This window comes from Mustela erminea, chromosome 18, assembly GCF_009829155.1.
Source record: "Mustela erminea isolate mMusErm1 chromosome 18, mMusErm1.Pri, whole genome shotgun sequence".
Taxonomy (NCBI): Eukaryota; Metazoa; Chordata; class Mammalia; order Carnivora; family Mustelidae; genus Mustela; species Mustela erminea.
In genome coordinates this window covers 470,694-717,230 of record NC_045631.1, presented here as the reverse complement: position 1 = coordinate 717,230, position 246,537 = coordinate 470,694, and the positions used below count along the sequence as shown (strand labels likewise).

At 59.7% G+C, this 246,537-nt stretch overlaps 8 protein-coding genes and 1 long non-coding RNA gene across 32 annotated transcripts; 4 read left to right on the top strand and 5 right to left on the bottom strand.

Annotated features, from left to right (window-relative positions):
- Window positions 1–15,052: 15,052 nt before the first annotated feature.
- Window positions 15,053–38,873, bottom strand: SLC13A5 (solute carrier family 13 member 5). Of its 3 annotated transcripts, XR_004280651.1 has the most exons (13): window positions 38,513–38,873; window positions 34,001–34,129; window positions 33,602–33,738; window positions 31,446–31,633; window positions 30,477–30,645; window positions 29,300–29,422; window positions 26,985–27,200; window positions 26,104–26,204; window positions 25,149–25,267; window positions 22,924–23,085; window positions 19,939–20,076; window positions 18,958–19,248; window positions 15,053–18,611 (listed from the first exon to the last, which is right to left on the bottom strand). XR_004280651.1 is itself a non-coding variant. In XM_032321689.1 (12 exons), the coding sequence occupies exons 1-12, from the start codon at window positions 38,612–38,614 to the stop codon at window positions 19,117–19,119; spliced, it is 1,716 nt and encodes a 571-aa protein (XP_032177580.1). In that variant the 5' UTR covers window positions 38,615–38,873; the 3' UTR covers window positions 15,053–19,116. The 3 variants fall into 3 exon arrangements, 1 of the variants encoding a protein (XP_032177580.1); XM_032321689.1 differs by having other exon boundaries at window positions 15,053–19,248; XR_004280652.1 differs by lacking the exons at window positions 15,053–18,611; window positions 18,958–19,248 and having other exon boundaries at window positions 19,992–20,076; window positions 22,192–23,085.
- A 22,826-nt stretch (window positions 38,874–61,699) lies between these two features.
- Window positions 61,700–67,057, top strand: FBXO39 (F-box protein 39). 4 transcript variants are annotated; one of them, XM_032322990.1, is made up of 4 exons: window positions 61,700–61,829; window positions 64,402–65,469; window positions 66,180–66,356; window positions 66,771–67,057. In XM_032322990.1, the coding sequence occupies exons 2-4, from the start codon at window positions 64,444–64,446 to the stop codon at window positions 66,897–66,899; spliced, it is 1,332 nt and encodes a 443-aa protein (XP_032178881.1). In that variant the 5' UTR covers window positions 61,700–61,829; window positions 64,402–64,443; the 3' UTR covers window positions 66,900–67,057. The 4 variants fall into 4 exon arrangements, with proteins under 4 accessions (XP_032178881.1, XP_032178878.1, XP_032178880.1 ...); XM_032322987.1 differs by having other exon boundaries at window positions 64,364–65,469; XM_032322989.1 differs by having other exon boundaries at window positions 61,700–61,975.
- Window positions 67,058–71,523: 4,466 nt separating this feature from the next.
- On the bottom strand, window positions 71,524–80,349 carry TEKT1 (tektin 1). Its single transcript, XM_032322229.1, has 8 exons — window positions 80,217–80,349; window positions 79,051–79,257; window positions 77,160–77,325; window positions 75,277–75,405; window positions 74,811–74,954; window positions 74,191–74,413; window positions 72,092–72,288; window positions 71,524–71,789 (listed from the first exon to the last, which is right to left on the bottom strand). The coding sequence occupies exons 2-8, from the start codon at window positions 79,238–79,240 to the stop codon at window positions 71,582–71,584; spliced, it is 1,257 nt and encodes a 418-aa protein (XP_032178120.1). The 5' UTR covers window positions 79,241–79,257; window positions 80,217–80,349; the 3' UTR covers window positions 71,524–71,581.
- Window positions 80,350–96,947: 16,598 nt separating this feature from the next.
- SMTNL2 (smoothelin like 2) lies at window positions 96,948–114,127 on the bottom strand. 3 transcript variants are annotated; one of them, XM_032321334.1, is made up of 8 exons: window positions 113,790–114,127; window positions 106,318–106,402; window positions 105,595–105,837; window positions 104,948–105,020; window positions 104,017–104,181; window positions 103,241–103,358; window positions 102,763–102,914; window positions 96,948–97,841 (listed from the first exon to the last, which is right to left on the bottom strand). In XM_032321334.1, exons 1-8 carry the CDS (start codon window positions 113,814–113,816, stop codon window positions 97,715–97,717), a joined length of 990 nt encoding a protein of 329 aa, XP_032177225.1. In that variant the 5' UTR covers window positions 113,817–114,127; the 3' UTR covers window positions 96,948–97,714. The 3 variants fall into 3 exon arrangements, with proteins under 3 accessions (XP_032177225.1, XP_032177223.1, XP_032177224.1); XM_032321332.1 differs by lacking the exon at window positions 113,790–114,127 and adding an exon at window positions 112,817–113,319; XM_032321333.1 differs by lacking the exon at window positions 113,790–114,127 and adding an exon at window positions 112,817–113,319 and having other exon boundaries at window positions 104,948–105,017.
- Window positions 114,128–130,985: 16,858 nt separating this feature from the next.
- On the top strand, window positions 130,986–135,739 carry GGT6 (gamma-glutamyltransferase 6). Of its 6 annotated transcripts, none has more exons than XM_032322734.1 (6): window positions 130,986–131,312; window positions 131,447–131,742; window positions 132,631–132,901; window positions 133,435–133,640; window positions 133,728–133,841; window positions 134,093–135,736. In XM_032322734.1, the coding sequence occupies exons 3-6, from the start codon at window positions 132,759–132,761 to the stop codon at window positions 135,124–135,126; spliced, it is 1,497 nt and encodes a 498-aa protein (XP_032178625.1). In that variant the 5' UTR covers window positions 130,986–131,312; window positions 131,447–131,742; window positions 132,631–132,758; the 3' UTR covers window positions 135,127–135,736. The 6 variants fall into 6 exon arrangements, with proteins under 6 accessions (XP_032178625.1, XP_032178628.1, XP_032178623.1 ...); XM_032322737.1 differs by having other exon boundaries at window positions 133,438–133,640; window positions 134,093–135,734; XM_032322732.1 differs by having other exon boundaries at window positions 132,686–132,901; window positions 133,435–133,841; window positions 134,093–135,739.
- Window positions 135,740–136,839: 1,100 nt separating this feature from the next.
- Window positions 136,840–149,455, top strand: MYBBP1A (MYB binding protein 1a). Its single transcript, XM_032322739.1, has 26 exons — window positions 136,840–137,088; window positions 137,215–137,310; window positions 137,975–138,058; window positions 138,145–138,219; window positions 138,302–138,409; window positions 139,603–139,778; window positions 139,865–140,032; window positions 140,152–140,269; window positions 141,270–141,565; window positions 141,776–141,886; window positions 142,412–142,537; window positions 142,720–142,887; window positions 142,977–143,082; window positions 144,785–144,881; window positions 144,956–145,107; window positions 145,351–145,431; window positions 145,504–145,653; window positions 145,736–145,912; window positions 146,013–146,170; window positions 146,703–146,928; window positions 147,074–147,220; window positions 147,299–147,367; window positions 147,800–147,913; window positions 148,031–148,132; window positions 148,400–148,536; window positions 148,638–149,455. The coding sequence occupies exons 1-26, from the start codon at window positions 136,891–136,893 to the stop codon at window positions 149,185–149,187; spliced, it is 3,990 nt and encodes a 1,329-aa protein (XP_032178630.1). The 5' UTR covers window positions 136,840–136,890; the 3' UTR covers window positions 149,188–149,455.
- Window positions 149,323–184,673, bottom strand: SPNS2 (sphingolipid transporter 2). 6 transcript variants are annotated; one of them, XM_032322718.1, is made up of 14 exons: window positions 178,508–178,998; window positions 167,298–167,363; window positions 159,122–159,258; window positions 155,479–155,630; window positions 155,251–155,317; window positions 154,343–154,485; window positions 154,036–154,188; window positions 153,753–153,942; window positions 153,374–153,439; window positions 151,847–151,945; window positions 151,613–151,776; window positions 151,273–151,411; window positions 151,002–151,048; window positions 149,323–150,524 (listed from the first exon to the last, which is right to left on the bottom strand). In XM_032322718.1, exons 1-14 carry the CDS (start codon window positions 178,875–178,877, stop codon window positions 150,134–150,136), a joined length of 2,184 nt encoding a protein of 727 aa, XP_032178609.1. In that variant the 5' UTR covers window positions 178,878–178,998; the 3' UTR covers window positions 149,323–150,133. The 6 variants fall into 6 exon arrangements, 5 of the variants coding, with proteins under 5 accessions (XP_032178609.1, XP_032178610.1, XP_032178611.1 ...); XM_032322719.1 differs by lacking the exons at window positions 151,273–151,411; window positions 178,508–178,998 and adding an exon at window positions 184,523–184,673 and having other exon boundaries at window positions 151,002–151,193; XM_032322720.1 differs by lacking the exon at window positions 151,273–151,411 and having other exon boundaries at window positions 151,002–151,193; window positions 178,508–179,043.
- Window positions 184,674–185,159: 486 nt separating this feature from the next.
- On the bottom strand, window positions 185,160–219,957 carry SPNS3 (sphingolipid transporter 3 (putative)). Of its 7 annotated transcripts, none has more exons than XM_032322723.1 (13): window positions 219,217–219,951; window positions 216,354–216,419; window positions 212,243–212,379; window positions 211,623–211,774; window positions 210,927–210,993; window positions 210,170–210,263; window positions 209,652–209,811; window positions 209,226–209,378; window positions 205,949–206,138; window positions 192,688–192,753; window positions 187,829–187,927; window positions 187,577–187,748; window positions 185,160–186,708 (listed from the first exon to the last, which is right to left on the bottom strand). In XM_032322723.1, the coding sequence occupies exons 1-13, from the start codon at window positions 219,452–219,454 to the stop codon at window positions 186,635–186,637; spliced, it is 1,668 nt and encodes a 555-aa protein (XP_032178614.1). In that variant the 5' UTR covers window positions 219,455–219,951; the 3' UTR covers window positions 185,160–186,634. The 7 variants fall into 7 exon arrangements, with proteins under 7 accessions (XP_032178614.1, XP_032178616.1, XP_032178617.1 ...); XM_032322725.1 differs by having other exon boundaries at window positions 210,185–210,263; window positions 219,217–219,950; XM_032322726.1 differs by lacking the exon at window positions 187,829–187,927 and having other exon boundaries at window positions 219,217–219,957.
- On the top strand, window positions 209,730–215,011 carry LOC116578421. Its single transcript, XR_004280871.1, has 4 exons — window positions 209,730–209,819; window positions 210,181–211,799; window positions 212,004–214,236; window positions 214,459–215,011. It is a non-coding gene; the product is annotated as an uncharacterized LOC116578421 (long non-coding RNA).
- Window positions 219,958–246,537: the final 26,580 nt, after the last annotated feature.

Below are 246,537 nucleotides of genomic sequence, written 5' to 3'. Positions count from 1 at the left end.
ACCTGGAAGACTGGTTGGAAGATGACAAGGAAAAGCCAAAGGCTTGCTTTCCAGACGACTGATTCTCTTGAAAGGATACGGGCTTCTGGTAGCTTCCTTCCGTGTGTCACAGCCGTTCCATAAGAAAGATTTTACGTAGATTTGTACCTCCAAATTTCATTCATCTGTGTTTCAAAGCTGAAGTCCAGAGAGACATACATACATCAAGAAAGTGTCCCAAAAAAAAAAAAAAAAAAAGAGACAGGAGTCGTGAAAGAAAAGGATGTCATGTGATATTGGTCACATGTATTGCTGGACATATCCGATTCCACAGCTTTGAAATGACCCCACGTGTTAAAGGAGTTTCCGTCTGTCCTAACTTTAAGTGCACCTGCTCCATGCCACACACGTGTGCTCTGGGAGCTCCCGCAGAACACGGCGCTTCTGTGCTGCGATGTGGCATCTAAGGCTGAGCCGAGCTTGTACACAAGAAAGCAAAGAGGGACGATTCCCTGGCCAGGAAAGCCTGTCATGGCCCCAGCCACGAATCCCTTAGATTTCTTGAGCCAGGTAATAGCCGTGACTTGCCTTTGGTTCTTGCCAACCAGGTTGGTTTGGAACCTATACAAGTCAGCACCCACCATCCTCAAAATCCATCTTATTTGTCTAGAAGCCGAGAGCAGCCTTCAAAATTTAGCGTGTATGTGTCTTGCTGTCAGCTGTGTTGAAGATGCTTGAGAGGCGAGAATGCCTTTCACACAATACTCTCTCCCAGATCTCACGAGCCACAGGAGGAACCCGCGAGGGCACCAAGCCTGAGCCCTCGTGTAGATCCCCCCGGATCCCTGACCCTCCCACAGTGGCTGGTCAAAATGCCTGCGCTGGGTATGTGACCCAGCTTCTAGGGGCCCCCACGGGCTGCAGCCTGGAGAAAGAGTCCACAGCTTAAAACCATTTTTGGTGGGGGTGGGACCTGGGGGGCTCGTCAGTTAGGCATCTGACTTTCTTTTTTAATTATTTTTTTAAGATTTTACTTTTTTCAGAGAGAGAGAGCACAAGCAGGGGGAGTGGCAGAGGGAGAAGCAGACTCCTCATGGAGCGGGGAGCCTGATGCGAGGCTCGATCCCAGGACCCGGGGACCACAACCTGAGCCAAAGGCAGGTGCCCAACCGACAACCACCAGGTGCCCCTCGACTTCTAACTCTTGGTTTCGGCTTGGGTCACGGTCTCAGGGCTGTGCGATGGAGCCCTGTGTCCACCTGTATGCTGGGCGTGGACCCTGCTTAAGGTTCTCCCTCTCCCTCTCTGAAAAACCCCGTCGCTGTTGGTCTTCACAGTACAGATGGAAAAACTGAAGCCCACAGAAGCCAAAACTAGTTTGGCCTGGAGCACAGGTTCTGAGAGGGGCCGGCCTCTGCCTCCCAGAAGGGTTTCTCGTGAGAGCCAAGGAAAGGCAGGCACGGGGTCCCTGCGTGTAATTTACAGGGAACTGTGAACAGTGGTAAAACCAGAAGAACAAGGGAGCCCCGAGTAACGTTTAGAAGGAGCTCTGCGGAACGCTCGTGCACCCGCCGACTCCGAAGACCTCGCGTTAGGGTTTTGGAGGTGTCATTCGGTGCACACACGTCATCGTGTCTGCTGGATGAATCAGCCCTTTCCCGTTATGAGATGACCGTCTTTCCCCTGGCAACATTCTCTGCTCCAGACCGTATCTTTCTGATACGAACACGGCCGCCCGGCTTCTCCTCCACATCGCAGGGGCTGCATGGCTCTCCATGCCCTCACTTTCAGCCCATTTTCAATGTCATTATTTCTGGCAGACCTGCTGTACTCTGCATGCAGCTGGACCTTGTGCTTTCCTAACATAGTCATTGCTGCCTTTTAATCAAGTTGTTTATCAACAGTGTGTATTTTCTGTAACGATCGACAGGGTTGGGTTGAAACCTACCGCCTACCATGCTCTGTGGCCTTACTTACTCGCTTGGATGTTGAGTGTGTTTTAAAGAAGTGGCACAGCTCCCGAAGGTTCTTCCCATTAACTCTTATCGTCCTCAGGCGGGCGGGTTGGCGATGACACGGATTCCCATCTGCTCGCACTTCCTTCCTCCTCCCCGACCCCTCCCTCCACCGTTTCCCGCCCCGCTGTTCTGCCGCAGACAAGTTCTTTCCATTTTTGTACCTTCCATAAAGCTTGTCCTTGTGTTTAAAATGCATTTTTTTTTCTGGGCCAAGAATTCTTATTTTTCTTTTTCTCTCAGTGTTTTAAAAGCGTAATTTCCCTGCCTCTGACTTGCATTTCTTCCAGCTGGAAAACTGCTCTGCCCCGACCTTCTCTCCTCTGCACAGAGGCGTCTCCTACTGTCTTTCTTCATTTCAGGCAACCGGGTTGTGGCGTGCCTGGAGGACTGTCTTCCTGTTCCTCATCCTTGAGGTTCGTGGCGTCTTTGGAACCTGTGGTTTTATAGTTTTCATCAAACTTGGACTTTTTTTTTTGGTTATTATTCCTCAAAATACATTTTTATTTAAAAATGTTTCAGTGAATTGATTTGAACAAAAAATAATTCAATTCCAGGGCACCTGGGGGGCTTAGTCGGTGAAGCCTCTGCCTTCAGCTCAGGTCATGATCTCGGGGTCCTGGGATGGAGCCCCGCATTGGGCTCTCTGCTCATCCGGGAGTCTGCTTCCCCCTCTGCCTCTCCCCACCCTCCTTGCTTGTGCTCTCTCAGTCTCTCGCCCCCTCTCTCTGTCAAATAAATAAATAAAATCTTTTTAAAAATAATCTGATTCCATCGCTAGTTGGCCTGGGGTGTCCCCCACATCTGAACGGAGTGTGGTCTGCGCTGCTGAAGCTTGGGAAGACAGGCAGCTCATGTAGCGCGCTAAGTGGATGCTCTCCCAACTCCAGAAGAAAATGTGGGACTGTGATATCGGTTTTGAGGGTTATAATCAGCATTTTTCTTACGAAATAAATACAGGAAAAGGTAGAACATACCAGAGTGTTGATAAATAGCGATGGTTAGGAACGGCTCTGTGCAACTTTAGTGAGCTGTCGCAGCATGAGCTGTACTGGGATTGGGAGTCACCGTGGGAGCGGCTTCAGGAAGGTGGGTGTCTGAGGCCTCGTCCCGCTGCGGCTGTAAGTCTATGCCATGACAGACAGTGGACAGCAGAGGTCAGACGGTCCCCACACAGCAGCTGAGGTTGAATTCACCGCAGCTCACTGAAAACCCAGCCGTCTTGCCTTGGGCTGACCTTTCCCAAGGGACCCCAAGACCTCCCAGGCGTGGGTCCTCCTGCAGCCGGGCGCTGTCCAGGGGCCATGACAAAGCCCCAGACTGGACTCTAGTCTCGGGACTTCAGAACACCCTGGGCTTGCTGCTCTCAGACCAAGGGCCTGCCATGTAGGTTGGGGCCCTCGCCCTGTCCATCCCGGAAAGCTAAAGCGTCTTTTTGGGTCCTGCCCACACTGGTTTAGGGAGTGTTCTCATGTTTCTCATCCCCTTCCAGAAGAGGCTATGACACCACGGGGGCTGGACCCAGGGGGAAAGTCAGGACACTGGGGCATCGAGAGATTAAGTGACTTCCCCAGGGCACTGCCTGGAAGGAGCTGAGCCGAGATCCCGACCTGGGCTGGCTGCAGACCCTGTGCCCTGGGCCGCCCATGTCCACAGTACCAGAGGAAGAGGCAGCGATGTTTCCACGTGTCGTGTGCGTTCTGTAGGACAGTGAAGGTGTGGTGCGTCCAGGAGAAGCCCCGGGGCTGTCGGGAGGGCCAGAGTGCTGCTTCCTTCTGCTCCTGGAAGGGCTGCCTGTCTGCATCCGAGGAAGCCTGAGAGCAGCACTAGAGGCTCAGGGTGGAGGGCTACCAGATGCACGCAGGCGTGGGAGAAGGAAGCGCCCCCGGAGTTTATCATAAGCTCCACAGACAAAGAAAGCCAGCTCCATTGAAATCCTAGCACCTCACCTCCACGTCTGCCAGATCTCCCCAGAAGACTGGCCTCACGGTCGGACCGGGCCTGTGGTGGGCTAGGCTGCCTTCCCATCCTCCGCAGAGTGCTGAGTGCCTCTGCAGGGACTGACGAGGCCAGACCAGCCCTGGGGAAGAGACTCCTGCGGGCTGGGAAGGCCCGAGGCCTGCGGGCAGGAAGAAGATGTGGGCCCACTCCCTTTCCTCCCGCTTCCTCCCTAGGAACACAAAGATGCCCCATCTCCCCGAGGCATCTCCCCATCCCAGCTCACTGCTGTACTGCTCCGTCCCAAGGTCCCGCTGCCCCGTCCTCCCCAGAGCTCTCCCTGCTGCCCACTGGCAGACCCAGAGGCTACCTACAGCCCCGCTCCATGACCAGTCTGTGGCATCGGACACCAGGGGCCATGCGGTCCCCCAGACATTCCCCCTCTGGTCTCCTCCGACTGTGTCCTGTCCCGCCCCAGCCCCAGCTGTCAGGTCCCCAGAACTCCTTCCTCATCTGTGCTCTCTACCCCCGTACACAGCGCCAGCTGCCACCCGGCATGATGGCCTCCGCCCGGACCCTCCCGAGCGCCAGACTTCCTGTCCTCCACAGCCTACAGTCAGGTCTTCTTTTCAACAAAATTGGCCCAACTGCCTCCCATCCCAACTTCCCGCCATAACCTTGGCCATATCCCCTCGCTTCACGGCCTGCTTGTCCTCGGTGCCCAGCTGTATCACCTGGCTCCTTCCCACGGTGACCACCCCCACACGGGTGCGTCCGTGGGCCATCTCCAGCCAGCCCAGGAGCACGGCCCCCATGCAGAGTGTCCCTTTCCCCACCTGCTTGCTTCCCGTCTTCTGGCCCATCTCCAAAGTGCTGCCCAGACTGGGTTCCTGAAGTCCCAGCTCACTCCGGGCCATCACGCGCCCTGTGGCCTGCTGTGCCCTGAAGGAACCACAGGAGGAGACGGGCACGGGGCTCAGTAGAACCAAGGAGGTTGCTCGGCCATTGTTTGTGAGGGTGGTGCCCCAGGTGTGGCCTGTCCTTGTCCTCGTCTGACCCAGGGGACTCTGCTGGACGAGGCTGTGCCCCCTCGTGTGTGCGGGGCCTGGATCGGGTTCAGGGACCCCGCATCCAAGCCCGGAGCTGGGAGCCAGCACCACAACGGGGGGAGAGGGACCCTGCTTCCTAGCCCCAAACCCGCACCCGCCACCTTTCCCACCTGGCCGGCCTCGGGGTTCGTTCCTGCCTCCAAGGGTGAGCGCTTCCCACAGACCCTGCCTGCCATGTTCTTCTCCAGTTTTCAGTGTCTGCCCCTCCCCGTCACTTGGGCAGCAAAATGCATATTGATTAAATACCCCCTCGACCCCACTTCCAACACTCTTATCCCCTGACCCTTATGACGCATGTGTCTGTGGTCCCGAGCGCCAGGGGCCGGATTCTGTTGATCGTCTGTGTCCCCCACTGGACAAGCGAGGACCCTGCCATGTTTGTCATGCCACCCCCAGACATGTGTGGCCGTGTTAACGCAGAGCGGGCGTGCCACCGCGTCTGCAGTGTGAGCGAACGACAAACGAGTGGTCAAGATGGATGTCAGGACCTTGAGCTCCCTGTCGGTCCGCAGGGGCTCGGCGGGTACCAAGCTGAGGCATCCCCGGGCTCCCACCTAAGAGGCTGGGGAGGCCTCCGTGGCCCCTGGTGCTGGCCCCCGGCACCCTGACCCTCCTTCTGCCGGGTGACATGCTGCCTGTCCCTGAAGCCCTGCTCCGTTTCCACCACCCCAGAAGCCCTGCCCAAGCCGCCCCTGAGCCCACCCCCTGGGAGTTCCCACGCCCCCACTGTGGCCGCCTCCTCTGACCGCACCCCTGTGACTGAAAGCACGTCAAGGGCAGGGACTATCATAAAGCCTCTTTGTGTCCTGTGAGCATGCATGGACTCGACAAACAAGGTTTGATTTGTCCGGACACGGGCTTGGTCACTCTGTGCTCTTAGCGACCATGAGGCAGGGCAGGAGTGGGGCAAGCGCGAGAAGAGCCACGTCTACAGAGCACGACTCCGGGCACGTTAGGGAAGGGCACACGGACTCCGAATAGAGACAGAACTGTTGGAGGGTTCGTGCTTGTTCCCGCTCTCGGGCTCCCCACCGAGTCCCCCACTCGGCGCCAGGCCCAGGAATGGCGCTGCAGGATCCAGGCTCCCATCAGGGCCCGCTGTGGGGGAGGCCTCGAGGGTGACCCCCACATCCTTCTCCCCTTGCGTCCCTTCGGTCAGCTGGCTCTCCCTGGTGGCTGATCTTGCAACAGCGGGACATTTCAGAGCCTTTAAAATCAGTTTACCCTTTGCTTAACCCCAGACCCAGCTCCCCCACATCTGCTCCGGTTTGGCTTCTTGAGGTGTGACATTGGGATGACTCAGGGCGCGGCACCGGCCTCTCTGGGGCCCCCAGAGTGGGCTGGCCAGGGGGGCAGGTGCGGCCAGCACTGCGGCCCCACCAGGCTGAGGTCTGCGGCTCGGGCCCCTTGGTCAGAGTGCCCCAGCCGGGCGCGGCGGCCAGATCCCTCGGGAGGACAGGAGTGTCTGTGTGGGCAGCAGGGCCTCAGGACCACGGTTCGCCAGCAAGGGTGGGGCCGTCCAAACATCCTGGCAGCTGCTTCATGTAATTATTAATTTTCATAGAGATAGTTTTATTCTCTGCTTGTTTGCACATATTCCAAGGGTCGCTAACCTTCACGGTCCCTATCTTTAAAAGTGCGCACAGCAGCCGCACGGTAGCGTGTGGGACAGAAGGGTTCCCACGATGCTCATCGTCTTTCGTGTGCACATTGAGTCCTTGACGGCCGCTGCGTCCCCCGAAGGGGAATTACCGCCAGGAAAGGGACAGACCTGTTAGCCCCTCGCCCTGCCACTCAGTTTCTTCCCAGAAGGCCGCGCTGATGGACAGGCTCCCCGGAGGCATGTTTAAGGGCGACGGGTCACTGTTTCCTCAGTGTGTGCTAACTTAGGAGGTGCAAATCGGCTCGCCAGGCTGCTCCTCCGTGTGTGTCCCCGTCACAGCGGGCTGGCTTGCTCTCTGTCACCCACTCCTGGCAGGGGCTTCTTCCGTGACACAGGCCCGGGTCCCTCTGCTGCTCTCCCCACTCCCGGCCTTTCGGCTTCTGTGTCCCGTCCATCTGCAGTCTCGAACGGGGCAGGCACGGGGCTGGTCCGTGCACGTCCCACACCAGCCCTGACAAGCTGCCAGCTAGAACTGGACAGTGGCCACTGACCTCTGCGGACTCCCTCCCCGTCTCATCTCTGCAGGTGGCCTCATCTGGACTGACCTCCCGAGAAGTGGCTGGGAGTGACCCAGCTGTCCTTCGTTGACCCTGCCAGGGAGGCGCTGTGGGCTTCCCAGCCTCGCCACGACTCACCAGCTGGGCCTGTGTGTCCTGGCGGCTGGGGGATGTGTGGTCTAATGGAGCCGGGGAGTGGAGTCCCCATGGGTAGCAGAGACGCCCACGGATGGTCCCGTTCCAGTGAGCCCCTCACCCAAAGCAGCAGGAGAGCTCAGCTCACAGGCAGGGAGCCCACTCGGCCCCAGCTGGGTTGGGGGTCACTGGTGCTCCATGGAGGGCCAGGACAGGGCAGGGCTGTGACTGCCCCGTGTCTAGTGGCACTGATGGTTCTTGGCACTTGGGAAGATTTCGGAAAGATAGCTGATTTCCACGGATGCATTTGGTGAAGCCCCACAGTGGGCAAAGCTCTGATTCCAGGCACTGGACCTGTTGTTGCTAGTCGCTGGGGCAAGGGACCTCGGTTGCCCTAGTCCCTGGGGTCACCTCGCAGACCCCGCAGACGGCCTGTTAAAAGCCAGACAGACGGCAATTCCTACCGCTCATTGTACGTAACACTTCAAACGCCGGCTCTTTTAAGGTTATTATTACACTCGACACAAAGTATTTGGAAACTATGGGAACAATAGAAATGAGACAGAACCCTACAAATTCACCAGCTATCACCACTATCATATGTCTGCTCACAGCCTTCCCCGGTGGTCGCTCACACGTCCACGTTATCACCGAGCGCCAATGGCCCGCGTGATTCTGTGTGTGCCGCACGGCACACGACAAGCATCCCCACGAGGTATCCCTCACCGACACTTGCAACGACCGCAGTGAACGGTGTGGGTGGACACGCTGTGAAGATGGACCATCCCCCGAGTGTGGGGTGTTCGTGGTCCAGTTTTCCCAGAGTAGAACGGTACACCACAATCAGCGGATCTGAGGCACAAACCTGAGAGTACGTACCTGCTTCTTTCTAGCTTTCCCGACAGGCCCCCCACTCCGAGGCCCGGCCGCCTCACCACACAGCCACACCAAGACACAGAATGTCAGAGAACGTCTGCTAATGTGAAAGGCGGTGCTCCCTTTTCCAGGGTCGGCTGGCTTGCTGAGGGCAAGGGGCCACACCTGGGGAGTGGGGGGAAAGCCCGGGGGTTGCCCCGGGAAGCACGGCCTCCGCCTCATGACCACCGACAGCCATGAGGGAGTGGAGCCCTCGTATCTGACACCTGCTTGGGCTCCATGCCGCTCAGCAGACGTGGGGCCGGGAGCTGAGGCTGCGGCGGCACGGACCCTGCAAACAGGTGGCTGTGGGCTGTGGGCCATGGGCAGCAGAGAACACCAGGGGTCTGGGGAGGCCTCTTGCCACGCCCCGCTCCTAGAGACAGGCCATTTTTATGGGCTACACGTCAGGCAAAGCCTGTGCCAACTGCCCAAGACTCCACTTCAAACCTAGCAAATAAGAGAGAGGACGGTATGCATTACGTTATATTTAAAACAAGCCCGCACAATGCCTGTAATTTTTCATTCTGACTCCGTGATTATAGCCCAGGACTGGCTGGATCATAGTTATCCCCACACCGACCTGCTGTTGGGACACATGGAATTAAAGGCTTTGCTGCCCCTCAAGATTCTATTTTGAACGCCAAGCCCTGGCAGGTAATGGGCCTTTCACGGGGCCGGTCTTGCTGTGGCTTCTCCCAGCAGCGGCACCAAGGCCGAGTCAGCACCGGCTTTGGAGAAGCCCACCAATGTTTGCGAGCCACTGGGGTGCGGCGGCTTTGCCCGGCCTCAGCCTCAGGCCGGAGCCAGGGACCTTGGAGAGCTGGGGCGGGGGGCACTGCCCTTGGAGCAAGCCCGCTGCCTTCCGTTGGGCTGACGTCAGCCTCTGCCCTCCAGAAGTTTCCTGAATGCTGCTCTACCCCTGGTCCCGATGGGGGTCCCAGGGTCAGAGAGGACCGTTGTCACAGACAGGCTAACATCGCCTGGAGGAGCCCCTTCAGAAAAGAGGAGAGAAAAACTCAAAGGAGCACAAGGGAGTCAGGTTTACAGCCATGGCCCCTGGTACTCCTACAGGCTGTGCCCTTCCCTGTCCCTGGTCCCTTCCTCTGCGCCGTCCCTCCTCCAACACTGTCCTCAGTCCCAAGTCCCAGCTGCCTTGAGTGGTGGAATAGCTCCCCAAGGTCATCTGAAGGACTGGCCCTTCACGGGCACACCTTGTTCGCTCACATCCTGGTACCAAAATCTCTTCAGAACTAAGGCAGTGGCGCTCAGGGAATTGTGGGAGGCTCCGGCGTGAGGGAGTGGGCCAGAGCCGGGGGTCCGAGCACGTCCCCACACCCCCGACCACATGCTCATCCACAGGACTTGGCCTGAAAGCAGTGGTCCTCCTCCTGACGGCCTCTTGGTTATCCCCCGGCCAGGCCCGCTCACTCCTACATGGGCTCAAGCCCAAAGCTGGCTCCTGCTTCTCTGTACACCTGCTCTGGGGCACACTGCTCGCTAGCCTTGCCTCAGCCAAGCCCCAGGACGAGCCAGCCGAGGCGCGGATGGCTAGCTCCCTTCTCCCGCCTTTGACCCCTCTTGGGCACAGTCCTACTCTCACGTCTGCCCTTCTCACCGAGCACGCGACTGTCCCACCAGAATTCTCAGGGCAGGCGTGATGATCTCTTTGTCGGGGGTTCAATATCCGGCAACTCGCAGGTGCTTGCTGTTTGTGAAAGTGATGAAGTCCCAGAACCTAAGTCAGGTTCGGTGGGGTGAGGAGGTTCGGAGCCGACGACTAAAGAAAGAATTCTTAAGACGTCACTGGTGCAAAATGGTGGTTTATTAAAGCACGGGGACAGGACCCGTGGGCAGGAAGAGCTGCTGCCCCGGGTTGTGAGGAGTGGTTGGTTATATACACAGGAGTTGGGTAGGTGAGGACAAAGGGGTGTTCAGAGGGCTACTAGGGCAAAGAATACTATCAGGATATTAAAGGCTTAGTTGCTATCAAGTAAAGACAATTGGAAGTCTGGTGGAATGTTACATTCCTGCTATCAAGCATCCTTGTTAATGAGATTTAGGTTTAGAAGAAATTTAACTTTATTTACTTTTCCTTCTACTTCCACCTCCTTCGGTTTTTATGGAGGGGAGGGTGACATTAGGCTTGAGGAACTGAGTTCTGTGTCTTTGGAAATTGGGCTATTGATAAGGTAACTTCTTTGTTGTAATCTCAAGGAAATTTGCAAACCAAGGGAGACTCCTGTCTTGCAGGATTGCGATCTCAGCAAGTTAACTATTTATCATTTTATGGCAGTCAGGGGTGCCTGAGGAATGCTACACACATGGAGGGGAGCGGATGAAAGGGGGGGTGCAAGGCGCCAGCTTTTGCTTTGTCCTCAGCCAGCCTCCTTCTCCCTCATCAAAAGCAAAGGAAAGAAAAGGAGGAAGGAGGAAAGGAGGAAGGAAGAAAGAGAATCTGCAAAATTCCTCATCCCCAAAAACCTCTGTCGATTCAGACTGAGTGAACGCGTGCCCTCCCACCCAGCCTGCTTCCTCGGCCGCGGACGTGCCCTGCAGGACAGGGACAGAGCCCGTTCCTTCCTGTGACCCCGCCCCTCAGGCGCCCAGCAGGGGCCAGGAACTGTGGAACTGAATTGCCCCTTGCTTCGGAGGCCCAGGTCACGGGGCAGCATGACCTGAGCCAGCCAGGGGTCCCTGTCACCAGGCTGAAACCGCCCTGGGCTGGCGGGCCAGGGTTGTTTGCTAAGGATGGGAGCACGGAAATAAATCCTAGCTTTCAAAAAGAAACACACCCCAAAGGTGTTCTATTTATATGAAAATCAGCTCCACTTTTAGGTAGCCATCTTCCCACCTCACCTCCGGAGGTGGGCCCTGCCCTCCCACAGGTCCCATCCACACCGCACCCCGTAATCAGGGCTCTACCTGCCCCCATCCACCCCCCTGATGGCTCTCTGGGGTTTCCCTGGATTGCAGGGTGTGAGCTCCCAGACGCTCCGGAGGCCTGTCTCGTGCCTGGCCCCAGACTCCCTCCCTCCCTCCCCCACTTGCCCTTCCAATCCCAGAGCTCTCCAAGAACAGCCAGAGTCCTGGCCCTGGAACCTGCAGGTGGGTCGGGGAGGGGCAAGCCTTGAGTCCTGTTGGTGGGGAGGGAGGGACAGGGAGTGCCAGAGTCAGGGCCTTTGCCTCCTGGGGTTGGGGCAGCAGCGGGCAGGACAGAGCCAGGGCTCTGGGTCCCGAGAGGGGAGGGGCAGGGCAGGGAGTCCCTCTGGGACTCAGTGGCCCCTTACCTGAGCCACAGCAGAGCAGCGTGGTGGCTCGGTGCACTGGAGTCAGGCCCTGCCCCTCCCTGCCTCGCCTGGCCATCAGGACCCCCTCCCCCCCGCAGACGACTGCAGTCCACACAGGGCATGAGGCCTGTGCCTTTGGAGTCCCGATCATGTCTGGGTCGGCTGCACCGGGGGCACCCAGCCCACCTCTCCCTCCTCAGCCTCGCCTGGCCTCAGAGCCCTCTCTGGCCGGAAGGAGACCCTGCGTGTGTGAGGGTCACACCAGGCCGTGGGGTTGCTCCCCAGGCCCTTGGCTGCCCAGCCCTTCCATGAGCCCTCACCCCTGCACCAGCGCCTCCGCCCAGAGTGCCACGTGGGCCCGAGGGTGCTCCCTGCTCCCCATGGGGGGCCCCCGCCCTCCAGCAGCTTCCCCAGCCGCAGCCAGGCTCTAGGAAGGGCCTGGGCCAGCCCGTGGAGGGCGCTGGGCCTCCCTCCCAGCTCAGCTCGGGCTGCGGCCAGAGCCCGCTCACCGCCGTGGTACGTGGCCGAGAGCCAGGCCCCACCACAGGGACAGTAAGCTGAGAAGCTCTGCAGCTATAAACGTCCAGTGGCCGACCGCGGACGCCGCAGAGCCCGCTGCGGCCAGGAGTCCCGGCCCCTAGTGGCTGCTCGCCAGGCTCTGGCTTTGCCAAGGCCACTGGGACCAGAGAGGGAGGTCCCAGGCCTGGGGGATGGGTCGGTGGCAGGGCAGGACAGACAGGACAAGTCCAGCATTCAGTGGACCTGTGGTCCGGCTTCTGCCCCTCCTCCCACCCAGAGCATCAGCTTGTTCTATGGGATCTTTCGGGCTGCGTGCTTGTGCTTCTGGGGGTCTTATCCCTGAGGGGGTGGCCCCAAGCCACAGTGTCAGATCCATGTGGAGGCCACCTCGGGCATGACCAGAGTGACCTCGGGCTGGGTCTGGGGCCCCTGTGCTCCTGACCGGAGTCCTCCCCCCGGAAGTGCCCTGCAGGAGGTCCCAGGAGAGGCAGAGTTCGCAGAACAAAGGAAAGGTCCTCCAGGAGGCCCTCACAGGCCAGGGGCCACCCTGGGAGAAGGGGCCGTTGCTCCGCAGTGCCCGGCCTGCCCCTGCTCCTTCCCTGCAGGACAGACGGGCGTACGGCACCCAGGGGGCAACAGGCCATCTGGGAGGGCTTGGGGGAAACAGAAATGGAAGGCGGGGCTCTCCTCTAACACCCCTGCCCCACTGGATGGTCTGATCTCTCCCTGGCACTAGCCCCCCTGTGGGGAGTTGGGGAGCCGGCCAAGAAAGCAAAGGTCACTCCTGGGCCTGTCACTGCCCCTCAGGGAGCTCAGAGATGAGCCCCCGGGTCTCTGGGGGACCATGTGCCAGACCAGCCTGAGCAACCTCGCTCAACCTGTCCCTTGGCTGGGTCAGGGAGGAGGGTGGAGAAGGGCTGGGAGCGCCCTAAGCCCGCCCCCCACCCCCAGACATGAGCGAGAGCTGGGGACAGAGGCAGCTTGGGGGCGACCAGGCCCAAGCTCCCCAGGCCCAGGGTCAGGGTCAGGGAAGTCGCCGGGGCCTGGCCCCACACCCTGGGCATGGACGGTGCAACTGCCCATGTGTACTAACAGGGAAATAAAAACCTGTGACAAGAGGTGGGCTGGGTGCCCCCAGTGCAGCCAACCCAGACATGATCAGGACTCCAAAGGCATCTGGACAGATGTTTACAACAAAACACGTTCAGTATTTCTTACTTACAGTGGACTTCACGCTTCACAGGAAGGCCCAAAAGGACACTTCATTATATTTTTTAAGATTTTATTTGTTTATTTGAGAGAAAGAGAGCATGAGGGCCGCAGGGTCAAAGGGAGAAGCAGGCTCCCCACTGGGCAGGGACCCTGATGCCGGACTTGATCCCGGGACTCCAGGATCATGGCCTGAGCCGAAGGCAGAGGCTTTAACCCACTGAGCCCCCCAGAGGCCCAGAAGGACGCTTTAATACATAGAAAAATACCATCTTGTTGTGTAGAATGAATCTGTAGTCATTTCTCCTCTAACCTCATCTACAAACCTACTCTGATCTATTCATTTACCCCATTTTGGGGGAAGATTTTACTGATTTATTTGAGAGAGAGAGAGCACAAGCAGGGAGAGCGGCAGGCAGAGGGAGAGGGAGAAGCAGGCTCCCGGCTGAGCGAGATGCCCGCCGTGCGCGGGACTTGATCTCAGGACACTTGGATTGTGAGCTGAGCTGAAGGTTCTGCGTGCCTCATTTACCAATTTAAAAGCAAAATGAACTATTGAATGGGGAAAAAACCCAAATCATCCTACACTGTGCCCCAGATGTGGTCTAGACACAGGGGACACAGGAGTCAACAGTCAGAAAAATACCTCGCTCTCCTCGTGAGCCTTGCCCTCCTACCGGTCGAGAGAGATAGACGGGAGCGTCGGGAGTGAGTTACAGCCTGGAGTTATGCTGGAGAATGAACAGAGCGACAGAGTATGGGGCAGGGTGACCCCAGGGCTCTGGGAGCAGCAAGGAGTCTGGCACAGCCCGCTGGGCTGAGCCCATGTTCCCAGACACTCGGCACCGCATGGAGCCATGGTTCATCATCACAGAGGGTGTGGGGGTGCGGGGGTGCTCTTGGCATCTGGTGAGTAGAAGCCAAGACTCTGCTGGACATCCCCCAGGGCATAGAACAGCAAAGAACCATTCCAGCCCCAAACACCAACAGTGCAGAAGCCAGGAAGCCCCGGGGTCCCAGGGAGAGCAGTAGGAGAGATGGCCGGAGAGGTAAACGCTGACCAGGTTGTTTTTGGCACTAGAGAAGCTGATTCGGAAATTCTTATGGAAAGTTTGTCAGAATTGCTAGTACGAGAGTGGGGGGAAGATTCTGCAGAGGAATAGAGAGTGACTAGCCTCAGCAGCTCTTAACGTACACTGTATTCCCATGCCAAATGGCTAGTTTCCTTAATATATAAAGAGTTCTTACAAATGAATAAGAAAAGGCCTTTTTAAAAACTCTCAAAAAATAAATGGGGAAAAGGGGCTTCACCAAAAAAAGAGACACAAACGGGTTATAAATACGTGAAAATTTTTTTGATGTTACTTGCTGTATGTCATTTAAAGAAATAGGGTGAAAATCATGAGATGGTATCCTTCAAGGGTCAGACTGGTAAAGACTGAGAAGCCTGATCATACACAGAGTTCAGGGACAGCTTGGGGAGTAAATACCGGCGCGGCCTCTTTGGAAAGCAACCGGGGAGTATCTGCGCCAGCCTTCCATCCAGCCTGCTTTTCTGAAAAGTGCTCTCCCCACATATGTTCACAAAGATGTAAGTACGGACCCATCTGCCACGGTGTTAGGGAAACACTGGCAGTGGCCCGGATGTCGGTCCTAGGGGTTTCTCAGCTGGGCTCACGATGGAACACCACGGTCATGATGCAGCTTCCAAGGAGGCTGGGGTTTACTCCCGGCCACACACTCGCGAGAAATGGAAACACACGTCTGCAAACAGCCTCGTGCAGAGAGTTTAACAGCTTTATTCACGGTAGCCCCAAGCTGGAACACCCCAAAAGTCCACCCGAGGACAGTGGACACACTGCGGCTGATTCACACCACAGAGCGGCCCTCGGCAACAATCACAAAGGAATGATTATCGGGAACATTTTGTGCAGCAAATACATCCAACATGAGCCAGGATGTACGTTACGGTTCCATCTTTAGGAAGTTCAGGGAGCAAATGGAGCCCGTGGTGACAGGCATCCGGGAATAGGGGTGGCCTGGGGGGAGGGGTGGGGTTCTGGAAGGGGAGGGAGAAGGGACTGGGGGGAGGTGGTGGTGGTTGTCGCTTACAAGGTGCATACAGGTGCCTGAAACACTGAACGTTCTGCTCAAGATCCGAGCAAGTCCCCAAAATTCATGTTACATCGATTTAAAACAAGATCAACTATCGGATGAAAAGATAAACCAGTCACGATTAATATGTCCTGAAATGGAATGATCTCCAAATAAATTAAGGGGAAGGGTGGAAACGAGGAGAGACGCCATGTGCGAAGGCTCCCCGGGAGATGGAGAAGCAGAAGCTTGTGGATCCGGACGTTTCTGGGAGGGCGCGGACGACGCTGTTGGCAAACTCCCTCCCAGGTGGGGAGGGCTGGAGGCCTCGAGGTCTGTGCGGGAGGGGCCCCTCTCAACCCTGTTTTGCACTGGGGGGCTTTCTTGAATGGGTTTGATGTTAACTTTTTAAAGACAAACACTAGCCCAGCTTTCCCGGTTGGATAACAGCATTCTGAGACGGAATTCTGGGACTTCTTGACGCCCGAGAGCTGGAAGCAGGCCGTGCTCCGTGCGGGACGGCGGCCAGCCAGGGGCAGCGGCCAGCCAGGGGCAGCCTGCGACTCTGAGGGGGGACGGGGCATTCAGACCCTCAGACGAGGGAAGCAAGAGCCCGCCTCCTGAATCTGGACATCGAGGGAGAGAGAGCCGAACCGCCGAGGACCGGGGCTTCAGCCCCTGACAGCGAATGTGTGTGGATGACGACCTTGGAGGAATCCATTTATTTTCATTTTGAAAAGGAGCTTCCCTGGTGGGTTTGGAGACACAGCTTTAAGAGGCTGTGGGACCAGAAGGAAGGAGACTGTGGAAGACGGGTCGGAGCCAAGAAGAGGACCACCTAGTGCAGCTTTAAACCAGACGGTCCCACACTTGGTCTGTTTCTATGAGCAAGGACGTGGCCGTGGCCGTTCTGAGGACTGGCAGTACCACTGAACTCCTTCCCCACTTGGGACCCGGAGCAGCCATCTCGCCGTCTGTTCGTGGCGACAGCGTGTGAGGGGTGGTGGGAGGAGGGACCCCTCCTTCCCCCAAGGAAGGTCTCGGATCCGCGGGACAGGGAAACACCCCAGTTCCGGGGTCCCAGATGAGGACCTTTGCAAGGCGTCCCAGGTCAGATCGCGGTCCTGGTCAGGACTGTGCTCAGCGAACCTCGGGCCCAGAGTCTAATCCGGGCACCAGGAAGAGAGGACGCGGGGTATGGGGCAGAACCTCTTCACAAAACGTAAGAGGCAAAATGTTGATGGGAAAGAGGTCTGAGAGGACTTCCAGCAAACGGCAGAGACCGGGGTGGGGGGGTGGCCCGAGTACAGCACTCCAGGCCAAGCCCTCCCCAGGCTGCAGTAGCCCCAGACAGAGGCCCCTTCCTGCTGGAAACTGAAGCCCAGAGATGGGCCTGGGGTGAGGGCAGCCCTTGAAAGGGCCAGAATGCCAGACCCTGTTCATCCCCAACTCAACAGCACCCCCACTGTTCTCCTGCCAGAACCCGGATTTTGTGGTGGGTGGAAATTACCAATTTAAGGAAACACAGGCCCATTCCCTGAGCCCAGGAGACGAGTCCTGACCAGTCTTGTGATACATGGACTGTGCTCCATGCTCGGTTTACCCTTTGTCCACGCCCGCGTGGGGCCGGTGACGCACGGAGGGCCAACTGCCGGCCTCCTGAGAAGGTGCTGTCCCGACAAAAAAGGAAGATGCCACGGGCCCCGTCATGCCCCTTCCTCCTGCATGCGGTGCCCACGCATGTGTGGCACGAGGCCGGCATGTGGCCATGAAGGCATGGAGTGCGAAGGAGCCCAGTGGCCCCAGCGGCCGTGTCCCTCCGACTCCCTGTCCCGGCGACGCTGAACGCCCGCGTGGCTCAGGCGGCCGTCACCGCCACCGTCCTGACCGGCCCCGAAGGTCAGAGCAGCTCTGGCGTCAGAAGTTGTGCGTCAACAGCCTGTGGTCAGTCCTCAGCCTGAGGGTCTCCTCCACAGAAGCCCCTAGCCAGCTCGCTGCCGGCCGGGGAAGCCCCACGTCCCAGGTCAGCCAACGTCCCAGTGCTGGACCGGCAGCCAGCGCGGGTCCTCAGGGCGCTCTCCACCGTGAACAGCAGGAGTGGGCCGGCCGGCTGGCCTTGGAGGGGACGGGTAGCCACCGCCACGCTCTCTCCAGCTGGACGCCCCCGGCAGTCCCAAGCTCACCTCAGAAGGCAGCTTGTGCGTCACTGTTCCCGGAGCGGGCAGGCTGAGGAGCAGCGGACAGGAGGGTGGAAGGTCCGGTTAGAGCCGTGCAGCCGCTCACTCAGTGTGCAACTCTGGACGTGTGATTCGGCCCCTCGGAGCCTCCGTGTCCTCGGAGGACGACGCAGGCCCATCTCAGGGGGCCGCTGCAAGGACCCAGGGAGAAAGCCAGCGGGGGCGCCAGGGACAGGAGTGAGCAGTGAGCCAGGGTTTGCTCAGGCACCTGCCCCTGCGGAAAGCCAGAGCTGGTGGCCCTCCTGGGGGAAGACACATGGGGCCGTGGGGAACGACCCACCCCGGGAGCCAGAGACGTCCCAGGTCCTCGAGAGTGTTTCCTTGAGTTCCTGACTCCCCAACTTCCCCGGCCCTGACCAACACCATCGAGGAGCCTAGTGTGCTCTCGCGCCTGCTTCTCCTCCACAAAGGAAAGGAGGTTGACAGGTGGGGGTGGGCGTGTGTCATGTCACGGTTGGGGGTCCCCGTGGCCACTCGGCAAGCTTTGCCCTGGCCACTGCAGGTGCTGTCTGCTCAGGGCCACCGGCACAGCTTGTTCTCTGTGAGCTCTGCTGTCACCGGGCCTGGCTGCTGAGGCCAGTCAGCCAAGGGACGCCCGTGCTCTGCCTGAACATGCTCCGATGGGCCCCTGCTCCCCACAGGGATCAGCGGCGTCCACTCTGAACCAGCAGGTGAGAGAGGACCCAGATACCCACTGGTGGCCCCAAAGGAGCCATTGCCGCCCAGACTTGGAGTGTGACCCCAGCTGTGTGGAGTGGCCGGAGAGGCTGAGCCCTCGGGAGGAACAGGTGCACTGGAGGACCCCAGCCAGGGGGTCTGGGCGTCCGTTGGCCCAGACGACAAAGGGTGTGCAGGAAGGACAGCGAAGGGGCCCAGACATCCACTGAGAGGGACCGAGAGAGGAGGGAAGCAGGTCAGCCAGCCACGTGCTGTGGGTAGCGGCCAGAAGTTCTCAGTCCAAATTCCTCGTCCTTTGGTGGTGGCACCGTGTCCCCACGACTCCAGGAGGCTCTGGAATTCCAGACATTGTGTCCCTGGCTGGGGTCATCCTTTCCAGGAGCAGGAGAGCCGCCCGGAGGCAGCACAAGGCCAGCTACAGGAGGCCCACCTCTCGCTTCCCAAGCTGGGATCTGATCTTCCCCTTGAGGACCCTGGACCGCGCTAGTGGACACCAGAGCCCAGCTTGGGGCCAGCTGGCAGCCTGCGTCCTAGCTCCTCAGGAGCCCACCTGCCCCAGAAGTGATGACAGGTCCCCAGGGAAACACAGACGCCCCCCGAGTCTCTGGCGAATCCCTCCCCTTCCTCCCAGCAGCTGCCCCTCCCCAGCTCTGAACCTGGGCCTGGAGGAGGAACCGACCCTTGGCGCGGTCTCCGGTCTCCGTGGGGGTGTGGGCGTCGCTGGGTCACTCTGGGGAGGGAGCCCCAGGGCTCTGCTGCAAGATGTGCTGGAAGGCACGGGGGGGTCCTCAGGAGGGCGGGGCGGGGCGGTGGGCCAGGCCGTGCCGTGCGTCTGTCCCTAGGTCTCAATGTTGGTCACATTAGCCCAGTCAGGGAAATGATCCAAGTCAAAAATGACCCGTCCCCAGGTGTTCACCGCCAGAAACACGCAGAGGACTCCAATTACGTTCATCATGAGTCCCGTTTTCACCTGAGGAAAAGCAGGGTCAGCATCAACACCCACTGGGTGGGCCGGGTAGTCAGAACGACGGCGACGGGACACTGGGAGCCAGAGCCCTTGGAGGAGGGGGTCCTGTCCTGGGGCTGTGCTCCGCGCTCACCCCACCCCCAGACAGAACCAGGAGGGGCGGCAGGTGCTGCTCAGAGCCTCCAGGAAATAGGTGGGACAGGTGGGTCCTCCTGCCCAGGTGAGCACTGGGAAACAGCCCCAGGGAGGTGGCCCGAGGCCCCCAGCAGAAGCTCTACAGTAACTAACCCTCCACTTCCGGCCTCCCCCTCCTGTCACAGCCACAGCCAAAGTGTGGGGGGGTCCTCCTCCGTCTGCATCCCAAGACCAAGACGGTACCTGCTCCCAGGCGGTGGTCTCTGCGTCCCCCTCCCTGCTCCCGCCCTTCCTGGCCCTGTGGGCAGCCCCCCTCACCCCTCCCAAGGGCTCGGTGAGGGCTTGGGAGCTCCCAGAACCCAGCTCTCAGCTCTGGGAGACAAAACAGTCTACGATACTTGAGATCATTTCCAAAGAGGAGCGAAGACACTGATAAAGGCCAGCGAAGGCCATGGGACCAGCACGTCGCACGGCAGCACGCGCCGTTGGTAAAGGGGGCACCCGCCCCTCACTGACGGAGCATCCCAACGGGTGGGAGCGACGGCAGGGCTGCGTTACCATGTCGGAAACCTTGAGGTGTCCGTAGGCAAACACGATGGCGTTGGGCGGGGTGGCCACAGGCAGCATGAAGGCAAAGGATGCGCTCAGCGTGCAGGGCAGCATGACGTAGAGCGGGTTGAGGCCGGTGGTACGGGACTGGGGAGAAACACAGCACTGTGGGTCGCAGACAGGCAGGGCCAAGGCTCCCAGGGCCCCTTCTGAAATGCGTTCCCCAAACACCCTGTGTGCATTCCCAGCCCCGGGCCCTTTGTCCCTCTGGCCCCTCTGCCCTTTGCCACGGGTCTGGACAACAATCGTGCTGGACTCTGAAGGCTGAACTCGGAGCCGCCTCCCAGGGAGGCCTTTCTTTCTTTCTTTTTAAAGATTTTATTTATTTACTTGACAGACAGAGATCACAAGTAGGCAGAGAGGCAGGTAGAGAGAGGGGGAAGCAGGCTCCCCGTTGAGCAGAGAGACCGATGCGGGGCTCGATCCCAAGACCCTGAGACCATGACCTGAGCCGAAGGCAGAGGCTTAACCCACTGAGCCACCCAGGCGCCCTCCAGGGAGGCCTTTCTGACCCTGCTCATTTGTTCAGCATCTGTCTCCTGGCCACCCGCTACGTGCTGGAGACCATGCTGGGCGCTCAGCCTTGGGCCGTTCCCGCAGCCCACGTGTGCGCCTGTCTGTCCGTCCTTTTCCAGACCTAGAAGGCCCAGATCTTCTTGCCTGTGGATGTACGTTGTTCTTACACACACAGGGGGTCGTTTTGCATATGGAATTGGGTATCCATCTGTTTTTATTCTGCAGCTTAAAATTCATCCACATCTCACAACCCCTAGTGCACAGCTGACATTCATTAAGTATCTGTTGAATGAATGAATGATGTAATTGCTATGTTCCGATTTCTGTCAAAATTCACAATCCATCGTGCAGATGTACACGCACACGAGGACAGACACACGTGCGACATTCTAGCAGCAAAACACTCGGGAGACAGACCCATGTGCCCGGCACCTCGGACGCCGGTGGTTCAATAAAACGGTTGTAGACGAGTAGCGGCTCGTGGCCGTGACTGTCCTGCTAGACAGGAAGATGCCAGAGAGGGGTTGGAGGAAAACAGAGTGAAGATGCAAAATGGGATGATACAACAGTGCCGTTTGTCTAAAAACAATGTGTGTGTGTGTGCACGCGTGTGCACGCGCGCGTGTGTGTGTGAGGGCGTGTGTAATACAACCAGAAAGATACCTAAGAAACTAATAATTGAGGATGCCTGGGTGGCTCAGTGGATTAAGCCTCTGCCTTCAGCTCAGGTCATGGTATCAGGGTCCTGGGATCGAGCCTCGCATTGGGCTCTCTGCTCAGCAGGGAGTCTGCCTCCCCCTCACTCTGCCTGCTTCTCTGCCTACTTGTGATCTCTGTCTGTCAAATATGTAAATAAAATCTTAAAGAAAGAGTAATAATCGAAGTCGTCCCTAGCGGGGAGGCTGGAGGATCAGGGTCTGCCCCCTCTGGGGTTATGGGCATTTATTATCCGTGTGTGCACGAAGTTTTCAACTTTAAATACCCTTCAAAACTGTGACTTCCCCCAATGCTTGACGGTGTCACAGCATGTGACTCCGGCTCCTCTCGCCCATCCCCTGCGGCTATGACACCGTGTTCCTAACGGGTCTGGGATGTGCCGCTCTGTCTTGAAGGTCTATAAGCCCCTCTGACGAGCTCCCTGAGCTACGTCCCCAGACATGAAACTGTGTAGTCCGAGGACAGGAGCGGCTTCAGGTTATGGGTCCTGCCGTAAACAGGTCTTGGGAAAGGCCACACCCAGGCTCATGCCCACTGGGAGGGGCTGAGAGGCCTGGACAGGGCCCGGTCTCGCTCCTGACCCCCTCATATGCCATGAGGGCCAGGGCCCCTCATGGCATATGCCTCCCATGCGCCCCTGTGACGCGGCTGGGGTCGGGGGTCACCACCTGCCCCTCTCCTGCAGGTGGAGGCCAAGGAGAAGCTCTGGGGCCTCACGGGGCCACCGTGGACTCTGGTTCTAGAGGAGCCTATTTTCAAAGGGCCTGGGTGCGCCCTCAGGTGCAAACCACCATTGGTCTGGCTCTGGGCTGGACGGGACCACACCTGGCCTTTCCCGGGGTGCGGGGGAGGCCACACTGCTGGGGAGGGGGCGCCGCACCACTCTCCCCTCCACTCAGAATGGGACCAGAAAACCGCTGGGTTTTCCTTCCACTCTTGTGGACGTGGGGCGGCCGAGTGGGCACCTACCGGTTCGATGCTGAGCTGAGATGTCTGAGTCTAGCTCCCGACTCCGCAGTGGCAACCATGGCCTCTCCCGGGCTCATGCCGCTGCCCACAGAGGTCTTCCGTGGCCCCAAGTGCAGGTGGGAACTGAGGGGCCACATTTGAGGGCCCCTCGGGTCCTCCGAGCCCAGCCCTGGGCTCCTGCTGCACCACCCTGAGGCCGGAACCCACGGGCAGCGAGGGGCAGAAGGAGAAGTTCCTCCTCTAAGCCATGCTTCTCCCCCACCCCAGCTCCGACACACAGAACTCCAGCCTGGCCCTCGGGTCCCCTCCACGCCACCCACTCCCTCTGGGCCCAGCGCCCTGGGTTCCTGCATCTTCCCTGAAAGTCCTCTGCCTCCCACCATCCCCAACACCCTGTTTCCCGGGACTTCCTCCCGGTGGGCTCCAGCCAACAGCGGCCCCGCTCAGCTGCCCCTCCGTGTGCCCCGAGCCACATACCCCCGACCCCTCCTTGCTGCAGATCCTGTCTCCTCAGCTTAAGACATAACCAGCCACATTTACACATGATCCTAGAGGGCCTGGTTCTTGCCTTGCACGTTGGTGAGCATGGAGGGATACAAAGAAGGACCTCGAAGCGTGGCTGGGCTCTGGCCCCCCATCTCACCGTCCCTCTGGGGGCCCAGGAGATGGTCACAGGTTGACGGCTTCCTGCGACACAACGGCTAAGGGTCATCTCCCCAGCAGGTCACTTACCATGGAGGCAAAGATGGGCAGGAACAGGGTGGTGGTGGCCACGTTGCTTGTGCACTCAGTGAACACGGCAACAAGCAGGGACAGGATCAAGGTGACGGCTGCGGGGGGCACAGAGCGCAAGGGCTCCATCTGCTTCCCCATCCACTCAGACAGCCCCGAGGCCTGGGAAGCAGGAAGAGCAGTCACTGAGGGCTGGGAGCAACCCTGGTCCTTCCTTGGGGAGCTCAGCCCCTCCTGCACTTCTGACTCCATCCCTCACCTCTCTCTCCTAGGGCTGTTTCCAGCTCGGTCAGTCCACGAACTGAATGTTGGCCCAGAGTCACACTCAACACGCCCCGGCCTGAATTCCTCCTTTCTGGCCCAGGGTCTACTCCCCGGGGCTTCCCACCCACCTGCTGTCCAACCCGGGGGAGCCGGGTGCCACCCTGAGGGCCCTGTCCCCCTTTCTCTTATTGTCACACAGCCCCCAGTCACCCAGAGCGGCTCAGCACCTCTCAGCCCCTGTATAGCTCTTGGGCTCAGGAAAGGGATCTGAGCCAGGAACTGAGGATTTGGAGGAAGGAGCACATGGCTCAGGGAGTCCAGTGCTGAGACGGGGTCAGACAGAGGTGCCGAGCATGGACTTGACCTTGCTTAGCTCCTCCCTGCCTGGGCCCCCACTGCACGCCAGGGAGGAGATCCGACCGTGCGGGTCTGACCGAGTCACTGGCCTCCACCCTTTGGTGGCTGCCCGCTGAGCACAGTCCCCACGCCCTTATCTTGGCTCTCAGCCCAGCGGCTTCTCCAAGCCACACTGGCCGTGTCCCCCGCGGCTCCTGAGGGAGGCACCCTACGCCCCCTCCTCGCCCTGCTGTCCGTCTTCCTGACATGCTCTCCAGATATGGCCGCTCTGCAGGCCACAAAGGCCTCACAGCGGGAGCACGATCAACCGCATCCATGGTTCCCAGGCCCGATGTCACACGGACATGACAGGGATGCTCGGTGAACGGGTGAGTGAGTGAGTGAATGGCGATGGACGGGCGGACGACTGGATGGAGAGGTGACCAGACAGACAGATTTATTCATCGAGGACATACTCATGCTCTGTCGGTCACTGGGCTCCCCCTGGCTGCTGAAGGAACGGCAGAAACAAGATGGGCCCCGCCTGTCTCTGACCTTTGACTTCTGGGTGGGTGGATGGATGGACAAGCGGACGGACAAATGGATGGAGGGTGGGTCAGATGGATGGACAGACAGAAGGATGGGTGGAATGACGGATCCACCAATGGAAGGATGGGTACCAGGATGGACGGGGGATACAGCACCAAGGGGGCTCATCTCTCTCTCTACCTCACTTCTTTTATATTGAGGAAGGAGGGAAGTGAGAAAGTTCTATTTGGTGATGTCCCTCCCCTTCTATGCTGCTCTATACCTAGGTAGAGAAACTTTTATTTATTTTTTTAAAAGATTTTATTTATTTATTTGACAGAGAAAGAGAGAGAGATCACAAGTAGGCAGAGAGGCAGGCAGAGAGAGACGGGGGTGGGAAGCAGGCTCCCCACCGAGTAGAGAGCCCGATGTGGGGTTCGATCCCAGGACCCTGGGATCATGACCTGAGCCGAAGGCAGAGGCTTAACCTACTTAGCCACCCAGGTGCCCCAAGAAAATTTTTTTTAGATAGAGAAAAAATGCTTGTTTTTTTTTTTAAAAGATTTTATTTATTTACTTAAGAGAGAATGAGAGAGATCACAGAAGGAGAGGGGGAAGCAGACTCCTCACCAAGCAGGGGCCCCATGCAGGGCTCAATGCAAAGACCCCGGGATCATGACCTGAGCCAAAGGCAGAGACTCAATTGACTGAGCCCACCAGGCGCCCGAGAGAAAACATGCTTAAATGTCAGCCATGCGATCAAAGAGTTCAGCGAGTGGAAGAGACACGGGTCACTGTCACCAAACCCCAAAGGAGACCTCACAGCGTCCTCTGCCACTCTTAGCTGGCGTGCCCTGACCACTTATTCTCCCACCGCTGCGACTGCTCAGAGTACTTTCTCTATGCAGGTCCGTCCATCCATCCATGGACCCATCCATCCAGTCATCCACTCCTTGGTGACAAGAGGGTCCCTGTCCTCAAGACACCTGCGGCTCTCTGGAGCAGACAGATGTAGAGCCAGCGCCCACAGCGCCAGGGTGTGAGTTCCCGACACCCTCTGGCACAAGAGGGCCGTGCAGCCTGCAGCAGGGGCTTACCTCACATCCTTTGGCCAGGGCAAAGCCGCCCCCCAGCAACAACACGATGCCCCAGGGCACTTTCTCCTGGATCACCTTCCAGGTCAGCAGCGCAGGGGGGTAAAACGGAGCTTTCCTTTCTGAGGAGAAACCATAAAACACACACACACATGACCCAGAGCTGCATTAGGAAACAAGAGATCTACTCAAGGGAAATCACAGCCCATGAGCACAACAGCACACTCTCCTATCCAGAAATCAGCTAAACCCCACAATAATCACAACACCCATTGCTGGTGAAGATGTGGTAGAAATGTCACACACTCCCGTGGGCATAGAAACTGGCAAAATCTTTCTGAAAAGCCATTCGGCGACACACTTAAGAGCTGTTAAGACATATATACTCTTACGGCAACATTGCTCCTGGAAATTTATTCTAAGGAAACACCCTGAAGGAAAAAGCTACATACATGAAAACACTCATTTCTAATTGTAAAAAATTAAAAACAATCACAATGTTTTGTAAGAGGAGAACAGCACAGCCCCTCAAATGATGCTGTTATTAGAGAAAATAAAGTCAGAGGCTGTGTCTTTAACAGGACATGTTCCCAGCGTAAAAACATAAAAACCTACAGGACAGAAAACCAGAATTCGAGCTGTGTGTGTGTGTGTGTGTGTGTGTGTGTGTGAATCACAGCCATGTATACACACGCATCCTAGCAAAGACCGGAAGGGAGAAACCGAAATACACTGATGGCTTTGAGGGAAATCGGAAACATTCTTCTGTTCCTGTTGTAACACCAATAAGATTTCTGACATGTAAAGAGCATAGGAGAAGAGGGTTTGCACAGGACAGTCCCTGGGGAGGGGCTGACAAACCCACCCCCCCAAGTAGCCTCGGCCAGGCCTCTCTGCCTCGGCGGTGCCCTCCCTCGGGGCCCCACCCTGATGAGCGTCAGGCAGGACAGAGCCTTACCCTCCTCGGTCTGGCCGCGGAAGCTGAACTGGGGCTTCTGCGAAGGCACGACAAACAGCAAGGTGGCCACGAAAGTGGCCGCGGTGGCGTCAGACACATACCTATAGGGAACAGCACACAGGACGTGCCTGGCCGACTTCAGGGCTGCCACCCAGGAAACCTGCTCTGCGTACACAGGTGTACTGTGTGCGCGGACTGGGCCTCGAGGGCCAGCAGCAGGAGAGCCGCACAGACAGAACCAAGGCTGGAAGCCAGAACAGCCTCATCTTGGCCTGGCTCTGCCTCCGGTGGGGTGACCCCATGCAGCTCACTGCCCTCTCGGTCCGTGTGACTCCCGGGGAGAGCACGGTGACTGGTTCTTATCAGACGGCCTGGAATCCTGTGCTCCCCAGGGCACCTGCCAGGGCCCGGGTGCCAACCCCAGCAGACCTTCCTGGGCTGCACATGCAACATCGGGAACCCCCGCCCACACGGCCCGCCTGTCCGGGAACCTTGCTTCCTTCTGACCACAGGACAGCTCAGCCTGGAGGGAAGGTGCACACGCCCTCCCCGCCAGGTCTCTGCAGAGGCCCTGCCTGACGTCCACCTGTTTCTGCCTCCTCGGCCCCTCCCAGCCCTCCAAGTCCCCTCAGTTCCCACCGTCCTGGCTGTCCCTCTCCCCTCTTGCTTCCCTAGCCCTGAGACCCCATCTGTCTTCAGAGAGAGGACAGATGGCAGAGCAGAGCTTTGAAAGCCAGACCTCCTGGCTGAGCAAATCTCTCCCTGTCACAGCCAGGCCACCCTGCCTGGCCACAGGGACCCATCTGCAGGCCTGTCGTGAGGGCTGGGGAGGAGAAATCGAGGGGCAGAACTCACCGGGGGTGAGGGAGCCCGCGACTTACTTCGTCTTGCCCTCCTCCCAGGCCAGCGACATCCAGCCGGGCATGAAGCCGGGGTCCCGGGAGAACCACAGGCCGACCAGCAGGACGAAGCAGAGCAGGACGTTGGCCTCGGCGAAGGAGAAGGGCCCCAGCTTCCTGTACTCTTCCCGCAGCACCTCGTAAGCGGCCTTCTCATGGTTCCTGCTCTCCAGCCCACAGCCCCAGGACTTCTTGAAACTAAAGATGCAGGGATGAGAAACCTGTGAGGCAGGCTGGGTGGCTCAGGGCCGGCCGGCCGGTCAGATGGATAGCCAGACGCTGGGCAGCAGGACGTGGCGGAAGGCACACGGTGCAGCCTCGAGCGAGCCCCTGCCCCAGGCCTACTTCCATCCCCTGCCAGCCCTGCCCCGCAGAACCCAGTGGGGGCAGGCTCTGTGACGTGTGCCCAGCGCATGGCCCAGGGGACTCTTGAACGACAGGGCCTTCCGCAGCGGTCGGAGGGCACAGGTGGGCAGCCAGGCTGGATGGGGTCTCAGGACGGTGGAGGCCAAGGGGCTGTGGGAGGGGTGGGAGGAGTCAGAAATAGGCAGAGTTGGGGCAGCCCCGGTAAGGGGGATGTGGCAGGCGCCTGGTCACCTGGGAACCAGCGGCTTCTGCCATTTGGGGGATGGACGGAGAACATTCTGGAGCCAGCTGTGGTGGGCGTCTTCCTCACCCGGGGGTGGTCCCAGAGGGGCCCTGGGGCTGAGATGCCAGGCCCCATCATGGGGGCTGTGGGGAGGCTCATGAGGACACGGAGAACAAGGACGGGTCTAAGGGCCAGGGCCAAGGAGAAGCAGGGTGGGAGCTCGTGGTTAGAGGAGGCACAGGTGCCAGTTGGCTCTGTTCTTGGGGGGTCCCTGGAAACCAGAGGCCACAGCCACCCACAGCCACCCACAGCCTGCCTGGAGCGCCCAGCGGGACCTCCCGGGGGTGCTGGCATGAGGGATAGGGAGGGAGAAGGGTCCGTGGACAGGTGCTGAGGGTGCCCTGGCCACGAGGAGGAGCTGACCAGGGCCATCGGTGCCCAGGGTGCGGGCCTACGGGGTTGTGCAGCCCCAGGCTGCCTGAAGGCCAAGAGAATTGTCCCCGTGGCAGTCCCTCCTGGACCCTGGGGCAGACTTCACAGGAGGGCAGGGGTCCAGCCCATCAGCAAAGCTGGGTGCAGGCCTGCGGTAACATCCCATTAGTCTTCGGGGGCCCGTAATCCTGTGGCCCGATGTGGCCTCCGAGGCCATCTGTGAGCTCAGGAGGTAGTTTTCCTGGACGAGGCTGGAGGCAGCCACCTTGACGTTGCCCAGATGAGGGACCCAAGTGAGCGTGACAGAAAAGGCGCCCCCCACCGCTGAGGCAAGTGCTGCCTCTACATGGCCTGGCGGCAGGGGTCACGGGGTCCCAGGATGTGGCAGGCGTGGCCTGGGCCCAGGACCATCCGTCGCTTCTCCCCTTGTTCCAGGTGTCCTGGGGGCTGCCCCCTCGACCATGGTCTGCGTTGGGTCAGCAACGGCCCCTGAGCTGGGGTGGCCGGCTGACCGTGGCCGCAGGCGGGCTCTCCCATCAGAAGGTCAGCAGGGACCACACCAGAGGCCACGGCTGGGTCTCCTGATGGCAAGACCCTTGGAGGCTGGTCGTACCCAGTGGCCTTGAGTCTCTGCAGGGAGCTCAGTGGGCCTCGGGGCAGTCGAGGGCGGCAGGCCTCCGTCTCCCCAAGAGGGGACATTTCTGGATGAAACTGTGTCCCCCATGGTCACAGGTTGAAATCCTGACCCCCCAGTGTGACAGCATCAGGAGGTGAGACTCTCACAGGTGATTAGGTCCAGATGAGGTCCTGAGCTGGGGGCACCGAGGGGACTGATGGGCACAGGCCACCGGGTGTGGGTTTGCAAAGGGGATGAGCATCTCCGTAGCTGCTTTGATCCACCCCCCCCCACGTTCCCCCAGGGGCTGGGAGCCAGACTGGGTGCAGGGACAGAGAGGGTGCGCCGCAGCTGCTGGAGGACCTGGGATCCCAGGAAGGCTGGCACCAGCACTGGCTGGAGGGAAGCCCAGGGACCGAGTGAGCAGCTCGTCCTAAATGGAGCTGGGGTGGCACAGTGTCCCTGCGGGGGGACCCACATCGGAGCCGGCCCTGCAGCTGGGTGGTGGGAAGGCGGGAAGGTAGGGAATGGACGTCCAGCAAGAAGGACAGTGGGTGGAGAGGGATGGCAGGAGCCTGGAGGAGTGGCCTGGGGCCAGGGCTGGGGCGGGGCTCCCTGCAGGGGCGTGGGGGGTGGGGCGCAGCCGCCCCACGCACTCACCTCAGCCTCATGTACATGCACTGGATCCACAGCCAGGCCAGCAGCAGCATCAACAGCATGTTGGGGAAGGCAAACCCGAACCAAGAGGCGAAGTTCACCAGGTCTTTGCTGGCGGGGAACAGCCTGAATGGAGAGAGAGACGCTGGTCCCTCTTCCACAGCGGGGCCCCCGCCACACTCAGGACAGGCCTGGGGAGCGGCCGACCACCCCGCCTGCGGGGCCAGACCCCGCTGGGTGCCCCGCCTGAGTCAGGGCCCGTCTATCCCAAAATAACACCCCTTGTGCTCACGGAAATGGGGCAAGAGCTTCAGGGCTCCCGGACGCCTCAGAGCCCGCTCTGCGTGGGAGAAAGGGTGTCTCCAGAGCTCCCTGGGCCGGGACGGGGTGGGGGTCCCTTCCCTGGGGCTGGCGGAAGGTCCCTGCACGGCAGGCCCTACCCTCCAGCTCCAGGGGCAGGTCCCTTGGCCTGGCCAGCAGGCACGGAAGCAGACACAGCCTTCCCCATGCTGCCCTGGACGACGTCAGGGAGAACCGTAGGCTATCATTACAGCAAGTGCTCTCAAGATCCAAACCGCCTGCGTGTTAGACCTCAAGTGTCTGCGGGCCGGGCTCCTTCCCACCGCCCAGCGGCCCGCCTGCCTGGTCCAGGGCTCCTCCCACTGCCCAGCGGCCCGCCTGCCTTGTCCTGGTCCAGGGCTCTCCTCTGCGTGGGAACCCTCATGCCACCTGCCTAGGACCCCATATCAGCTGCTGTCCATGGACGGGGCTGGCCTCCCCGTGATCCCAGTCCCGCCTGCCCACGGTCTGTGCCACTCTGTGGTGGCGGGAAGGCGCAGACGGGCCCTGTGATCCACCTGGGGCCCCCAAGGGCACGCGGAGGCAGCATGTAACCTGACCCCTAGCCCATCGCTGACACCACAGGGCAGCACTGTTCACAGGACCAGCGTGTGGCCCGTGCGTTCATCTCCCAAGACGTCAGCTCCGTGCTGGGTGCACATTCCCTCTCGGGGCGAGCGTCGGCGAAGCAAGACAGGACTCGCCCTCACCCCCCGCCCCAGCAGAAGGCCAGCAGTCTGTGGGGTCCTGGGCAGGTGCAGGCCCGCAGCAGGAGAGAAAGATGGGGGTGCCCCCGCCCCAGGCCCTCCTCACGTCCCCTGAAGGCATGCTCACGACTCACTCGTGCATCTGGCCCAGAAGCACCATGTTGGGTCCCGTGCCCGTCAGCGTGGCGGTGCCCCCGATGCTGGCCGCGTAGCACACGCACAGAGTCATGGCCTTGCACAAGCTCCTCCTGTCGCCGTCAGCCTGCCGGCCCTCGGGGGGGCCTTCAAAGGTCACTTGACTCCCTGTGGGGGGCACACTGTGGGCTGAGGCGGTGCGGGCCCCCAGCTCCAGCTCCCGACCCTGCGCCAGCCTGAGGCTGGGACAGGCCAGCCTGCCGGGAGCCCCGCGGGTCAACCCCCAGCACCCACACTGTGTGCCCGCCTCCTTCTCTGGCCAGCCAGGCTCCCCACACATCCAGCCACGCAGACCCACGCCCTCCCCTCCCACCACCCTGTCCCTGTTCCCGCTGGCCCCTCCACCGGGGGCTGGGGGGAGGGGTCCAGATCCACCTCACAGGCCCTCTCCCCCAGCAAGCCCTGTCCCCCCACCGCGCCCTCGGTGTCTGGCTGAGGCACCCCCAAGTCAGATGAGCTGTGCCAGGAGCCTCTGGACCTGGCCTGCTGGGCTGCACGGTCCCCAGCCCACTGCGTCTCCGTGCTGAGCACAGCCCCGGGGATGGGGTGTGAATGTGGCGGGAAACAAAGAGGCGCTCTCTGACCTCCCTGAGCTTGGGGCCTCGTCGGGACGCCAGCGTGGGGCCCCCCTTGACTCTTGCGGGAGTGGCAAGGAGAGGGCGCCCCAAAGGGAGCAGGGGTGAGGGGCACCCTCACTGGAGGGTCCCCACGATCAATCCGGTGACAGCTCAGGTTCTGGCCGTTGGCAGAAACCACACAGGGGTCTTGCCGTAAGCTCGACCCCGAGCTCTGACTTTTATGCATTCCTAAAACTTACAGAAGCAGCATTTCCTGAGCGTTTCTCCTGTGAAAGGCAGCGGACAGGACAGCCGCCGTGTGGGTGAGCATCGCGCGGGCCAGGGACCCACCTGGCAGCGTGCCCGCCTTGCCCTTGTCTGCCAGCTCCAGGGCTCCCAGGCCGGCCTCGGCGGCGGCGGTGGTGGCCTCCATCTGCTGCAGCATGGCCTCCACAATGGGCACCATCATGGCTGTGGCGGCCGTGTTGCTGATCCACATGGACAGAAAGGCTGTGACGCCCATGAAGCCCAGCATCAGCCTGCAGAGGAGAGGCGGGGAGGAACACCAGAGAGTCCCAGTCCCTCTGCCCGCAGCCCCCAGGGAGCCACGGGGGGGAAGGGGGTGGCTGGGACCCCTGTGGGGATGCCTGAGGCAGCGCCAGCTCAAGACTGGATCGTGGGGGACAGGAGCACAGCAAGGGGCCTCGCCCCCGCCCCACCTCACCCCTACAAACATCACTGATGTCCTCAGCTGGCCACTGGGCACTGAGAGAACGGAGACCCAGTCACAGCTATAAGGAGCTCCCATCTGGCAAGGGAGAGCTGTCCCCAGTGCGGGTCGGGGAGCCATGGAAGAGGCCTGGGGAAGCAGGACTTTCCTCCGGGGTGACCCCCCCCTCCCGGCATGCACTTTGCCCCCTCCCTGTGGCAGGAGACGGGGTCCACCAACTGTTCAGAAACATGCTCCCTTCGCTTGTAACACCTCATCTCCCCCAGGGTCCACCGCAGTCACCCACGAGACATGAACTCCCCGTGGCCTTCAGACAGGAACCCTTTCTCCGAGGCCCCCTCCCAGTGCACAGCAGTTAGGGCTGAGCACACCTGCCTGCACCTTCCTCGGAGGGAGGAACTGATTCCACATCCGCTCCCTCCTTCAGCCGTGAGCTGGGGAAGGGCCTGATTCTGCTCCGTGGTCTCTGTGCCCACAGGGGCCCAAGATCACCAGTCGGGAAGGGGTCCAGGGCTGCGCACTGCACCTCACAGACCCATGAGATCAAAGGCTGGGACCCAGGCCAGGAGGAAAGCCCGAGTTTGCGTGAATGAATGACACAGCACTTCACGGCCCCCCGGGGGCTCAACTACAATGCCCCCCCCCCACCCCCAGGATGGCTCGAGCTGAGGTCACGAGAGGGGCTGAGGCAGAAGGAGCAGAGCAGCACGTGCGACGCTCCTGGATTCGGAGCCGAGTGTGAGCGGCTCTCCAGAACGAGGCCCACCCTGACAGAGAGGCGACATCACAGACCCCGAGGAGGAGAACACCGATGCCCCTAAGCTCTTGAGTCTCTAGAACTCGCAATGGTTCTTCATCCGCGCCTGTAAACCATTCGTGGTCCGAGGCCACGGAGTGTAACAGATCAGGGAGTCACAAGCCCTCCACCCGGGGCCTCTGGCCATGGTCCGCCAGAAGGGCCACGGCGTGCATGTGCTCCCGGCCCGGCCCAGTGGCACAGGCCCCAGCACATGGCCATTCCGGGAGGGATAGTTGGTGAAGTCACCCCTGCTGCCTCCCAAGGACCAGCTGGGGACACGCCATCACCAGGGCGCATACTGCCCACAGAGAAAGGTGCAGTCCGAGTCCCCACTGAGAGGGGCAAGGCTGAGACCAGCCGGTCTGGCCCCATGTGGCCACCAGCAGGTTATTCAGCCCCTCCCTTCCTCCGCTCCAGAACAGGATGGCAGGGACAGCACCACCCACCCGGGTAAAGTGCTCCGTCTGCTTGGGGCCCTGCTTGGGCCCCAATGGACTCCATGGGCTAGTTGGAAGTGGCCTGTGGTGGGCAGGGGAGGTCTTGCAGAGTCATGAGTGATGTGGAGGAAGGTGAGGCAATGGCTTCTTTGCGGGGTGGGGGGTGTTGCATACACACACCAGCTTTGGGGGGATGACCTTTCTGTTTCCTCTGAGCTGAATTGATGAGACACCCCTTTCCTGCTTTCCCCACAAAACTCCTAGGGGTTTCAGGCAGGGCTTGATCCAGCCTCTGCCCGCCTTGTTTCCTGTGGAACATGCAGCCCCGCCCCCAGAGTCTCCCCTGCAGTCAAAGAGCCCTTAGCCACGGTGCTCACTTGCCCCTCTGGTTACCCAGCTAAGACAGTCACGTGCTCATCCAGGGGGCCACCTGCCTGCCACGCCCAGGAAAGCCCATGGCCAGGGCTGGCCTGTGGGTGATGGGGACTGAGCCACACAGCCCCTGCCCAGTCTCCGGGGCCAGAGAGAGAAGGGTGCTCACTGTGCAGGCTTGGTCCCCACCCAGAGGAGTGTCCGCAGGGCTATCCTTTTGTGCAGGTTCCAGCGCTCCACAGCCACCGCTATGATGAGGCCACCCAGGAACAGCATGTTTGTGTCCTTCATGTACTGGACACACACCTGGGGGGCAGCACGGGGCTGGTCAGGGCAGCCCTGGGCCCCCAGTCCCCAAGACGGATACGCCAACCAGATGCCGACCCCACACAAGGTGCCGACCCCAAATCTGGTGCCGACTCCAGAGGCCACTTGGAGCGGGGAGGGGAGGTCACATGGTCTGTGTCCGTGCTGGATGGACAGGTTCCCCCGTGGCCCAGGCAGTTCCGAGAGGGGCTTGGAGGGTGCCCCGTGGCGGGGACGCAGGAAGACCCCCGGGACTGCTCACCTGCTTGGAGTCCAGAATCTTCAAGAGCGGGAAGAGGAAGGCAGGCATGAGGGAGGTGACTGCCAGAGGGATGACCTCGGTGCACCAGTAGACAGCCATGAGGATGATGACGTAGGCACACCTGACAAACTGAGGAGACGGCCCTGAGACCTCGCCAGCTGGCGTCCCCCTTCCCACCGCAGCGTGCTGGGGTTGGGGCACGGCCGTGGGCAGTGGCGACATCAGAGGGACCATCCGTGGCTCAGACCCCGAGGAGCCCCAGTACCCACAGACAAGGGCCTCCTGCCCCTGCCTTCCTGCTCGGCCAGCCCTTGCGCCTCCCCGGAGAGAGCAGGAGAGGAGGGGAAGAGATCAGTCCCGAGCTCCCACACTTCCGATGGCCCCCGTGGCACTTCTCCCACCCTACCGGGAGCAGAAGCCGTTATGCACCCGTAGGACTCATGCTTAGGATGCTGAGTTTGCATCTTTCCCTGGGCTCTCCGTGTGGACTCAGTGTCCCTGTGGCTCTGGGTGGCTGGGCACCCTCTGGGCCAACACCACCCACACAGCCCTCCCTTTGTCCCTCTTGGTCAGGTCTCCCCGCGGCGTGGAGTCTTAGGCACCACTGTAGGCTGACGTGAGGGTCCCGGGCACCGCCGTGAGGCCCGCCGGAGCAGGTGTGCTGCGAGCCCAGCGGGTCTACTGAGATGCAGCCTAAGTCCCGGCAGATCTGCACGGTCTCTAACAACACCTGACCATCCTCACAGCTGCAAACACTCCAGATTGGACAGGGGCTTCTCCTTCTCCTCTGGTCTCCCGCAGGGGAGCTAGTGGCCTTCTCTGCCGTCCCTGGGTGGGGGGCTGGGATCCCCCAGCTTCTCTGCTCACCTATGTTGAGGCGTCTCCACAAAGCTCCAGCTCCCGCTTCTACCCCATTTCCTTCTCCAGAGGCTGCCCCGAGTCCCTGCAAACCGGCTCATTCAGAAACTGCCGGCCCCGTGTCTCCAGGGTTATTGCTTGTTACAACAAGGAGAGCAGAGAGGATGAGGATGGTGCCGTGTGTTCTCATGAGCATCTCTCCTCACAAAGGCCTGGTGCTGTCCCGCTGGCGCTCTCCCGCTGGCGTTCAGTCTTGGGTAAGCTGTCTCTCCCTACCCTCTGGCCACGGAGATACTGGGACCTTGGCTTTGCCATGAGGCAGAACCGGTCCCTGTGTGAGCCCGCAGCTGGCCCCTTGCTAGCTTTGGGACTTTGGGTTCGTGATGTAAATTCTTCGGTCCTGAGTCATTGCCTCTGGGGACGTGGATGATGTCCCCATCTCCCCAGAACCCCAGCGTGTTCAATGGCAGCATCAGTGCCCACCCAGACTGGCTTCTCCCTCCTTCCAGCCTCGTGGCCAGATCAGCTGCCAACAGCCACAGCTCCTACCTCTGACTCTCCAGCACCTTCCCCTCACATCTCCACCGCGCCCGCCACACGTCACACCTGGGACCTCCCAATCTGACCTCCCCACATCCAGCACCGCGTGCTTCCCTCTTTCAATCTACAGATCTGTTCAGAAGGACATGAGGCCTCTGTTGCTCTCAGGACCAACCCCAAATGCCTCAGCATGACTTGGAAGACCCTCTGCTAGGAGCGGGTGCATGCAGACCTGTCCAGCTCCCCCACCCCGCCCACTGGCACCTGAGTTCCCACACCCTGTGGCGGGTCCAGAGGCTGGGTTCTCAGTCACAAGCGCTTTGGCGCACACAGCCCCTGAACTGGAGGGAGCGCCGGCAGTGGGCTCCGCGTTTCTCCCCGGGTGCCTTCCTCCTCCCCGCCCCCACAGCCTGGCTCCGTGCCCCCAGCAGTTCCCACCCTGAGGGCCGCCCTTGCCTGGCCCCCACCCAGCACAACACCCAACAGTGACCAACCATCGAGAACCCGTGGTGCCGGCTTCACTCTGTCCTGGGCACGCAGGACAGGGCACTCTGTCCTGGGGCGGCCGGAGCAGGGCTGGGTGCCGGCCCCTGGCCCCTGCCCCACGAGTCACGCCAGGACAACCTTCTCCAGCTGCGACTATACGAAGTGACTCCAGACTTTACTCCCCGACTCTCCGCCCCAGCCCCCTCCTGCCTTGCTCCCTCAAGAGCTCCCGTTGACACATCGTGTACCGAAAGGGCTTGGTGACATTTACCCTCTAAACTCAGAAATGGTGGCACGTGTCACCAGTTTTCACGGCGCGGTTCCTGGAGGCGCCCCACGTAGGCAGCTAGGAATGTGTCTAGAAGGGCGCTTAGGGCCTAGAGGGAGGCGGGCATGGGGTTTACGGGGAGGATCCGGCATCTAGCACCGCATAACAGCTATACCTTCAGTGCACAACCGAATAAAACCGTGGCTCATTATTTATGTAATTATTAACAAGCAAGTGTCCAGGACCCGGTCCTTCAAGAAAATGTGGCTGAGGGAGCCTGTCTGTGTGCGGGTGTGAGTTAGGGCATTTGCAGGCATTTTCATTTTTACTCTATACTTCACGGGCCTTGAAAATGAGGATTTTAAAATAATTTTAATAAAACAAGCAATATGGTGAATGCATTGTCTATCTTATTGAAGAGTGATCTTTTAAAGAAAAGACCCAGAGAAAAGGCAGGATAAGTGAAGCAGGGACGAAGCCAGCCAGGGAGCAAGGTGCAGTAAGAGGAGAGGTGGGAGTGGAGGGGAAAGGAGGGGGCACCCCAGCAGGGGGTGGCCACACTGGGAGCCCCTGTCCCCCACCCCCTGTCGGTTGGTCAGTGCCGCCCACACTGCCAAGAGCCCGCTGGCTTCCTGGAAGCCCTGCCCCATGCCGGGTACCTCTGGGTTTCCTCGCACAACGGTGCAGCCGGCCGTGGGGGTGTAGGTGGGGGCTCTTTGGTAGTGACCCCAACAAAAGGCACAGAGCCAAGAACACAAGACACAGTGGTGCAGCCACACAGAGGGAAGCACCTGATGGCCACCACTGAACGACTCCCCGTCCTCCAACTCCGTCTCTCCGTCCCTGGCCTGCTCCTCATTCCCAGGGCAGGTTCCTGACCCGCACACACACGCTGAGGTGAGGGTTCCAGCTCAGGACCCACCTGCATGGATGTGCACGGGTATTTAGAGGGGTGCGTGTGCAAGGGCGGGAGTGGGGTCCCAGCCATGCAGGAAGGTCTGCCAAGCCACCATCGTGATCCCAGGGAACAGCACTCCCTGCCAGGAGAACTCAGACCAGCTCTCCTGCCTGAGACCGTCCTTTTCCACAGGGAAACAGGGCTGCTCGGCAGCAGGGAGGGGGCCCACAGCTAGACCTGCTGTCCCTGGCTCCACCAGGGCCCTCCCAGCCTCCCTTCCCCATCCTAGGAGGCCGCATTATCACTTCTGGCACCCAGAGTCGGCAAGAGTGGGAGCCACACCTCTTTGCCCATTGCACAGAAGAGAACACCAAGGCCCAGAAAGCGCAGGGTGGAGGGTGAATGGGGGAAGCGCGGTTCTCCTGACACCCCTGCCCCCTCCCAGCTCCCCCTCCCGCAGGACTGCCCGCCTAGCGAGCGTCCCCTCAAGAGCTCCTCTGTTTCTCAAACCTGCCGGGTGGGGGGGGGGGTGCCGGAGGTGGTGGGGGGTTGCCGGAGGCTTCCTGTCTGGGCTCAGAGAGAAGGCGCTGAAAGAGGGAAGGAGGAAGGAGCAGCCAGCAGCCACAAAAGGCTTCAAAGGGTTCGGGCCTCTGCCAAACGGGCTTCCACAGCCCGGCGCAGCCCAACGAGGCCTGGGCTCCCGGCCCCGCCCCCGCCCTGCGGCCAAGGCCATTCATCCTCGGCCTCCCTCCCGGGAGCGCTGGGCAGCCGGGTGAGGGACGCGGCTTCCCCTGCAGTCCTGGGTCGTGCCACCCAAGGCGCAAGCCTGGGAACGCGTCTGCCTCCTGCCCGGCCCCTGCAGGCCGTGGCCGGAGAAGGCCAACTCGATCTGCCTTTCAGCTGGGAGAGGATTTGAACTCCGCTGTGCCTTCCAGGGCTTGGGGGCTGGGAAGAAATGTAGATCATGGATGGGGAAACTGAGGCTCCGGAGTGGGCCAGGGAGTGGAAGGGACAGCCCTCAGGACCCCCTTAGGAGATGATCTTTCTGTATGGTTCCTTGACTAACCTGGGAAGGCACCCACAGCTGAGAAGTCCTCACTTGCTAAAGGGAGAGCCAGGAGAGAGCTTGAGGGAAAGACAGGCGCCCAGCCTCTCTGTGGGCACAGGTGACATTTGGGGCAGGGGGAGGGAGACGGGGGTCCAGTCTGGAGACTGGAGCCAGGGGCTGAGCCTATGGATGGGCTGTGTGGCCAAAATCTGTGCTAACTTCTAGGTTCCAGTGCTCACCGGGTGCCCTGGGATCTGTGAACCCCAAGTTCAGTGAGCCCCCCCTCCGCTCCCCTGGAAATTCTTCGCTGGCACCTCCCATCTGGCACCCGGAGCTGCCTAGTGCAGGCTGCTAGGCGCTCCAGCTCAGGGATCCCGGGTAGGCACCCCGGGTCCGCGCGGAGATGCAACTGACCTTGGCGGGCATCAGAATGACGAGTGGCAGCAGCAGTATCGGGGTGAGGAACAAGATCAGGAAGGACTTGAACTTGGAAACATAGCTCAGCACGGAGGCCATAGCGCGGGAGGGAGACCGTTGGGAGCGGCGAGTGAGGGGCCGCAAGAGGCTCCGCGCGCTTAAGAAGGGGCCGCAGTCCGCGCGGATTGGGGGGGCAGTGCCAACTCCGCCTCCACCCAGTGTGGCCTCCCTGCGGCCACGGGGCGGGGCCACCCTGCGGGGTCGCTGGGGCGCGCCTGCCCCCACCTGCCCCCACCCCGCGGCAGCGGGAGGCGCCTGCGGACTTCAGCCCCTCCAACCCGCGCTCCAGGAGCGTCCTGGGCCCTGGCACGTCCCGGCGCTCCGAGCCTTCTCTGCGCCCCCCTGGACAGAGGCGCGCCGGGGGATGCGGACCAGGGGGTGATCGGCCGTTCTTTGTCGGGCTTTGGCGAGCGCCCCATCCGCGGTCCCATTCGGAAAGTACCCCCAGCCTTTCCCCCTGCTTTCCCCCTGCTGCTCCCGCCCCACCTCCCGCAGCCGGAGGGGTCTCTGGCAGAGACTACCACTGCGCCCTGCGCCCTCCGCCCTCCGCGCTGCAGGCACTGCACTCCCTGGTCACCCCAGGCTTCCCAGCGCGTCGGTGCGGTGCGCTGCTCTGGGCACTGGACCCCTTGTCCCCCGCGCGCCCTCTCCTTCCCGGTTCATCCCGCGCGCTCTCCAGTGATCGCAGAGGTGGCCAGGCGGCGGTCCCCCGCGGCGGGCTGAGCGCCTTCCGCCCTCCAGCGGACACCAGCGGCCTGCCACGCCCGCCTGCCCCACGCTGCTACTGCCGTTTCCAGAGGCAAGCGGGGTCCGCAGAGGAAGGGTCTCGACCAGGCTGCCCCCGAGAGCCTCATGGGTTCATGCCTTCCGCCAGCGGACTGCAAACAGGTACTGGGCTCCTGTTCTGTCCCAGCTCCCGTCTGGGGCCAGAATGCAGACAACACCTTCTCTGTCGCTTTCTTCTTCCCTCCCTTCTCCTCTGCCTGCCCTGTCTGTCTCATTCTGCAGCTCTGTGTTGGGGGGCCTTGCCCAGCTTGTGACTGAACCCCAGGCTGCTCCTTAGTTGTCACAGCCCTGGTGCTGGAGCCCCCGACCCCTGCTTTCCCAGCCTTTCCCAGCCTGGTTGTGCGTGGGGACACCTCCTACATCAGGTGCATGACTTTTCCTGTGACCCCCACTCAAGGAGGTCCCCCAGACCCCTCCTGCCAGCATATGTTTCCTTCCTCCCCATGGGCGTGCACTCAGAGCCTAGACCAAGTAGTTTCAGCAGTAGAGAGATCCTTCCTTCATTAAATCTGCTAAACACGGGGCCCTGGGTGGCTCAGTCATTAAGCATCTGCCTTCGGCTTGGGTCGTGATCCCTGGCTCCTGGGATCGAGTCCCACATCGGGCTCCCTGCTAGGTGGGAAACCTGCTTTTCCCTCCCCCACTCCCCCTGCTTTTGTTCCCTCTCTTGCTGTGTCTCTCTCTGTGGAACAAATAAATAAAATCTTTTAAAATAAGGAAATAAATAAGTTAAACACTTAAGAACAGTTTGATGTTAATATCTAATAAAGGAATAAAATTATTTCTCATTTTTTATTCATGAGTTTTAGTTAGTTATTCTCAAGAGCTGAACATAAAGTTTCAATTTGTCTAAAGATTTTTATTTGAGAGTGAGTGGGAGAGGGAGGAACAGACTCACCGTTGAACAGGGAGCCTGACTGAGGATTTGATGCCTGGACCCTGGGACCATGACCTGAGCTGAAGTTTAACCAACTGAGCCACCCAGGCATTCCCTAAAGGTTTGATCTTCAAATGCAAATGTATTTACCAAAAGAATACTCTACTTTTTTTTTCAAACTCCCACTTACAAAAAATTATATTATAATATATTTAAAAATTATATTGTATTATTTAATTATATTATATATTTTATTATATATATAATATATATTATATATTATAAAATTATATTATATAATTAAAAAATTATATTATAATTATATATAAAATTATATATTACAAATTATATTTTTGGCCTGTTATGTTGCATGGTAACAAAAGAAGTAATGAAAAGCAATGTGTAAATTCATACGTTGTATTGATGACTTACCAATAAATGGATTAACTATATTAGGTGTCGAACATTGCATCACAATGTGTCTGCTTTGAGTATCCATCATGAGATCTATTCTGGTTTTTTTTTTCCTTCAGTTTTTAAAAAAAATAATGTTTCTCAAAATATGAATACAAACACTAGAATATATTTCTTGATCATAAAAAATAAGTAGTTCCCTAACTAAAAACATGTTGTTACTGATATACATATACTGATATATACTGACACAAAATTAAAAGTATTTTGGAATATTTGGTCATAATGATATGTCATCTGTAATTGTGTAATGGAACTTTTATCCTCTTCCAAATAATTTAATAGAAATTTAGTCTTAGAACTGAGGTAGTAAAAGTCTATTTATTGGTATAACTTTTTTTTATTCAGGTTGTGTTTCCTCAGTTTGATCTCAGTTTCAATTTGCAGTTGTTATTTTCTGATCCGAAGTAGCTGGTATTGTATGCAATATAAATTCCTGAAAATTTGCCGGCCTGTGGGTGAATTTCTAATACACTGAAATGGGGGTGTTGATGAAAGGGAGATGAGAATTCTCTTCGGTACACAAAGGTGACAGATGCAATTTCTCATGGAAGCAGACTCCGGAAATTATGCAAAAAGAGTAAGTTTTTCAGTTGCACAAGACCCAGGTACAACCGCTTCAAAACTTAGAGCGGAACCCTGGGGTCATGCTGAGCCCTGTATGCCACCTCCCCAGCAAGAACAGAACAAGGGTTCTGTTTCTGTCTGAGAAAGAGTTTGGCCGTCTCGTATGAAGTTGGACATTTACTATAAAACCCAGCAACTGGGGCGCCTGGGTGGCTCAGCTGGTTGGATGTCTGCCTTAAGCTCGGGTCATGATCCTGGAGTCCCGGCATTGAGTCCTGCATCGCATTGGGCTCCCTGCTCAGCAGGGGGTCTGCTTCTCCCTCTGCCTTCCCCTCTCATGCCCTCTTTCTCTCTCTCAAATAAATAAATATAAATATTAAAAAAAAAAACAGCATCACGGTCTTGCAGATCTATCCTAGAGAAAGGAGAGCGTAGACACACACCAGCCTGATTGTATACATGTTCCCCACAGTTGCATGAGCAACGGCTCCAAGCTAGGAACCATGACCTGTGCTTTTGCAGGTGGGGGCGCGAACAGCCTGCCCTCGGTCCCAACAGTGGGAAACTGCTCTGCAGTCAGACGGTCGCAAGGGGATTATGTTGGGTGCGGGGAGAGAAGACCCACACCCGTCTCAAAGGCTACCTACGGCATTACCCCCCTTTACTTAACATACCATGAACAGAAGTGTTGAGAGGGAGGCAGAATGCAGCCTTGGCTGCTGGGACCGGGGTTAGGGGAGCGTGTGGCTCTGGAAAATGGACGGAACATTCTCTATCCTAATCGTGGCGATGGACGCACGAGTCGACAGGTGAGCCGGAGCTGCGCTGACGCACACACTGTGCATACAAAAATCATCACATCCAGACACAGTCCGCCGCGGAGCTGGTGGTGTTCTGCCCACATCGATTTCCTGCTTCTAAAAACTTCCTGCTGAGCGGACTGCTGCCCCAGGGCCGTCTGGCGTGTGGCACTGGGCAAGCCTCGGGACAATTTTGCAAATCCTTATGAATCCAACTATTTCAAAGTTTTAAAAAATCTTATTAAAAAAGATTTTTAAAAAATTTTTTGAAAAAATCTTTTTAAAATTGCAGTAAATAAGAAAATACTTGAGACGGATGCATCCAATCCCTCCCCGTTCCCAGTTTACGGCTGATACCGCAGCAAAGAAACGGCATTGCCGGGGAGAGTGGGACAAGCCTGGAGAAGCTGCCAGTGAGTAGGTTTTCCTAGACTTTGGATATTTCCCTGTGAGTCTGTTTGCCGAGATCTGGGCACAGTAAAAACATTCCTCTGGGTAGGGCTTCTCCAGCGGCTGGTCACTAGAACGGGTGACTTGTTTCCACAATTAACTTAGAAACATTGTTTTGTTTGCAAACATATCTTGGTTGCTAAAAAGCCAGGGCCTGCTTTTTGCAGAATGTTGGGTGTGGCGCTTAGAAGAGAGTGTGGGTCAACTTCCCCCAGGTCAGGTTTGCAACAACAAATATTTACTCGAGGGCTGCAGCCCGGCTGGCTGTGGTCCGGGCTCTTCTCCCGGCTGTGGGCAGCTCCACACCCTTCTCCTTCGGGACTGTGGGTCCGCGTGGCATGTTCTCCCATTCAAGACCCTGTCTGAGGAAGGAGACACCCCCAGGGACGTGCTCCTCTTGTGGCAAAGGGCAGGACGGAGAGGGCTAGGGGGCCTGTAGCAGGGGCAGCCCATCTCATGCATTCACCCCCAAGGAGCCCGAGCCAGTCTCAGCCAAGTCCAAAGTCAGGCGGCGGGGAATATACTCCATCTACAGGGGAGGGTGGCCAAGGGGGAAGAAATTAATAATCATAATTGTGAGCACATAATCCGGCATACCACACATGACCAATATTATCAAACCCAGGGGTCTACTCTGGCACTTTTCAAAAGTGTGGTGTGTGGAAACCGGATCAGCTTCTGTGAGTTGAGTGAGCTCGGTTCCAAGAGTTCCGTAAACTCAGAAGGGAGAGGTTCGCTGGGGGTCCTGTGAGGCAGCATTGATCTTCAAAGGCAAAATGAGGTCAGACCTGTTTGTGATGGAATGTAAGTGTGGTTAACTTGACAATAAAGACTGGCTTTGCCAGTCAGGTGGTATGGGGGCTGCTTCCCGTAAGCTGACGGTGTTCTATGTGTAACCCCAACATTTCGACACCACCGCGGTGAGAGCACGCGGTAACGGGAAATCACGGTCTGTTCCATCAGAGGGATTGAAGTCAGCAATATTGTCATTTTCCCAAATCTTTCTCAGCGTAGAAAGTCTTGGGAGATGCCTGTATGTGAAGGTGAGATTTAACTACCAGTTTGAAATCCTATAATGAGACCTTTTGGCAGACTTCTCTGAACTGAATAGGAAAATGACTCCGAAGATGAAGCCGGGTAATTTCCAGCTCTTCGCTGTCAACACCATTGGACGAGACCCAACGGAAGTGTCCGCAGTTGCAGCATCGAAAACAAGTTCCTGTGACCAGTCATTCCCTGATTTGGAGTGCATTTGGGGAAAGTTCACAGAATTTGGAGGCGCCGCTTTAAGAAATGTTCTGTTCTCATCTGTCCATTTACACCAGCAAAGCCCCTCCAAGCTCGTGTCTCCGACAGTAAAGACAGACACGATCGATGCCGAATCCCGACTCATGCAAATAAGAAGGGACCGTCGTCCTTGGGCTAACCGAAGACATAAAAGCCCGTCCGACGTATCGTGCTGCGTTGCAATCAAACCCCAGTTCTTATCTATAATAAGTATTTACCAAAATGTCCATGATGTTTCTGTTGGCAAAATGAACAGTAAGAATTGTTGTTGTCATGACCCAAAGCAGAAGTGAATTGTCGCACTGAGAGCCTTCCTGTCATAGGAAACTCAAAAGCATTAATAGTTCAGTTTGCACATGTATCTTTTGTTGCAGAAAAATACAACTGGGAGAACCCTAGAACACTCCAAATGAAAACTACCTTAGCAGAGTTTTCATGAGCTGAGTGGAATGGAAACAGAACACAAACAAGAAAAAATATCTACGTAAAGTTTTGGTTTATCAAGGAGGGGTTTATTGGAGTATTTTTAAAGTGGATGAGAGCAATGATTAATTACTATGATATTACAGCCCACTGGCCACATCTTGAAAAGTAAACGGGAAGAAGCAGTTTTATTTTTATTTTTAAATGGTTTTTATAATAACTAGACATGACTTTCTTTGCAATCGTAAGTTGGAACCATATGACATTGTTAATATTCCACCATTTTCCAACCTACAAATACGGCAAATTCATATGATGCAAGCTATATTTAAACTCATGATAAAGAATTTTAGATGCTGGGGTGCCTGGGTGGCTCAGTGGGTTAAGCCTTTGCCTTCGGCTCAGGTCATGGTCTCAGGGTCCTGGGATCGAGTCCCACATCAGGCTCCCTGCTCAGCAGGGAGTCTGCTTCCCCCTCTCTCTCTGCCTGCCTCTCTGTCTACTTGTGATCTCTGTCTGTCAAATAAATAAATAAAATCTTAAAAAAAAAATTTTAGATGCCAATGTTAACAATGAGGGACGAGAAACATTTTCCCGGAACTATCTTAGGGACTATCGGAGTAAGGAAGTCCGCAGACCTCTGCCCTAGGAAAAAGCTTCTCTTGCCCATTGGTACAAGGACACATAATTTTTTTTTTAAGTTATGGTAATAGTGTTTGCAAGAGCAGAAAAATCACAACATCCAAGCACAGGAGAATGAAAAATAAATTGGGGTATTTTTTCTTTGTTTTGTTTTTGTTTTTGTTTTTGAGGGGGGAGGGAGAGAGGGAGAGAGAGAATCCCAAGCTGACCCTGCACTGAGGGTGGAGCCCAATACAGAGCTTGACCCCAGGACCCTGGGATCACGACCTGAGCTAAAACCCAGAGTCAGACGCCAACGAATGAGCCACCCCGGCGCCCCTACAGTGGGGTGCTTCCATGACAAATCTTCATGCGGTAATAAAAAAAAAGGAGGGATCAGAAATGCACACAGACATGTGAATGAGGGTAGCGGAGAGAGCTTACACCGTCAGGTGAAGTCAGGAACTTAAAGAATTCTTACTGCACAACAGTATTTATTCCATTTAAATGTCGTATGGCTTGCTCTGGGGTCCGGACAGACGTAGTAGAACTAGAAGGAGTATTGGAACAAGGAGACATCGCATCGGGTCTAGTTCTGACCTGCTGGGAAGGCGGCCAGTGCTCAGAGACGGGAGGAGAGTTTTATTATTTAACTGGGTTTGGATACAGGGATGTTTGTTATCCTTTGCCCTTGTTAACGAATTTTAAATGTTGCCAAATAAATGTTTGTAACATTTTTAAAGGGGCCTGCATGCCCACTCACTGCAGAAAAGCCCGATTGAGGCTCTGGTACAAAATATGGGAATGACATCCCGGACGAGGTAAGGGTTGCTAATGTCTGGCTTTACTGCAAGTTTCCCTCCCCCCAATCCCCAGAAGCCAGCTTTGCTCTGGTGGGGGCGGAAGCGGCCCAGGCTGGAGAAGCTTTGTTTGTTTTTATCGCTATGTACATCAGTGACGTTTGAATTAAAATGTGGACTTTGATCCCTCTTCCAAATTGATGCCGGGTCCAAAGTTCTGTGTCACGAAATAGTAACGCTGCCTTGACCCGAGGACGGGCCAGAAACCCCAGATCCCGCTGGGCCCCGAGAGGTCAGATTTCCCCTTTGCTCTAGTTGGCCGCTCACCTTCTTGCCCAACAGCCTGGAATTCTTTCCCTGAGTCCCCTTCTCCATCTTCCCTGTCCCATGGCCAGCAGGAACGACGGGCCGGCACCTTTCCCCAGGAAGATGGGAACGTTAACGGTGCGTTGCGTGTCATGGCAGAGGGTGCCCTAGAGAGTTCTTTCTGTAAAGAAAGCTCCGAATCCCAGGTGACATATGGGTCGTGGGGATGGGGCACGGAGATTTCCCTCTCTGCAGTGTCCTCGGTACCACCGCTACAACCGCTGTCCTTGCAAAGAGCCTGCTTTTCCCCAGCTTCCTGGAAGGGCAGCTGCACTTCTGCCTTCTGAGAACACAGACCTAGACCCAGTCGTCTACACTTGCTGCCCACAGCCTCTCCTGCTTCTCTTAAATCCATGCCAGTGCAGCGTCTGTTGCCATAACACACTGAGACCAAGTGACCGGCGGTCCCCTGTCGCTGGTCCCAGCGGCCTGCCCTCCGCCCTGGGCTGGATGCGCTCCTGGCAGCTCCGGCCATTACTGAGCTCTGTCCTACAGATGGCCCCCCACTTCTCGGACCACCCCGCTTCTGAGCTCTCTGTCCTCCAGTCCCACACCCGCCCCCAGGACACCCCACTCTCTGGCCTTCCTCTCACCTCCCTGGAGCTTGTCCTCTGGCTCTAGTCCTCTGGCTGCTAGTTCCTGGGAAGCTCAGACCATGCAGGAACCCCAGGGCTGGGCTCCTTCCCCCATTCATCCGGCTCCCCTTGAGCTCCAGGTTCACACCTCGGGTGACCTGGGTGGGGGCCCTATCAGAACCCCTAATGGGCACCCACAGGTGTGCACACAACACCCGGTCTTAATTAGTGGTTTGGCCACAGGAAGAATTCCATGCTGAAAACCGCTTTCCCTCAGAAACATAGAAAAATTTTCTCCTCTGTCTTAATTTCCAGTGTTTTTATCAAAAATCATAAATCCATTCTTGCTTTTGATTATTTTTCCTTTCTGGAAACCCAAAGGAGCTCTTCTTGTCCCCGGTGCTCGGAAATCTTGGGTCAAATGCCTTCTGGTTAGTAGCGTGTGTGTGTGTGTGTGTGTGTGTGTGTGTGTAGCACTTGGAACCTTGGGAAACTGATGTCCTTTCAATCTGGACGTTATTGTTAAATTATTTCCTTGAAGAGTCCCTGGGTGGCTCAGTTGTTAAGCGTCTGCCTTCGACTCAGGTCATGATCCCGGGGTCCTGGAATCGAGCCCCACATCGTGCTCCCTGCTCTGTGGGAAGCCTGCTTCACCCTCCCTCTGCTACTGCTCATGTTCTCTCTCTCTCTCTCTCTCTCTCTCAAAAAAATAAATAAATAAGATGTTTAAAAAATTTAAAAACATTGTTTCTTTGATCGGTTCTTCCTCTCTGCTTTCCTCAACTTCCCCTCCCAAGATTTCTATTCAGTAGTTTTTTCTATTTCTGCTATCACATTTATGATCTCCAAGAAGGCATTTCTGTTCTTGGAACAGTCTTTTGTTACAGTGTTCCCTCCCTGTTTCAGAAAGTATCTTTGCACAAATCCCCTTTTGAAGGCCTATCATTATGATACTGTTTCCCATGACCGAAAAAAAAAAAAAAAAAGCGGGAAGTTCTAAATCCTAATTCCCAGGAGAATGAATTAACAGCTTGAGGTATACAATTAGCTGTCTTTCTGCAATTAAAGTGAGTGAACGTTTGAATGTGGGTGAATCTCAGAAAAAGTCTGAGTGGGGAAATGAGCGGTAGAAAGAAATACATTTTAACTCCATGCATACAAGGATTAGCAACATACAAAAAAATAACATTATACATTGTTTCCAGGCCCATGCATATGGAGTAAATAATTAAAAGCCATGCAAGGGGATAATAAGATTCCAAATGCAGAAGAGTAGTTATATACAGTTACATATGAAGAGTAGGGAGAGAGGAGACATCAGTTGTTGGTTCTAATACCTTCCTTTTAATTTTTATTTTATTGTTTTTTAAGATCTTATTGATTTTTGCAAGAGAGAGAGAGAGCACGAGTCATGATGGGGACCAGAGGGAGAAGCAGACTCCCAGCTGATCAGGGAACCTGATGCAGGACTCGACCCCTGGACCCCAGGATCATGACCTGAGCCGAAGCCAGATGTTAAACCGAATAAGCCACCCAGGTGCCCCAATATTTTTTTCTAAAGCTGAGTATCAGTGAACAGATTTTTTTGTCTGTTTGATATTTTTAAATATTCATAATTTTTACATTTATATGAAATAAGTGAGGAGATTAGTTCAAAACTTAAAGTTTATTAAAAGGTCAAATGCTTCTTTAAAGGAGGCTCTATGCCCAGTGTGGGGCTCAAACTTACCACCCTGAGATCAAGAGTTGTGTGTCTCCCAAAAACCATAGGATACTTAGGAATGAACCTAACCAAAGTGGTAAAGGACCTGTACTCTGAAAACTATAGAACATGTATGAAAGAAATTGGGGAAGACACAAAGAAATGGAAAATGTTCCATGCTCATGGCCTGGAAGGACAAATATTGTGAAAATGTTTATGCTCCCTACAGTAGTCTACACATTCCATGCCATTCCTAGCAATATACCATCAACATTTTTCACAGAGCTGGAACAAATAATCCTAAAATTTGTATGGAACCAGAAAAAAAAAATAGCCCAAGTAATGTTGAAAAAGAAAACCAAAGCTGGTGGCATCACAATCCCAGACTGAAGTTATATCACAAAGCTGTGATCATCAAGACAGTATGGTACTGGCACAAAAACAGACACATGGATCAATGGAACAGAATGGAGAGCCCAGACCTTGACCTTCAACTCTATGGTCAACTAATCACTGACAAAGTGGGAAAGAATGTCCAGTGGAAAAAAGACAGCCTCTTCAATAACTTGTGCTGGGAACATGGGACAGCCACAGGCAGAAGAATGAAACAGGACCATTTCCTTACACCACACACAAAAATAGACTCAAAATGAGTGAAAGAGACAGAAATTCATCAAAATCCTAGAGAAGAATAGAGGTAGCAACCTCTGTGAACTTGTCCACAGCAACTTCTTGCTAGACACGTCCTGGAGGCAAGGGAAACAAAGGAAAAAAATAAACCACTGGATCTTCATCAAGATCAAACCTTTTGCGCACTGAAGGAAACAGTCAACAAAACCAAAAGACAACCTACAGAATGCGAGAAGATTTTTGCAAATTTTTAATCACATAAAGGGCTAGTATCAAACATCTATAAGGAATGTATCAAACTCACCACCCAAAAAACAAATAATCCAATGTATGGAGGTTCCTCAAGATGTTAAAAATAGAGCTACCCTACCACCCAGCAAATGCTTTACTGGGTATTTACCCCAAAGATACAAATGTAGGGATTCAAAGGGGCACATGCACCCCAAAGTTCATAGCAGCAATGTCCACAAAAGCCAGACTATGGAAAGAGCCCAGATGTCCATTGACAGATGAATAGATAAAGATGTGGTATTAGATAGATATGGATACGCGCGCGTGCGCGCGCACACACACACACACACACACGCACACACACTGGATTACTACGCAGTCATCCTATAGAATGAAATCTTGCTATTTGCAAGATAAGTGAAATAAGTCAATCGGAAAGACCATTACCATATGATCCCTCTCGTGTTGAATTTAAGAAACAAGACAGAGGAGCATAGGGGAAGGGAGGTAAAAATAAAACAAGATGAAACCAGAGAGGGAGGAAAACCATAAGAGACTCTTAATCATAGGGAAAACTGAGGGCTGCTGGAGGGGAGGGGAGGAGGAAAGGGGTAACTGGGTGCTGGGCACTAAGGAGGGCACCTGATGGAAAGAGCACTGGGTGTGATATACAACTGATGAGTCATGGAACTCTGCCTCTGAACCTAATAACACACTATATGTTAATTCATTGAATTTAAATTTTAAAAAATTTTTTTAAAGGTCACGTGTCCCACAAACTAAGGCAAAGGTGCCCCTACAAAGAGCAAATTTTATTTAAAATAGAAAGGTAACCTGTAAGCTCAAGTCTCTGCTTAGGAACGTTAGTAAAAATAAAATAGAATAAAATAAAACAAAATAATAAAATACAAGGACAACAGAGAAGCTATCAGCAAAATCCAAGCTGTCTTTTACAGGACGTGAGTAAATAAATAATCTGGCTTTGCTTAATTTAACCAAATGGGGACAGTGCCCTGATCATAAAGGTACAAAGAACCATCAAGAAGGAATCACAGGGGCGCCTGGGTGGCTCAGTGGGTTAAGCCTCTGCCTTCGGCTCAGGTCATGGTCTCAGGGTCCTGGGATCGAGCCCCGCGTCAGGCTCTCTGCTCAGCAGGGAGCCTGCTTCCTCCTCTCTCTCTGCCTGCCTCTCCGCCTAGTTGTGATTTCTCTCTGTCAAATAGATAAAATATATATATATATATATATATATATATATATATTTTTTTTTTTTTTTTAAAGAAGGAAATGCAAAGGAAGGAAACCCACACAGGGCAATGGTGCTCCCGGCTCGCTGACCCCAGGGCCCATCTGGGACCGCATCTGGAAGTCGGCTGTGTGGTGCTCTCCGGCTGCCCTGGTGAGGGCGCGGATGGCCCGGAGTGTGGCTGGCGGGAGTGACAGTGGAGTTCCCCCTCCACACGCCCCCTGACCCCTTGATTTCTCTACCCCTCTGAATACCGCGGCTTCCTTCCCACCACCAAGGCTACAGTCGAGGGGAAATGAGGCAGTGCGGTCTGCTCTGCATTGCCTTCCTTTTCCCATCAACAGCCCAACGTTCCTGCACGTGTCCCCAGAGTGAGAGATGACGGAGTCCCTTCTCCCAGCGACGTTTCCACTCTGGCCATTCCCGGGCATCCTCGCGGCCATTCTCCCGGCTGTGTGCTGCCTCTCCCGGTCCCCTTCTGCCACCACGGTAGGCGGAGAGCCCCCCAGGAAGAAACTAGAGCAGCACTAGGCAGATGGTCCCCCCCACAAGTCAACGCCCGCCATCAGCCACTGCCCATTCCCCAGTGGCGCACACGACCGCTGCTCCAGGACTCGCCTCCAGTCTGTCCCTCTGTACTCCACGCAATCTGTCTGCAGTCGGTCTGCAGCCGCTGGAGCCGGGAAGAGCGTCCTGTGCTGGTGGGCGGGGCCAGGGGGCAGGTCGGCTGGCCTGGGGTGAGCCTAGCGCACCCTCCAGCACTGTCGACGCTCATCTCCCACAGACTTGTACACCTGCCGCGGTGCGTAACATGCGTGCCAGCGATGTGTCCATAAAAAAAAGCACAACGTAATAATAATTCAGTGAAATGATTAATTTTTAAAAAGGAACAAGACAACACCGGTGGAGACCTCAAGGCGGAAGCAGGGGTGTTCCCAGTTCCAATGCCACCAAGTGGTCGATGGGATGGCCGTTCCTTTACGCATTAAGTACAAATTTGGGGAAAAACAAACACTGATCATTGTTTTACAACCTCCCTGAAGGCACTGAAGGGACAGCAAGAAAACCACCGAACGCTTAGTCGGAGCCCGATGTCAGCCATCACCTGGGAGAAGAGAGTGCAGTCGGGGGCGGTTTCCATGTTCTCAGCCTTCGGGACAGCAGGACACCGACAGCCGGGATAAAAGCCGGTCTTTCCGGTCTGAAGGAGGCTGGGAAGTCATGGGGGAATCAGCAAGAGGAGAGTGTGAGAGAGAAGGGGACTTAAGTGCTGCCGATAAATTCTGTCCAGATCCCCGGATGCCCGTGAGCTGCGGACACGAGGCCCATGTAAACAGCCACACAGGAAGACCTGGGCCGCAGTTTGGGATTCAAAGTCCAAATCTACCTCAGAACAGTTAAGTGCCTGCTTAGATACACCCCGCCCCCCACGTGGTGCTTTTCAGACAGTATCAGAGAATTCAGGTCTGTTCTCATAATAGTAAGTGTCCAAGGTTCCCTCCCAAGCTGCTCGACTAGCAAAGAAGCCAGCGGGCGGGACCCACTCCCACAAGAAAGCGCATCCGTGGAGTCCAGCGGCGGAATCGCCCCTGGCTACTCGCAGGGGATTTGGAAACAGCCGCAGTCGCCACGCACAACAGCACAGAGGAGGAGTGTCTGTAACAGATGAGCAGATAGGAAATCTCAGCAGAGCAACGGAAACTAGTTAAACAAACAAACAAAAAAAAAATAAGGGAGAAGTCTAAAAATCGAGAAATGTCTGAAATCGAGGAAATGTCTGCAAAAGACGTCAATGTAAAGCTACGAGAAGCTGGGCAGAGCCCTAACGGGGTAAATATGAGGGAAACGACACCTAGGCATGACCAGGAACTTGCTACAAACCCAGGGGAAGGGAAACTGGGGACGGGCGGCCCACACAGCCCGGAGGCGCCGTGACAAGTTGGAGATGCAGGACGGGAGGGTAGGGACAGCAAACGGTCCCCCAGGGCAGCTCGGCTTCTGCCTTTCACGTCAAGGGATACAATGTCAGCCCCACTTAGTCCAAGGAAAGTAAATAATGTATATTATAACTGGATTAGGGTCCCATGGGTCCTGTAACGCGTCACCGGAAAATTCATCGATGAGAACAACGTACCGTTTGTTCTCTCCCTCTCTGGAGGTTGCAAGTGTGAGCGGGGATTTTCCCCCGGGGACTCGAGGGCACCCATGTCCCCACCTCGTCCTGTCCCCATTTCCTGTCCCCACACCCTTAACTTAACCACATCTGCAAACCCCCTCACAGCTGTGTGAGCCAGGCTCTCTCTTCCCCAGACACAGACCTATCGCCCCAGGGCATGGATCTGCCCGAGGGCCTCGCCCTATTTCCACCCCACACACCCGCCTCCTATCTGTGGCCTCCCACTCCCCGCAGCGAGCCCGCGTGCACACACACACACACGCCCGCACGCACACAGCTGTCCAGGTCACTCCGACCTGACCGTGGCCGCCGAGCCGGGCCACACCCCCGCCCACCTCCACCGTGAGATCGTGTCTTGGTACTTACCACGTTCAAGCACGGCCTTTTCCTGTAGGCTTCGCTTCTGCAGCCAGCGAGGTCTCTGGGAGCACAGACTTGATTTTATGGGACAGTATCATCCCTGAACCAGGAGCTTTTAGGTCACTGGTCTGTCAAATCAATTCATAAATAAAGTAAAGGGGAAAATACTGCGGCCCAGCCTCTGTCTACTGTATCTTGTAAAGCAAACTGGGATCGGGGAGTAATTCAGCCTGACTGTGCCCTCTGCTCTGCGACGTCATCTCCCGCCAGCTCCGGCGGTGCCCATCTTCTCTTCTCCTGCCATCTGGCTCATGCCCCGTAGGTGCGCCCTATTTCGTATAGTCAGGAGATGCTCAGGGTACGGATTTTTCCTCTTTCGTGCCCCAGACATGTGACCACCGAAGATTGGAAGCGCGCGGTCACTTGTCTTGTGCCCTGTGACCCCGCGTTCGGCAGTCCCTGACGTGGCTATTCTATGACTGAGATCAAAGGCCCTTTGGGGCTCTGGGAAAATGTCCGAGTGGGGACAAGGAGGGGCGCTGGGATCACTGTTTGCAGGTGCTTTAATGAGTGTGCGAAGACGGACCTCAGACGGAAGGACAGGAGGGGAAGGCACAGGGGCCACGGTGCCTTGGAGCCTCTCACCCATGAGCTTAATGACAAGCTTCCCCGCCCTTGCACGCTGGCCAAGCAGGACCCAACAGGACACCCCCTGCCTTTGCCGCCCAGCCGGCCCGGAGTCAGCCCTGAACACAAACACAGATATTCCAGGCCCTGAACCTCATGTGGAGACTACTCATTTGATACAATTGCATGTGGTTGGAACAACCAACTCCCACCCAAACACACGGCACTTGGGGGAAGCAGCAATCTCGATGAGCATGTCTCCCGGGACTCAGGTCCACTCTGACCACAGGATCCTTCCCAAGGCACCACCGAGAAGTATGCACAACGGCACCGTGTAATTTCTGTCTGGCAAGTGAAATGCCTCCGTCATGACATCATGTCCCGAGCACAGCAGTCCCTTGAGAGAACGACGCCCGGCAAAGACGGTGCTCGGAGCTGACCACTGGAATCCTCTCCTGAGGCGTCCCCTCCCGTCTCCCGTCCTTGGTCACCTTTCACACACAGTCTCTCTTTTCACTCTCAGAACCGGGCCTCAGGGTATGTGTTGTCGTCATTCCAGACCGCAGACCAGCCCAGAGCTTGTGCTTTCCCATTTCCCTCCTCCACGTGACAGGTGAGGCTCCGAGGAGTGGCTCCCGTGACAGCCCAGACCCCCTCCGGTCCCAGGCCGGCAGGGACGGTGGCCAAGCAGGGAGCCACAGTGCCCTGTGGGGCCACACACGGCATTTCTCATCAAGGGTTTTATGGGACGGGGTTGGGGAGGGATGGGGAGGGTTGGGGACCCGGCAAGGCGGCCAGCTGAACGGTGAAATCATGCATGCCCAGAGCGCACGCTCCTGTCGTGGTGGGAATGGGGACAGGCTTCCAGACTCGGTGAGGAAACAGCAACTGCCACTGTCCCCCCCATCCCAGCACCGAGAGCCCATGCGTGGCCACATGCTTGACGTCATCAGTACCCACCCTTGCCCTGGAGGCCCCTGTTTGATTCCCAACGTTCTGGACATCAGGGCAAGCTGCGTGTTCTAGCAAAGCCTGCTCTCCTGAGCTGACGCACGCAGCGTGCCCACTAACACCGGAACACACTGGTGTTTAGACAGGTACGCCACCGCATTCAAATTCCCCAACTACACTGCAGCATCTCTGTGGTGTTTACAAAGCGTGAAGATAAATACAAGTATGAAGCTAATGACCGACAGTTCTGATTTTTTATGAACAAAATTCTGGGACATAGAAATATGTACGAAATGCCCCAAAGAATGAATGCGAAGTATATAAAACCCAAATGTTTCCAATGTTCCAATGATGCCATGTTGCCTCCTTTCTACTTGTCTGGCCGATCATGTCCTGCTTCTTCCTGCAGGAGGAGGACAGGGGGACAGACACGGGTTTGCTGTTCTGGCAGTTCAGTGAGGCAGGCGCAATCTGGGGCCACCCGCCCACCCCCACCGCCACGTTCCCAGAGCTAATGCTCCTCTCCTTCCAGTTTCTGGAACGCGTCTTCTTGTGGAGACGACCCTGGACAATGCAGCTGGACTGTAGCTTCCTTCCCCACCCCACACACCCCAGCCCCTCATCTTTCTCTACTGTTCTCTTTTCTGTGGCATTTATCGACTTCTAACATGTCATGTAATTGCTTGTGTGTTGTGGCTCAGTTACACAAACCCCGCCACTCCCTTGATGCTACTCTCCCCCAGACATGAGTACTCCACGTTCTCACTTTTTAGCTGTTTCTTCTGGTATTTAGCTCCGTGTTTCTCAAGAACCTCCTTATACGGGTATTTTCTCTTCAATTTTAGATTAATCCATGAGGATTTAGAGATACAGATTTTTCTTTCTTACACCACCTACCTACCCTACACACACCTCTGCTCTCTACCCTCCCATTCTGGTTAAATCAATATTCAACATGACATCATCATGACCATGACCATGGACGTTACATTATTATGACCGTGTGTTAGGACTATGCCACATGTACTTTCTTCTACAACTTTTGGTTTTCCCTGGACTTGATCATCGCTTTGGTTTTTCATTTGCTTCACTTTCTAGGTTCCTGTCGTTACATCATTCCGAAAATTTTCTACTGGATCTGAAAATTTTTCCCTTGGTATAATCAAACACAGTAGGATTCTATGCATTTCTTTTTGGGGACACGATGCCCCCCGAACGGATGAATAGCTCTCATTCTGGGAAGTTCAATTCTCTCAAGCGCTCTGTTCCCAGATTTCAGGATCAGGTCATCTCTTTCTTGTTTTGCTCCTTCTTCAGGACACATTATCCTAAAATAGTTTCTTAAGAAAAAAAGCACCAAAGGCAAATTTTTAAAAAAGATTTATTTATTTATTTATTTATTTATTTATTTATTTATTGGGGGGTGGGGGCAGAGGGAGAGGGTGAGGGAGAGACTCAGCAGACTCCTCACTGAGCACGGAGCCTGATGGGGGGATCTCACAACCCCGAGATCACAACCTGAGCTGAAATCACAAGTCAGATGCTCAACGGACTGAGCCACCCAGGTGCCTTTCTTCCCTGCAATCCTGAGTGGTGGTTGGGTTAACCCTTATTCCCTCTGGGCATGTTGGAGTCTGCCGCCCATCTCATCCTCTGCCGTCGCTGCTGACCAGTCCCCTCTCCATGTAACTTTCACCCTGTGTATACGTTTTTTCTCCGATTGATTTCAAGACCCTCTTTGCTTTTGTTCTGTGGTTTCATGGGTGTAACTAAAAGAAGTTTCCGTCTCATCCTGCTCAGAACAATGAGCTCAGATGTGCTTCTCTCTCTCTCTCTCAGGATGTCTCCTGCCCGAATCTACAGATCTTTGTCTTTGATGAGTTCTAGGAAATCCTCAGCTATAATCTCCTGAAATGCCCAGTCCTCCCTCCCTCCCACATGTTCTGCCAGCCCCGCTGTGGAGCACATGGGCGGCAGTTTGAGCTTTTCCATTCTAGTTCATGTCTTTACCATTTTCTAGTTTCTTCTCCTACGTTCCGGGGGGTTTCTTCAAATCGACCTCCAAGTTCATTCTTTCTGGGACGACTCCAATCTGCTGCCTTTGACCCGTCCACTGAGGTTCAATGTCTGTCTTTTTCACTTCTAGAAGTTCTTTCCATCTCTCTCTCAAATTTGCCCATTCTTTTTTTCAGAGGATCGTATTCTTTTTTTTTTAACCTTCTTTTTTTTTTTTTAAAGATTTTTATTTGTTTATTTATTTATCAGAGAGAGAGAGAGAGAGAGCGAGCACAGGCAGACAGAATGGCAGGCAGAGGCAGAGGGAGAAGCAGGCTCCCTGATGAGCAAGGAGCCCGATGTGGGACTCGATCCCAGGACGCTGGGATCATGACCTGAGCCAAAGGCAGCTGCTTAACCAACTGAGCCACCCAGGCGTCCCCAGAGGATCGTATTCTTTTCTCTTGTTTCAACCATTTCCAGTTAGCTTAGGTTACAGTCTGTCTCCTGTGGTTCTAGTTTTCTGAAGGGTTTGGAGACTGACCCTCCTGCTAGTGCTTGTGCGTCAGCCTCTCAAGGGAGATTGCTTCCTCGGGTGTCGGTCTGTTTGGTGAGAATGACCCAGTCTGAGGTTGTGTACCCCGCAGAGGGATTTTGTAACTGCTTCCGCCTTGCTCCCCAATTTTTATGTTAATTTTTATGATTGGGTGTTTCCAGCCCACGAGGCTCAGGTCCTTGAACCCCGGGGCCAAGCATGGCGTGGGCCTGCGACTTTGAGTTCTCGGGAGATGGACTGTCTGTTCCCCACACTCTGATTTCAGCCCAAGGTAGACAGGCTGACTTGCCACTGTCCTTTTCCGGTGAGCTGGATCCTTTCTCTCACCTTCAGGTTCCCGTCTCTATGCAGGGGGAGAGGACGCTTACATCTGCCCTCCCCCACACCACACACACATGTACTTTGTGTGGATGGACTTTTCTGTCATCCAGGCCCTTAGTTCCGAGACCAACCCCGTGTCTCCTCCCAGAGTGTCCGTGAGGCCTTCATTCCCAGAGCTCGGAGTCGTACAGTTTCTGGCAGAGTCAGCCATCGACTTACAGGAACGATTGTCATGGTTTTATCCAGCACTTCTCCGTGTCTGTAGGGACCTTTCAGGGTATCTGGTTCCATGTGGTCCGGCCGTTAAAGCCAGAGCTATTTGTTAATTCACCACATTGGTCATGACCTCAGAGTAGATGCCGCACAGTCCCAGAGCATGTGAACTGTTTCCCGCTGGAAAGCCAAGAGCCCCTCCTGCGCCCGTCCCAGACAACAGAAGATCAAACCTCCGAGGTGGAGAAGGGCATCTTCCCAAAGATAAAAACAGAAATGGATTTCTTCTCCCTTTGGAAAATTCAGTAAAGCAAGTAGCAAACTGCAGAACCGACACCGACTCTGCCTTTGAGGTCTGAGCCCAAGCCGAGCCCCGAGCGTCCAGCATCACCTCCCCTGCAGAGGGCGAGGTGGCCCATGAGGTCCAGGGGGTGTTCTCAGTGTGGCATCCTCCTCCCCCCAAAGGCCCCGCAAGCCAACGCCAGGGACCCCGCCTCTGTTGTCTCCTCGGCCATGAACCATCTGAACGGTGGTTTAAAAACCCAAGACCTGTGGGATGTTCGCAGACACGGCCACTAGGTCCTTCCCTAGCTCCCCGTTCTCTGTGTGCCCGAGTGCCCTCCCTCAGAGCCCTTACCACCCGGGTCGCCTGCACAATCTTCCAGAGACCGGGCCCCCTTTGAGGGCAGAGCTGGCTCTGGCCACTCCGCATCCTAACCCAGGGACTGAGGCAGCAAGGGCTCCAAAGCTCCCAAGTGAGTGAATGAAGGGGGGCTCCCAGCCTCGCTCTGTCACGGTAGGTAACGCCATCGAGGCCCCGAGATCGGAAGAGTCTTGGTCGAGATCCTGAGTTCTTGGTGACTTGGCCCCAGCAGACCAGGGTGCAGAGCCATTTCCCTCAATATCCTACCTCTTTACATCCTAAATGATCTTCCAGTAACCCTAAGAATTGGCATGAGAGATCCTGGATTGTCACGTGTCAGTGACAACCCAGAGCCCTTTACAAATGGTCCGTCTTCACTAGGAACAACAGGCAGGAGTTTTGTTCCTGTTTCGTAGATGAGGAAACTAGGTGGAGAGACGAGCCTCCCCGGCAAGACCCAAGGAACCTCAACAAGTTTACATGGGGTGGAAACTATTTCTTAGTCCCTGTATAGTATCTTACTGTACTCACTCCACCATCCGTCTTTTCACTCGATATGATGCGTGTTCCTTACAAAAGAGAAGCCCTAACCTTTGCTCCTAACTTCTGTGGGTGTCTCCAAGGGCACAGGTGCATACCAATTTACAAAGATGGGCGACCTTCGTCTTTAGGTGGGGGGGGAGTGGTGCCATCCCCAGCCTGTCATGTCTTTCCCTACTTTCCTCCGTCCTTACATAACCTGGTCACCAGATTTAGCAACTAAGAAATGCATTCCTCAGGACAAAAACGGTTAAAATAATTGCATGGATGTGCTTACACTAAGAAAATCTTCCTCTGAGAGTGAAATTTAACGGGGCGTGTCCTGTGTCCTCGGGCAGCCCTCTTCTGCAAGCACAGACTTGCACAGCGCATGTCTCATCATGCACGCTTCTCGGCACCTTAATGTTCGGATCCAAAATACCCTGGGGCACGTCTGCAAGCCAAATGATGTGGCTCTTTGCCTTGACATACGGCATGGGTCTTCTCTAATCTGCCCCCTCCCTGTGAAGACAGCCTCTAACACCATCCCAGGCCCCCCATGAAGTCCCCAGATACCCAGAAGTTCCCCCCATGCCTCATCGATGCCACCTGTGGCTCAGGGTTTGTGCTCTGGGAACCGGGTCAATGCTGATAGGCAGAAACGGCCAGGACCTGTCTCCTCCTCTGCAAACCTACCAAACGCTTCTACCCCCACTTCTTGAGGAGAGAGGAAACCGGGAGAGCTTCCCCGAAAGGAAACCACGTGAGACGCTCTACTGGCATGGGGCGGACAGCCACTGCGGACGGAGAAGACGGCACATTACCGGGGCTTCCCGCACACTCTCTGCGGCAGTCCTGCCCGTGAGAAGAGATGTGTTTTCTTCTTTAGGTTTCTTCCTTTTAGGAGAAAAGGTTGGGTTTTAACTATTTCCCTCTTTTGGACGGAGATGTTGGTATGCCCGAAGAGACACACAAGCCAGGAGAAGAAAGGGCTCCAGCTCTACCACCGGCCACGCCCAGGCGTCAGGCCCCGGGACAAGCATCCAGACCCCACGGTCCCGGCCCAAGGGGGACCCCAGGCTTGTCCCTGGGGAATAAAAACGCCCTCCCTGAAGTCCGTCCACCTTTTTTTAAGACTTCTTGTTGGTCTTTTCTGGTTAGAGAAGATAGCAGGTAGGGCAGATGTAGGGGGCGGGCGGGGGAGAGCAGAAGGAAAGGCAGAAACAGAGAGGGGGAGAGAGGAGAGGCTGTGCCCCCCGCAGGCTCCCAGCGAGCCCTGGAGCTGTCGGTGAAAGGCCAGTCCCCCAATGCAGCGTCCCCACAGGGCACCTTCCTTTCTGGGTGACCTTTGGGGACACCCCTTAGGGCTGGCAGGGAGGGCAGCGCCAGGGAGGGTTGGTGTATCAGACACGCGGACCCTCTCACACTGGGAAGGTGGGCGGTTCTCAAGCCTGGGCCTCAGGTGGGTCTGGTTGGCCAAGTGGGACGTGTCTGAGTTGGGGAAGTGGAAGCCACTGAGCACGGTGGCCCTTCCCACACATCCAGGGCTGAGCCACAACCACAGGCCCTGCAGCCCAGGCTCCTGCACAACCTCTTCCTGGTGTGGAGAGGGGAAGGGCAGGAAGAAGGTGGCCCCCAGCCCCACCACCAGAGCAGACCCCTGGCCCCAGATCCAGCCCCTACCACCTGCCCCCCCCCACTCTCTGCCCCCAGCCCTTGTGGCCCTCCTGGATCCTGGATCCCAGATCCCTCTCCCAGCTCCAGCCCCCCAGACACCATGAGCCTTACCCTCCCCCTGTCCCCCCTTCCCTATCTCCTGGCTCCCTTAACCCCAGACCCCAGTTGCCTCCCCCCGCACCGACTCCAAGCCCCCCAGGCTCCCATCATACACACCCCTTGCTCCCCCTGGCACCAAAACCTATCTCTCAACTTCCTGGATCTGCACCCCTCTCCCACTCCAGTTCTGGCCGCCTGGACCCTGGACCCTTGGGCCCCCAATAACACCCACCCTAGCATCCCCCCAGTGCCCCTCGTCTTGGACTGAACCCCCATCCCTGGATACCCTTGCCCCTCGGGCCCTGTCGGGATCCCCCATGGATCCCCCAGCCCCTGGCCCCCAGGGAACCCTGCCTAGGGAACCACAGTACTCCAGCACCCAGGTCGCGGAGCCTCCCGCACGCCAGACCCCAGGCCCTCCCAGACCTCCAGCTCCAGACCCTCAGACCCTGCACCCCACCTCCAAAGTCTGTGTCTCCTGGCTCCCCAGCCCCAGCCCCCTGGGCCTTGGCCTCAGTCCCTTCCCCAGCTACCCCTGTCCCCTCCCTACAACCTCACCCCTGCCCCCTCTCCCCCCTCCCCCACTGTCTTCACCCCTGCCCCCTCTCCCCCCTCCCCCACTGTGGGTCCCTCCACTCCCCGTGGTGCCTGAACCTACCCCTCCCCATCCCCAACGCCCCCCCACGGACCCCTGGATCCTGGACACTCGTATCCCAACCTCCAGTCACCCTCCCACGCCAATCCCCCAGCGCCCTGCCATGCCTGAACCTCCTCTTCCACGCTCAGACACATGCGTGCGTTGGCGCGCGCACACACACACACCGGAGCCCAGATCCCTCATGGACCCCAGACCCCCCTGCACCCTTGCACCGCAACCTCCAAGGACCCCGGGACCAGGTCCCCCGACACCCCTGCTCCTCGGCCCCTGGCCCCGGCTCCGGGAGCCTTCCGGGACACCCCGCGCCGGGCAGGTCCTGCCCTCTTCACGCACGGTCCGCCGCTCAGAAGACCCCATGTTTGGGCCCCTGCGCGGCGCGCCCCGGGGACGAGCGGAGGCCCCGGCGACGAGCGGAGGCCTCGGGGACGAGCGGAGGCCCGGCCGAGCAGGGCGGAGGGCGGCGCGTCACAAAGGCGGCAGTCCTTGGCGCTCATACCCCGCGAGGGCGCGCGTCCCAGCGGGAGTAGAGTCGGCGTCGGAGCGCAGGAGGCGCGGGCGGAGCAGGCAGGAGGCTCGCGTCCCCGCAGCCCAAACGGGGCGCAGCGAGCGGGGGGCGGCGAGCGGGTAACGGGCCCCTCCGCCTCCCCTTGGAAGCCTGCGTCTTCGGGCACCTCCGGCCGCGGGTGGTGGACCGTCCTTAGGCTTCCTTCCCGGGTTGGCAGCTCTGGGGCTGGTGGGCAGGACTCAGCCCTAGAGCCCTTGGGGTGGGGGTGAGTTGAAATCCCATTTCCGCACTTATTAGGGTGCTCGCTGGGAGCCTTCCTCAGCTCTCTGTTTCCCCATCTGTAAACTGGGCGTCCCCACGCCCTCCATCAGGGGATCCTGCAGAATGTCTTGGCATTGCCACAGGTCCAGCGTCTGCTATGTGCCAGGCACTGTTGGGGCAACTTCCACGCATCAGGCTCATGGAATCCTCCCAACACAGAGGAGCACCATTTTCATCCCTGGTTTGCAGATGTGGAAACTGAGGCACAAGGGAAATTAACTTGCCGCAGGCGGTACATAGCAACGGAGAGAACCAGGGCCCAACCCGCCAAGCTCCCGCGCCTCTGGCTGGCCAGGAGGTTTAGGTGGGGAGGGAGGACATTGCCAGTAAGGACCAGGGCTTGTGGACCACTTGCCACAGCTTTCCCCACCTGCCAGATATGTTCTCCCGACACCGCACTGTGGCTTCACGTGTCTGATGATTCCTCCAACCAGTGACTGCCGGACAAAGGCTTCGTGTTGAGCCTGGGGACTGGTCTGGCTTTTCTCAAGCACCTTGCTTCATGCTTAGCCCTGAGGGGGCCCCACAGCCGCAGACGCCTTCCATGAATGAAGCAACGGCCCTCCCTCTTCCTTCGTTAAATTTGAAGGGACTGCTCCGAAGAATGAGGCTGTCCCTCGTCTCAGGGGTGACGCAGGCTGGGACAAAGGTTACACTGAGGGACAGACATGGGCGAGAGGGGAAGGGGCAGGCGGCAGGGCAGGCAGTGTCCCTGGGACCCCGTGGATGCCGTGCCAGAGCTCACGGGGAAGTCTGTCTAGATCTGGAGATGGGAGAACCAGCTGGAGGCTGGTGAATGTCTCATGGGCGTGGAGGGAAAGTGTGGGATGGTGAGCACAGGCACAGACCCACGTGAGACACGTCAGAACGGGTCAGTGCGTGTGGGCGGGGACACCCGTGTGGACAAGGACACCAGTGTAGACAAGGACACCAAAGGAGTAAAACCGAAGAGAGTTCTTGCACGAATGTCTGTCCTAAGTTGAGAACTATGCTTAATGTGTCCCTCAGCTCCTGAGGCCTGTCACCGACGTGCTGTGTGACCACAGGCAAGCCCCTTCACCTCTCTGAGCCTCAGTTTCCATCTGTAAAGACACAATTCTCAGAGTTCCTCCAGCTTTGCATTTTTATGAGCTATGATAATCCTGGGCCACTTGGTGGAGTGGCCACTGAAAGCATGACGAAGCAGTAGGGTTTCCACCTGAAGACGGGGGCAGGGGAGTGGTAAAGGGAAGAAGCGTTTTCAGGCCGGGAAACACTGAAAGTGGGTCATGAAGACCTCAGCAGATGGCCTTAGAAATTCTAAGGGCTTGGCTCGGGCCTGGCACTCCTCGGGCCTCCCCAGCCAGGCCGAGGGACCACATGCAATACAGTGACCAGCTCAGGCAGCTCAGAGACCTTCCAGGACTCCCCACCTCAGGACCCAGTTTCCAAATCGTGTCCTGCAGGGAACTTACAAACCCACCCACTCCCGCAGTCACGCGGCCCTGGCTCCAAGCTTGGAGCCTGCGCTCTGCTCTGAGCCGTGCTCCTTCCTCTGCCCTGGAGGGCCCTTTCTGTATCTCAAGACTGACCACATCGCTTCCGGACAGGTGACCCTGTGACCTTGCCTGGCCCCCCGGGGCCTCAGCTGAGGCTCTCCACCACTGATGCTCGACCTACTGCTACCCTCTTGGAAGCAAACACAGTCACCAGCAAGCCAGTGATTCTCATCCCGGGAAGGGGGCCCATGTGTCAGGATTCCAAAGCCTTGGGGAGCCCCTGGTGCCCTGAACACGGCCTCTATCCCATCGTTCGGGGCCCCCTGACCCAGGAGCACGTCCTGCGGCTCCAGCTCCCACACACCCATCCCTTACAAGTGAAGCCCCAAACAACTTTTAGCTCCCTGCATGTGCACACGTCCCGAATGGTCCTCTGCCCGCGGCTCTGTACGATCGTTCCCTCTGGCCAGAGTGCAACAGTTCCTCCTCCAAGCTGTTCGGCCTCGTTGCTCCTACTCACCCTGCAAAGCCCTGCCCGGGAGCCACCTCCTCTGAGCAGCCCCGTCCACTCCCTCCTTCCCCAGACAGAATTAATCACCCTCTTTGTGCCCCCTGCACCACGAACACACCCGAGACTTCTCACGTCTCCCGCCGTGCTGTAACTGAGTCCGGGGTGGGACCTCAGGGGGCTCCCCCAGCAAACCGAGTCCTTGCAGGGGTGCCCTGCCAGGCAGCTCTATGACAGACCCCACCTGCGCCCACACGGGGCCTGCTACCCACGCGGAGCCCGCATCCCTTCGCTGGGTCTCGTTTCCACTAGGTGAGTAACGGTTCTTCCTTTCTACTCCCCACAGAAAAGGAGAGACTGCTTTTCTTTCCTCATTTTTGGAAGCCCTGCCTAGCACACGGCTGCTGCGGACACCCCGGTTCCTCGATGGACGAAGACAGCCAGCCACCCCCGCCCCAAGACCAGGGCTGCTGGGCCAGACTGCCCGATGTGTGCCTGCGTCGCGTCTTCTGGTGGCTGGGAGACAGGGACCGGTCCCGGGCCGCGCTGGTCTGCAGGAAGTGGAACCAGACGATGTTCTCGGCCGACCTGTGGCGGTACAGGACCATCACGTTCAGCGGGCGGCCCTCCCGGGTGCACGCGTCTGAGTTCGCGTCCGCGCTCTGGTACGTCAAGAAGTTCGGCCGCTACCTGGAGCACCTGGAGATCAAATTCCTGAACCCGTACAACGCCGTCCTGACCAAGAAGTTCCAGGTCACCATGCGGGGCCTCCTGTCATGTCTGGGCAAGAACAACAGCCGTCTGAGGTCGCTGTCCGTGCAGCACCTGGAGCTGGACCGCCTGGTCTGGCGCAGCAGCACCCGCAGCTCCTTCCTCAAGAGCCTGAGCTGCTTCCTGAAGAAGGTGGGGAAGCACCTGAGCTGCCTGAGCCTCAAGGGCGCGCGGCTGACCGTGGAGCAGGGCTGTGGGCTGCTGGGCGCCCTGAGCCACCCGCGCGGCCAGAGCGCCGTGTCGCAGCTCAACCTGGAGGACTTCTTCAGCCACCACCTGGCCGTGTACAGCAGCGCACGCTTCCGCAGCACCATGGCCGCCTTCCGCAGCCTCTCGTCCCTCACGCTCAACTACAGCTGCGTGTCGGATGAGCTGCTCGAGGCGCTGTGCCAGAGCAGCGCCGGCACCCTGTGGGCCCTGAACGTCAAGTGCCACATCCACGACCCTCATGGCCAAGTCATCTGGGGCATGTCCTGGGCCAAGCTGGCCAGGCACGCCACCAACCTGAAGGTGAACTTCTTCTTCGAGCGCGTCCTGAAGTATGAGCGCCTGGTCCGCATTCTCCTGCCGGAGGTCCCCGTGCGCAGCCTCAGCCTGCGGAGCTGCTACTTCAGCGACCCCGACTGGTCCATGCGGCCCACGCTCACCCACCTCCTGCCCACCTTCCGCCACACTCTGCAGGTGCGTGGGGCCCAGGAGGCCGCGGCGGACCGGCTGCCGCTCAGGTCACCGGTGTCCCCTGTCCCACCCTCCCCACCGGCGAGAGGCTCCCGACGGGGCCGGCATGCTCCCAGAGACCAGCATCCCCCCCGCCAAGATCATGGCAGGTGATGGCGGCTCATGTCTACGTGGGACACAAGGGATTCTCTGGTTGGCTGCCCACCAAGGAAAGCCCCTGCGTGCCGCTCTGAGCAAGAAGGGGCCTCCCCGGGGGACGGCAGGCCCCCTCGCAGCTCCCAGCAGCACAGGCATCAGTGAGTCCAAACCAGAGAGACCAAGTCACTGAGGAACCCAGAGCTGTGGGCTCTTCTCTAACCTGCCAGCTTCCCCGGGGATAAAATTAGGATCGCTTTGTCCCTCCCAAGGGCCGCACAGAGGGCTGGGTGATTCCTATCAGTCCCTATAAATACCACCAGCTGCAGGAGGGCTGCTCACCTCGGCCATTGCCATCCTTCCGCGTGTGAAGGGGCTCAAGGGACGGTGGCTGGCCAGTTGGCTGTGGGGCTGAGACCAGTGCTGTGGTCTCTGAACCCCAGGTGCCTGCCCCCTCTCTTTGTCTCTTCCCCGGGACCCTGGACTACAGCAAGCCCGCCGACGGGGCTGCGGGGGAGTGACCCAGCCAGGGGTCCCTGCGAGTCTGCCCACCTCCATCCCCACTGGTGCTTTTCCAGAAACTGACGTTTGAGTTCAACAACCACCACGAGTCCCTGGACGAGGAGCTGCACCTGCTGGTCTTGTCGTGCCGGAAGCTGCTGTACTTGAAGATCTGGGCTTTCCTGGACGTCAAGTTTGTGGAGCGAGTCCTGAAGAGTCAGGAGGAAGGGCAGTGCGCTCTGCGCACTCTCAAGGTAGGCTCCAGGCCTGGGCTCAGAGCCGGCGCTGGGCGGGCTGTGCTCCCGCCAGAGTCCCGAATGCGCGCCCCCGACTGTGTGCCCAAGGCGGTGGCGGGGGAAGGCGGTGGGGGGGATGGGTTGGCTTTGCCGACGGGAGTCAGGGCTCCCTTCGCCGGCGGCTGGGATGGGTGCGGGGCGCGGGGTGTGGGGCGCGGGCGTGGACGTGGGGCGCGGGGGCAGGGACGTGGGGCGCGGGGCACGGGACGTGGGACGCGAGACGCGGGGCGGGGACGCGGGGCTCGGGGCGGGGACGCGGGGACGCGGGGCGCGGAGCCGGGACGCGGGGTCGGGACTCGGGGACTTGGGGAGCGGGTCGCGGGGCTCCGAGGGCGGCTCCCCCGAGCGCGCCTCGTGTCGGTGCCGGCGCAGGTGAGGATCTACACGAACAGATACGAGACGAACGACGAGGACCGGACGCTGCGCGAGATCCACAGGAAGTACCGGAAACTCATCGACGCGGAGCTCAACTACCTGGTCATCGCGTACCCCATGATGTAGCGAGCGCCCCGAGCGCGTCCCCGGCGCCCCGCCCTCTCCGGCTCACCCGGCTCCCTTTTGCGGGTCCCGCCCCGGCCCGCGCCCCGCGAAGGCTGCGACCCGCCATGGCGGGACTTAAAAGTGCTATCTTTACCAGCGACCCGGGCCCGGTGTCTCCTCTGTCGTCCACGCCCTGTGGCTCGGCTTCCTCGCACCCGCCCTCAGGCCCCCGGAGTCGTCCCTCCGCCACTGACCATCCCCCCGACCCTACACAGCCGCGGGTCCTCCCAGGGGTGGGCGCTCCCGCTAGTCCACGCAGCCGGCTCCGAGCTCGAAGGGGCTCCTGACTTGGCGAGGCGGTCCCCCAGCGCACCCCAGTCCTCCCCCATCCCTGCGGAGGGGGCCCGGCTCCGCCTGCCCGGAGCACCCCGCTCCCCTTTCTCGAGTGCCCTAAGGTCCCGGGGTCCAGTGCCCACCGCGGTGCTGCGGGAGAGGAGGACACAAAACCAGGCGGGTCTGCCGAGTGGTCTGAAAGCGCGGAAGAGCGCCGGCAGAAGTGCCGCGGGGTTATGGGTGGTTTTCCTTTTCCTTTTGTGCCTTCTGTGCTGTCCTTCATCATCAGGGCTGAGGAGGGAATCCATCTTTAATGGGAGGTGATGGCATATTCCTGAGCCCCGGGAAAACTTGCTCTGCTTGGGTTGTTAGGAGATGTTGCACGTGTTTGCCTCTAGAATTTTTTTTCAATAGACCTAGATGAAGGAAGTTTCAGACTGCCCTAGACAAGCTTCTGACCGCAGACCAGGGTTTCTGCAGCCTCTTGCCTGCTTTGCCTGCACGTGTGTCCGCGTGTCTTTAGGCAGTGCTCCCAGCTCCCACACGTCTCCGGCCTCATTGGAGCACCCTGCACGCTCCCGTATCCTGTCTCACCTGCATTCAGGACGGGCAAGCAGGGGCGAGGGGCGGGGGTCCCCCTGTGGGGAGCTCCCAGGTGGTGTGCAGACCCGGAAAGGGGCTTGGGAGCCGGAGGGTCAGAGCCTGTGCAGGTAATGGGGAGAGTCACCCAGAGTGCAGACTGGTTGGTGGAGGGACTGGCTGGTTGGTTGGGTTTCTTCTCCGCACCAGTTCTGGATTTTAGTTTGCTTTCATCTCCAGGTGCAAATCTGAGTGTAGCAGACTGTCACACGAAGGCACACCGACATTTTACCGACTTGCTCTCCATGAAAAGGGTGGGCTCGGTCTGCAGTGCTCAGAGTGTCACGACTCGCTGGATGGTGGAGCCCCCTGGGTCTGCTCCAACGTCACAAAACTCCAGAGAATGGGTGAAAATCCTCGTGATGTCTTGGTGTTGGTAAGATATTTGACCCGTGGATCCCGACCACCGGCCTGTAGGACACGGACAGAGACTCCACCAACCAGGGAGCAGAAGCAGAACGGAGCGCAGGCGAGTCCCCTGGGAAAATGCCATGCACGCAAGGTGTGTAAACTCAGCAGTAAATGAAGACAACCGCGGACTTGTGACCTCCCTGGGCCACAGACTCCTGTCATATCCATCCACCGGCTGTGGGGCTGCAAAGAGCACCATTTCTGCGTAGAAACACGGAGAACCTCAGCGTGACCTTGACCCTGCTGATGAGCAGGACATTGACACCGGGGTGCCTCCTCTCAGCTGCTGGGGCGGGGGGCGGGGGAAGCGGCCCTGGGGACTGGTGGGGGCCGCCACCTCTGAGTTTCCAGCCTGGTAAGGAAAGTGGGACCACGGTTCCCAGAGGGGCCACATCATGACCCACAGGCAAGCTCACACCCAGAGTTCGGTTTTTGTTTTTGAAAAGACTCTCAGAGGAGAGGCTTGAATCCCGGCTGAAGGGTCCAGAAACGGCGTCCTCTGTTGTGACCCGAGCTCTGTGCCCCGTGCAGGCCTTGCTCGCTCCAGTCCCTCGCATACAAATGAAGCTGGGGCAGGGTCCCGGACCCTAACCTAGGTGTCAGCAGCAGCGTGGGCTGCTGGGGCGTGTATCGGCCTCCCTGGGCGCCAGCTTCTCTGTTGCACATGGAGAAGTGACCGCACGCCCACGGAGTCTGCCGCGGGGAATGGTGGTTTAATACTTATTCCCCCGTGCGTGAGCCTGCCCCCCACATTGCACAGATGTTGGCATCTGTGTTAGAGAGGAAACAGCTTGCGCAGAGGAGGTGGGTCTCCCGCGGCCACACAGGTGGTTAGCAGAGCCCGAGCCACGGTCCCTGGTTCAGCACCAGGGGCTCTTCCTCCCGCCCCGCGCCCACGAGGCAGGCCGGTGGAAGTGGCAGCGGGCAGAGCCCTCCCTGCGTGTGGGCTGTCCCGCACCATCTCCCTGACCCTCACAGCACCTCCGTCACCCCTCTTTCAGCACCAAGAAAACGGGGCTTAGCAAGGCAGACCCGCCCAAGGTCAGTGGCTCGGGAAGCGCGGGAAGCAAGCGTGTTGGAGCCACCCTGAGTCCACAGCCGTTCTCTTAACGAGCGCCGACCGCCTTGCTCGGCAAGGAGATTTAGAGCCGACTCTTGTCTGAGCGCAAGGGCGCTCGGGAGAGTACATGAAGACCTCCGTTTGCCAAGTTTAGCTTTGAGACGCTGCTGTGTGAGACGGAGCGCTCCGGAACCAGGCTTTCTGAGCGAAACAGAAGATACAAATACAAACTCCGTGATGTTAGAATGGTGGAGGTCACTGTCCCAGAAAGAGTGTCACCACTGTAACCTGTTAGAAACAATCTTTTATAAACACAAACACCCCCTGGGTGGGCACTTCCGCCTTCCTGCCTCCTGCCCAGACACCCCCGGCCCCCTGGAGAGGGCACTTGAGGAAACTTCACCCCCGGTCGAGCGACACCATGGGAGGGATCTGCCCGGACTCCCGGGGCGGTGCTTTGGTAATTAATCTGGTTCCCATCCCTGAACACTTGCCCAAGCACAGCCTGGGCACAAACGGGCCCCTTGCTGCTTGTCGAATGACTGACGATCTCGTCGAGGTGTGATTCCAGCTTTGTTGGCCGCAACCCATTATTTCAAAGCCCTGTTTTGTTTTGGCGCATTTTACCGAGTGATGACATGTCCTCTTTCAGCAGCAAGAACATGCGCCACTGCCACGGAGGCCACACACAGCTGATGTGGCCAACCCTGCCATGTTCCCTTAGACCACAGGAGCCTCTTTTTAACTGATGGGGCAGCTGAAGCCCTGGGAGGCCAGGAGAAAGCTGTGGAGGCCACACCCCAGGCAGAAGACGGGGCTAATCCCAGCCCAGTGAAGCACTGAGGCTCCCCGAGCTGGGTCCCCAGGAAAGGGTTTCCGCAGAGCCCTCACCCCCGCCCCCTGCTGCCACCTCCCCAGGGACAGGACCCATAATCCTGCGCAGTCCCACAAGCAGCGCAAACTCGGATCTGCCCTCTAGCTGGGAAGGGGCCCTGGGACCCCTCCAAGCCAGAGCAGAAGAGCACCCAGGGCTGTCCCCAGTGCTGTGGGCCCGAGAGGGCTGCGTATTTGCTCAGCACTGGGCGGGGGTGGTGGGGGTTGACACGCAACACGGTTGGGGGGAGGGGACGCTCAGCACTGGGAAGGGTGACGCTCCAGGGAGGGGATGTTCAGCACCAGGGTGGGGGCCATGAGGCTGATGTCCCCAGCCTCGGAGAGGCCTCCCCACCTAGGTTAGGGGCTCCCCTTGCTGACAGCACAAACTCCCTGGAGTAAGAACACCCTGATGGTAAACCTCCTGGGAGTCGGGCCCAGGGCGGACACTATCTGTGCCTCAAGACACCACGCAGAAATGACGTGGGCGGGACCCTTGCGGAGAGCCCGCCCAGGCCCATGGAACCCCACGGGAACCTCAACCCCGTGGCCTCCAGAGCCTCCAGTCCAACGACTGACTTGAACGTGGGCATGAGTGGGGGCCTGTGTGTGTCTCCGGCTTTACGGTACTTGGGAAGGAAGAAAGAACAAAACCTTCCCAAGGAGTATTCCCGGGTCCGGAGACCAGCAGCAGACTCGCCCTCTCTGTTTACGCTCAGGAGGGCATCGGTCTGCGGAAGCCGTCCCCATGCCCTCCTGAGGCTGAAGGAAGCCCCCCAACAGTACGCCCCTCCTGGCCAGCTGTCCCCACCCTGCAGCTGGCATGGCCCACGGGTGCCCCCGCCAACGGAGAACAGGGAGCGCTGCCCCACCCCGTACCCCACGATTCCCCACGGCCACCGCCAGGCCCACCCGCCCCTCAGGCTCCACCGCTCGGCCGATTCCTGGGGGCTGGAGGGCCTCTGGCCCATGTGTTCACTTCACTTCTCCGGCAGAGATGGGCCCCGAGAGGCCTGCAGGGGCAGGTGGGCTCCCATCTAAGCTCCGTAAGACTCCGAGTGGGTGGGGTCTGCGTCCGCAGCACCCGCCCTGCCGGTTTCCTAGGGAAGACGGAGGACAGCGGCCAAGGGATGTCCCGTGACTGTGACGAGGAGGGAGACGGCAAGTCTCAAGAGGGATCCAGACCCGGGGGTCCAGAAGGGAAGGCAGCGGACTGCTCCCCAGGCTGCAAGTCTGTCCTCTGGAGGTGCAGGGAGACGGGTGACCCTCGAGCCAGCACTACACCCCCCACCAGGCCCGAGCCCCACCTCCCTGAAATGAGAGCCAAGCTCCGGATCGTGACCCAGTTTAATCGATTGGTTTAATTGGCGTGGGCCCCACGGGGGCGTTAGCAGACAGCATCGGGCTGCAAGCCCCCCGCCCGCTGGCCCTGGTCGCCGCCATCCCGCAGGGGGATGGACTTCCTCATGTGGGTGCACAGCACCTCGTCGATGTAGATGGTGTTGTCCTTGACCTGGATCTCCTCCTGCAGGGCCAGCTGCCTGCGGTGCAGGCCCTGCAGCTCCGCCTGGGCCTGGCCCAAGGCATCCTTCAGTCTGCGGGGGAGAGAGACAGGACGCTGACTTCTCTCTGGGATGAACCGTGGACACCTGCCCCTCCCTCTCTGCCTCTAGGCAGACTTCAAACTGGGGGCCACAGGCAGAAAACCCAAGAGAGCCCCCAACCTTCAGAATGGTGCATTTTTACCTAAACGTCTGGATCGGGGCTCTAGAAAAGTGTAGCTAGGGACCTGCTTTCTGCGTGGCCGCAGTTAGGGAAGCCTGCCCTGGGGAAGCAGGTCCTGCGAGGGTATAGATGTTGTCCGCCTGCCGGCAGGCTCCCCACACAAGCCACCTACCTGGCCACATTGTGGGCGATCTCGCCCACCTCCCTGAGCAGCCGGTACTGCGCCACGTCGCGGCACAGCTCCACGTTCGGCCGGTGGGTTCTGGTCTCCAGGCGCGTGTGAGCCACCTTGGCAGGCCCCTCTTGGTCAAGGATGGCCTTCTCGAGGACCGTGATGTTCTTCTCCTGGCAAGCGATCTCTTCCATGACCTTGAGGAGGGATTGGAGGAGGGGAAGGCTGGTGGCACTCACGCTCGGGTCTGCGGTGATCACGTCAGGTGGCGACAGGGGACTCCCACTCAGCCCAGCGGGGACCCCACAACATGCCTGACCTCTCGCCCCTGCAGCTGTGACTGCTGGGGACCAAGGGGCTCCCCCCGCCCCAGAACCTCGCAGGCGGAATGGAATGACTGGCCACTGTTGCCTCGCCCCTCCCTGGAAGCAGCCGCTGGCCTGAGTTCCAACCCCAGAAGCCTGAAGAGTCTCTCCGAGTGGTTTCTGGGGTTTCTCTGATGGTGGCTTTGTGCACAGAAAAGATCACTCAGAAATTACTTGGGTTTTTAGATTAATATTTAAATAGCTTAAATTTTTATTTCTTCCTTAAGCTTTTGCAGTTTTAACTTTGCATCATGGAAATTTCCAGATGCAGATGGAACTAGAGAGGCTACTGCCCCTCATGTGCCCCTCATCAACCCAACCAACGGTCCATACACAGCAGGTTCTCCCCCATCCCAACCCTGTCCGTCAGCTCGATTATCTGTAAATCCCAGATATTATACTGCATTAGTCTTGAATTGTTGAGTACATGTTTTTAAAAGAAAAGGTCTCTCTTTTCTTTTAACCTAACTACAATATCTTTATTATACCCAAAAAATAGTTCTTTACTATCACATTATATCTTATAGTATTCAAATTTCCCTGATTGTCCCACATATTTTTTTAAAGATTTTATTTATTTATTTGAGAGACAGTAAGGACAAGCAAAGGAGCAGCAGAGGGACAGGGAGAAGCAGGCTCCCCACTGAGCAGGGAGCCTGATGTGGGGCTCGACCCCAGAACACTGAGACCATGACCTGAGCCAAAGGCAGAGGCTTAACCCACTGAGCCAGCCAGGCATCCCCCCATATTTTTTTAAAGAGTTGGTTTGTTCACATTAGAATCCAAAGGAAACCCACACGTTGCATTTGGTTGTCTGAACTTTTCCTTTTCACCCAATAAGGAAACAAATGTGCCTCCAAAAATGAAACGGGGTCACCCACCATTGCCTGGGGGGCTGGCCTTCTCGGCCTGCTCTCTTCTGGCCCCACGTTGACCAGAGAGAGGCTTTGCTCTAGAACTGCGTCGGGGTCTCCACAGAGCAAGGCCACCCACCCGGGCAGCACCACCTTCCACCAGCCCCAAACCAGACGGGCTGGAGTGCGTACACGTCGAGTCCTGAACACCCAGTTTTAAAAATGAACGTGAGCGACATCGTTTGTTACGGACACTTTGAACACACTAGAGCAATAGTTTTTCATTTCACCTAAGTCCTTCCACCTTTTGCAAAGTACTGCTGGAGACGGTGAACCACGCCCCGGGCTGTGTCCAGTCCTCGGGACTGCGCTGTGAGGCCGCCCCTGTCTGCCCCTCCTGCCCCCATCTCCCCCTGAACCCACCGCTTGTGCTCAGGACCCAGGCCGCTGGCTCCCATGGCCTAGCTGTTCCACACCTGGCCAGCCCACGTTAAACAGGCAGCTCGGAGCCGACCGTGATGGTCGCATCCACGCCACGGAAACCTGCCAAGGCTAAAGTTCAGGGTCTTGCCTTGTGACTTGTTTCCTGAATGCCAGTTTCCTGGCACAGCCCTGGGAATGGAGAGGCACAAGGAGCCAGAATCCTGAGCCAGCGGGGGGTTCGCGGAAGCTGGCGGTACCTAGCTGACTCAAGGAATGTCAACACTCTCCATCCCCCTGGCCACAAGTCACGCAGGGTGGGGTGAAGTCCCCTGGGGTCCCCAGGAGCCCATGCCCTGCTGTGAATGGGGAGCCATGAGTGCACCTCCCCCCGTCCACCCAGGAGCACAAGGCCCAGGGCCGGCGGCCCAGGCCAGCAGCTCCCCCTCAGGAAGCTCACCTTGGCCAGGTGGGCAGCCAGCTGGTCCCTGGCAGCCTTGGTCTCCTGCAGCCCGTTCCTGAACGCCATGTCCACCACGTCACACTGCCTGTGCAGGTCACTGGCCGTCTGCGACAGGATCCGGTCCACTAGGGCCTTCAGGGCCAGAGAGTTGTTCCTCTGCCTGTCGGCCTTCTCCACGTTGTTGTTGGAGAAGTCCAGCCAGTCTTCCAGACTCACGGAGCTGCAAGGGAAGCCATCAGTTGCTCAAGGCGTGCCTGGGCTGTGGGACAGGGCGGGCAGGGGAGACAGGGACAGGGTCCCAGAAGTCTGTGCTGGCGCTGAGGTTTTTCTCCTCGGCCGGGCACAGGAAGTGTGGGGACCCTGGGCTGGGTCCACCTCCTGGTCCCTGCAGCCGTGCCACCTCCTCCCCTGAGTGGGGGCTGTGGGAAGGGGAGCCCGGGAACTACCAGCTTGCCCTCGGGATATCTGAAAACACGACAGGCAGGCGAACCAGTTCTCAAGGTTTATAGGGATTTGACATCAGACGCTCCCAAAGGGGGACCCCAGGGCACTCAGCACTGTGTCAGAATGACCCGCGGGCTGCCCTCCGCCCGGGACACGGGGAGGGACCCACTCACTGTGGCTCAACCCTCACGGCCTTCTCCGAATAGTGGATGTTTGGGGAGTTGTTGTTGAGGGAGAAGCAGATGTCGTCGATGGTCAGGGCCACAAACTTGTCCTTCAAGTCCTTCTCCAGGTTGTACTTGGCCGAGCGATTCAGCCTGCAGGGAGAAGCAGGGCGTGCCAGGTCTGGTGCAGGACGCAGCACCTGCTTCCTTCGGCCCAGCCTCCCCGCCCCCAGCCCCGGACGCTGGGTGACGGCTTAACCAACCCACCTACATCTTCCTGACCCTTCTGATGGGAGGGTCCGAACCCCAGCAGGAAAGGGCTCCAGTTCACTGTCTGGTAACTCCAACCATGCCCGCCCCCCTCCCAATGGCCTGCGCGCCGCTGTCACGTGGGCCTCACACCGCGGGTTGCATCCTGTCCCAGGCTCCATCCTGGATGGGCCGCGGGGAGCCATGGACAGGCACACAGCCGCACCTGATCTGCTCAGACACCTCCTCCAGGGTGCGGGTCAGCAGGGCCATGACCCCGCGGATGATCTCGGCCTCCTTCACCAGCTCCTGCTCCACCACGTCATGCACCAGGTCGATGCCCACCCGCTTCTCCCTGGCCGAGAGGAGGGGCTGGTCACAGAGCGCCTGCTGGGGTGCTGACTCCACTTAGAGCTACCTGGACGACGGGTTTGTGGGGGACTCGACCCGGCAGGAGGCCTGGCTGTGAGATGTCAAAATATCCAGAACTCAGGGAGCCGAGATCCATGGGCCGCTGGTCACCTGCTCAGAAAAATGCCAGATGCACTTCCCCTCCACTTGGCCGTGACTCTGGGAGGCTGTTCCTTCTGACCTGTCATTGGGCATGTTCGTTTGCCTCAGAATTGTGAACACGTGGGTTTCTTTCCTGGAAACAGGAGCTCATCCTGATGTTTGCCAAGGATTTGAACCCAGAAAGGTGCTCTACAGCGGAAATGAGGCAACGTCCACACTCCCCCGCCGGGCGCTCACCCCACTTCGGGGGCCGCCACGATACCCAGCTTCCCTCTGGAGTCAAGGGGAGGAGGTAATTCAGTCGGGGTCACGTGCTCTTAACCCCGGAGGGACCCATCACCACCTGACTCCTCCACCCTACAGGGCAGTGCCTGGCGGGAAGGCTCCTCCCACACCCCCTGCCCGCCCCAGGGTGAGGTCTGGGGAGGCTTCCTCTCCCGTGAAATGGGGATACTGTTTCCACCTTCGCAGGGCTGTGGCAAGGAACAGGGGAGGCACAGATGGTGCTTCCCTGGCTCTCGGCAGCGGCACCAACACCCTCCCAACACCCCCGCCCCCCACAACCACCCTGGGTGTGAACTTGAGCAGCCGGTGGCGGGCTCTGTGCACACCTGCTCCTTCCCTGGGATTCACAGACCCCGCATCTGCTGGAGGGGGCTGCTCTTCCCAGGAAGAGGGAGCCGCCTCGGGTTCAGGAAGCAGCAGGTAACTGCACACCTGGGCACCACGGGCTGCTGGGCGTGAGGTGTGGCCCGGAGAGGTCATGGGCTCAGTCTGCTAGGTCCTGACAAACCTCGAACCTCAGTGGCCAGACCAAGGAACTACAGCTCCAGCGTCGCAGGGAAAGAGTTCTGGGCCCCCAGAATGACCCGTAGAAACCTGCGTCTGAAATCATTCTCCCAGCAGCCAGTGTGCGGGGGCACTGGACGTGGAGGGGCCTGTGTTGGCAGCCACAAGAGGCCCTGGGCGCGCGGGGTTGGGGGGGAGCTGTGACAGAGAGCAGGGGGAGGGGGACCTGCGTCCTTCCTCCTAGAACATCCCACTCACAGGACTTGAAGGAGGGAAAGGACAACGCACAGGGCTCCCTGGGTTCCAAAGTGCTCCAGTGAGGCTCTGCGTACTGGCGCAGACTTGTCCCCTGGGAACCTGTCCTCGAGGGCCGTTTCTGCGGGTGTGGCCCCGTGACTAAGCGCCCGTCAAAGGGCTGCACGGGCCAACGGGGACTAGCAAACCCAATTATTCCTACTTGCTGGAGCATGGAGGGGAGGGCTGGAGCTCTGGCTGCCATCTGGAGTCACAGAGTCACCCGGGGAGTGAAGACCCACACCACGTCAGCCCCACGCTGACTTCCTGCAGACCCCCTAACTGTGAGGGACAGAGCATGGCCCTACCTCAATTCAGCCTTAGTTTATAGTGTTCCAAGTCTCTGCAGCCAAACCGAGTCCCAACCTACATTTAAGTGAAGGTGTGAAGAGCTCCTTCCGCTGCCCAGCACGGCGGGCTCCAAACACAGGCTCCACAGCCTCACCGGGACCCAGCACCTGGCGCAGCTGCACTTTGCCCCCAGCAGCGGGACCCCACGGCAGTGACTCCCACCTGTACTCCAGGCACATCTGGTTGATATGCAGGGGCTCCTTCATGCTCTCCAGGGCGTTCACCAGTCTGGTCTGGTACGTGAGCAGGTCCTCTGTGATGTACACCAGCTGCTCGAGCTTGTCGTCCAGCTCCTTCTTCCAGAACCGGACTTCCTCGAGCCTCTGTTCTGAGGTGCACGGAGAAAGCACACGGCATCACACACACGTCTGCCCACTCCCCGTGCTGCCATTTCTGGGATCAGAAACGTAAAGACCACCCTCAAACCACCCCAGCTGCATTCTTTTTGCGGGGGCCCTTTCATCTTGTAAGTGCTGATTAGGGGACGGCGGGAGGGCATCTCTTCTTACAAGACCAACATCCAGTTAATGCAACCATCGCCCATGAATTAATGCAACCGTCACCCATAAGGGTTGACTCTAAGGCTTTAAAAGCCACTGTTTTTAATAACTTTAAATTTTATCAAAGATCTAGACATACGTTGTTTGAAAAGTCAACCCACCCAAGTGTTGCAGCTCTCTGACCTGTCCCTACCCACTCCCGCTTTCTGGAAACAATGCATTAAAAAAAAAAAAAAGATTTATTTCCTTATTTTAGAGGTTGAGGGAGGGAGGGGCAGAGGGAAAGGGAGAGAGAATCTCAAGCACACTCCCTACTGAGCACAGAGTCCAACACGGGGCTCGATCCCATGACCCTGAGATCATGACCTGAGCCAAAATCAAGAGAGTCCGAGGCATGGCCGTCAGAGTCCCCCAGGTAACCCGGGAGCAATCACGTTCTAGACACTTCCGGAATTTCTTCTGGCCTATGCTCACACTGCTCCTCACTCATGATCAGTTTAGACGATATCTACCAGTTCCCTGTGACTGAAAGCCAGGATCTGCTCTGGGACAGCACGCTCTCGCTGCCCCGTCTTCCCTGTGGGGCTGCATCGCCGTCTTGCGACAGAACAGCTTGCTTACAAGACCGTAAATGCGTAAATGGGGTCTACATCTGGGCTGTGGGGCGCGCTGCCATCTATTTCTCCTCTCGTGGGATTTTCTGGTTTTAGAGGGGCTGGTAGTCATGTCTTTGTTTCACGTTCCAGAGACGCAGGACTGTTTCCTTGGACGTTCTGCCAGAGCTGCAAACACCCCCGCATGTTCGGCCCCATCAAGGAACCCGCTGGGTTTGCTTCTTTCCAGGACCTCTGCCCTGGAGCGCTTCCTCCTCCCACCCTCCCTCCCGCTTGCTGATGATGGTCGCAGATTCTGGAACCCCCTCAGCTTCGCACCTGCCACCGCCCCCTTCCTCGCCATCACGTTCTCCTGCGCTCACCCCTTCCCTTCTTCTGAGTTTTGCAGACTGTGCTCTCATGATTTTAATCCCCAAGGATGCTTTCTTATCCCCGAGTGGTCTTCAAGAGTCCGTTTCCTACTTGCAGTGTCTTCTCCAAATTTCCTGAATATTTTATGGCTCATCTTTTCTTCTGCCATGTGTGTGGGGTCTGTCCGGGTGTCTGTCATGTTAGAGGCGCCCCTCCAATGTCTCTGACCCTTGCTTGGTTATGTTTGAGGCTACAAGCCTCGCGTGCCAACTGGGACCTCTTTCTGCAAGGTCTAGGTTTGCAACTTGACTGTCCAGAGTGAACGGACAGCCCAGGCATCTCTTAGATGTCCAGTAAGAGTGTCAGATCAGTAAGAGAATGAACAAGGAAGGCTGCATAGCAGGCGAGGTTAGCGTCCTCTGTCTTAGGGCAGGGAGCTCAGAGACAACCAGAAGAATGCACATTTTCCCCCAGTATTTCAAGATACTCCATCACTCCTCTCCTGACCACGGAACGGAACGGCACCGTGGCCACACCTCCCCGTGGCATCCAGGTGTGGGCACAAAGGCAGCAAGTGGCGCATCTTACCTAGTTTCTTGTCCACATCGCTTTGAGACTTCCTCGTGGTCTTTTCAATCTCATCCACAAGCCTCTGGCTCTCTGCCACCAGGCGTTCGGACCGGGACCGCTGGGCCTCTGCTCTGTGGTACTGGTTCTTGTTAGCGACCTGCCACTCTGAGGGCAGGAACTTGGGGGGAGGTTGGAGCAGTTTGGCCATAATGGCTTTCCAAAGTCCTGGTCACAAAGACAGACACTTGTTGAGTTTCATCGAAAGCACTTGGTCCTTTTTTTACGTCCGTTTTTATTCGAGTGTGACATACATTCCCAAAGGTGCACTCACCACGTTCTACACACAGAAGGAACCATCCGTGTAGCCTGACCTCCCCTCCCTTCTCTCACTGGCCTCCCACCGGGCTCCCACAGCACAACCACTAGAATGTAGTTTTGGAATTTGGGGGTTTCATGTAAACAGAATCACCCAGTGTGTTCTCTTATATCTGACCCCTCCACTCAATGTCATGTCTGTAAGATTTGTCCCCTTGCCCACAGAGCTGCGGTCTGCAGCTGTGGTCTTTCTGCAGGACACGGTGACTACGCCACGCCCACCCATATCTACTGCGCGCTGATATTTGGGTTCCTGTGCGGGGCTGTTGTGAGAATGCCAATCTCAGATGTGTCTTTTGGTGACCACAGGCACACATTTTTAGGATTCATCAGAAAGGCTGGGCCTAGGCAGCATTCACTTTTAGGACATCCTGTGCACAGAGGAACCCAGCCACAATTCTGAATGAACGATCGCGTGTGGTATCTGTACACTCAGAGCTGGGTATGGAGCCCACTCAGCAGAGGATACGAACCCTCTGCAGGACAAAGAAAAGCCAGAAGGCGGCCTGCGCTGTGTGTGGTTGGGTACCCCCTGCTGCCCACCCCACCGCACCTGCCATCTTCTCGCCAGAGAACCTGCTTCCCACCCCACCGCACCTGCTCTGCACCACCCCACCTGCTTGCGCGCAGCCCCCCGGGGACAGCTGCCCGCCCAAGGCCCTCAGGGCGGCGGGGCTTCCACACCCCCACGGCCCTCCGAGTGCGGGCTCAGAATGCCCCGGAGCAGCACCCGCGGGGTGAAGAGGAGGCCGGCGGGGGCTGGCAGGGAGCCCAGGCCGGGGGCTGGGCGGTGGGCGGCCTGCACTCACCGCAGCGCCTGCGGGAACCGCGGACCACAGGCTGGCCGGCCGCGCCCGCACCCCACCGCACCCCAGCAGCAGCTCGCGCAGAACCGCTGGTTACTAACCCGCGCGTCTCCGTGGCAACGGGGGACGCGTCCCCCGGGCGAAGGGGGCGGGGCCGGGCCGGCGGCTCTGCGCAGGCGCGACCCTGCGGCCTCTCAGCGGCCGGGGCGGCAGACTGGGGACCCGGCGGTGCCCGCCGCCCACGCCCGCGCGAGACACCAGGCAGGGGACGGCGACCACGGCCCCGAGCCCGGACGCGCGGCACCCGCGGGGCTCAGTGGGCTGAGCCTGGACACGGGACCACCGGTCCGGCGCGGCGGGAGAAGCGAGAGGCTGGGCGGTGGCGGGCGGCGATCGGGGGTCGGAGTCCGGGGTCGGGGTCGGGGGCCGCGGTCCGGGGTCGGGGGCCGGGGTCAGGGTCGGGGGTCAGCCGTTAGGGTCCGGGGTCAGGAGCAGCTGTCCGGACCCGGAGTGAGAGCGCGGCGCCGGGAGTGCGCTAGGGCTGTGGGACCCGTGCGTCTCCGACGGAGAAAATGAAGGAACTTCCCACTGGGGGACAGCGGGGCGGCCGTTGTGCGCACAGCCCGAAATCCGGGAAATGGGCTTTCGAATCTCCCGCCCAAAGGACGGGCCGCGTCCCCGCTTTAAAGCAGCCAATGGGAACCCAGCTCCCTCTAAGGACAACCAATCAGGGGAGGCTTGGCCTCGTGAGGACCGCCCCTAGGTCTCCCGAGGCGTCGGAGTGCCAGTGAGCCCCGCAGAGCGTCATGAATATTAAGTTATACCTGTCCAATGGCATGCAGGGAAGCTGGTGTTGCATATTCATATCCCCGCCCCCTGTGGGGCCGCTACTTAAGGAGCGTGCCGCGCCTTGCAGCAGTCGGAATCCGGGTTAGGAGCTTCAGTGTCTGTCCCTGACCCGGAGGGACGCTGCGCGCGGGAACGGGGCTGGGGTCACGCGGCTCCTGAGTGCGCAGGGTTCCCGCACTTGGGCAGCAGGAGCGTGCGTGTCCTGGGGAGCCCGCCAGGCCCGAGGCCCCCCGCCCCGGGGCGTCCCGGATTTGCAGGTCCGCAGGCTTCGTGGAACTGTTGGAAACGGTGGAATGGGCAAAAGTAGTGACACCAGCTCTGTGGCTTATGACCGCAGGTCACCGCCGTGTCTGCGTCGGGGTGCACAGTAACCTCGCCCTGCCCCACGGGGTGGGAGCGCTGGGAGAAGACGCTTGAGACCTCCCGGAGCACCGAGCACCGGTACTGAGCACCGGGTACCAAGCACCGGGCACGGTCTGGGATGGAGCGACCACGGGCGTCTCCACGGATGGACCGTGCTCTGCAGGCCTCACTCGGACGCGGCTGCAGCTCCCGGTGCTTCAGCAGGAAGGAAGGAGAACGACCTCTCCGTCTGCCATTTACTCTGGAGTCCGGTGTAACTGCAGTACCTGAAAATCTTCTCCAGAGAAAAACCTCATGTCGTACAGGCAAGCCAGCCCAGGACTGAGCCCGAGCACCTGGCGCCGGGCTGCAGGCAGGGACTCACCCCCTGGCACCAAGCTTAGCATCTGCCCAGCTGGCCAGCCACCAGAGCTTAGGCAGCGGGAATGTTCAGGGTTAGGGGCACGGAAGCTCTCTGTGAGTTGGAGATTTCCGTTGGTGGGATAAAGCTGTGTTCCCCCAATCTAAGTCATTCTGGTGCCAACTTCTTAATTACCGACCCAGCCGCGCGTCAGGGACCCACCTGTAAAGTTACTCAAAGGCACTCATTTTCACCAGTAAGCATTATTATTTTAGAAAAGGACTGTCACAGGGGGAAAGCTAGTGTCCCTGGTAGCGTAGACAGTAACCATGCGTCATCTCACACATGTGTGAATTCCAGTTACGGAGGAACCACCGGGCAGGAGGACCGTGGGAGGCCCCGGAGCTGCGGTTCTTCCGGGCGGCGCCACTACCGCTGTTCTGACCCGGTGCCTTCTGCTCTGCTGTGCGTTTCAGACCTCAGAGTTTCCAGCCACGTCGTGTGCGCGGCGCTGGAGCTCTACTCCCCTTTATTTCATTTGCCATGAAAGACCTCGGGGAAGCAGTACGGGGGTTTTCAATCCATAGGTTTTCTTTTCAGTTTTTGAAACACCTCTGGAGAGAATCTGATGCTTGGAGTTGCAAGGAACATGTCTGAAGCGGCCTGATGTGAGCACCCTCTGCTGCAACCAGAGGCTGCCTGGTGCTTGAACAAGCCGGCGACGGGGACCTCATCACCTTCCCAGGTGGTCCTTCCCGGGGCTGCTGTGCTGCAGAAGCATTCTGGTAGTTTCCACGCACGGAAACTAGTTGACGTTCTGAGCCGTACAGAATAAATCTGGTTTCCCTACGCATGAGTTACCTTGATGTATTCAAAAACACGTGCCCTTTCTCCCCCAAGAAGTCCGCAGGCTGCATCCTCTGGCTCCTTCACCCTTCTATGGGGTGATGGCATTTCTAAGCTTCCCTCCCACCCTCTCTCCTCCGGACTTGTTCCAGTTTATCTGTAGTCCAAAATGGCATGTAATCTTCCCACACCAGAGGGGGGTGATGATTTTAATGGAGAAGGACGGCTTTGCAGCACCCAAACAGCCGCAACCAGAGCTTTCGATCATAGCACACTTCGCCAGGCCCTCCACAAAGCTGACATGAACTGCTGAGGAGAGTGGCAGGAGCCCTGGGGCCACAGGGGGTGTAGACAGGGCAGGGACCTTCTGCTCCTGCCTCTGCCAATAACCCTTGACCTTGTCACTTCTCTCTGACCACATTCCTCGTTTTGGACCTGAGAAGGAGGGCACGACAGAAGCCCAGAGCGACACCTAAAAGTGTCTTTCATTAAGAAGGGATTACTGAGCAGAGCTTTTTTTCTTTTCTTTCTTTTTTTTTTCCTAAGGCTTTATTTATTTGAGAGAGAGAATAAGCAAGCAGAAGGAGCAGCAGAGGGAGAGGGAGAAGCAGGCTCCCCACTAAGCAAGGAGCCCAACATAGGGCTCGATCCCAGGACCCCAGGATCATGACCTGAGCCAGAGGCAGACGCTTCACCGACTGAGCCACCCAGGCGCCCCAGAAATCATTGTTTTGACATTATTTCATCTTACATCGGTCATAGGAAAGTATATAACACATAATCAGCATGTATTACATTCACAAAATTGGTTTAAAGATGCAAGTCTGGCTCATACTGAGAAGGACTTCTAGAACAAAATAACCATTCAGCGATCTTCTTATTTAAATAAATGAGTTCCAAAAAATTAAAGAGAAAAAACAAAACGTGCTTACACTATATGGCATTTCCTAATGAAAATACCAGAATTTTCCAGGAAAAGTAGTGTGAGGGCTTTCTTTTCTTGAAAGGCATTCTTTCCCCACATAAATTGTGTATTTAACAGAGTTTATAAAGAACGGGTCCCTAAGAGCACAGAGTACATCCGGACATAGCGCCTGTCTCTGTTCTGGATGAGGAGGTTATCGACTGTTCAGATCTAAAGACCCAGTTTCCAGAAGACGAAGGACCATGGTGGGCACAGGGGCCAGCCAGGCCTTCTGCAGAAGCTTGGGCAGCCCAACCTGATCATGGGAGCTCTAAGAGATGGTTTAAAATTCCTATTGCAGGGGCGCCTGGGTGGCTCAGTGGGTTAAAGCCTCTGCCTTTGGCTCGGGTCATGATCCCAGGGTCCTGGGATCGAGCCCCGCATCGGGCTGTCTGCTCCGCAGAGAGCCTGCTTCCTCCTCTCTCTCTCTCTCTCTCTGCCTGCCTTTCTGCCTACTTGTGATCTCTGTCAAATAAATAAATAAAATCTTTTAAAAAAAATTCCTATTGCGTGGTGAAAAACGATGTCATTCATCGTGAGTCACACTACATGTTGACCGTGGAGTTGTTGAATATGGATGTGTTTGTTCTCCTTCACCACAAGAGTGAGCCTTCACCATCAAGAGTCTGGCCTTACGCTCCTGGTAGTGTTTTGGGTTTTGGGTTTTTTTTTTTTTAAGATTTTATTTATTTATCTAACAGAGAGAGAGAGATCACAAGCAGGCAGAGAGGCAGGGGAGGCAGACTCCCCGCTGAGCAGAGAGTCCAATGCGGGGCTCGATCTCAGGACCCTGAGACCATGACCTGAGCCAAAGACGGAGGCTTAGCCCACTGGCCCACCCCAGCACCCCGTGCTCTTGGTATTTTTAACCGTGCATGCTACCGAATCTTGAGAAGCCTTCGAGTATTTCTGGAATGTGGGCAGCCCTGTGCAGCGAGCCCCCCAGGGGCGCTTGTCCACCTGTGGGTTCCCACCCCCAGCTGCAGAAGAACTGAAGTGTTGGAAGCGCTGCATCTTCACAGGTGCCTGCTGTGTCCCACCAGGGGTCTCCCCTCGGGGCTCACTTTTGCACAGGAAACAGGACATAAGCCTCAAATTGTCTTCGCCCTTGGACCGTTCCCTCCGTTGATCTGGAACAAGAATAGTTTTTTGTCCTGCAGCAGTGAGTGTGTTGAATAGATCCCTTGTGCTCTAGGAGAAGAAACGTCGTGCCTCCCGGCTCACCGCCATCGCTGGCCCTGGGGGCTCTGAGGATAAAGTGGCTTAGATTTCACCCCAGAGGATTAACATTTCATAGAGCACCTCAAGCCGCTTGAAAGTCAAGATGATGTGGGGCCAAGTGTGCACTGGACTCTTTGTATGGTTGGTTTCTTGTCTTCGGCCATTTGTGGGGTGCCGTGGCTAAAGCTGCTGGACCGAGTAAAGTAGTGCCATTCAAGGGCTGACCCAGTGGCAAGATGTGCCCCTGGAGGGTGGGGCAAAGGCTGCCCCGACCCACCTTCTGCCCTTGTCACAATCAACTCCACACCTGGGGCTGAAGGAGAGGAAACATGTATCCTCTTATGTACAGTGCCCAGAGACCTGCAAATTAAACAGGCAAAGACAGTAGCAGGAGAACAGGCATACCATTTTTATTAATGTTAATGCTTTTACATGCATGGGAGCTTCACAACAAGGAAGAAAAACTCAAAGAAGCAGCTTGACTTGGGGGCTTAGTGCCATTTTAAGAAAAGGCTATAAATTATTGAGAAAGTAACTAAAATATATGCGGGGGACTAATAGACAATAAGGACTATTTATTGATCGTCCTTAACTGCACCAACTGATAGTTGATGCAGATTCATCTTGGTGTGACCCCCAATCTCGTGATAACAATCCCCTTTACCTGGTGCAGGGGGCACCTCTTTCAAAGGAAGACTGACAACCTGCTTTTAGGCAGATAAGGGGAAAGCGAAGAACTTTTCCTGACCTGCTGATGCCCAGTGACTTTCAGCTCAAAATAGTCCTTATGCTAAAGTGGCAGATCTCCCACTGGCCTCTTCTGACCAACCCCCCACCCCGCCCCAGCTTCGTCAGCACACCCAGCTGGGGAAAGGGGGCTGAGCCCAGCACACAGCGGAGATTTCAGGCAGTCTCTCTGAGTCCTAGCTGCTACCCCATGCAGGACGGTTGTTCTGTGTCCAAGGGAGGCCTGCCCTCCCCACAGCACCAGTGTGGCCGTGGACTCCCATGAAAGCGGCCCTCTGAACCCAGCAGCACAGCAGCTAGCATCTCAGATGGGAAGACCAAGCCTCCTAGTTCCAAGCATTGAAATGAGATAATGAGGGGGGCCTGGGTGGCTCAGTGGGTTAAGCCTCTGCCTTTGGCTTAAGCCTCTGCCTTTGGCTCAGGTCATGGTCTCAGGGTCCTGGGATCGATCCCCACATCGGGCTCCCTGCTCAGAGGGGAGCCTGTTTCCCCCTTTCTCTCTCTGCCTGCCTCTCCGCCTGCTTGTGATCTCTATCACATAAATCAATCAATCAATCTTTTAAAAAATGAGATAACAAGTGATTTTTAGAAGTGTTTAGTGAAAAATACAGATCGGCGGTAAGTTCAGACAGCCCCGAGCTCTGAGTAATAAACGGAACCAGGCCTTGAGGCAAGGACCCTGTCCCTCCACAAGGGGCCGCCATGGGGACGCCCGAGTGGGTGTGGGAGCCCTGAGCTGGCCAGGCTAGGCTAGAGAGATCTATGGGGGACCGGCCGGAGCGCAGCCAGGCTCCAAGACCACGCTGGCCTGCGGGGGCATCCATGTGACAGAACGACTCCCGGGGACGTGTCTTTAGACCGAGAGCCTTGAGGAGGGGGGGCCTCTCCCCGTGGCTGTGCTGCTGTTGCTAAGAGGCCTGGGAGGCCACAAACGAGTCGACCGGATCGCATTTCCTCTGCTCAGCCCTTTGAGAGCCTCACCCGCCCCTCGTCCCGCTGTCCCACGCAGTCGCAGTCGTGCTGAATGAACGAGCCCACGCGAGGGTGGGCAGGGGAGGCCAGGGAAGGTTGCAGCCAGCCAGCCCCTGAACTGCAAGCCAGGCTGCCCCATCCTCCCCATCCCACCGCCGCTGCATCTGCGGGGACAGGCAGAGCCCCTGGGCCGAGGCCAAGCTGCGCAGGACAGGGGTTGGAGCTGGGGCTTGGTCCTACGTCCGCGCTACCTCTGGGCAATCAGAGACCAAGTCAGAACCAGGACCCGGGTCTCTTCGGGACAAAGGCAGGAGGGACAGAAGAAAACTTTAGGAGGGGGCCCACGGGGACCATTTGCAGAAAGACAGGGTTGTTCCAGGGACAGAGAAAGCTCCAGGCTGAGCTGGGGTCCCGCATGTGTCAGCTACACAGAGAGCCAGAGCTGCCCAGACCAGCAGATGCCCCACATCCTCCCAGCCCCAGCCGAGCCCCAGGGACCGCTGCACTTCCCAGGAGAAGCCCCCAGAAGCCTGCTCCTTCGGGGCACAGGGCAGGGCTGTTCCTCTGAGCCCCAGCGCCCCTGTTCGAGGACATCCCAAAATTACACTAGTACATGTGATTGACACCTGCAAGCACTCACATGGCAGGCACCGCTCACCCCCCCGACTTTGCAGACCCTGCCAGCTGGGCATGGTGCCCATCGGGGGCGAGAGGGGCCAGCCACCCGGGGAGTCTCATGTATACCGAGCAAGGGGGCACACCTGCCTGCACATCGCTTGTCTCAGCCACGCTCCCTTCTCTGCGAGTGACGCAGATGACTCAGGTGTTAAAAGGCAACCTGCTTCTGAGACAGCGTGGCGGGCTGCTCGCTCCCCCAGCAAGGATGAGCAGGTCCCCCGGGTGCCTGGAAGACGCAGAAGCCTGGGGGCCCCAGTGAGGGGAGGGGACCGGCCTCTAGACTCTAGGCTCTGACATGGGAGGCCCAGCATCCACAGCAGCGAGAATGCTCGAGGCACAGCCCGAAAATCAAGGTAACGGGCTTTCTCCTCCTGCTTCTGACGCTGTGTAGACAGCCCCACAGGCTTGCCTGTCCCCCTGGCAAGAGTATAGGGTGCCCAGGGGGCTGTCCGGCCCCTAGGGACAGGACTCCCAGTTCTGATGTCACCTGTGCAGGCGTCCCACCCCCCGCGGTCAAGCTTCCCCACCAACCTGGTCTCCCCCACCTGCCCAGGGGATTGGGCTCAGGCAGAGGGGGTGCCCCGGACTGCGCACTGTCAGCTTGAAGATAGAGACCCACAGAGCCAGCACAGAGGCTTTCAGAGGACAGGGATGGGCAGGGACAGGAAGCAATGTGGACGCCAAGATCCTCTGGAGCATCCCACCCGAGGAGTGAAGACGTTTGCGCCAGCAATCAAGAGGTGAATGACATTCGTAAGGACTTACCAAGAAAACAGTTTGGGATGCATTTCTGAAGGAGAATGAGAATAAAACACTTAACAAGAAAGTTTGGAAGAGAAAACAAAAGACAAAGAGACTTAAAAATAGTCATTGAGGAAAGGTGAGAATGCGGACCAGTCCCAGAAGCCTAGTGTCCCGCCAAGGGCTTCTGGCCTAAATGGTATGGTTTTCCAGAACAGAGACCAGGTGTCTCCAGGCTGGAATGCCCCACTGTGCGCCCGACACGAGGAATACAGACTCACGCCAAGACTCATCATCGGAAACTTCGGGGACCCTGAGCAAAGAGAGGACACGCAGGGAGATAACTCTTGTGGACGACCACTTGGTCTCTGAACCGTCTTGGCGCAAGGACCGGTGAGGCGTGAGAGCAGAGAGAAGGTTCACACCCGCTCCGGCCAGGTGCCCGCCTGTGAGGAAGGACACCCAGCATGAGGATGGGCAACGGGACTCGCAGGCTCCCACAGGCTGGCACTGCCAGGACACATGGGGTGACCACTGCTGGAGATGGCGTGACCGCGGTGTGGAGAATAGCGTCCGGAAACACTGAAGCGCTTGGGGGAAATGCTAAGCAAGTCACAGACACAGAGTAATGATTGGTTCCAGCAAATCGATGGAGAATGGCTCGTGCAAAGGGCCTGAGGCAGGGCTAGGCGGAAGGAGGGCAGAGGGCAATGTCAGTGGTTCTTAGGGGCCAGGAAGCTGCAGGGTCTTGCGCTGAGAGCCGTGTGCCCTCACTTCCCTGCTGGAAGGAAAATTCCTCCTGACGTGTTGAGAATAAAGCGGGAGGTGGGGGGTGCCCGCCGTGCTCCAGGGCAGGACGCAGTAGGGGCTGGGACAGGGAGCTCACCCTGGATGCCCTGTGAGGTGTTCAGATTTGGGTGGACTCTGAAGGCCGAGCCCAAGTGTTTCTTGACATATTAACTACGACGTGTGACCGAAGGAGGGGGTCAGAAACAGCTCCCAGGTTTGGGTCTGGGCAACTGGAAGGTTGAACTTGTTGTCAATGGGGTACAATGTTCCCAATAACTACTGAGGAACCAGTCAATGTGTGCTCGGCGCACAGACAGCAACGATCACGTCGTTGTTATCATTACTATTAGCTCTCATGGTTCTAGCGGTTCACCGGGCTCAGCCACGCACGTCTCACGTGGGTCCGTTGAAGATTCCAGTTGCCGGGGTGCAGACATCCCTCTCCCCCTGTAATCTGCACACCGTCTCCCCTGTACGGGGGCCCCACATGGCCAGGCCCCGCATGCGGCAGCCCAGCACTGCACGGACGCGCCCCACGCGTGACCCAGTCCCAGCAGGTCTGTTCCCCAGACTCGAGGCACCGTATTCAAGGAGAGCACAGATCTGTTTCCCCTCTTGACGGAAGTGAAATCACAGGACTCGTGACCGTGTTTTGAAGCCACAGCAGTTTGGGGGAAGGAGAGAGAAATTCAGCGGGGGAAGGTCTGGAGTCGAACATTACTTGCAGAGCCAGTGGAAAGCAGACCCTGACCGTGGCTTTAGCTCACACGGTGATACTACTGCACTCTCTCGCAGAGTGAGAGAGCCAAGCGCCCGCCGCCTACTGTGAGAAACCACAGAAGTATGCAAAGGGAACATGGAGAAACAAGAGTCGAACAATGTCGTCCAGAAGCACGGGTAAATACAAAGGGAAATCCATGAAGGAGGAACCCAGAGGACACCTCCTGGGCAGGCGTGGGGGTCGGTTCCCCCGTTAACTCTGTGCACATGGATTACTTTGCCTAAATTAGTTTTTAGGAGGGTGTTCATTTTGTCTCAGTAAAACTGACTTTAAAAGGATATAGGAAACAATTTCCAAACAAATTCCCCCACAGGGACCCCAGCGTGCAGCCCAGGGCGGCCTCAGCAAGCCCCCAGCCCTCCAGGCTCATGGGGCAGGACCAGCACCCACTTAGGAGATGGGAAGGGGGGCCCGGGAAGCTCACAAACCCCTTAAAGCCCAGAGGAGACGGGTTTGCTGGCGTGTGGCTTCAGGGTCGTCTGCAGGGAACATGGTGGTCACCCCCACCTCAGGCTTCATGGGCAGGTGGGGTAGGTGGGGAGGGAAAGGGCCATGTGCTTGGAAGGGAAGTCTACCCTCTAAATCGAGTGCATTATGTTTTCCTGAATAAAAACACACCTGTCATGAAATCCACTGGCCCAAAGACACTTGATACCGCAGCTGCGACGGCCCCTGGCTGAAAATACCCCGTTTCCCCTGAGTCACTCTGTTCAGGTCAGTGGAAGCCTCTGGATAAAGTAACAAAGAAATACACAGATCTCCGCTGGAGTGAAATTCCTTGGCCGGGAAGAAGACTGCAGAAGGGCACCGGACAGGGCGTGGGGACAGGAGGGAAACAGCCCAGAAGGCAAGGTTACGGCAGATCTGTCAACCCTCGGCACACTGTGACCAACGACCCCCGATGTATAGTTAGCTACACGAAGGACCTGCTCTGGTCACTTCGAAGCCTTTATTAACACGACAGTGTGGCCTGGTAAATGATGTCCCCCCGATTTTCCAGCGTGCCTCGCAGTGGTGGCCATGATGTTGGAGCTGTGTTGACAGGCGAGCGGACCCGGTCGAGGGACCGCCATGCACCTGCTCCCGGCCCAGACTTAGGCCCAGCAGACACCCCTACCTCCACAGCAGCAGCATGCGTGGCGGCAGGGATAGGGGCCCGACAATGCTGGGACAGTGTTCTGTGCACCCCACGGGCAGTGCTTCCACCATTAACCGATCTGTGGGTGTCGGGGTAGGCAGAGGTGGCCCAGTCCACTGTCCCCTCACCAGTTGTGGGGTCTCTGGCTGGGCTCCCAGCACTTCTCTGCTCTAACCAGTCGGATTTTCTGTGTTTCCCATCTCAGGACTGAAGGGAAGGACATGGTGGTCTCCCTGTGACACTAAGAATTCTCCTTCCTCCAAGGCAATGACCTGCACCCTGGGGGCTGAAATCTGACCGTCCTCCCCAGCAGAGGCTCCGGTCAAGCCTGGAGAAGCTAAGTTACAGCTCGTTATCCGGCTTCATTTATTAGCACCTGCTGAGTAAACCAACACCGACCCCAGCGTAACCCGGCGTTAGGGACTCTCTGGAGGTTGCAGGGAAGCAGGCTTGAATAAGAATGTGCCGCTAGAAAGTAAGGCAGTGATGCCTGATTTGTTCAAAGGGAAGTCCTTGGCCTTCAGAAAGGTGGGCTGGATCCATGGGGCCGGTTCTCCTGACCTGACTGGACACTGTCGCATTAGCATATACATTCGAAACACTCACGGAGCCCCTACTGTGACAGGCACCTGTGGTCCAGGGATCGAATACAGCAGTGCGTGTGTAAGGCAGCAAAACCAGCAGAGGCGCTGAGGGCATCCGGGAATACCTTCCTGATTGAAGGACGTGTAGACTGAGCCCTGGGTACCGGGTGGGAGACAGCTGGGTGGACCAGGAGGACAGCGCAACCAGGAGATCTGGGGCTGGACTCGGGCCGGGTCAGGTGGCCTTTGCGGCCCCGTGAAGCGATCATTTGTGCTGAGGACACAAGGACCATTTGGTGCAGGTGACATGATGACTCTTCGTTCAGAGAACAGGGGCCAGTTTTCAGGGGGGATGGTTGTGATCTGAGTGAAAAGTGATAGGAGCCAGACACCCTTCCGGGGCACAGTGGACGGAACCCGAGATGAAGAACCACAGGAACCGTCCTCACACGTAAAGAATCAAGAGGGATGAACGAAAGATGGACGCAGACATGAAAAGAAAAGGATCATGGGAGAAGATGCACGAGTGTACGCACACAACATGCTCGTGTTCCCTCGTGAGACAAGCGTAGACTGAAACAACGCCGGTGCCGCCTCAGGGACCGGCAGTCCCTCTGGCTGACAACGCTCACTGGGGGGACATCTCACACGTTCCCGTGGGGCACAGGACAGCTCTGCCCTGTGGACGCGTTCAAACCCTGAGTTTCCAGCCGGCAACCTTGCTGCTGAGAGATACCGGCACGAGCGTGAACCTCACACGCACAGGCCGTGCTCTGCAGACGGCGGCCGCACGCTCCCGAGGGAAGCTCACAGCCACACATGCACCGGAGGACCCCACGGCCGCGCCGTCCCAGGGAGGACACCACTGCACAAAAATGGGAGGCAAGGTCACAGAGAGGATGCGCCAAGAGAGGAAACACCACGCGATCTGCGACGTAAAAAAGGATGGAAAACGGGCGCCTGGGGGGCTCAGTTGTTAAGCCTCTGCCTTCGGCTCAGGTCATGGTCCCGGGGTGCTGGGATCGAGTCCTGTATCGGGCTCCCTGCTCTGCAAGGAGCCTGCTTCTCCCTCTCCCACTTCCCCTGCTTGTGTTCCCTCTCTCACTATGTCTCTCTCCACCGAATAAATAAATAAAATCTTTTTAGAAAGAAAGAAAGTCAAAAACAGGTATGCATTTGCTTCTTGTTGTGGGAGGGGGAACAGAGGGAAAGACAGACATGCGGGGTGGATACACCAAGAGCTAAAGCAGACCAGTGGACGACGGACGGGAAGAGAAACACCCATCAATGCAGCTGGGACTTTCGAGTTAGGTAAACAGTGTCACCTCCAGAAAATGAAACAAACTAATGGAACCAAACCCTCGATTGAATACAAAGAGAAACAAATGAACCTAACCACGTATCCAATTCACAGGGGGACTTCAGAGAGAAAACAAGTGACGCGAGTAACTTTGAATCCAGTGTTCTGTGCCTCAAATACAAGGAGTAACTGTGAGTCCTTGAATCCCATATTCGACGCGCCCAGAGGCCACCTCTGGGCGGGCGAAGGCTGCGGGCATCGGCTTCAGACCGTGACCCTTTGAGCTGTGCCTCGTAGAAGAAATGTGTCCCAACAGGGACACTGCTGGGAATCAGAATGTAGAGCGGAGCGTGAGCACAGAGCGGAGGGCAGGACAGCAGGACCGGTGAATCCCGCAGTGTCAGATCTGAATCGAGGGACTGCTGTCCCTGAAGGCGTCTTGACACCGACTGTCCTAGCTATGGTCACCGAAGGGGCCTCAATGCAGGACACCCAGAGCCGGTGTCCTGACGGATACCTAGGAGCTCCGGCTGAAAGAGGCCGGGATTTCTCCAAGCAATGCCTGAGTCCAAGTTCAGGTCAAAGGTCAGCCCAGAACACCATCGAGGGAAACAGTGAGGTGCTTGGAGATGGGCGGGGACACATGAAAAGGGTTCCAGAGCTGTTATCTGCCAGTGGTTGGAGCCTGAAACACGCCAGCACGAGGCCGAGGACTACAACACCATGAGCAAAACCAAGGAAAACACCAAGAATTTGTGAGTTTACACAGAACCTAAAAATTGCCATTTTCGAGGCCAGTGCAATTACCGATGATAAAAATCATCTGTCAAGAGCCCAAAGGTTTTTGGTGCAATCGGCCCTCCTGCGGGCACAGCGCAAGCCCACGGTGTGGGCTCCTCACATCCTGCCATGCTGGGTATACTTCTCCCCAACTGGTGTCCGCTGGGGGTCCAGCAGGTTCCAGAAACACCCAGCGTGGGGCACAGCCCAGGTTCCGCCAAAGGGTCAAATGGAAAACAGGCAACAAACGAAATGGCAGGGACTGTTCTGAATCGAGACGTGAAGACGCAGCCACTGAATGTCGTGCGTGAACTCGGATTGGACCCTGGAGTTTTTTTAAACTTTTTTTTTTTTTAATTTTATTTATTTGACAGAGATCACAAGGAGGCAGAGAGGCAGGCAGAGAGAGGAGGAAGCAGGCTCCCTGCTGAGCAGAGAGCCCAACGTGGGGCTCGATCCCAGGACCCCAAGATCACGACCCGAGTGAAGGCAGAGGCTTTAACCCACTGAGCCACCCAGGTGCCCCGATTTTTTTTAAACTTTTGAACAGCCACGAACACCAAGTGGGGATGAGTGGAGAAATGCGAACACGGCCTGTTCACGTGACTTTTTTGCGTGCATGTCTGATCTCTGACGGGTGCTAATCTACCGCGTGCAGAGGGAACGTTTATGCTCCCAGTGGGTACGTGTTCAAGTCTTCGCTGGTAGACCTTATGACCGCACGGCCCAGCGAACCAGAGATAGAAACACGCCCATGGTGGAGTGTTAACCACACAAAGGAGCTCACTCGTTCCCCCAACTCTTCTTCTGACATTTCTGCAAACTCGAGGTTTTTCACAACAGAAGCTCCAGGAGCAGAGAGACCTCTGATACTCCGGGACACTGAGGAGGAGAGGAACCTTGGGCCTCTGCCCCAAGCCTTCCGTGAATGCCACGCAGGGAGGGTGTTGGGCAGCGTGGGCGGCCCGTCGGCAGTGCACGGGTGCAGGGAGACTTCAGAACTCCAGCAGAGCGACACGTTGTGAAGACGCGGCCATCTGCTGAGTTAGCCAGCCCTGGGGAAGGAGCTAATTTTAGAGGGGAACCCAGAGGTGAAACACCCCATTCAGACAGACCTGCACTGACTCCCAAAGCCTGCATCAGCCTGGGGTTGTGAAGCCCCGATGTAGGAGACCGAGAACAGAGTAGCACAGAGGAGGGACAGATACAGGAAAGAAGGCCGTGCCACAGACCAGGAAGAAACAGCCAGTGAGACAGGGTGGCGGGGAGGTGTGTGGGGGGTCAGGGACACCAGGAAGAGGGTCCAACCCTGCCAACAGCACTAAGATGTCAACCACACCAGGGATGCTTGGGAGTGATGACCGTGTGGGCTTATAAAAGACAAGTGTGCAGCCCTGCCGTCGCAAAGGCCCTGCATCCGCCAGAAGGATGGCTGGGGGCACCCAGAGACACCCAGACGCTGCTGCCCCCCCCCCTCCACCACCAGCCCTGTCGCCTGCCCTACTGGCTCCAAGCCGGCTTCCAACTCTTTGTCCCACCTGGTCCGCATGTCCCTCCCACACAGGCTGCCGGGATGCCCAGGAGAGCACAGCCTTCTCGCTCCCACCTCCCCGGGGGTTTCCCCCTGTTCAGCGCTTTCTAGGGAAGAGGCAAGCACAGGCATTTCTCATGGGCACTTTCAGAAGACAGTAAATGTTGTTTGACACCAAAGCAGGACCAAGAACTAAGAGACAAGAGATCAAAGGCTCCAAGAGCAAGGGAGATGGGACAGATAACCACTTCCAGAATCCTCGCCACTTAGCAAGAGCCCGTGATCAACAGGGGTGCAGAGGAGAGGGTAGGCTAAGAGGAGGAGCACGGAGGGCTCAGGCTGGCCATCAGGTCACCACCCATCACTGGTTCAAGAAACCCAATCCCAAGCTGCTTCGGTTGGGTCGGGAAGATGTCCTATCCCACACTGACCAACTTTACCCACATTTTTAGCTGGCCCCCCCCAACCGCCCAGAGTCCCACAGACCTGGCATGGCTGCAAATAGGGCCCCCTTCTTGCCTCTGGTTACTGGGCGCCTGCCGTGGCGGCAGGGGAAGCTGAGAACGTTCCACATCTCGCACATTTGCGAAACTTGCTGGCTTTAACAAACTGTTCCCCAAACACCTGGCCTGTACGTGCTCCGCTACCCAGCCTGGGCTGTATCATGTTCGGAGACCTGACACGCTCTCCCCGCCTTGAGAAATGACCCAACAGCTGTCAGAGAAGCTGAAGCCCATCTCGGCTCTGGCGAAACGCTCACATCGTGGAAACACAAGCCTATTTGGTCAGACTTAATACGTTTTACAAAAGCCAGGTGAAGGACTCTATCTGGAAAAGCAGGAGAATCTTAGAAGCACTCTGAGAAGTAATTTTCTCCGGGGAGGAGAAAAAATGTAGAGCCACGGGCAGGGCAGTGGAAAGGCAGCTGGATTTGGATGTCACAGAAGGGAACGTTCACGTGACCTTGATCTCACGCCGGGCTCTTCGTGTGTCCTCAGGTGTCTTTGTCCTAGAGGGAATCGAGCTGAAAACCCACTAGGTTATAAGAGCCGCCAAAGGCCACAGAACAGCTCATCACGGAACCTTCCTTAAGGACAGCCCGTCTGTACCACTGAGCCTAAGACAGGAAGCATCCCATGCCTCCAGCGTAAGAGAAACTGCTGCTTACTCCAGCAGCATCTGCCCCGTTGGACGTGCGAAGGTGCAGGGCCGTGTGCGCCTCAGGAGAGCTCTGGCTCCCGCGTGTGAACGCTCGGTAACAGACAGAAACGCTTCACACAGAGCCCCAGTGTCCCAAATGGGCTCGAGGCTTAAAACCCTAAGCTGCAGTTTGGGAAATAAAAAAATAAAAAACAGACACCATATCTCTGCTAACAGGAAGGCTGACTGTCCCGGGTCTCCAAGAATGAGAGAGAGAGAGAGAGACAGAGAAGCTCCCACTGCGGGGAAAACCAAAGGACGGAGAAAGACTTCAGCCCCAACTGGCAAATCTGCTGAGCTTCTGCTCACCCTCCTGGCAAGTTCCGCTGTGTCCTCCCTTGCACCCCAGAGAGCTCCTGCCGTGTCCCCCCTTGTGCCCAGAGAGCTCTTGCCCCCCCCAAACATACAAGGACCACGCATATGAGCCTGAGGAGGCACGCAGGCTTTGGCGTTTGGAGCTTGTCGCATGAGCTCAGGACCTATCAGCTCCTTAGAAAGCTAGAATTCTAGAAGTTTGTGCCTAATATCCATCCCAGTTGGGAGAAGGTCTTGAATAAGCTAATGGGTACATGTGGGGGCTCTACAGATGTTCTGTGAGAACCTAGCACAAACAGCTGTGCGTGACCCAGTGCTCCCAATGGGACGGCAGTGGAGCCCAGCCATGGCTGTCCCTGGCCCACCCATCAGCGCCCAGAGAGCGACTCCCAGTTCTCACTCACGCAGCAGCAGGGGCAAGGAAAGACGTCCCAACAAATGTCCAAACATGACTGCCAACTTCCCGGGCGGTGACGGAGAAACAGAGGCAGACTCGGGGTGGGGAGGGGATTCGGGCAGAGTTTCATGGGAAATGCAAGCAAAGATCTACCGTCCACAAGGCCCGTGTCTCGGAACAGAAAGAACAAACCGCGAGTGAAGCTGGACACATCGTTTTATGGACAAACAGGCAGCGGTACAAGCGCAGTGACTTCCATAGATACCTGCAGCAAATCCCCTTAAAAATGTGAGTAAAAACTAGCTCTCTGTGCAAAGGGCCTTGTCCTCCCCCAAAAGCTTTAAGGTCCTGAGAGCGCACTCTTAGCCAGATGCTCGTGGGGCTTCCCGGGCAGGATGGGGCGCCTTGGGACCAGGCGACAGCCTTCCCGTCTCCCCAGAGAGCCAGGGTGACTTGAAGGTCATCTGTTGCCTAGGACCTGGGAGAGATTAGACAGTTTCTTCCCAAGACGCGGTCTTCGTGTCGGGCTGCTGGCGGAGAGTCCCCCCGGCTTCCTGGTAGAGGCCCAGAGGGAGGAAGCTACGCTAGTGTGGGGACAGAGAGAGCTCTGGGTATGGTCATAAAACACACCTGGCGACCTGCAGAACGCCGTGAAGCCAGCATATCAGAGTCACCTGCGGGGAAGCAATCTCGCATTCCAGAACCCACAGGCAAGCCTTTTACTGGAAGGGAGATCATCACTTAGCACCAATCGCACTCTGGTAGCCCTCCCTCTTCTGGGAGGCCCCGGCCGCACCCCAAGCACCGCACAGTGCCCATGTCGAACGGCACAGTGGGCCGACGGCTGCGTGGCATAGGACAGCGACACTCTCACCCAGACCGCCAGGGTCGCCTAGCTGGGGGAGCGCGGGCGGCCTCTCAGTCTCCTCCCAGGGCCGGCCCTGGCCAGCCAGGCCCCGCGGGCTTCATTCAAAGCGACGCAGGTGGTTGTACAGTGACTGGACGTAGGTGAAGACACACATGGGGTCCGGCCTGTGGCCCATCACCATCATGTCCTCCACCTCGATAAGCCGCTCGCAGTTGGCCAGGTTCCTGAAACACAGAAGCCCTGTCAGGGCAAGGGTCCCGGCCACCCGCCGGCCCCACAGCCCTGCCGACAGAACACCCCCCACCCCGCCCCGGGCCTTCCCAGGACCCGGGAGACCCCGGGGTCCCTCCCTCCAAGGCAGCACTGCCTAGACCCCGCATCCAGGAGCCACCAAGTCAATCCAGATTCTCACGTCACCAGACTGCCTTGATGCACACTTCGGTGAAATTAACGTTCCCTCGGAAATTTCACTAAACGCACTTATAAGTTTGAATCTGAATTCTATTAGTGGTCTTTTAACACTTGTCTGAGACCCACGCTGGGAGACACGGCCCACGCCCGCGAACGTGCCCATGGTTTCACAAAGGTGCCCTCTGCCCCCGAGATTTCCCCCAGATGCTGGTTTCTCACCCTCCTCCACCCTGCTTAACTCAGGCACCCCGTTTCACCACCTGCTGGCTGACGGGTCCCAAGGCCAAGGCCAGGAAGTGGCCTACGACCCCCTCATGGCCTCCAGGTCCCCGGGGCCACACACACTCAGGAACACTGGTCTAGCCTTGGGGCCCGGTGTAGAGGGGAAGCTGGGAGTTCTCTGGGCTGGAAAGAGAGGGGTCTCCCCGCTGTCCCCAGCCCCCGGGGCAGCACCCACAGTGACAGGGGTCAGCGCCAGTCTTCAGACTGTCGGTCCCTCCAACCGCTACCCATGCTGCCCAGGGCACGGAAATCATGGCACCGACTGGGCTCAAACGCCCACACCTGGTGCTGTCAGCATCCGTCCCTCTGTGGTGGGGCGGGGTTCATGGTCCCGAGGTCCCCGCCTCCTCCCCCGTGAACAAGTACATGACTGTCAGGGTTCACGACCTGGCCCCTTCTTTACTGACTTGGGGTAAGAAAGACACTTCCCTTCTCCCAGGCTCCGACCACCCTGCACCAGGCAGCGGGGCTCTCTGTGCCCCCAAACAGCATGGTTAATTAACACTAGCGGTACTTGTCATTTCTGTCATGGCGCTCAATTTAAGGAGCATGCACGTGGACGGGACAGCTGGTTAGAATTTGGACTCTGAGCAGCTGGGTTTGGAGGCTGGCTCTGCAACTCGTGCCCCCATCCCATGCTGGTACCCCGGGGCCGGCGGGCCAGTGCTGGTGCCTCCCATGGCCCTTCCCTGGTCCCACGCCCGGGACTGGGATACAAGCTCGGGGCCCTGCCCTGCATGCTGGCCGGACACCAGCCTCCTCTCAGAACCCAAAGATCAGAGTGAAACACAGACATCTGTCCTGGGGCCCACTGCCGCCTCCCCCTTGGTTTGGAGTGGGTCCCTGTGAGGGAACCAGTGGCTTCATGAGGTGATGGGGGGCTTGGTCCTGGGCAGGGCTCCGTGGTGTCCCTGGAGGGCCAGGTCGGGGCTCCGTGTCAGTGAAGTGTGAGCTCTGACCAAGGGCAGGCCTGTGGGGAAGGGTTTGCTTTGCTGGTGGGGAAGCGTTGCGAACCCAAGGCCTTCCCACCTCAGCACGTCTGCCGGGCCATCCCCCAGACACGGGGTCCATAGCCCCCAAGTTAGATGAGAGCCATCTTAAAATCCTGACTGTCAGCCTGGAAAGAGAACAGAGTGCCAGCCCCCAAGCACTGGGGACAGGAAAGCAGCTCTTTCTGCGGTGGCCCTACTCGGCTGGCCCTCTCTGCCCCAAGGCCAGGAAAGTTCCCCTCACACGTAGGCTTTTTCGCCTCTGCGTCGTTCCTACCTATCCGTCCCACACGTGCATTCTCAGCCTGACTTTTCCCCACATCTCCTGCCAGAAGAGAACCTTCCGAGAACCTCCCTATCGTGTCTTTCTACAAGACTAAACAGCTCGAAGGGCACCAGGGACCATATCTGTGTTGCTTCTAATGTCCTCCCTGCCTTCTTACCAGAGGGCGCCCAGAACGGCGGCATGTTCCAGCCCGTGCAGGGAGAGAGTGCTGACCCCTGTCTGCACTCCCGAGGCTCCCACCACGGGCAACACTGCCCGGACAGCAGGGCTTCCCCATCAGGGTGGCGGTGAGGATGGGGATAAGGCCTCCCTGGCCTTCGACGGGAAGCCGTGGGCAAGGTCCCGGCTCCCCTGCCAACCACCAGGGCCCCAGGCCCCACCCCATCAGCCACCACAGTCACGTAGAGTCTCCTAGGAGCTGAATGAAATTTCAGAACCAGAATATGGTAAGAGGAAATGATGATCGGCACTGAGTTTTACAAAAATACATGAGTCTCAAAATACTCGAGGCCCCCCTGGCTCTTTCTGAAGAGCTGAGGCCCAATGGACACATCCATAAACCGCTCTCGTAAAAGGCGACACCAGCTCGCTGCAAGAACTCAGACACCGTAGACGCGTCCAAAGGATGAAGGACGACCATTTTCTAATGAGTTCCCGAGGCCGCACTCTGCCTGGGGCTGGTTCCGACTCTGCCAGTCCAGCTCTACCCAGATCCTCCATCAGCACGGGCTGGCCCAGGAGGGACGTGGAGGAGGGGCACGGGGTTATTTTTACTTAAGGCTTCTCTAGATGCAGATGCCCAGCGCGGGCGACCGCCTCCCAACTGGCTTTGGAGACACACGGTAACCGGAGAGAAGGACACATTCCCCACAGGGCACGTGGGAGCCGCGGGCCACGCACCCGGCCCTGGGCCTGCCCTGATCCACGGCTAGGGGTGGGGCTGGTGTGCAGAGGGGGCCCCGGGTGGGGGTGGGGTGTAGAGGGGACCCCCCCCCACCGTGCCCCCACCCACCGCAGCCACCTCCAAAAAAGGGCTGGCGTTCCCGCCTTCCAAGCCCCAGAGGCCTGTCCAACAAGGGAGCTCGCGCTGCTGTCAACACGGAATTGCTGGCATATGAGGCCGCAGGAGTCTCTGGGCCGTCGGTCCCCTACTGGGACGAGGGGCAGCACCAACCCTGGCCCCACACAGGTTCCCGAGCCTCCGCTGTGCCTCTCTGGCTCTTGCTTGTGGAAGGGTCTGGAAACGCTCCCTGATGGGAGGTGCCCCCGCGTCCGAGGAGCCCGTGTACCCTCCATCGCACCCCACCCGCTCCTGGCCAGCCTGCTGCCCACAGAACCAGGTGACCCAAACTGCACCTGTGAGGTCACCTCCCACAGGACCCCCAGCGGAGACCCCTTCCCAGGCCCTGAACAAGCTGCACCCCCGCCCCTCAAGGCCGCAGAAGAGCCCAACAAGCCCCCTACCCCCGGCCACCAAGAGCTCAAGGCCAAAGGCTGACCATCCTCCCCTCCCCCGTCACAAGCAGGCTCAGGCCTCAGGGAGGCAAGGCCAGGCTGCGGCCCCTCCGCCAGCCCTGGGGTGGAGGAGTGAAGAACCCGGAGCGTTCGGCATTTCACCCCCAGGCTGGGAGTAGAGGAAAAGTGTGTCCAAGTCTAGAGGCTCCAGGAGCCCACCCCTCCTGCGGGGAGAGCGCAGCCTCCGATTGCTCTGGCTCTGGCTGCGGGTTTGGGGTGGGTGAGGGGGGCAGCACTCCCAGTGGCCCAGGGCCCCTCTCCCCATTCCGCCCAGCCTGGCCCAGGGCACGGCCCCCTGGTCTTGATGAAAGAGAACCCCGGGGGCCGCATGCGCCCCACACACTCCAAGTCTGCACTTTGAGAGCCACCATTCCTGGGCTCCCACCAGCGAGGCGCCCTCCCCAACACCGGCCAGCCCCCTTGGCTCTGCTTCCCGCCGTCTGGGTCCGGTTGCATAACACACTCCCTCCAGAGCTGCTTCTGTGATTAGGATGACAGCTACACCAAACAGCCAAGAAAGGGAAGGTTCTGGAAGGATACACGGAGTTCCTGGGACCCCGAGTCCAAGCGTGTCACCCGAGACCACACTACGGGGCAGTACCAACATTCCGACAGCTCCGCCACGAAGCTGGTAGCTGCTGTCTCCATCATGCCCCCCGAGCAGGAGCTGCCAGCAGCCCCAGAGAGCTCCAGCCCCTCAGCTCTTGGTGGGACCCATGGAACCGTCCCTGGCCAGGTCCAGGGTCCAGGCCTGGCGTGAGGCCTACCCCTGCTCAGGGCACTGGGAACACACAGACTGCTGGGGCCTGATGTAAGCAGGCACAGAGGCTGCCCCGCGAGAGAGAAACGTGCCCTCCAGGAAACTTGGCTTTGCGGGGGGGCTTCTTTCCCTCCGACCTTCTGCCCCTTAATTCCTGGAAACTGAGCATCTGGTAGCCCTAAACATCCTCCACTGTCCCCAGGCTGCCCCACCCTCTGCCCCCTGATGGTGTCCAGCCAAAGGAGGCCCCAGTGTGAGGACAGAGCCCTTTCCCCCAGCCCCTGCCCACCGGCCACTGGGAGCTGGTGCATCTACTACTCTGTCCCTGCAGCCACTCTCCAGCCCCCCGAGAACACAGGCAGACCAGCCCAGGGAATTGCCTGCACCCCCACTGGAGCCCTGATGCCCCACGTGCCACCTCGAGTCAACCACCACATCCCAGACAGGAATCCCAGACGGGACACCCCAGACTCTGCCCCACCCAGCCTCCTTGCAGAGAGTGGGTCTCGGGGAAGTAGACAATTTCGTATCAGATGCCAGGACAGCACTAGAGAAGCATGATCGACTTGTCAGAGAAGCTCTTAAGATGTCTCCCAGGCAGACCTTCGATCTCCTGCTCGCCCCAAAGCAACGGAATCTCCCCGCCCACCCCGAAAGAACAGGTGGGGTGCCCTGGGAGACCCCACCCCGCGGCCCCCAGACCACACGGCAGGGCCAGGCACCCAGCAGGAAGGGCAGGTGCGACGAGCCAAGCGGCAGCTCCACAACGAATCTGGGCGACCCCCCAGACTAGTGTCTCCCGGGCGGTGCAGGAGGTGAGCAGAGTGGAGGGCCTCGCACCCAGCCTGCCTGCGGCACCCCCACCCCAGGGCCGACGCCCCCGTGGGACCCGCCATGCTCACTCAGCCATGGTGAAGGCCAGCTCAAAGTTCTTCTGCCGCTGCGCCGGGCTCAGGGCGCCGTAGTCAAAAGCGTCAGGGAAGAAGGAGTGCACCAGGGCGCAGAAAGCCATCCCGTCGCTCCAGCTGGAGGAGAAGTTCTGCAGGTCCACATGCTTCCAGGCGGCCAGGGGTCAACACAGGGAGGTGAGTGGGCGCACGGCTCCCCCACAGGCTGCCCCTCCCAGCGCCCGCCAGGTCAGCAAGAAGTCACAGCCACCAGACCCCAGCCGGTCAGGTGCACAGGTCCAGCCTCAGGAGCCCCAGGGTTTCTGAGCACGTGCTGTGGGTGGCCAGCAACCCCCGGGGAAGGCCAGGACTCCAGCCCACCCCTGTGTCCCAGCCCCAGAGGCACCCTGGCCCCTGGGGAAGCCGGGACTCCAGCCCACCCCCACGCCCTGGCCCCCGAGGGGACCCCGGGCTGGGGCGGAACCCAGCTCACCTGGTAGCCAAGCGTCTTCTTGCGACACCACTCCAGCAGGAGCTGCTTGATGCTGCTGGCGCTGGCCACCCCGAAGCTCTGGGACCGCTTCAGCTTGGCCCGTGCCTCGCCTTTGCCCCTGTGCGAAGGGTGCAGCCTGCAGGGGGGCCCTCCTCCTCCTCCCCCCAGGCCCGGGGCTCCCCGGTGATCCCACGCCCCCAGGAGCATGTCCCCTCCGGCTCTGCTCCCCCAGGGAGAACCTCCCTTGACAATGTCCGCAGGTCAGTCCTCCCTCCAGCCCCCAAGTTCCTGTCTATACCCCAGCCTGGAAATCAGGATGCCCGAGCCCTCAAGGCCTGAGGCCGCTGCCCGCAGCTCCCCCTTCCCTTCATCCCCGCCACCCTGAGGCCACACTCACTGCAGGGTTCCTTCCTAACCAGAGAGGGGGTCCTCATCTGTACCCCAAGAACACTCCCTAGCAGCCGAGATCGGTCTGTCTGCCTCAGCCTCCCTCCCTGGTGGGAGGCCGCCGGGATGGGAGGGGGCGTCCTCACCACACAGGCCTGGCCCCACCCTGCACACGGCAGGTCAGGCTGACTGCTGGATATCTATGCAAACACCAGCTCTGTCTCTGCGAGGGACAGGGTGCCCACCACCGTTCCCCTGGGAATCCCTGTCGTGCCCAGAAACCAAGGGAGGGTGACAGAGGGCCGCCTGGGGCACCCCCAGAATGGGCAGGAGAGGGGCTCTCGTCACGGGAACAGGGCCGGGCCCCACTCTGGGTCAGGTGTCCGTACTTGCCTGCAGTGTCCTGCTCCCACTTCTCAAACAAGGCCTTCCGGGCCTGCGCCCCCGACGTGCGGGGCAGTGTCTGCGACCTCACCAGCTCCCTGCGCCGGGCCTGGGCCGTGGCTGGCGGCGGGGGGGATGGGGGCGACCGGGGTGGCGTTGCCAGGGGTGGGCTGAGGAGAGAACCACGTGTCAGGAACACCAGGCCCCCAGGGCCTCAGCCCCCCCACCCCCACCCCACAAGTGACAGAGTGACGGAGGCAGGGGAAGCGGCAGGGACAGAGGAAGCCCCGCAGGCTCCAGGCCCACCCTGCCGAGCTGGTTTGGGATCCAGCCTCTGTCCAAGCCGCACACCCAAGAGAGCAGCCCCCTCAGCAGGTGCCAGGTCCTGGGGCGGGCAGGGCGGGGGTACCCCAGACCAGCCTCACGGGGCCCAGCCCGCCCACCACTTGATAAGACCCTCTTTGTTTCCTCCTCAACCATGTGCCAGAAAGTCACAATTTCCCTTTATGATTAGAAGAAAAGCTGAGCCCCACCGCCCCCATCCAAGCTCCAGTGTCAGTCTAGCTGGCCTGGGGGAGCCAGGAGGAGGCCTGCACCCGGGGCGGTGGGGGGGCCCACACACCTGCCGCAGCCCAGGGGCCTCTCCAGGTGCCTCCTCCATCCCGAGCAGGCGGCGGGAACCACCCAGCGGAGATAGCCCGGCCAGCGGGGTGCAGACTGCCTCCCTCCCTCCATGCTCTGTGGGCCTGAGATGACCCTCCCAGCCTCGCCAGGCCCTGATCTGAGGCATCCACATAGAAACAGCTGCCGCCACGTTTCTCCAAGCAAGACTGTGCAGGGGGAGAGCTGCCCCGCCTCCCCGGCTGCCCTGGCTCTGGACCCTGGCTCGCCTTGGGGAGGCGGGGACGAGACCCCGCTGTGGCCATCCCGACCCACCTGTCGCCGTCCCTGCCTGTCAGTGCTGCCACATAGCCGGCACCAGACCGCGGGACACAAGGGCTCTTCTCTGCTGGACGAGGAGAGAAGACAAGTAGGCCTGGGTGCAGGGAGGTCCCACCGCCGGCCCCTCCTGGCCCCAGCATCTCTCCCGGGACAGGAAGTTGCCCCAGGCTCCCGGCCCCACCTCAGCCAGCAGTTGAGGGACAGGAAGCTGGGAACGTAAAGCAAGGACACAAAAGGGCTGGTGCAGGTCCCCACCCTGCGTTTGAGGGCCCAGGCCTCCCGGGCCGCTGCATCTGCAGCAGACACTTCATTCCCAAACCCTCATTCTGGAAGCCCTGCCCCGGGACCACCACCGACAGCCTGACCACAGGCCAGACCCGGGGAAGCATGCCAGACTGTGCAGGGGTGCAAACCACCTTCTCCCCGCAGCTCCACCTGATGACAACCATGGGGCGTGCCTCAGTCAGACAGGGATGGGCCGCATGGAAGGGCCAGGGGAGGGGGTCGTGGTGGGGGCCGGGGTGGGGCTGCAGTGCCACCCCAGCTTTTCTGGGTCTCTTGCCAAGCACCCACCTCTGCGCCCTGCCCGCCCTCCACCTTGGGGTGGGGTCTGCCCCCAGGCCCTGCTCTCCTGCTCCTACCGCTGGGACCGGGAGTCCAGGCCATGGTGGGCTCACTGGGGCTCAGGCTGGGCACCCCCAGGACGGCAGCAGACGTGGGTGAGAGAGCTGTGGCCGAGGTCTCCCCGGAGAACCTCTCCGAGACCCGCGTGACGGCTGTGACGGGCTGGTGGGGCAGCCGCAACGAGAGGCTCACGGGACGTGGCTTCGGAGGCTCTGGTGCCGGGAAGGTTTGGGCAGTTTCCGGGGGTCCTTCACCCAGACCTGGAACACGTGACCATGGGGGCAGGGGGCAGGTCAGCCGGGCATCCAAGCCGACTCAGACGCCCCAGGAGGACTCTAGCCTCCCTGCACCTCCCCTCTCACCTCCTCCGGGAAGGCCTCCCTGACCTCCCTCTTCTGCAGACACCTCAAAGCTCCAACCAGACTTTATGTCTGTTCCAAACTGCCCTCAGAGCTCAGTAAGCATGAGCAGCCCATCAGCCACTGCACTGCTCGCCGCTTGGACGAGCGCTCAGCCCCAGCCGCACTCCTCCGGAAACAGGGAGCTCAACACCTCCTGAGAGCGCCCGTTTCCCTCTGTGTTTAGAAAGCTCTGCTTCACCCTGAGCAAAGCCACCCCCTGACAGTCTCTCTAGCTGCTGGGGTCCGGGTTCAGGTCCCCTCCCAGCCAAGCGCTGGCCGGGCACAAAGGCAACCCACGCCCCCGCCCCCCCCCCACCGTCCAGTGCCGTCGGCCCCTACCTCCCCCTGGCTGGTGCCCGTTCTCGATGACGTCCGAGGCTTTCCGCGCCTCTGGTTCGCCGGCTTCGTCCTGGTGGTCCAGGCTCTGCAGAGACACACGCCCGAGGAGGCCCCATCAGGCAGGGCCCGCTGCCCCCCCGCAGACCACTGTCTAAAGGGCCCCCTCATTCTGGGGCCAAACAACCCACACGTTTGAGAGGCAGCCCCGAGAAGATACCGCAGTGGGCCCAGGTCCCACGGCAGGCTGGAGTACACCCAGCCCCCGCCACGGAACCCCTGGGGTCCAGCCAGGCAGACGTGCCCAGAGTGCCAGGGACAAAAGGTAAGGAGCCATGTATAAGGTGACCCGGCATTCTCCAGACCACTCCCCAGGCCCCGAGAGCCAGCACCCCAGGCCGGGCAGGCCCGTTCGTGCTAGCCGGGCCTGCCAGCCAAGGGCTGCCAAAACCAGAAGCACAAGGTCCTCTGGGCCAACGTCGGGCACGGGGCACCGAGGACTTTCATTAGACCCAGAGCTATGACATGCCCAGGTGCCCAGAGCGGGGGGACTGCCTGGTTCCTCGGGGCCCCTTCTTCTCTCCACACAGCAGCAGAGCCGACCCCAAAAGCCCCTGGGGGCCTGGTGTCCCAGCCGCGCCACCGACCGCCATGCTGCTCGACTCAGATCAGCCCCTTCAGGTCTCCGTTTCCCTGCTGGAGGCGGAGGCAGCTCCACGAGTCCCCTCTGAGCGTCCCACAGGCGTCAGGACCTTTTTCTGGGCCTGGTGCTTAAACCAACGTTCTTCTGCCTCCCACAGGCATGCTAGCCTGTTCGACAGAACCCAGGGGCTCAGAGAAGGGGCCGACCTTGGTCACACGTGAGGACCCCCTGACATCTGTGGCTGGGGGAACATTCTCCTCCACCGGGACCCTGCCCTTCTCACAGGGAGGGTCACGTGGAGGCCCAGACCCGGGGGTAGCCTGGCAGGAAGGGGATCCAGGCCGACCACTACCAGGCCTCTCCTCAGGGGCCACAATGGGCACCTGGAGAGGCTGACCGTCCCCTTCCCCGACACTTCCAGGCTGTCTCATGGTCTGCAAGGTTCCCAGACGACTAACAAAGCCCATCCCGGGCCCCGGACTCAGCTGCTCCCACAACGAGGGCTAGTGGCGGCCACTCTGTCAGTCGGGGTCGGGCGGGTGGGGGACCCAGGACCTGGAGCACACACCACCAAGCCAGCCTGACAGTCATGCCTCCGGCAAACTTCCTCCAGCCCAGTGGGCCTGGGAGGCCTTCCCAAGCCAAGTCTGGAGTAAGCCCGGCAGACGAGGAGGGGAGGCCATTCCCAGCAGAGCGACTCATGTCTGCAGAAACAGGCTTCCACGCACAGAGCACTCCGATCCAGCAGCAGGAGACACACCGCGCAGCCCCTGGTGCTGGCCCCGAGGGAGGGGACACAGGCCCCAGCTGCAAAGGCAGGACCAGAGCTCTGGGGGGAGGGAGAGAAGGTGGAGGGTGGGGAGGGACGAGGCCTCTTCAGAGCCTGGGCTTTGGATCCTAGTGGAGAGTGTCCAGGAGGAAGAGGGGAGTGTCGGTGGGAATGGAAGGATCTGGGTCTGGGATACATGGAGTGTAAGGTGAGCCTGGGGCAGCGGGGACACGAGGTCAGGAGACGGCTTGGGGTCTGTGCCCGCAGCTGAAGAGGAAGGACGGAGGACCAGGGGGAGCAGGAGTCCTGCCTCCCCAGCACAGCGGAGGAACAGACGCCCGGGGCGCATGGGGCCTGGGGTGGGGAGAAGCAGCATCTCAGAGGGGAGTAGCCAGACAGGCAGGGGGAGGTGGGAGCATGGGAACCAAGGAGGCAGGTGTGCCACAGCACCCATGGGTGGTCTGGGGTCAAGGAGAAGGTGGCGATGAGCTCTAGACCCTTCATGCTGGGTTCACGGAAGAAGAGCTTGCTGGTGAGCTCAGGGACTGAATCGGGCTGGTGGGGAGAGAAGCCGGTGGAAACGCTGGTTGTGCCAGGAGACAGAGCAGTTATAGGGGCTCTTCCAGGTGGATGCGGTGGGACAGGGGACCCTCTGCAGGTGGGGTCCGCAGAAGTGAGAAAGGCCAGAATTCGGGTGACCCCTCAGCTCCTGACTCAGGAGGGCGGGGGAAGGATCAGGCCCCCTTGCGGGTGCAGTGCAAAAGGCGGGGGGCACTTGGGAGCACCCGCAGAGGCACCTGTGGGCTGATCTGAAGCCAACTCAGCAGGGGGAGGAGAAACAACCCGTCCACCCTGAACCCCAGCCCCCACCTGTCAGCAGGGCCAACTCCGCTCCGGGGTCTCCATGTCCCCCCACCCACCCTACTCTGGTCCAACCGGTGCCACAGGTCCAGGTAGGAGCCTGGAGGGACAGGCTGATGGTGAAACCATTTCTTAGGAATGTGGGTCTTTATGGGGGGGCCCCCAGACGCCTGCTCCTGCACGTCGCAGGTCCCCCACCCCTGTGAAGCCCCAGGGAACCGGCCGCCACCACCAGACAGGAAATGAGCTCTGGACCAGCCAGATTCCCATCAAGGGGTCTCAGCCAGACTGCAGCCAGGGTGGGGGCCGAGCCCAGACCCCCCGGGTCCCCTGCCCCTCCCTCGAGGAAAGGGCTGTGCTCTACCCATGTCCCAGGCCAACGGACTCCTCGGAGCCCACCCTCCACCCCATCATCACACGACCCAGAAGCCTAAATCCCTGTCCTACTATAGGCAGCGGCGGACCCAAGGTTTGGGACCCAGGTCTCCCAACCCACCTAAGACTGGCCACAAAGTGCTCCAGCCTTCCAGAAAACAGAGGACAACTCAGCATGAACTTATCCCCGGAGCCTGGGGCAGGATGGACCCCTGACCCCCACTGGACCTAAGTCTAATTAGGGAGAGGAAACGGGGGTAATGATGGAGTAAGCTCCCCAGCAGGACCTCTGTGCACCGAGCCCTCAAACCAAGGAGCTGGGCTGGAGCGAGCCCTTGCCGAGGTCCCCAAGCACACCCTGGGGCCTCCAGCTGGCTCTCCCAGCATCGGGGTCAGCCTGCCTCAGCCCCATGGGGAGCCCTGGGGACAGGAACTGGTCCTGCGGAGTTCCCCACCTGGGCTCTGTGTGACGGGGACGGAGGCCCCTGTCTGGGAGTCCAGGGCTGAGGACATTCATGGGGGCAGGGCCGCAGGGCAAGCGATTTCAGGGTCTCTGGGGACAGTCCTCTCCCTGGGAAGTTTGGAAACACTTTTAGGAGGGTGGGCACATTTTGGGTGTTCTCCTTTCTGCCTGACCCTCCACACCCTTAGCCCGCAGGCAGCCCTGGAGTGACCAGCGCGCCCCCCTCTAGGACTGCTGCTCCCCCCTCCTTCCCCCACACTCGGTTCTCAAGACTCCGTCCCAATGCGGGCCTCCCGAAAGCAGCGACCTCTGCTATCACACAGGCGTCTGGGAGAGGAAGGCAGATAAGGGAGTCTGGTTTCTCTCGTAGGCGGGCCTGGACCGAAGCTCCCGGCAGCTGTCCCTGAGGGCCTCTCCCGCCACCACCTCGAGAGAACGCCGTGGCTCCGGCTCGGCCCGGAACCCTTCCAGGGAACAACTCCGGCCTGGCCTCAGGCGGCTGCCATCCACCACAGGCCCCTGCCGGCGGATGTCGCTGTTGAAGAACCCAGTCCACCCAGCACAAGGGGCCCACCCAACCTGCCCAGCCCCATCCCCCTTGGTTTAGATACAGAAAAAGGCCAGAGGATGTGACCAGAGCAGCTCCCATCTGCTCCAGGGACTGGGGCCTCCTACGGGAAGTCCACCCTGGTTGCTCCCACACATGTCCGGCCCTCTCCCTCCTCTCAGACCTTCCCTGGCTACAGCTCTGTCCTCTCACTACCTAGCAAGGCCAAAGTGTGTGCACTGGGAAGTAGATTAACCCACTCTTCCCCCATTAGGTTCAGGGTCCATTTCTACGCTAAGTAGGACCCACCTCCAACACCTACAAACCCCCAGTTTGAAACAGCAGAAAGCAAAAGGCTCTCTCAATCTGGCTGATTACAGAGGGGTGGGGTAACCCGTAATGGGACCCTCCCCTCTTCACACGGGGTGTGAGAGACAAGGGGCAGCCCCGTGCCCAGCCTGAAGCCAACTCCCCGTGCAGGACGGGGCACGCTGTGTGGGCCAGACCTGCTCGTTCCCCTACATGAGCGCACATGAACGTGCACGCGGCTCCGCACAGCCCCTTTTGCTGCCAGCAACGGGTCCGCGCTCGTCAGCAGTGGAGACCAGCGCTTCTGAAGCCAGGCAAGGGGGAGCTGCGCCCCCCGATGGAACCCCCCGTCCTCCACCCAGGTATCAGTGATGTTCGTCTTTCTGAGGCCCGCAACCCCCATTCCAGCTGGGTGTCCGTCCCCATCCCTGAAGAGCCACAGCGGCCCTGCTGGCCCGTGACCCCAGCCTTGAGATTTCAGGGTCCCTGGCATCTCCTGCTCATCACCCAGGGCTCCTGCCTCACCTTCTCCTTCTGCCCTGCAGCCCTCCCCCGCTGCCACCTTCAACGGCCAGCTCTGGCCTGGTGTCTCCCTGATGTCCACCCTCGACTGCCCTTGGCACCCCAGATCTGTGGCTCCACCTGCTCTGGGACAGCGTCCCCTAGATGTCCCCCAGACCCGCCCATGCAGCATGACCCCAGCAGAGCTGTGACCCAGCAGCTCCCCGGGCAGGCTCCTGTTTGTGCCCAAACGCCACCTCACCATGCGGACTCCCCCTTTCAGACCTTGCCCCAAGGCAGCCCCTGGTCCCCATGCCCCTAGCCCTGCCCCCGTTCAGGCTGTCTTCTCTCCTGGGGCTGTCCCACCTTAACCCACCCTGTCTCCAGCCACCCTCCACCCTGCCATCCGTCCTTGCAGGAGCTTGCAGATGGCTAGTGGGAAAACCCTGTCCCTCTCTGCCCGGCACCCCTCACCCACCACCCCCATATCCAAGAGGACCAGCTCACCTCTGGCCGATTCCCACTGAGGCAGATGACTGGAGAGCCCCCTGACATGTGTATGAGCAAGCATGTGCACATGCACGCTCATCTACGCATGACGCAGACATTATTTTTCTGAAACCTCGGGCAGCTGCTTCCATTGAGTGTGTGTCAGAACACAACTTCAAAAACGGCCGATGACACAGTTTATTAAGCACGTGCGAGCTCACAGTGGTGACTGTATGCCATGGATGTATCGTGTTTTGTGCTCATGGGACAGAATTAACTGTATCTGTACTTGCAGACACTTTGCACAGATCACTGGCCCGCCTGGGGGCTCTGCCACCCCCCATGGTTGAGGAAGGTCTTGCCCCCAGGGACAAAGCCTGGTTCCCTTAGCCAGCACCCAGAGGGCCCTCACAATTCACCCTCCCCCTCTCACTCCCATCAGGCTCCCCTCTAGCCAGGCAGTGCCTTTGGGTTTGCCGAGCCTGCGTACACAGCCCCGTCCCACCTCCACCTGCCTGAGCAGCGGCAATCCCTGGGCCTCCGTCAGGCACACAGGCTTCCCGGGATACCCACTGGGCAGGCACATGGCTCTGGCTGCCCGTACACGGTTGGCACTGCGCCATCTGGGGTCATCTCCCACCCAGCTGGGACGTCCTGAGGCAAGCGCTGAGCTGATCCCCCTCCGTCTGGCCCCGGGGCGGCAACCCAGCCCACACAGGAGATTGACTGCATGAGGGACTGAGCCAAGGAGGGGCAGCAGGTGCAAAGGGCTCAGACCCAGACCCTGGAAACCCAATCCCAGAGCACATGCCTGAGCAGAGTGGAAAATCCCACCTAAGGGCCACTGCACACAGCATGGAAACATTCTAACCTGCCTCTCCTGGAGGCCCCGTGCTCAGAGAAGTGACTGGTCCACACACACACACACCCCGCCATGAACTCCCTGCTGGTCACTGACCCCACGAAGCTAGAGACTGCTCAAGGCTGGTTTCCCCGGATCCCTTAACCCCCTACCAGTTCCCAAATGAGATGACCCCAGCCACATCGTGTCCTCCTCGCCTCCGGCTCACACACACAAGGGGCCTGAGTTCTCAGTCTGGGTTAATTAATAACGTGAGCCGTCAGGCCTCAGTGAGCGGCAACGCGGGGGGCCGTGAATGGAGGTGGGGGTTGCTGACCATTCGGATACGCCCGCGGCGAGCAGGCGATGTGGAAATGGTCGGGGGCCCTAACTCAGCGCCTAAGCCCTTAGCGTCACGAGACAAAGGGGAGAGGGAGACCAAATTCTGGGCAAACCAGGGCCTGGTTCCAAAGAAAGGAGGGGGCCCGAGACAGGTGCAGCAAGCAGGCTTCTCCGACCCTCTCCCACAGCGGAGCGCTGGCCGTACCCCCACACCGAGTCCCAGCGGCCTGCGGCCCGCGGCCCCCAACCCAGCAGACGCGTGCGGGCGGGCGTACGCACTGGCGGCGGAGGGGCGGCCCCGGGGCGCGCAGCCCCACGCCCCCGGCGCCCACGCACCGGCGCCGGCGCTCCCCGAGCCTCACCTGGCTGCGGCCGGACAGCGAGAAGGTGGCGTGGCTGGCGAAGCGCGCGGTGCCCAGGCGGGGCGCGCGGCCGGGGACCCCGGGCGGAGGGCTGGGCGTGCCCGGAGTGCCGGCCGCGGGGGACGGGCCGGTCCCCAGAGCCTCCACCTGCCGCGTCAGGCGCTCGAGCTGCGCCTGCAGCCGCTGGTTATCTCGCTGCAGGTCGGCCACGGTGCGCGCCAGCGGGCCGGCTAGGCGCAGCGCCTCGGCCACGCGCCGCTCCACGCCGCGCTGCAGCCCCTGCATGTCCTCGTGCAGCGCGCGCACCGCGCCCTCCAGCGCCGCCTCGTAGCGGCCCAGCGCCTCCCGCACCGTGCGCGCCTCCTCGGCCTCGGGTCCCGGCTCCATGGCCGAGCGGAACGCACGGGGCGAGCGCGGGCCTGGCGGGGAGACGCCGAGATCCTCCGCCGCTGCGGGCTGCGACTGGCCGCCCCCGGGCTGGGCTCGCCGGAGGGGCGGTGGGAGGGCGGGCGGAGGGCGGGGGGCGGGGCGGGCCCGCGAGCCCCGGGACTGGGCGCCGAGCGGGGGCGGGGCCTTGGGGGCGGGCCCCGGGCGCACGGGGTGGGGCGGGGGGTCGCGGAGGCGCGGATCCAGGCCCTCCCCGCGCCGCAGTCCCGAGAGGCTGGGGGGTTGGTGGGGGGCGCTCCGGTTCAAGACCATCCCCCGGCGACCCCGGAGGAGCGGCGTGCGGCCTGGGCGAGGGGCGGCCGCCACACCGGAAGAAGGCCTCGACCCCCAAGTGGACTTTACCCTGGGGACCACAGACGCGGGTTCTGCGTTCCCTTCGGGCTCTCACCCGCCGGGCCTGGTCCCGCTGGGGGTGGGGACTCCTCTGAGGGCAGCAGGAGCCTCCAGAACCGCCGTCCCGACCCTCGCCCTGTCCGGGTCCCTGCCCTCTCTAGGCTGTGACAGGCTCTCCCGAGCACAGACTCACCTGGCGGAGCTCTGCCTGCCATCTCATGCACCTGTTGTTAAGACCGGGAGCTGGAGACCCGCGAGAGGTCCCCTCCCAGCCCCACTCTGTGTGGCTCGGTCTTTGTGTCCTCCTCGCCTCTGGTCAGAAGGGGCTCCAGGCTCCCCAAGGGGCCCCTAGTGGGGGATCCTAGTAGGGGATCCAGAAGGTGCTGAGGTCTGGCAGAGAAGAAAGGGAGCACCTAGGGTGAATCTCCAGATCCCGGATGAGCAAGTTTTGGACTAGTGGGCCCTGTCTCTCCATCAGTCTCAGTCAGGGCCTCTACTCACAGGCCAGGGTTCCCAGCACTGCTCCCTCTCAACACTGCTTTCCTGCCTGAACCCAGACATTCCTCCCTTCCACCTCCCCCACCGGACAAGCCTCCCGAGAGAGGGAAGAATGCAGACAGCTGTTGCTTCAGGAAGACCAGACTGATGATGGGCAAAGATACTCCGAGTTCCTGTGTCATTGTCATCTGCTTTAAAACAAAAACGGGGCGGAGGGCGCCTGGGGGGCTTAGTGGGTTCAGCCTCTGCCTTCGGCTCGGGTCATGATCTCAGGGTCCTGGGATCGAGCCCTGAGTCAGGCTCTCTGCTCAGCGGGGGGTCTGCTTCCCCCTCTCTCTCTGCCTGCATCTCTGCCTACTTGTGATCTCTGTCTCTCTGTCAAATAAATAAATAAATAAAATCTTTTTAAAAAAATAATAAAATAAAAATGGGAACATCCCATTCTTTTCCCAAAAACCTTTGGGAGCCTTTCCTGACTAGCCTTCTCCTTACTAGGCCAGGCCCACCTGAAGGAGGCTCAGTGGCTAGGCGAGCTCAGCTTGTTGCCTCAGGAGCAAGAGGTCTGAAGGGCTTGTGCCTGTCATGTCAGGCTTCCAGGACTGTGGATCAGCCTGGCAGATGCTGAGCCGAACTCGGATACCCCCCCACCCCGCCCTTGCTCCCCTCCACCATGGGGACCGGAAGGAATGCTGGGTTACCTAATCCAAGGAGCCTTCCAGCAATTATTTCATGAGAAAGTCAAGTGCCAAAAGGCGTGCATGTTTCATGTGTGTGTGTGTGTGTGTGTGAGAGAGAGAGAGAGAGAGAGAGAGAGAGAGAAATCGAGCATGTGTTCCAAGTAGCTGTCTGCACTGGGGTGAGCCAAACCGCTCCCTGCCTTCTTTCTCCGGGCAGAACCTTTGGGAGAGGCTGGGAGAGTCTGGGAGAGCCCTCCCCACCCCTCTTCCAGCCTTCATGACCCCTGCAGGTCTAAGCATGGGAGGCCGAGGATCAGAGACCCTGATCTCAGCCAGAAAAGCCCATTCCCTTCCCTTCCCATTCCTTCCTTTGAAGAAGCTCTTTCCCTTCTTCACCCATGGAAGAACCGGGTGGTGAAGTCCTAGGAGGCACTGGCGAGTGTGACCCCCTGGGCCTGAGCCCGCAGCATCCATGTGGGTGGGCGTGGGCAGGGGTCCACCCACCCTTTCCCACCTCCCACCACAGTGAGTTGTCTGCTGTCGCCATCCATCAGGATAATATTTGGGAGGAACTGCTTAGGGGCAGGGCAGGGCTCCCTCTGCCGCTGAAGTGGGGACTCCGTCAAGGGCAGAGACGGGGCTCACTGTGAGTTCTGGGAAGGCAGACAGTCCAAGAAGCAAATCATCCCCCCTTGGCCGCTCTCCCTCCGTAGTCACACCACTGAGTCAGTAGCTGGAGATGAGCCTGGGAGAGGAGAGCTGTACCAGGAGCGGGAAGAGGGGTCAGGGGAGCAGGAACTGAGGGAGGGCACCCTCCTGTGCCTGCCGGGCTGGGACCACCACTCCACCCTCCGCACCCCGGGTCTGTGCACATGGATGCTCGTGTACATGTGCAGCTCCGCTCCTCAGGGAGCAGGGCCTCTGTCTCAGCCATCCATCCACCCCCACACCTGGGACAGCACTGGCCTTAGAAAGTGCTCAAGAAGTCCTGGGTGACTCCTAGATGCCTGGGCAAAGGAGGCTCACCAGCGAGCCCGTGGGCTGCTAGGTGGCTGGACAGCAGGAGGAGGGAAGGGATGCTTGGGTAACCAGGAGGTGTGGGGGTGCCATTCGCTGAGATGGGTCAGAAGGTGCATTAGAGGGAGCCCTGGGACTCACAGAGGCTGCACGCAACCCATCTCCAAGGTCATCTCAGCCTTTGTCCTAGGGATCCCTCTACGCCCCTGTGCCAAGAAGAGCTCAGGTTGGAGGGTCATGGGCCAGGGCAGATGGGCCTGCCACACCCTCCATGGAGACCTCAGCTCGCAGGGCAGGGCAGCCAACTGGCCCGGCCATCTAGCTCCGTAACCAGGAAGGTGCAGGAAAGCAGCCACACCCCACACCTTGCCACAGTGCCAAAGGGAGCACGCTAACAAGGGCTCCAGGAGGTACACTCCAGGCCTGGGTCAATCCCCGGGCAGACATATCCCCCCACACTCCTCCTCCCAAATCCTCAATCCGCCTCGCCTCCACCCTGGAAATGGCCGCCTTGTTGTGAGACCCTTAGAAGTGGGCACGCAGGGCGTGTATGTACCCTGCTGGGCTCAGGAGCCAAGTACAGAAGGACGGGGGTGGGGTGCAGGAGCCCAGCCCCAGGGCAGGCAGCCTTGGAGTCTTGTGTCCGGCCGGGACCCCAGAGAGGGGCAGGTGGGGCTCTGCCCACCGGAAACAGCACCACTGGGGCTGATTCTGGGGCCCTGAGGGCCTTGGGAGTTCAGGGGTATCCCTGGGTCACTCCACCCAAACCTCAGACTTCATGGCTCCACCCCCAGGGGAAACTCTGCAGCTGCCCCCCAGGGTGGCCTGTTCATCTCTTCCTGTGCACCGGAGGGCGCATCTGTGCACCTACCCCCGGGGCTGGTCTGCCGGGGCAAGGACAGGCGGGCGTCAAGGGGTCTGTAGTGCTTGGTCTCAGACCTGCACATGCACGCTACAAGGAGGGCACATGGACGCATTTGGAGGAGGGACCTTCATGCACGTGCTAGCAGGGGCCAAGTGTGCCTTCCTACACACGCGTGTGTGCATCCGGGACATATGCTGACACGGACGCCGGGATGCATCCTGTGATGCCAATACCACAGAGGGTGCGTGCGAGCCCCTCACGCACTGCCCGAGCGGCCCCACACCCCACGTGTGTGTCCCCATGTCCGCTGCATCCTACACTCTTGCTTCCTTCCTGTCCCTTTTCTCTCCACCTCCGTCCGGTCCCTGGACCGTGCACCCCCTCCCAGCTCCGGCCCCGTCATTCACTCCTGTGGGCGAGCTGCTGGTGGAGCTGGCGGGGACAGACGCCGCAGAAGGTGCAGATCCCGGGTGCCATGGGCTGCTCTACTCTGCTGCGCAGAAGACACCAAGGGCGGCTCTGGCTTAAGGACGCGGTGGTACGGGGCAGAGCGGGGTGGGCCTCTGGGTCCCAGTTGAGGAGGAACTTCCCACGGACCTCTGCTAGGGCTCAGGCTAGCCAGAGGAAAAAAAAAAACACCCGCCCCGGCCTGAGCGGCTGAGGTCCTCGCGCTGACCCAGGGGCTCTGCAGGGTGTGGACTGGAGACAGCTGCTTCCAGCCCAGATAAAGCCATCGGGCTCACATTTTCCATTTCCAGGAGCCCCAGCCCCTAAGCCCTGGCCCCATGGCCTGGGGAGGTCTGCACAGGCTCACCCTGGGAACGGCAGCCCCAAAAGGGGACACCGAGGTCTGGGAAGAGCCACAGCTTGTCCTGGGCCCCTGGGCTCTGGGGTTAGGATCTCAGGGACAGGACAGCCCGGAGCCCTCACATCTCACATCCTCCAGAAACCAGCCAGGGTGGGAGGAAGGAGAACCGCCCCCCCGCACCCCCCTACCCCCGCAGGGCCCTGCCCCTGCTCCCTGAGGTGCCACTGCTCCCACCAGGGAGGACCCCCTCACCCAGGGGCCAGCAGTTGTCCTTGGGGGCAGATCTGGGCCTCAGGCTCTGGGCTCCTTCTGCCTTCTCCCTGCCCTTCCCTCCCCTTCCCCCCAAAGGCGTGGCCCCTCCAGCCCTGCCTGGACAGCTCCCCTCCCCCTTCCCGGACTATTTATAGAGCCTGGCTCAGTGGCCTCCAGGGTGAGAAGAGCCAGAGGTCCAGGGCTACGGCTCACCGGCTCCTGGGGCCTTCCCCAGGGGCCCCCCGCAGGCTGGGCAGTGTCTCCTTTCAGTCCAGCAAAAGGCCACTAGCTCCGAGTGAGCAGCGGGGGTGGGGAGGTCAGGCCTCGCTGGTGGGGGATGGGACCTACTGGAGCCTCCTGTAGCCATAGCCACGTAGCCACGTAGGCCTTGCTCAGGAGCTTGCTGGAGACAGCTGGGGCTGCCGTGTCCATGGGAGGCTCCAGGGCCCACCAGCACCTTCTCACACCTCCCCTGCAAGCCCCAGAGGCACCTCACTCTAACAAAACCGTCCCTCTGACCCAAGGGTCCCTTCCACCAAAAGGGAATGCCTTCTCGTACTGAGGAAAGCCCTTCCGGGACAAAACTCACTTCCATGCCCTTCCCCCTGTCCCGTCTACCACTCCCGCTCATTCCTCATTCTCCACATCTTCAGAGCCCACCCAGATGCTGCCTCCTCTGGGAACCCTGCCCTGATGAGGTGTGTCCCCGGTCACCTCCACTCCCCGCCCCGCCGTGCCCGTTGGAACACATCCCTTCTCTCTGGTCCCGTCTCCGTCCTCCGATGTGCAGCTCATGTGTGTCTGGAGTGGGGAATCTCTGTTTGGGGTGCAGGGCTGGGAGCTCCTCAAAGGGCAAGACCCCGCCTCACTCATGCTTCTGCCACCCCCCCCCCAGCTCCATCAGCCACCGCGGTCACAACAGTGAATGAGGGTCTGGAGCTGGATGAGGGGTGCACGGACCTGGGACTGGACAGAGGTGGACAGAACAAGAGAGAGAAAGGAAGCGAGAGAAACCCATCCTGTGTCCTCTGAGCCCCAAGGGATGGGCTGGTGTCCCTGGGTCGGGAAGGCGGCGGGGGCAGCCCAGGCCAGGTCTCAGTGACACGGCGAGGCCCTGGGCAGCAGCCAGATCGGTCACCCTCATTCTTTCCAGATCAAAGTTCCCCAAGGGACCAGCCTGGAACCTGACACTGGCACGGGGGGGGGGGGGCGGGCCAGCTGGCCCCACTCAGGAGGAGGGCGTGGAGAAGCAGGACACCTGTCCCCAGCCCCAGGGACAGCAGGCCAACAGCCCAGGGAGGGGACCAGATGTACCAGACCATCCCCAGCCCCACCCTCCCTTGAGGGCTGAGACCCCTCTGCCCCAGGCCTCCGAGGACTCCAGGCCCCCAGGGGCTCAGCGCCTCTCCCACCAGCCCTCCCCGTGACCTCTCCCCTCTCCCAGGGCTCCCACCACAGACCCCCTCCAGGTATGCCTCCCTGACTCCATGTACCATACGCCATACCCCATCCACATCTCTCTGCCTCTCCGTCTCCGGAATGAGGGATGACTGTGGGGCCGTGTGTGTTCACCTTCCTCTTCATTCTCCAGGTTCTCCCTGACGGCAGGGTGGGGTGGGAGAAGGAAAAGGGCAGAACCACCCACCCCCGCTGGAGCCAGGCCTCTGCCGTGTCCAGGGTGGGCAGGGAGGAGGCAGGCCGAGTGGGTTTGGGAGGCCTGTGTCGGTGCACGGGCCCGAGTCTACAGCTCATCCACCTCCCTCCTCCTCCACCGTGGGACATCCTGCCGCAGTCAGAGTGTGACGTCACACCCAGCATGTGCGCGTACACACGCGCGCACACACGTGTACACACACTCGCACACACATTCACACACATGCACACGCACTCACAAACTGAAACACAAACAAGACGCAATGCCCCCTCCAGCCAGCCCCCGCTCCAGTGAGGAGGAAAGGCGGGGGGTCCCCCGGGCCCTCTTTCATTCCCCACCCCAAGCAGGGTGACAGCAGGCTGACACAGAGAGGGGGCAGAGCCAGCCCTGCAGCCAGGGAGCTCCAAGTCCAGCCGGGCGAGGGTCCCAGCAGCTGTCCCCATGCACGGGTTGCTGCAGCAAGTGGTCCCAGAGGGGGACCAAACAGCCCCATTTGCGAGACGGCTGCGCTTCCCCGTGATGGCTCCAGTTCCTCCAGACCCTCTCAGCATTCCCCAGCCCCCCAGTCCCTGAGCCCTCCTCTTCCCAGTGCCCCCAAGTCCTCCGAGGACCTTGCAGCCTCTGCTCCCCCACTGCTCCCAGCCCCCATCCCCCCGTGACCAGACAGAACAAATCGTAGCCAGGCGGGTTAGGGTTCAGTGGTTTCTGTTTGGGGACATGACCGGGTCCCAGAGACAACGGCGGGACGGCTGTACAGTGTTGGGAACGTGCTTGCTGCCGCCCACCTATATGCTTAAAAACGCTTAAAATGACCAATGATTTGTATGTTTTACCGCAATTTCAAACTTTTTTTTAAAAAAAGATTTTATTTATTTATTTATTTGACAGACAGAGATCACAAGTAGGCAGAGAGGCAGGCAGAGAGAGAGGAGGAAGCAGGCTCCCTGCCGAGCAGAGAGCCCAATGCAGGGCTTGATCCCAGGACCCTGAGATCATGACCTGAGCTGAAGGCAGCGGCTTAACCCACTGAGCCACCCAGGCACCCCCAATTTCAAACATTTAACAGCTTTTTCTGTCTACGCCATCCTCCCTGCCCCACACTGGCTGAGCCCCTCCCTCCCCACTCCAGCCTCCCAGCTCCCCCATCTGTCTGATTTCCTCCACCCCTTCCAGGACCTCCAGCACCCCAAGTCCCCCACTCACCCGAGTCGCTACCCCTGGCCCCATCCATTTCTCCGAGCCCCTACCAGCCCTCCAAGCTCATCCCACGCTTGCCCGCCACGTCCACCCCACCCAGTAGAACCTCTCAGCGACCCTGCTCCAGGCCCTCTCTTTCTGTCAAAATTTTCCGGGCATCCCAGGAGCTATTTTTCCTCTTGGGGCTCCTATGAGTTGGGAATCGTGGCAGAAACCTGCCCACTGTGTGGTAAACAGGTGTAGCAGGATGTGAGACTAGGATTGGCCTCGTCCAAGCACTAAGACCTAAGGACAGAAAGTGCCTGTGCCTCCCACGTTCCAGAGGGAGGGGGACCCACCAAAGCCAGACCCTCAAGGGAGGTGGTGAGAACCAGACCCTGAGCAGACCCCCCTCTCCCACCTTGAGCTCACAGAAGAGGCTCTGAGGCTAAGAGCGGTTAGGAAGCACTAGAAGCATCAGTTCTCCGCGGAGACCTGTTCTGTGAGTCCAGCAACGGGGACAAGGCAGGGATGTGCTGGTTCCTCACCATAGTCGAGGGACAGCAGCCTCATGGGGACCACGGGGAAAGTCAGTAACTGCTCCAGTTCCAGAAACGAGGGGCAACACAGAGAACACGGCTCGTGCCTCAGGCCTCTGCGAAGCAGGACCTCCTTTCTGCCTTGGAAGGGTTAACAGCCTCAGACATGGCCCCCTCCTACCATAAGCAGTTCAAGAACACAGGAAGCATTCTTCCACACGGAGAACAACAGACAGCTGGATGGGGGTCCCTGGGAGAAGAGAGAGCCAGGTGCCGGCCCTTACCTACAGACGGGCTGGGAGGGGTGGGTGCCCCGACACCGCCCCCGTCTCACTGAGGGGAGCGGCTGGAGGTCACAGGCCAAGGGCCGAGGAGGAAGGAGACTCCAGAGAAAGAGCTCTGGGGGTCTGCAGAGCATCTTCTGGAGGTTTGCTGAGAACTGACGTGCTTGTTCGTGGGAGGAAAGAACAACCACGAAGTAGCAGGCCAAACCACGTGTGGGGCTCACACAGTGGCAGGAACAGTCCGGGCCGCCAGCAGTCAGAACAGAGAGACCACGCGCGCAGTACAGCGGGCACGTTTGAGTCTTCAGAAGGTCATGCATTTCAGCCAAAGGAAGGGCAACCTACAGAACCGGAGAAAATGTTTGCAAGCCCCATAGCTATCTAAGAAGGGACTAATGTCCAAAATACATAAGGAACTCACAACTCAGTATCAAAGAAACAACCCCATTAAAAATGGACAAAGGACCCGAAGAGACATTTTTCTGAAGAAGATGTACAGGTAGCAGAGAGGGCACTAATCACGGATTATCAGAGAAACGTTCATCAAAGCCACAGGGAGATACCACACACACCTCCTGGGAGGCCCATTCTCAGGAAGACACTGGGCAGATGTTGGCGCTGACGTGAGGAGGGGACCTCGAGCACTACTGATGGGTGTGCAAAGGGGTGCGGCTGCTGTGGACACCGTGTGACTACGCACCCCATAGACAATGGGATGTTATTCAGCCTCGAAAAATAAAATCCCTTGGGGCGCCTGGGTGGCTCAGTGAGTTAAAGCCTCTGCCTTCAGCTCAGGTCATGATCCCAGGGTCCTGGGATCGAGTCCCGCATCGGGCTCTCTGCTCAGCAGGGAGCCTGCTTCCTCCTCTCTCTCTGCCTGCTTCTCTGCCTACTTGTGATCTCTGTCTGTCAAATAAATAAATAAAATCTTAAAAAAGAAAGAAAGAAAGAAAGTACCACCATTTGCGGATTCATGGCCGGGCATGACGTGACATGTGATAACCAGAGAAAGACACATCCTGCATGGTCTCCCAGGTGGGGGGTTGGGGAGGGGACATCAAACTCACAGAAACAGAGAGTAGAAGGCTGGTGGCCAGACTGGAGTTGCGGGAAATGGGGAGAGGCCGGTCAGCGGGGACGAGCTTTCAGTTACAGCATGAGTAGGTTCTGAGGGTCTAACGTACAGCACGTACAGCACGTACAGCACGTACAGCACGGTGACTGTAGTTGAAACACTGAATTGCGTTGCTGAAATTTGCTAAGAGAATAATCTTAAGCTTTCTCACAAGTACAAGAAAGGTAATGATGTGAGGTAATGGATGTGTTGATTAACTTTGTAGGAATTCTTCTTTCACAATGTGCGTGTACATCAAATTATCGTGTTGTGCACTTTATTTTTTTTAATTTTTTTTTTTTTAGTAATCTCTACCCCCAGTGTGGGCTCAAACTCACGACCCCGAGATCAAGACCAAAGCCACCTACTCACCCCCTCATGTTGGACACTTTAGATAGGTTACTATCTTATTTGTAAATCATAGCTCAATAAAACCGCCAAAAAGGCGTGGAGGGAAGGAAGGAGGAAAAAAAGAGAAGAAAAACAAGAATCATACACTAGCAGCAAGGCTGACTCGTCCCAGAATAGAAGTTGCTTTAACAAAGCTTCCAAAGAAGCCGAAAGGATAAAACTGGCTCACAGATTACTTAACCATGAGCCAGAACAAAACCACTATTTTTTAAAGAAATACACCAGAATACAGTACTAAACAATGTAAAATCTAGAACATTCACCTATTAGAACATTACCAGGCCTGCAACAGAATGGAAAAAGGTGATGCATAAGAAGGAGAAAAAAAAATTACTAGACACAGATCCAGAAAAGACAGAATGAGGGAATTAGTAGATAAAGACTTTAAAACAGCTGTTTAGACTCATAACCACCACTGAGGAAAATTTGGGCAGGACGAGGCGAGAAATGGAAGATTTACAAAAAAGACCAAAGTGGGACTTCTGGAGTGTGAATGCACTATACCCAAAATGAAAATACACCTGATGGGGTTACAGCCAGAGGAGACACCCCCAAAGAAAAAATCAGAGGGCCTGCAGAAAATGTGACATATCCTGCCCCAAATGAGCCACCAGGAGAAAAGCCACCGGGAAAGCCGGGAACAGAGTCACAGCACCACGTCCAGCTGTCTCACATAGGTGTAGCTGGGAACCCGGGAGCAAAGGAGAACACTGCGGAACTGAGAACAGATATTTCATTACATCATGATTTAAAATTTTCCAAAGGAAATGATGTTCATCAACCCATAGACCCAAGAATCTCAACGAAACCCAAGCGAAGGAACAAAGAAAACCACCGCAACCAAATCAAATCAAATCAAATCAAATTATAATCAAATCGTAATCAAATTGCTAGGGGAAAGAAAGACAATATAAAATGAAAACTTCAAAAGTGATCTAGGAGATCCCACTTGTCACCAAGATGGAATGAATGGCAAGGACTGAGTTTTCCCTCTTACCCACATACTCTAAAAATAGACAAAACACGTGAAATAATAGTTTTCTAGCGGTGAGGTCGGGAAGGTGGGGTCTGCCGTTGCTCCCACTCATTGTTTTGGCTTCAGCGTCGTAAGGGTTTCAAGGAAGGGGCACATGTCAAGTCTGAAATAAGGGGAAGAAAATCATAAATATAAGAGCAGAATTTACTTAAGTGGAAAACAGAAACACAATAAAGTCAATCATGCCAGAAATTAATCCAGAAACTGATTCTTTGAAATGATCTATAACATGGGAGGGAGGGAAGGGGGGAAAGTCTAGGCAGACTGATCGGGGAAAGAAAACACACAAATTATCAGGAGTGTAACAGAGGACATTTCCACAGACTCTACAGGCTTCAAGAGGGTAATGAGGGGGATAGTGTGAACTATAAATTTGACTAAATGAAATGCATAAATTCTCCAAAGATACAAAGTGTTAAAACCCACTCAAAAAGAAGAACTAACCCTTCTTAAAAGAAAACTCCAGGCACCAACTGATGAAGTCTACCAGGCATTTAAGAAAGAAATGCTCAAGGAAACATTTAGGAAATTAAGGAAGTTTTTGAAAGAAAGGAGCTACACCTGGCTTGTTTGTTCCTGTTACTCAAACTAGATAAGAACATCACACCAAGACTTGAGCAAATCAAATCCAATAACACATAACAAGATAATGCCTCATGACTGTCAAAGGTTTATGCCAGGAAGGCAAGCTTAGGTTAGCATTTGAAAATTAATCAGCATAATTCAAATTAATAGTGCGAACCAGAAGAACTACAGGGTTATCTCAGCAGATGCAGAAAAACCATTTGATGAAGTACAACAACCACTTTAAATGATTAAATTTTTTTTTTAAACCCTCAGTAAACTAGAGACGGTATGGAACTTCCTCAACCCCGTAAAAAGCAGACAGGGTAATCTTACAACTAACACTGTTCTTGACCATAAAAGGCTAAAGGTGTCTCCTCTAAGAATAGGGGACAAAAGACTAGTGTATCTTGTCTCACTTCTCCCGCTCAAAACTGTGCTAGGGATTTTCGTCAGTGCAACAGATAAGGAACAGAAGGCATGCGTATTTGATACAAAGTAAAACTCTTTGTTCCGGAAACCGAAGTGTTCACTTAGAAAATCTTCAGCGATTTCACTGAGAAACTGCTGTAACTAATAGATGAGCTTAGCAAGGTCTCAGGACACGAGATCAAGGTCAATACACAAAAACCAATCGGATTTCTTTACCCAAGCAAGACATCACTAGCGGGGCCCTGAGATGTTCTCTAAAATACCATCTACAGTGGCAGTCAAGCAGCAGAAAGTACCATTTGTGACAGCAGAAAACGGAAAGACTGCCTAAGGAAACGTACAGCAGGCTTGCACGTGGGCAACCGCGAGGGACCGCAAGCCCAAGTGGAAAAAGTCCTAAGCAAATGGTGAGATAAACGGGCTCATGAATCGTAAGATGATTTTTGTCGGTTCACCCTCAGTGGGCCTAATGAGCACTGCCATACCCGTCAAAACCACTGCAGGCTTTCCTTCCAAAAACTGCGAAAAGGATTCTAAATGCTAGCCGAGAATTCTTTTTAAAAAGAACAACTACACTGGCAGTCTCAGAATCTAGCTGATTTTGATGCATAAGCTGCATCCGTCGAGATAGTGTGCTCAGCGTGTGGGAAAGACGGAGGTATGAACCAACCGGGACTCGCTGTGGGCAAGAACGGAGTCCACACATGGGCTCACGTGCACGCAGTCTGTGGACTTGCAACGAGGGTTGGAAACAAGGAAGATGGCAGTTTTCTCCCCACAAGGGGCACTGGAGTAATTGGGTATCTACATGCAAAGGTAAAACGAACTTTGACCTGTACCTCATGCCATTCTCCCAAATTAATTCAAAATGAATCATAGACCTAACTAAAACTAGAACAGAAACTGGGGCACCTGCTGGCTCACTGGGTTAAGTGTCTGCCTTCGGCTCAGGTCATGATCCCAGGTTGGTGGGATGGAGTCCTGCATCAGGCTACAGGCTCAGGGGAAGCCTGCTTCTCCCTCTGTCTGCCCCTCCCCCTGCTCGTGAGCTGGCTCTCTCTCTCAAATAAATAAAGTCTTTTAAAAAATTTTTAAAAGGAGGGATGAAAACATGCTCCCACAAAGACATGTGTGGAAATGCTTATAACAGCTGTATTCATAATAATAAAACTGGAAACAACCCAATCCTCACCGATGAGCAAATACATTGTTGTCTATCGATACAGCGAACGTCGTTCATCAATAAAAAAGTACAAGTACTTGTGACAACACGGGTGCTTCTCAGAGCGAGTAATGGAAGAGGGTATATTGTATGATTCCACTGGTTACAGGTCAACCCTCTAAACAGGAGGCCTGGTAAAGGCAATCGCGGGGGGGGGGGGGGGGGGGGGGGGGGGACACAAGTTAGCTTGGTGGTTCCAAGGGCCAGGGATAAAAGGCAGGCCCAGGGGCACAAAGAAACTTTTTGCGCGATATGGATCTCCTGTATCTTGATTGTGGTGCTGTTAAATACATTAAAATTGGTGAATTTTACCTTCTATGCATTATACCCCCAAAATCTGATTTTCAAAATGGGATGCATGGCTGACTTGTTGGCCACCGGCGGTTTTGCCGGCGAAGTGAAGACGGTTCGCCGCCCTGGACGCCGAGAGCCCCGGGTCCGCGCGGAGAAGGGCCGGCGCGTGCCGGCCTCCCAGGGACAGGTGCGCAGACCCGGACCAGGGCGCCCTGGAGCCTACCCGCGCGCGCCCCCTGGCGGGAGGCCGGACCCTGACAGCCAGGTCTGAGGCGCCTGCCGCTGGGCGCGCAGGAGGCTAAGCCACCTGCAGGCTGGGCCCCCAGCGGGAGCCCAGGGGGTGCGGGTCAGGGGCGGGGGACGGGGGCCGTGGTTCAGGCCGCGGGCCTGCAGAAGAGCCCCGCTCTAGATGAGTCAGCCTCGTACGCACACCAAGCCCGGAGAGGCGGTGTGCCAGCTCAGACGGTGCGGCTTGGAGACTTTGCTTGCCCCCTCCCGTACCTCCACCCCAGAAGAACCAACAGCGGTCCGGTGGGTGAGGAGGAGGGTCTCAGGGTGCAGGGGTGGGCTGGCAGGTCTGGACACACACACACACTGTCCCATGCACAAGGGCACACCTGCCCACACACACGCTTGTCCTCCCCTGTTGCCGCAGACCTCCCCAAAACAGACCAAGAAGGCATAAAGAAGAGGATTTTAACCTTGAATGAACTTTTCAGTTTTGTTTTGTTTGGGGAGGACTTGTGCTGTTTCTGCGTTTTTCATTGCGGTCAAATATCCCTGACATTGGAGGCGCCTGGGTGGCTCAGTGGATTGAGCCTCTGCCTTCGGCTCAGGTCATGGTCTCAGGGTCCTGGGATGGAGCCCCGCATCAGGCTCTCTGCTCAACGGGGAGCCTGCTTCCCCCTCTCTCTCTGCCTCTCTGTCTACTTGTGATCTCTCTCTCTCTCTGTCAAATAAATAAATTTAAAAATATATATATATATACCTGACATCGAATTTACCGCTGCTGGCCCTTGTTAACGGCTCAACCCTGTGGCAGCAAGTTCACTCAGCGTGGGTCTGTCTCCAGAAACTTCATCACCCCTGACCACAGTCCCCCACCCCTGGCAACCGCTGTCCTTGTCTCCATGCCTTTGGCCATCCTGTACCACTTTCTTTTTTTCTTTTTTTTTTTAAGATTTTATTTATTTATTTGACAGAGAGAGATCACAGGTAGGCAGAGAGGCAGGCGGGGGTGGGGAAGCAGGCTCCCTACTGAGCAGAGAGCCCGATGTGGGGCTCGATCCCAGGACCCTGAGACCATGACCTGAGCCAGAGACAGAGGCTTAACCCACTGAGCCACCCAGGCGCCCTGTATGGCTTTCTTAATTGCAGTTACTGAAATGAGACTTCCGTGACTTGAAGTGACCTGGGAACTGTTTGCTGAGAGAAACGGTCCTGTGTTCAGTTCAGGGTCATGGACCATCCCCGCAGAGCAAGCTGTTCTTTCTTCTCGAGATCTGTTGATTCCAGTAATGGCCTTTTGGGCCACTTGTGTCTTCTCACTTGTGTTTTAAGTTCCTGCTGTTATGTTTTAAATTCACCAATAAAGAGTGAGCCCTGGGCCCCATCCTCAACCCCCAAAGAAGCAGAAGGTCAGACCCCCCTCACCATGTGGCCCAGCTGAGCTGTGTAATTTCCAGGTCCTATAGGTAGTAGACCTCTGTTTCTGCAACGCTTTTTTTTTTTTTTTTTTTTTTGAAAGAGAGAATGAGCAGTGGGGATGGGCAGAGACAGAGAAAGGGAGGAAGCAGACTCCCTACAGAACAGGAAGCCCAATGCAGGGCTCGATCCCAGGACCCGGAGATCAGGACCTGAACCGAAGGCAGACGCTTCCCGGACTGAGCCCCGAGGTGCCCCTGTTTGTGCAATTTCCTGGTGGTTCTGGGAGATGTCTCACAGTTACAGTAAGATTCACAACTGCCTTTCCAGCCACAACGTTGCTGGATGACAGCCCCAGACCAACACCAAACACCATCATAGTCCCCCTTCCGACTCGTGGACCAAGGCGGCATTCAGAAATTATTAGCTTAGCACCAGCATTTTATAACCCCAGAAAGATGTGATTATTTCATTTCCCAGGTGCACGATTCCGACGGCAAACGGCATACGCTCATTCTAACGCTGCCTCCTCCTTCTGTCCCGGCGTTCTTGACTTGCTCAAACCATTTTCAGGGGTTCCTGCAACTGGAATCACCTGGAGTGATTTTTTTTTTTTAAGATTTTATTTATTTATTTATTTGAGAGAATGAGTGAGAGAGAGCATGAGAGAGGAGAAGGTCAGAGGGAGAAGCGGACTCCCCAGGGTAGCTAGGAGCCCAATGCGGGACTCGGTTCTGAAAGTCCGGGATCGTGACCTGAGTCGAAGGCAGTCGCTCAACCAACTGAGCCACCCAGGCCCCACCCACCCAGTGATTTTTTATACCGATACTCCGGTCACCTCACACAGAATCACCTGCCAGGAAAAGCTGGTTTTTCTACCCTGACACTTCATCCCCTCCCTGTCTATAACCCAGCGTGTCCCGTGGGCTGATTACACAGCCAACCTGAAGAAACGTGTGCACACACACACACGCAGCCACGCACGTATACAGCCATGCACGCACACACGCACCCGCACACGCACGCAGGTGCCCCGCAGGCCTGAGCTGGAGCGATGCTGAGCAGGAAAGCCTTGCCTGGAGCCTGAGGAGCCGGAAGGACTGCTGACCACTGACCACACACGCTTTCTTGCTGTGGGGACACCTTCTGGGCAGAGCCCCCAGACTGCGGGAGGTGGTGCGTGGTCGACTGGGGGACCACCCGGCCTCAGGCAAGATACTCACCGAGTAATGGGTCTGGGAGGGTGTAAGTCCAGCAGCACTTGCCGGGGGGCCCCGCAAAGCCTCATGATGATGAGGCTCCCTGGCAGAGACAGTGACTCAGCTGGTGTCTGATGGCAGTGGGAGCGGGGAGACCAGGGTCCTGGTATTTTTTTTTTTTAAACTGACAGAGTGTGAGGAGCACAGGTGACATAGGGAAGTGTTGAATCTCTAGACACTCCGTTGGACGCTACAGTTAACTGTGTGTTTTGACTAACTGGAATTTAAGTAAAAACCTTAAAAGTAATAGAGGAGGCACCTGGACAGCTCAGTGGGTGAAGCATCTGACTGGGGATTTCAGCTCAGGTCACGATCTCAGGGTCATGAGATCGAGCCCGGCTCAGAGCCTGCTTAAGATTTGCTCTCTCTCCCTCTGTCCCTCTCCCAACAGGCAAAGGTGCACACACATGCCCTTGATCTCTCCCTCTCTAAAAAAAAAAAAAAAAAAAAAAAAAAAAAAAAAAAATTAACAGTGATTTCCCTTGCAAAACTCACTGGAGGGCCAGATATGGCAGCTGTTGTCAACTGTGGCTACGCATTGGAAACACCTGGGAAACCTTGTAACCATATCTTTTAAACACCCACTTAAAGATTCTGACTTAACTATTTAATGGGTCTGCCTGGGTTCTAGGAACTTTTTAAGCTCACCAGGTGATTGTGATGTGCACCCACAACTAAGAGAAGGAGTGAGTGTCCCTTTGGTCCGATAGCCAGAGGTGAGCCACCTGCGGGTATGCGTGTGTGGTTGCTGGTGTGACTCATGTAGACCGCTGTAGCCCAGGGAGATCGAAGCCCTATGGCGGAGGGGTGAAGAGCTTCCTAGACCCCATTCCAGCGGGGCTGGGGGTGGGTGTTCCCATACCAGCCGGTTCCCTTGCCTCCACTTGTTTCTAATCCTGTGCACCCGGAGACAGGGTCAGAGTCCATGGGGTAAGACTGCCCCCGCCCCTGCTTCAGACCGGCATAGCAAGTGAGCTGTTCCCTGAACTTTTTTTTTTTTAAGATTTTATTTATTTGATGGAGACAGACATAGCGAGAGAGGGAACACAAGCAGGGGGAGTGGGAGAGGGAGAAGCAGGCTTCCCGCGGAGCAGGGAGCCCGATGTGGGGCTCGATCCCAAGACCCCAGGATCATGGCCTGAGCTGAAGGCAGATGCTTACCTGACTGAGACTCCAAGGCGCCCTGTTCCCTGTACTTCTGAGCAAATGGATCAGAGGTTCCCACAACCGCCTCCTCAGGTCAGACGACTTGACAAGAGGGGCTCACAGAGCTCAGAGAAACACTTCATTCCCGGGATCGTCATTTGTTACAAAAGCCCCACTCCACCAGCCAGCACCCCCACATGCCCACCGACCAGAAGTTCTCCAAGCCCTGTCCTGGGTATTGTGGAGGCTTCACGACAAAGCGCGACTCCTCAAATCCTGGGCCGCTGGTGACAGAGGCAGCCTCCAGCCTGTCCGCCGTCCGTCCCCAGTGGTCAGGTGTGGGGCTGGGAGTTCTCCAGGCGAGGCCACCGGCTCCCCTCATTAACAAGCAAAAGTCACCTATAGGTCTCTCAGCATTTAGAAGCTGGCAAGCGGTTAAGAGCTCCGTGGGCAAACAGGATGACAAAACCTAAATCCTGACCTATAAATCACAGGCCCGGGAAGGAACCCACGGCTCTGGAAGGTCCAGCGTGTATCAGACTTTCAGCGAATCTCCTTGTTTGAGTCACACCTCAGCTCCAGGAGGACATATGTTGCCCGTCCTGTTTTATGGAAGTGGAGTCAGGACTCCCAGCGGCTACACCACGTGCCTGGCCACGTGGTGAGTCCGAGGCGGAAACTGGCTGAGATCCAGGTCTCCTGAAGCTGATGCCACTCCCCAGCCCTGCCGAGAGGATGGGCTGCCTCGGCCCGTGGTGCTGCCCGGCCTGACCACCGGGTGTTTCCGGAGTCCGTCTTGCCTCTAAGTGGAGCATGGCTAAGAGGTACCCGTGGGGTGCGGTGCTGTCCGGGCCCAGGGCTGCGGGAGCGAGAGAGGGCGCAGGAGGACCCGGGCAGGGGGAGTCTAGGCCCCAAAGAGCTCTTCAGGCTCTGCTCTGAGAGTCCTGTCCGTTCCCAGGGGCCAAAGGATCCTGTCTGCTGAGCAAAGGAAGCCCAAGGGCTGGCTGCAGGTGGCAGGACAAGGGGGCACCACGGACTTCCACAGTCCCCGGCGGCCTTTTCCTAGGAAAGAAGAACAACCTTCACCCTGAGATTATAGGCTTCCCTTAGTTTACGAAGCGAGAGCAGAAGGTCTTCGAGATCACTCCCACACACACTGGGCGAAAGGGAAAGGACGCAGAGCTCTGCCACAGTCTGCACGTGACTCGTTCTTTTTTGATCTGAGAAATCAGAAACCCCGGACACCAGTCGAGCGTGAGTGCAGGGGGACGTGGGAGGCAGGGAAGTGGAGGTCGCAGGTGTTCGTGGCTTTCTGTGGGTAGTGCTACTTAAAGTGTGGTCCGGGATCACCCGGGAAAGCCAGTTCCTGGTGCCTCCCGCAGACCTGCAGAGTCAGAACTCGGACCGCACAAACTCCCTGAGTGATTCCGATGCACTCAGAGGGAGATGGGAACCACTGGGAAATCATGAAGCCGTGGGAGAGGAGGGGCCAGTGAGGGCGTGGGGCCCTAGGCCAGGCGGAGGCAGGACCCAGAAGCGGCTGGGGCCAGAAGTGGAGGCAGGGATAGCTTTACCCTTGAAGTGGGGAGGAGAGAACCCAATGGGAGTGCGTTTGCAGTTGGGGGTGGCCTCGAGGCTGTTCAATGTGGGAGGCAGGGTCTGGCTGTGAGGCCAGGGGACTGGGGGTATGACGTGGTCCCGGAGAGATGGGTCAGCACGGAGCAGGTGTGGGGAACTGGGGCCAGGCTGTGGGCCTAGGAGGTCTGCCATTCCACCTGTTGGCAAGAGCCACAGGACGCACCATGGAGTCCCCTTCCCCACCCTCCAGGGGGCTCCCCTGACAGAGAAGGCCGGGCTCCCCCACACGGCCCACACTGGCACCTGATTCCTGGCTGAGCCCTGACCCAAGTCACACTGAGTCCCAAACAGGCTGTGGGATCTAGTAGCTCCATCCCCGGAAGGTAGGGGACCTGCAGGAATGCTGGCTGGGTCTCGGGCCACGGCTGTGGTCCCTGGGGCTGGGCTCCTCCTGCCTCCCTGAGCGGCACCCCCTCTCAGGCCCCCCAGCCCTGAGAGCCCCAAGGCCTGTGCCCTGATGGGGCAGTCTCACACGCAGCCTCCCTGGCCCTGTGCCCTGCCCAGACCTGTTCTAGATTCCACACCACCCTTCCCCAAGGCAGCCTCCACCTCCCACCAGCCAGGCGCAGGCGAGGCCAGGACTCAGCGGGAAGGCCGGCAGGCGGCAGAGCCGGTGTGGGCACCGTGGGGCCATGGAACCGGAGGCGAGGCCCGTGCTCTACCGACAGCTGCTGCTCTGGGACCCCAGCTTGGGGTCTGAGGACGACGAGGACAATGAGGAGGAGACCTCTGAGCTGGTCGTTTCGAATTCCTGGAGGCCCCACAACTCCTTGGGGTGAGTCAAGGAGGGGTCTGGGCACCCGGCCCCTTGGGCCTGAGGCTGGCAAGTCCCTCCCTCTGGAGCCCCTAACATGGGGGCAGAGGGCAGACACCCCCATGCTTGGCTCGACTTGGCTCTAGGAACTTTCTGGGTGAATGGGGAGAAGCCGGGCTGCAGCCCCAGACCCCGTCTCCACCAGTGAGTCCGAGGTCTGTGCTCGGATTACCCCCAGCCAGCCGTGCCCGCTGCTCCATCAGAGAGCCCCACCCCCAATCCCGGTGCAGGAGGCACCTGCTGGGCAGGCTGGGTCTGGCCACACCTGGCTGGGCCCAGCTCCTCAAGCCAGACAAGCCCCCCCCAAGGCCTCTCTCCTGCCAGTCTCAGCCCAGAGACTCCCTCCCTGGCTGGCTTGTGTCCCCAAGCCCCTTTCAGTCACCATGTCTCCTCTATGTGGTGCCAGGAGGCTTTTCTGGAAAATAGTCCCTAGGCTCCCTCAGAATTCTTGGTCGTCCCCTGGTCCCAGGCCTGACGCAAGACACCCTTCTCAGCAGGAATGAGGTTGGCGGGCTGCCCGGGGCCTGGGCTCGCCTCGGCGCTGCCCTGCTGCTGCTGGTCACTGGCTTCTCCCTGGCCGCGAGGCAACTCTACATCAAGAGTGACCCTACAGGAAGCCAGGCCTCGGCAGCCCCCCGGCCCGGCGGGCACTCCCACCCCCCTGGTGTGTACCACCACGGTGCCATCATCAGCCCGGCAGGTCAGAGCCAGGAGCCGCTTGGGGGAGGGCAGGGCCCAGGGCACTGGTCGCCCGCCATGCCCCAAGACCATGTCTTCCTGGCTGTAGCCACGTGCTCCCACCTGGGCCGAGAGCTGCTCATCGCCGGGGGCAACATCGTGGACGCGGGAGTGGGAGCAGCTTTGTGTCTGGCGGTGGTGCACCCTCACACCACGGGGCTAGGTCAGTGCCCCGCGGCCCCGGGCCTGCTCCCTGATCTGTACCCTGGGGTCCTGACACCCCGGGCCACTTAGTAGCAGGACCTAGGCTGGGAGCCCTGCTCCCTGGTGCATGTGGTCTTGACCCTGGGCCTAGTTACTGACCCCTGTCTCCAGGCCTAACCTCAGGCTAAAGCAGCCACCTCCCCCCGGGACCACTGAGCGAGCCTGACCCCATGGCCCCTGAGTCCTGGGTGACCCCTCTGTCTCTTCCAGGTGCCACGTTCTGGGCCCTCTTCCACAACAGCTCCTCAGGCAGCCCAACTGCCCTGACGCCGGGCCCCGCACAGCCCCTGGCCCCCGGCCTGCGGCTGCCGTCCGCCCTGCCCAGCCTGCGCCTGCTGCACGCGCGCTTCGGCCGCCTGCCGTGGTCACAGCTGCTAGGGGGCCCTGCCTCGCTGGCTCAAGACGGCTTCCTGGTGGACACAGCCCTTGCCACAGCTCTGGCAGCCCGGGGCACAAAGGGCCTCTGTCCACTACTGTGCCATGCTGATGGGACCCCCCTGGGCGCCGGGGCCCGAGCCACCAACCCCAAACTTGCAGCCGTGCTGCGCCTAGCGGCCCAAGCCCCAGCCCCGGACCTGGCCGGGGATGACCTACTGAGCCTGCTGGTCAGAGACCTGGGGCTGCGTAGGCCCCAATCCAGGCCCACGCCTGCCCTGGAGCCCGCGGTGCAGCGAGCCATACCCCAAGGCGTCCTGTCCACCACCCCCGGCCCCTCAACCTGCCCGGAGCTGCTGGCAATGGTAGGGGCAGCCCTGCGCTCAGGAGAGCCCGGCCCCGACCCCTGCCCGGCGCTCTCAGCAGCTCCCGTGAGCCCTGTGGGCACTGTCCTGGCCACTGTAGACAGCAGTGGCTCAGTGCTGCTCCTTACCTCCTCACTAAGCAGCCCCTTTGGCTCTGGACGCCTGTCCCCAAGCACTGGAGTTCTCCTTAGTGACCTGGTGGCCAAGCCTACAGCCAGTGCCTGGGCCTGCCCCCTCCTCCTCCAGGGAAGCTCGGATGACACAGAGGCTGACATGTTAGGGCTGGTGGCTTCGGGAACTCCTGCGGTGGCCAGAGTTGTGACTCGTGCCCTGCTCAGTCACCTGGCTGGGCCCCAGACCCAGGCCCAACATGAGCGATGGCAGGGACCGACACTGAGCACTAGTGTTTGTGGCCAAGGGACCCTGCTCCAGGTGGCTGTCCAGGCAGAGCATGCCCATGTCTCCAGTGTCCCCAGCAGCTGCTGCACTGTCCAGGGGTTCTAAGTGGGGGATGTGTCTAGCCAGGGGTGGGAGGGTCGGGGTGTCCCACCTGACGGCAGGAGCGGAACAGACCCAGCAACGAGGACGTGCATAGCAAACATGCCTAATTACCAGCCCGCTGCTAGCTCAGGCCCACAATGTCTGGCCTAGTCAGTACCCTGGACTCCAGATCGGGTTCTTTTTCAGCTAAGGAGACTGAGGGTACTGGGGAAAGAGCCCCAGACTCCAGTTCAGATCCGGTTCTGAGAAGGACAGGTAGTAGGGTGGGTGCCAAGCCCCTGTCTTGCCTCCAGACCCCCTGGGCAGGGCAGGGCAGGCAGAGCCTGGGGTCCCGCTGGCCTCTCTGTCTCCCCCTTCAGGCCACCCTCTGCGGATGTCTCTCAACTGAGCTAGAAACAAAATAAAGATAAAATCTCTGCCAACCCGCTTCCCAGTTTCCCATCGGCCTGTGGGGTGCTCGGTGTCATGGCCTGCAGCAGACCTACCCCGGACAGGCAGACCCTGGGCCACGGTCGCGGGCCACGGTCACGGCCCACGGTCCTCCAGTTTCCCCTATCCCTGTTCGCCTTCTGTTCCTGGGGCACCATAGACAAAAGGTAAAGGTTTGCGTCTCAGTTCCTAAAACGGCAGAACAAGGAAGGGGATGAGACAAGGAGCAGGAGGGGTCCCAGGCGCCTGGGGTCAAAAGGAGCCGGAGCTGGGGGTGTGGGCCTTAAGGGGTGGGTGTTGGCCCTGACATTGCCAGCCTTCCATCCCCAGGCTGGGGTCCCTGGGGATGACAACCCTCCAGAGACAGCCTCTGCAGTGCCAAGGCAGGGTGACCCGCTGTGCTCCTCCTCCGGGCCTTTGCCCAGTCACCCCTGCTTTCCTGGAACTCATTCCCCCCGCTCAGTGAAGGGCAGCACCGGCTACCGGGCTATGTCCGCCCTCACTGCCCTTCTCCCCCACACCCATCACCCTCGACCAGCTCCGGATCAGCTCCGGACCAGTGGGACTCCCCCGGGGTTGGCTCCATCCACCCCACCAGGGGCCCCTCTTGCTTTTCCGCTGCGGTCCTGCGACCCCCGCCCCACACCGGCCGAGTGATCTTTTCAAGGCCTGCCCACGCACAAAACCTTCCGGCTTCCCCACTGTGCTCAAGCTGAAGTCTGAGGGGCTCCCGGGTGGCTCGGTGGGCCAAGCATTCCGCTAGCATCCCGCGCCTGGTTTCCGCTTGGGCTGGGGCCTCGGGGTCCTGGGATCGACCCCGACAGGACTCCGCAGGCTCACTGGGGACTCTGCTTGAGACGCTCTCCCTTCTCCCTCTGCCCCTAAAATAAATAAGTAAATCTTTAAAGTGAGTCAATAGGGGCGCCGGGGTGGCTCTGGCAGTGAGGCGTCTGCCTTCGGACGGGGTCTTGAACCCGGGTCCTGGAATGGAAGGTCCCCCCGCCACGCTCCCCGCTCAGTGTGGAACCTGCTTTTCCCTCTCTCCTCGCTACCTCTGTCGCTATCTTGGTCTCTCTCAAATAAATAACTAAAATCCTTTTTAAAAAATAATAAAATTAAATAAACCCCGGGGCGAGCGCACCAACCCCACGAGCCCCACCCCCGGCCAGACTCCCCGCCCCCGGTCCCCTGCGCGGCAAGGCCCCGCCCCCGGCCGGCGAGGCCCTGCCCCCTGGCCCGCGAGGCCCCGCCCCCGCGGTCCGCCCAGCGCGCAAGCGCCGCGACCTGACCCGGAAGAGAACGTCTTCAGAGCCCACGTGTTCGCGGCGCTAGGTAGACATGGAGAGTCGGGTCCCGGCGGAGTCTGCGTCCCCCGCGGGGGCGGCCACGAGCGGCCCGCGGCCGGCAGACCGGGAGGGGCTGCTGCAGCAGAGCCGCGAGTTCTTGGACTTTTTCTGGGACATCGCGAAGCCGGAGCAGGAGACGCGGCTGGAGGCCACGGAGAAGCTGCTGGCGTACCTGCGCGCGAGGCCCCAGGTGCGCGGGCGGGCGGGGGGCGCGAGGCGGCTGGAAGGGCAGGGACAGGGCAGGAGCGCGTGGCGGGGGTGGCGGTGCGCCCCGCGGGACCGCCGTCTTCACCGTCGGCCCCGCTCGCTCCGGCAGGGACCCGAGAGGAAGTACGCCCTGAAGCGCCTCATCACCGGGCTCGGGGTCGGCCGAGAGACCGCCCGGCCCTGCTACAGTCTGGCCCTGGCGCAGGTGAGCGGCGGCTCCGGAAGGGGCCCAGCCGGGCGCTCGGGGCGCTGGGGAGTGGGAAGGGCGGGCATCCGAGCCGAGGCGCGTCCCCGCGCGGACGTGGGAAACCGAGCGGGGCCCGTGCCCAGGGACGCCCGGGCGGGTGGGCAGGGGGGTGAGCAGTTTTCTTTCTGGGGACGTGGGTGGACCACCCTCAGGGGACCACCGACCAGGCAGTGAGCTTTGGGGTGGGTTACCGTGCCTTGGCGAGGTTGGGCGCGCTCTTTCCTCCAGGGGTACCCAGCGGGTTAGAGGCTGCCCCGAAGGCACGTGGGCAGCCGGAAGGGAATTCGAGACCCAGTCCCTTAGCAACCTCGCTGGGGGCGACTCAGAGCAGGCTGTGGAGGCAGCAGGCTGTGAAGGCAGCAGGCTGTGGAGACCGGCTAACGGAGTCTCAGCCAGAGGAGCTGTTTTCTGAAGCCTGATGGGCCCGGGGCGGGGAGGCGAGACTGAGCTCCCTCCAGCAGCCGTGTTCACACACCAGCACTGCTTGGAGTGGGCACCCAGAGGCCCTGTGGGCCTCGCGCCAGAAGTCGAAGGGAGACTTGGAAGGAGGCTGGGGTCTCTCAGGTGGGGCTGGACCTCCCCTCCCTGAACGGCTCGCCCTCCTGCTACAAACCCCCGGCAGCTGCTGCAGTCCTTCGAAGACATCCCCTTGTGCAGCGTCCTGCAGCAGATCCAGGAGAAGCACGACTTGCAGAAAGTTAAGAAGGTGAGCATTAGTGGCCTGGGGGAGATGGGCAGCCCCAGGCTGGGGTTCCTGGGCCCTTTTCACTGATGCCTGAAACTTCTTTCTAGGCGATGATGAGACCGGCTCTTTTTGCAAACCTCTTTGGGGTGCTAGCCCTCTTTCAGTCTGGCAGGCTGGTGAAGGTGAGAGGTTTGGGGGCAGGGGGCATGTGGGGGGTCCTGTAGCATGCCCTGCTCATAACCGCATTCCCTCTCTGGGCACCAGGACTCCGAGGCGCTGCTGAAGTCGGTAAAGCTGCTGCAGAACCTGGCCCAGCACCACAACCACCTGCAGGAGCAGCCCCAGAAGGCCCTGGTGGACATCCTCTCTGAGGTACAGACTTCCCGCCGTGGGGCCCCAGGTGGAGAGGCTGAGAGTAGAAGCCTGGACACCCCAGAGCAGCAGTGTCCCCGGGGAGGTGTTCAGTCTCACGGATCTGGAGTGATGTTTCCACCCACGATCGGTGCGAAGTCGAAGAGGATCCTTACATTCTTCTCCCGTCGAGTCCCTAGAGTCCCGCGAGCATCTTGTCCTGGGGTCCATCTCCACTCACATGACTGCGCTCGGAGAGCTCAGCGGCTGCTGCGTCGGACAGCACCATTCTAGAGCAGCGCCTGTCCCGTGGCAAGCGAATTAAACATGTTTGCCATTTTTGTTTTGGGCTGAGCTGACCCCCAGGGCCCCGCAGCCCTGCTGGGGAAAGGGAGGTGGGCCAGTACCTAGAACCCTTTGTTTTGGAGGAAGAGGCAGGGACGTGAACTCAAGTCCCAGCTCTCCGCTTGGCGCAGCTCATACAGGAAATGAACTCATCCCTCGGGGCTCCTGGGAGGCTCAGTGGGTTTGGCGTCTGCCTTCAGCTCAGTGTCCTGGGATCAAGCCCCATGTCGGGCTCCCTGCCTAGTGAGGAGCCTGCGTATTCCTCTGCGGCTCCTTCGACGGATGCCTGCTCTCTCAGTTGTTCTCTGATAAATAATTTTTTTTTTTTTTAAAGATTTATTTGACATAGAGATCACAGGTAGGCAGAGAGGCAGGCACAGAGAGAGGGGGAAGCAGGCTCCCCGCTGAGCAAAGAGCCCTATGTGGGGCATGATCCCAGGACCCTGAGATCATGACCTGAGCCGAAGGCAGAGGCTTAACCCACTGAGCCACCCAGGTGCCCCTTTAGCCGAAGGCAGAGGCTTAACCCACTGAGCCACCCAGGTGCCCCTTTCTGATAAATAATATTTAAAACGAGCTAGTCCTGAGTCAACCGAAAGAGGTAATTAAAAGGGTAGCTAGTCAGCATCGGTGGGGCAGTTGTTAAAAACCCCAGGCCCTAGGACTGGCCGTGGAGTGAGCTCCCTAACAAACAGCTTCCCAGGGTTCTGGTGCCTAGCAGGGTGGGGGCGGCTGTCCCACCTCACCCGGCACTGTGGGGGGCCTCACAGAAGCCTGGCAGGTGCAACAGGGCCACAGGGCTCACCTCACGGGACGTGGCACAGGTGCTGGATGGCGTGACCCTCCCCCAACCCGTGTCCCCACACCAGGTCCCAGCAGCCACGTTGCAGGCGATCCTGCCGAAAGTCCTCAAGGCGGACTTGAATTCAGTCCTGGGCTCGCCCGAGCACCTGCAGCTCTTCCTCTTGGCCCAGCAGAAGGTGCCGGAGAAGCTCAAGGAGCTGATAGGACCAGTCAACCTGTTCTCAGATGAGAACATCCCCAGGTGTGAGGGCGGTGGGAGGATGGGCTACCCCGGGACCCTGCCACCCGGTGGGCCGGCGCCCCCTGAGTCCCTCTACCCCTCCCAAGACTGGTGAATGTCCTGAAGACGGCAGCCGCTTCTGTGAAGAAGGAGCGCAAGCTGCCCGCCGTGGCTCTGGACCTGCTCCGCCTGTCACTGCAGGAGGGCAAGTTCCCGAGGTTCTGGAAGGAGGTGGTTGAGCAGGGGCTCCTGAAGAAGCAGTTCTGGCCGGCCAGGTGCGTGGGGGCGCATCTCAGGGGTGGGGGGCAGCCAGGTGTGCGGGGCCCAGCTCGGGGTGGGGGTGGAGAGCGGCCAGGTGCGCAGGGCTCTGAGCGGGCTGTCCTCACGCTCCCAGCTATCTGTGCTTCCGCCTGCTGGGCGCTGCGCTGCCCCTGCTGTCTGAGGAGCAATTGCCCCTGGTGATGCAGGGCGACCTGATCCGGCATTTTGGGGAGCACATGGTCACTGCTAAGGTGGGTATCCTCCCCGCCCCCCCCCCAGCACTGCCAGGAGGACGGGCGCCTCGGGGGTCAGCCAGCTTCTTGGGAAGAGGGTTGCTCTTGGCCACAGCATCCCCAATCTCCTGCCTTGGTGGTCCTGCTGGGGAAACGGGTCCTTTCCCTCTGGGCAAGGTGAGCCACCTGGCTGCCCGTGCCCTTCCCCTCTGAGTGGACTTCGGCAGGGTCAGTCCTGGCCTCAGGCCCCTCGGCACAGGCGTACGTGGCCAGCGGCCTGCCCAGACCTCCCGACCCACACCTGGTGCTCCGGTGAGGGGAACCGTCCTGGTCTGTGACCACCAAGCTCCATGTGCGGCCCCATACTGCGCCCACACTGGACGGGAGAGACCTGTGGTTGTTTGAGTTCAGGTTTGGGAGCCCGGCTACCCCTGGCCCGGGCCTGCTTCGCCTCTGTGAACTCGGCGTCTTGGGTAGAGCCTTCATGAAGATGAAGGGTCACGTCCCCTGGAGCGCTCATGGCGGGCGCCTGGGCATGGGGTGTGGCCACCCCCCTGTTCTGGCTGCAGCGGGGCAGGGCAGCCGCGCCTGAGGGCTCCACATCCCACAGGCACCACTTGGAACCCTGTGACCTTGAAAAGTTAGTGGCCAGTTTTCTTCACCTGTAAGGTGATAGAAGGGGCCCCCAGTTAGGGGTTGTCATGAGGATGATGCCTGCAGCCACACGAAATCACATGGCGTGGTGCACGTGGCACGGTGACACAGCCAGGAGCTGGACAAGGGGGTTGATGCCCCAGCCGAGACCCTGCTCCGCCCTCTGTGAGCCGGGAACCCAACCTGTCCTGGGGGGGAGTGGGTAGACGGCGGCCCACTGTGATGCACTGTGGGAGGGCCGGGGGGCGGCGTGGCCTGGCCATGGATGACATAGGGCTTTGCCAGGCCTTGGTGTCACCTGTTGGAGAAGAGGGTGGTGGACCCTCCTGGCAGGTGACCCCGGTGTTGGCCTGACTCTCAACAGCTCCCGAAGCAGTTCAAGTTCGCTCCGGAGATGAACGAGTATGTGGGTGCCTTCCTGGAGGGCTGCCGGGATGACCCCGAGCGGCAGTTGGCTGTGGTGGTGGCCTTCACCCGTATCACCAACCAGGGCCTCCCTGTCCTGCCCACGTTCTGGAGGGTTGTGCGGTTCCTGAGTCCCCGTGCCCTCAAGGGCTATGTGGCCTGGCTACAGACCACGTTTCTCCGGCCCGACCTGGACTCCCTGGTGGACTTCAGCACCAGCAACCAGAAGAAAGCTCAGGACGCTTCGCTGCATGGGTGAGTGGGCGTGCGGAGCTCGGGGTGGGGGTGCCGGGCCGCGTTCCCACGGGATGGTGGCCCCAGGAGGGGAGGGAAGGGGAGGACTGAGCCGCCACTCTCCCGGAAGGCCCGAGTTTCCTTGTGTGTTCCTGTGCTGGTGGCCAGGCTGGGAGAGCTCACCTTCTATCTCTGAGGTGGGTACGGAACCAGTAACTCGGCTCCCCGCAGGCCTGAGCGAGCGGTGTTCCGGCTGCGGAAGTGGGTCATCCTTCGCCTGGTCAGCACCGTGGACGCCCTGCACGCGGAGAAGGAGGACGACTTGATTGAGGAGGTGGCCAGGTGGGACAGGCTCTGCCCTCAGTGCCCTCGTAGGAGCTCAAGAATCAGGGCTTTTGTCTAGTCTTTGGTCGCCCTGGAGCCAGGAGCTCTGAGGTCAGGTCATCAGGGGGAGTAGCTTATTCTTGCCCCTTAGGCAGAAGGCGGTTTAGGGAAAAACCCCAGGAGCCCCTGAAAGGAAAGGTTAGGGTTAGCCGTGGGCCTTGCAGACGCCTGCGGGGCTAGGAAGGCCCTGGTGCTGGACTTGCCTCTGCCAGGTGCTCTCAGCCCTCACCACGTGGCCAAGGGGCGGGGGGGTGGGGAGCAGCCCACGTCTGCAGAGACCGTGGCGTGCTCTGATGTGGTGGCCTCATGTGTGGCGTGCTTCTGAGGGACAGACTCCAACTTCACCGCAGTTAGGCCAAGTTCAGTTCAGCTGGAGATCCGGACTTGGGAAATGTTGTTTCTGCCACTACCTGTCCCTGGGCCCTGGGTGATGCCATCCTGGGCGGGGGCTGCTGAGACCTGTGGCGCTCCTGCCCTCCCCAGGTTTTGTTTCTTCCACTCGTTCTTTGAAACAAAGAAGCCCACATCCCAGATCCCAGAGACGGAGCAGCAGTTCTCCTTTCCTCTGGAGAGCCGGACCCGGGAGGTGGTCAGCAGCGCCTTCTTCAGGTGGGCCGTGGGCAGCCTCGGAGCAGGCAGGATGGGCGGGCCGGGTGGGACGAGCTTGCTCGCTTCCTTGGTTCTCAGCCGGGAGCACGTGGAGGCCCAGTGAGCTCCAGTGGGCCGGTTGTGGGCGTGCTGGGAGGCGGCCGTGTCCATGGCCAGCCTTGACCCCCGCCCCGCCCTCCCAGCCTGCTGCAGACCGTCAGCACCCAATTCCGGCTGGCGCCAGCGCGGACCCCAGATGGGCAGCCCTGGACCCACCGGCTGGTACAGTTCGCAGACTTGCTCTTGAACCACAGCCGCAACGTGACCCCCCTGACGCCCTTCACCACACAGCAGCGCCAGGCCTGGGACCGGTGAGGGACTGCAGTTTCCAGGGGGTGGGGGGGACACTCCAGGGCCCAGGGGGCAGCAGAGGCCTGAGAGCCTGCCCGTGTCACTGCAGGATGCTGCAGACGCTGAAGGAGCTGGAGGCCTGCTCTGCAGAGGCCAAGGCCAAGGCCAGTGCCTTCCAGCACCTGCTCTTCCTCGTGGGCATCTACCTCTTCAAGGTATTGCGGCCTGGAGGGGAGCGGGCCACGTTCTGGGGGCTCTGCGAGTCGAGGCTGGCATTGTGGGCCCTGGTGGGGTTACAGTCCAAGGAAGAGCTGCTCCGTCCACTTTCTGGGCCTCCGTCGCATGCTGAGCTGCCTGTGCGGCATTTCTTATCCCCCCAGTTTTGCGGCAGGTGCCACCTCGTTTGCCGGCTGGGGCGGCCGGAGCTCCCGGCCGAGTAACCTGGTGCAGGCCACACAGCTACGGCCTGGGATAGGTCCTCGGGTCTGACTGTGCTCTCCCACCAGACCTCCAGACTTTCCTGCCCTCACAGAGGTGAGATGTGGCAGAGGACCTGCAGCCGTCCGGGACGGGCCTGCTCCCTCAGTGCTCGCGGCGGCCGTAGTCCGCGGTCCGCAAGGATCGAGGCCCTGACCTCTCCCCGAACCTCACCCGCCAGCAGCCGCCGTGGCAGGTGGGGGTTAGCACGTGTCCCTGTGCCTCTCCAGTGTGGGGCTCTGCCCCGTGGTCGTGGCCTGCACGTCCATGTCCCCACGCTGATGACCGCATCTCTTGATGTCTCCATTCTTTCCACCCGGAAGCTCTTACTGAAGCTAGGGCTCAACTCTCAGGGTTCGTTCTGGCTCCTCCGGAGGCCACCTCTCAGGCTACAGGATGGTCTTGTGCTTTCTGGCGCCGCCTTCTGCCCGTTGGGCTGGGGTCGGGGTTGTGGTCTGTGCTTCCAGACCTCAGACGCCCAAGCCGGCCTGCAGGCGGGTCGTGTGTGCGCGTGTCGGTCTCTGTGAGGTGTGTGTGCGCGCCGTTCTGTGTGCAGCATGTGTGTTCATCTGTGTGTGCACATCTGTGGTGTGTGCGTGTGCCTGTCTCCACGTGTCCGTGTGTGGCGTGTGTCGGTCTGTGTCTACACCTGTCTGTGTGGGGTGTGTGCGTGCAGCGTGTATTGGTCTGTGTGACATGCACGTATCGGTCTGTGTCTGCGCCTCTGTGTGACATGTGCGTGTATCGATCTGAGTCGGTCTGTGTGACGTGTGCGTGTATCAGTCTGTGTGAGTGTGGTCTGTGCAGAGGGTGAGCATGTGGTCTCTGTGCATGTCCATGTGAGGTGTGTGTGGGCTCTCTGTGTGTTGGTCTGTGCACGGCGTGTGTGTGCACGTCTGTCTCTGTGCGAGGTGTTCGTGTGCTTGTTTGTCTGTATGTGTGCACACGTGGGGGCCTCTGCCCCTTCGGATCCTAGCGTTGGCCTCTAATGGCTGCAGGGCGGCAGCGGGCACGGGATGCCCTTGGCACCTGCCCCCCCAACTGGGCGCTCAGCTCACCCCAGAGCTGCATGTGCAGCCATCCTGGATGAAGGGTGTGGGGCGCAGACGGCCCAGCCGCGCTCCGCCACCCTGTCCAGGCGCAGAAGCTGTGCCCCACGGGGGGCTTCAGCTCCCCCGACTCCTGGGCAGGGCTGCGGTCTGCGCTAACCCCGGCACGATGGGGGCGAAGTGGCGTGGAATCAGCTCCAGTTAACGGTCCTGGTGCTCTGTAGGGACATTGCAGTCAGTGTGGGGGGACATCTAGCGTCATCAGGCTCCCAGGCCCCACTGTGGCCTATTGGGTGCTGAGTGGGTGCCTGGGGTGCTCAGTCCTGGCTGGGAGGGGCTCAGCGGGGCCGGGAGTGGGGCCTGCCCTGATCCTATCCTCGCCCTGCCCCAGTCCCCCGCAGACAGCTGCGAGCTGCTGGCAGACATCCAGACCTGCATCCAGAAGAGCCTGGGAGAGAAGCCCCGCCGGACCCGCTCTAAGGCTGCCAGTGGGTCACTGCCCCTAGGGCTGGGGCGGGTGGGCACATCCCCACAGACCTGGCTCAGCCTCTCCTGCCTGCAGCCCCCCAGGAGCCGCCATGGGTGGAGGTGCTGGTGGAGATCCTGCTGGCCCTGCTGGCCCAGCCCAGCCACCTGATGCGCCAGGTGGCCCGGACCGTTTTCAGCCACGTGTGTGTCCACCTGACCCCACGGGCTCTGCAGCTGATCCTGGATGTAAGCTGGGTCATGTGGGGAAGGGGTGTCTGGGACTGGGCTTGCCACAGGATGAGGGCCTGCTCGTCATTGCTGTAATGTGCAGAGCAGTTGGGAGCCTCACTGGGCAGTGCTGTGCTCCCCTCTCCCGGTTCCATTCTCCTCCCTGAGATGGGGGACTCTGGGCTGAGACTGGATGGGGCCTGGTATGGGGGGGTGGTGTCTGCAGCAACAGGTGTGTCAGCTGTCGGAGAATCTGTTTAGGTGCTGAACCCTGAGAAGAGCGCAGATGAGGACAACGTGGTGGTCATGGATGATTCCGAGAAGCAGTCGGAGAGCGGGGAGGTGCGTGCCAGGAGGGGTGGGCGGGCGGACGTGGGGTGGGCAACGGGAGGCGTAACACAGGGGACCCCGCAGGATAAGAGCTCAGACAGTGAGGACGACAGACCTTCGGCTAGCGAGGACGACAGTGATGATGAGGACAGCAGTGAGGAGGACCGGGACGGGGACGTGGACCAGGGCTTCCGGGAGCAGCTCATGGCCGTGCTGCAGGCAGGGAAGGCCCTGGTGAGCAGTGGCGGGGGGTGGGGAGGGCGGGGGGCCTGCCTGCAGCCAGCGGCCAGCTGCTCAGCGGGCGTCTGTCCCTTAGGGCGCGGTGGACGGAGAGGATGACGGCGACGAGGAGCTGGGGGACGAGGCCATGATGGCCCTGGACGAGAACCTCTCCAGCCTCTTCGCCGAGCAGAAGCTGCGCATCCAGGCCCGGAGGGACGAGAAGAATAAGCTGCGGAAGGAGAAGGTGCTCCGGCGAGACTTCCAGATCCGGGTGAGTGTGGGAGCCGCCGACGGCGCCGCACCCCCCCACTGCCCCCCTCCACCGCCCCCCTGCATGCCCTGCACCCGCTGACCCGTCCCCCTGGCCGCAGGTCCTGGACCTGATTGAGGTGCTGGTGACCAAGCAGCCCGAGAACCCGCTGGTGCTGGAGCTGCTGGAGCCGCTACTGGATGTGATCCGCCGCAGCATGCGCACCAGCAGCTCCAAGCAGGAGCAAGACCTGCTGCACAAGACGGCCCGCATCTTCACGTGAGTGTGCAGGCGCGGGCGGGGCCAGCGGGAACAGGGTCCCCGCAGGAAAGGCAGGTGTGGACCTGCTGGCCCCAGCACGAACGGGGCCAGACCTGAGGGCCCGAGCGAGCTTCACGGAGGAGCTGGTGGGGCGGGACAGACTGCGCCCCCCACAGCATGTCCTTGCCAGCCCCAGATTGCGCTCGCTCGGTGGGCTGTCCCCGCCATCTGCCAGGGTTGAGTCTGTGGATGACCTGGTCCTCGTGCTCTAGCATCGTGGACCCGAGTCTCAGGGCCCAGAAGCCTCTGTCCTAGGGGAGGCAGGTTTGCCCATGTGGCAGGCTCAGCCCCGGGCGCTGGTTTCTCCTCTTGCTCACCCTCAGCAGAGCTGCAGGCAGCCCCGGGCCCACCCCTGCTGCCGCGGTCAGACCCCTGTCCTCTGGGTTCCTGTCTCCCCGCCTGTGAACTGGAACGCACGGGGGGCGGGCTCAGCTCGGTGGGGCGAGGCGGACGGTGGTGACCGGCTCCTCCACCCTCTCCCCTGACGCAGACACCACCTGTGCCGCTCTCGGCACTACTGCCACGACGTGGGCCGTGGCGTGGGGGCTCTGTACGCACAGGTGGAGCGGCTGGTGCAGCAGGCAGGCCGCCAGGCCGATGCCTCCATCTCCCTCTACTACTTCAACGCGGCCCTCTACCTGCTCCGCGTCCTGAAGGGCAACAGCACTGCCGCCACTGTCTGCAAGCCTCAGAAGAAAGAGAAAGCCGGCCCCAAGGTAAGCCGGCCCCGGCCCAGGAAGGCTCGGCCGCAGGAGCGTGGCTGCAGGGTCGTGGAGGGGAAGTGGAGGCCGTGACTCCTGGGAGCCGCCTCCCAGCTCCCCGAGGACGGCCGTGCCTGTCCCTCTCCCCGGCATCACGCAGCTGCTCTCCCCTGTGGCGCAGGCTAGTGGCGGCTTGGATCTGAGCCTCGTGACCCCGATCTTCTCTTCGGCGCTGACCTCCTTCCTGACCAAGCGCAACAGCCCACTGACTGTGCCTATGTTTCTCAGTCTCTTCTCCCGGCACCCGGTGAGCGTCCGGGCTGGCCTGCCCCCGGGACCCCTTTGCGGCCTGGCCCAGCTCATTGCCCCGTCCTGCCATCCGTAGGTTCTCTGTAAGAGCCTGCTCCCCGTCGTGATCCAGCACGTGACAGGCCAGGCACGGCCCCGCCATCAGGTAGGCCTGCCCTGGACCACGGCCCTGGACCCCAGTCCCGGGCTTGTCAAAGTTATCCGCGTGACCATCTCCGCCCGGGTGTTTGGGAGGCCCTGGAGGTGCCCTGGCGAGGGCACAGGGTCACTGTCAGTAGGGAAAGCTTCAACCCTGCCGCTGCCACCCCCCATGTGACCTGAACCCCGAGCTCCTTGACGTGTTGTGCACTCCGATGTGGCTGTCCCCCAGGGTCAGGCTGACGGGCAGGCCTCAGGAGGGCACTGAGCTGACGAGCGGGCCAGGCACTGTCCCCACTGTCCCAGCCTCAGCTCCTGTACCTGCCTGGGGAGAGGGCTGGGCCCAGGTGGTGGCTGCTCCTGGGTCCCGTGGAGTCCGCTCAGTCCTCCCTGAGCTTTGGGCTGCTGCACTGAGGCCCCCATCCTGCCCCCCAACCAGGCCCAAGCCTGTGTGCTGCTCCAGAAGGCCTTGCCCACGCGGGAGCTGCGGCTGTGCTTTGAGGACCCCGAGTGGGAGCAGCTGGTCAGCCAGATCCTGGTGAAGGTCACAGAGGTGAGGGCTGTGGACCCCTGCTGCGTTCCCGCTGGGGTGGTTCTCTGGGACCCTGGGCTTCAGCTGGAGCTGGGCTGCCCCCTCCGGGCTCTGGTGTTGAGTGGGCGTCTTCCCTAGAACCTGCGGACGCTGGGAGAGGCGCAGAGCAAGTCGGAGCAGCAGCAGGAGCTGTCCTCCCTAGGGTTGCTCAACACCCTCCTCAGGACCGTCCATCAGGAGGTGGGCGGTGCGCGGTGGTGGGGACGGAGTGCAGGCTGGGCTGAGGGGGGGGCCCGCCCCATGGGAGGATGCCAGGGAGGGCCGCGCCCCATGGAGGGAAGTGCTCGTGGGCTGGGCGGCAGCTGGGGAGGTCGGTCCTCCGGTCCAGCCCAGGACGGGGTCCTTAGCAAGGATGCTGGTGGCGGGGGTGGGAGAATGTGGGACCCAGAGCCTAGCAGGGGCCCTGCCTCTGGTCCCTGCGGCAGCCATGGTGTGTCCTGCCCGCAGAAGCTGACGGTGGACCTGACCGGCGTGCTGGGTGTGCTGCAGAGCCAGCAGCAGAGGCTGCTGCCGGGGGGGCACTCGGCCAGCTGCAGCCGCCTCTGCAACCTCTACTGGCAGGCCATGAAGGCCCTCGGAGTCCAGTAGGTCCTGGGGGGGCCTGGCGACTCCCTCGGGCGGGGAGCACTGTGGGAGGGCCACACCTCTCACTGGGCACACCCTTCTTTTGCGCCCTGTTTCCAAGGCGCCCCAAGTCAGAGAAGAAGGAGGCCAGGGAAGTCCCCAAGGTCACGCAGAGCCCCCTTAGCACGAAGAGGAAGAAAAAGGGGTTTTTGCCGGAAACCAAGAAGCGTAAGAAGCAAACGTTGGAAGGCGCAGCGCTGGTGGAGGAGGCCAAGCCCACGACCTCTGGGGGCGACCAGCCCCCCAGCACAGGCAAGAGGAGGAGAAGGAAGAGGAAGGCCCAGGGGCCCACCCAGGCCAATGGGACACCTGCCACCAAGAGGCCGGCCCCAGAGGCCATGACTCCCAGTGCTCCTGCCAAGACCCCGAAGCTGCAGGAGAAGCAGCAGCCCTCCCAGGTGAACGGAGCCAGGCCTGCGTCCCCTGCGGCACCCACCGGCAGAAAGCAGCCTCAGAAGGATCTGCCCGAGAAGGGGGTGTCTGGCAAGTCGCTGCAGTCCGCGCTGCCGCGGAAGAAAGCCAGGTTGTCTCTGGCCAGCAGGAGCCCCACCCTGCTCCAGAGCGGGGCCAAGAGAAAGAAAGCGTCACTCAAGAAGGCCAGGAAGCCCTGAGCCCCAAGAGCCCTGCGTTTGCCCCGCGGTGAGTTCCGGCACCGGAGGGACTCGAGTGTCCGCTATCCCCGCGCGCCCCCGCTGTCCCCGTGCACCCCCCACCCCGGGCGGCTGTGCCCTGGGAGCCAGTGCGGCATGATTTAAATAGGTTTATTCCTTCATTTACAAGAGGAACATATTTGGCTTCTCTCTTAAGACTCTGAGATTCACGATCAGCAGCTCTGAAAAATAAAGGAGCAGTTTGGCTTCCGGAAGGAAGAGGAGGCAACACTTGGACGTGGTTCTTGTACAACAAGAAAACATCGCTGGGGCCCCCGTCGGGGTCGGGCTGGTCTTAGGGGTCCCACCCCCGTAGGTGCCCCAGAGCTTGGTGAGGAGGGGGTGCTGCTAGCTTGCACACGCACAAGCCACGCCAGCTAACTACGGGGCAGCGCGTCGTTGGGGCCGGCACCTTGATTCCAGCCGGTGTGCAGGAGCACGTGGGGCAGGGTAGGGCGAGCTCCGCCAGCAGGCAGGTGTGGGGGCGGTGGCAGGGCCCCTGAGCACTGGCAGTCGGCCTGGGGTATGGGCCTCACTCCTGGCCGTTTTCCTGGGACAGGAATCCTCATGGGGTGGCTGCTGCTTCTGGCAGCTAGCACCCTGGGCCCTGTCGCTGGGGTGGGGAGCGTGTGGCTCCCACACCCAGGCCTGGGGCACAGGTCAGGTGCAGCAGCCGCCAGGGCCTTAGCCCCTAGAGACGCCAGCTCCCTGGCAGGCTGGTCCTGCAGGCAGCAGAGACCAGTGTCCTTCGCAGGGACAAGCCAGGCTGGGAAGTGCCCAGCCACGGGCACCCGGCTCTGCCCGCTGCCCGCTGAAGTCCATCGTCCCCAAGGTCAGAGTGGTCCCCATGTCCCCGAGCGTGAGGTTGGACCACCCTCCTCTCTGTGGTCCGGGAGCCACTAGGCCTTCAGAGATGCCATGTAGGGAAATCCAGCCGTCCGGCCCCATGGTCTGGGGACGGCAGAGGCTTGCCCGGGATCCTGTAAGGCGGGGACAGGCCAGGCTCTCCCCATAAGCCCATTGGAGGCTGTCTTCGTCCCGGGCCCCAGGGGGTCTGCAGCCTGGACCCGGGGCTGGGAGTCTGTGCGGCGCTGTGGCTTCCCCACACACATCCTTCCACGCTCGCTGAGGACATGGCCTCTTGGAGCCACGGCCACTCCACAGCCCCAGACCAGAGAGGGTGGGTGCCCAGCCTTGGATCACACACAAAACTTCGAGGCGGCCCAGCAGGGCCAGGGTGCCGTGGGACGCCTCCCAAGTAGGGTGTCAGTGAGGGGTCTTCATGGTCCCAGAGGCACCTAGAAAGAGGGGCCAGGTCACAGGGGGCTTTGGAAGAGGCCAGTCCCGACTGTCCTTTTAGTCTTCCTGCTCTTTGAAGAAACGGGCTTGTTCCTGGGCTCTGGGGGCATCACGGGGACAAGGGAGGGCTGCTTGGAAGAGCAGCCCCCAGAGGCTGGGCTCAGAGGAAGGTCAGCTTAGGACCTGGCACGCTTCTTGGGGACTGGGGAGCACAGTCCCGGATGGAGTAGGGGTTCCCGCCAGTCCCAGCCCCGACCTTTGCCCTCAATCCCATTTGAGGAAGGAAGCGGGAGTCTGAGTCTGCCTGCCCCCCTGACCTAGCAAGTCGGCGCGGGCCACGTTTCAAGAGGAAGATGGCCCTGGTCCTAGAGCTGGTAGGAGGTGCCTCAGGAGAAGCTGCTCCTGCTTCTGGAACATTCCCCTGGACCCCCACCCCTCCCTTCCTGCCAGGAGCTGTTCAGCCCGCCTGCACTCACGGCCTCAGACTTTGACAGATGCAGGCGGCATCACCAGCTGGTTCACCCTGGGGGAGAGACGGGCGGGGGTCAAGGTGGTGGATCAGCGGCGGCCGGGCCCGGGCACTGCTCTGGCACATCGCATCTCGGGGGCCGGCTGGCCGGACGTGCCGGGCAGGGACCTCGTCAGCCCCAGGGGAAGGTGGGAGAGCCCAAGGGTGGGGAGAGGAGATAGAGGAGCAAAGAGGAGAGAAGAAAGAAGTCAGAAAACAAGAGGAGGAGGCGGGCTAACCTCAGCTCCTCTCCCTGAAAGCCTGTCCCCAACCTGGGCGTGCGAGCTGTCCACAGCCCCTCCTGCGGGCTGGGCAGACGGGTCCATCCGGCAATCCTGGGCAACCAGGGGACCTGCTAACTGTCCCACTCCAGCAAGCCTGGGCAGGCAGGGGACCCACATGTGCCAGCTGTCCCCAACCAAGCCTCCAGCCCTGCAAGCCTGGGCGGCCAAGGGACCCTCCTGAAAGCCTGGGTGGCCAGGCGACATGCATGGACCAGCTGTCCCCCTCCCACAAGCCTGGGCCACAAGGGGACCCTATGTGCCCCCCACCAGCAGGTGCCCGACCCCGCACACTCACTGCTGCTCAGCCTTGGCGCGGTCGCCGAGGAAGAAAAGGGCCGTGGCGAGGAAGAACATGCCGCCCAGGACCACCACGAAGGGGCAGAGCATGAGCGCGTAGCCCAGGCTCAGGAACTCCCAGAGCGGGGAGTCCTTGGTGCTCTGGCGGATCTGGTCCGAGATCTGTGGGGGCGGGAGCAGGTCAGGGGGCGCCTCCCACCCCATGAGGCCGCCCCCAGCCACCAGTACTCACAAAGCCGATGAGGTAGGGGCTCCCGGCGTCCCCCAGCAGGTGGGAGGTGAAGCTCTGCAGGGCGACAGCCGTGGCTCGTCTCGTGGGGATGACCACATACTGCAAAGAGGCCGCGGGTCAGATGCCAGAGGGCACAGCTACCGGCCTCGTCCCTGGGGTCCCCGGGGGCAGGCTGCCTGAGGTTCTGCCCCGGGCATGTGGCTGGGAACCTGTGCGGGGGTCACAGGAAACGGAGGCCCGGCACATGGACAACATGGCTGCGGCAGCGCTGGGACTGGAACCCATAAGCTGAAGACCGTGCTGGTTCCCCTCCACGAGGATGTGGCAAGGCCCAGGCTGGCCTGCCTGGGGAGGCCCTCACCCCCGATTCTCCACTGCCCCCAGAGCCAGGAGCCTCCCAGGCTAGGCAGGTCCTCCGAAGCCTCAGAGCAGTGGTGGGGGGGCAGCCCACGGGGCCCCTCCTTTCAGGGCTGGGGGAGGGGCAGCTGGATCCGATGGGACTGCATGGCCCCATTTCCAGCAGTGATCAGTCATGTGGCTGTGACAATAAAATGGGACAGGATTTCCCTGGGACCCAAACCCTGCCAGCAGCTGGGGCTGCCCCCAGGGGGCAGAGGCAGGCACAGGAGTCCCGCCCAGCACCACAGAATCACTCCTCCCTTCACTCTAGCCCCAGCCACTGGCCTGGCTCCATGTGAGCCCAGGGCTGAGTCAGACCCCCCCACACTCCCACCCACGGATGGCCCCCCAGTGAAGCAGGGTGGGCTTCCTGGAGGAGAAAAGCCAGTAGGAGCCCCCCACGGCAGGCTGACTCTGATTCTCTGGGCTGTCCCATAGTGTGGCCCAGACCCCAAGTGACATCCCTCTCCTGCCTCCCAGGGAGGCCTGGCCTGCTGGCTCCCACTCTCCCTACAGCAGGCCCTGTGCTCCCTTCTCCCAGCCCCTCCTGGCCCTGAACAGGGAGGATGTCCCCCCAAGTCGCCCCCCACAGTGCCTGCTGCCAGTTATCGGGGCCACACCCCCTCCCGGTTCCTCCCAGGGACATGGCCCCTGCCGCTGCTCAGACGGCCCTTTGTCCCTGGCTGGCTGGTCGGGCTCCCATTGTTGGCCTGTGAACACCGCCTCTGTCCGCCCAGCCCAGCCGCGGGCTCTCAGGCAGGCGCCCCTGGTACCCAGAGGCTGGGTTGGGAGAGCCGGGCCCTGAAAGCTTGGACCGGGTGGGGGGTGCACGCTGGCAGGCAGCACCCCCTCAGGCCAGCCTGGCAGTGCCAGCCTCCCGGCCGCACAGAGCCTGCCAACACCCCTCTCCCCATCCAGCCCCAGCCTATCCCTCTGCTTGCCCAGGGCTCAGCTCTCAGGCCCCGAAGCCTGGTCCCCTCCCTGCCTCCAGGCCCACCTCCCCAGTTTGCCTGGCCTTCTGTCCACCCCCCATAGGCCTGCCAGCCTCCGACCTCTTCACCACCCCCTCCAGCTGCCCCAGAGGTCCAGAAGCCTGGCTTGGCACAAGGGAACCCCGGCTGGCCTCACCATCAGGATGTCCGCGGTGATGGCCCAGTTAGAAAAGAGCAGTGTCTCCCCAACAAAGATGCAGATCTGTCCAGGAGAGACCACAGCGGCTATCAGGGCCCTCCACCTGCAGGCTGGCAGGGAGCCCCCCAGGCTTCCCACCCCTCCCTGGGGCCTCCATGTCTGGGCACTCAGGCTCACAGGAGTCTGCAGAATACAGAGGGACCTCAAGGCAGGCTGGCAGCTCGAAAAGACGCCCAGGGCCCCGGACAGAGGAGGGGGAAGTGCAGGCAGCTGACAAGGGCCTCCCCGTAGGGAGGAGCCCCGTGAGCCAGACTGCACGTCCCACACCCTCGCCCCAGCCCCCGCCCCCAACGCGGGCGCCCCCCGCTGCACTCACGTAGGCGCCCACGATGCTGCTCTTGGCCGCCACAAAGATGAGGCAGATGAAGATGGCGGAGCCCAGCATGCCCACCGCACACACCAGCGGGTCGGCCCTCTGGGTCCGCAGGCGGCACCAGCGCGTGGCTCCCGCCCCCGTGAGCACTCCCAGAAAGCCGGTGAAGCAGGTGATGGCCCCGAAGATGAGGCTGCGGGAACAGAGGGCAGGGGGCCGGGGTCAGTGGGGGGAGGGGGCGAGCCGGGGCAGGGGGAACGCCACCCGTGTCCCAGGCCGGCCCCACCTGTCCCTGGCCCCGCACGGCGGGCTGCCGCACGTCTCCGCCGTCTTCTGCACGACCTGAGCACGGTGCAGGTACAATGGGATCCACATGCCCAGGGCTCCTGTGGCGAAGGACACGGCCGACGTGGCCAGGGAGGAGAAGACGTAGCTGCGGCTGGAGAGGGGCAGGCAGGGGCAGCGGCACTGAGCGAGGCCACCGAGCAAGGCCCCCGAGCCTGTCCCCGCTGCAGGGGTGAGGAGCACTGGCCCGTGGGCAGCCTGGCAGGGAGGGTCCTCCGCCCACCTAGACCCCTCCCGGCTGCACTCACTTGCGGATCAGGGCCTTCATGTCACGGAGCCACGAGCTGTGCACCCTGACCTGCCCCCCGAGCGGGTCAGCGTGGCCTCTCTTGGTGGCTGGGACCAGGATGAGGATGAGCGTGCCTGTGATCATGCCCACGATGGGGGACACCTGGTGGGGCGGGAGCACAAGCTGGGACCCCAGGCCTCTGGGGCATCATCTCTCGGCAGAGCTCCCCGGGGGCTCCTGCTCTGCTGTCCAGGGGAGGAGGAGGACGGATGGACGGAGAACGCACAGACTGCGGGATGAGTTAACAGGCGGAAGACAGAAAGACAGATGGTGGACAGAACGAGGACCGACGCACAGAGGGACCGACTCTGGAACCACGAAGAGGGTGGGGGCCCAGGGCCCAGGGAGGTTCCTGCTGCTGATCGGGAGGAGCCCACGCCATCATCCCCGAGGGCATCCGAGGTCGGGAGCAGAGCCTCTGGGACACCCGCCCCCTCACCCGCTGGATAGGCCCGTCCCCACCCCCACCACACGCGCCCCATCAAGAAATTCCACGGAGGCTGCTTCCTTCCTGCTTTTGAGGAAAAAACACTTTGTCTTAAGCTTCCGTTCCTCCGCGGGACGGGGCATCTCTGTTTCCTCTGATCGCGCCGTCCTGGGGCCTTGGCAGACTCGCCTGAACCCTCGCTCGGGGCAGGAAGGGGCTCCAGACCCCGGGGGCCCCCACACAGAGGTCGCCTGGGCCCCCGCTAACCCGGGGCTGGGCCGGAACAGGATGCACCCTTGCAGACCCGGAGCATTAGACACACGGGAGGCCGTCCCTCATCCTGTCCGAACCAGCCCGGCTCCCCAACGCCCCCAGTACACTGGTCTCGGGAGGCGAGTCCCTGGGAACCCTGGGCAGGGGCTGGTCAGTGGTGTCCTTACCCGCAGGGCCCAGTGCCAGTCTCCGGCAGCCTGCTTGACGCTGGAGCCCGTGATGTAACCCAGGCCGCTGCAGAGGAGACGGCGCGGTCAGACCGCAGTGGGGCAGGGGTGCCCACCGGTGTGTGAGGCAGCGTCCGCCCCCCACCCCGGCCCCCTGCTGGCGTAGCCCAAGGACGGCCACCACATGGCCGGGTCATGGAGCCCTGGCCTCGGGGAGAGGGCCCTCACCTGCCCAGCGGGATGGCGAAGTAGAAGACGGACAGCATGAGTGTGCGCGTGTTCTTGGTGAAGAGGTCGCCTATGATGGTGGGCGCGATGGTGGAGTAGCTGGCTTCTCCCAGGCCCACCAGCCCCCGGGACAGGACCAGCAGCCAGAAGTGCTGCGGGAGGGCAGACAACATGGGCTCCCCTCAGTGTCCAGGTCGGGGCAGCGGGCAGGGGCTGAACCAGGCCCCAGCTGCTCTGGCCAGGATGGCTGCAGGGAGACGGCCATGCGTGTGGCCCAGACGTACCCCTGGAGTCTGCCCTGCCTCCCCTCAAGGGCAAGACCTCCTGCCTGGGCCCTGCCCCACCTCGGGAGCCACACGGCCTCCCTCACCCCCAGGCCAGACAGCCGGTGGGCTCCATGCTCAACAACCCCCACACACACATCAAAGAGCGAGAGCGAAGCCCAGCTGGGCCGGGCAGGGAGGGGCCATGCCAGCTGCCAGGGGTCCTCCCCTTTGATGTGGACCCAACCCCTCCGTCCCCCCAGCTGCCCAGAGCCTGAGAACCCGGCCCGGTCATCTTTCCCCGGCCCCACCCTGACCACCCATCCAGCCGGCCTTGCCCACACGCTGCCCTCCTCCGGGTCTCCCGCTTCCCTCCCTCCATCTGCCCGTCTCCATCCGGGCCCGCCCCCTGCAGCACCGGACGCCCGTCCAGCCCCATGCCTCGCCTCCGTCTCTGTGTCCGCCACACCCTTGGCACAGACCCTCTCTCCAGGGCTCCGCTGCCCAGTGCCTTCGTCTACTTTGCTGCTGGCTGGCTGTCTTGTCCTGATTTCTACGAGCATTTAGGGATCGTGCGTTTGGACCCTTGACGACATACATGACGAGCGTCGTTTGTCACCTTCCTTCTACTCTGATTGTAGGGTCTGTGTGACCCGACGCTCTCCGGCCCAGCGATGGCCCCTGCTGGCCTCTAGACTGCACACCTCGCTAGGGAAGGCCTGCGCCATCCGAGACGATGACAGTGCCCCCCTTAATGCGCCGTCTGCTGGATCTCAGATTTCCTCATTGTCCTTTGCACGGGAGCGCAGGGGTCATCCCACACCCCCCCAGAAACCCGTGACACGGCGCCACCTCATCCCCATGCACCGGACACCAAACGGTGTCCCCCGTGTGCGTTCAGAACGCACACCCCGAAGTGTCCGTCCATGCCCCTGCCCCACACTTCGCCTTGCCCTCCATCACGCATTCCAGAAGCCCGTTCGCACGGCTGAACACAGACGCGCTTCACGGTCCCACCGCCGAGTCTCTCTGCGGGAACGCGCCTGCTTCGCCCTGCATGTCCCCCTCCTGCTCCAGCCCCTCACAAGCGCCATGCCGTGCCGTGTCCACAGGCCGAGGTTGCTCTCCCGGGCACGCAGGGCGGCTGGGGCGCACGTGGCAGGCTCTGCGGAATCCTGGCGCTTTGCTCTCCAGAGGGGCCTCGTCACCGCGCCCGTAGCAGCTTTGATCACACTTGGTAGCGGCGGCCTTCCCAACCGCTGCCCATTGGAGGGGTGTGAAACAGCATCTCATTGTCGCTGGGATTTGTATTTCCCCAGGGACGGGAGTCCAGCACTGGCTCCTCCCGGAGTCGCGGCCTTCTCCACCCTCTGCCCATGGTCCTGCCGGGTTCTTTGGTCTTCTCCCACGGATGTGTAGCCCTGGACTTTTATACTTTGCTTTCCACTCCATTTTCATCTGTCTGGACTGATTCTGCGAGATGGTCTCCCTTCCATCCAGATGGACTGGCAGTGTTGCCCTAGCCACGTGTGGTGCACCTATCTCCAAGCCTGGGCCCCCACGGGAAGGGCGTCTCTGTCTGCCTGCTGTGTGGGTTAGGGGAATGCACCGTGGGGACCGATGGGGCGAGGCCCTTCCACGGTCACTTCTCACCAGGTTTTTGGCTGTTCCTGGGCATTTCTTGTGCCAAATCATCTTCAGAATCACACTGCCAACGCCATGGAGGACCCCCATGGGGCTCGGGCCGGGCGTGCAGTGAGTCCACAAACTGGGGTGACCCATCCGTCCGTCTCTGCCCATCCTCCTGCACCCCCAGAGCTGCCAGCACGGCGGTCCCAGACTCACGGCTTCATCCCAGAAGTGGCACAGCAGGTCAGAGGACCAGTGCCCTGGCCGGGGCAGGGCAGGGCCCAAAGGACCCCAGGAGGCATCTGGTCCAGGCCCCATTTTTGATCATGACCCAGAGCCCACCAGCACCTGATCCTCCTCCAAGAAGTTGTACCTCAAACCAGCTGGATTTCTGCCTCTTCTCCAGCCTCTTCCTGGTCCGTGTCCCTATGACTCACCCCTGCCCTCAGGATGGAGACCAGACCCTCTAACGAGGCATCCGAGGTTCTCTATGACCTGGTCCCTGCCTTCCTTTCCGGCCAAAACACTCTCCTCGTTTGGGGACCCACCCACACTGCACCATTACTGCTGCCGTGGGTTTGTGCCCTCTGCCTGTCCCACCCAACAAAAAGCCTCACCTCCTTGCCTGCCTTTCCAGCTCAAATGCCACCTCCTCCAGGAAGCTTTCCCTGGCCCCATGGATTTCCAGAAACCGCTGTCTCTTCGGTGAGAACTCTCAGCCCTTTGCACATCATGAAGTCTGTGAATGGGGGGGTCCCACCCCATCTTCCCATGCCCAGCCTGCATGCTCCTGAGGACAGGGAAAGGGTCTTCTTTATGCCCAAGGCTGAAAGCTCCTGGAAGACAGACCCTGGTTCTCTCCTTCCTCTGTCCTCCCCCATGGTAACCGCCACACTCGTGTCCTTCCTCTGCTGGAACACGCCTAGTGACGGGAACTCAATCCCTCTCAGAGCAGCGTGTCTCCCTCGCGGAAGAGAGAACAGAAACTACGGTTTGTTGAACCCGCCATGCTCCGGGCTCTGGGCGCAGTGACACTTCAAGGTGAGAATTCCTTCTGTTCCACAGATGCAGAAATGAGGCTCTCCAGGTCACAGGGCTGAAGGGACCAGAGTCGGGACATTCAGACCCAGGACCATGGTGGCTGATGGAGAGACATCTTTCTTATGTGGAGGTGATGCAGGACACCCTAGAACTCCGACCCGAGCAGTCAGCTGGTTACTGGACAAAGCAAACTATGTACGGGATGCCTGGAGGGTCAGTTAGTAGAGCACACATTTCCTGGCCTCAGGGTCATGAGTTCGAGCCCCAACTTGGGCACAGAGTTCACTTTAAAAAAAAAAAAGGGAACTGTGCAAGGCACAGAGAGGCACAGTGACTCACCTGGAATCACACAGCAGGATGATGGCAGAGCTCGGACTAGAACCAGAGGGCCCTGACTCCTAGACTGGAAGTTCTGCTGTCCCTTACCTCCTCCCTGAATCAGAGGCAGCTCGGAAAGAGGAGGCCACGCAGGGCTCCAGGTCCCCCAGCTCCGGCCAGCACAGGGAAGGCCGTCCCTGTCTGCATGACCTGCTTACAAAAGTACCCGAGACCCCTCAGCCCACTGCGCTTGGAAGACAGACACCTGGGACTCCAGCAGAGGCTGCCACCCCAGTCCGGAAGAGGACAGTCAATGAGAGGTGGCGGCCCTGGAGGGAGCGGGGTGCGGCAGGACTGCGGGGACGCCGGGAAGGAAGCCCGACAGGCCTCACCTGCTGGGGGATGAAGGAGCTGGAGAAGGTGACCGCGGACCAGAAGAAGATGCCACAGCTGAGAATCACCTTCCTGTTGAAGCGGTCCCCCAGGTAGCCGAAGACGGGGGCAGCCACCATGAAGCTGCAGATGAACACTGCGCGGGAGAGGGAGAGCGTGATGGGGTCCTCGTGGCTGCAGCCGGCTCCCCACGCCACCCGCTGAGCCCAGGGTCCAGGGGCAGCCCTCGGCCAGGACCAGGGGCCCAGGAGGGCTGGGGTGGGGGGGTCCTAGAGCCCCACCCACTTTGCCATAGGCCCGGCTTGTCCGGCGGGCAGCCCTCGCGGAACTCGCCAAACAGCGAGGATCGATTTGTTGAGTGTGGTACGTGCCAGGAGCCGTGCCGGGAGCTCACCACCTGGCATCATGGGTGTGCCCCAGCCCGATGCACCTCGCAGAGGTGGGAAACAAGACGTGCCCAGGGCCCTACTGGCAGCCAAAGTCCCGTGCGCTTTGATCCCGATTCCAGAGTCTGCTCCTTGCACCTCCCACATTGCTCCCATTATTAGCCTTGGGAAAGAGGGTCAGAGAGGGGAAGGAACCTGCCCAAGGTAAAAAAACAGGGTATAAGTGGGTCCAGAGCCCTGGTCTCCCACTCTCACTCCCAGCGGGCTGTCGACGCTTCCCTAACCTCCGTAAACACAGCCTTTGCTCATTCACTCGTCCGTCCGTTCAACGAAACGGACAAAAATTCCTGCCCTCTTCAGCAGGAGAAACCCAAGATCAAACAAAAACTGGTGTGTCAGACGGTGACAAGTGCCAAGGAGGGTAACAGGGCAGAAACAGGAGATGGGAAGTATGTGTCTGAGAGACAAAGCAGATGCTATGACTTTAAACAGAAGGGTCAGAGAAGGTGACACTTCAGCACAGACCTGGAGGAGGTCAGAAAACAAATCCTGTAAATACTGGGGCAAGAACAGCGAGTGCAAAGGCCCTGGGGCAGAAGTATGCTTCATACATCTGAAGAACAGTGGAGAGGCCAGAGTGGCTGGAGCAGAGGGATGGGTTGCAGGGGGCGGAGAGGCCAGATGGAGCAGGACCTCACGACCCACTGTGGTGACTGTGGTTTCCACGGCTGAGAAGGAAAACACTGGGGGATGCTGAGCAGGGTGGTGATGTGACCTGGTTTTACTCTTCTAGAACAAGAGAGCAGCGGCGTCTCCAAGGGCTCCGTGGGGATGCCACTGCCGGTGCCAGGTGGGGCCTTGGGGCCCCAGGTGGGACGAAGAGGCCCAGCCAAGCAGCATAGACCCTAAGGGCCAGGGATCAAGGCTGCTCCCCCACACCTCCCCTGGAAGAGCATCCCACAGCTAATGGGCAGATGGCCAGACAAAGGCCAGGGGTGGGCAGAGGAGGTGGCCAGTTGGCCGGGCTCTGACCACCAGGCCGAATGTGCAAGCAGGCTTGGTGTCTCCCTCAGACCTGATCTGGGCAGAGGCAGGCGGGAAGAAGAGAAAGAGGGGGGCGGGAAGGAGGGATGGGGAGATCACAGGGAGAGGGCTGGGTTGGAGGAGGGGGACAGTGTCCCTCTCATCTGGTGAGCAGGATGGTGAGCCTGTGGCTGCTGGGGACAGAGCCAGCACTGAGGGCCACGGGTCTGGGCACCAGAGACCCTCCCTGGGCCCAGAGTCCGCCGTTCCTTCCCAGCTGGGTGACCGTGGGCAGGCCTCCACCTCTCTGTTCAGGGCTATACTGATGGCTTTCCAAAACAGTGGGGGTGTGGCAGGGGACCCCGACGGGTGGGGTTTGCCAGCTGGCGTGGTGCAGAGACGCCCACCACGGCTGACCTCAGGCTGCCGGAGTCAGGGGGTGGCGTGCGCCACACGCTTCCTTCCGCTGAGCGGGGGCAAGGGCAGGCCACAGCCTCACCAACACCAGGACCGCAGGAGGCTGCAAAGCGGGGAGGGAGGGAGGGATCTGGGTATTTGCTACATCGCTTCTGAACACAGGATGTTGAACCCTGGGTCTGCACGATTTAGTGGCTCCTGATGGCTGTGTGCAACCACCGGCTCACACAATTCCTGAAACTCTAACAACAGCCTCTCACATGCCAGACTCCTCTTCTGTAAAACAAAGATAAAACGGCAACTCCAGGGTTGCTCAGAGTACAAGGTAAGACAGCACCTGAGGAGCCTGATGCCACACCCTGCACAGGGCCCGCAGCCTTGGTCAACACTGGGCCCTTGTTTAGGTTAGTCAACACAGAAATTACTTCCTCATATCTAGAAAAAGAATTTTCCTGCTGGGCCTGCCTCCCAGGACCTGCCTGAGATCAGACCAGGATGTGGGCCTCGTCAGGACTCACATGTATTAGGGAAGGAGAAGGAACCATTCCCTCTGTGCCTGTCTGCACTGGGGGCCGTGGGGGGAGGGGGGTAGGCAAAAAGAATCAGATCAAGAGTGACCCCTGTCCATGGGTTGCCCTGTTTGGAAACCAGCAAGGAGGGCAAGGATCGTGAAGAGAAGCTTTGTGGAGGTGGTAACACCAGAGCAGGGCTCTGAAGGGTGCATAGGAGTTTACCGGGATGATAATACTTAAAATCAAGACTATTCTTACACCACCAGTCTTAGGAGCAATACCGCAGGAAGGTGAAGGTGGCGGGGTGCTTCCCATTACCAAGAACCTCACTTCCCATTGGCAGCCCGAGCACACACCTTGGACCTAAACACCAGTCACCTCACTGCCCCACACTCGTCTCTTCACCCCACAGGAAGGTACAGAGGCCAAAAGGAGTGAGGTCATACAGCTCTCTGGGCGGCCAAGCCAGAGGTTAAATCCCATTTGTCTAACTCCAGGGTCCTCGCTCTAAATCACACTACAGACCCCAGCACAGGGAAGGGGGACTGCAGGAAGGTGGGCCAGGCCAGAGCAGGGGAAGGTGCTGGAGGAGCCCGTGGACAACCATGGCTTGTTTGCTCTTCCCCTTTGAGGAGAGAGTGGACAGACCCAAGGGGAGAGCTGCCCCAGGCCATCCCCACCCACTGCCTGCCACAGAGAGGACTTCAGGCTATCTGCTGGCCCGTCTGAGAGGATGGCCACCCAGACACAGTCTGTCCTCACGACCCAGCCCCAGCCAAGCTCCACCGTGTCACCCTGTTATAGAGCTGGGTCACTGACAGGAGGAGGAACTCGCCCAAAAGGACACAGTGACCCTCCTGAGCCTGCATCCTCGGGGACAAGGGTGTCCGGGATCAGGAGGAACAGATCCATCTGTCTCTGCAGCCCTCCCCTCTGCTCGGGACAGACAAGAGAGGGAACCCGTCCGGGCCCTCAGGGACTTCGCAGGGCGGTGTGGGGTTCCGAACACAACCAGGCAGGGAGAGGAAGAAAACCGCGCCTGGCAGGAGGACTGGCAGAGGACCTGGTCCCTGGCGGGTGTGCAGAGGCTTCTGGCCAGCGGCCACGGGCTGGGGGTGAAGCCAGCCGGGCCAGGAGCGTCCCCTGCCCACCACCCCCCGCCCCACCACCTTCGCTGGAGGAGAGCTTTCTGCGCAGCCAGGCGGCCCCACCCGGTCTGTGGGACGGCTTTCCCAGCAGTTCCCACACGAGGACATCCTGTGGTCCGGGTGTGGGGAAGCCCTCAGCAACTCACGTGTGCTGAGCCCACAGGACCAGGACAATGGGGCCCGCGGGCAGGCAGCCAGGCCAGAGGGGGCCTGGAGGCTCTCTGTGGGATGGGTGGTGCCCCCGCCATGCAGGGCCAGGGAGAGCTTGGGGAGCGGCTGCCCAGGCCCCTGACCTTCTCTGCGGGCCCACGCCCAGAGCCCGGGACCACGCCGCTGAGGATTCAGAGCCCCTCTGACCCCACCCGTGGGGCTGCCGAACCCTTCTCAGGGTGCGCTCGGCCCTGCTGACCCCCAGAAGATGGTCCTCGGGCCGGAACAGCTGAGATCTGGGCTGGGGGACCCTGGGCTTCCCCACAGTGGCCCTGGAGCTTGGGTCCAGCCCCCACCGCAGCCTCAGCTGAAGGAGGCTATTTTTACAAAGTCCAAATCTGGCCTAACTGTTATTTGGGGAGACTTGCCATCCTCCTTCTCCTGTGGGCAGGGAAGTCACTCAGGCGGACTCTGCCCACAGGACGTGGTGGACGGAGGCCCAGGAAGCCGGACGATGGGGAGGACCCAGGACAGCCCGGCCCTATCACCGTGCAGACTTCCTGCGGAAAGAATGGGAACCACTCCTCCCTCCCACCGCTAAGGACAGACACCCTGGGCTGGCCCCTCAGGCCTCAGGAAGATGGGTTCTTGGGCCTCCCTGGGAAAAGACGGGGCCAGGGGCAGCCTCGCTGGATGAAGTGGGGAGGGTAAAAGGCCAGAAGGAGATGGCCCCAAGGCAGAGCTGCTGTCTGGTTTCAGTCTGAGCTGGCTCTTCCTCTGTCCCCCATCCCCCCTCGGCCCCGACCCCATCCTGGAACATCCTCGTGACCACTCCGACCACATCCCTGGGCTGCCTCCCCTCTCCCATCCACCCCCACACTGAGCCCCAGAGAGAACATCCCGATGCCTCCATCAGACAGGGACCTGCCTATCCCAAAGCCTTCTCTGGCCCCCCACCATCCCAGGACGAGAGCCAGATTCCTTTTGCGACGTGACCCTGCCCTCTACCCAGCCTTCCCTCCCTCTGCTCCCCCACAGTCCAGTGCCTAGAGCCTGAAGCCTGAAGCCCGCTCCCCTGCCCCCACTGGCTGCCTTACAGAGACCCATCTTCTGATTTGCTAATTCTCTCTTTGACTGGGTCTAATTGCTCCAGTGTTAAATTTCAGTGCCTACCTTCTCACTTCCAGAATTTTGAGCTGAGTCTTGGAAGGAGCTCCCTGTTCCTTCTCACTAAATTGCTCGCCCAGTCTTTTAAGTTTGACTCTTAGAAACGGAGCTCACGCAGCTTGGAAGCCCTGAAGGCAGACCTAGTGCCTGTATGTTGCTCAGAGATCAGTTTCCCCATTTTCCAGCCTCAGCTGGCCGCCTCCTTGTGGCGCCTCCACAGAGGCTGAGCTGCTGCTCCTCCCGGGAATCTGCCCATTTTCTGTTTGACTCTGTCCTTGGTGGGTACTGCCATCTGTGTCCCACACAGGCCCTGAGTCACGGGGCCTTCCCCTGGGAGCAGCTAGGTCTGCCTCTGGGGGTTCCTACGTGTGGAAGGGCCTGGACCCCTCTGGCCTACAGATGTGTGCCCTCACAGACAAACTGCCACTGGCCTGAGGGTGCAGCCAGACATCAGGGAGCTTGCCCTGGGCTCTGGGGGGAGACCAGGTCACCCACGTGACACCGGGAGCTGAGGCTGCATGGGCCGATCCTCAGAGCCGGGGAACCCTGGAGCCTGGGTCCTGGACTGGCAGACTGTCCCGTGCATCTGGGCGAGAGCTCTGTGGAGCTTCCTGGCGCCGCTCTCCCTGCTTTTGATGTGTATTTAAAATTCTTCATCATAAAATGTTCACACTAAAAACACGGTCACAAGCTCTGGCAACAGATCCTGGTCGCCGGGTGCTCTGGCCCACTTGGCTTCCACACCAGCGCCCACCCTGTTTTCGGGTCCAGGTCTCTTCGTTGGCCCTGGGAATCCCCCTGCTCGCTTGGGTTTTCAGGCTCAGCTACGTAAGGTAAACGTTTCCTGGGTGTATTTCATCAGCTCAGAGAGGGGGAAGGAGGGTGACTGGACTTCCCACACCCCGAGCCCCACTTGCATGTCCCCTCCTCTGGGAAGTCCTGCCCACCTCCCCCCAGGCAGAGCTAGCTTCCCCCTTGCTCAGTCCCCATCCCACTCCCAGTCCCCAAGGACTCCCTATGCCTGGTGGCGACTGGATATGTTTTCTGTTCCCACTGGAAAGCAGGGACAGAGCCTGGGGCAGAGCCCAGCCCAGGGCCTGGCCAGCAGTGGGCTGGGCTGGGCAGCAGCTGCCCCTCAGGTGCAGGCTCCTGGTTTCCCAGGGTGGCATGAGCTGTAATCACAGAGGCTGAGCTGCTGCTCCTCCCGGGAATCGGGGCCCGGCTCCCACCTGGCAGCCCTCTGCCTGGGGATGGCCAAAAGCAGGCTCTTCCCAAGCTGGCTCTCAAGATTGGGACCCGGGGAAAAGGCAGGGGCAGGCCCAGGCCTGACCCCCAGCTCCCCCCACCCTGTCTCCGAGCACAGCAGCCCCTGGGGCCCACAGACAAGCAGCAGACTCTGCTTGCAGCCTCGCCCTTTGATCTGGGCGCCTCCACCCGGCTCTGACCTTATCAGGGGCTCAGGGAAGAGACAGGTGCCTGGGGCCCAGGCCTGTTAGCTGATTGGCCTGGTTGCCCACTGAGTCACATCCTGGTCTAGCTTGCCTGGCTTCTAGGCTCCGGGGGCCTGCCCGGTCGCACTGGGGGTCGAGTGTTAAGGCAAAGGTCATGGGGGTACAGGACTCTGAGAGACCACCACCCAGAGAACAGGGATGACAGAAGCTCAGACGCTGGGGACGAGCCAGCGGACACCCGTGTGCCCTCCACGCTTGGAGAGTGTGGCACACACAGGGTCCCCATCCCAGGCCCGCAAGTCCTCGTGACTACTCTCGGCCTCTGCCCCTTCGTCGGGGACATAAAGCTGCAAAGAGAGCTTCTAGGAGGAGCAGCCAGAGACAAGGACGCTGCTGGCTGTTTGTCGCCCTCCCACCAGGTCCCCGGGGGCCAGGGAGGTGGCTGAGGACACAAGGCAACAGGCCCTCCCCAGGAGGCTGTGTGGGCCTCAACCACACCGGTGGGGCTTGAGTGCAGGGAGCCAGGGCAGACCTGGCTCCTGGTCGGTCTGCAAGGCCAAGGCCAGGAGGGGAGGAGACTCAGCCTGGTCCCCGGGAATCAGGGGCCAAAGAGCGGTGGGGCGGGGGGGGGGGGGGGGGTGGCTGGCACGCCGGGCTGTCTCCTGCCTTCCCAGCCCCACCCCCACTACATCCAGCCGAAATGCTCCCTTCCAGGCTGTGTGGTGGTTACTGTGTGCTCAGAGCCCGGGAGGTGGGCTGCGCCTGTCCTGGGGGTGGCTGACTGGCTCTGGCCCCGCTGGGAGGCCTGGCCAGAGGGAAGGGCCAGGGGATGGGTGTGGCCTCATGTCCTCAGCGCAGTGCTGGGGGCAGTGGTGGGGACTGGCTGCGCTTAGGGTGTCGGACCCCACAGCCTTGCCCCTGCGCCAGCTCACTCAGCCGTCTGTCGAGCCGAGCCCGATAACCACCAGGCCCTCCCTTTGTGCCCCGAGGACCCTACCTGGGAACGGGCCCAGGCTGCAGGGCTTGGCTGAGTGGTGATGCTCTGGGGGCTCATGGAGGCCACGGAGGCCTGGCACAGCCCTCCCTGGAATGCCACCAAGACAGGTCAGGCAGGTTCCTGGACAGGGCCAGCTCCCTCCACCCCGCCCTCCCCGGGGAGCCTGGGCCGGGCAAGGGGTTCACACTCTGGAATGCACACCACGGACTTCCTCCCACACATCTGACCACGACTCCAGGGCCAAAGAGAACCGGAGCCAAATGAACTGGGCCCACAGCCACACGGCCAGCTTCAGGCACTGGGTGGGTCAGGCAGGGGCAAAGGACACATGGGCCCAGCCGCAAGGGGCAGATAGGCAGGGACAACGGCTCACGGCCTGCCACACTGCCCTAGCCCAGGGGGCAGAGGACATCAGGCCCAGAACTCACCCGGGACCCAGGCTCTCAGGCCCTTGCCTGGGACCGGCCAAGGGGATTTCCTGCTTTTACATCTGGGAGAGGATTCCCAGCCCAATGGGCAATGGAAGCAGCCGGGGGTGGGTGGAGTGGGGAGGGAGGGGGTGTGCTGCGGAGACATGGTCACCAAGGCTTCCCTGACACCGTCCTGCACAGCAACCTAATGAAGTCCCTCCAGCAGCCTCAGGGTAGGCCCTGGACCACCGGCTCCTGAGGAGGTCCCAGACCTCAAAGGAAGGGTCACCTCCAGGGCCCCGGACCTGGACCACACCCCTGTCTGTCCCCCACTGACCCCTCAGACTGTTCTTTGTCTGTTTTACAAGAAAGAGGGAGAGGCTCGGGGAAGCTGTCTTCTAGGAGCCTCGGCCATGAGATGTGGACACACGTCCCTTCCCTCGAGTCAGGGAGAGGCCAGCAGAGAAGGGCCCAGCAGGTGTGCCGGGCCTGGTGGGGGGGCGGCGGGCCTCACCTGACTGGAGCAAGCCGGCGCCACGGTCCTTGACCCCAAAGTGCTGCTGGATGTCCAGAAGGACGCCTGTGAGGGGAAGACAGAGGGTGCTTACGGGTCACGTCTGGCCTCCCCTCTCCCCTCGAGCCACACCCGGCCCTCTGTCCCCAACCCGGCTCCCACCTGCTGGCCTGGAACTCCCGCCTGCCTGTGGCCCTGCCCTCAGGGGAGGCCACAAAGCCCCCAACAGTCACTAAGGAGGTCTTACAGCCGAGGAGCAGGCAGAGGGGTCGCAGGCCATGCTCACACCCGCTCCCCTGCACGTGCACACGCCCGCCCGGCTGTCCCCGAGGTGATTACCAGCACCCCCACTCTCCTGATACTAGAGCTGAGGTGCCGAGGGAAGCAGGCGGGGCTCCAGGCTTCCTGGGGGGAAGGAGACCCCTCGAGGCCTTGCCGGCCCTTCTCCCAAGTCCCAGCCATCTCTACTCTCCCACGAGGACTCGGCCTGTCGCGGGGCGAGCGGCGGAGCAGCGGCACAAGCAGGAGAGCTAACGTCAGCAGCAACCATGGGCAGACAGCCACGGCCGCACGGGCCAGCCAGCTCCTTCACACCGCTCCCTCTCCCAGAGCTCCACTGGGTTCCAGAGCCAGGAGACCCCCAGCCCTGCTTCTCACAGAGGACCACAGGGGGCTGAGCCCCCGCACATGTGCACGGAGAAGGGACGGGGAGAGAGGAGGAGAAGCCCCCCATGCCAAGGAGATGACGGGGCCTGCCTGCGGGGGACCCCCGGCCCTCGTCGCAATGATAGTGAGGACGACGGAGCCCACCTCCGCACCATAACCGGTTTCCCAGTTCAGGGCCCACACGACCCTACAAGCCCGGCCCACGAGGCCGGGACTCTCCCCCACCCCCAGACAAACAGGGAAACTGAAGCAGGTGGAGCTCAGCCCCGCGCCCCAAGTCACACAGCAGCGACGTGGGCAGAGCCACAGCCCCGGGCCTGCCGGAGGCGCCCACTGGCGGCTGTCCCCCCAAGAGTCATTTCCTGGGATGCGGCCTGACAGCCGGGAAACACTGGCCACCTCCTTGTGAACGTTGAGTGGATTTGCCATAATTACCCGTAATGAAGAGGCTGTGTGAGGCCCAGTTAATGACTTAATAACCAAGGCGGGCTGTGGCCATGCCCCGAAGGCGGAGGCCGGGGGCCTGTCTGGGGCCTGTGGACGGCGGGGCTACCCAGGGGCCCCACCTCAGGGAACCACCTGCGCTCACCTCCCAGCCCCACAGACTGTCCGTGCCCACTCCTGAGCCGGGCCCTCCATTGCCCACCCTCTCTCAAGCCGCCAGCCTCTCCCATGGCTCCCCAGTGCCCCAGACAAGGACCCTGGCCTTCACCAGGCTACAGGCTGCAGGTTCAGCCCCTCCAACCTCACGCCAGCCACACTCCTCGGAATACCAGCGCCCCCATGCCATGCTGCAGCCCCCAGGCTCTCTGCGGCACCCTGACCGCCCACCCATCCCCATCCACCCTGGGGACGGTACTGTTCCGGCCACTCCTTCAAGACTAGTTCAGGCGCCTCTTCCGTTGGGAAGTCTTCCCGGTTTCTCCCCTCCCGTCACCCTCAATAAGTCAGGTGCCCCTGCCGTTTTTGCTTTAGCCCTCGTCACGCTCGGATTAGCGAGTTCTATGGGGAAGGCGCCTATGGACATGGATACGCACTCTCTGGGTTCGCCGCTGCTAGGAGCTAAGGGCCACCAGGTGTGGTCGCCACTAAGGTCTGAGCCCCGTGAGAGGCTCTGGACGTGCTTCTTCCAACCCGAGGCTACCTAGGATTTTCGACCCCGTGCTGCATGTCACATGAGTCACCCGGCATGTAAGGGTCGGAGAGGAGACACACCAGGTCTGTTAGCAAACATGAAAGCGTGTCCTTCGGCCTCTGCATGTGCCTTGCTCTCATCGGCCCCCCAGTTGTGGACAGAGACAGTGGGTGAGTGGACTCTCCATGGCCCCCTCCAGCAGGAGCTGCTGCAGAGCTGTGGGGTGGGGGGGTGACAGGTCATCTGCAGCCCCCAGAGGAGACATGTCACAGGTTCCGTGTGCTTACGTACAGGTGCAGTGGGGGGGTCGCAGGAGGGTAGGCCTCTCCCTGGGCCCCTGCAAGACAAGGGCAGGGGGCCGCCCTGGGGGAGGCAGGCCATAGCAAGATGGTCGTCATGAAGACGGCATATGTCCCCAGCAAATCAAAACACTCCTGCATCTTCCCTGGGGCACGTCCTGCCTAGCCCCCTGACTAACCATGCCTCACCCCTTCAGCTCTTCAAGTCCCAGAGTTTGCCTCTGCCTCCAGGAAGCCTCCCCTGACCACCTCTGATGCACAGGGCTCCTGGGAAGGAGGAAGAACACTTTTCCACATCTAGACGGACATCCTGGAACTCCTGGGCGGCCAGAGCCCAAGACAAAGGAGCCCAGCACCCCAGGGCCTGGGCTTATGTCCACAGCCTGAGCTCCAGGAAGAACCCTCCCTGGGAACAGGGCCTCATGGAAGCTTTAAGGGGCCATTTTCCCTCTTAGTGGCCAGGAAGGGGCTACGGCCACAGGCGGGTGAGATCTGCTGGCCGCTGGCTCGGGAAGCATGTGTCACAGCAGCCCGCTGGTTGTCTCGGATTTTCCTCTGGGCCCCAGCCTGGCTCGGGCCCACACACCCCTCCCTTCTTCCCACCACAGCCTTATTTTTAGCCTCTTTCCTGGAGGCTGAGGTTTGGTGGGGTCACAGGACGGGCCTCCCGCCCAGGAGCAGCCTCCTTAGCCCAGGCCAAGCCCCTGTACCAGCCTGGGGCGTGCCAAGTGGAGCCCCCAGCCACCACACAGCCACAGCTGCCAGTCCAGCCTCTCGACCCACAGTCAGGATCATTGCACAGGGGCCTCCTCCCTGGCCCAAGGAAATGTGCTCACCCACTGACTCCCAGTTACACTCCTCCCAAGCACCAAGGGTCTCGCCTCTCATCCAAAGCCAACCGTCCCTCCTGCCCCCTGGGGACGCTGCCCTGGGGCACCCCTGGCCTGGGCCTCCCTTCTGCCTCCTGCTCGGAAGCCCCTAATCTTGTCCTGGTGGTGGAAACTGTCCTGACTTGCTCCCTCTGCCAGCCGCTCCTCCCTCTCCCTCCTTCATAGCTGAGTTGGTATAAGAGTCCCCCTGCCCCCAACTCAGTGTCCTCTTCTCCATTTCTCCCCTGAAACCAGCCTTCCTGGTGGCTTGGCCCCAACCTCCTCCCCATCCATAGTGGCCCATGGCGCTCCCCAGACCAGAGTCCCATCCCCCTGCAGCCCCATGAGTGACCCCCGAGAGTCCCCCTTCTTCTGTACCCGGCCTCCTCCAGGGGCTCCAGCACCCTTCTGCAGCCTGACCTCGCCTGCACTGTCCATCTCCGCCTGAGTCCCGGGCTCAGGAGCAGACACTGAGGCCCGGCAGCTGCCAGCTCTGGCGAGAGCAGAGTCACCCACCAGTTCCTCTCCGTTCACTGGCCGACCCCAGTATCAGTAACGCTACCCCCACGGTGCTCCCTGGGTTAACTGAGGGTGACCGCTGCCTCGTGCCACCCCTGTGAGATGCACGTCCCAGCCTTCAGGCCTCTGAGCCTTGACGACAGCTGGGCCCTCCTCCTGGGGTGGGGGTGGGGGGCGCTTCCACCCGTGTCCAGGGCCCAGACCCAAGGTCATGTCTCCCAATTGCCCCCGACTCCCTCCTCTGATGCTCTTGTTGAAGAGTTGGCGCCGGACCTGGTCACAGATTTTCACAGTGTCACCCCCACACACACACACTGCTGGTCCTCAGGAGACCGCAGAGAAGCCAGATCCAGTTCCTAACCTGCTGCAATCATGGAGGCCTCCCCAAGACCAAGGTAGAAGAGGAAATCACACTGACCTCAGGAGCCCCCAGCCCAGACCAGCCTCAGATGCAAGTCTGGGACCACATGACCCTGAGGTCCCTTCCCACCTTGTCAGCCAGGGCTGGGCATGCCCCCAAACACAGATGCCCACACCCCACATTCACCCTGCCTTTTTCAGAGCAGCAGACAGCTTAGCCGAATTCCCAAGAGCACGGCCTCCAGAGGCCGACCATCTGGGTTAAAATCTTGGCTTCTCCACTTATCCTGCTGTGTGACCTCAGGCAAGTTACTTAACCTCTCTGTGTCTGTATCCTCCTCGGTGATAGGTCTTAATTCTAAGATCTGAGTCACCTGGTTGTGAGGCTTCCATGCATTAATCAGTACAAAGTGCTTAGAACATAGCCTGGCACACAATAGGTCATCAGTAAGTTACGAAATGTCCTCAGGGACGGGAGCCTCGGCCATGACCAAAGAGCAGGGCGAAGTCCCCCCTCACGGTTCTTTTCTCCAAAAAGGGGCAGATGGCAGGAAAGACAGGGGCTGGGGCTGGGAAGGGATGGGCCACGCCTGCCACTGGCTGGTCCGTCTCAGAAGGACTGGGTCCCCTGTGGAGAGCTCAGAGTGGCTGCTCTGGGAGGATCACTGCCACTCCAAGGCTCAGCCAGAGCTCCCGCCCCGGTAATTACAGGAGCCCGAGGGCCTGGCTACGCTGACCTGGCTCTGGAAGGCTAAAGCTGCGAGCCACAGGCGGGCCCTGTGGGCACCGCCCCCCCCACCCCGCCCCCAGCCCGAGGGGACTGGCCAAGGCTGTCCCTGAGCCGGACCCACTTTCATGCGCAGTCGCTTCTAACCTGCCTCCAGAGCTTCCGTGGGGCCACATCCTGCCCATCCCCTGGGGAGGAACTGAGGGACTTCCGGGAGCATCTGGCCTGTGCTCTGAGCCTCGGACTGCCCCTCAGACAGCTCCCCAGGACCCCCCATCCCTGCAGCCTCCACACTTGTCATATACACACCCAGGTCCGCTGACCACTACCCCCACGTCACCGGATAGATCTGGGGCATTCTGTCAGAACAGCTCGGCAGTGCTCTCTACAGGGACCATGAGGCCGAGGCCCCCAGCCCCTGGCTGACAAGGCAGGAAGGGACTTCAGGGTCAGCCCCGCGGAGAAGCCCCACCTCCTCCCTAGAGGACCCAAACCCCAAGCATGTGACCCTAAAGACCCTGCAGCTGCAGCAGCCCCTTCCCTCGGGTGCTAGGAAGGAGCACCCCCCCACCGCCCAAACCCCCTTGCTCAGGGCCCTCCCCAATCCCACCAAGTCTCTGTGCCCAGAGTGGGCAGGGACAGGCGGCCTGGCCTCTGTCCCGAGGTTCTAGTCTATCATTTGGGGCCAGCTTTCCTGGAACCGATTTGGCCTTAGTAATTTGGGGGCTCTGCACAGCCACTCCTTCCCTGACACGCCCCCACCCCTGCCCCTGGCCCGGCTCAGGGACTCTCCCGAGACCACCAGGGCCACACTTAAACTGACCCACAGACCCTGGATGAGGCCGGGGCGTAGGGGGAGATAAAGACTTAGCGGCTGAGACCCATGGCGGCTCCCACCTCTCAGACACTAGATGGACATTCAGAAGGGAACGTGGGGCAGAGGCTGCCGGGCCAGGCAGGGACCGGCCAGTGTCCCTCACCTCACCTAACGCCCCTTTCCACCTCCATACCAACTGCCCACATGATTGCTGGAAACAGCGAGTGACCCGGCAACGGCAGCGTCCCAGACACAGCCTGTGCTCCTTGCTTCCCGGGAGCCTGTTGGGCAAACCCGCGCAGGACGGTGACGGGACCGTGAGGAGCACACAGAGCTCGCCGGTGGCAGGACACGGCCCCAGTCCAGGCCCCAGGGCAGCGGAGGGACCCCTGTGAGGGGACGCCCTTTCAGCTTCCATGCTGCTCACTTCTGCAACAGTGTAGGTGCTCTGCCCCTCACCCAGCTACCCTCAGGGCTCCTGTCACCAGCCTCCCCGCCACCAGGAGAGGGCCAGGCTCTCACCGTGTGGCCCAGGACCAGCCTGCAGAGGAGACCCAAGAGTCACCTCCCGAACATACAGAAGCCATTCTGCCCCACATGGGGCAATGAGACCACTCCGCCAGGGCTGGGGGTGGGGGCAGATGGGCCCCCCGCCCCGGACCACGTCCCCCCATCCTTCCCATTCACGCAGGGCCCACAGCCTGCTGTATGCTGTGGTGGGGAGAAGCACCTCACTGGCCCCAGCACGAGGACCCAGGCCTCAGCAGGGTCATCCGAACCCACCAGGGCCCCCAGCCTAAAAGAACCCGCGGGTTGAGGTGGGAATGGATCTAACCACCCCTGGCACCTGGCCACACCTTGGCCAGCCCCCAATGCAGATGACTAAGGTCGGCCCCTTGAAATGGGGCAGGTGTGCTGAAGGCTGTGGTTGGAAGCTGGGAAGCCTTCCGGAAGGAGGCCAAGGCACCACGGAGACCCCCCAGGGGAGACTGGGCTCAGCTGTTAGCAGCCACTGAGGAACTGGCCTGGTTGTCCTGGGGAAGGAGGGCACAGGCAGAGCTGGTAGCAGGGGCGGCAGGCAGCAGGGACCACGTGCCTCACACTACCCTTGGGAGCAAGACCCTAACCACAGAAAAGGAGGGACAGAACCACCAACGGTGCACTCAGGCTCAGAGAGGGTCAGGCTCTGCCTTAGGTGACACAGCAGGTCTGACACAGCCAGAAACAGGAAGCTGGGCTGGGAAGATGGGGACAGTCAGGGCCACACAGGGAGCCTGAGGACCCAGCCAGGGCCCTCGTCACCTCCCTTGCTCTCATCCCCTCTGCCGCAGGGCTTCAGGCCCCCATACCCAGGCAGAAACCCAAGCCCCTTCCTATCCGGGGAAGGATGGGAGCCCCTCCTCTCTGACCATAACCTGCAGCCCTCCCACTCCTCACAAAGCAGGAAACAGAGGCAGAGCTGGCCAGTAATGCCCTGGGTCCCAGACCAAGTAGCGTGTTCAAGGCATGTCCACTGACAGGCCCAGAGCGCAGCCGGAAGGTGTGGAGACAGGCACTGGCGGTGAGTCATTTGGCCCTGGCGGTCCAGGCCAGCCCGGCCGCTCACCTGCCTGCTGGCCTGCCAGACAGGCCCTCTGGAATGTGGCCCTGGGACACCGTACCCGGCAGAAGTTACCGCTGACGTGGCCGCAGCCGGGCCACCCAAGGGGATGAGGCCCCCCGAGATGTGGACCATCTCTATCCACAAAGATAGCCACAAAGCGGGGAGCCTGACCTGGCTTCCACCCAGCGAAGTGACCCTGGACAAGGCCCTGGGCCTCTGCCTCCCCATCTGTCAGCCCCGGACAGACTCAGCCAGGCTGACCGTAGCCAGAAGCCCAGACTGGCAGCACCCCCCACCCCATCCCACCCCCAGCTCAGGTGTCCTGCCAGGCCGATGGGCCCTCCTGGGTTTGTGCTGAGGAGCAGTTGCCATGGGCCACAGCCACGGCTTCTTCGCCAGGAAAGGGCTCCCCCAGGGCAGGGCTCTGCCTCTCCTCCGCAGCCCCTACCCTGCCCCAGTTCCAGCGCCCCATCCATGACAGGCTGGGTCAGAGGCAAAGAAAACCGGGTCTCAGGGAAGTTGGGGCAGAGCCTCCTCTCCCAACAGCCACTCTCCGGCGGTACACAAGGCCTGCACCAGCGCCTCCGTCTGGGCCCGTCTCCAGGAGCCCAATGATGCCTCCTACACCCTTGGCTCTGCTTCCATTTCACAGATGGAAGAGGGGGAGCCCAGAGGCAGCCCTGGCACCAGGACACAGAGCTGGGGAGAGGAACCCCAAGACCCTCGCTAGACGGGCCTCTCTTCCTCCTGAGCTGCTAGCCATGACTGGACTCAGAGTGGAGAGCTGGGGCCGCAAGGTCCGTAAGGGGCCCTGGGAGCAGAGCCACAGTGCACCTGCTCAGAGGGCCCTTGCCCTGGCCGGAAGCAGGGGCTGTGCACCCCCACCACCACCAAGAGGACGCTGCCCCGGGAGGGGGTGGGGTCCTGGTCCTGCTTGTTTCGCCCTGCGGCTTTAATAGGTGCCTGTCCCCTCTGTGCACACAGCAGATGGACCAAAGCATCTAGAGGTGACTGCTGGGCTACGACGATTTTACTCAGCTGAAGCCACCCCAAAAGGAAGGCCAGGGCCAGGGCTGGGCCCTTCTCACCTGCTTCTGAGGCCTGCTGCCCTCAGGGGGTTCTCATGGGGAGGAGGAGAGGCCATAATTAGCTGGGAATGCGGGGACAGAGCCAGATGCTGCCGCAGTTCCCAGGATGGAGACCAGTTCCCAGGATGGAGACCGGCCTGCTGAAGAAGGGAGGGGTTCTCAGAGGGACCTGGAAGGGACTATGCCACACAAACATGGGCAGGGCGCAGGGCCGGCCCGGCGGGTGCAGAGGCCCGGCAGGGATGGCACTGACAGGGTGCAGCTCTCCTGGGGGTCTGCTTGGCCCAGGTGCTCAAGAACATCCTCCCGGACTCCCCCAACCCAGGAGGTGGAGAGGAGGACGCGGCAACCGCAAGGCTCAGGGGACACCCCCAAGGTCACCCAGCTGGGAAGCTGAAGAGCCTGACTCCAACTCTGGCATCAAAGATGGGGTCCGTGCCACCCACCGCAGTGACCCAGCTGCCGTGGCCCCTGAAACGGGCCGGACCCACCTGACATGCGCTGCAACTGTAGGTCACGTGCCGTGTTCCAAAAGTCAGTATGCAAAAAAGAGCGAGCTGTCCCATGGATAGCTTTTATATGAATGACACGGTGACACTTTCAGATAGAGCGGGTTGAATAAAATACATTAATTCACTTATTTCTTCTTACTTTTCTGATGTGGCTGCTAGGAATATTTAAATTATGTATGTGGCTTGCATGGTATTTCTTCTGGACAGAGCTGGCCCCTACCATAAAGACAGAAAGGCACAAGACAGCTTAAAGAGAGAGACGGAAACTCTCCATTCTTTGACAAGGAGGCCAGGGCCACGTGGGCGAGGTTCTCAGGGCCAGGTGGGCCAAATGTCAAAGACCACCGAGCCATTCAGGGCTTGCCTCCCCTCCCGTGTCCCAGCTGGGGCAGCCAGTGACAGGTAGACTCGGGCCTAGGATGAGCCCTCTCCTGCCCTCCCCCACCAAACACATCACGCTGTACCAGTTGTCATAGAGACAGGAATCTTCCTACAAACTGAACTCAGGACAGGGGCGTTGGGGGAGTCTGCCATAAAGAGAGGGAGAGGGAGCCAGGCTTATCCGGAGAGGAAATCTGTGTATGTTGTTGGGTGTTGGGGGAGGGGCCGGCCGGGACAGGGAGGGACAGGCAGCCCAGGCCTGCTGTTTGCACAGGGTTTTCCGGGCCTTCCTCCCCATGGCCCCACGCCCCTCTTAACTGCCATTCTCCATCCCCCCTTACCCATTCACTCGAAATTTCCTATCTCGTGCTCCCATGCTGACTCTGGGACCTGAGGAGGGCTAGGCAGATAAGCCCCACAGCTCCCTGATCCCACCCCCTCCCCTCAGTCCCTGGCAGAGTCAGTGTCCCTGAGAACACCAGGGAGGGGTGGTCTGGGGCCGGAAAAAAACAAGCAGTAAAGTGTCACAATGCCAGAAGCAGCTCCATTCAGCGTCCAGCGGGAACTGGGAAGTCTCCCCCCAGACGGAGGCTTACTGGGGGGTCGAGTGCCAGCCTCATCCGACCTCCCTGGCCATCTCGGACATGAGGGGCACGGGGGCCTCAGTCTCATCTATATTCAGAAGTCCCCAGCATTCTCTGACTTCTCCCCACTTTAGGGGGACACCTAAGCTCCCAGGGCCCAGGCAGCATGTCCGGAGTATTCTTGCTGAGCTGACCCAAGAGCCTCCTGGACATGGCCCAGCTCAGGATCTGGTGCCACAGGCACCCGCTTCCAGCTCCCTGGAACGGGAGAGAACGGAGGGCCAGGGCGTTCTGAGCGTGGGGGGTGGGGGAGGATCTCCCATCAGAGCTCTTCCTTTTAACTTGACACAAAACCCCACTCAACAGAGGAGACTGAGGCCAGGAGAAGGGAAGGAGACCCAGGGCCACACAGTTTACACCAGGACTCTCCTCTCTCCTCTCCCCCAACCTACAAAGTTCTCTTTACAGTATGTCCAAAATTCCTCCTCCTATCTCTCTCTCCCTCTCTCTCATTTTTCCTTTTGGTTGTTCCAGATTCTTGCCAGGCTGTGCTTGGGCTGGTTCTGGGCCCAGGTGCCATGTGTAGTCACCGCTCTTCTCCTGCAGGGAGCCCCCATACCGGCTGGCCAGAGTGCTTTCCTCTCAAGGTTACACCATTCTCACCTAGAGGCAGCTCAGTCCATGGAAGGGCCCTACTTGCAGAGCCCTGAGAACGGGGGAGGGGGAGTGAGCAGCCAGAACCCCAGAAGCCGTCCATCCCCCCAGGGCCCAGGGATCAACCACCTCACCAACAGGAAACAGACCTAAACACTGAGACTGGCCCAAGGTCACACACCAAGCACCTGAGAGGCAAATCTGGGACTAGTAACCAGCAGGGTTATCGACCCCCACCCCAACCCCAAGGCGGGTTCCCAGAGACGCTCCCACGGGACGCGGCAGCCCCCTCTCCAGCCCCAGCGGCCTGTGCCCTACCCCAGGCCCCAAGCGCCACAGAGCAGGGGGAGGCGTCTTCAGGCCTGTAGCCAGGGCCAGCTGCAAACCGCATCCTGGGTCCCCAGGCGCCGCGGACCCGCCCCGCCCCTCCCTCCGCTCCCCGCAGCCCCGAGCCTTTGTCAGCCACGCGCTCACACACAGATCCGCGCCGCCCGCGCGCACACACCCGTTCTCCCCTGGCGCACACCCGCAAGGGGCGCGCGCACTCGCTGCTCGCACGCAGGGGAGTGGAGGCGGCGGAGGAAGGAAGGAGCTGACCCGCTAGGACCCGACAGACCGGCCGGGCTGGGGGAAGGGGAAGAGAGGCCGGGGAACCTGCGGCTGGGGCGGAAGGGGGCGCGGAGGCGAGAACACAGAGACACGCAGAGGATACTCTCAGAGAAGAGGACAAGGGATGGGACGTCAAGGGCTGGCGAGGACGCGCGGGCTACTCCGGGGATGGGGACTCCTTTGGCCTCTGGCTCCGCGGCGCGGGGTGTGGGGAGCGAGGAGTCGGTCTGTGGACTGGACCTGTGATTGCCCCAGTTGTGCCAGAGCACTGAGCCCTCAGAAACCTACATAAGGCTGGAATACAGGGACCAGAGGACCAAAGGCTTCCCGGGGTGCCTCCAGGCGGGGGTCCTGGTTCTCGGACGGGGGGAGGGGGCACCCGCTCACCTGCTACGGTGTACCTGTCCAGGTAGTTGAGCACGTTGCCCAGGCTGAGGATGGCGGCAGCTGCCCCCCGTCCGCGGCCCAGGCTGGCTGGTTTGGGCTGCTGAACGCCGGGGCCCTTGGCAGCGGCTGCGCAGCCGGGGGTGCCGGGGGCGCCGGGGGGTCCAGACGGGGCCCGCCTCACGCTGCCCGACAGCGTCTGCACCTCGTCGTCGGCGGCCGCAACTCCAGCGGCGCCCACGCCCCGCGCCCCGCAGCAGCCGCCACCTCCAGCCCCTCGCGGCGCCCCCCGGCGCCGGCGCCGCCGCTCCGCGTCCGCCTCCTCCTCCTCCGCGCCGCCCGCCGCCGCCGAGGCGCATTCCAGGCACATCATGCCGGCCGCGGCGGCGGGGGGCGCGGGGGGCGCGGGGCCCAACCCGGGCCCCCTCAGGGCGTGCGTGCGCCGCGGAGCCGCCGCTGCACCATCCCGGCCGGCCCGTCGGCTCCTGCGCTCCGGCCCGGCTGCGCGCCGCCCGCGTCCCCCGATGCGCCGCCGCCGCCGCCGGAGCGCTGACAGCTGCGGCCCGGCCCCGCCCACCGCTCGACGCCCAATCGGCGCGCGGCTCGGCCCGGCCCCGCCCCGCACGTGCTGCCCGGGGCTGCCGACGGGGGCGCAGTGCGCCGCGCGGCCGCTGGGCCGGGGCTGGCTGGGGGTTGCCCACTCCCGCGCGCGGCGTCCGGGGAGCGGTGAGAGGGTCTCGGGCGGTGGGCGGGGCGCCCAGCCGTGCGGCCCCCAGCCCTGATGGAGTCGGCCTGGGGAGAGCCCGGCCGCGTGCCCGGCGCGGGCTAGGTGGGGGCCTGGCCGGACGCAGACCACTGTTTGCCCACCGCCCCGGGGAAACCGCGCTCTAGCTCCTGAACTCTGCCTGGTACCACTCCGGGCGTGCGCGCCAGGACCCTCCCCGAGCCCCCGGGCCCCCGAGAGGCAGCCCCTGGCAAGGGGAGCAGGGCTCCCACGGGGCCTCCCCAAGCTGCGGACTCCCAGCTACGCAGGGAAGGGACGCACCCCGGAAGGAAGACCCCGGGCAGGCCCGCAGTTCTCTCTGGGTGCCCGTCTCTCCCGCGGGTAGAGAGGACAGGGTTCAATCTGCAAGTCTGAGTGGCGAGTCGCCGCCCGCAGTGAAGGAGGCTGAGTCCTGCTCCCGGGGAGAGTGGTCGAGTCACTTCCGTGTTCAGGGCCACAACCCATCTCAGAAGAGCTGTGGTTCTGTGTCCCACCCCCAGCCCCAGCCCCTCCATCTGTTTGAGGCTTTGGCTGAAGTTAAAATCCCATGTCAAGTGCTGAGGGCAGAATGTCAGCACTACACAGAGCCTGGAAACCCAGAAGTACCCCATGTTTCACAGATGGGTCCCTGCATCCAGAAAAGACCCCATCATGGACATCCAGCTAGCTCGTGGCCCAGTCGGTGCTGACCCTGCACTCTGATACCACCCTCCTGGGATGGGAGCTCCGTCCCCACCGAGGTCTGTTCTGGACCCCATGTCCACAGGTAGGTGCGGGTCCCACGAAAGTGTTGGCCATGGTGAGTCACAGCATACCTAAGAGGTGAGGCAGCACGAGGTACCCTCTTCCTGCTGAGAACAGAGTTAACCCCAGGCTGGTAGTGTTTCTTGGCGCCTTTGAGGTGTGTTCTAAATCCTGCAAAGTGACTAAAAATATGCTTCGGTGTGTTGGGTGTGGATGACGGTCACGGGAGGGCCAGGAAACACACTCCATTCTGAAAGTTCCTGGCTGCCTCTTTCCAGCTTGAAGCTGGATACCGGAAATTCTGCTGGGCGCTCTGGGACGACCCGGGCTCAACAGGCCAGCACAGACCTAGGAGCTGGGGCTCAGTCCTGGCAGTGTCCCCTACTAACTGGGGAGGGGGGTGCCAGCAAGGGGACAGCATCCATCTGTGGGGCTGCATCCATCTGTGGGGCTGCACCCAGCTGTGAAGGAGACACAACCACAGCTCAAAGCACAACCCCAAGCCCCCTTCCCTCTCACCAAAAGTCCTCCTCCTTCCAGCCATAGCCTGCCTGGGGAGATGGTTTAAGCTCTTGACCAGAAAGGGGAGCACTTCCTTTCCAGGCCCCAGTAGGCCCAGAGCAGAAGAGGTCAGAGTTTCGAACCTTCAAATTTGGGGCTCCTCTGAGCAGCTCTTCTTACTGTGTGGGGTTTCCTGAGGTTTTAACTCCAAGACACTCTCTAGAACAAGTATGTGGGGGAATCCTGGGCCACCGAGGGCAGGATGACAGGGAGGACAAGACTGGCTGGTATGACCCGGGGCAAATCACTGCAGTCTCCTGAGAGCCTCCGGCAGTATCAGTGGACCATCAGCCAGACGATTTGCAGGGCCCTTATCTCCAGTGCCAGTGAAGAGACCGAGACCCACGTAAGAGAAGGGATGTGTCCAAGGTCACACGCCTGGTGAGCAAAGGGACTTGCACTGAACCCAGGTGTGCCTGCCCCTGATGCAATGCGTCCTCTGCTGCCCCACGATGCTGCTCTGAGCTCCACAAGGTCCCTCCCCTGATCTCAGGGATGGCTAAAGGCCTTCCATGTTTGTGTGTGATGCCTGGGCCACACCAGGTTTCCTGACCAAGGAACTGGACTTTTCAGAGCCTTTAACGGAGGGCATACACTGTGAGTCTCCCAGGGGGAGGTGTAGGCTGCCGTGTCCCCATGACCCACAGAGCATTTGGTATGGTGTCTCGAGCTTTGCAGAGCATCCTCGGAAACACCAGCTTCCCCAAGGCTGATAATGGGGAGCTTGGTCCCCTCTGCCCATCCCCCAGGGCTCAGGCCTGTCTCTTCCCTTCTCAAGTGGGCACCCCCGCCCTCAGCAGGCTCTCAGCAATCACCCACGTACCCTGGACACCCCAACCTCCATCTCTAGATGTGGCCTCATCTTCACACACACCCCCACCCAGATCTCCCACAGCTTCCTGAACTCAGCACAATCAGAACTGAACTCCCCATAAGCCATGCCATCCTGGTATCACTTATCTCTTGCCAAATAGCACCGTCCTCCTCGTTGTCACTGCAGAGGGCACCTGGGGCCACGGGGGACTCCTTCTGCCTTGACAACCACATCTGGGGCCTGTCCACTTTTTGTCTTCCAGACCCCAGTGTCCCGTTGCTCACTGACCCAACTCAACATCTTACCTTTTTGCAACCCAAGACCATCTGACCCAAAACCCCCCTCCAGTCTTTCCTCCTAACTTTTTGCCAATAACTTTCTAAATCACACACGGGACCTCATGACTAGCTTGCACACCGCCTTTCCACGGCTCCCTACTGCCCATAGGGTAAAAACCTCTAAGTTCCTTAACACAGTCTCCAAGACCCATCAGAACCCTTCATGACCCATGCCGATCTCCAGCCTCAGATCCTACTGGCAGGCTCTCAAACTTACCCCTGAACTCATGGATATCTCACTTTCCGGAGCCTGGAAGCTTATAGGAATTGGGGTGCGTGCACATAGTCTCTGGTCTCCCCTCAACGCTATGACATTCAGGACCACGGAGAGCGTCACCTGGGAGCCCCCTCCCCCTGCCCTTAGTCGGGCTCTGCCTCCCGGGTCTACCCAGCTCACTCCTCTCCCTTTCCATCAAAAACCCAGCACAGATCAGGACTTCCTCCAGGAAGCCCTCCTTGACCCACCTGGAAAATGTCCTCCTCTGGGCTACTTGAGTAACCTGTGTATGCTTCCTTCCCACCAAACTCGTGTTGATTATGTTTGTACAAAAGTCTACTCCCCGCCCGGCACACCTCACCCCCCCAACCATGAGCCTTAGGGCCCTGTACCCCATCGGATTCCTCCCCACAGCCCAGTGCAGAGGAGGTGCACGGAGCATGTTTGTTGATTGAATGAGTAAATGACATTTAGCAGGTGCGCAGGAAGGGTGTGTTGATTTGCATCGGGTCCCTATTGCTCTGAGTGACTCAGACACCACCCAGATTCCTCTCATGGCCCCTCTGAGGAGGCCTCCTGGCTGACTCCACCCTCCATCACCATCCATGTGCCATTTGCCTCCACCCTCTGATCACCTCTCCCCCAAGTCAGCACCCAGCTCCGGGGAAATGGCAGCCCCGCTTGGCTACTGCCGTTGCCATGCAGGGGACTCATCCAGGCTGCTCCATCCCCCAGCCTGGGCCTGCCTCGCGAGTTCTGCTCAGAATGCTCTGTCCCTGCCTCTCTCCTGCCCAGAACAGATGGCTGAGTCCTCACGAACACAGAAGTCCCTGTTCTGTCATTTGAACATTTTTAATGCTTTCTAAATGATCGAAGCTTCAGTCTCCTCTGATCGGGGACTCCGACTATCAGAAACAAAGGATCCCTTGAAGGACCCTGAGCCCAGCTTCTTCCCGGTCCCGGTCCCGCCAAGAGGCTGCATCTGAGAGGGGCCGTGGCCTGCCCAAGATGGTTATGATGGACACCATCTCTGCCTGTGTTTGTTTCCTTCCGCTGCTGTTTCGTTTTGATATCCAGAGTCTCTTTCCCCTTCCCAGCAGCACCCTGCTTTCCTGGGCTTAACAGAGCTAAAAATCAAGGAATGCCCAAGGGTCCCACTGGACTCTCTTGCCCCAGGCTTTAAATCCTGACTGGGGTGGCAAGAAAACGGGGAAGATTGTCTGGCACTTTGGGGAGGGTCCCCTGTAAGAGGGCTCCCCTGAACTCAGGGGTGGCTAAGGGCCTTCCACATTTGTACATGATGCCTGGACCACACCAGGTTTCCTGATCGATGGGCTGGACTTTTCAGAGCCTTTAACGGAGGGCATACATTGAACCCAGCCTCCTGAATCTGGACTGTGTCCCTTAATTCTCTGAGCCCCAAATATGCTTCCAGCAAATCCCTCCCTTGCCTAGCATGGCCGCTCAGCTCCTTCTGCACACAGGCCCCCAGCCCCACCGGACAGAGTCACATAGAGGGGGCACACTCTCCTGTGTTACGGGGAAAGCTTAGTGCCAGTGGCCACCCCCCCGCACCCCCCCCACCCGCCAGCTCTTTTCGAGAGGCCACATTCAACCCAAACGTCCACATTCCCACTCAGACAGGGAGGAAAGTCGGGCACTCCAGGGGATGGGACAGACATACCCGTGTTTGGTGTCGCAGGGACACCATCTCGAGGGTTGGTGTGACCATCTCAAGGCCCGTGCCCCACCCTCCAGGCCTGAGGGCCGTGTGGAAGAGCGGACCTACCGCCGAGCCTCCCCTGCTGACCTGCAGACACAGAGAAGAGCACAGGCACACACCTGCATGCTGCGATGACACCTGGGAGCTGGAAAGCACGTGTTGTCTGGCACGAGCCGGCAGAGGGAGTGGGTCAAGCCTGAGAGCCTGGGCCTGCTGACCGTACACGCCCCACAAATGAGGCTATCAAGAGTCTCCAGGCCTCAGGGATTACTCAGAATTGTCCTTTAGGCCAGACAGGTGTGATGGGTTGACCACTCCTCTGCTCGGCTAAGCGGCTGGGCACCTGTGGCCCTGGGGCGGCAAGGCCTGGGTGACCGCCCGGTGAGACAGGAGTGTGGGAGCATGAGCAGCTGGCCAGGACGGCCGGCAGAGCAGGCCGGGTCTCTCACCTCCCAGAGGCTGCCGGCCCAGGCCCCCGCCCTGCCCCCAAACTTGAGATGAGAACACCCTAAACTCCAAGCTGGGCATTCTGTCCAGCTCAGTCCCAGCCAGGCCCACGCTGCCCAGCCCCGTGACAAAACCCTGGGACACACTGAGTCAGAGAAACCCGGGGTTCAGGACTCGAGTCCCAGCTCCCAGCCAGTCTCTCCTGCCCCCAAAGCACACACAGCCCCACAGGACCACAGAAGCCTTCTGCCTTCCCCATCCCGCACCTCTCCTGGGCCCACCCTCTCCTGGGGGATTGCCCTTCCCCCACACCTTCTCCTGCTGTTGGCCAGCTCCTCCCCCAACCTGCCTGCGCAGAGGCTCTTGGGGGACAGAACTCCTTCCTCTGCCCACAGGGGTGGTGTGCCTCACCTGGCCTGGCGTTTCCCTGCCTGTGTTGGGCTGTAAGGTCCAGGGGCAGGGTCGGATCAGCGTCTCCGCCCACCACCTGTTTCCGATCATCCTCCCCAGCTGCTGGACGCTGGGGTGGGGGAGGTAGGGTGACCATTCTGACTCTTGGGAGCCTCTCAAGGCTCCTTTCCAGGGGTGCAGGGTGGAAGGGTCAGGCCTCGGAGCAGGGCTTCCGCGGGCCTCGGCCCGGCCTGTAAGAATCACACAATGGGGGCTGGAAAAGCCACACTCAACACCCCTCTTAACACACAGCTGGGAGTGTGAGGCACAGGAAGCGTCCCAGGTCACAGCCCGTGCTGCCCAGTGGGTCCTTGGCATCCTGCCCACCCCCCAGACTGGGCCTCTCCTTCTTAGCAGAAACCAAGTCTGACTGGGGGCTCACACGTTTGGTCTTCATCTGTTTCCGCACAGAGCTCCTAAAACTCTTGGAATTTCCTCAATGCTGAGAGACCTGAAGGTGCCTTTTGTTTGTTAATGAGGGGGCATTTGGGCCCCACGTAAGGGGGGCTGGTGGCCAGGAGAACCCGGTCCCATCCCCTGACCTCTGGTGACAGACGGCGGATGGGCTGGAGGTCGAATCAATCACCAAAAGCCAATGGTTAATCAATGGTGTCTTAGTAATGAAGCGTCCACGAAAGCCAACAGCGACAGGGTGGGCACGTGGGGATGCGGGTGGATGGGGTTCTGGAGGGGGCACGTGGCTCTGCCCCTGCCCCGTAGCGCGTCCTGGCCCTCGCTTCTGCCGGCTGCTCCTGAGTGGCGCCTTTTAGTATAAACCAGTGATCTGGCGAGGAAACAGGTTTCCTGGGTTCCGTGAGCCGCTCTAGCCAATTAACAGAACCTAAAGGGGGCTCGGGGACCTTGGGTTTTTGCCCCTGGCCACTCAGGGGTACAGCTGACGACGAGCATCCGTGCTTGGCCCGTCCAGTGGGCAGGACTGGGGGAGCAGCTTTGTAGGACTGAGCCCTTCCCAGGCGGACTCTGACCCTATCTCCGGATACACAGGGTTAGAAACGAGTTGGGGGTAGGAGAAAACTGCTTGGAGATGTGGGAACCCCTGCGTACAGTGTGACTAGGTGTGGGCTGTTACTCACAAGTTCAGGAGCAGCCCATTTTGTGAGCTCCAAGGGTGAAACTGCGGGTGAGGGGCTGCTCAGCCTCAGGGTAGCCACTCCTGAGGGTTAGGGCTGAGGACGTGGGGCTGAGCCGGAGGGTCCAGCACCCAGAGCTCACCCTCCAGCAGTAGGGGCAGGGAGGCAAGCAGGGAGGCGAGCACGGAGCAAGCAAGGGTCAGGAGGGGTGCGTGAGTCTGGTGCCGGGAGGCAGGCCTCTGCTGGCCAGGCCCCAGGGGAGGTGGAGAGACGCTCCTGCTCCTGGGGCAGGAAGAACATGCAGCCCCGGCGCTGCCGGCCTGGAAGCTGCTGGGCTCCTGCTGCGCCCAGCTGCTCCGAACCCAGCGGCAAGCGAGTCCCGCAGAGCCAGCCCGGCCCACACGCTGTGCCCCAGGAATGGAGCAGCCTCCCCACCCCCGCCTGGTCCCAGGGCAGCTGAGTCCCTGTGGGGTCCAACGTGCCTCTCCTGGGGGCTTGAAGTCACAGCAGCACCAGAGTGGAAGCCCCCCTCCGAGACCCCCCTCTTTCTGTTCAGAGGGTGACCCAGGCAAAGGGGTGTCCTGTGCCCTCCTGACCCGCAGAGGGAGTGGTCCTGGCTGGGGAGCAGCCCTCCTCTTCCTCTCCTGCCCCCACTCCCAGCAGAGACACCTGGAGGCTCTGAATAACTCGGTTGTTCAGAAATCCATGGGCTTTGTGCAGGCCACGCTTGAATCAGGGCCCAGGGAACCAGGCGCAGGGCCCCAGGCTGGAGCGGCCCAGGCCTCCCGCAGAGGGTGCGGACAGCTCAATCCACAGCCCACAGGCTCGGCCAGCGCCCCGGCTGGGTGTGAAGCTGCAGCAGGTGCGGCTCAGCCGGGGTCCTGGAGCCTGGGCCAGATGGGCACTGGGGCACTGAGGCTGTGGGGCCGGAGGGAGGGGTGCAGCAGGGGGAGGGGGACCTCCTTGCCGGGGCGTGGGGGCCTCAGAGGTTCTCGGCGACGGAACCTGTGCTGGAAAGCAGGGCTTGGCTCTCGGCGTCCTTGCTGTCGGGGGTCCCTATGGGAGGGAAGGGGAGGCAGAAGGTGCCTTGGGGCCAGGCCAGGAAACCCCTCACTTCTGCTTTCAGAACGAGCTCCGGATGTGACTCCTTCTCCTCACCTTCAAGGCCACCCCCAAGGTCCCAGCCCCACTGCTTCCCCTGATGACACAGAGTGTCCTGTGCCCCCGTTTCCACGCTGACCTCTCCAGTCTGTTCTGCACACAGCAACCACAGTTGTGCTTTTGCACTATAAATAAAACACCTCGGGGCCTGTCTACAGGAAACGGCACAGAGGCTCCCTCTCAAAGTAAAGGCCATGGTCCCTACAAGACCCCCAGCTGCCTGCTCTGGCCTCATCCCTACCACTGTCCCCCTTGCTCCCACTCCAGCCACACTGGAGTCCCTGCCAGGCCTCAGACATGTCAGCCACAGGCTCACCTCAGGGTCTTTGCACTGGCTGTTTGTCTGCCGGGAGCCCCTTCCCCGCAGAGAGCTGCATGGCTCCCTGCCTCACCTCCTCCAAGCCTCTGCTCCCAGGTCACCTGTGCATCGAAGACCTTTAGGACAATCTTTCAAGAGCTGAAAGCCGCGCCCACACGTTCCCCCTCCCACCCTGGCCTACTTTACGCCTCTCTGTACGTAGCACTGATCACCCTGAACGTACCCTGTCTTCTGCTCTTCCTGTCTGTTTCTTGTCTTTCTGCCCTAGAGCACCCTGGGTGTTCACCCCCCACATCTGGCACATAGCTGGGGGGACGAGGGGGTTAATGGCCACTTTTGAACAAACGGACAAATTAACAAGTGAGATTTCTCGGGGCGGCCTGTGCCGCTTGCTCCCGTGAGGCATAGCCCCAAGCCTGGCGGGGGGGTGAGGGCTGGGGGTACCTGTGCCAGGCTGCCGAGCCCGGGCCTGGTCCGTCTCCAGCCGCAGCGCGGTCAGTAGGAAGCAGCCGCCCCCCAGGGCTATGATGAAGGCGCAGCCCAGGAAGCTGTACTGGAGGCTGAGGAAGGACTGTAGGTAGGAGTCGGGCCGCGCGGCCCTCAGGGTGCCGGAGATCTGCAAAGACAGGCTGCATCTGCCCGTCTGCCTGCCGGCCTGCAGCGGCTGCCCCCGTCCCCTCTGGGAACCCCCCTTACAAGTCCAGTGAGGTAAGGGCTGCCGGCGTCTCCCAGGACGTGGCCCACCATGATCTGAAGCGCCTCAGCTGTCCCCCGGCACCGGGGCACCACCACAGACTGCAAAACACAGGGGCGTCAGGGGAGCTCCAGAGGAGGGCAGAGCATGGGTGCCCCTCCGTCCCGCCTCCGGCTCCCGTCTGGACTGCCTGGGAGCTGCGGCAGGCTGGCCAAGTCAGTGGGACCACAGGGAGTCAGCGACGCCCCACTACCGGGACATCAGGCCCCTCCAAGGGCTGGGGATGCCACAGCCTGGGATGAGGCCCCACTCCTCCAGGGCTTGCTGCGAGGCTGGCAGGCACCAGGCCGGGCTGGGACTCAAGAGACGGGGCAACCCAGCTCAGGGCGAGGAGGCAGGAGTGCAGGCCCACATGGGCACGCGTGGGTGCCCGGGCGGGGCCCAGAGGGCTGGGCCCTTCTCTAGGGAAGTTCAGGCCACACTGGGCAGAGACCAAAGATGGCCCTGTTGAAGAGACCCCCACGCAACGCCTGGAAGAGGGTATGAATTCTGGAACAGAATGTCTGAGCTCCAATCCCAGGCCCCCCACTCAGGAGCTGTGTGACCTCAGAGTCTGCATCCCCAAACAGGGGGACCTACTGGGAGGACAGGTTCGTTACCATTCTTCCTGTGGACAGCAGATCGAAATAATGCCCTGGCCCCAGAACACTTCCAGACCCTTCTGCCTGACCAGCCTTCCCCGTTCTGGCCCAGCGGGAGCATCCCTACTTGTCGTTCAGGATGGACTTTCCCAGATTTCGGGGGCCTGCCCTATAGCCCCTGTGTGTACCCCAACTGAATGCGCACCCCCACCCTGTCCTCCCCCTACCCCCACACTGTCTGGGCAGCAAGGCCCCCATCCGCGTTCTCTCATGCTCCCTGGAGCACAGCAGGGCGCCAGGTTCAGAGGGGACCTGCTGAAAGTCAGCCAAGCGGACGAGGCCAGTAGAACCCAGCTGGAAGCCAGGGGAGGGGTTCAAGCAGCGGCCACACAATCCCAACGGGAGGTACTCCCCCCAGAGACCCTTCCCCAAGACCTAGGTGTCCATAACCTGAGCCCAGGCAAGAAGATGGAATACATGTAACATGTATGAAATGTCTCCTGTCTGCGCCTTATAGATCTCCTGCCCATCTACATCCACTCAGCCACGCCAAGAGGGAGGTAGGATGACAATCCCCATGTCACAGATGAGGGAACTCTCCCCGGGGAGGGTGGGTCACCTCTCTAGGGTCACCCTGCCAGGAAATAGCCCAGCCCGCTCCTCCAGGATCTGGCCGTCGACCGCTTTGCTGTTACAAGCAAGGAGGAGCCTGTCCTATGATCTCTGTGCGCTGTGGGACGCTTGGAAGGCAGAGAGAAGGACAAGCTCAGCTCTGCACGCAGCTGAGGCAGAGGGAGGGGGATGGGCGATGCCGGGGGGGGGGGGGGCGGGGGGCGGGCCAGAGACTGAGCCTCTCTGTCCAGGCGGCCAGAGAAGCTGGACCTGCCCACCCCCACCGCACCGGGACCTGCAGTTAGGCCGGAGAAGGAGCTGAGCTCAGCTTTGCACCAGCCCCTTGTGCCTCCTTCTTGCCCATACTTAGGGGATTACGCACCGCTGGTCCTGGAGGGTAGGCCTCGGGGAAGTCCACGCCGGCGGCTTGGACCCTCGGTCAGGTTCCTTCCACGCCCGCGGGAAGTGCTGGGCCCAAACCAGTCCCTTGCTATCGGGGGCAGGAGTGGTGGATCCCCAACCTGTTCTGTCCTGTTGCCACCAAATGACGCCGGTGGGGTGGGGGGAGCAGGCAAAGCTGGCAATTTTAGGACAAGCTTTGGGTTCCTAAAACTGCAGGCCCACTCTATTCTGAGACAAAGCACCTCTGTTTCTGACTCTCCTTTCTCAGAAGAGCTGTTCCCTTTGTAGCCTGGGGCATAACCCACACCGGCCAAGGGCCCACAGGACATCAGAGCGGCAATCACCAGGTACGCACTCCCTGGCAGCCTGCCTCCTGTGTTCCCCACTCAGCCCTCACAGCCAGCTGCGTTTGGGGGAGGGGGATGGGATGGGCAGGTGGGCAGAACAGGGACGCACTGAGAGTACCGGGATGCAGGAAGAACAGGACGGTGATGCCCTCAGGGGGTGCCGGGGAAACTGGCAGAGGAGGACCCCAGAGGACCGACCTGATCTGGGAGAGATGGTGAGTTCCACTTATGCTCTACTCCCTGCTGCTGACTTTGGGGAGCCTAGCTCCAGGCCCCCCTCGTGGGCCTTGCGAGAGAGCTGGAGACGCCATCAGTCAGGGGCACAGGGAGCTCAGCCTGGGGGGACACGACCCCTGCCTCCCAGGGAGCAGAACCCTCCAGAGAGGGGCTGCTGGAGGTGAGTGAAGGAGCCAGACCCTTTCCCTCATGAGCCTTCAGGAGGCAGGGGCTTCTTGGGGCTCAGGGAGTGAGCCTCCCGTCAGAGGGGTATGGGATCAAGGACGGAGCCTGCAGGGGGTCCGCAGACTGGGAGCCAGCTGTGTCAGAGTGGTGTTCCCCCCGGGTGCTCTGAGGAGCGCCCCATCAGGAGCATGTGAGACGTTTGCGTCCTGAGGAAGCAGAATTTGTAACGAGACCCCCACACCTGGTTCCTACGCTCTCTGAGGTGCCACAGCCCTTGGCCCAGCCAGCCCCTGAGATCTCTGCCCCAGGGAGAGCCTGGGTTCTCCTTGTGCACCGGGGGGCCAGAGAGCAGTCTGCTGTCGTGGGCTGATGCCAGGCGACCCTCGGGACAGGCAGGGCAGGCAGCCAGCTGTTGGACCGCGGGGCCTCCTGCCCTCCTGTGCAGGCTTCTAGCCCGGATCCCACCCTCGCTAGACCCCTCTCTCGGTCCCACCCTCCCTGCCCCTGAGGGACCCCCTGCCTGAGTGCTGGAAACCAGCTTCCTCTGATCCTCCGGGCTTCAGCTACCCCCCAAACCCCACTCCCTGCCCAGCTGCTTGCACTCTAGGCCTCTGTCACCTTCCACACCTGCCCCTCCACGGCACACGGCCCACCCCCCACAGCCTGTCCCCCACCTGCCTTCGGCCCAAGAGCATTCCCTCCTGGAGCCCTCCCACTTTCTCTGAGCTCCAAGGACTGCAAGGATCAGTCAGCCCAGACCCCCGCGGGGTCTAAAGGCAACCTTTCGTGGAGGGGCTTCCGGAAGGGGGGAGCAGAAAGCTTTCCTGGGGTGGAGAGACTGGCTACCTCCAAGCCTGGGGAGGATGGCAGGGAGCACAGCCCCCTGGGCAGCTCCAGACAGCTCCCCAGCAGAGCCAGCCGGGTCAGGCCACGGCTGGCTGGCCCTGACCCCCACACCCCCACGCCTCCCCTCCCCTGCCCCCAGCACAGGCACAGCCCTGCAAAGGTCCTGGAGGTTAATCATTCCTGCAAACACAGACACCGGGTGGGCAGGGGGGACACGGGTGCCGTCCTCGCATATCTGCAGGGCTGCCGGGTGGAAAGCGGGCAGCATTGTGGGGGTGGAGGAAGCTGCAGGGTTCCCAAGATGCCAGTGCGGGGGGTAGCTAAGGTCCCCGTGCCTAAAATGGGCAGCCCCAGGTTAGATGTTGGCCGCACATTCCCGAGTACGGAGAGCTCTTCTGAAGGCCACCCGGCTGACCCCACGAGGCTGGTCATAAACACCTCTCTTCACAGGAAGGAAACTGAGGCCCGAGGCCGTTCGTCGCAGCCAAGTCTGGGCAGGAGCCCAGATCCTCTGCCTGGAGGGAGAAGCAGAAAAGACCCACCAGCCCTGCAGCTGATACACCCCCAGGGCGTCAAAGGGCAGCACTGTCTACACCCGCTGAGCCTGGGCTGTGGAATGGGGGGCAGAATGTCTAGGCAGGGAGTGAGCCACTCCGTCAACAGCAGTAATCAAGCAGGCCCACATGGCCCTTTCAAACTCAGCTTTGAGGGCACAGGAGTCCTTGGGAAGCCAGGAGACGGAACAAGCAGAGCTGTGGCCGGCGCCCTTGTCACATCACACCCACAATAACCCACGAGTATCTCACCCCATTGTCCGCATGGGGAAACTGAGGCCCGAGACACAGAGTGGCTTGCCCACGTCACGCGCGGCTAGGAAATGGCAGAGGCGAAGCTGAAGTCCAGGTGTGGGCCAGGCCCTGGCCCCGGCTGCCTCAGGACTGCACTCAGCCCATCGCCAGGCTCCCTGGCTCCCCTGGGTGTGGGCTGCCCTATGCCAGCCCCTCAGGAGGCAGGAGGAGGCCCAGGTCTGGGGCCCTGAACAAAGCTCACCAGCATCCAAAGTCCTCCCCTGACATCTCCTAGCAGGAGGCGGGAGGCGGGACAGGGGAGCTGCACAGAGAGCACAAGGCTCGGTGAGGGCCACACTCCGGGCAGAGCGGCATCACATGCTGGGCTGGCACCAGCCGCATTGCAGCCCGAGCCGGACCCACCCCCCAGCTCGGTGGCTATCACCCTGAAGTCCCCCACCCCCATCCACACACCCGGAGCCCAGGCCAAAGAGCCGGCTTGCTGAGAAGTGCGGTCAAGGAAGAGGGGGTGCTTGAGAGCCAGCCTGGGCTCCTGTTCTGGCTCGATGCCTTCTCATGCTGTGTGGTCTGGGCCCTTGCCCTCTCTGAACCTCCTTGGTCTGGGCCCCTTGGTCTGGGCCCCTGCCCTCTCTGAACCTCCACCTGCTCATCAGCAAACTGGAGGTGGTGGTCAGTAGATCTGTTTGAGAGTACCAGGATGACCTCGGTCCCCTACCCCACGGTCTCGGAAGGTCCTCCCAGACCTGAACCAGACTCCAGCCCCCTCCCCTCAAAAGGCCCTGGGACCAGCCCCCACACGTACCAGCAGGATGTCAGCAACCACCGCCCAGTTGCAGGACAGAAGCAGCTCCCCGAGGACCAGGAACACCTGTGGACAAGGACCCCAGTCACCAACACCCCCTGCATTGGCTCTTCCCGCCTGCAGAGAGACGGGGCCGGCGAGATTGGTGGGGGAAGAGAGGCCAAACCCCGTCTGCAGTGCCGGCAGCCTCCAGGGTGGGTCGACCCTCCCATCTGGGCAGGCTGCCAGCCAGGACCCAGAGGACAGGGCTGGGCCCCGAGCCTTGATGAATGGCCCCCAGGCCCAGGCCTTGAGGTCCCACCTGGGGCCCAGCAGGAGGGGCCCAGGACTTCTAGGCCCCATCCTATACCACCACACCCGCCCTGCCACCTGCCCCAACCCAGGGTCTGCTGGTGACCGGGGCAGGGGGTGGCCACTGTGGCCTGTCTTGCCCAGCCCCCTGAGCCCCCTGCCCCATGCCAGGGGATTAGGACAGCCCTCATTCCACTCACTCAGGAAGAGCTTAATGAAGCAGCAACAAGGGGGTAAAGTCATTTCTCAGAGCTTCCAAGAGCTTATTGCTGGAGCGGAATTAGTCATTCCTGGAGTCACGGGGCTGTGCCCAGGGCAAACCGCGCTCTGGTTCCCGGAGGCCAGCGAACACCCAGGGCAGAGGAAGTGCAGGAGGCTGGCTTGCGCCTCCCACACCCCAGGCGCGTCCACCATCCACCCTCTGGGCCACCTCCATAGGCGAGGGTCATTACACCCAGCTCCCAGGCCTGCACACCAAGCCCCTTTCTGGAGAACCTCACTCCGGACTCTGGCCTTCTGCAAGGGGAAACTGGCAAAGGGGAGTCAGAGGGAAGCACAGGGCGGGGCGGCCTTGCGGGGAGGTGGCACGGAGCAGAGCCCAGAAGAAGGGGCAGGATTCCCCAGGAGGCAAGCAGCTGGAATATGGACCCCCATGCTGGGAGACCGCCATGCTGGAGGCAGCAGAGCGAGCTCCCTCCGTGCAACCAGCCCCCGTCTCCACCCAGACCGAGGACCTCTGCAGCCCGGAGCTGGGCACCCGTAGGCTGGGGATCGGGAAGTCACTGGGGCAGGTCTCAGACCCACATCTCAGCCTGAGGGGGTCCCACCCAGGCCTTCTGCAGCCACATGAAAGCCAGCCCGCTCTCATGGCCCTCCTTGAGCCACCTGGATGGCCATGCGTCCTGTCCTCACACCCCGCACCCTGGGCAGGGTGCCCGTGTCTCTCCCCGGCTCCCCCATGCCCACAGGACTGAAATATGCCTTCTCCTTCCTCCAGCTGGAGCAGGGTGGAGCCCGACCCCAGAATAGAGCCTGCGGAGAGAGGCTGCGGCCGCAAGCCACCAGGGGTGCCAGGTTTCCTGAGACACACCTGGAAACCGCCCAGCCACCCAACCGCCCAGTGCGGCTTGGCAGGGCAAAGGCCGGGTGGGGAGTGGGAAGCGGCTGCCTCCTGGCCTCGTAATTACACAGGCTCCCCAGGCGCCAGGAGGGCTCGCCCACGAAGGGGCGGCCGCAGCCCCACCTGCCTTGCCCAGGGAACCTGGGAGGTCACCGCTCTCTGGGCCTTGCTTTCCCCGACCCGGAGGGCAGTGGGCTTCCCTCGGCTTGTGCCCCTGTGTCCCCCGTGCGCTGAGTGCAAATGGGGTCTTGGAGCTCAGGGGCTCCCATGGCCGACTCAGACTCAAGTAAACACCCCAGCCAAAGGGCCCCTGTCTGGCCGGCTGTCCAGCCCCAGGACCTCCTGGATGCCCTCCTATGCCCAGAGGGCCCCGGGCGCCTCTCAGCAGCCGGTCCTGAGCTCTGTCTCTCCTCCCGGCTGCCATACCCCGGCACTCACCCTGTGCGGCTGCGCCAGCAGCCAGGACAGACCCCAGTACAGGCTGCCCCCAGCAGCCCGTCGTGCCTGCCTCTCGTCTGGGAAAGCCTGCTGCATGCGGTCACTGGAGCTGGACGTGGGGTGTGGGTCCTCCAGGCTTGCTGTCCGCTCTGCTCCCTAACATCGCTCAGATCAGCCCCCCTCCTGCCGCGGCTGACCTGCTCCAGGCCTCCCTCTCCTCCTCCCCGGTTCCCAGGCCCCACCATGCCTCCTGACCCTGGCCCCCAAGGGGACTGGCAAAAGGGAAATCTGACCCTGCCCTTGTCCCCTCAGCACCTTGCAGCGCCCTGCACCCGACTCATGTTCCCGGGAGAGAGGGCCTGGCAACGCTGCCTGGAGCCCCCCAGCCCCCGGCTTCCCCGTTTCAGACCCAAGACGGCCCCTGTGGCTGGAGCAGCGATGATGTATGTCCCGGCCTTAGTCACCCCGGCCAGAGACACGCGCTCACACCCGTACGCGACTGCTGTGACTCACGCACATGTTCTCACACACGCTGCAGCCACACGAGTGTGCACAGATGCATGTGTGTGCGAGACCTCACCGTGCACACACGTTTGCACACGTACATGGACACGCATAACCAGGGACACACAACTCACACCGCAAGCATGCGCTGCATAGACAACATTGATGACTCAGAGCACTGCCGCGTTTGGCGTGTGTCGGCAGACAGCGGTGTCTATGCCGGGGCCGACCTTCGGGCGAGTGAGCGGGTCCACGTGTGTTCTGGTGGCCTCGCGGACGTGCACACCTGTCCTTGTGCACACACAGGTGGGCGTGGGGAGGGAGCCAGAGGGAAGGCAGAATGCCTGCGGGGAGGGGGTGCTCAGCCTGAAGGCGGGGAGGGGCTGTTGTCCCGCAGCGGCCGTAACTGAGCTCTGAACTGCACGGACCCTAGGCCTCGCCAGGAAGGGGGACGGCAAGCAAGCACCCCCCCATGGGCTCCGAAGACAGGGACAGAGCTCAGACCCGAGCTTCCCCTCCCTCGGACCAGCTCCATGCCCTGTGCGGCTAAGCTGGGCAGGACAGGCCCCAGCACATGCTGGCCGCCAGCAAGCTGCCAGGCCGGCTGGCACACTCTGCCCCTCGGCCTGCCAACCGGTAATTGCAGGGACTGGCTTCAGGGCGTGAGGGCCCTGCTCAGTTCCTGGGGGGCCAGCGGCCTGGGAGGCAGGCAGGCAGGGAGCGAGGCCGTGAGCAGGCTGGGTTCTGCCATCCTCCTGGAAGACTCAGCAGACTGCGGCCCTCTAGGTGGGCATTGCTGCCCGTCCAGGAAGAGAAACCTGCTAGATCCTGGTGGGGGGTGAGGCACGGCCCTCAGAGGAAGGGCAGGGTGGTCCCTCTTGGTCTCTCCAAGCAGCCCCTGGCAAGGCTGTCTACTCCCGCTCAAGATGCAAGACAACGAAAACCCCCCCAGGACCGGGTTGTTGGACAGCCCCCCAGAGCTGGGGCACCTGCACAGCCCAGCTGCCAGGCCACCCCAGAGCCCAGAGGCTCCTCAGCTGCCCCTGACCACAGCTGTGGTGGCCACACATGGTGGCTGAGCCTGCCAGCTCCTCCCTGTGCCCCGTGGGCAGCGGGCGGGATAGATGCCCCCATCCTGGGTCCTTGCTCTGGAGTCCTCAGGGCTGAGGGGGGTGGCATCCCCTACCAGAGGCTGAGGCCATGGTGACCGCTGAGCGGGCACCTGGAGGTGGGTAGAGACTCTGAGTTTGGATCTCGTTCAGGCTGGAAGGGGCCTTACCCATCGTCTGGGGCAACTCCCGGGCACAGACGGAGAGCTGGATGGTACCACTGACTTCCCTTCCCCCCAGAAGGGAGAAGGAGTGAGTCGGAAACAAATTGTTTTTCACCCAAGAACAAAACCTAATGACACAAACGTGGCATACTGGTAGCCGAGGGAAGAGAGAGACAGATAGTTCTGGAGGGCAGAGCTTCTCCGCTCAGCCTCCCCAAAGCCCCCATCTCTGGGGGAGTAGACTGAGTGGGGGTCCTTTGTTCCCACTCCTAGCTGGGCACCAGTGGAGGGGCTGCTGGGGAGAAGCAGGGAGAAGCGGAGAAGGTGAGTGACGACCCCGTTACGGAGTCTGTTCAAGGCCAGAGGAGCTCGATGGGAAGGTAGGTAGAAGGACTCTGCGCACCAGAGCTTTGATCTACCTCCCAGAGGGCCGCTGGGGCCAGGCATCAAACGAGGATTCCCGATGCCTTACCAGAACCCCAGGGAAGCCTGGGACCTGACCGGAACCTGACCGGAACCCCAGAGAAGCCTGGGAGAGCCACTCCGAGGGGTCAGAGCAAGCTCAGCATCACAGCAGAGCCCACGCCCAGGCTCGGCACAGAGGACAGAGAGGAATGAGAAGGGCAGAGGAGACCGGGACTTCCTTATCAATGGACCCGGCTGGCGCCTTCCCAGCCCACACATTTGAAGGCGTGAATGGCCGGGAGACAGAGGCCCACACAGCAAGCACCAGCAGCCAGGAACCAAGGCCCGAGGCCCATGACACACAAGGGTCTGAGAGCTGCCAACGACCACCCCGTGAACCTGGGCGTGAGTCCTTGCCCCGTCGGGCCTTCAGATAACACCGTGGACCTTGGGCCAGCACCCACCTCGGCCTGGGGGAGACCGTGAAGCGGAGGGCCCCGCCGGGTCTGGCCCAGCACCTAACCCCAGAGGCTTGGAGACAGCACGCGTATTATCTTAAACGGCTGAGTTCGGGGTGATTTGCTACACAACACAAGATAACTCATTCGCTGACTGGGACACTGAATTTCAAGAACAAATAATGAAATCTTCAGGTATCCAGCTGGGAAAAAGAAACAACATGTAGGAATTTTTTTAAACATTAGGGTAACAAGGGGCACCTGGGTGGCTCTGTCGGCTGAGTCTGACTCCTGGTTTGGGCTCAGGTCGTCTTGTGGGTCGTGAGATGGAGCCCGCGGGGGGCTCCGTGCTCAGTGGTGTCTGCTTGAGATTCTCTCCCCTGCCCCTCCCCCACTAACCCTTACGCTCTCTCTCAAATGAATAAAAGCTTTTTAAAAATTTAGGCTAACTTTATCCTCCGCAGCAATAATTGAGCCAAAACACGAGAAAGAATGTAAAGCGACAGAGAAGGAAACTGATCCAAGGGTCAGTTAGAGCCAGTCGGTGCTGCTCAAGGAAGAGTTGACGAGAACACGGCCTCACAGACAGACCCAAGCAGCAGTCTGTCCGGTACAGACGACCTCAACCCCGAAACCGTCAGGTAGGAGTCGAACTCGAGAGAAGACCAGGAATGGACATTGCTGGACGTTGAGCCCACTCAGCAAGGGATTCTCCCAAATGATGGTGAGGGTCATGCCTGGAGTGTGGGGGTTGTACTCCAGAAAAAGCGAAAATGATCACAGAACACGAACCGGGAGCTCGGGAGGGAAGACGGGTGGCGGATGCGAAGGCAGGTGTCCTCTCCCAACGCTTAGGATGCACCAGTTAGTCCAGAATCTTTAAGTCATTTGAACTTGAACAATCCCTTCTACTTCGCTTCAACTTCCTCAGGAAAATTCAGGTAAGTTTACTAAACAGATGAGTCCATTTCCAGGAAATATCTAGCATGAACAGATCGCTGGGGATGGAAAGTCGACCGGGGTACCCGGGCTGGGGGAGGGGCAGCTTGGCAAACGGGGAGGGACAGATTAACAGACACGAACCTTCCTTTCTGGGGTGGTGAAAGTGTTCCAAGCTAGATGTGACAATCGCTCAGCTCTGAATGCACCGGAGCCGGTGAAGGCCCGGTGAGCGGGGACGGGCCACAAATTCCTTCTCAGTCTGTCTGGTGTTGAAATTACCCTCCTACATGCCCCGGTTTAACAAAATACCGAGGGAAACATGAACTGGCATGCGTGCGTCTGCAGAAACACGGGGAGCGACGGTCCCCTAGCCGACGAACGGGGCCCAGATGCTGAGCGGAGACAATTCTGGGGACAAGAACGTGGGTCACTGCTACGTTCCTCGCTGTGCTTTCCCGCGTTGCCGTTCGTGTTTCGAGCTCCCCGAGAAGGAAGACAGGAATGGGTGCGGTGGGGCGGGCTGAGCTGTCAGCCCCACTCCGGACCTGGCGGTGGAGCGGGGGAGCACCCATGGCCCGGCCTGGCGCGCTCAGAGTCCCGCGTGGCCTCCCACTCCGTGCACGCGCCCCCCTCGCCGCCCGCTCAGCCTCGCGGTGGCACCTGACTGCCGACACCTCCCTCCTGAGGCTCAGACTCACGCCTGGTTGTCTGCAGCGAATGTCCAAGGAGGCATCTCGAATTTTACACGTCGAAACTCGAATTCGTAATCCTACCCTGTCAGAAACAAAGCTCTACACTTCCCTCGATGTCCCGGGTCAGCCTCTGACGGCGCGCAGCCCGCCAGGGTCACCCTGATCCTCCCCCGCCCCCCGATTCCCAAGGCACAAGGAAATCCTGTTGATTCTACTTCCAAAACATACCAGAACCCAACCTCGTCTCCACACGTCCTCCCCCCACCCCGGGCCCACGCCATGGCCAGACCGTGCCTGTCTTACCCACAAGCCTCCTGCCTGTTTTCCCTGTTTCTTTGTCCATTCTCATTCTACCGACAACGTGGCCTCCAGGGAGACCCCGTCAAATCCCGAGGAAGTCAGTGGCCACCACATAATCGTGCTTCTTGGTGCCCACACCCTGCCAGTCACGGTGAACCACACCAGCCTGCGCCTTGCTCCCACCGATGAGCTATGGACAGCAGCGGTGCCTCTCCCGGCTGGGCCTCGGGAGCTGCGGCAGCCTCCGTCTGCCCCTCCCTGGAGCGCTGGCCTGAGACGGTCCCGCAGGAAGGCAGTCTACACAGCAGAGGACACGTCCACTCGCAGAAGGCAGGAGCCCCCGCTCAGAGACAGACAGGAGAGAAACAGACGTTCCAGCCCACCCGTCTTCCAGGCCCAGGCAGCCACGCAAGGGAGGGCAGGTGGAAGCCGCCAAGACACTGAAGCATAAGAAGTAACAAATCACTGTTTCGGGGGCGACTTGTTCCGCGGCAACAGGTCCCAGCTACAAGCCCACGAGACAGACCAGTGCGTGACTGCGCAGTGACTCCCCGGGTCTCCCAAAACTTGAGGCCACGGTCGTCCACAGACAGGGTTCTGCACCCACGGCCACTACCTCTGACCTTATGTCCTCTGCTGTTCCCCGGCTCGCCCCTTCCAACCACAATTCCTTAAACCCACTGGCCATGATTTCCCCCGAGGACCCCTTCGCCAGCGGCTCCCTCCGCACTGCACCCTGACATCCGCCCGGCCCCATCCCTCGGTCTGCCAGTGAGTGTCACCATCTCGGCAAGTCCTCGCGGACCACCTGGCCCGGCCCCAGTCCCTCCCCTTGTCCTCCTTCCCTGCTCTGTCGTCCTCCACAGAACACATCCCCACCTAGTGTACCACTTACTGCACGTTTAATGTGCTACCTACATGTTTTTGCCTGTTTTGTTCAGTGTGGGATCCCCAGGGCCTGAGACCATGCCTGGCACGCAGGAGGGGCTTGGGGAGTGTCTGGTGAGTGAGTGTTTCTGCTCGTTCCCAGCCACCTTGCCCTGCTGAGCTCTGTGCCGTGAGCCCCTCGGGGACCTGCAGGGGCGGGAGGCTGAAGACCCCACGCCAGTTTCCCGCCTGTGAGGCCAGAGGAGCAGGTGGGACTAGGATGGGTGGCCCACACCTATGGGGTTTCAGAGCTGCGCGCCCAGAGGACCCCAGGTAGTTACCCTGAGACGGCCACTGAACATGTCCCCTGCTCCGTCAGCAGCCCCATCAAAAGACTGACCCTCCCCTTGATTCTGAGCAAGCAGCCGTGGCCCCAGCAAAATGCACAATGTGGACAAAGTGTTGCTGTGGGACTTTCCAGGGTGGGTCAGAAGGCAGCATGGCGTCACCAGGCCCTCACGGGATGCCGGACCTTGGGGGCCGGCCAGCCGCCGTGTTGTGAGAAAGCCCCGGCCGGCCACGTGCGGAGGACCCAGGCGGCTGGTCCAACTCCTAACCCTGCCCCATGCTGCCCCGTTCACCTCAAGAGGGAAAAAGATAGGTTATCCCCACCACAACCCACCCAGACTGCAGACTTATGAGCAAAACAAGTGTTTCTGTTGTTTTAAACCACTGGGTTTCCTCGCGTGCCCCTGGTGCCTGGCGTGGGCTCGGAAGTTCATCAAGCTCCTCGGGAAATCCAAGAGGTCAGGATGGGCAAACCACGTTACAGAGAACTGGGGCTCAGCAAAGGCCAGCCCTCACCCCAGCTCACACAGCTGGCGATGCGGTCACGGGAACACCGTGCGTCTGTCCCTGAAGGCTCAGTGCCCACGGGCTCCCGTCCCCTGACCCCTGCCCCTCCGTCTGGACCACGAAGCCCGAGGAGGCATGGCCGACATTCAGGCCGTCCTCCAGCCACAGTGGTGGCGATGCTGGTGACGGTGAACCCCTTCTCCTCCGAAGGGCAGGAGCTCTGGGAAAGCGGCCAGGGAAGGGAGTGTGAGCCAAGACCTGCTGTGCGTGTCTGGATCCTCATTAGCAGCCTCGAAGTCCACTTCCCCTGCCAAGGGGCCGGGGCGGAGGGGCGAGAGGCAAGGCTCTGCGGAGGTGGGCTCCGGCCATGGGCCCCCCGTGAAGGTCCCGAACCAGACGTCATGAGCTTAGAGACCCTCTCTCCCCGGAAACCCAGCACAACGTTGCCCGGATCCGTCCTCGCTGAGCAGCGGGCCAGACGCTCTCCTCAGCCGTGCACACCCGTGCCAGGCCCATCCGGCACGACGGTGTGGGCACACAGAGACGCACACACACGAGGTCACGCGTGTCCACACACACGTCTACAGACCAGAATATGTCCGTCCTGCAACGCACGCTCACATGTGCACACGTGCCCGCATTTCCACACGCCCTTCCCAGGAAGCCGGCTCTGTCTCCCTGGACGGTCGGAGACGATGCAGGAAAAATTGTCTGGTTCCTGGGAGCTGGGAAGTGAAGGGACGTACGGCCCATGGACGGATGGATGGAAGAGACGCAAGTGACTCTTCTTCTGAACACAAGGCGATCCCTCAGCCGTCTTTAGACACCCTTTCTGACACGGACCCCGGACGTCCCCCAAACCTGCTGACAGGCCTTCTGGTGGGCCGCAGACTGTCCCTGCCCATTAAGGTTTTAGGGGTGACATGGTGTCTAACTCTCCATCAGCACCACCCTGGGGACGCCCGTCCCCAGCCGCCGCCTCCTCCAAACCCAGCACACCTGCCCACAGCTCTCTCCCAGGAGGTGAGTCCCTGCCCCTCCTCGTCATCCCACACCCCCCATGCTCCCCCCAGAGTCATCAGGGAATTTCTCCAAGGTTCCTTGGGACCACGGACTTCTCCTGCCTCCGCGGGGCTGCTGTGGCCCACGCCTTGCCACCTCACTGGATCAGGGCATTGGTCTAGCGCTGCCCACGCCGTGTCCAGAGAAGCCAGACTGATCTTTACTAAATGTGGGCCGATAACAGAAGAACAACAGAGAAAATCACTAAAACCAAAGGGGGCAGCAAACGGATCCTGACCGGAAAGAAAGGACAGACACGTGTCACTAAAACCAGGAGGGAGAGGCGCACGCCTGCCGACCTCACGGACACCTCGGGTCTGGAAGGGGTTACCACGGACACGTCAGACACCGACACAAAGGTACAAACACTTAGAAAGCCGCCAGCTATCGAGAATGACAAAGATGTAAAAAACCTTAATGGATCTGTCCCAAGCAGACGCCAAGTCAGTCATCAGGAGACTTGCCACCAGCAACAGCCCAGACCCGATGGCTTCACTGGTGACTCCTGACAACGTCTAAAGATGAATTAATGTAATCGTTCCCAAACTCTTCCCGAAGATGGACTTGCCGGGGCTTTCCATAGGGTCGACCCCTGATGCCAGCACCACAAATCACGAGGATGCTGCAGGCCACTGTCCCTCGTGAACACAGACGAGGTCCCAGCCACACGGCCACGAGCCCATGTCAGCGGCACCAGCCTGTGACGGTAACACGACCGAGACACAGTCCACACCGGGAAGACAAGATGGGCTACCACGCAACAGTGGTGAGTGCCCCATATCGATAAAGGAGAAGCCACCCGGTCACCTGGACAGACCCCCCCCCGCCCCGCCCCATGCAAAAGCCCCTCACTCCCAGTCAAAGCTGGTCCCGCTCGACGCATGCAGGCCCCCTGTGACCCCGTCCTCCTGTCCTCCTGTTCGTCCCGCCACACTGAGCAGAGGGTCCTCGTGGTTCCTCAGGCCCAGCAGGTGCGCGGCTGCCTCAGGACCCTAATGAGCCCCCAGCCCCCCTTCACGTCCTGCAGGAGGCCTTAGGTCCTCAGCCAGCACGGCCTCCAGGGGAGCCCGCCCCCGACGCTCCCATCTTCCTTATCGAAGCATGTGCCCTCGGAAATACTGCGACACGCGCTCATGTGACTCACCTGCCCGCTGCCTCCCTCAGGGGGGACGTAACCCCCAGCGGCCGCGCTGCTTTCGTGTCACCCGCCGCCCTGACTGCGGCACTGAAACCAGCACGCCCCTCACACGTGTTTGTTGAGTGAATGAATGATGTGAATTCCTGGTGCTGTGTCCCAGGCCCAGCACTGAGGAGGATGGGAACCGCCCTGGGTCCCCCGGGGCTGGGAGAGGGGTCAGAGCCTGAGCAAGAGACACTGAGAGCCCCGGGAGTGGAGCGAGGGTGGGGCCCGGTGGTCAGCAGAGGCTCCGTGGATGGATGGGGCAGGGAGGGAGCCACGAGGGGCCTGCAGGGGGGACGGGGCTGCGAAGGCCATCCAGGAGTCCACTGGGGGCTTTGGGAGCCGGCAGGAGGAGCTGGACCCGGTTCCAGAGGCCCCAGGGAGCCCGGGAAGGTCCACGGTATCCCTGGTCATGTGGGGAAAAGAGACCATGGTAGGTGAGCAGGGAGGCCAGCGGCCCAGGAAGGCGGCTCCTGGCACAGGGCCCGGAGAAAGACAGAAGGCATGTGCCGTGCCAGGCAGAGGGCACCGGCAGAAGAGTGCAGGCCCGGACGTGTGAGGGTTCTGTGACCGGCGCCGGGCGGGCAGGCAGGACCCGGGTCGTGAGCCAGAACATCCATCAGACGGAAGCATGGAGAGGGCCTCTGCTCAGGAGGTCCAGAAGGTTCCGCTCTCCTCCTGGAAGGCTGGAGCCAGGCCTAGGGGGGCTTTATGCTGTTGGTACCATGGCCAGGCCTGAGCACGAGCCCCAGAAAGGAGCAGCATCCCGGCACCCGAGGGAGGAGGGACTCATCCCGGGCCTGCCCGCCGTCCTGCCCTGCAGCCCCTCACCCCTGTGCCAGGCATTGAGAATCTCTCCCGCTGGCCCTGTCAGCCAGAGCGCAGTTTCATCTCCAGACAAGCCGTCCAGCTCTGGAGAGGTGCCAGGCTGCAGAGGGGAAGACAGCTGTGTCCCCTGAACACAGCCAAGGAGCAGTCTCCAGAGCCAGCCAGGACCACGGCAGAAGCGGGCCTGGCAGGGGTCCGGGCCCCCGCCGCTGCCGGAACAGGCCTGTAGTGGGCCTCCATCTGCCTTCAAGGTCGGGCCCACGCGGCCCCCGCCAGCCGGGATGCTGGTCCCACTCGGGCTCCCGCTCCCTCAGCCAGGACGCCGCCAGTGCCCGTCCAGGCTCTGCTCCTCCCCTCAGGGACCACAAGATCAGTACAGCATCTGCGAGCTGAGTCTCCATCTCCTCTGTCCCACGGTCTGTGCTGCTGTCTCTAGGCCTCTGTCTTCCAATCTGTGAGCGGCGGGGAGAAGCCCTTCCCCACAAGGCGCTGTGAGGGCCACGTGCAGGCACGCGCAGAACACGAGCCTGTGGGACCCGTCTGTTCGCCAGGGACTCAGCCAAAGCCCACCCACGGCTGGACATGGGTGAGCAGCGCCCACACCGAGAGACGCACCAGCCCCCGCGACAGGCTTGGGGAGGAGCGTGCTGTCCCCCTCCCCACCCTGGGCGCTGCAGGGCGTTCATCTGAGGAGTGAGGATGCGGGTGAGGGGCTCTGGGTGGCCCAACCGCAGTCAGAGGACGCCAGCAACACGCCCACCCTCCCGCGCCAGACAGCACCGCGAGGACACCCCAGCTCATCGCCCGGGAGCATCGGGATGACAGGGCGGGGCACGTCCCGAGTGCAGGCAGGGGTCGGACAGATGCCACGGAGGGGAGACAGGCCTGAGGGTCCCAAGAGGGGAGCCCTGCAGGGTCCAGGCAGGAGCGGCCAGAAGGGAGGCCACCTTGGAAACAAGCAGGGGGAAGCCGTGCCAAGACAGAGGCAACAGTGTCACCTGCACCGAGAACCAGACGATGCAAATAGCAGGGCTCCAAGACCCACAAGGGGCCCCTGTGCACAGAGCCAGCGGCATCTGGGCCCCAGCAGAGCAACCCCAGACTCCGGGAATCCTGCCCCGACCAAGCCGGCCGCAGCTCCCTCTTGCCCCAGTGCGGGGCTCTGGGCCTGGACACAGAGTATGCCGATGCGGAACCAAGGCTGTGGTTGAAATGGGACCTGGCTTTTCCAGGGCACGAGGGTAACAGGAAAAGCAATGAGATCTGGCTGTGGGATCTGGCCATGGGCTGTGATTTGCCTTCCGAGTCCAGCCTGCTCAGGGGCATCTGTTTCTGTGGTGGGGACCCCAGGGCCTTGGGACAGGAGGAGAGGGGAAGGGGAGCCCATCTGGCGGGGGCAGAATCATAGGTCCCTTCCCACTGGGTGGGACCATCAGGGCTGGGGGATGGGGAGCTATGTGTTGGGGGTGCACACAGCTCCCCAACACACTGCAGTGCCCAGTGGACCCACACATGTGCTGAGCCCAAGCATGAGCGTGGGATGGTCCGCAAAGGCTCTTGGAGAAGCCATTGCACAAGGCATGGCGGATGAGCAGTGTTCAGGACGCCCAGGAGGGGCAGTGCCCTGGCAGAGGCCGGGAGGTGTGAGCGGTGTGAAGCAGTGACAGGAACATGGGTTAGTGTCAGACCATCCCACAAGGGCGCTGGCCTCGGCCACGGCCCATACGGGCCTCACGGCCCCCCTCACACCCTCTGTGTCCTCGAGCTCCCAGCGTATCGGAGCCGTCAGTCCCGCTCTCTCCAACCAGAGCATTAACCAGGTCAGAGGACAAGCCTTAGAGTCAGGGCCGCTCAGGCTCGAAGCCCAGCTCTGCTCCTTCCCAGCTGTGCTGCTCTTGGTAAACCTCCGTTTACCCGTCTGTGAAATGGGGGTACCAGAGGCTCCCTGGGCGACTTCAGAGGTGGAGGCTGGGCATGGAAGGAGCCCACGTGAACAGGGGCGACCCACTCCCCATGCCCCGCACCGTGCCAGTGGCTCTCACTTACGTAGGAGGCCAGGAGAGTGACCCGGGCCAGGATGAGAGCCAGGAAGAGGCAGGGGGCGGCGGCAAGCAGGCTGCAGGCGCAGATGAGGGGCTCAGCCCGCGGGTTGACTTTCTTGTACCTCCTCGCAGCCTCTGCTCCCAGGACAACCCCAATGATGCCGGTCACCACAGTGAGTATCCCAAAAATCAGGCTGAGGACAAAGAATAGAGCAGGGTCCGTGAGCCAGGCGGGGTTGGCCCTGTCCTGGGGCTCGGCCCCCAGTGCAGGACCGGGTACCTATGGTGAATGTGGCTGTGGACCCCTCCCTCTCCCTCCAAACCAAGGCTCCAGGGTCCTCAGGGTCCTGATCAGGGGCCCATATACTCTCCCTCCCCCATCCCCATTCCTGCCTCATCGTGGGGATCTCACCAGCCATGGGGGCGACCGGCCCACCACCCCCACCTCCAGGGAGCTTCTCCGACTACCCCCCATCCCAAAGCTCCCCTCTCAGAAATCTCAGCTGCCCCACTCTGGCCCCAAGCAGCTCGCCTTCTCACTCCGCACACAGTTGGGAATGGAGGCACGGGAATGTTTATTTGTTGAGCTCCTAGGATACACCTGGCCCTCATCAAGCTTTGCACACACCCTCCCGAACCCCACTGTTCCACGCGGCCTTTGCAGAGCTCTCAAGCTGCCCCCGCCTGCCACACTCCCTTTCCCACCCACTCCCCCCTCCAGCTGCACTTGGCTCCCCGGCACCCGCCCAGGGAGAGCCGGCCCTCCAGAACAGACCCCACAGGTCCCCAGAGCGTGTGTTCCAAAATACAGATCTCCCAACCCCCACTGGAAACCATCCACCGGCTCTCAGACACCCACCGGATTCGTGCCAGCCCACGTGACGCACGTGGCCCTTCCTTCATGGTCTCATCCTAGTTGACCTCAACACTGTGCCCCTAGCTCCAACCTCTTCTGCCCCCAGGCGAGTTTCTGTCCCCACTTCAGACTTTTACTCCTCCATCGGGTTAAAGCCTCTGCCTTCGACTCCGGTCATGATCTCAGGGTTCTGGGATCAAGCCCCGCATCAGGCTCTCTACTCAGTGGGGAGCCTGCTTCCCCCTCTCTCTTTGCCTACTTGTGATCTCTGTCAAATAAATAAATAAATCTTTAAAAAAAAAAAAAAGTCCTGCAAGTTCTATGCTGACCCTCTGCACAACAGGCCTGGTGAAGCAACAGTCCGGCTCCTACTTCTGTGCCCCAGGGGCGGGGAGTTCACTACCCCCACACAGCCCCTTCCCTGTGCACCAGCTCTGAGTGGCGGGAGTCCTCCCAGGGCCGGAGCTGGAATCCTGTGTCCTGGAGCTTCCTGCCCTTCTGCGTCCTCACCCTGGGGTAACCCCAACCACGGAGTGGGGACTAACAGCTGAGGTGGGTGTGGAACCCCAGCACTGGGACCTTCTACCTGCTCTGTGATGGGCTGAATGGTGCCCCCCACAATGGCTAGGTCCTAACCTCCAGAACCTTGCAACACAGACTTCGGCGCAAAACAGACTTTGTCTATGGGATTCCGTTAAGCATTCTGAGATGGGGGATTATTCTCCATGTTCGAGGGTCCCTACAGGCCACCGCCAGCATCTCTGTAAGAGGGAAGCTCAAGGAGACTTGAGACACAGAGGACAAGGCAACAGGACCACGGCCGCAGAGACTGTGGATGCGGCCACATGCCGGGGCACACCAGCAGCCCCCAAAGGAGAAGAGGCAGGAGGACTGCCCCCTGAAGCCTTGGAGGGGGTGTAGTCTCTCAGAGCTCCACTCTGGCCCCGTGAAACCCCTCTGGAGGCCCAGCCTCGGGACCTTGGAGAACAATTCTTTTGCTCTAAGCACCACACCTGTGCCACTTGCCACTGGGGCCTACACATCGCTGGCCACACAGGGTCCATGGAGGAGCCCAGTCGGAGGACAAGGCCAGCGCTGAGAAAGGGGAGCTGACTTACCCCAGGATGCAGAGCCAGAGAGCGTCAGACAAGAACATGAGTTCTACCTGTCCCCCCGCAATGTGTCCGGGCCACTGCAGGACCCCCGACGTGTCCAGGCTGCTGTGGGACTTTGAGGGCCCCGTCTGTGTCCCCAGGAGAGAACAAGCTAGCGGTAGAGCCGAGACCAGCAGCACAATCTCGCAGGCTGCCTTCCTGCGCTCTGTCCCTGAGGCTTCCGCATGAGCACCTGCCCTGTCCCAGGCCACGACGTTCAAGTCCCCAGCAGTCACAGGAGGCTCCGGCCGCTCCAGGATGCGGCACTGGGAGCACCGGCCCCAGAGTCAGACGGGTCTGAGGCTGGGTCTGCGGCCTGGACGGCTCATTAACCTTTCTGACCTCCCATCTTCTCGCTCCATAACACGGAGCAACAGTTTTGCCATAAACACTCAGAGGGTCTTCCAGGTAAATGCTCCCCATTCCGGCTTGAACTAATGAAGAGGCTTAAGAAGTAACGATGGGAAAAGGGAAGGGAGCTCCGGGCGGGCCAGCCAGGCCAAGGCACAGACACGCAGGAGGCATGCAGCATTCTAGAAATCACGTGAGCTCCTTCCAGGCTCCATGGGGGAGATGGAGACAGAGGGGAGGCCGGGGACAAGGAGGGGGACACGGGTGTCAGGGGGCTACACACCATGTCCATGAGCCTCGAGGAGCTCAGCCCCTGGGTACTGAGAAGCCAAGCAGAGATGAGGAGGAGGAGGAGAAAGGGAGTAACGGGGGCCTGGGGCTGAGCTGGAGAGATGCTGGCCTGGGCACAGCGCAGGACAAGGTGGGGACAGGAGGACGCTGCCCTCCGGGTGGCTTTTTCCCCCACCCCAACATTCTGGCAGCTTTCCTGGGACTCTTGGGGCCCCAGATGAGGCAAAGAACACGAGTCAGTGCACGTGCAAACTTCCCAGCCCCGAAAGGGATGCAGCATCCCCGGACCTCGATTTGCCATCTGTGAACGGGGAAGGCCTCACACCGCAGGTCCCACCGTCCCACAGGCCCCTCAGAAGCCTCACTCCCATACCAAGTGCCTCCCAGACCCCCACAGCAGCCCAAGAGCAGGAGAACTGGGGCCCAGAGGGGACGAGGCTCCTCTCCTGTGGCCCCCCAGAGCCCTAGGACCTCAGCCGGAGCAGATCCGGGCCTGCCGTGCCGCCAAGGTCCCAAGTCCTGGTTTCTGCACAGAGACGCTGATCTCGGGGGCTCAGAGCGGCCAGAGCACTTGCCCGCCAGGAGCCCCCTAACCTGGGCAGCGCCCGGGACTCCCGGAGGCCCCTCACCTGTCCTGGCTATTGCACGGATCCTGGAAGCAGGGAGGCTGCAGTCCATGCACCACACGGGCCTCAAACAGAAACTTGGGGGCCCAGAAGCCCAGGGCTCCAGTCACAAAGGTTATGGCCGTCACCCCAAGGGTGGACCACACAAAACTCCAGCTGCAAGAGAAAGTGCCCTGGCTGAGACCCCTGGGAGAGGGCCAGGGCTTCGGGCTGGCTGCCCCTGTCATGCACCGCCCCATCCCGGGGGCACTCTGGCCCCCCGGGTGCTCCGGATTCTCATGGCGTCACCCACGAGCCCTGCACTCCCCCCTCCACGCGTTCCTTCTCACTGGCCCTTCCTCCCCGATCTCTGTGGGACCAGCTCTCCCCCTCCCAGATGGCCCCAAGCCAAGATCACATTCTCCAGGAAGCTGTCCCCGCTGCCCCCACCTTCCTCCAAGTGCCCTCCACCGGCATGGCTCCGTATCAAAGAGAGCTGGTCCCGTCCGCGCCCCACATTCCAGTAAATCAGGAGGCTTGGGAGTGCGGTTGACTCCTGTCTGCCTCCCCGCCCATGCCTGGAACATGGATGGACGCACTCCCACGAGGCCTGCAGAGGTGAGTGATGAACTCCCAGCATCCCCATCCCCCCGCCCCCCCGCAGCCCTGGGAGAATCACATCCATTGAATAAAGGAAGGGAGTAACGTTCCAAGTCTCGGGTCACTCGGGGATAAGGCAGCGACCGAGCCAGCATCCAGGCTCACACCGCCTCCTTCCCAGCCCCTACGGTCCCATGGCAGGGCGAGAAGGGGGCCTCCAAGTGAGGGAGGGGTGTGTCCGTTGGTGAGCTCAGAGGAGGGAGAAGGCTGTGAGCCTTGGGGCTCCCTGGAGGCCGGGCGGGGCAGGGCGGGGCTGCTGGGCAGACAGGGGTTTTCAGTGACTCGAAGGGAAGAGTGGGGACACTCACTTTCTCCCCAGGTACCTGACATCCTCACACCAGCTGCTCCTTGGGTCCCCCACGGCCGCCTCTTCCTGCTTCTCAGCAGCTCCCCTGGGTGGGTCTGGAACCAGCACGATAAGCAGGATCAAGGCCACGGCTTCCAGGCAAGGCATGACCTGGGCATGGGAGGGCCCGGAAAGCTCAGGACCACACAAACACGCCCGGGACCCTGGAGCTCCTGCCGGTGACGAGCCACGTGGCCCAGGGTCTGGGGGGCTTTGCGCCCTGGGGGCGGGGCAGGGGTCTCACTTCTTGGCTGCTGGATATACGGAAAGCTTGACATCTCCTCAGCCCTAGGAGCACAACCTCTCTGCGGAGTAGTGTCCCCTTAGGACTCCCTTTAATGTGTCCAGTAGACACGACTCCCTCGGGGCTCATGAGCCTGACCAGGGGGACTCACCACCTGCGCCCGCCAGGTATGTTCTGCCCCAAGCTGTTCCCACCCTTGGCTGTCCCTCCCGGAGACCCCACGATGCAGCATGTACGGCCCCCACCCACGTTACAAGCCGCTTGCTTGAGCTCACACTGCTAGCAAACCCAGCAGCCAGCATCTGAACCCAGGGCCATGACCTCCACAGCCATGTTCCATCGGATGTCTGAAGCTGCCAAGGTCTGATCCCTCCCATGGCGCCAGCAACCATGCCAAGTGGCTAAGGCCACTGGAGGCTGGAAAGTCCCTGCTGGCCCAGGGAGATTGGAGGGAAGAAGAGGAGGCTGGACTCACTCGGAAGGCCCAACGCCAGTTCCCAGTCAGCTGCAACACGGCCGACCCCAGCACGTAGCCCAGACCACTGCGATAGAGGGGCAAGGAGGACAGGCAGTGAGGGTGGGGGGCAGGTACCAGCCGGCAAGGCCAGCCTGAGCTGGGGCCCCCACCCAAGACGCTGCTGCTGTTCACAGCCCTGTCACGGGAAACGTGAGCCACGTGAGGCCCAGGTGTCCGCTGCCCTTGGTCAAGTCACTGGTGACCTCTGGCTCCAGGCCCATCCCCTGCACCACTGCCCAATGCGGCCCTATCTGAAGACCCACGGCTCAGCCCTGCCTGAGTCAGGCGATTCCAGGAAACCCGGATTAGAGCTCAGAGGTCAGACTGCAAATCCCACTCTGACCTACACAAACCTGCCCCCACCCTCACTGCCCCAGGGGTGCCTGGCCCAGGCCCACACACGCCCCAAGTGGGCCTTCCCCAGTGTCCTAGGGTAGAGGGAACACCTGTATTATCTCTAACCCTTAAGACAGCCCATCGGCCTGTGTCCTCGCCCCCTTTACAGATGAGGAAACTGAGGCCCAGAGAAGTAAAGGGACAGGACAAGGAAGGGGGAGGGCTGGGATGCAAATTCCATCCCTAGTCCAGTTTCTGTCCTGGCTCCTGTGGGCCTCAGTTTACCACCTAGGGAAGTGGGTCCTGGGTGGTACCAACCTTCCAACAGGAATAAAGATGTAGAAGACGGCCAGCACCCGAGTCCGCTGATCCCTCACAAAGAGGTCGCCCAGGACGGTGGGCGCGATGGTGGAGAAGCTGGCCGAGCCTATGCCCACGACCCCCCGGGACAGGATGAAGAGCCAGGAATACTGGGCAAGGAAACACAAGACCCCAGTGAGTCCCAGGATCACCCATGGGGGGAGGGACCAGAGTGTGGACACGGCCCCCAGGGAAGGAGGGGCCCGGGCTAAAGACCCCTGGCTAGCCTCCCCGCCAGGACCCCCAGCATCACACGGGCGCCCCCTGCTGATGCCTGCAGCCACCACCGGCCCCTTGTCCGGGGAGCCCTTTTTCTGAGCGTCAACCTTTGCGCGGCAGGCCAGTTCCAGTGGACAGTAGCGGTCACCCGCACACGCCCCCAGCAGGCAGCAGCCGGTCGTGCAGGAGAGGAAGGCTCCCAAGGACAGCATCTAAGGGGTTCCTCCCTAGGCCCTGGAGGGCGCCCCTGCCGCCAGCCTGGAGCCCGGAATGGACGGAGGCCAGCGCATCCGCCTTTCCAAGGGAGAAACCAGGCGGGGGTAGGTCCCCAGGGGCCTGGCAGGGGTGTGGGCACCTACCTGGGGGGAGATGAAGGAGCTGGAGAGGCCTGCCCCCGACCAGAGCAGGATCCCAATACTCAGGGCGGCTTTGCGGCTGTGGCGATCGCCCAGGTAGCCGAACACCGGTGCGGACAGCAGCAGGCAGCAGACGAAGACTGGAGGGGACAGGCAGGGCCGCATGCATCTCCCGCTGCGGCGGGCGGGCGTGCGTGCGGGCCTCCTGGCCCCCCCCGAGTAACCGGGCTCGGATGCCACAGTGGGCACCGCGGCAGTGGGCGGGAGCCAGGAGGAGGAAAAGGTACCCCAACCCCCCGATCTCCGCCTAACCCATAACCCAACGCCCAGAGTAAGGGGACTGGGAAGGGGAGTGGAGGGTCCCGGCGGGCTCACGGTGCACAGCTCTGAGCATGCTCCCAAGTGCCCGCGGGGCTGTGGCCCAGAGTGAGGGCGGACGCGGCCTCGGGGCAGCTCGGGGGCCCCCAGGGCTCCCTGCCCGGACCCTGTCTCTGCAGAACCCCCCTCCTCGCACCGGCCGGCCCGCTGGGTCCGATTTTGCTACCGCACCCCTGCTGGGGCAGTGGGGGCGGCGGGAGGCGAGGGCGGTCGGCCCGGGCTCGGCCTCCAGCAGGGTTTCACGGGGTCGGCGGCCGGTCCCGGACCCCGTCGGTGGTGCTGCCCACTCGGTGAAGCAGGCCCTCCGACCCGCGGCGGGACGAGCGAGCCCGGCGGCTGCCCCGCGAGCGGAAGAAGCTGCCGCGCGTCTGCGGGACTCGCCGCGCGCACGGGGACCCTCGCGGCTCGGGTCCCTTCTCGGCAGGTGCAGCGGACGGCCTGGACCCGCCTACGCCGAGGCCCCGCCCACTATAGGTCCCCATTCGCTGAGCGCAGATGATTGACGCGGCCCGAGCCGAATGAGCGCCAGACCCGCGTGCGGTCCCAGCCCCTCCCATCTCCCGGGGCGGCTCTAGCAGCCCGCTGAGCCGCCCGCGGTTGCAGGAATTAGGCCAGTTTGGACCCACAAAACCTGGCAATTTAATACGGTTCGACCGAATACCCCCACAGAAAATGGTCCTCGGTGTCCGTGGCGTTTAGAATTTAACAGCTTCTGCCAACACGGCTGTATCCGTGTCCGCGGGCGCAGAAGCGCGTGCCATGGCCCCGGCTGGCACCTGACGCATCAGTCGCACGCACTGTTTTCGCTCCTTTAACGGTTGAAAAGCGGACAGTGTCTCGCTGGTGTTTCAGTCTGCATCGTCCATCTGTCCAGTGAAGCTGAGCAGGTTCCGGAGCTCACATCCTCTGCCGTTTGGAATTACCACGCAGATGGTGGGGCTAGAGGACCTGGGCTCTCACCCCGAACCAAAGACAACCCTAACCCTAACCCTAACCCTAACCCTACCCCTAACCCTAACCTGTGTGCCTGTGGGTAAGCTCCTTAACTCTTCTGCCCCACTCCAGTCAGTGATAGGAAATGGTAACTGTGCTTCCCACAGAAGGTTACAGAGAAAATGAAACAAAACAAAACGTAGGACAGGCAGCGCCTAGCATTAGGTGACCGCCTTGTAACTGTCACCCATCGTCATCTCTAACTGCATTTGTGGTGTCAACTGCTGTTGCACGGAAGAGTGTAGCTTCTGTGGACTGAAACCTATCACTCTTCCTCTGGCCGGGGTGGTTTGTCTTCTTAAGGTGTATCTTCTCTCCCCGAAGGTTGTAGAAATATTTCCCTGAATCCTCTAATAGTTTTATGAGGTTTGGGGCAGGGATCCCTTATAGATATAAACAGCTTCACCCCGAAGACTCCCTGAGATGGAGAAACCTGACCTAGGGGGAAGGCACCCTCACACAGGTGCATGCCCCGGCTCCTGGCAGCTCCAGATTCGGTGGCTTGGGAGAAAAAATGGAAGGAGTGAAGGAGCAGGGGGTGAACAGGAGGGCTCTACAGGCAGCTGCCAGGACTCGAATCCCAGCTGCGGGACCTTCAGCAAGCCCACAGCCTCTCTGTGGCTCAGGTTTGTCATGGGGAGAACGGCACAACCATAACAAGAATCCCTAACCCTGTGGGATTGTTGTGAAGGGTGAATGGGTCAGTCTCACAGGGCACTTGAGACAGTGTCTGGCACGCGGCGAAGGCCACATATTACCCATCAGTGGACCAACCCCAGGAACCTCCTGTCCCATTGGGAGGGTCAGGTCGGACTGCCGCTGACCCCACCCTTCGCTCCATCTTACAGCTGAGCCACACCCTCTCAGTCAGGGGCTTCCTGCATTCTGCGCTCTGTGGACAAACAGCACCGTGGGGCTCGGGTCTTACATAAGGTCTTACACCAGGACTGGGGAAGGTGAAGACTCCCCCGAGGTCATGGGAGAGACAGAGCCTGGTCGTCAGGCCTCCAGCCCCCTGCTCTCTCCACACACCTCTCGGGGATGCTTCTGCAGTGCTGACCCTCCCTTCACCCACTGCACACCCCGGGCACGTGCACAACCCCCCGACACTTGCACACACATGCACATGCTTCTCTCTCCACGGCATCTCACTTATGGGAGCCTCGTGGTGACAACCCAGCTCACTAAGCAGGGGGAGCACCAGGGAAGACGGATCGTGACTCAACGGCCATCATCTGTTTAATCTAGAAGATTGTGGGGACTGAGCCCAGAGGGTCTCGCTTTGGCTCCTCAAAGGTCGGCACCTGCTGCTGGCCTCTGCCTCGAGACAAGAGCGGTTGGAAAACACACGTGGTCTAAAGCCAAGGTCTGCTGGCTCTTTGCCCCAGGGCCTTAAGAGAGAAGCTTCTCGAAATACGTACCCTTACACGTGTGTTCAGCTGACATTTAAAACACCCTTGTCATAAGTTTAAATAGTTGCAAAGGATGTGATTTTCATCACTATTGTATTTTTTTACTATATTTTCATCCAAATCCTTGGGGCTGCGGGTCACGTTGGGAAATGTGATGTGATCACTGACCCCATCTCATCCCTGACGGGAAAAGGCTGCTATCTCCACACATTGGCTCTAAAGGGCAAAACCAGTCCTTATTTGCCAGATCAAGCCAACAAATCAGGCTAACTGCCTGTCAGAAAGATGTTAAAATGCTGGCTTCATCTTTGCTAATTGAAATAAATGTGTTGACACCCATCCGTGAGACATCTCCCTTCTGAACTGTAAATCCTAGATAAATCGGCCGTCGCGCCAGCAGGACAGCCAGATAAGGCTTGGCACTGGGCCGTGGGCATGTGGCCTGGAGGAAGCCTCCCTAGTGAGTTTCTCCTGACACACTCTCTGCCTGGCTTCCACGGCTTGCCCCGCAGATGCCGAGCACCCGTGGGGATCCCCTCTGTCTGGCACCCCGGAGGCTTTCCCACCCCAGGGCAGAGCACCAAAGAAACACTCAGAATAGGGAGGAGGGATGGTCTTTGTTTGAACAGAGGTGGGAAGGAAGAACCAGAGGCTATTTCTTAGATGTGTCCATTTTAGGAAAGAAAAACCCAAGCTTGAGGGTCTGTAAATGGATTCTTTCAAAACTCTGGTCATGTGGACCCAAGAAAGTGTTTGTGACCCCCCCCCCAGGGGCCCCGCACCCCAGCGTAAGAGACTTGTTCTGAGGTGTTGGGGTTGCAGACTGTTACGGGAGGGGAGCACAGGCAGGAGCCATGCGTGGGCTAGTTATGTGTCTGTGTGTGACCTTGGAATGGGAGGTGTCACTGCTCCCCACTCCTGGACCCCATATGAACCCATGCAGCAAATACAGACCTCTGTCGGTCCGTCTGCCTGTGTTCTGCAGGCCGGAACTTTCAGGTCCGTGGAGGAAAGCCCAGAGCAGGACTGCCCAGCCCCAGCCAGTCTCCGGTGTTGCGCTGAGCCGGGCAGGGATGAGTGACCTATCAGCGTGGCCTGAGGCTCTCCAGCCCCATGCCCCTGCTCCTTCAGCAGCACCAGCGCTCAAACCCAAGACGGCTGCTCAGGTGCCAGGGCTCAGCCCACCTTCTCCATCCTCCCACCCACGCTGGCCCTCAGCCAACCCCTCAGTGCCCCTCCTCTGCATCAGGGGTGCGTGGCGGGGCTCAGCCTGACCCCCGCTCCAGCATGAGACCCGGGCCCCAGCTCCAGAGCAAGGACTCAGTCCTTACCTGTCTGAAGCAGACCGGCATTGCTATCGTTGATCTGAAAAAAGTTCTGTATGTCCAGCAGCATCCCTGTGGACAGACGGACAGTGCTCAGGACGTGGGAAGGGGTCCCCTGGGCCTCTAAGGGCAGCTGGCCTGCCTGTGGGATGGGGCGCCAGCTGACCAGCACAGCACAGAGTGCGGCCCACTGTTCTCGTCCCCTTCCTCCCACACACGTGCAAGCACACACGCGTGCAGATGGGGGGACCGGCGCCTAGAGAGACCCACACACATCAGCACACATACAGGAACATGTACCCCAGAGGCCCAAACGCGCACCCACGTTCACGCACGAGCACCCACCCCGGGAGGCAGACACGCAGATCCACATCCGTCCACACAAATGGGCATGCCCAGAGAAACACACTCTTGGGGCACAGACACACACGCGCGCACGCGCACGCGCGCGCGCACACAGAGTCTGCTTGCCACAGGCCTGCTTGCATTCGCACTCATGCAGGGCTGCTGTTCACATCCTCCTCCAAGGGGCTGACGGCTCCCTGTGGCTGCCCAGGGCACAGCTTACTTAGACTACGGTGTTAATGACTAGGCAGCCCCGCTTGGGTACAAACTCCAGACATTCCTGGATGTACATACCTGCGTGAGCACGGACGCGCCAAGACACACATGCCCTGGGCTGCACATGCGCACACACAAGCATGCGCTTCCAGAGACATGAGCAGAGAGATGGTGCCCCCGAGAGCTTCAGAGACAGGTCCCACTTGGGTCCGACCTTAGCCCCAGCTCCCTGAGGGAGACAGACCCTTGCTGCAACACCAGCAGGGCCTTGAAAGCCCTTCCAAGTTCCCTCCAGGCCACAGGCCAATGCAGCGCCCCTGAGCCTTTGGCAGTACGTCAGCAGGGCTTAGTCAGAGTGGAGGCACCTGCTTAGCTGAGCTGGGAGGCTCAGGCCCCAGCATCAGGAAGCCCTTAGCAATCCTTGTGGTCATTCGGTTATGAGCCGGCACCCGAGCTGGACCCTGCAGGTGTCTGTCTGCAGGTCCCCTCAGAGGCGGAGGCCGTCGGGGTCCCCACGGGGCTCCAGCCACGCCCAAGGCTGTGCTGTGGGCATCCCAGCCAGAGGCAGTCCCCTTTGCCCACAGATGGGGTCTGCAGAAATGCCCACCCGCACCTCCAAGACCTGTCAGCAGGGCCGAGAAGCAGAGAAACCAAGTACCAGATTCTTGTTGAGATCTTTGCTTTGGGCCCAAATGCCACAGCGAGCAGCTGTCCCAGCCTGTCCGTCTGTCCTTCCTTTTTAATATCATTAATCACATGAATAAGAGAGAAGACTTGCCCCGGGTTGTATCCGCTCCCGGGCTCCTCCCAGGCCTCCAGGGCTGGGAGTGGACTCAGCCTCCTTCTCCCCTTCAGCCCTGAAGAGCTGCTCCCCACAGGGCACTGGAGCTGCAGGGAAAACCGCCCGCCCCAGGGGTCCCTGCCACTCACCCTGCATGGTTTCACTTCTCCGGGCCTCCTTGTCCCGGCAAGTGACCTCGGCCCTGCTTTCCACCCAGCGGGAGGAAGTCCCAACAGGAAGGGCCTCTGCTGGTGGGACTCGGGGCCTCCCCAGCCTGTGGGGCCGCCAGGCCTCTCTGCCCCTCCAGGCTCAGCTTGGGCCCTGGCCCCACACACCTCCACACCCACTCAGGCCTCTGCCGAACGCATCGCAGCAGCCCCGGAACCGGAACCCTGGGCTTGTTCTGCCTGCACCGATCTCATTCTAGTCTCCCCACCCCCAAAATTGTCTATGGCCCCCCATTGCCTCAACAGAAGGCCCAGAATCCCAGCATGGCACCCAGGAAGCCTGTGATCTGGTCCCAAAACCATTTTGAGCAATCCCTGCTGTCTCCCATCCAGCCACCTCGCCAGAGCACTCCCCCTGCTCCATCACCTGGGCCCACGCTGACCCCTCACTCAGCACCCTCCCCTCACCCCACCTCCTGCCTCCAACATTCTCAGCTTCAGACCCACCCAAATGCCCCATGTTCTGAGTTCGGCCAGAACCCTCAGTTGCCGTCCCGGGGCCACCCAGCAAACGTCCAGCCTGCTCAGTCCTGTGTGCGCCCTCTGAGCTCCCCAGAGACGGACGGCGTCTGCAGCTCGCATCTTGCTTGCTCCGTCCCTGCCTGGTAGGCTGAGCCTGTCTCTGGTGCACTGGGGTCCTGGCCTCAGGGCTGCTGCAGGTGACCCCATACAGCAGCCCCCCAGCCCGGCCTGGGCTTCCCTCGGCCCCACGACGTGGGCATTCCCAAGCTCTGGAACCAATGGACGGACCCTCCCTGGGTCTGCCCACAGGGTCGTTCAGTCAGTCTTGAATGATTCAGTGATCAAGAGAGAAAAGGGGGTTACGTCTTGTCTGAAGGCGTGAACGAGTGAGTTAGGTGAATGTGGCTGAGAAGACCGGGCGGGCGCCTCGGGGCCTCCACGAAGGAGGTCAGAATGTGCGAGGCCTGCACACAACCCCCGGTCCCAGAAGCATGCGGCCCGCCATCTCATGCCCACCCTGCCAGCCACAGCCTCCCTCAGCGTCCCACCCGAACCTCCAGTCCTAACCCCGAAGGAGCGGCCCTCCCTGCGGCCCTCGCCGCCCTGCTGTGTGCACACGCCTGGGTGGGGGCTGGGATGGGACCTCCAAGCCCCCCTCACCCCGTTGGGGCTTGGCTGGAACCCCTCCAGGGCTGAGAAGGGCAGGGCTGCCCTGCATGAGGGGACGGTCTGCAGGACATGGGGCCCCGTGGGCATGCAGTACTGGCCGGGGGGGGCGCGGCCGTGAGCTGGCGGCCACAGGTGCTTCCCAGGGTGCCATCCACCAGGGCCACCTCACCTGCGACGATGAACCAGTTCATGTAGTTGAGCAGGTTGATGTAGCAGAGGACTGCGGCGGCCGCACGAGCTCTCCCGCGGGACAGGCTCCAGGGGCCGGACACCATCCGGGGGGCCCACGCACCTTCTCCCGAGGCTCCAGGCTGCCTGCCCGGCCTGGGCACCCGGCTCTCCGCCGACATGCCGCCAGCCATGCCAGCCTGAGTTCCTGTCCCGGAGGTGTCAGGGCAGAGGCACATGGGCTCTGCACCGAGTCACTTCCTGTGGGCTCCCGGCCTCCCGACCTCAGAGCAGCTGCCCTAACTGCTCAGCATCTTATCTCAGGTTCCTGCCAAGCCAGCCCCCGGCTGGCCCCGGAGGTTTCACCAGCCCCAGATCTGAGGCCCACGGGGGGGGCCCATACTGGGTGGCCGGACATGACGGTCCCCTCGACCTAGACTGTGGCTTCGGCAGCTGCAGTGAGGAAGAGAAGCTTCATGCGACAGGAAATGAGTTGAGTCTTCGGAGCCCTAGTCTCCAAAAGAGGTTCGAGGGCTGCCCGCACAGGACCTGGGCGGCAAGCGCAGGACATGAGCTGGGCCAAACCGGGAAGGCTAAGTGCTGGCCGGGAGAGCAGCACCCAGCTGGGAGTGAGATCAGCACCTGCTCTGCTCTGGGACCCCATGGGGGTGGGGCAGAGGAGTGGTGGAGAGACTGTCGCCAGGAGCACAACGGATTCAAAATCCAGGGGGAGGGCGCCTGGGGGGCTCAGTGGATTAAGCCTCTGCCTTCGGCTCAGGTCATGATCCCGGGGTCCTGGGATCGAGCCCCGCGTCGGGCTCTCTGCTCAGCAGGGAGCCTGCTTCCCTTCCTCTCTCTGCCTGCCTCTCTGCCTACTTGTGGTCTCTCTCTATCAAGTAAATAAATAAAAATCTTTAAAAAAAAAAAATCCAGGGGGTGGTTTGGAAGAGAGGCTGGGTACTGGCACAGTCTCCAAGGGTCTCTTTACAGGATGTTTATTGGGGCTGTAACTGTGCAGTAGAGGAACCAGGCAATGTCCAGACCAATTAAAGGAACACCACCGCCAAGAGCAGAGGATGTGTGCGTCTCCCCCAAGAGGCTCTGAGCTGGCCCGTGTCACCGAGGCAGTGTTCCCATCAGCAATCCACCACCCTAATCTAATGAGGAAACGTCAGACACACCCAAACTGCAGGACATGGTATTGTTTTTACTAGACTATGTTCTAGGGAAGCTTTAGGACCACAGCAAGATTGAGCAGCCGCTGGTTCTCTCACACACCCGCTGCCCCCCCCACACCCATGGTCTTCCCCACTGTCAACACCCCCACCACGGGCACGTTGTGATGACCGATGAGCCTACGCTCACACGTCATTGTAACTCAACGGCCATCACTTACATCAGGGTTCGGTCTTGATGGTGCACGTTCTGGGGGTCAGACCAGGGTCTGAGGTCTATCTGTCCTTGGAGTACCACGCAGGGAAGTTCCATTGACCTAAAAGTCCTCTGTGCGCTGTCCACGTCCCTGCCCGCCCCGGCAATCACTCCTGTTGGACCCCCTCCCCCCCATAGCTGTGTCTTCCAGGAAGCCACAGGGTCAGAATCAATGGTAGAGAGCCCCTCCAGACTGCCTTGTTCACTCAGCGACATGCATTGATGGGGCTTCCATGTCGTGTCATGGCTTGGGGAGTCACTAACGTTCATGCTGCATAACACGCCATTGTCTGGATGGACCACATTTTATTTATCCGTTCATCTGCTGGAGGACATGTCAGTGGACTGTAGGTTCTGGTGGTTGTAAATAAAGCCGTCCAGACCATCTGTGTGCGAGCGCTTGTGTGCGCTCCGGGTTCCACTCCCTTGGGTCAATACCAAGGCTGCAACTGCTAGACTGCACGGTGTGGGTGTGGAACACGATCTTTTCAGTAGGGACTATATTCACTGTTTAAGATTTATTTATTTCCTTGAGAAAGAGCATGCACATGGGGGTGGGGAGGGGCAAAGGGAGAGAGAATCCCAAGCAGACTGCATGCCAAGCAGGAAGCCTGACACAGGGCTTGATCCCACGACCCTGCAATTAGGACCAGAGCTGAAATCAAGAGTCGGACACTTAACCAACTAAACCACCCAAATGCCCCTTTAAGGAAGGGTATTATCCAAAATACCAAAGTCCTCAAGGACTCAGGTAGACCAAGGGCTTGTTTAGATTAAAGGAGGTGAAAGAGCTATGATAAGTCAGTGCAACAGGTTGTCCAGACAGGGTCCTGCACTGGAGGGAATCACGTGTTACTGGATCAGCTAATAAGACCAGAATGCAGACGGTAGACCCGGAAGACAGACACCAGCATGGTCCTACTGAAGTTGATGACGGTGACATGGTTGTGTAGATGAAGACCTTATGCCAAAGTATATAAGGGTAATGACTGTGGTATATGCAACTGGCCCTCAAGTCATTCAGGGGAAGAAAGGTAGAGACCACACGAGAGCCGATAGGGCAAGATGTAAAGAGGAGAGGAGTTTGGGTAAAGATGGCATGGGTTTTCCATACCATATTGTAATTTTTCTATAAGTCGGAGATCATTTCCCAATAAGCAAAGCACAAAAGGATGAATAACCCAATCAGAAACAGGCAGCAGACTTGGATAGGTTTCTGCAAGGATGTACAAAGGGCCAACGTGCGTGTGAAGAGATGCTCACAGTCGCTCGGCCCTAAGGAAAGGCCAGTCAGCACCACAGTGAAGATGGACGTCCTTTGAGCAGCTCCCAGGTGGGCTCTGCGTTGGGTCTGCAAATGTTCTCACTGGAATAGTGTCATGGAAGATGCTTTGTCTCTTAAAAAAAAAAAAAAAAATGAGAAACCCACTCACACACACTAAGATGACTGGGAGTAAAATTTTTTTCATTAAAAAAAAAAATAACAAGTTTGGTGTGGATGTGTGGGTAAATTAAAACTTTCATACATTGCTAGTGGGAATGGAAAAATGGTTCAGCCTCCATGGAAAACACTGTAGTTGTTCTCCAAAAAGGTCAAACTTGGAATTACCCCCATGACCAGCAATTCCGCTCCTAGGTGTATACCCAGAAGGGTTGAAAACAGGGACTCGGGCAAGTACGTGCCCATGAATGTCCACAGAAGCACTACTTGCCACTGCCCAAAGGCCCAAAAGCCCACCAGCTGGTAAACAGGCTGGTAAACCCTCTCGGTCCCCTCCCTCTTCTGGAGTTTGTACTCTATCTTTCAATCAACTTCACTATCACTCGATAAACTTTGCTGCCTACCAAGAGCAAACAAACAAAAAAACAGGCAAACCAAATGCAGGTTGTGCATGCAATGAAATATTGTCCAGGCACAAAAAGGGATGGGGTCCTGATCCTCGTGGCTGAACACTGACCCTCGAAACACTACGCTAAGTGACAGAAATCACGCACCGGGGTCACACACTGTGTGATTCCATTTATGCAAAATATTCTGGGTGGTTAAGGCCACAGACACAGAAAGCAGACTCGTGGTTGCCAGGGGCTGGGAGGAGCAGGAAATGATCGGTGGGTTTAGGGTCTTGCAAGGGGTGATGAGATGTGTTGGAACCGGACAAAGGTGGTGGTGTCACAATACTGAAAGGACCGAATGCCACTGGATCCACTGGACCGTATGCTCTGAAATGTTTAGTCTTAACATTATGTGAGGTTCACCGCGACTTTTTAAAACGCACTAAAGCAAGCCAAGAAAAAGCCAGTCTGGAGACACGTCAAGAATGTGAGCTTTGCAGGACGACCGACCAGGGCTCAAGTTCCAACTTTGCTTCTTCCGAGCCGCACCTAGGGCAAGGCCACAACCCCTGTGGGCCTCAGGGTCCTCATGGGGATAGTCACGCAGTGAACTATCGAACCATCGGGGTCAAGTGCGTGGAGCTTTCCCCGCTGGCCCAGTGTGGGGGAAGGGGGGCCTCATAGGAGGCGTCTGTGGAGGGGGAGGCTGGCCTTTACTACTGCGGGTCAGGGACGCTCCCGCAGCCTGGGGGGTGGGGGTGGTCTTGGCACAGCATGGGGAAGCTCAGAATCAGGCTCTGGAACAAGAGCACGAGCAGCCCCAGGGCTGAGGGCCTGCCCACGGGGCTAGGTCGCCGGGCGTCCCTCCGGTCCGCACAGCCCAGGCTCCTCACCCGCGATCCGGGTCCTGCCAGCACGCACCCCTGCTCCTGCGGCTGCGTGGTTGCTGTGCTGTAGACAAGGTCATCCTTGAAAACTTCCCAGAATTCGGCCAGGTGTTGAGGAAGTGCTCGGGGTGGCCGTCAGTAAAGTGGGGTTCCCCTGGCTCAGGTGGTGGGGACGTCAATCCCGGACCCACCCTCAGCTGCGGGACAGGCCGAGCTACATCCTCGGGTAGAGCGATGAGAACAGACCCAGTACGTGCACACAGGTGCCTGTGTCCTGCCAACGACGCGAGAGCTTTTCACGTGACAAGCGTGAGACAGAGCTGCTGGTGGTCACCACGCTCCAGGGTCCAGCCCACGCTCCGCCGGGCTAGAACACCAGCCCGCCCCGGGCTTCCCAGCTCCCAGGATGTGTCCCATCAGGCCGGCAGGGCTCAGCAGGGAGGGCAGAGGGCAGGCTCCCACCAAGGACATGGGATGTGTCCCCCGGGAGGGAGGGTCTGGAGGAGGCTGTGCCCAGGGGCGTCGTGGCAGCAAAGCTGGGGGCCAGCAGGATGACACAGTCTCGAATGTTCGGGTGCAGAGCCCGGGCACCCACACTGCTTGGACAGCCCCCCAAGGTCCACTCGGCTTCTGGGTTGGTGTCCATCTATCTGTCGGTGGGGCTGCACGCTCCCTGAGGGGTCCAGGGAGCAGACCTGCTCATTCCTCCAGGGATCACCAAGGAGATGGGGCCACCATCGGGCCTCGCATGCCGGAGCCAGGACACCACAGTCCTGCTTCTCAGGAGCAGAAACAAGAATGGGAAGTACTGTTTTCGACGGGAGGGAAAGATAGCCACCGTCCCAGGAAGGGGCTGGATGGGCCCGTGCCGGCTGCCAAGCCCCACGGTGTGGCCATCCCCTCCCACCCACCAGGAGAGCAGGGGTGTCTGGCCTGCAGTATCTATGGGTTCTGCTGAGTAAGGTGTGACATGTTCAAAATAACTTTCCCTGAAAAGCCCGTGGGCGTATGTCCGAGCCTCAAGAGAAGGGCCTCAGGCAAATGTCCGCAGCAGCACCGGTCACAGCAGCAGAAGGCCAGAAACAGCCCAAATGTCCATCAGCGAGCGAAAGGGTCGGCAGGATGCGGCCTGTCTGTACAGTGGGACAGGACTGAGTCCTAAGAAGGAAGGGCCTTCTGACACCCGCCGCAGCACGGATACGGGATGCGCCCAGTGACACACGCCGGTCCCAGAGCACAAGTGCTGTGTGGTTTCATGCAGCCGGACATGTGGACAGACTGGACGGGCATGCCGGGGCCGAGGGGCCAGGGGGCCGGGGGTCAGTGTGGAACAGGGACAGCGCATCCGTCTGGGGAGATGGGAGGTCCTGGAGATGAGCCGTGGTGAAGGCCGTACAAGGGGTATGGGCTCGGTGCCCCTGAACTGGACACGGACAGATGGTGAACACGGTACATTTTGTGGGATGTGTGTTTTACCACGATTAGAAAGAGTAAATACGGTGATCACACTATCAAAAAAGGGGCAATTTTCTGGGCTCCGGGCTTCAGGGGACTTGTTCTGAATAATGGACAACACTTCCCCTAACAGGGGTCTGCGGCGACCTCACATGGGCTCGGGGTACGGCGGCGAAGGGTCGGTCAGAAGGCACAAAAGGTGTATGCAGAATGACCTCACCAAGGTAAACATAACGAAAATAAATACAAAGCAACCTTGGCGGTTGAGTGGTTGGTTCCCAGGCACTGGGCTAACACGGTTCATTTGAGAGTATCTTGAATAGAGGCCCTTCCGGAGGGGGACCTGAGAGAGTTTAAACGTAGGTCCCTTTAAAAAAATGAAGGTGATATCCAGCCTCACACACTAGAGACAACAGAAAATCACCTGGGAATCGCTCCTCGGAAACACCCAAGTCGCTCTCAGAGGACAGACCAGGAAGGGCTCGTGGGACCCAAGGCATAGCCCACCCAGCAACGGCAACATGAGGACAGGAACTGCCCCCTGGGGGCCAGGGAAGCAGGAGGGCTTGGGGGTGGCGAACCCACAGCATCAGGACAGCATTGGAGACTCTGGGCTTTGCCCCCTTCCTCCCTGAGATCCTTATGGTGTTGGTCTTTGGGTACCTCTCCGCGTTTACATGACAAATCACCCCCAAAACTTCGGTCTTTAAAGAACCAACTTGTTTATTTGTCATTACCTTCCACAGTTTCGGTGGATCTGGAATTTGGGGCAGCTTGCTGGGCGTCCAGGCTCAGAGCCTCCTGTGTGCCCGCAGGGAGGGGTCAGTGCCACAGGCCAGACTGGAGCTGGAGGGCCCACCTCCGAGATGGGTCCCTCACACGCTGGCACATTGGTTCTGGGCTCCGCTGGTTTCCGCAGCAGCGTCCGAGTGTCCTCCCAGGGAGGGGGCTGGACCTCCTCTGAGCGAGCAATCCAACGGGGACAGCGCAGAAACGTCAGTGCCTTTGTGGACCCGACTTGGGGGCCCATATTCTGCTGTACCCCATCAGTCACACGGGCCAGCCTGGTTCACTGCGGGGTGGGGGGATGGCACGGATGTCATCACCGGACCTGCCGTTCACTGGACAGCAGTTTGCAGGCTGGCCACACACAAGAAGGAAGGTTTCTCCCCACTGTGCTCATGTGTGGTGATCAGGGAGGAAACCGCCCCTGCAAACGCCCCAGGAGGCACTCCTCGGGACCCATGGGCAGGGTTGGCTCCTGGGAGGCTGCCCCTAGTGAGGGAGGCCAGGAGGGCAGGTGTCCCCTGGGTGAGCAAGTGTCTTCCATGACTGGCCAACCACAGCAGTGCCCAGCTGGCCTCCACATTCCCGGGAAGAGGAGTGTGACAGGAGGGCGTGACCAGCTCCCGCTGGGGATCCCCACTATGTCTGGGTCTAAGAGGCAGCAGGTGCTGGAAACTGTCCTAACCCGGAGCTCCTGAGCTAGCAGGAGGTGCGTGGGAAAGAGAGAGAGCTGTATGCTTGGGGCCTCCAGCCTGGAGCGCCCCTCGCTGGGCATAGGGCAGTTTCAAAAGGGCCCCAGAGCCTCCTTCCCTGGGGGATCGGCAGCCACAGTGACACCCTGTGGCCACAAGCTGGAACTGCGGGCACGAGGCCCCGCGAGGCGTGCGGGAAGGCCCTGAGCTTCCAGGTCACTCGAGGCGGTTTGCTAATAGTACACGAGCAAGCATGGGCCACTACAGGGAACTAAGTGTTCCGTCCGTGTGATCGCACGCCACATGGTGGAACCGGCCATGTGGATAGCGTATACATACTGGGACAGTGCAGAGGGGTACACCCAAAAGAGGTCACTGGGCCGGTCCCACACAGAGAATTACAGGGCGTGGTTTTCCTATCTTCTCTCTCTTTCTTTCTTTACTGGCCAGTAACTCTACGGCAGACGCTGTGGGAGCACCTCCCCCGGGACTGGGCCTGCAGCCGCCCGGGGACCAGCTGTGATGGTCGGACAAGGAAGCTGGGCGCGGAGCCGGCGCAACCCCCTGTCTGGCTCCAAGCCATGCTCTACCCTCCGTGTACACCTACCTGCTCACCTCCTCTGCACGCACCAGATTTCTGGAATAGCAGAGAAGAAAGGAAAAATCAGTGACGTGTGGGTGTTTACAATCACATGCAGAAGTAATGCGGGGACAAAACAAGCCGCACAGGTCTGTGCCCCACACCTGTGGCTGCCAGCCTCACGGCCACGGAGGTCCCAAGGGCGAAGCCACGCCCACACTGGAGCCACGGGGTCCTGGAGGGAAAAGCTGTGCCTGCCACAGGGCTTCGGGGATCCAGGGGGCGAAACTGCATCTGCGTCGGGGCCGTGGAGTCCCAGGGCAAAGCTGCACCCACAAAGCCAGGACTTGGTGCCTGCTGAGGCCCCTCTTCACATGGGCTCTGCGGACTGGGTAGCAGTTCTGGATATTCCTCCTACTGGTTGTGTTTCCAAACCCCACTCAGAGGTCACCTCCTCCAGGAAGCCCGCAGGCTTGGCTGAGTGCTTACTTTTATCATGATACTGCTGCTCATTCCTGGGAGTTCCTGTCTCCTGCACAGGCGAACGAACCCTTCAAGGGAGAGGTCGTGGGTGAGCCCTTTCTGCCTCAGCTGGGGGCCTCGACCAGAGCAGGAAGACGGACAGCAGGACAGCCTGTCTGAATGAGTGAGTGAGACGGGCTTCTCAGGCCAGTGGCCTGGGAGCCAGAGCCGACCCCACGTCAGAACGGCGTTTCTGCCGCTCCAGCCTTCACCAGCGAAAGAGCCAGACAGAACTCTCGGTTTTGAAAGCGTGACCCAAGGCACTCTTGGGACCTGCTGAGGGAGTCTGGCGTGCTCTCCACTGGGCACACCAGGGCCTCCCTGTGGGTGGGGGATGGGGAGCAGGGGGACAGCCCCAGGGCACAGGGCTTGTTTTGGAGATAATGAAAAGTCCTAAAATTGGCCGCAGTCAGGGCTGCACGCACCTGCATAGACCAAAAGAACAAAACAAGCCACACCTGAATCGCATGTTTTAAATGAAGGCATTGAATGGCATGTGGATGGTATTTCAATAAAGTGGTTAAAATGTCAACAATATGTTCTCACAGCTTCTGTGGCCAGGAAGTCAGAAGCACTTCTCTCCCACATCCTCGGTGGACCTCCTGGTCATGCCTCATCTGCCTGAGACTTCGACCCTGGCCTCTTTCCACCCTCCCAGCTCCTGAGGCCTCAGCACAGCTCTGACCATCTCCCAATGCCTCCACCTGGATGTCCTCCAGGCATTGCAAATGCATGGCCCAAACAGACTTCCTGGTTTCTCGCCTTGAAATGCCCCTCCCTGGCCTTCTCACATCTATCGTGGCCCTGTCATCCACGTGGGGCACAGGTGGTGTGAGTGAGTCCCTCCCTCCACGCACACACCCAGGCCTTCCGCAAATCTGTCCAACCTGCCTCTAGAACACGGTTGAGTCCATCCCGTCTTCCCTCTCCATCATGGCCAGCCTTGTCCTGGGCCCCCTCCTCTCGCCTGTGCCACTGCGGCGGGAAGCTGACTGGCCTACCACCGCCCCGCTGGGTCCACACGCTGTCCCACAGCCCTTGATCTTCGTAAAGTCCCTCCCCTGCTTAGAACATCTTCCCAGGCCTGGCACCGTGGGTGGCCTAGCACCAGACCCCTCCCCTGCCTGCAGGCCCTTCACTGTGTCCTTGACCTGTGGTCTTGGCCTCACATCTTCTTATCCCTCCACTTGCTTGCTGGGTTAGGGCTACATGGCATTCTCTGTTCATCAAAGCTCAACGCCATTTCAGGGACTTCTACCGCCCCCTCCCCCTGGAGTGCTGCTCTGGGAGACCTCTGCACTCCAGGCTTCTTCTTACTCAGATCTCAGCTTCAAGGTCACCTCCTCCAAGAAGCCTTCCCTGACCACTCCATTTAAGGACGTCACCCAGTCCCTCTCTGTCCCAGCTCTATATCACAGTCCAATGGTTTTCTTGTTCATTTCTTCATGTTTTACCTCTGCTGTCCGTCTCGGTAGCCCCAGTACACCAGTGCCACAGTCACTGGCCCTCAGGCCGTGTTCATTCGTGTTTCTGTAAAGGAAGGAAGGAACTGCTTCGTGCTTCCAGGTGGGTCAGGGCTCCTCTCCGAACCCTCTCTAGGAAATGAAGTCCTGTGCCTGGGTAAGCTCTTTGCTTCTGAGGATCTGTCGGCCTTTAAGGCAATCCGGCGCCGGGTGGCCCGAGACCACCAGATGTCGCCAAACACCAAGGTGAGACCCACATTCCAAGCGACAGTTCCTAGGCGGCCTGAGTCTCCGTGGTCAGTGTGCCCCTGAGAGGGTCTCCAGGGACACTCCAGGCAGTACATGCCTTCTGGGGCGACCCTTAAGTGAGGGATCTCCAGCGACGGCCAGCCGGGCAAAGGCCCCGGGGCTGGACTCTGGGTTGTCCCTGGGCCTCAGTCCTCCTGTCTGCCCATCAGGTGGAGACTTTCGGTACGGGTTCTTCCAGTGCGGACCCCTCCTCCGTGGCAGCATCAGGGCTGGAGGCAGGAGGATAGGAAAGGAGAAGCGGATCCCCCTTTCTTCCATCTGTCCCACGGGACAGGGCCGTGTCCTTCCCCGGGTACATCCCTGGCACTCACACGTTGCACGGGAAGCGTCCTCTGACAGGGCGCAGTTTTGTCACGCCCTTGATGAGGTGGGGGCCGTCACGGCAGGAGGAATTCCTCTCCTGAGAGCTAGGGATGTCCCGGGGGAGGAAGGGAAACGTCGTCTTCTAGACGAGCGAATGTCAAAATCATCGTGAGCTCAGGGCTCCACCAAAACAGGCCATCAGCCAGACTCGCAGCAGACCAGAGTTTGCAGAGCCCTGGTTTGGAGGAAACACCATATTAGGTCACTGCGGGCTCCTAGAAGAGGGATAAGTGCCCCCCAGGGAGAGGCAGGTTCACCCTTCAGATAAAACACACACAAAATATGCTCTGCCAGCGGCCGTGCGCCGGAGCAGGGGAGATCAGTGTGGGTTCTGAGAGACAGACCCAGAGCCAGCGGCGGCAGGAAAGCCTGGGGCTTCAGGGCGACACACCCCGAGACCCTGGTCCTTAGTGAGAATGACCCTCACCGCACACACTGAAGGGGCTGTACTCTCCAGTAGGTTACGCCGCCTCTCCCCAAGACCCTTGTCCTGATCCCATCCAGCCCAAGAAGAGAAGGGGCAGCTTTTCAGGGGCACATTTGGACGTAGGGCTAAGGATAGTCATGGGAACACAGTCTCCGGGTCCCTGTCAAACACCCGAGGACAAGCAGGGGAGAGCTCCTTCCCCCAGAAGGCGCCACACAGGCAGAACGAGGTCAAGATGAGCCGACATACAGACCCTTATATGGGGTTCGGCTTTATTGATATAACTCACAAACCACACTACTTCACCCAAATTTCTTTAAAGATTTTACTCATTTATTTGAGAGAGAGAGAGATCACGAGCGGGAGGGACAGGGGGAGTGGGAGAGGGAGAAGAAGGTTCCCCGCCAAGCGGGGAGCCCCATGCGGTGCTCGATCCCAGGACCCTGAGATCATGACCTGAGCCGAAGGCCGAGGCTCCCCGCACCCCCAGGTGCCCCTCAGTGAGTATTTTCTATTTACTTTCAACTTCCTTATCCTTGTTTTAGGTGTTTCTCTCATAAACAGCATGAATCTTGCCTCTTTCAATCCAATCTGAAGGTCAATCTGGCCAAGTTGGTGCTGTTTCAATGATGGTGGCTCAGGCTGGTCAGAGGGGCTGGCAGTCTGCTCCATGCTGGACGGGAGGAGGGATGAGGGACGGCCATTACCAGCCGTGTCTCTGGGCCCGCCTGTGCCTGCTGCGTGCTCCCGCCGAGCCGGCGTTAGGACCTCTCCGGTTTCTCAGAGAGAGCGAGCACAGCTCTGCTGGGTGAGGTCACTCTCGGTCACACAGCCAGCGCGCAGCGGAGCTGGGGCTCTCCTTGGGCTCCGCCGCATCCCAGCGCCCTGCCGGCACGCCCCAGAGCGGGCAGAAGTCTGGCTGGGCCTGGAGGATCAGACCATGCCAGAAAAAGAAGCAGGTTTCCCGGTGAAGGGAAGAGCCCCAACGGAGTGCCAAAGTGAATCAAGGTCAAAAGGGTGGGGCCCCGTTCCGTGTCACACAGCGTCCACAGGCACAGCAGGGACTGCTCCCCAGCCTGTCCCCCTCCTACATTTCTGCTGTCTGTGACGTGCACGGCAGGGTCTGACTGAGCGCTTCCAAGCAGAGCTGGGAAACACCAGATTCTGTTCCTGTTCCGCGGGTGTGTGTCGGGGGCTGCTGCACACCCCAGTAAGTGGGGAGGGGTGTCTCGGAGCGTCTGCCGATGGCTGTGGTGTAAACACTCCCACCACGACACACTCTCCACGTCACCAAACACAGATGTGAGGAGAGAAGCCCGCCATCTGCTCCCACCACCCTGCTGAGCCCTCCTGGAGAAGTCTGCCCAACGGAGGGGGGCCCTGCTATGGGAGGCACTGCTTTCCCAGGGGGGACAGAGAGGCCATGCCCTTGTCCTCCCCCTCCTCCTCCAGGAAGACCTTCCTGTACGGGTGTGTCGGGGTTAAAGAGATTGAGGCTCAGGGAGAACTTGCCCCGTGAGTGCAACCAATGCACCTTGCAGGACTGTCCACCTGTAACTGCGACGCCTGCATGCCCCCGTCCACGCGCCCCTGCGACGCCTGCACGGCCCCGTCCACGTCCACCTGCGATGTGGGCACAGTGCACCGGTGTTGTCCGTACCTGTGCACACGGATCTGGGCCTGGATGTGCATGAACTCATCCAGGTGTTTGGGGCTATTCTTGAGCTTGAAGCAGAACTTTGGTAACTGGTGATTTTTTGAGATGTGATGCTTTATTAAAAATACCCACGTGTTAGATATTCCCACCATCGAGTCCTCAGCTGTTCATTACAAACAGCTTCTCTCTGTCGAGGGTCTTAGGAGCCCCTTCCGGCCTCTGTCCCCAGGAGCACTTTGTCCAGTGTGGGTCACACATGGCCCGAGACAACCTAGAAACCAGCTGGGGGTGGGGGGTGCTGGGTCAGGGGACGGTCCATGGGATAGAGCTAAATCCTTAGGTAGGTGGGAATCATGGTCAAGGAAGGCAGGGAGTGGGAGGAAGCCGGAGGCCAGGGCAGGGAGCAGGCTGTCCGCAGGGGGCAGGTGTGGTCAGGGCAGAGTGAGTGGCGGGGCCAGGGGCTCCAGACGAGGACGTCCAAGAGCCGTGCAGGATCGTTCACCCCGTATGCACACTTAGCTCCACTGCACAGAGGCTTGTGGGAGGCAGGGCACGGACAGACACGTCTGAATCAGCCAAGGGACCAGTGTCCGCCACCTACCAGCTGACTCCATCACTCAAAACAAATGGCATTTTCTTGGTTCCAAATACGTTTGCTGGTGGGCAGAGCCCCAGCGAGAGGTTTGATTCTAGTTGGCCAGGGAGAGACTGAGTTTCCAGAGGGGAGTGGGGCTGCTGTGCGTCTTGGTATCTCCAAATGCAGGCCAGTCTCTGCGCTCACCTTGTTCCCACAACGCCCTCCTCTCTCCTGCCTTCCCCCCACCCCCGCTCTCTCCCTGCTCACTGTGTCCATTACTGACCCACATTCTCCCAGAGAACGGCCGGCCACTAGGTTCCTGTGTGTAACAGGGAGTGTCTGTGTGCACATGCGATGTACGCCTAAGCCGTGGGTGTGCCTGCCCATGCCTGTGCACTCACATGTGCCTGGGTATGTGTGAGCACCACTGCACATGCTTACCCCCGAACCCTCCCTGCCTCACGCTGCTTTGCTGGTCTCTGTGTATCACCCACCCTGCATGTTAACATGACAGCCACTCATGTCTGCAAAGTCCCTTGGAAGGAACTTCATTCAATCCTACAGGTGCTTCTTGGAGGGTCATTATTATATTTGGGTGGTGAGCTATGCGCACCACTAGCCTTCCTTCTGCTAAGCAGGCTAATGATGCTTCCCCAGGTTTTAAAAGTCCAGTCTAATGATGAGATGATTATCTCATTTTTTTCCATATTAAAAAATTCTAGGGGTGCCTGGGTGGCTCAGTCATTGAGCGTCTGCCTTCAGCTCAGGTCATGATCCCAAGGTCCTGGGATTGAGCCCCACATCGGGCTCCCTACCCGATGGGAAGCCTGCTTCTCCCTGTCCTACTCCTCTGCTCTGTTCCCTCTCTGGCTGTGTCTCTCTCTCTGTCAAATAAATAAATAAAATCTTAAAAAAAAAATTCTACTCAGTGGACATCCTTCGACTGAGTCTTTCCAAAGCATCTCCCTTTACAGCAGCTTTGAAATAAAACTGGAGCCTGTGGTCATTCTGTGTTCTCGTGCACCTTCCCGCTAACCCTAACCCTAACCCAGCAGGACAGAGCTGGGTAAGAGGAGGGCGGAGTTACGAAACAGATTGTGTGGAAATACGGCCCGCAGCCTCGTGGCTTCAGTCACTAGGCTACAGGTTTCTGGGTTCCTGGGGGCCTGAAGCACACCCGCCACCGGCCCCAGCAGCCTGTGCAAGTTAAAAGGAGAAGCAAAACTCAAAACGCAGTGACTCAGCACCCTCTGCCAGCTGCAGGTAAGACGTTGAGGTAAAGCACCTGAGAATAAGGTTCGGTTTACTCGAGTCTTGTTTTGACTGATTTCTCAGGCTTTCCCACGCATCCCTGACGTGCGCTGAAGTGTTGCCCACTGGGGTGTCCCAGGTGCAGCCACAACCCTGCCCTTTGCGGGTGGCAGGGAGGCTCTACCCCCGGAGCGTGCAAAGGGGTAGGAGATGAGAGGGGGCAGGCCTGGGTCTCTCCCTCCGGGGTGGGGTGTGTGCGGATCCAGGGAGGGGCCTGGTCTCTACCTCTGCAGCAGGGCTGGGGGGAGGGGCTGCAGGGCTCTACCCTAGGAGCTCAATGGGGGTGCATCTCTTCCCCAAAGTTCGGATGGGGGAGAGGGAGGGGTCTACCCCAGGAACTCAGATCAGGGGGAGGGGGACAGGTCTCTACCCAGAGGGGCTGGCTTCCCAAATCACCTCGAGTGCCCAGCTCTACCTCCTGTCCACTCCTCGCAGGGCCTCAGATGGTTTGCCCTCTCCTCCGGCCCCAGGGTCTGCTGGAAACCCGGCCCCGAGGCCCCAGTCCGAGTGGGTATTTGCCAGGAGCTTGGATTCTGGAAAGGAGGGCCAAGGGCTGGGATTCCTTCCTGAAAGGGCATGAAACCCCCACGCAGAGTAGTCATGGGACCGCATGCCCGCCAGGAGGTGAAGCCCCCGGTGCTCCCATGGGGTGACGGTTCCACTCAAGGACGAGGCCTGGGAGTGGTCAGGTGGTGGGGCTGCCCCCACCCGCTGGGGGAGGCCTGGCACGGTTGCCAGAGTCAGCACACTTCAGAAAAGGACACCCAATTGAATCTGAATGTCAGAGAAGCAACTTTTTAAAAAGTGTAAGTATGTCCCACGCACTATTTGGGCTGTACTTACACTGAAAGATCATTCATTCTCTGACATGGAAATTGATCTGTCAACCCTGACAGACTAAGATGCCTATCGTGGGTGCTCCAATTTGGGATTGGGAACTGTGGGAGACAGGGGCGGCCAAAAGAAACATGGGCCAAAGTCAGAGAAGGATCTAGAACACAGAGATCTGCAAAGGGCGACGGCCTCCAGGTCTGGTCAGCCACTTCTGCTGTCAGGCCAGCAGCAAACACACTCAAGTTGGATTGTGACTGGAGCCTGAGGTTGGTGCAGCCCTGCTTCCCCATCCCCTGCCCGCCCCCCACTTCCTCCTCCAATTGGTCTGGCCACCAGGTCAGCAGCCCACCCCCCAGTCCACGCTTCCCTGAGCCAGAGGGACAGGAAGAGGTATCACGGAAGGAGCGAGACCAGGGTGTGAGTCAGGAGTTATGTGAGCTCTTTGCTCGCTGTCCTGCAGGAAACCAGGAGCAGGAGACACCCTGGAGATGAGTTAACCTGCTCTAGCCAGACCAGCCAAGTCAACCATCCCTCAGAGGCCATGTGGCCACTGTAGTCCGGCAGCTACGAGGAGGACATTCACCCCACAAACATTTCCTCATGTCCTCTGTCCCTCCCACAAGCAAACTCCGACTTGTCTTCTGCCCTCCCTCTCCCTCTCCCCTGCCTGGCTCTCTCCCTCCTCTGCTTCCCCCATCAGTCCTGCGTGGCCATCTCTGATGTGTCTCGGGGTCTGTGTCCCCAGCGCCCCCAGACTTGGCTCACCTGAACCACTGCTACCTTCTCCCCACCCCACACCTACCCCAGCTCCACTTTCCATAAAAGCAGGTCTCCTGCCACTCCCCTGCTGCAAATCCCTCCTCCGCATCTGAGGTCAAGTCCCAGCCCTCGGGGACAGAAAAGCAGGACAAACCAGGGTGCCTGGATAAAGCAAGCCTCTTTGGTCACCAAGAGAAACTGTTACTCATCCCAGGTGTGGGGGTGGGGAAGCTAGCCCTGGTGAGGGCTGAGTGGGCCAGGCTGCTCAGCCACCTTGCCTCTGCTGGGGTGAGGCAGGGGAGCACGGGCGGCGCAGTCTGGGGAGGGGGCCAGACCCCATTCCATGTACAAACCTGCCCTCTGGCTTTCTACCTCAGACGCTCAGCCTCGTTCATAATATAAGCAATGCAAAATTAACACTACGAGGTACCATTGTTCACCTGTCAGATTGGCTAAACGGAAACAAAGGTGAATGCTCGTCAGCACAGGTGTGTGAAAACAGGCAGGACCACCCAGAATTAGAGGGGAGTTCCTGGTACAACCCCCTTGGAGGGCAAATGGAGATTTCGATCTGAAGATTAAATAAACTGACTCTGTCCGATTCCAATTCCACGTTCCAAAGGTCACCCCACAGGTATACAGGTGCCCAAAGACACACACACAGTCGGCCCCTGGGTCGCCACGGAATCACTGTCCTCAAGTTCAGAGCCTAAATAGGAGGCTAGTTAAATAAACTGTCTCCAGCCATACAATGAAATATTATGCGTTATTTTAAAGAATGAGGCAGGAGGTACTAGAGTTAAATGATACGATCAAGATTTGTTACGAGCAACACCAAAGCACGAGCAGACAGTACAGCACCCAAAGTTTGTGCTTTTTTCCCCCTAGATTTTATATATTTATGTGAGAGAAAGAGAGCACAAATGGGGGGTAAAGGGGAGAAGCAGACACCCTGCGGAGCAGGGAGCCAAAGTGGGGTTTGAATCCGGGACCCCACTGTCAGCTCAGCATCACCCCAGAGCCCCGCAGGGGAGGACGAGGCCTGGGGCTCCATGGCCAGCCTGGACGCTCCCGCAGGTTCCAGTCACGCGGTGGTACTGCCAGGATAGCGACCCACCGGGGATCATGACCCATGTTCCTTACGTCCCAAAACCCTATGCTAAGACTGACCCAGAACAGCTTTCGGTAAATTCCCGCTTTACGAAAGACCCGGACTTAGCCCAAGCAAGAGGACATTGCCATGGCCGCGGAGGACGGATTCCGGTTTGCGGTTCCTGACAGAGATGTGGAGAAGTGAATGTGTCCATGAGAAATGGAGCTTGCATTGCGGAGAAGAAGGACATGAGTGAATGAAACGTCCGACTCCCTTTCCTCCCTGACAGGAGAGTCAGAAGACGCTGGCGGGCGTCTGGAAGTGGGAGCACGTTTTGGCCTTATTGTTGTCTTATTGTTTGTCTTTGTGTTTAGACTTGTATTTAAATTGTCTAAAAAATCTTTAAAAGAAAAAAAAGAGGGGCGCCTGGGGGGCTCCATCGCTAAGCGTCTGCCTTCACCTCAGGTCGTGATCCCAGGGTCCTGGGATCGAGCCCCGCACCAGGCTCCCTGCTCTGCGGGGAGCCTGCTTCCCCCTCTCCCACTCCCCCTGCTGTGTTCCCTCTCTCACTGTCTCTGTCAAATGAATAAATAGGTAGATAAATAAATAAGTAAATCTTGAAATTGTTTTTCCCTCTGAAACTAAATCTATAAACCCCCCAAAATAAAATAAAATAAATTTTTAAAATTCAAAAAAAAGTTTGTTTTTTTTTAACTTAACTGTCAGAGTCGGTCTAACACACAAAGTAACCGTTGGCATGTATCCACTCTCCCTGCAGGGGTAAGTAAGAAACAGCTTGGGTCCCAGGCCATCCTGAGAGGTAGGTAGCCACGGGAGGGAGAGTTCCTTTCTTGTGTCTTTTGAATTTTGTGAAATGCTATCAAACTCACCAAAATATTAGAAATTCAGTTTCATCTATGTGTCTGTCAAATAATTTAAAAAGTAGGTCACTTTTCTCCGGGAGCTCGCCATGACAGAAGCTGGAGAGCGTGTCAGATACCCCTCGGCCTGGGGCAGGCCCGGCCTCTCCCAAACCCCTGTTCCCATCTGGAGAGCAGGAGTTTGGGCCCAGAGGATTCCCACCCTACTCCTCAATCTGACCATAAGTACTGGGAGTGCAAAATGGCCTTGAGGAGACCTGGCTGCCCCTGAGGAACAGGGCCCTCCTCTGGCTCTGAGCAGGGGCCACCTGTCTTCCCGCCTGGAGAAGACAGCCCTCTCCTGCAGAAGCCTTCCCTGCTGCCACCTCTCGGCCCACCTGCCTCTCCTGTCAGGCCCTGGGCTGGCCTGGGGAGGAGCTAAAGACAGCGGCCTAACAGGTTCTGTGGGGCAGACTTCCCGTTTGACTGAGGTCCCGGCCTCCCCGCAGAGCCCTTCCTACAGGATTTGGCTCTGCCCCCTTCGCAGGTCGCCCTGGCCTGGCCCTCCCTCGCTCCTCCCTCAGCCAGGCCCACCCAGCTCCTTCCTCTGACAGAGGATGTCTGTGGAGGGAGCTGGGGGCCTGAGCTGCCCCATGCACTGAGCACCCCCACCCCCCACCCCGGGAGGCAGGATGGAGAAACCCGAGCTTTAGACTTCTCTCCGAGGCCCCACCTCCCTCCACAGGCCCCTGCCAGGGCCAGTCCTGGGCTTTGCTTTTCTTTCTTTGATGGGAACCAGAGGGAGATAACAATAAAGATCAGAGGAGTCAAAGCCAGACGTGTTTTCTTGCCCTGCATTCTGTCTCCTTTCTGCCTGGTGTCAGAATCAGAGCACCTGTGTTTCTGTCCTAGGTTGGCCCTGGCTCCCTGGCAAAGTCCTTCTCCAGGGGCTTGGGTTGGCTGCACGCTCCCAGGTGCCCCCAGGGGTTCTGCCACAGGTGGGGGTGATGGACATTCCTGCTGAGTCTGCTCCCAGAAGCCGGGGTCTGAAGGAGGCTGCGGAAATGTCTCAGCACCGAGAGCGTGGGTGTTCCAGAGCTGGTGGGTGACTACAGCGTGATAATTTACCACAGTTTACATTTGAGCAAACCCAGGATCAGAGAGACTGAACCACCTACCCGTGGTTAGCCTCGCCCTGCGGCCGGGCCCATGTCCTCACAGCTTGAGTCACGGAAGGCGTGAGGGATGGAGAAAGCGGCCTCCTCCCCGGCCCCTGTCCCATTCTGACGTTGCCCTCTCTGTGACCAGCAGAAAAACACTGTTGCTGTCAGAGACGGACTAGTCCACAGTCCCCAAGCACCTGCCGAATGAACCACAGAGGTTACAAAAGGTGAGTCACAGATCTCTGTCCCACGGCAGCGGGACCATCACAGCTTTGTTTTAATCAAAATAGAGACTAGAAAATAAAGAAAATCAGCCTGTGTGCCTCCTGATGGAAATCCCCAATACCACATAGGAAGAGGTCTCAGAACAAACTTGAACCCCAATCTGAGCAAATCTGTAGCTCTGACCACCACGTTAGGGAGCACAGGGGGAACAGGAGAACGTGTGAGATGACACCATGACGACATGCTCGGGGAGATCCAGACCTCAGGAAGTTTCATAGGAATAAATGACCCCATTTCATCAACAAGCAACTTGCAAGGAAAGACAAAAAGTGAGGGAGGGCAACCTATCAACTAAAGAGGACTTGAGAGACATGTAAACAGTCAAAAGAGATGGACCTGATTTCGATTATAACTCAGCAGACTGTAAACTAAAAGTTTACAGTTTTACTCTGTGTTATTAAGATTTTATTTATTCTTTCGGCAGAGAGAGCCCGTGTGCACAAGCGGGGAGAGGGGCAGAGGAGGGGGGAGAAGCAGGCCCCCTGCTGAGGAGGGAGTCCATGCAGGACTCGATCCTGGCAGCCCGGTATCACGGCCTGGGCCGAAGGCAGACGCTTCACCAACGGAGGCCCCCAGGGCGCCCCAGGAGTGTACAGTTTTACGTGGCAGCAGTGACAAACCGTGGCCAGGAATAATGATAATGAGACGGTTGGGATCTGTGAGCACTGACTGGTGGTGGTGAGCAGCTGTGATCTTGGGATGGGATGATGGTGTTGCGCTTATAAAACAGAGTCCTTCTGTTTCAGAGATGCCGAAGGCTGTCAGTGAAATGAGGGTTCGGGTTTGGCTCTGAGGTAGTGTGAGGTGGAGAGAGGAGAGGGCGGCGGGGATGCAGATGAAATGAGGCTTGGCTGTGAGTGGAGAGTTGCCAAACCCGCCTGCCCACGGGCGCGCCAGGGCTGTCACTCCGCGTGTTTACTCGTACGTGTGGGATTCTCCACCGTCAGAAGCTGCGGGCAGCAGAGAAGTTGGCAGCGCGGACAGTGGCGTGCGCACAACGCTCACGCCCGGCCTGACACGTGAAGCCCTGTCTCCGCCGGAAGGAGCCGAACTAAGGGAAAGAAGGAGTCAAGTGGGCACGGACCCGACCTGCTGTGCCCTTTTCCCCATGAGTTCAGAGCTGGCTGCCAGGCTAGGTTACTTTAGCGGGTAAGAGAGGTTTCGGATCATGAGGATCCGCTGGATTTCCAAGGGCCTTTGCTGCTACCCGGCGATGTGCCCCGTCTTCTTTTGGATTGGCCCGAGGCAGGCCCGAGACACAGATTCGAAGGCATGGGACTTGCTTGTCAGGTAAGGCAGGAGGACCCTGGGAGGGATGGGGGCGTAAAGCGGGGAGCAAGCAGGAGCGAGCCAGGAGAAAGAGCAGGGGGCAGGTTACCCCCGGGGGCAACGGGGCTGGTGTGGAATGTGCCCCTGGGACTCTGCCCACCTGGGGACTGACGAGCCAGGGCCACCAGCAGCTGCTGCCAGAAGCCTGACAAGCCAGGGCCAGGCTGGGGAGGTGTGCCAGCTCTCAGGCTGGGAGCTGTGGGGGTGGTGATGTGGGGCTCCCCGCAAGCACGCCATGGGGGCTATAGGCAGCTGCCACAGTGCCTTCCAGAGAAGGAAGAGAGAGGGACACAGCAGGGAGAAAGGGGTTTGTGCTCTGATCATGGAATTCTATCAGCCTACACCAGCCACAGGATAGCCCCACAAGGCAGCCTTTCTTGGAGGGCGGTGTCTTCTCATATCAAGTGGCAAACGGCGGGTCGGTCTGAGTTCTCCGGGCCTGGCTTTCTTCAAGATTCATAGCACCTGAAGGGGAGGAATTCTGTCTGGAGTTAGGGCGGTCCTCATGGCCTCCCGTCTCTGCACTGTCCTCGTTGGCACACCCTGAACGACGACGCAAGAAGTCAGCACAAGAATGAGTAAGCGTGGGGCGCCTGGGTGGCTCAGTGCGTTGGGCCACTGCCTTCGGCTCAGGTCGTGATCTCAGGGTCCTGGGATCAAGTCCCGCACTGGGCTCTCTGCTCAGTGGGGAGCCTGCTTCCCTCTCTCTCTCTCTCTCTCTGCCTGCCTCTCCGTCTACTTGTGATTTCTCTGTCAAATAGATAAATAAAATCTTGAAAAAAAAAAAAGAATGAGTAAGCATGATTGTCTGAAAGGTTGAGAGTGTGGAACTGGGTCGGGAATACAGGGGCGTTATCTCTCAGCCTCCTCCCATCCCCCCAAGTAAATGACTTTGAAAGTGGGCTCTGTGGTTTAGAAATGCCAAGTCTGGCGGTCGCAGCCCTTGTTGGGAATGTTGAAGAAATCAGCTCACTGCTCTTCTAGTCATCAAACTCGTGCGTGCGTGCGTGTGTGTGTGTGTGTGTGTGTGTGCGTGCGTGTTTACCACTGCAAAGAATGGGCCTCGGCATTCCTTAGAACAGCTGATTTTATGTCCATCTTGTGCCCGGCTCAGGGGAGGCACCGAGAGAGCTCACACAGAAGATCAGGCTTGTGCGGGGCCTTGGGGGACCAAGCCAGCGGGGAATGTCCGAGCCCAGCCCCATGCAAAGTCTCACCTGTGTTTTCACACTTAACATGCACAGTCATCCTGAGAGCCTGCATTCCCTCTCCTGAGATGAGAAGATGCAGCCGGCAGGCAGGGAGAAAGAGGCTCAGCATTGCGTAGTGGGCTTCTGGGCTCGGCGCTCGGGGGCTGTGACACCCCACAAGGGCAGCTTTGCAGCGAGAGCCCCAGCACGTGCCGAATGGACAGAAGCCCGGAGCCTCCAGGGACCCCCTCTGCTGGTGGGGGGAGCTGCACCTTGGGCTTTGGCGGTCTGTGCAGACTTCAGGAGTCGGGGTGATTTTTCTAGTTCACATAGGACGGCCGTTCCTGCTCACTGCCATGTCCAAGCCAAAGCCCTGAGCCACGGCCACTGCCTCCAGTCCCTCTTCCGCCTTCAGAGTCAGAACCCCAGGCCTCTGTAAGGTGCTGGCTCCTGTCGTCTGCTCTTAGAGCCAGTCTCTCCCGCCATGACCCATGTGGCAGGTGCCGTCACCCAAGGTCCCCGTGTGCTGCTGGACACAGGTCTGGTCATGCAAAGGCATGAAGCTGGCTAGTGACCACCAGGCAACTGGTCAAAGGAACCCATGCTGGCAGATTCACCGAGGGAGAAACATTTTCCTCATTCATTCATGCAACTTGTGGCCAAGAAGCGAGAATCGGGCATCGTTCCAGGCCTTGTGGATCCACGGTCAGCAGGAAGGAGGACATGTCTGTGCCTGTCATGTCTGTGCCCGTGGAGCCTTCCCTCTTTCTCGTGGCCAACGTCCCCAAATGACCATCAGTTGCAACTCACAGCACTCCTTGTGATGCCCTTAGAACAGAAGAGGACTTTAATGAAAGTATTTGGTAACTTGCTGGATGTCTGGACGGCCAGATGGTCCTGATGGGAGGCCACCATCTGCGAGGGGTCTGCTGTCATGCAGTGGCCACTGGCCACGTGAATCCCCGAACCACGGCCAGTCTGAATGGAGGTGTACTCTGTGCATTGAATACACACTGAATTTCAAAGATTTAGTGTAGGAAAGAATATAAATTATCTCACAGATACTTTTGATAATATGTTGAAATAATGTGTAGGATATGTGGGCTTTAATCAAATATGCTATTAAAATGATCTCACCTTGGGACACCTGGGTGGCTCAGTTGGTTGAGCAGCTGCCTTCAGCTCAGGTCATGGTCCCAGCGTCCTGGGATCGAGTCCCACATCGGGCAACTTGCTCGGCGGGGAGCCTCCTTCTCCCTCTGCCTCTGCCTGCCTCTCTGTCTGCCTGTGCTCACTCTCTCTGACTAATAAATAAATAAAATCTTTAAAAAAAGATCTCACCTTTTAAATTTTTAAAAAGATTTTATTTATTTGACAGAGAGAGACAGTGAGAGAGGGAACACAAGCAGGGGTGGCAGGAGAGGGAGAAGCAGGCTTCCCGCCGAGCAGGGAGCCCGATGTGTGACTCGATCTCAGGACCCCGGGATCATGCCCTGAGGAGAGGGCAGATGCTCAACGGCCCAGCCACCCAGGCGCCCCTCACCTTTAAAACTTTATTTAACGAGTCTATTAAACAACTGAAAATTACTCCCGTGGCCCGCCCTACGTTCCTGCTGCACACCACTTCTCCAGAAACCGGGAGAACATGCCCATCGCAGAGCGGGGCTGCCCCCAGGCAGGAGCAGGGTCCATCCGGCCCTGGCATCTCTCTGTGCAGCAGCTCACGCAGCCGCTCTGAGCTCAGACCTTGGGCCCTCTCGTCTCTGAGAGACTCACCAGCCCTGCCCACAAAGGGGGTCCCGTGAGGCCAAGGGCACCTTCCTCCTGGCTCCGTCTCCTGAGCTCAGCTCTGGTGGGGGGCCAGGTCCAACCCGTGGGTCCTGGGCCGCAGAGGAGGTCAGGCGGGCAGGTCCCAGCAGCGACCTTTGGGAGGCAGGAAATCCCCAATGTAGAAGAAGAAGTGGGTTCAGAAGATGCCGGGGGGCTACCCAGAAAACAAATCCCGATACAGGCACCAGCCGTTTTCTGGCACATGTTTGCAGCATGTAGATCACGAGGTCATGAAGTGTCCAGTCAAGCCATGTGCACACACATTGGGGACACCTGGAGGCTTGGTCCGGTGAACCTGGTCTGGGGACACCTGGAGGCTCGGTCCGGTGAGCATCTGGCTCTTAATCTCAGCTCCGGTCTCGAGCTCAGTGTCGTGACTCTGAAGCCCCTGTTGGGCACCAATCAATCAATCAGGTCTTGTCAGGGCTTCCCCATCAGCCTGGAAGAATACTGGGATCAGAACAGGCTCCTCTGATGTGCTTGTGTCTGCAGTGACGGGGCGTCCAGCGAGTCACGCTCACGCTTGTCACAGTGGGCCCCCAGGCGTCCCAACTCCCCGTCTCCTCTGTGTCTGCATCTGGGCTGGGGAGCACTGTGGAGGAAAGTCTCCCATCGGTGCCCGGCACCAGCACCTTCACTCATTACCAAGGTAGGCCGCGCTCCCAGGCTGCCTGGCCGTGCAGGCTTCCTCGCTCCCCAGCCAGCCGTCTCTACTGCTCTCTGTTTCTTAGACCACGAGCACCCTGTCCCCATCTCGGCCGCAGGGCCCTGCCTCCAGCCCCACACCAACAGCCACCTGCTTGCACCTCGGCTCCCTCTTCCCGGGTTCCGAAGGAAGATGTCATCCCCTTCCGCTGCGCACTTCTGGGGCACCCTGGGCAGCCCCTTGCCCTCCTGCTCCCTCCTTCATGGGTGCCTTGCCTTCGACACCTGGCTCACTCTCAGGTCCTTCACCCTGAAAGACAACACAACCCAAACCCAACAACAAAAGCCTCTCTGTTGTCCCCAGTGTCCGGCCGCGGCCAGCTGTCTTTCAGCGCCTTGACAGTCATCTTTCTGGAAAAGGTCAGCCGTGCTCACTCTGCGCGCTGGCCCCGTTCCCAGTGGGCCCGCTAGGGTCAGCGCCACCTTCCCTGCTGCTACGGCTGGCAAACACTGAAACTGGTGAGAGGGTCAGGCTTTCTGGAAGTGAGATCGGAGCCGGCTCGCGTTTCCAGCCATGGTGTGTGCTCCGGGAGGACAGCAGCGAACCCAAGCGGAGCCAACTCCCCGTGCTGCCCTTCTGCTCTGCCTCCTCAGGAGCTTGGGAGCCCCTTCCCCTGTCCCAAGGGACCGTCAGGGTCCCCGTGAGGACCTCGGAGGGCGTGAGGGTGGGTGGGCTGCTCTGGAGCCCGTGGGAAGCTTGGAGTCCCGGCAAACACCTTCTCTGGGGGCCCGGAGGCCTCACCCTCCGCACCTCCCGGAGGCACATGGGTTCCTTCCCGGTTTACACATGGGAGAGCTGAGGGATGAAGAAGCTAATGATCCTTTAGGGGGAACCAGACGTCTCCGTGTGGACTGTCACTTTGCCATGACCAAACAAGCAGGGGTTTTGCCGCTCAAACCCGGGAGAGCGCCTGGGAGGGGGAACGGTGGTGGACGAGTAATTGAGGACAGTCCCCTCTTCTTCGGGCCACGCACACAGATTTGTCCCGAGCTGCTGCCCTGCCTCTTTTCCCTTTCATAGTCAAACTTCTGAACCAGAAGAGACTCCTCCAAACTTCCCACTGCAAACAGAGTGCCATGAACTTCTGACCGCATCCCCTGCTCTCATTCCTCAGGTCCCGGCCCCAAGCCTTCTATGTGCCGTCCTCCACTGGCCCCGCAACTTCTCGCTGCTGCCTCCTCTTAGATGTCACCGCCTCGGAGAAGCCCTCCATGATTTCCTTGGCTGGGGTCGTCTCCAGGCAGCCTTCCGTGATACCCCATCTTACTTTCCTCACAGCGCTTGTCAGTAGCTGCAAGGATCTTTGGCTGACTGATCGACTCACTGTCAAGCCCCAGTAGAATGTGAACCCCGGCAGGCTTTAGTTTACTTATTTTTGCTGTAGAGAGTGAGCGCGAGAGTGAGCGCGGGCCAGCGGGGTGGGGAGGGGCAGAGGGCTGAGGAGGAAGCATCTCAAGCAGACTCCACGCTCTGTGCAGAGCCTGACACGGGACTCAACCCCACGGCTCTGACATCATGACAGGAGCGGAGCCAGGAGTCGAATGGTCCACTGACTGCCCCACCCAGGCGCCCTAGTGGGAGCTCTTTTCTTGGTCAAGTTTGCCGGAGTCTTGTTGACATCATCAGCACTGTCTGTTGGCCTTGTTATTGGTCTTTACTGGTTTTCCTGTTGCTTTCCTTTTCTTTCTCGTACTCTTGGTTCTGACACGTTCCCCATTTCTTTGCGTATATTTTTATAACAGCTTTATTAAGGTATAATTTCCATAATTTCATACAGTTCACCCAGAAAAATATGCATAACCCAGGGGTTGTTAGTGTGCTCACAGACTCGTACAGCTATCGCCACAATTTACTTTAAGACGCTGTCATCTTTCTAAAAAGAATTCTGTGCCCATTAGCTGTTCCTCTCCATACCCACCCTCCAACCCCGTCCGAAGGCAACGACTCATTTACTTTCTGCCTCTATGGATTTGCTTATTCTGGGCATTTCATGTGAACAGAATCACCTGTGTCTGGCTTCTTTTAGTTAATGTCTTCCAGGTTCATGCCTGCTAGGGCGTGTATCAGTGCTTCGTCCTTTTCTATGGCTGTACAATATTCCAGCACAGGTCTTATCCGCTCGTTAGGTTGATATATGAATTGTTTCCACCTTTTCACTATTACGAGTAATGATGCCATGAACATTCCTGTACAAGGTTTTGTGTGAACATGTTTTCATTTCTCTTGGGCTATGCCTAGGAGTGGAGCTGCTGAGTTGTATGGAAATTCTGTACTGAACTTTCTGAGTCTCAGCCTGTTTTCCACCGTGGCTGTACCATTTCACACTTATTTTTTTTACACAGTTTATTTATTTGACACAGAGAGAGAGATCACAAGTAGGCAGAGTGGCTGGCAGAGAGAGAGAGAGAGGAAGCAGGTTCCCTGCTGAGCCGAGAGCCTGACATGGGGCTCCATCCCAGGACCCTGGGATCATAACCTGAGCTGAAGGCAGAGGCTTTAACTCACTAAGCCACCCAGGTGCCCCCATTTCACACTTCTGCTAACCACTTATGAAGGTTCCAGTCTCCCCATATCCTCGGGAACACTCATTAGTACTTTTCTACCCACTGGGGGATGTGAGCCATCCTGTTTCTCTGAAGGCCAGTAATGTGGAGGTCCTTTCAAAGGGCTTATCGGCCATTAGTCTGTCTCCTGGGGTGAAATGCCGGTTCAGATCTTTTGCTCATTTTAAATCAGTTATTTGTCTTTTTATTGAGTTGTAGGAGCTCTTGACATATTTTAAACACGAGTCCTTGAGTGGATAGGTGATTTGTGAAGCTTTTCTCATGTGCCTCGCGTTCTCTTCTCATTTTCTTGCTGGTGTCCTATGAAGCACAAAGTTTTCAGTCTGGGTGAGTCCAATGTATCGACTCTTTCTTTTGTTGCTTGCGGCGTCTAGGAAAACACGGCCTCACCTTAGGTCACAAAGATCTCCCTCAGT

Excerpts from the sequence above, each read along its gene's own strand:
- TEKT1 (XM_032322229.1), bottom strand. The coding sequence starts at position 79,240 with ATGGCCAAACTGCTCCAACCTCCCCCCAAGTTCCTGCCCTCAGAGTGG. Across the intron at positions 75,406-77,159 it reads CAGATGTGCCTGGAGTACAG|GGAGAAGCGGGTGGGCATCG; the intron begins GTGGGAGTCACT and ends CCTCTCGGCCAG. Across the intron at positions 72,289-74,190 it reads TGGCTGCCCACCTGGCCAAG|GTCATGGAAGAGATCGCTTG; the intron begins GTGAGCTTCCTG and ends TCCCTCCTCAAG.
- SMTNL2 (XM_032321332.1), bottom strand. The coding sequence starts at position 113,203 with ATGGAGCCGGGACCCGAGGCCGAGGAGGCGCGCACGGTGCGGGAGGCG. Across the intron at positions 106,403-112,816 it reads CGCTGTCCGGCCGCAGCCAG|AGCCTGGACCACCAGGACGA; the intron begins GTGAGGCTCGGG and ends GTGTCTCTGCAG. Across the intron at positions 105,021-105,594 it reads CTGGACTCCCGGTCCCAGCG|CAGAGAAGAGCCCTTGTGTC; the intron begins GTAGGAGCAGGA and ends CTCCTCGTCCAG.
- SPNS2 (XM_032322720.1), bottom strand. The coding sequence starts at position 178,877 with ATGATGTGCCTGGAATGCGCCTCGGCGGCGGCGGGCGGCGCGGAGGAG. Across the intron at positions 151,946-153,373 it reads TCACCGCGGACATCCTGATG|TATGTGGTCATCCCCACGAG; the intron begins GTGAGGCCAGCC and ends GCCTCTTTGCAG. Across the intron at positions 150,525-151,001 it reads ATCTGTCAAAGTCTGAGGCC|GTGCCTCTGGGACCATGAAG; the intron begins GTGAGTGCAGGC and ends CCCTCTTTCTAG.
- FBXO39 (XM_032322990.1), top strand. The coding sequence starts at position 64,444 with ATGGACGAAGACAGCCAGCCACCCCCGCCCCAAGACCAGGGCTGCTGG. Across the intron at positions 65,470-66,179 it reads CCTTCCGCCACACTCTGCAG|AAACTGACGTTTGAGTTCAA; the intron begins GTGCGTGGGGCC and ends GTGCTTTTCCAG. Across the intron at positions 66,357-66,770 it reads GCGCTCTGCGCACTCTCAAG|GTGAGGATCTACACGAACAG; the intron begins GTAGGCTCCAGG and ends GTGCCGGCGCAG.
- GGT6 (XM_032322732.1), top strand. The coding sequence starts at position 132,759 with ATGGAACCGGAGGCGAGGCCCGTGCTCTACCGACAGCTGCTGCTCTGG. Across the intron at positions 132,902-133,434 it reads AGGCCCCACAACTCCTTGGG|CAGGAATGAGGTTGGCGGGC; the intron begins GTGAGTCAAGGA and ends CACCCTTCTCAG. Across the intron at positions 133,842-134,092 it reads CCCTCACACCACGGGGCTAG|GTGCCACGTTCTGGGCCCTC; the intron begins GTCAGTGCCCCG and ends TGTCTCTTCCAG.
- SPNS3 (XM_032322723.1), bottom strand. The coding sequence starts at position 219,454 with ATGTGCCTCTGCCCTGACACCTCCGGGACAGGAACTCAGGCTGGCATG. Across the intron at positions 206,139-209,225 it reads CCGTGCAATAGCCAGGACAG|CCTGATTTTTGGGATACTCA; the intron begins GTGAGGGGCCTC and ends CTTTGTCCTCAG. Across the intron at positions 187,928-192,687 it reads TGGTTGCTGACATCCTGCTG|TCTGTGGTGGTGCCCCGGTG; the intron begins GTACGTGTGGGG and ends TGTGTTTTGCAG.
- SLC13A5 (XM_032321689.1), bottom strand. The coding sequence starts at position 38,614 with ATGGCCTCCGTGCTGAGCTATGTTTCCAAGTTCAAGTCCTTCCTGATC. Across the intron at positions 34,130-38,512 it reads TCATTCTGATGCCCGCCAAG|TTTGTCAGGTGTGCCTACGT; the intron begins GTCAGTTGCATC and ends CCGTCTCCTCAG. Across the intron at positions 30,646-31,445 it reads CAAGGCGGGCACGCTGCCAG|GGAGTCAAGTGACCTTTGAA; the intron begins GTGGGTCCCTGG and ends TGCCCCCCACAG.
- MYBBP1A (XM_032322739.1), top strand. The coding sequence starts at position 136,891 with ATGGAGAGTCGGGTCCCGGCGGAGTCTGCGTCCCCCGCGGGGGCGGCC. Across the intron at positions 146,929-147,073 it reads AAGAGAAAGCCGGCCCCAAG|CTGCTCTCCCCTGTGGCGCA; the intron begins GTAAGCCGGCCC and ends GGCATCACGCAG. Across the intron at positions 148,133-148,399 it reads TCAGGACCGTCCATCAGGAG|AAGCTGACGGTGGACCTGAC; the intron begins GTGGGCGGTGCG and ends TCCTGCCCGCAG.